The 285928-nt window shown below is 44.2% G+C and overlaps 9 protein-coding genes and 1 long non-coding RNA gene across 39 annotated transcripts in view; 5 read left to right on the top strand and 5 right to left on the bottom strand.

Moving 5' to 3' along the window:
- The window catches only part of BSPRY (B-box and SPRY domain containing), a 17351-nt gene extending 8870 nt beyond the window's left edge, over positions 1-8481 (bottom strand). Inside the window, exons 1-2 of one of the 2 annotated variants that reach the window (XM_049116393.1) lie at positions 8250-8481; positions 4203-4301 (exon numbers count right to left, since the gene is read on the bottom strand). In XM_049116393.1, coding sequence (XP_048972350.1) covers positions 4203-4301; positions 8250-8420 — 270 coding nt within the window. In that variant the 5' untranslated portion in view covers positions 8421-8481. The remainder of the gene's footprint in view (positions 1-4202; positions 4302-8249) is intronic. The other variant, XM_025432742.3, reaches the window with a different exon arrangement.
- Positions 8482-18176: 9695 nt separating this feature from the next.
- On the top strand, positions 18177-36817 carry WDR31 (WD repeat domain 31). Of its 8 annotated transcripts, none has more exons than XM_025432790.3 (12): positions 18217-18308; positions 19654-19841; positions 21925-22029; positions 25818-25961; positions 26416-26548; positions 28504-28578; positions 29358-29502; positions 29815-29915; positions 31312-31379; positions 32391-32532; positions 34909-35071; positions 36621-36817. In XM_025432790.3, exons 4-12 carry the CDS (start codon positions 25849-25851, stop codon positions 36779-36781), a joined length of 1101 nt encoding a protein of 366 aa, XP_025288575.1. In that variant the 5' UTR covers positions 18217-18308; positions 19654-19841; positions 21925-22029; positions 25818-25848; the 3' UTR covers positions 36782-36817. The 8 variants fall into 8 exon arrangements, with proteins under 8 accessions (XP_025288578.1, XP_025288571.1, XP_025288574.1 ...); XM_025432787.3 differs by having other exon boundaries at positions 18218-18308; positions 25821-25961; XM_025432793.3 differs by lacking the exon at positions 19654-19841 and having other exon boundaries at positions 18177-18308; positions 25821-25961; positions 26419-26548.
- A 4536-nt stretch (positions 36818-41353) lies between these two features.
- LOC125752172 (uncharacterized) lies at positions 41354-53162 on the bottom strand. 3 transcript variants are annotated; one of them, XR_007401030.1, is made up of 5 exons: positions 52185-53162; positions 50156-50372; positions 44005-44171; positions 43194-43347; positions 41354-42274 (listed from the first exon to the last, which is right to left on the bottom strand). It is a non-coding gene; the product is annotated as an uncharacterized LOC125752172 (long non-coding RNA). The 3 variants fall into 3 exon arrangements; XR_007401029.1 differs by having other exon boundaries at positions 43194-43306; positions 50156-50375; positions 52185-53160; XR_007401028.1 differs by having other exon boundaries at positions 43194-43306; positions 52185-52520.
- RNF183 (ring finger protein 183) lies at positions 47963-57024 on the top strand. 6 transcript variants are annotated; one of them, XM_025432192.3, is made up of 3 exons: positions 47963-48892; positions 52832-52909; positions 54901-57024. In XM_025432192.3, exons 2-3 carry the CDS (start codon positions 52875-52877, stop codon positions 55493-55495), a joined length of 630 nt encoding a protein of 209 aa, XP_025287977.1. In that variant the 5' UTR covers positions 47963-48892; positions 52832-52874; the 3' UTR covers positions 55496-57024. The 6 variants fall into 6 exon arrangements, with proteins under 6 accessions (XP_025287977.1, XP_025287980.1, XP_035552655.1 ...); XM_035696762.2 differs by lacking the exon at positions 52832-52909 and adding an exon at positions 54039-54239 and having other exon boundaries at positions 47964-48892; XM_025432195.3 differs by lacking the exon at positions 52832-52909 and having other exon boundaries at positions 54827-57024.
- Positions 57025-58649: 1625 nt separating this feature from the next.
- PRPF4 (pre-mRNA processing factor 4) lies at positions 58650-76284 on the bottom strand. 2 transcript variants are annotated; one of them, XM_025432189.3, is made up of 14 exons: positions 76130-76284; positions 75003-75180; positions 73370-73556; positions 69483-69570; positions 68980-69059; positions 68720-68813; positions 67944-68038; positions 66738-66796; positions 66175-66298; positions 64500-64589; positions 61217-61339; positions 60999-61106; positions 60790-60908; positions 58650-60274 (listed from the first exon to the last, which is right to left on the bottom strand). In XM_025432189.3, exons 1-14 carry the CDS (start codon positions 76154-76156, stop codon positions 60081-60083), a joined length of 1566 nt encoding a protein of 521 aa, XP_025287974.1. In that variant the 5' UTR covers positions 76157-76284; the 3' UTR covers positions 58650-60080. The 2 variants fall into 2 exon arrangements, with proteins under 2 accessions (XP_025287974.1, XP_025287975.1); XM_025432190.3 differs by lacking the exons at positions 68720-68813; positions 68980-69059; positions 69483-69570; ... (1 more) ...; positions 75003-75180; positions 76130-76284 and having other exon boundaries at positions 59193-60274; positions 66738-66835.
- CDC26 (cell division cycle 26) lies at positions 76278-84775 on the top strand. Its single transcript, XM_025432197.3, has 4 exons — positions 76278-76474; positions 79217-79324; positions 79782-79929; positions 84348-84775. The coding sequence occupies exons 2-4, from the start codon at positions 79272-79274 to the stop codon at positions 84522-84524; spliced, it is 378 nt and encodes a 125-aa protein (XP_025287982.3). The 5' UTR covers positions 76278-76474; positions 79217-79271; the 3' UTR covers positions 84525-84775.
- Positions 84776-88653: 3878 nt separating this feature from the next.
- Positions 88654-127495, bottom strand: SLC31A1 (solute carrier family 31 member 1). The gene is made up of 7 exons (XM_025432142.3): positions 127414-127495; positions 127110-127162; positions 99752-99842; positions 96242-96399; positions 95604-95676; positions 93552-93720; positions 88654-92006 (listed from the first exon to the last, which is right to left on the bottom strand). The coding sequence occupies exons 1-7, from the start codon at positions 127493-127495 to the stop codon at positions 91805-91807; spliced, it is 828 nt and encodes a 275-aa protein (XP_025287927.1). The 3' UTR covers positions 88654-91804.
- Positions 127471-183577, top strand: FKBP15 (FKBP prolyl isomerase family member 15). Of its 8 annotated transcripts, none has more exons than XM_049091924.1 (29): positions 127471-127649; positions 136532-136585; positions 137421-137536; positions 143357-143441; positions 143912-143981; positions 145880-145954; positions 146283-146381; positions 148416-148565; positions 149400-149468; positions 150864-151010; positions 154279-154421; positions 155123-155180; positions 158035-158142; positions 160126-160228; positions 160699-160805; positions 162378-162489; positions 163903-164012; positions 164311-164418; positions 164832-164926; positions 165742-165814; positions 171623-171794; positions 173526-173662; positions 175766-175921; positions 176576-176713; positions 177670-177792; positions 178601-178708; positions 178983-179662; positions 180686-180782; positions 182981-183577. In XM_049091924.1, exons 1-29 carry the CDS (start codon positions 127597-127599, stop codon positions 183056-183058), a joined length of 3624 nt encoding a protein of 1207 aa, XP_048947881.1. In that variant the 5' UTR covers positions 127471-127596; the 3' UTR covers positions 183059-183577. The 8 variants fall into 8 exon arrangements, with proteins under 8 accessions (XP_048947881.1, XP_048947880.1, XP_048947879.1 ...); XM_049091923.1 differs by having other exon boundaries at positions 127472-127649; positions 176561-176713; XM_049091922.1 differs by having other exon boundaries at positions 127473-127649; positions 165742-165844.
- A 2629-nt stretch (positions 183578-186206) lies between these two features.
- On the bottom strand, positions 186207-195108 carry SLC31A2 (solute carrier family 31 member 2). 7 transcript variants are annotated; one of them, XM_025432319.3, is made up of 5 exons: positions 194984-195108; positions 193704-193985; positions 190891-190957; positions 188614-188800; positions 186207-187614 (listed from the first exon to the last, which is right to left on the bottom strand). In XM_025432319.3, exons 3-5 carry the CDS (start codon positions 190955-190957, stop codon positions 187446-187448), a joined length of 423 nt encoding a protein of 140 aa, XP_025288104.1. In that variant the 5' UTR covers positions 193704-193985; positions 194984-195108; the 3' UTR covers positions 186207-187445. The 7 variants fall into 7 exon arrangements, with proteins under 7 accessions (XP_025288104.1, XP_025288102.1, XP_048947884.1 ...); XM_035696758.2 differs by lacking the exons at positions 193704-193985; positions 194984-195108 and adding an exon at positions 192259-193685 and having other exon boundaries at positions 187178-187316; positions 187443-187614; XM_025432317.3 differs by lacking the exon at positions 193704-193985 and having other exon boundaries at positions 194984-195102.
- A 65759-nt stretch (positions 195109-260867) lies between these two features.
- Positions 260868-276067, top strand: ZFP37 (ZFP37 zinc finger protein). Its single transcript, XM_035696749.2, has 4 exons — positions 260868-261026; positions 268426-268552; positions 268880-269014; positions 273381-276067. Exons 1-4 carry the CDS (start codon positions 260895-260897, stop codon positions 274922-274924), a joined length of 1938 nt encoding a protein of 645 aa, XP_035552642.2. The 5' UTR covers positions 260868-260894; the 3' UTR covers positions 274925-276067.
- The last annotated feature ends 9861 nt before the right edge of the window (positions 276068-285928 follow it).

Below are 285928 nucleotides of genomic sequence, written 5' to 3'. Positions count from 1 at the left end.
ACAAAGCAAACAGAACAAAGCCTAGCATGTTAAGTGTTCAGCAGCATTAGCTATTGTTCTATCGCCCCTTGCTGCCTTGCCCACAGGGGGAGCCACGTGTGTACCGTGTATGCCATCAGGACCAAGAACAGACCCTGGCCCAAGATACATCACATAGTCAGTCTCTCGCTAGAAGACTGTAATCAATTTTAACACAATTCTTTTTTTTTTAATTTTTTTTAATTTTATTTTACTTATTAATGATAGGCACACAGTGAGAGAGAGAGAGGCAGAGACACAGGCAGAGGGAGAAGCAGGCTCCATGCACTGGGAGCCCAATGTGGGATTCGATCCCGGGTCTCCAGGATCGCGCCCTGGGCCAAAGGCAGGCGCTAAACTGCTGCGCCACCCAGGGATCCCCAATTTCAACACATTTCTTGACTCATTCCCAGAAAATAGCAGAGAAAAAAAAATTTCCCTTCCCAAAGATATGCCAGAAAAAACTAAATGCTGTCCTAAGACAAAACCCAGAAGTGCTGGAAAAATAGCCCAAAGCATCCTTTTAAAAGTGAAGCTGCTCTGGCAGCTAAGTAAAGGAAATCCCCTGGGGTCCAAAAGTATAAAAGAACTAAAACCAGTGTGATTGAGAGCTGAGACTCTATTGCCCTGAAAGTGGCTTGTGGTTTATTTTAGAATTTTCTACTCCTCTAAACCTAAGAGCCCAGTAAAGACAGAATTATACAGAAAAACAGACAAATCCACAGCATGATATAAAACTATAAATGCCCCTTGCCAGCAGTCAGTAAATCTGGCAGATAAAAAAATAGTAACTATAGAGAAGATTTGAATGTGAAACATTTACCAAAGTGACCATGTTTTAGGGCATAGAGCAAGTCTCAACAAATTTTTAACAACTGATAGGCAGACTACAATGAAGTTAAGTTAGAAATTAGTGGAAAAAAAAAAACAATGATAATTTTAAAAGTAAAACCATACAGCCTTCCCCGTTCCTGTGAACGCTCATGCTCTTACCTATGGCTAAGTCTCCATTTGTTTACTAGATCCCATCCCCCGCTGCTGGACCTGTCTCTCCCCCTTTCTCCTGCACCATTAATTTCTCCCTCTCTACCAGACAATCCCTATCAGCAGAGTAATTTCTCCCATCTTCAAAATAAAATACCATCTTGATCCCATATCCCTCTCCACTATCATCCCATTTCTCAGCCCCCTTCTTACAGCAAAGCTCCTCAAGTGTTGTCTGTGCCCAAATTACAATTCTGTTCTCTCTGAAACCCGCTCCCATCAGGCTTCTACTCTACCACTCTACAAAACACCTCTTGTCACGAACTCCAGTGATGAACCTGTTACTAAATCCAATGGCCCACTCTTGTTTCTGACCTTACTTGACCCCTCTCCAACACGTGACATCCCACCTCCTGGAAACCTATTGTGTGGACACCACACTCTTAGTTTGACTCCTATCTCATTCATTGCTCCTTCTTGGTTGACTTTCCTGATTCTATCTTCATTTTCCTCTTCCTTCTCTTCCTACTCTTCCCCCATCTTCTTCTTCTCCCTAATTTTATTTATGTAATCGCTAAACCCAACATGGGGTTCCAACTCATGACCCTGAGATCAAGAGTCACATGCTCCTCCAACTGAGCCAGCCAGATACCACTCTCTCCTCTATCTTCTTAACGGTTAACTGTTGAGGTGCCCTAGAGCTTGGTCCTTGGATCCCTGCATTTTCCTAATCTTTACTTATTCACTTAGTGATCTCATCTCTTCCTGTGGCTTCCAATTTTTACCACTCATTTATAGTCTCGTGAAATTTATGTCTCTAGCCTGGTCTTCTCCCAACTTACACACATTCGGGACCTACTCAATATCTTCCCTTGGATGTCTAACATGCATCTCAAATTTAACATGTCCACAACTGAATTCCTAATCTCCCTCCCTGCCAACCATCACTCCACACGTGGTCCTTCCCCACCTTGGTAAATGGCTGCCTCATCCTTCCAGCTCTCAAATCAAAATATTTAAGAAAGAAAAATGGTTAAGAGTTATTCCTCCCCACTCCTACCTTTCTCTCTTGCCTACATCCAGTCCATCCGCATATCCTAGTGTCTCTCCCTTCATAATAGACATAGAATCCAGACACTTTTCAGCATCACTCATGTCCAAACCACTCTTGTCTTTCACCTGGATTATTATGCCAGCTTCCTAATTGGTCTCCCTGCTTTTGCCTTTGTGACCTATGGTCACTTCTCAAACAGTAACCGGTGTTCTTTTTAATCTTAGGTCATATCATCTTAGTCTGCTCAGAAATTTCTAGAGACTTCCCACCTCACCCAAACAAAAGGCAAAGTCCCCATGCGTCCAGTGATGATGCTATCTAGCTTCCCCGCCCCCCTGCCTCTCTGACTTCACTTCCTATTGCTTTCTCACCTGTTTACTCTGCTTCAGCCTCATAGGCCTCCTTGCTGCTCCTCCAACGTGTCAGGTATGCTTCCACTTTAGGGCCTTTGCACTTGCCATTCCCTCTTCCTAGAACTCTTCCCCCACATTCCCTCACCTTCTGTAAATGTTGTGCAAATATCAATACTTAATTAGGTCATTTCTGATCAGAGCATATGAAATTGCAACCCCCGTTCTCAACAAGGAAGGTCCTCCTTTCTGTGTTAAACATCTCCATAGCACTTCTCACCTTCTGACATAGCATGTATTTAATTGTTATTGTCTTACCCCCTGACTACCACATAAGTTTCAAGAAAACAGGAATTTTCATATGTTTTGTTTACTGTGGAATCTCTAGTATATAAAACAATGGTACTTGGGCAGGTGGTGGGTGCTCCATAGATTTGTTAAATAAATACAGAAATGGTTAAATGTTGTGAGTATACCCCTTGAAGTCAGTATCTGCTACATGAGCTTCTATTCAACATTGTACTGAGGTCCTGGCCAGTGCAGTCAAGACAAGAAAATAAAAAGGATGAAGAAAATGGGTGAGAGAGAGAAGAACCATCATGCTAAGAGAAGCAGAACTGGACACAGAATAGCTGCCTGGCCTCCTAGCAGCTTCTTCTTTCCTGGTTCTCATCCCTTTTAGGTTCTGAGAGGCTTCTGTATCCCGCCAGGAAATGCCCTGTTTTGCTCAAACTAGTTCAACTGAGTTTCCTTTTACACAATCAAAAGAATCTTGACTGGGGCACCTCGGTGGCTCAGTGGTTGAGTGCCTGCCTTTGGCTCGGGGCCTGATCCTGGGGTCCTGGGATCGAGTCCCGCATCGGGCTCCCTGCGAGGAGTCTGCTTCTCCCTCTGCCTGTGTCTCTTTTTCTCTGTCTCTCATGAATAAAAAAATAAATAAAAAAGAACCTTGACTAAGACCATGCCAAGCCTGCTCCACTGCACATGTTGAGGAACGAAGGAGGGGATGTACAGAAAGAAATTCAAAGCCCTTACCCATGAGGGGCATACTTAAAGGTGACAATGTAGCAGTGACTATGGGGGCAAGTGAATAAAGGCTCAGCAGTGGGGAGTAGCAGTAGGAGCACTGGCCTGGGAGTCAGAAGATCCAGGTCCTGGAACTGCCTCTGGCAGGAGGCTGTGGACCGTGGGCAGGTCAATTAACCTCTAGGTGACCCATTTCCTGTATGTAAACAGGTATGTTACCGCCACCTACTGCATAAGATGGTCATAAAGGACACTCCATGTAAAAGTCCATAGGTTACCTTATTTATTTATTTTTTAAATATTTATTTATTCAGAGAGAGCGAGAGAGAGGCAGAGACACAGGCAGAGGGAGAGCAGGCTCCATGCAGGAAGCCCGACATGGGACTTGACCCCGGGTCTCCAGGATCACACCCCAGGCTGCAGGCGGCGCTAAACCGCTGCGCCACCAGGGCTGCCCCCATAGGTTACTTTAGAATGTGGGGGCTGACCACAAAATACTTAGATGGTGGAAGAATGCTACCCTTCTTGATCCTGTTCTCCAAGAAAGTCATTTTCCCAGTATTTGCCCCAGTGTGGTACTGGGAAGAGTCCTCTCTGCCTGGATGGTAAACCCATGGCTCGGAGAGATAGGAAACCTTCCTTGGGCATCCAGCTTTGCTAGTGGCACAGTGAGTCTGCGAGGTTGGGAAGGGATCCTAGACGGGCCCATGCTAAGGCTGGAGTCTTATCCTAGGAGGGGTCCAGAGCAGAGGGGAAGGAGAACCACCTACCACTGCTCTCTGGTTCTTCCCTGGCAGGACCTCAGCCACATACTTGGTGATGCTGGCACTCTGTAACTGCAGCCTCTCACACTGGTCCACAATCTTGTTCTGCAAAATACAAATGACATCCATGGCATCTTGATCCATGTGGATCCATTCACTCTAATCCCAATGAGTGGATTTGCAATTCCCCCATTCCCTTGCATCTACATCAGCCACTTCCCTTGCACCCACCTCAGCCACTTGCACCCACAGTCACATCTGAGACCTTGTTATTACTGAAAACCATACCACCTCCAAAATCTTCATTTCAAGGCTTCCACACCATGCCCACCACTTCCATCCTTCCAGATTACTTACTCTAGATTTTCCAGTCCAACAAGTCTTTTTTTTTTAATTCTTAAAAAGATTTTATTTACTCATGAGAAATACACACACACACACACACACACAGAGAGAGAGAGAGAGAGAGAGAGAAGCAGAGACATAGGCAGAGGGTTAAGCAGGCTCCCTGAAGAGATCCCAGACCCCAGGATCACGTCCTGAGCCAAAGGCAGATGTTCAACCACTGAGCCACCCAGGGGTCCCAACAAGTCTCTTTTTTAAAAAAATATTTGAGAGAGAAAGCATGAATGGGAGAGGGAGGGAGACTCCCAAGCAGATTCCACGCTGAGCACGCCCAACACAGGGGTTCAATCCCACAACCCTGAGATCACGACCTGAGGCGAAACCAAGAGTAGGAAGCTTAACCGACTGAGCCACCCAGGCGCCCCTCCAGTCCAGCCATTCTTTAGCCTAGTTGAAGCCACCAATACATTAGTCTTAACACCTTTCAGTGTCCATCACCCACTTTGTGGCCTCATTTCCCTCCTTATCCTGAAATCTGAGGCCCATCATCGTAATCACTTTCCTGCATAAGCTCTCAGCATTCCTTCTGACCCAGCTCCCTGGCTCTCCACACCTGAGCAGAAGAACACGGCTTCTCAAATTGCCTTTCCTGAAGTTATCCCCCCACTCATTAAACAGCACCAGCACTCATCAACCTCCTTACCCCAACAAAAACCCCAGGAGTTACTTTCCAAACTGGCATGTATCTATAATCTCTCAGTGAGTCCTATCAGCCCTGACTCCAAAGTCTCTCTCTCTCCCCTCTGGCCACCTCTGGTCACCTCCACTCTCGCTATTCTACTCAGATGGTCACTATCTCTCTCATAGGAGCCCAACTGGAGCCTCCTAACTGGGCTCAGCCCCCACAGTTAGCCACTGCCCCCTTATGTAAGGAAATTAGGTCAGGTCATGGCCTGGCTCAAAACTGTCCAGTGGCTTTCCTGTCTGATGGGACTCTGTTGCTCCAATGTCACCTCCTAGCACTCTCCACAATGGCCTCCTTGTGTTCCGTAAACACACCAAACTTGGGATCCCTGGGTGGCGCAGGGGTTTGGCGCCTGCCTTTGGCCCAGGGCGCGATCCTGGAGACCTGGGATCGAATCCCACATCGGGCTCCCGGTGCATGGAGCCTGCTTCTCCCTCCTGCCTGTGTCTCTGCGCCTCTCTCTTTCTGTGACTATCATAAATAAATAAAAATTAAAAAAAAAAAAAACACACCAAACTTGTCCTGACAATAGCGTCTTTGCACCTGTTGCTTCTTCTGGGTCGAACAGTATTCTCAGATATATATGTATGTATGTGTATATATATATATATATATATATGTAAATCTACATATATACAAGTTCCCTCCCCTACTCTATTCAGGGTCACCTCTTCAGAAGTGCTTCCTGAAGCACTTCAGCCCTTCCTGACCACCGCACACCCCATTCCCTACTCTGCTCATTTTACTCCCTTGCATTTATCACTCTCTGCCTGCATACTATGGGTTCATTTACTTTTTTTGTATCATTCCCCCACCACTGGAACACAGGCACCGTGGACTTTGGCTTATTCGCTATGGGCCACTACCTAGAAGAAAGTTCCTCCTACACATAGAGGTCCTGAATAAATATTTGTTGAATGAAGGAACATCTACTTCCTTGATCACAAGAGATTCAGTTGTTCACATCTGCCAAAGCTGTGAGCATCCCACAGGAGAGCAGGGGCGAGTTTTAGAAATGAAGCTGAAGCCCACAGAGGAGTGACTTGCCAGGCCCCTGCTTTTCCACTCCATTTCTCCAGGGACTTGGACTCCTTCCCAACCAGCGCTCCTCCACTCCTTCCTCTCTGAGCTTTGCACCAGCTCCATCTGCCAAAAGGCAACTCGGCTCCTCTTCTAGGCAACCCTTGCAAATCCTTCCCACCCCACAGTCAGGAATTAGTCTGGCACTTCGCTGGTCCAAATGCTAAGTGAAAGAATTGAGCTGGCTGGGAGGAAGCTGTGATCTCCACACACCATAGGACTAAGGAAACTAAGCTAGCTTCCGCAAAGCTACAGGACGAGAACCCAGAAGGTATGAAGGACTTGGTTGAATGGGTGTTGGTGGTGCCCAGTTAAGTAACCATCTTGCCCTGGGGCAAAATCTCTTTGCTGGCTGGACAGAGAGCAGAAGGAGTGTGTAAATGCCATAATATACTCAAAATTGGGGGGAGAGAAGGCAAGAAACCCTTCCCTGCAGGCAAAGGAGATGAATGTGCTTAGGGCATCAGGAGGGGCCAGAGAAGGCACCCTGGGCAGACTGTGTTCCAAATCAAGCCCCATGCCTGCCACCCTGCCCCAGCCTTCACCCCCCTCCACTAAGATTCTGCTCTGATGGCATTTTTTTTTTTAAGGTTTTTATTGAATTCTCACGCCCATTAGCACCACTTCCTCCCTCCACTGAAGCAAAAAGGTAGTTTTCTCTGGCCAAATCGATGACTCCCTTGGTCCAGCTCCTGAATATTAGAAACCTTGGAGGAGTTACTGCCCGGTTCAGGCCTTAGTTTGCTCAAAACGTAGGTAGGATGTAACTTCAGATGTCTGGATGGAATGAGACGATAGATACTGGAGTGCTTTGGTGCTGGCAAAGCTTCCACCCATTATGCAAGTTTATTACACCACATTATCCAAGTTTATTTTCATGCCTCACTATTGATGATGGATAGTGGTGACAGGGAGAGCCAACCAGGAGCTTTCAGGTGTCACTGAGTAAGTGAACCCCTCCTGGCCAGTCAGGTGCGTTTACTACCCGTTGGTCTGAGTCCCCAGGCCGAACCCTCGGGCCTCACAGGTGGGCAGAGCACCTGGGTTTCCCCAAGCTATGGGGCTTAATCAAATTGCAAGGAAACCCCCAGGGGCCACTAGGGTGGAAGGAGGGAGACCCAGCGTGACTCTGACTCCCCAGTCTCAGCAGACCTGGGGTGAGCAGTGAAGAAGGTGAGCAGCTTGGAGCTAACCTGGAGTGCAGGTGGGGAGAAGCTCTAGGTGAAGAGTCCAGCAGGAGCCTCCCGAGATCCGCCCCGCCCCCGCCGTTTACCCAGGTGGAACCCGCTTGGGGTCCAGTCTAGGCCAACGCAGAAAGGGAAAAGAAATGAGCTCACCAGGAAGCCTGAAGGGTGGACGAGGGGAGGGGCCTCGAGCCCAGGCCGTGGAGGGAGGAGGCCCGCTTTGAGCTCAGGTCAGCTTCCACCAGGGCGGGACGCGGGGCACACGCTGTCCCCGGCCACCAAGGCCGCCCGGCTCTCACCCCCCGACCGGCGGCGGAGGGCGCACGGGCAGCCGGACCCGCCCTGTGTGCGGGACTAAGGAGCATCCCACCCATTAGCTTAGGTCTCTGGCACAGCGACCCCAATAAACTCGCGCTATTTCCCTCACACCACACACTGAGGCTTAGACTCAGGCCGCTCCCAGGGAGGTGGGGAGGAGGCGGGATTCGAACTCAGGTCTCCGCGACTCCACCACAGGCCACACCCTTAACCGCCTGGTTCCGAGCCGCGGCCACCGCCGAGCCTGCGCTCCCGCCCCGGCCGCCCCGGCCCGCCGCCTCCCTCTCGGCGCGGCCCCCGGGGTCCCCCCCCGGACCCCCCCTCGGCCCCCCCCGGGCCCCCCCCCGGACCCCCCGCCTTCCGGCGACCCCGCCCGCTCACCCGCAGCTCTTCCGCGCGCTCCTCCGCCCGGCGGATGCGGTGGCCCCGGCAGCGGCCGCCCAGCCCCGCGCACCCGGCGCACACGGGCCGTCGCTCGGAGCAGCAGAACCAGCCCAGGGCCTGGCCGTGCTCCGGGCACAGCGGCCCCGGCCCCGCGCTCCCCGCAGACATGGCCGAGCGCCCGGCGCCGCGCGCTCCACCTGCCGCAGGTGACCGCGGGGCGGGGCCTCCCCGACCCCGCCCCCGGCCCCGGCCCCGGCCCCGGCCCCGCCCCCGCCCCGACCCGCGGTCCCGCGCGCCCGCCGCCCCGCTTCCTGCCCGCCCGCCCGCCCAGAGCCCCGGCCGCGCCCCCAACCCCGCCCCGCTCCGCGCCCCCTGGCCCCCGCGCCCCCAACCCCTCCCCGCGGCCCCCCCGCTCCACACCCCCCTGCCCCGCGCCCCCCAACTCCTCCCCGCGGCCCCCCCCGCTCAACACACCCCTGCCCCGGCCGCCCGCTCCCCCAACCCCTCCCAACTTCCACACCCCCCCTGCCCCGCGCCCCCAACCCTCCCCGCGGCCCCCCCCGCTCCACACCCCCCTGCCCCGCCCCCGCCCAACCCCTCCCCGCGGCCCCCCCAGCTCCAACCATGCCCGCCGCCTTCTCGCCCCGCGCGCCCCCAACCCCTCCCGCGGCCCCCCCAGGCTCCACACCCCTCCCCTGCCTCGCGCCCCCCAACCCCTCCCGCGGCCCCCCCGCTCCACACCCCCCTGCCCCGCCCCCCCCCCCCGCCAACCCCTCCCCGCGGCCCCCCGCTCCACACACCCCCCCCCGCCCCGCGCCCCAACCCCTCCCCGCGACGCCCCCCGCTCCACACCTCCCCTGCCCCGCGCCCCCCAACCCCTCCCCGCGACGCCCCCCGCTCCACACCTCCCCTGCCCCGCGCCCCCAAACCCCTCCCCGCGGCCCCCCCCCCGCTCCACACCCCCCCCTGCCCCGCGCCCCCAACTCCTCCCCGAGGCCCTCCTCCGCCCCCGCTCCAACACCCCCTCGGCCCCGCTCCCCGCAACCCCTCCCCGCGGCCCCCCTCCGCCCCCCCCCACCTCACGACCCCCAACCCCGCCTCGAGACCTCTCCCGGTCTGCTCTGCACCCCCTGGCCTTGCGGGGCGCCCCCCCAACCTCGCCGTGAGACCTCTCCCCGCCGCTCAGGACCCCGCGACCTCCCAGCCGCCCCAAAGCCCCCTCCCCCCCCCGCCCGGCGACCCCAGCCCCTCAGCGGTCTTTGTGATTTTCTGCCGAATTAAGTCGGCTTGTATGCGTGTTAGTTTTATGATGGACACGAAACTCCAAATATTAAATATTAAAGCGACCGTAGGAAACCTCACCGGGCCCTTGCTAAGTGCCAGACTTCTGAGCGCGTTAAAGCGTTTTATCACGGGGGCGCCTGGGTGGCTCAGTGGTTGAGGGTCGGCCTTTGGCTCCCGTCGAGTTCCCTGGGCCCTAGAATCTGGTTTTCTCCCTCTCCCTCTGCCTATGTCTCTGCCTCTCTCTGTGTCTCTCATGAAAAAGTAAAACCTTTCAAAAAAATAAATAAAGCGATTTATCATGTACCACAACCCTTTTTGAGAGGCAGCTTTAGCCCAGTAGCTTGAGGCTAGGTTCTGGTGTCAGGCTGCCTGGGTCAAATCCCATTTATCTGTCCAGGGGCAGAGCATCCTCAATGGCCTCAGCTGTAAAGCCTGGATAAGGGGTACCTGCCCCCACACCCTTGTGCTGAGGATTAAATGATTAAACAGGATCCTGGGCACACACAGGGGCTGGGATTGCTAAGTGTCTCTTACTAATATAAGGAAAGGACTCCTATGATTCCCATTTTTATGGAGGTTAAGTAACTTGCAAGGAGCCACAGTTACTAATTGGTAGCAATGAGATTGGAGTCCAGGCGGTTTGATTTGTGGCTAACGTGATTAACCTTTTTATTTTATTTTATTTTTAAAGATTTATTTATTCATGAGAGACACAGAGAAAGAGAGGCAGAGACACAGGCAGAGGGAGAAGCAGGCTCCATGCAGGGAGCCCGATGCGGGACTTGATCCCGGGACCCCAGGATCACGCCCTGGACGGAAGGCAGGTGCTCAACCACTGAGCCACCCAGGGATCCCCCATGATTAACCTTTTTAAACTGCATATTAAGGTCCAGTGGGGAACATCTGTATTACACTGACTTCCCCAAAGTATTTACAACCAAATTTTTCCTCATTTGAAACTCTTTTTATAACTAGTGTTGAAAAAATGAATGCATGTTTATTGAAGAAAAGAGAATATGCAAAAAAAAACGTGGATGAAAAACCCACCCTCAGGGGATACCTGGGTGGCTCAGCAGTTTAGCACCTGCCTTCGGCCTAGGGTGTGATCCTGGGGTCCCCGGATTGAGTCCCATGTCAGGCTCCCTGCATGGGGCCTGCTTCTCCCTCTCCTGTCTTTCCCTCTCTCTCTGTGTCTCTCATGAATAAATAAATAAAATCTTAAAAAAACAAACAAACAAAAAAAAACCCACCCCAGAATAAGCCCCTGCTGGCATGTGCTGGAGCTGCCTCGGAGCTTTATTTTCTCAGGACCTCATCAGTCAGTCTAAGGCCAGATTAAGTCTCCTGCTGGGGCTCCAGTCCAGCCAGCCTGGGCGTACAAGGAACGTGCTGTTCCCCAGCACCCAAACTCCCTTTTAGGAGGTCACAGCAGAGGCCTGAGGAGAAAATTCAGCCAAAGGAAGGCGAGGCCAGGCCTTGGGTGTCAGAGGTTATTCTAAATCATCGGCCTCGACACTTGTGAAACCTAAACCCTGAAGAGAAGCATCACTACGTCCTGCAGCACTTTAGGGGCTGAGGTACCTCTAATCCTGAGGTCCCTCTAAGTGACAACTGCGCAAAGGGAAAGATAAACTCCTTTCTGTTAGCCCCTTCAGCTTCAGCCCCTGAGGGCGAGGGCAGCTGACAGCCCCAGAGCTCCACCACCTAAAACTTTGGGACCTGGGTCACATCATTTAGTCCCTCAGTTTCCTCATCTCTAAAATGGGGGTGAGAATTGTTTCCTACCTCAGGGCTGCTTCAAGACTTAAATGAGAGCTTGTCTGCAACGTGCTGAGCTTGGGTGTATGGTATACACTAGGGGCTTCAAAATCTTTTATTGTATATGTGAGGATGTGTACACACACTTGCAGCAGGGGTTCAGGATGTAAACTGTGTGAGGTTCTTTGGCGAGGAAAGCGCAGTGTTCTTGGCGTCAAAAGTCGTTTCTAGTGGAAAGGTGAAGGCTTCATAATGGCAGTTGACCCTCTTCCGGGAGGTGGGGCTGGAAATGGCCCACCATAACTGGAGATTGTGGTTAGAATTTTTTTGTTCTAAGGGCTTGGGGCGGGGAGGGTAATTAAACCTTATGGTAAGAACAAAGAAAACAGAAGCGATTTTATGGGAAGGAAAAGAGACCGTGGAGGGCAGAGGGGGAAGTAGGGGTTAAGGTCCTTGGGGAAAGTGGGGCCCCTTCACCGGGTGTGGCCTGGGAGCAGTGGGCCCGGGAGGGCTGGAGTCAGTAGCAAAATCACCAGAAGTACTTCCGGGCAGGTACCTAGGAATTGCAAGGGGCTTAGGTGGGAATGGAATTTACTCTTATAAAGTGGGGATCATCTGTTCCACCCACTCAGGGGCTGGGCTGGCCTGGAGGGGAAGCTGGGCTGGAAGACTCGGCCCCTTCCCTTAAATGTACGGGTGCCTGACACAAGTCTCCACCAGAGGCCTCAGGACACTCAGAACCCCAAGTGATGGCTTCTCAGGCTTTATCAGCTTCAGAATCACCCGGGTCAGGACCTCTGGGGGAAAGGGGTTGTTAAGCATTCACACTCTCGGGTGAGATAAGATTCTCCATCACTAAATCTGAGGTGGAGCCGGGAATCTGCCTCTGTAGCAGCTGCCCCGAGGCTAGAGTACAAATGCGCTCCCCGACCGCCCCTGGAAACACCGGTCTAAGGCAATGGTGACCGTTGAGCAGGTGATGAAATCTATTCAAGGAGTGGAGACCAGCATTTAAAAAAAAAAAGAAAAGAAAAGAAAATCTTGCTCCTAGTACAGGTTTTTTTGTGTTTGTTACAGTTACATAAACATGTACATGTGTGAGCACTGGGGATTGTGTTTCTTATTGAGAGTCAGGGTAGGGGGATCCCTGGGTGGCTCAGTGGTTGAGCCTTTGGCTCAGGTCATAATCCCAGGGTCCTGAGATCTAGTCCTGCATCGGGCTCCCTGCGTGGAGCCTGCTTCTCCCTCTGCCTATGTCTCTGCCTCTCTCTGTGTCTCTCATGAATAAATAAATAAAATCTTTAAAAAAAAATAGAGAGGGTCAAAAAGTTTGAAAGCTGCTGCTCTAAAGTGACCCCTGGAGCCTTGGTGGGAGTGGGGAGGGTTCTACTTGAACTTTAGGCCTTGTCTAGGCAGGACACCCCGAGCTGGGGGCAGAGCAGAATGGACACTTTTGTTACTTTGAGTCATTCAACAGATTTATGGGGCACCTACCTATGTGCTGGGGTATAAGACGCTGAGAATACAGCCATGAAGAAGAAAATCTAGGGGAGCCAGGGTGGCTCAGTCAGTTAGGCATCTGCTTTTGGCTCAGGTCATGATCTTGGGGTCCTGGGATGGAGCCCCATGTTGTCATTGGGCTCCCTGCTCAACAGGAAGTCTCCTTCTCCCTCCCCCTCTGCCCTTCCCCTCCCCCATCATGCTCCGTCTCTCCCTCTCCCCCTCTCTCCAATAAATAAAATCTTAAAAAAAAAAAGAAAGAACAAAGTCTACTGTCTCGAGGGGACAAAATAAACAGACATGCAATATAATGTCGGTAAATGAGAAGAGCTGTATGAAACACTCAAGCATACAGGTAGAGGGCTTGAGAGAGGTGCTGATCTAGAAAGAAGGTTGGAGGAGGTCTCTGGGAGGGGGAGCACTCCAACCAGATAGCCAGCCCGCGGACCCTGAGAAGGTCGGGGGAAGGAGCTTTCCTTTTTTTTTAAGATTTTATCTATTTATTCATGAGAGACAGAGAGAGAGAGAGAGAGGCAGAGACACAGGCAGAGGGAGAAGCAGGCTCCACGCAGGGAGCCCAATGTGGGACTCGATCCCAAGACCTTGGGATCACGCCCTGGGCCGAAGGCAGACGCTCAACCACTGAGCCACCCAGGCACCCCCACAGAACAGTTTTTAAAATTTATTTGTGAGAGACACACAGAGAGAGACAGAGACACAGGCAGAGGGAGAAACACCTGCAGGGAGCCCGATGCCAGGACCCTGGGATCATGACCTGAGCCAAAGGCAGACACTCAACCACTGAGACACCTAGGTGCCCCCCCCACACACACTTTTTAACCTTTTTTTGTAGTGAATGTTTGGGAAAGTCTGTTGGAAAGGACTGTACTCCCCATCAGGCCTGCTCTTCAACCGCAGACCCAGCCCAGTCTGGCAGGAGGCCCTGACCTATCCCTGATCCCACCTCACCCTGTCCCCGTGCTTCCTTCCTCTTCAGACCCTGCTATGGTGTCAGGCCTGGAAGTCATCTGACCAGGGCTTGCACGGTTTCTTATAAGGAGTAGCAAGAAGATTATCAACCCTGTGGCTTCTTTTCTGTGTGACATTTTTTGTTTCTGTTTTTGTTTTTTTTAATCTTTATTTATTCCAGAGAAAGAGAAAGCGAGAGGATGAGCAGAAAGAAGAGGCCGAGGAAGAAACAGGCTCCCCGCTGGGCAGAGAGCCCTACAATGCAGCACCCTTTTGTGTGACTTTTTATAGCAGAAACAGCTTCAACTGTCACCTTTAGGAGGCGCTTGGCAACTGTCCAGTGCAGACAAACTTAGATGGCAGGGTTCCCATGTGATGAAGTCCAGGCCCCCAAGGAGAGAGTCCTCTCTGCTTGGGCCTGACCAGTCTGGACCGCATGAGATTAGTCTCCAGGGGGCTTTTAGGACCAGCCCTTCTCACAAGAGGGACAATATCAAACTGGGCAGGTCCAGGAGAGAATAACCAACAACCACCTCAGGCAGTAAAGAGCCAAGGATTAAGATCATACAAGGCAGGTTGGGAAGTATTGGTAATGTTAGGCTGCGGGAATGAAAAGTGAGGGGGTCAGAGGGGTACGTGAAGTTATGCTGATTACATCCGTAGCATTCTACTTGTGTCTTGATTGTCCATGACTACCATCCTCTTTTGGTCTTTATTCAAAAATATTCCTTGTGGGGCACCTGGCTGGCTTAGTTGGTAGAGCATGCAACTCTTGATCTTGGGGTTGTGAGTTGGAGCTCCATACTGGGTGTAGAGATTACTTTAAAAAAAAAAATCTTGAGAAGATATATTCAATGAGCACCTACCATGTGCTAGGCCTGTGCTGTCCAATACCATGGTCTCTAGCCACAGGTGGTTACTTAAGTTGCCTTAAAATTAAATACAATTTAGGGGCACCTGAGTGGCTCAGTCAGTTAAGTGTCTGACTTTGGCTCAGGTCATGATCTCAGGGTCCTGGGATCTAGCCCTTCATGGGGTTCCCTGCTCAGTGAGGAGTCTGCTTCTCCCTCTTCCTCTGCCCTTCCCCTCACTTGTGCTGTCTCTCTCTCTCAAATGCATAGATAAAATCTTTTTAAAAAACTCAATACAGGGCAGCCCCGGTGGCGCAGCGGTTTAGCGCCGCCTGCAGCCCAGGGTGTGATCCTGGAGACCCGGGATCGAGTCCCACAGTCGGCTTCCTGCATGGAGCCTGCTTCTCCCTCTGCCTGTGTCTCTGCCTCTCTCTCGCTCTCTCAGAATAAATAAATAAATAAATCTTTAAAAAAATAAATAAAAACTCAATACAATTTAAAATTCAGTTCTTCAACTGCACTAGTCACCCTTCAGGTGCTCAGTAGTCACGTGTGACTTGGGCCCAGCATATCGGACAGTGCAGGCAGCGGAAAGTTCTATGCAGTGCTGTGCTAGACCTTGTATTAGCAACAATAAATACAGGTGTAAATAAAACTCTGTCACTGCCCTTACGGAGCTCAGAATTAAGTGAGAGAAACTAGTCAATGGACAATCACACTGTGTTAGGGAAAGTGTGGGGGCCTTAGAAGCCCAAAGGAAGGGTAGCTAACTCGATCTGGAGAAAGAGAGGAATGGTTAGAGAAGACTTGAGGGTAGAGACGGAGACGGTCTCTAAGCTGAGGATAAATAGCCAGCCAGACAGGTGAGGGGATGTAGGGGAGACACCCTGGGCAGAGGGAACACCGTGTATGAGGTTTCAAAGTCAACAGCAGGGTGAGCCAAGAAGCTGCAAGTAGTTTAGACCATTGAAACCCACAGTGTGGGTGCCAGAGGTGGAAGACGAGGCTAAAGAGATACAGACCAAGCCTTACTGACTTAGGGAAGGACTTTGGACTTCACCCTGAATATCGATTATCTGTTGTCTATCACAAACCACCTCCAAATTTAGTGGCTTAAAATGACAACTTTATTTGCTCACAATTCTGTGGGTTGGCAAATTGGGCTGGGTTCATGTGGGCTCTTCTTTGGAGGATTACTCGTGTGTTTATAGTCATCTGATGGCTCATTTAGGACTGGATGGTCTAAGACATTCTCACTAGTGTGGCTGCCATGCAGTGCTAGCTAATGGATGGGCCATGTGTCTTAGACTAGACTGGGCTTCTTCCTATGGTGGCAGTGTTCCAAGAAGATGAAAGCAGAGACTACAAAGCTCGTTGAGGCTTTAACTCAGAAGTAGCACAATGTCACTTCCACCACTTTCTCTGGGTCAAAATAAGTTTTAGACCAGCCCTGATGAGAGAAGCTACAGAGAATTTGTGGCCATTTGTAATTTCTCACACTCTGGCATGATGTTGGCCTGAACCAAGGTGGTGGGTCGAGGGAAGTGGACAGATTTTTTTTTTTTAAAGGATATATCAGGGGCAGAAATAAGAAGTCTTGGGGTTTGTTCTGGAACTAGGAAGAGAGAGTGAAGTTACAAATGACTCCAAGATCCTTGACGTGGGTGATTGGTGAATGGTAGTGCCCAGCATTCAGAGGGAAAAGAGGAAGAACAGGTTTGGGAGTGGGGGGGGAGATGATGTTTTCAATATGAGTCACAGCCAGGTGGAGATGGATAGAAAGCAGGTAGATATGCAGGTGTAGGGAAACGTCTGGCTAGAGATACCAGTTTGGGAGTCTCGGGTGCCTTAAACCTAAAGTATCTTCCAGAAGACCTGCATCCTCAGACCTGGGAAATCTTGAGGGCAGGGATTAGGTAAATCAACTCCGTAGCTGCATTCAGCCTAACCAGTGTCTCAGGGCAAAACTGTCAGTCTTTGCTGGTTGAAGGTTCCCAGGTTGTTGTGGACAAAAGAGATTAAGGTTACAGGGAGAGCCCTCAGCTCTGGACTAAGATCAGTGTTGGTACGGGGGTAGATCCCAGCTTCTGTTGGGAACAACAGGACACTGACTCAGAAAGTCATGAATAAGTGCATCATCACGGAGGGAGGTCTACAGGGGCTAGAGGAACCCTCATCAAGAATGTTGTGGAGGTGGGGGCGCCTGGGTGGTTCAGTGGCTGAGCATCTGCCTTTGGCTCAGGTTGTCATCCTGAGGTCCTGGGATTGAGTCCCACATCAGGCTCTCCACAGGGAGTCTGCTGCTCCTTCTGCCTATGTCTCTGTCTCTCTCTTTCTCTCATGAATAGGTAAATAAAATCTTTAAAAAAAGGAATGCTGTGGAGGGTATTGCCTCTTCCAGTTGGAAGACAGACACATAAATAAAATCTTTAAAAAAAAGAAAAAATGGCCCAGTGGTTGAGCATCTGTCTTTAGCTCAGGGCGTGATCCTGGAGTCCCCGGATTGGGTCCCACGTCGGGCTCCCTGCATGGAGCCTGCTTCTCCCTCTGCCTGTGTCTCTGCCTCTCTCTCTCTCTCTCTGTGTCTCTCATGAATACATAAATAAAATCTTTAAAAAAAAAAAAAAAAGAAGAAGACAGACCCAATGGCCAGTCCTAATATACTGCGAAGCGAATTTCCTCTTACCCCCCCTACACCTGTTCCCACAGGCACCTAACTTTGGGAAGCTCCCCAAGTCTTCACTGAAGGCGGTTCTGCTGGAAGATCAGCACCACAGCAGGGCCCTAGGAGGTGCAAGAGAAATGTTGGCTAGCATCCCATTCATTCATGCATTCATTCACTCATGCATGCATTCATTCATTCATTCGACATTCCACAAGCCCTTACTCTACACCAAACCCCGTGCCCTAGGAATACAGAAATGGGTCGACTCGAGTCTGGAAGCAATGCACCTGCCGCTGCTGTTAGTTCCTGCCACTGTCTTCCCTCTGCACCTCACGAAGGATACTGAGGGGTCTTTGCTGCGGTGCTGGGCTGTGAGGTCTCGGTGCAAGAGAGAATGAAAGGCATAGGAGTGTGGGGGACCTGCAGAAGGGCCCAAGGATGGCACCGCGGGCGGAACCACAGGAGGCTCTGCAGAAATACACCCCCACCTCCCCCTGCGCCAATATTTATTTATTTATTTATTTATTTATTTATTTATTTATTTATTTATTTATAATCCTTATTTAAAAGATGACGATTCAGGGACGCCCGGGTGACCCAGCGGTTAAGCGCCCGCCCTCAGCCCAGGTCGTGACCCTGGAGACCTGGGATCGAGTCCCACGTCGGGCTCCCTGCATGGAGCCTGCTTCTCCCTCTGCTTCTCTCTCTCCCTGTGTCTCTCTTGAATAAATAAATAAAACCTTTAAACAGTAAATAAATGAGGATTTTTCATTCCTCGGCGACCGTTCCGGCGGTCCCGCCCCTCTCGCAGGCGATGGACCCGCCGGCCTGGAGCCTCAGCGGCCGGCGAGCGGAACTGCGGTTCCGGGGAGAGCGAGCGCCCGGAGGCTTTTCGCGGGGACCCCCGCCCTAGCGACGCGCGCCGCGTTGCTAGGGGCGGAGACGCGGGAGGCTGTGCCGCGTGGTGGCGGCGGACGCCTCGCACTCGGCGCCCCCCGGGCCTCGGCTCCCGGCCCCGCCAGCCCGCCGGTGGGTATGGAGCGCGAGGAGGGCGGCGGGGAGGGGCGGGGGGAGCCCTCGCGCCCCGCAGGCTGCAGCCGCCCGCCTGCTGAAAGCGGGGAGCTCGAGGGCCGGCCCTGGGCTGGGAGGTGCCGCAGCGCCCCCCCACCATCTTGGGGGATGAACCACGCAGCCCCCCCTCCCCACCCACCCCCACCCTCCCCATAAGCTTTGACAGTCCGCGTGGGTAGACCTGAGAGACTGGAAGGGAGCACTGGACACAGGTTGTCCCCTAAACTTGGGGCAACCTTAGTGGAAATTCTGGCCTAATGCTGGCTCCCTGTGAGACTCTGGGCCTCAGTTTCCCCCTCTGTACCACGAGGGTGTCGAATCAGGCCATCTTCCAGTGGTTCCACGGCGGCTTTGTTTGTATTTGTTTAGGGTTTGATGCCCTGTGCGCGCCCCGCCCCCCAAGGAGATCTGGGGAGAGGGAGGGAGATGGGACATCAGCATTTACCTGAGCAGTGGACCGGGAGTCAGGGAAGTCAGGGCAGGTACCCCGGCTCTGCCTCTGCCTCGTGTGACCTTTAGCAAGTCTCCACCTTCTGCTGAGTCGCACTTTCTCCGTGGAAATGACAATTGGGTATCTGCTGCAGTGTAACGAGGAGGCTGCACTGGAGACTTAAAAGAGAATTGTCTGCCTTAGGTTTAGAGTGACCTCTTGGTATCTTAAGGTCCGCGGAAACCAAATTGAGGCAGAAATGGGTCCTGGGATTCAGATTTAAGCCTAGTTTCATCTGGAACCAACAAGGATGTCCAGAGCCATAACTGGGTTTATGGCTTTTCCTAGTCCTCTCCAGCCTTTCCTGAACCTGAAATTTGGGACAGAGCCCTGGGAACTGTTCCCTGAATGATTTGTTGTTGGGCAATTTTGAAGGACCCTTATGTGGTTGGGTCCTTAAAAGCTTCTTGCAGGGCGCCTGGCTGGCTCAGTCAGCAGAGCGTGTGACTCCTGAGCTCAGGGTAGCTTGAGTTCAAGCTGGCCGTTGGGCATGCAGCCTACGTTATTTTTTAAATTTTTATGTGTTAAAGATTTATTTATTTGAGAGAAAGAGTGTGAGCGAAGAGGGTGGAGAAGCAAAGGAGAGAGACAAGCGGACCCCACGCAGAGCCCAATCCCAGGGGCTGGATTTGGTCCTGATCTCAGGACTCTGAGATCATGATCTTAGCCAAAACCAGAAGTCAGACACTGAACTGACTGAGCCACCCAGGTGCCCCTGGAGCCGACTTAAAAAAGAAAAAAAAAAAAAAAAAAAAAGGCTGCTTGCTAAACAACTCTTCACCTTAGTATGCCATTCATTCATTCATTCCACAGATATTTGCCTTGCATCCATTCTCCCAGGCCGTGCTTAAAGCTCAGATACAAAAATGAGCACGATGCTTTCCCTCTTCTCAAGTGTATTGGATGTTCACAGTATAAACAGTGGAAGATAACTGAATAGTGTTTTTGCTTCTTTGATTAGTCTACTCATAATAAATCACAACTACACGGACATTATTGAAGTATGTATACTCTGCTGTTGAGATTTTATTTTTTTTATTTTTTAATTTTATTTTATTTATTTTTTTTAATTATTTATTTATTTATTGATAGTCACACAGAGAGAGAGAGAGGTGCAGAGACACAGGCAGAGGGAGAAGCAGGCTCCATGCACTGGGAGCCCGATGTGGGATTCGATCCCGGGTCTCCAGGATCGCGCCCTGGGCCAAAGGCAGGCGCCAAACCGCTGCACCACCCAGGGATCCCTGTTGAGATTTTAAATTGCCTTGGTATATAATACAGAACTTAAAGAATTCTTAGCCTTAATGTGATCAATCACTCTGGCCAAGAGACATAACTGGCTTAGGTTTAATATCCTTCAGACTCATATACCCATTTATATATATTCTCTTTGTATATTTGTTACATATGTTTAACATGTGTGTATTAACAGTAGCATTAATGGTGTAAGTTGGCAGAAATTGCTCCTTTCAGTTGCTGTTCTTGTTAATCTAGCCATCATGCCAGTAGCCAGGTTCACATCATGCCAGTAGCCAGGATCAAGAGGGGGCTTTCTACGCACTAGCTTTTATAGAGATGCAGTGTAATGTGCTGACCCAGCACAAGAGCTCTGGAGTCAGACTGCCTGCATTCAGGTTTCAGCTCTGCCACTTATTTGCAACTTGTCTGTAAAGTTGCAGGTTGTCTAACATCTCTGCACCCCACTTTTCTCATCTTCAAAAGAAGATAGTAACAGCATCTAGCTCAGAGGCTTGTGGAATACATCAGAAGAGTTAAAGAATATAAAGCATTTAAAATAGTCCTTGGCACATCATAGTGCTGTCTTTAATCTTTTTGTTTGTTTGTTTTATGATTTAATTAATTAGTTAATTTGAGAGAGAGATCATGGGGTGGGGGGAAGGGTAGCAGGAGCAGCAGACTCCCTTTTTAGCAGAGAGCCTGACGTGGGGTTCAATCCCAGGACCCCAGGATCATGACCTGAGCTGAAGGCAGACGCTTAACTAACTGAGCCACCCAGGCGCCTACCATCTTTGATCTTTACAGAAACCCAGTGAAGATATTCCATCTTACATATAGGAAACAGATTCCAAGAGGCTCAGCAGTTTGCCCAAGACCGCAGGGAACTGTAAGTCAGATCTGAGTCTGTCCAATTCCCGTGCTGATGCCCTGAATCAAATGTTATCTCGGACTCTTCTGTGTTGCTCTGCATTTTTAGAATAAGCTACACTGTTAATTGGTAGGGTTTATTTATTCGAGTTCTTAAAATAGAGCTGTTAAAATGCAATAAAACCCCACGTCAAGAGAGCTATCTAGTTAGAGTTTTGAGCAGATAATGTTCCTGCCCTGATTCTTTAGATCTTTAGATAAAGGGTTTATATTGTGATGATTTTGAAAAGCTCTTCCATCTCAAATTCTATGATTCATTCTTACTAAAGTATTATTTTAAACAGGAGAAACTGCCTTTCTCATGGCAACAGTGGCAGTCAGCTCTGGAAATTTTTGAACAGAAGTACTATAAGAAAAATAAGTGTTTAATGATGTACTTAAATATTTAAATATCTCCTTCTTTGGGGGTGCCTGGCTGGCTCAGTCAGTAGAGCATAAGACTCTTGACCTCAGGGTTGTAAATTCAAGCCCCACGTTGGGTGTAGAGTTTACTTAAATAAATGCAAATTAAAAATAGTTGTATAGGGATGCCTGAGTGGCTCAGAGGTTGAACGTCTGCGTTTCACTCAGGGCATGATCCTGGGATCCAGGATCGAATCCCACATCGGGCTCCCTGCATGGAGCCTGCTTCTCCCTCTGCCTGTGTCTCTTCCTCTCTCTCTGTGTCTCTTGCGAATAAATAAATAAAATCTTTTAAAAAATTATAAAAAATAGTTGTATAATTAACATTATGGTACACTTCCCTAATTGTTGGAAATATGCCAGTTATAAGATATTGGAATTTTGGAACGTATCTCTTTGTGAGGGAAAGCTATACTCAACAATCTCTTTAATTAAACAAGGTCTTTATTTACCTTGTGAATCTCCTTTCAGTGCAAGCATATGCTTAGAGAGAGATTAATTTAAGCATCTTTTCAGTAATTACAGAGATTAGGAAGTGGCTGCCTGAACTGTTTCCCAAAGGATAAACATTACAAAGCACTGAACACGGCAGCTCACCAAGAAAATCCTATTGGTTTGGGGGTAAGTAATTCTAAAAGTTATCTTTTGCTTAGAATGTCCTGTGAGTGCTCTTCACATGGAAAATACGGCTCCCTGCAGTAGAGCTAAGAGTCCCATCAGTTTGAAGCAAGGCCAATCCGTTTATAGCACCTGCTCTGTTTGGTGACCTAGATCTGTGGACAGCCTCTATCCTTAAATTGATGGTAAGGTTGAAATGGGCTATGCTGGCAGATGGGAAGCCCCTCACCCTCTCCCTGTCTACAAGCGATACACCATCGCAAGATTTTTAAAAATTATCCTGGCGTATTTTCTGTCAGCATATCGTGTGCTTAGTATAGAGAATCCTAGACTGTCTGAACAGGAAGGGACCTTTGGTTCCCACTTCTTAGCAAGAAATGATGTTGCCAGAGTGTGTGAGCCACTAGAGGAACAGCGATGAACATGACCAAGTCCTTCCTCTTGTGGAGCACAGTCTACTAAAAATGATCTAATGTGCTGTCCTCGTTTATAGATGGGGCAGCTGAGGTGCAGAGCAGGGGACGGAGGAGCCCAAGGACACACAGCGGGATGAGGCAGCCTTGGGGCTGGTGCCCAGGGCTCCTGGTGCCACACACGGTGTTCTTTCCACCGCACTGTGCTTCCTTGCAGTCACCTATCTTGTCCGGAGGTCAACTCTGGCAGCTTCTCAAAGTGTAGGCTGCAGTTCTGGAACACGGTTTTTTAATGGTTACGATCGAGAATACTTGGTGAATTTTAACTTGCTGTTCTTCCTGTAGACCATTCTTCCAAGAGCTGGGCTGGTCATGCCTGTAAGAAACTCATCTCTTAAAAAAAAAAAAAAGAAAAAAGAAAAAGAAACTCATCTCTTATGGGCACCCGGGTGGCTCAGTCGGTTGAGCATCAGACTCTTGATTTGGGCTCAGGTCACAATGGCAGCATCTGGCCCCATGCTGGGTGTGGAGCCTACTTAGGGGTCTCTCTCTCCCTCTCCCTCTGCGTGCCCCCCCACCCACGTAATAATTTAGAAACTCAACTCCTAGACTTTAAGCAGAGTCTCCAAAAGATGGGAACTCGGTACTCCCACCCTCCCTTTACTTCTCTCTATCCTCTGGCTTCTCAGAATAGCTAGTTGCAGAGGACATGAGTGACCCAGAGTAGCTGAGATTAGCCCCTACCTCGTCAGATACGTTCAGTCCCAGCAGATATCCTCCTGGCCATGTCTTCCTGTCACTTTCTTCGTATTTCACCAGCCACCAGAATAGGAGCTGCACAAATCAGGTGCTTAGGAGGTGTTTTCTGACTGAACATATGGATTAGCATCTTTGAATGTCTAATTCATTCTCTCTTAGTTCTAGCCTTGCCAGTTGTTGAGGACAATGCAAGTACATCTAAAAAACACTTAGTAATTCTATTTCTTGTAATATGTCATCCATTGTTGGCATTATTTAAGTTCTAGGCCAGTGGTTCATAAACTTTTTGGTCTCAAGACTTCCTTTTACTGGGGAGGGGGTGCCTGGGTGGCTCAGTGAGTCAAGCCTCCGACTCTTGGTTTCAGCTCAGGTCATGATCTCATGAGCTGTGGGATCCAGCGCCGCTGTGTCAGGCTCCATGCTCAGTGGGGAGTTTGCTTGAAAGATCTTCTCCCTCTGCCTCTCCCCTGCTCGCTCTCTCTCTCTCTCTGTCTCTCTCTAAAAATAAATAAATCTTTTGAGAAAAATTATTGGGGATCTTAAAGAGCTTTTGTTTATGTAGGTCATAGATTGGGTTCTACTCTGCCACCTATTGACATTTAACACAGATTTTTATGGGAGCAGCCTGGGTGGCTCAGCAGTTTGGCGCCGCCTTGGCCCGGGGCCTGATCCTGGAGAGCTAGGATCGAGTCCCACGTCCGGCTCCTTGCATGTAGCCTGCTTCTCACTCTGCCTGTGTCTCTGCCTCTCTCTCTCTGTCTCTCGTGAATAAATAAATAAAATCTTTAAAAAAAAAACCCACAGATATTTAAAAAATATTTACTTATTCATGTTAATAATAATAGACTTATTATATAGGTTAGCATAAAATAATTTTATGAAAAATGTGTTTTCCAAAATGCACAAAAAATTTGGTTGGAAAGACTGGTATTGTTTTACATTTTTGCAGTTCTTGTTCATATTTGGTTTCAACATAAGGCAGTTGGATTCTCTCTTTTTAAAGATTTTATTTATTTATTCATGAAAGACAGAGAGAAAGGCAGAGACACAGGCAGAGGGAGAAGCAGGCTCCACGCAGGGAGCCTGATGTGGGACTCGATCCTGGGACTCCAGGATCACGCCCTGGGCCTAAGGCAGGTGCTAAACCACTGAGCCACCCAGGGATTCCAGGCAGTTGGATTCTCATGTCAGCTTCTGCATTCAGCCTATTGGCAATATGTGGTTGGGGTTGTAGTGTAAGAAGAAAATCAGACCTCACACAGAGTTGTAGTTGGAGGAAGGAGGACCATACGGACTCCTTGAAAGGGCCTCAGGAATCCCCACCGGCCCTCAGACCAGTCTAGGTCATTACCTGTGTTGTCTCATGTAGTGTCATCAGCTCTCACATCTCATTCTTTTTTTTTTTTTGTAAAGTAGGCTCCATGCCCAACTTGGGGCTTGAACTCATGACCCTGAGATCAAGAGTTGCATACTCTCCCGACTGAGCCAGCCGGGTGCCCCTCATATCTCATTCTTACTACAGAATAACCTGGCACACTGGTTTAGAGAAGTGTCACATGAAATCATTTAAAAACAAACCAGCAAGCTATGACCTTTAGAATAACTTAGGTTCTTTTCAAGAGGCATCACTGGTGAAAATTATCTTTTATTTTCAAATACACATTCCTAGTATTTATTGTGGCACAATTACGTATAGTATAAAATGTATTGTTATTTAGTGCAGGGACAGTGTTACACAACGATCACCACTGTCTAGTTCCAGAATATTTACATGATCCAGGGGGATCCCTGGGTGGCTCAATGGTTTAGTGCCTGCCTTCATCCTAGGGTGTGATCCTGGGGTCCTCTGATCAAGTCCTGCATCGGGCTCCCCGCAGGGAGCCTGCTTCTCCCTCTGCCTGTGTCTCCGCCTCTCTCTGTGTCTCTCATGAATACATAAATAAAATATTTTTTAAAAAGCAACAAAACATTTTCATGATCCAAAAAGGAAACTCTGTTCCCTCATCACCCCAGCCCTTGGCAAGCACTAATCTGCTCTCTGTCCATATAGATTCTGACTGGGGGTATTTCATACCAATGGTCTCATAGAATACGTGGCGTTTTGTGTCTAGCTTCTTTTGCTTAGTTTGATGTTTTCGGGGTTCATCCATCTTATAGTATGCTTCATTATGTTATTTATTTTTATGGCTAATATTCATTGTATGGACATACCACATTTTGTTTTTCCACTCATCCACTGATGGCCATTTAGGGTGTTTCCCCCTCTTGGCAATTGTGAAGAGTGCAGCCACAAACATTCATGTATAATTTTTTTGTGCAAACACCTGCTTTCAATTCTTCTGGGTGTCTTCTCAGGAGTGGAATTCTTGAACATATGGTAATTCCACATTTAACTTGTTGAGAAACCTCTTTGTATTTTTAAAATTCGTTTTGTCTTTGTTTTTCCTGATCTGATTATGCTTTATGGGTGGAGGGGGGTTGTGCATTCCCAGGGCATAAGAGGAGGCAGGGGAAAGAGGAAAAGCAAAAAAGTACAATAAATTAGTCTTTTAAAAAAATAAGGCTTCATTTTACATAACCACACTAACAAAATGAACAGTATGTATTCTTTTTACTAAGCAGGGAACACAGCTTCCAGTAGCTACAAGGGATGCTGCTGCTCGGGTGCCATCTGAAACGAGCTCCTCACAAGGTTTTGTGTAGCTTCTGTGCAGGGATGGGGAAGCTGCAAAGCAAACTCAAACACAGCACTTATAAATACAGGTATGGCAATCCTGCATTGGGATCCCAATTTTGTCATGTTGCATTAAAATTCTCCACTAAAGAAAGAGAAGGCCCAGAGCGATTATTGATGACCTTCCCCGAACAGGCAGTTTTCTGAAAATAGGTCTGTTTTCTTTTGGATGAGAAACAGCTAATGTCTGCAGCCACACGGAGAGGGGCCCTGTGTCTTTGGGAATGAGCTCTAGGGTGAGCAAAGACTCTGGGCCTCTTGGCTTCAAGTTTCCCCTTTATTGGATTCCAATCCTTCAGGCATTCTGAGCAGACTCGGCATTAATAATCCCATTTCTGGCAATGGCCGTGGGTCTCCCTTCTGCACTTCTTTTCCAGATTTCTCCTCAGGCTGGCCTCTCCTGTGGGCCATCTCATCTTCCCCTTGCCCCCCCGCCCCCGTACTCTGTACCAGTGGGCCTCTCATTTGCCATCCTCTCTTTAGCAGGCCCGACGAAATTATAGAAGAGAGAACTCAAACTAAAGCTTGTCTGGAGTATAGCCCAGCCCACGTGGATACGGTTTCGGTCGTTGCTGCCCTGAACTCAGACCTGTGTGTCTCTGGAGGAAGAGATAAGGTGGGGTTTGTGGTGCTTTCCAGGGAACCAGCTTACTGTGGCCAAGGGAAGGTATTTGAGAAGGAAGCGCTGATTCTCTGGTTCCAGCAGCAGCGTCGAGTAGCGTGAAACCATAGGCTCTGTCGGTTGAGCGTCCGACTCTTGATTTTGGCTCAGGTCGTGAACTCAGGGTGATAAGACCAAGCCCTGCATCAGTGGGGACTTGGAGCCTGCTTGAGATTCTTTCCCCCTCCCCTGCTGTCCTCTCCCCTGCTTGTGCTCTCTCTCTCTCTCTCAAATAAATATTAAATTAAAAAAAAAAAAGAAAGTCCAGTCTCTTTTATCCTGCTCTTTTGCCCAAATCTCTAACTGGCATGCATCATAATTCTGCCCTTCTGTGTTCCTGTCTTTCCTCCCACTGACACTGAATCTGATTGCTTCTCCCTGTCACGTTTGCTTCCATCACAGGACTCACAGCTAGGATGGTGGTAGCAAAAATGTTGATTCTTTTAATACCTCTCATTTTCATATTTCATGGATTTTTAAAAATTTATACACTTATTTTACTTATTTGAGAGAGAGAGAGAGAGAGAGAGAGCGCAGGGGGAGGGGCAGAGGGAGAGAATCTTCAAGCAGACTCCCTGCTAAGCATGGTGCTCAATCCCACAAGCTATGAGATCATGACCTGAGCGGAAACCAAGAGTCAGAAAAGTTCAACCAGCTGAGCCATCCAGACACCCCTGTATTTCCCAGATTCAAAGAGGTTCATGTTTTGATACTTGAGCACCTCCGAAGTCAGTATGCATCTAAAAATTGATGATAGGGGCACCTGGCTGGCTCAGTCAGTAGAATGTATGACTCCATCTCAGGGTTGTGAGTTCAAGCCCCACATTTGGTGTGGAGCCTACTTAAAATAAATTTTAAAATAAAAATAAAAACTGTTGATAAAGCATGGATATAATTTAATTGGCAGCAGTTTGTCTTAAAGTTAATATCATCTTAGATGTATGAATTTTATTTATATGATCTTCACCTGTGAGGGGTAGGTCGGGAAGGATTATCCTCTCTGTTTTACAGATTAAGAAACTGGCATTTAACCAGGTTAAGTGCTAACATGCTCCTTTCTCTCTAGCAACGAATTACAGAGACTGGGCCAGAGGATGCTAAACAGGGAGTCTCCTGTTCAGGAGATTTATGACAAAATGTTAAAGTATAGGGCCGCCCGGGTGGCTTAGAGGTTTAGCACCGCCTTCAGCCCAGGGTCTGATCCTGGGGACTGGGGATTGAGTCCCATGTCGGGCTCCTTGCATGGAACCTGCTTCTCCCTCTGCCTGTGTCTCTGCCTCTCTCTGTGTCTCTCATGAATAAATAAATAAAATATTAAAAAAATATATTAAAGTATATACCTAGAAAAAGGACAGAAAAAAAGTTTTAATGATGATTCTCTCTGGCAGATGGGATTATGGATTTTTTTTTAATTAGAAAAAAGTGTGATGTGTTTTACAATCATGTGAGTATACATAACACTACTGAACTGTACACCTTAAAATGATTAAGATGGTAAATTTTCTTTTTAAAGACTCATTTATTAAAGAGAAAGTGCAGGGGGAAAACTCTTATCCCACGTAGAATTCTAATTCAGCATCCATGACCAGAATCTCAGGCTGTCAGTTCCCTTTGAGGAGTGTCCTCCTGAACCCATCAGCAAGGCTCAGAGCAGTGGCCCATTGCCTTGCAGAGAGACAGAGCACCCGTCAGGAGGAAAGAAAAGAAAGTCCACATAGGGAGACAAGACTAGGGATACAACAATAAAGCCCTAACACTTGACGCAAGTCCCTTTACAGAGAGGGAGAAATTAGGTAGAGAATGAAATAAAGGCTTGTTTCAATTAAATAAAATATTTACTTAAAATATTCAGAGATTCACTTCACTGAAAATATTACAGAGATGCTAATGACTCTAATGACTCTCCGCAGACAGTTGTGGCCTATAACTGGAAGACTGGAAATGTGGTGAAAAGGTTCAAAGGACATGAGCGAGAAATCACTAAGGTAATTATCAAATGATCATTATCAGGGAGGGAACTTGGAACTGAATAAAGGAGTATTAATGGCTCTAGATGTAGGAGTGATTGGATATTCAGTCTTAAAAATAACGCAAGGGCCTCATTTGATGCCTTGAGGCCCTATTCGAGGAAAAGCAGAGCAAACCATTCCCTTAGCTATTCTATTGTTACAGGCATATTAGACATGATTTTTATTTGGTCACTAAGCCCTTAATAGTTCAGGTGGTAAATAGAGAACAACTCTCCCTGCTTATCCTAATTCAACAGGGACATGTTTGGAGGCTGCCTGTGTGTTTACTGTAGGTAGAAAAATAATAAATGATACAATTTCTTTATATTTTAAATATATTATAAATAAATTATAAGTAAATAAATGATAAAATCTCTATACTCAGGAACCCCTCTTGGGGAAATTTTTAAAAAGCCAACAACAGCTAAATAAAAATTAATTTATTAAAAAAGCATTGCAGGGTAGACTGAGCTCCTAGCAAAAAGGATAGAGAATGCCAGTCTCTACAACTCCCCTCCCTGAAATCACCCTAAATGAACTGAAAAGCAGAATTGAGTTGCAGACTCTGTCATAGTGAAACCAGGCAACAGCCACAACTCATGGTGCAAAGTGTGGTAGCGACACACCAGATGCAGTGCATTCCCATGGCGACGTAGAGAGAGCCTCAGGCTCTGACACCTGCAGCCCCAGGTCTGTTGCCCATTTTAAAGTCCAATCAAACAAGCACACCGGAACTTTTTTTTTCTCTTGAGCAGATAGCCTGTATTCACAAATCCAGCCAGTTCTTCAGCGCCTCTCGTGACAGGATGGTCATGATGTGGGACTTGCATGACCCCTCACAACCAAGGCAGCAGTTCTCTGGCCACGCCATGGTGGTCACTGGATTGGCTGTGAGTCCAGGTAAAGTCAAACAGATCTCTTCCTAATGCTGTCGTACTTTTTTTTTTTTTTAAGACCTATTTATTTATTTTGAGAGAGAGAAACTGAGTGGGTGTAAGCAGGGGGAAGAGCAGAGGCAGAGAGAGAAGCAGGCTCCCACTGAGCATGGAGCCTGACACAGGGCTCGATCTCATGACCCTCAGATCATGACCTGAGTGGAAACCAAGGGTCAGACACGCAACTAACTGAGCCACCCTGGTGTCCCCTGTTATACTTTCTGAAAAGCTCTGTGCCAGGCCCGTCTCATGGACCATGTTTCCCTTGTTTCCCCAGACTCATCACAGCTGTGCACTGGCTCTCGGGACAATACTCTGCTTCTGTGGGATGTTGGGACCGGACAGTGTGCGGAGAGAGCTTCTGTCTCCAGGAACCTGGTTAGTAACTCACACGCAGTAGAGAGTGGGACAGCAGGAGGGAGCAGGGGGCAAGGCACGCAGCCTGGGGGAGAGATGAGGAGACCTTCCGGGCAGGAGAGGCTGGGGGCCTTGCTACTGCTCACCCTGAGCTCTCTGTCAGACCCTGGCCTTTCAGGGTTTCCAGATTGGATGATCTTTTGAGGTCTTCTGCTCCAGAGAACACCTCCACTAGTTCACATTGGAATTTTAAGTGGTGTCCTCATTTGTTCCCTCAAAATGCAGCTATTCCATATCTGCTGTGCCAGGAGCAGGGTTAGCGGCCCAGGACACAGTCCACCAGAGCTCACAGCTTCTGGGCAAAGAAACAAGCATGACCTTTTTGCTCTAAGTATAATTTGCTCTATGAAGACCAGTGTTTTCTGGTAGCAGGCTGGTATATAGCCTCACAGCCTTTGAGGTCAGTCATACCTGGGTTCAAACTATGGATCCATCACTTTTAAGTCATCTCTACCCTACTGTGGGGCTTGATCTCACAACCCTGAGATCAAGAGTTACATGCTCTACTGACTGAGCCAGCCAGTCACCCCAAGGTCTGTCACTTTTTAGCTGTGTTACTCCAAGAAAGGCACTTAGACTGTCAGTGTCTTCATTTATAAAGTGGAGGGAATCCTATGACCTGACATTGGTAGATGTTCCTTTAGTGGTCATTAAATATCACGCATGGTTATCTTCTCCAGTTTTTTTTTTAATTTTTATTTATTTTTTAAAGAGTTTATTTATTTATTCATGAGAGACACAGAGAGGCAGAGACACGGGCAGAGGGAGAAGCAGGCTCCATGCAGGGAGCCCGATGTGGGACTCGATCCCGGGTTTCCAGGATCACGCCCTGGGCCAAAGGCAGGTGCTAAACCGCTGAGCCACCCAGGGATCCCTCTTCTCCAGTTTTGAAGACAACCCTCCATGGCAAGGTGCGCTTGCTCTGTGCCCCCGGTATTTGTGGAGGTTGTTGGAAGAAAATCCTGTCACGTCAGGTTGTTTTGAAAACTGTTTCATGCCTGTCCAGCAGGGGGCTACAGGGATGGGGAGAAAGAACACTTCTGAACCCTGTGAGGCCTTAGAGCAGGGTTTCAGTGGTCCCACCACAGAACAGGGGGCTGCTCCCCTTAGCTGCTACTCGCCAGCAGCTCTCAGCAGCACACGTATGGGCACCTGCTACCATTGCTGCTGCCGATCCAGGGGATGTCAGTAGAGCACGACTGCTGGGTATCTACAAAACACCGACTCCCTCCAAGTCAAATGTGCTAGTCAGCATCCTTGGGAAGTGGTGGAGAGATGCTATTTAGCACAGTCTACAGGAATTACAGCGGAAGAATGACTTGGTGTGGAGAAGTTTTGAAAATTTTGCTCTTTCCAGGTCACTCACATGTGCTGGGTCCCTCAAGAACCATATATACTACAGACTTCTGAAGATAAAACCATCAGGTGGGCTTACTGAGCAGCAGTCAAGGTGTTTCTGGTGAAGGTTTGTGGTTCCCGTGCTTACATGACTCCCTTCCCTCCTCTGCTTCTCCTCCCTGCTGTGCCTTCCCAGGGCCTTCTGCTCTTTTGCCCCTCACTGAGACTGGGGTCTCTCTGACCTGGCCCCTTGGACCACCTGGGTAGAAGTCGAATGCCAGGAGGTCAGGCCAGGAAAAAGCCCTTGTCCTGAATGGTTTTGAAGCAGCTGATGTCTGACCCCCATATTCACCCCCTGTGTGAATATGTTCAGATTAACCTCAGGACCTGTCACTGGCTTGTCCCACCCTTCGGGCTGCCTGGCTCCACTTACTGCCCCTGCTCAGCTCCAGGTGTTCTCAATCACCCAGCCCTCAGATGAAGCCTTATCTGGGGAAATGGGGTTGGAATCCCCATTAGGAGAGTCATGAAGTAAATCGTTCTCGAGTAGAAAGCACAATGAGAAACTCTGGATCTCAGAAGACATTCATTCTACTTAGGAAATAGTGGGAATGAGGTAAGAGATGAAAATGAGACAAGAGGCTGAACAAAACATTCCCCCATGGACCCCATGACCCAGGTAGGCCAAGGCCTGCAAGTCTTTTGTATCTGATTCTGGAATGGTGACTTCTGCTCTGGATCATAATAACTATCTTTTTAAAAAAAAAAAATTTAAGTCACAGGCACAGAAATATCCTCTTGTCCATCGAAAGCAGTATCCCAAAGGGCCAAATTAACAAATTAACTTGTACAGTTAGGATGCTTGGTCTAAATTCTTATTAACTGGATCTCAAAATAGAAGGAACTCAGACGTCATTCAGTTTGGTTATTTCCTGGCAGCTTTTGAGTCTCCAAGGTTGATCTGGTTCATACTCCTGTTTTTAGATAAATCATGACATTCTCTCTGACCGGCCGAAGCAGCAAAGAGCTGAGGCTTATGTTAGTGGGTATTTCGGACACATTTACCACAGACTCATTTCCTGCAGTCATGTCTTGCAGATTATGGGACAGCCGGGGGCTGCAGGTAGCTCATGTATTTCCCGCAAAGCAGCATATTCAGACCTATTGCGAGGTCAGTGAGGATGGACACAAGTGTATCTCCTGCAGCAACGGCTTTGGAGGGGAAGGCTGTGAAGCCACGGTAAGAGATTGTGGGCGTCTGGGGGTCTGATGGCTGATGAGCAAATTATTTACTCTGACCTCACCTCCATACTGGGCTACATAGGCAAGCCCTACTAATGGCTCAGGCCTGTTTCAAGTGCATACTGTACGTGATTCTTTGCATTCCAGATGCATCTCTCAGGTAACTTCTATGAGCCTTGGGGCTTTCTGAATTGGTAGTGGAAAAGAGGGATGGGATGAGAGTCAAGATAGGAAGGTGCTAAACACAGAACCAGTTTGCTAACATCCCTACTCCCAGCAGAGCTGAGAAAGGGGAGGGACTATTTGAAGAGCCACATTATTTCCATTGTACATGTGGTCACAGTAAAGGAGGCTCAAGCTCTTCCGGGAAGTTTGAAGTGCCAGTGTTGGCCAATGGCCCACCCCAACCCTTACCCGTATACCTTTCCTCACAGTTAATTTTGGGTTAGATTGCATTGGCTCCTTCAAAGTACCTTGGATTCCTCATTGTAGAATATAGGTTAAAAAGGGCATCTAGTCCAAATAGAACAATTACGGCTCCCATTGTATCAAACCTTACACACTAGGTGCTGGCCTGAGCACATGACATGGAGTATCTCATTTAATCCTTACAACAGGGATCCCTGGGTGGCGCAGCGGTTTGGCGCTTGCCTTTGGCCCAGGGCGCGATCCTGGAGACCTGGGATCAAATCCCACGTCGGGCTCCCGGTGCATGGAGCCTGCTTCTCCCTCTGCCTATGTCTCTGCCTCTCTCTCTCTCTCTCTCTGTGTGACTATCATAAAAAAAAAAAAAAAAAAAATCCTTACAACAGCCTTGTCCGTTAGGTTCTATTATAATTGCCATTTTACAGCTGAGCAAATAGAGGCATGGCAAGTGAAATCTCTTGCACAAGACCACACCTCTGATAAGTGGTAGGTTGGGGTGTTGAATCCCAGGCTATTGATGTAGCATCTCTTTACCAAGCTAAGCATTTCTAGCAACTACAACCGACAGTGTCCTGTGATTTCCTTATTTTCCGGATCGCTCTCCTCTCTGAACATTGTTCTTTTGAATTACATGGTATCCAGGGACTTCATTATTTTTTGGACACAATTCAGTTTGCTTTCCTCCTGGAACATTCTCTAGCGGTGGTCTGATCATATCAACAAGAGTGGGATGGGTAGAACTTTCACCTCCTTTGTTGGAGAGTCTCATCATCATTTACCAAGTTTTAGCATGTAGATAAGAAATTAGAAAGGCTGTGCCTCTGTGTACTTGTGAGAAGGTGTTCCCAACTGTGGGGTCTCCAAGGATCCACAGAGGCGAGGAGGCTGAATGTTAGGCAGCTCTTGAGCTGTTGTGTAGAAAGGCGACCTCAGGGCACCTGGGTAGCTCAGTCAGAGGAACATGTGATTCTTTCTCCTTTTTTTTTTTTTTTTTTTAAGATTTTATTTATTTACTCATGAGAGACACAGAGAGAACGAGAGGCAGAAACACAGGCAGAGGGAGAAGCAGGCTCCACGCAGGGAGCCTGATGTGGGACTCGATCCCAGGTCTACAGGATCACACCCTGGGCTGAAGGCAAGTGCTAAACCGCGGAGCCACCCAGGGATCCCCAAGCATGTGATTCTTGATCTTGGGGTCATGAGTTTGAGCCCCACCTGGGTGTAAAGATTATTTGAATGAAAAACTTAAAAAAAAAAAAAAAAGTAGCCAACCTCATACTGTCCCATCATCCTGTAGGACTTGGAGCTTTCATTTCCCTAACCATGACATTAATGAGGGAGGCAGCGACCCTCCCAGTACATCCTTAACCAGGGTTGTTTAAGATAGTCGATGTTTAAAATAATCATTAGGGAGGATGGGGTAGTTTGGTGATGGGCATTGAGGGCACGTGATGGGAGGAGCACTGGGTGTTACACACAACTGATAAATCATTGAACACTGCATCTGAAACTAAGTCGGTACTTTATGTTGGCTAATTGAATTTAAATTAGAAAAACAGGGACACCTGGGTGGCTCAGCGGTTGAGTGTCTGCTTTGGCTCAGGACGTGATCCTAGGGTCGGGATTGAGTCCCACTTTGGGCTCTTTGTTGGGAGCCTACTTCTCCCTCTGTCTGTGTCTCTGCCTCTCTCTCACTCTCTCTCTATCAGGAATAAATAAGTAAAATCTTTAAAAACAAATAAATAAATTTAAAAAACAAAAAAATAATCATTGGATTGATGATTCGGTATGTGGGTGGATGGATGAAGATGAGGGGTAGCTACATAAGTGGGTAACTGGAGGGAAGAGGTGGGTCATGAGAAGGCGGGGAGGTGGAAGTCAGTGAGGGTAGCATGTATAAAGCTAGAGAGTAGGTACGTTTGAGCCAGCCGGTGTCATTACTCTACAGTTGTGGGACCTACGGCAGACGCGGAACAGAATATGTGAATATAAGGGCCATTTCCAGACTGTCGCATCCTGTGTCTTTCTACCAAGAGCACTGGCCTTGATGCCTGTAATTGCTACCTCGTCACATGACTGCAAAGTGAAGATTTGGAACCAAGATACTGGAGGTAAGCAGCCTGCTGGTGGTGCTTCTCAAAGTTACATGGAGTCCTAAAAGCTTCCTTGAAACTCTTTCTTTCCATTGCTCAGCAAGTACAAAGCCACCCATGTCCTGCCACTCTCCAAGGCCCGTAGTGGTTAAAAGATGACAGTATGATATCGGGATTCTGCTGACCGTCTGGCTATAAGCCATCACTGCGGGAGCCCTGGTGCCATGCTGTTCAGACTGGTTCTGGAGAGCTCAAATACATTTAGCTCTTGGTAGTCTTTCTATCTGAAGTTCTTCCTCAGGTTTAAATGTGTGATGCTCAAAAACGTCTGACAAAGAGTAGAAGGATTGCCATTTTCAAATTCATTTTTAAGGTCTAAAATGAGAGTCTCAAAAAAATAAACTAAATAAATAAATAAAATGAGAGTCTCAGCTCGTGGCGGGGGTGAGGTAGCGTAAGGATGGTCTCCGCAAGACTGCCCGGTTTGACGCTGCAGCTAAGGTTTGAGATCACAGTAAGGTCATGATACGTCAAAGCACCAGAGAAAGACGCCTTGGGGAACACAGCTCCGCGGAGCCCTCAGTGAAGTGGAATGCCAGAGCCACTCCTACCGGCTGATGGTGAAATATTCAGGAATTTTTTATAAGGTCATAGTGGGAGTATTTATACCACAAAGGGTGCGAGTGCTATGAGTAAAGGTGGTTGGTTTTTTTCTTCCAGAAAGCTGCCTTACCAGCACTCCACTGGCTCCAAGCTATTTTGTCCTGGACCCTGAGTTCTGACAGACACAGGAATAGTGTGAACTTAGAGAATCGCATGACAAATCCCTCCCACGGTTACTTTCCAGAAACTTAGCTTCCAGCAGGGGAGGATAGGGTAGCCCTATCTTTTCTCAGGGAAAAGACGTGAGATCATGTCCAGGGGCACACGAGCCGAACTTCCGTAGGGAGCACAGCCCTGCTGTATCCCCCACCTCTCCAGCTGCCCGGCACAAGAGTGGTGGGAGGTGGAGAGCAGCCTGTCCCAAGAGTCCACGCTCCTAAACCTGAGGCCAGGGACAGCAAGGTCTGAGAGTGCTGCCCGGCCCACCAGGTGTGCACCTGTAGATCTTAGAAGAGCAGCTTCCGAGACAGGGGCAGAGGGGACACTGGGTCAGCCGGAGGCCCCCAGACTGCCCTGCAGGTCCCAGTTTCCTCTGTGTTGAAGGGAGCAAGGCCCCAGCAGCTGGAGAACAGCACCCCTGTCTGTTTGCTCCGCCCCAGCCCCTGCTCTGTACTCTGGGCGGGCGGTCAGGGAGGGCGCCAGGCCAGGCCCCGACTGGATGTGCCTCTCAGTGATACACACCTGGTTTGGGCCACGTGCCGTTCTCTGGAGTTGAAGCCTTGCGGCTGGCCCACGTCTGCCTTCCCCCGGTGCGCAGCCCTCTGGAGCACGGGTGCTGCTCCTGCCGGGGTTCGAGGCGGAGGGCACGCTTTACTGACGCGGTTCCTCACAGAGACCTCGCGCGCCCCGACGCCCCGACGCCGCGTGCTCGGCCTGAGCCGCCGGTTCTCTCTTCCTCCCCCAGCCTGCCTGTTCACCCTGTCCCTGGATGGATCAGGACCTCTGACCTCCCTGGCTGTTGGCGACACCGTCTCCTTGCTGTGTGCAAGTTTCAGCAGAGGAATTCACCTACTCCGAGTGGAGCGGGACCCCGGGCTGCAACTGCGGGAAGTGGCGGCCTTCTGAGGCCCAGAGACACTGGTCAATAGCAAACCGTGGCCCTGTCCTTCCTCTGTGTGGCTTTGTTTTTCCCTGTGATCTTGCGGGGAGGGCGACGTGGGTCCTGGATCCTCTGCATAGGTTCACTTGGCAGGTGCATCAGGGCTTGAAGGCCAGGTGCAGTTGAGAAACGTGGGCCAAGCGTAAGGTTCCCCATCTCGGTGCAAACCACAAGCAGTTTGCAGGAACCTTTGGGACCGCTCTTTACAAAGTTCGTGGCTCCGAACAATGAGCTGTAGGTGTAAGAGTGATCGCCTCTGTCTGTGAGTCCGAACGCAGGGTTGAGTGTACTGGACTGACCTGTTCCAAGCCTCCCCAGAAGACAAAGCCTCAGGCGGAGCGGCGGTGTTCAGGTGGCCTCCTGGTTACCCAGCCGGGAAAGGGTAGCGCAGCCCCACAGGGGACATGGCTTGCGGATATGGGATTCGGCTCCGGCCACTGCTCCTCGCGAGGTGAAGAAGTCTTGGCTTCTACTCGGAGGAGCAGCCGAGCGCAGGTGGTGCATCCTACACCAGCGCTGAGGAGGCATGGAAATTAGACCCCAGGTGGCTTGAAAAGGCCAACGACTGCAGGGCCTTGCCCCGAATCCTAGTTATCAGACCTGTGCTGTGCATAAGAAAATGGAGAGGTTCTAGAGATTAAGGCTAAAAAAAGTGTCATTTGTACATTTTAATATTTTTGTTTCATTTTATATAAACTCTTTTGGGGGGATGGCCGGTGTGAGGCAAAGGGGAGTCTACAGCAGCAGTAGAACATAGACAGCAAGTGCCTAGGTGGCTCAGGAGTTGAGTGTCCAGTTCTTGATTTCAGCTCGATTCATGATCTCGAGGTTGTGGGATTGAGCCTCACGTCAGGCTGCACGATTAGTGGGGAGTCTGATGAAGATTCTCTCTAAAATAAGTAGGGCAGTCCCGGTGGCTCAGCGGTTTAGCGCCGCCTTCAGCCCGGGGCGTGATCCTGGAGACCTGGGATCGAGTCCCATGTCAGGCTTCCTGCATGGAGCCCGCTTCTCCCTCTGCCCCTCTCTCTCTCTCTGTGTCTCTCATGAATAAATAAATAAAATTAAGAAAAATGTGTTTTAAAAAATAAAATAACAAATAAAAAAGTAAAATCTTAAAATAAAAAAAAATAACATAGAACAGAGGGATGGACTCCACCTTCTGCTGCCAACCACTGAACCTTCCTTGGTGAGGAGGGACTGGGTGTTCAGGCCGGCCTGTGTGGCCCCCAGGACATCCGTCCCCAGGATGGTGCTCGCAAGCCCATTTCCTTCAGGGAAGGTAGAGTCCCTCCTGCCTTCAGGAGAGCCCAAACATAAGGCAGCTGAGGCCTGAACATTAAATTGTGTGTGTGGCTGAAATTATAAGAGGATCTTTGTTTTTACTGAAAGGTTAAAAGTGATCTGGAAAAGATACAATTTGGAGTGCTATTCTTCACATATAATCTAGACTGTCTATAATTTAGGTCCCAATTTGTATTTAAAATATTGTTTTCTTGGAAATAGCTACCAGCTGGGGCACCTGGCTGGCTCAGTCAAAAGAGCATGTGACTCAGTCTCAGGGTCATGGGTTGGAGTCCCAAATGGTACGGAGATTACGTAAATAAATAAAACTTTAAAAATAGGGCACTCAAAAAAAAAAAAAAAGAAAGAAAAAAGAAAAAAAAAGGGCAGCCCGGGTGGCTCAGCAGTTTAGCACCGCCTTCAGCCCAGGGACTGATCTTAGAGACCCAGGATCAAGTCCCTCGTCAGGCTCCCTGCATGGAGCCTGCTTCTCCCTCTGCCTGTGTCTCTGCCTCTCTCTCTGTGTCTCTTGTGAATAAATAAATAAAATCTTTAAAAAATAAATAAATAAAAATAGAGCACTCAGTTAAGCGACTGCCTTCAGCTCAGGTCATGATCCCGGGGTCCTGGGATCCAGTCACCATTGGGCCCCCTGCTCAGTGGGGAGTCTGCTTCCCCCTCTCCCTCTACCCCTCCCCGCTCAGGCGTGCTTTCTCTCTGGCTCTCAAATAAATCAATAAAATCTTAAAAAAGTTAAAATAGCTACCAGCGACTAAAGTACCGTGATACAGTGAATATCACTGATATCACAAAAGTATCAGACAAGTTCCCCCCTCCTTTTCCTTTTTTTTTTTAAGATTTTATTTATTTATTCATGAGAGACAGAGAGAGGCAGAGACACAGGCAGAGGGAGAAGCAGGCTCCATGCAGGGAGTCCGATGTGGGACTCAATCCCGGGACTCCACATGCCCTGGGCTGAAGGCAGGTGCTAAACCGCTGAGCCATCCAGGGGTCCCAGACAAGTTCCCATTATCACTATCTTCCTGAACAGATCTAAAAAAAAAAAAAAAAAATTTTTTTTAAATTTAAATTCTAGTTAACATACAATGCAATATTGGTTTCAGGAATAGAATTCAGGGCAACCCTGGGTGGCTCAGCGGTTTAACACCGCCTTCAGCCCGGGGTGTGATCCTGGAGACCTGGGATTGAGTCCCACAGCCAGGCTCCCTGCATGGAGCCTGCTTCTCCCTCTGCCTGTGTCTCTGCCTCTCTCTCTCTCTCTGTGTCTCTCATGAATAAATAAATAAAATCTTAAAAAAAAAAAAAAGGAATAGAATTCAGTGATTCCAGGAGCCTGCTTCTCCCTCTCCCTCTATGTGTGCACATGCACTTGCTCTCTCCCTCTCCTCTCTCTCAATCATGAATAAGTAAAATCTTAAAAAAAAAAAAATTAGTGATTCATTACTTACATCTGAACAATGATTATTAAATCAACTTCCCCAGGGGTTTTGAGTACACAGTCACTGAAGAAATACCTCCTGAACTTTCCGTTGGCAGCAGCAAGAACGTAATGTTTTCAACACTGGTCAACACTGGTATCGTTTCCAGTCTATAACAGCCTTGACTTTGACACAGGCATTACAAGTATAGAACTCAGGTCAGTTGGTGTTTTTTTAATCTTTTAACACTGTGAAAAAGGAAGTTAGCTATTTCTGGGTAGCCTTTTGAGCACATAATGAGTGAAGAAAAGCTTCATCGTGAAAGATGCAGCAGGCTGCTAGCTGTTTCCTGAAGTTGGCACTTCCCGGCACAGGCTGCCCAGCGAAGCCTCCCTTCCCAGCCAGGCAGGGGCGTGAGCATAAATTCTGGCCAGTGGATTGTGAGTGGAAGTGATGTGTGTAACTTCTACTCTATTAGTTCCAAAGGAATGTGTTCATCTGGGATTACCCCTCTGGGTCCCTTGCCAGTAGCTGGAATGCAGACCGCCAGGACCAGCTTCAGCTCTTTTTTTTTTTTTTTTAAGATTTTGTTTATTTATTCATGAGACACAGAGAGAGAGGCAGAGACACAGGCAGAGGGAGAAGCAGGCTCCCTATGAGGAGCCCTATGTGGGACTCGATCCTGGGACCCAGGGATCATGACCTGAACTGAAGCCAGACACTCAACCACTGAGCCACCCAGGGGTCCCAGCTTCAGTTATTCAGATGAGGACGTGGTGATGGGACAGCAAGAGAAGATGGAACAACCCTGAAATCCCGACCGGCTAGACTGTGACCTGAAAGAGGAGTGAACGTCATTCTTCATAAGCCACTCTCTATATTTGTACGGTTGAATTCAAGGATAGCAATCGGGAACAATTTCAGATGCCTTAAGTTTAGAGCTTGCTGATTTTCCATAAGCTGAACACACTCTAGTAACCAGAACCGAGATGAAGAAGTGCAGACCTCCTAGAACCCAGATGGTCTCCCCCATCTTCCCCTCCAGGCCTCGCTGCTAAGGAATCTAGAACAGCTTAAGTTGGTTTTGCCTGCTTTTCTGCTTTATATACATGGACTCCTACTGTATTGTGGCAGATGGGAAACACAGCCCCAAATTCCTCTCCGCCCTATACACGTGGCCCTTCGTGAGGTGGTTTCTCATCACTGGGTCAGGTCGATTTCCCCACCCCTTGCATCTGCACTTTTGACTTAACTTGACCAATATAAATGCAGAGGAACAGGGGTGTCTGGGCAGCTCAGTTGGTTAAACATCCAACTCTTGATTTCCACTCAGGTTTTGGTTGATCTCAGGGCCGTGAGATGGAGCCCCATGTCGGGCTCCATGCTCAGCTCGGAGTCTGCTTGAGATTCTCTTTTTTCCTCCCTCTGCCCTTCCCCTGCTCCCTCTCTCTCTCTCTCTCTCTCAAATAAATAAATAAATAAAATCTTAAATGCAGAGGAACAAATGCTGTGAAATTCTAGGTGGGGCCTCAGAAGGCCCGTGGCTTCTCTTTGGCCATCCTGGAGAGCTGCTCCGTGTCAGAGGGGTGACCTGGCCAGGTGGGGAAGAACTGAGAGCCACCAGCTGTGTGAATAAGGTGACCTTGGACCTTCTGAGCCTGCCAAACTGCCGCTGGATGCCATCTCAGATGAAATCAGAAGAGAAACTGCACAGCCGTCCCACACCATCATGAAAAATTGTAAATCCCTGCTTAAAGACACTAATATTTGGGGTAGTCTGCTATGCACCAGTGGATTTAAGTGAAACAAGTCATGGGCTCTTTTTTTAAGATTTTATTTATTCATTCATGAGAGAGAGAGAGGCAGAGACACAGGCAGAAGGCTCCCTGCGGAGAGCCTGCTGTGGGACTCGATCCCAGGACCCCAGGACCACACCCTGAGCCAAAGGCAGATGCTCAACCACTGAGCCACCCAGGCGTCCCTCTGTGTATTGAGTTTTAAAGATGAATTTATTTCCTACTTTCTATATTTGATTTTTTTTTTTTGCAATGAGGATGAATCAGTTTTATTTTTAAAACTTACTTATTTTTGGAAATAGGCACTGCATTCCCATAGTCTATCAAGAGTACAGAAGTTTATAGGATAAAACACCTCCCTCTCAACCATATCTGCCTTCCATCTAGCTCCCTCCAGAGGTAACCAGTGTCACCAGCATCTGGTGTAACCCTGAAGAGACACTTTATACATAAATTCATTTCCTTTATCACTTTTACAATCAAAAAGCAAGACTACTTTCATTTTTGAAGGAAAGGTTGTAGAAGACTATTTTATGATGTCGGAAGACAACAAGTAGAAGAAAGGCCACCAAACAGTTCAAGGATCCCATATATTCCTAATAATCAATGAAAAAAAAATCTACATTTAAAATACAAAGAAGCGTGGTGGTTAAGGGTGTGGACTCCCAACACCAAGCTGCCTGGTTCAAATCCCAGGCTGCCACTTCGCCCAGCAACTTGGAGCAAGTGACTTAATTTCTCTGTGTCTTGTGCCTTCATCTGTAAAATGAGAGTGATACAGTAACAGCACCGCCCCACAGACTGTCACTGGAATGCTACTCGATTCGGGCAGAGGCCTCAGAAGAGCACTTCGCATTGTCCCCGGTGTCAGGATGGTTACATGCATCTGAGTTTCCTCGTTTTTCTACGTTGGACACGTATTACAAAAAGAGTTGATAAACTCCTGCAAAAGAAGGGAAACAGCGCAGACAGATTACAGCACGGATGAGGGGGCCATGAGGGGACTGAGAGACGGTGAAGCCCAAGGACAAGCAGAAATGATGCCTGCAGGGGCGCCTGGGTGGCTCAGTCGGTGAAGCATCCACCTTCAGCTCAGGTCATGATCCTGGGGTCCTGGGATCGAGCCCCATGTGGGGCTCCCAGCTCAGCAGAGAGTTTGCTTCTCCTCCCTCTGCTGCTCCCCCTGCTTGTGCTCTCTCTCTCTCTCTCTGTCAAATAAATAATTGAAATCTTTAAAAAAAAAAAAAACAAAAAGAAGAGGAAGAAAAACGATTCCTGCAACCCCAGAGAGGAAGGAGGTCTCTGGTTTCCTGATTGTTTTTTAAGATCTTAATTTTTTAAAATAAATTTCTGTTTTTAATTTTTTTTGAAGAGTTTATTTATTTATTCATGAGAGACACAGAGAGAGGCAGAGATATAGGCAGAGGGAGAAGTAGGCTCCATGGAGGGAGCCCTATGTGGGACTCGATACTGGGACTCCAGGATCACACCCTGGGCCAAAGGCAGATGCTCAACCACTGAGCCCCCCAGGTGTCCCTTAAGATCTTATTTTTAAGTAATCCCTAGACTTAACACGGGGCTTGAACTTACAACCCCCAGATCAAGAGTCGCAAGCTCCACCAACTGAGCCAGCCAGGTGCCCCTGGTTTCCTGGTCTGGACATGCTCAAGTCCATGACGGCCCCTCTGCCAGTGTTGTCAGCCAAGCACCATCCTAAGAGCAGCGATAGGACCTTGGCCCAGGAGCTTTCTCTGCTGGCATTTGGAGAAGGCCTTTGAGACTTTCCTAGAAACTACTTGGACATTCCTTGTACCAACAGCCCCCAGCCAGCCCTTCGCCCCTGTCTTCCTGGCAGGGCTTACCTGGGTAAGGCTTCAGAATAGATGTGAGGACTCAGCTCGCTGTGCTGGAACCGACTCACACCACGGACTTTCTGAGGACCAGTTACCACCACCCCCCCGACATGGCTGAGTGTCTGGGGGATGGAAAAGATGAGATGTGTCATTCACAGCCCAGCTGGAGAAGGAACGGTCCAGTCTCAGTTCCGTGTTTGTACACATAGCAGGTGGCAGGTGTGGGAGGGGCGTTATTCCTCATCCTTTCTTTTTTTTAGAGATTTTATTTATTCATGACAGACACACAGAGAGAGAGGGAGAGGCAGGCTCCATGCAGGGAGCCCAACATGGGACTCGATCCCGGGTCTCCAGGATCACGCCCTGGGCTGAAGGCAGGCGCTAAACCGCTGAGCCACCCGGGCTGCCTGGAGCACGTGACTCTTGATCTCAGGGTTGTGAGTTTGAGCATGGGGCATGGAGCTTAAAAAATAATAAAAGATTAAAAAGATAAAAATCCCTGCACTCTGAAGACAGAAGTTTTTTTCATTAAATTTGCCACTAAAATTGACCTGGTCTTAGCAGGTTTACTCTTTCTGGTATGATAAATTGCAGAATATTAAAGCATTTGATCCCAGGTTGCTACCTCAGATCCCACTGGGAGAGTCCTTAATATATTAGTAAATGCATCATATCATGGTCCTAAAATATGAAAAAGTCTGAGTTCTGAAACACATCTGGCAACAGGGGATTTGTATAAGGGATTGTGACCTTGTAAAACTAATACAGACACTCCCTAAGGCAGGGGCAGAGGAATGCCTGTTCCCGGGGGGCAGCTCACCCGGCCCTGGCCAGGACATCTTCCTCCTGGAGGCCTGTCCTTGGGAAGTCTTCGTGAAGTCAAATGTAACGAATCATGAACGTAATCAGGATGAGGCCGAGGAGCATGTAGTGGGGCTATTTCTCCTAGATCCAGACTCTTCATACTTTAACATGTTCCTGAACCTCCTAAGGATCATATGAAAAGGCAAATGATGACATCCTAGGTGTGGAGTCAGCATTCCCGAACAATCTCCAGGTGATGCCTTTGCCTTAGGACTGTCCTTAACTCCAGAGGCTCTCAGTAATGACAATGTGGTGCCCGCAGGGAGAGGTGCCCCCTGCCCTTGCTAAACACTGATCATCGCTGGGCTAAAACCTGCCTTTTTATCCATCCTCCACTGCCCCTCGACTGCCTTCTGTTGCCTCTTCCTGCCCAGATGGGTTCATACCACCCTGTGCCTCCACTCCAGACCTTGGCTGGGCTCCACCAAGTCTCATGACTCCTTACTCACCCAGCTCCAAGGTCCTGCTTAGATGAGGTGCTTTTCCGGTTGGCTGACCTCCCCCCCTCGCCGCCCCCCCAAGCAAGAACTAAATTAGTTCAACTCAAATTCCTGAGATGCCTCACTATCTCTCCTGGGTATCTTCCCAAAAAAATTTTCCACTGTTTGCAAAGTACTCCCAAGCCTTGACCACCCAGAGACACTGTGATAATGCATTTGCTCACTAGATAATTAGTGACCCGGAAAAGGGCCGTGGCTTATTTCATTTTTACTTCAATGCTTGCAATACCCTGACTATTCCCCGCTTTCCTTTTTGAGTCCTGGATTTCCTGGCTGCAGAAAACTCCAACCGACTCTGATTGTGACCCCAACTCCAGCACCTGCATATCTTTCCCCACCACCGAGCAATTCTCTCCAACACCAGCTGGATGTCCTACAGTTCAACTCAATTCTGACACTACCCAGCTGGAGATGATAGCACCAGATCCCACAGGTTAAGGGCTCAGTCCCATAAGACATTCCCTCACCCACCCACCACACACACTTGAGCCACCAGTTTCAAGTCCAGGTTGTCACTTGTACCTCTGATCAACTGATAGATGGGAGAGGTTCCCATGCCCCACTCCTTGGGTTTGATTAATTTGCCAACGCAGCTGGGGCGCCTGGGTGGCTCAGTGGGTTAAGCATCTGCCTTAGGCTTAGCTCATGATCCCATGGTCCCAGGATGGAGGATAGAGCCCCCTGCTCAGCAGGGATCCTGTTTCTCCCTCTCCCTCTGCCTGCTGTTTCCCCTGCTCATGTTTTCTCTCTCAAATAAATAAAAACCTTATTTATTAATTTTTTTTTTTTGCTAATATGGCTCACAGAACTCAGAAACCATTCACTTACCCTTCCCAGCTTATTATAAAGGATATAATGAAGGCTACAGACGAACAGCCGATGGGAGAGATGCGAAGGGCAGGCAGGGCATGTGGGCCGGGGCGTGCGGCTTCTCGGCCCTGTCCAAGCCTGCCATCCTCCCAGCACCGCCGCACTTCATCAGTCCAGAAGCTCTCTGAACCCCATCCTTTTCAGTTTTTTTTTTTTTTTTTTCCTTTTCAGTTTTTATGGAGGCCTCACTACAGCACAATTGATTAGATTATGGCCATTGGTGATTGAATTCAATCTCTAGCCCCTCTTTCCTCCCGGGGGAGGCATTCTTCGGGCTGGATTGAAAGTTCCAACCCTGTCATCAAAGGCTGGTTGGCCTGGCAACGAGCCCCCCTCCTTAAGGTCCCTTGGGGGCTTTCCAAAAGTTGCCACATTCACATAACAAAAGACACCTTGGTTGTTCTTGTCCCCTAGGAAACCCCAAAGGTTTTAGGAGCTCGGTGCCTGGAATAGAATGAAGACCAAATAGATATTTCTTGTTATAAATCTCATCATCACATATATCTTTTGGGTCCTTCTGGGGAACTATATTATTAGGTCAAGGTGTATGAACTTCTACATGGTGTGCATGAGTGCTGCCAAACTAGAAAGCGTAGCTTCCAAACTCTCAAATACAAACCAGATCCTTTGTGCTGAATCACTGTCTTGAAGGTCCACTAACCTTAGTTAACCAGCAGCGACACTGAAAAGCAGAGAATCCCAGAGCTGACAGGGACTCTCCGGCCGTCCCTCTGTCTCTAGCTCAGAAAGAGGAGAGTTGCTTCAAGAGATCTCCCTCAGGGACGCAAGTCCACAGCATCGTTTTCACACAATTCTAGAATGATCTAAATCCTGCAATCATTTTGACATTTATTCTTCCGACTAATATTTTTTTTTTAAGATTTTATGTGTTTATTCATGAGAGACAGAGAGAGAGAGAGAGAGAGAGAGAAGCAGAGGGAGAAGCAGGCTCCACGCAGGGAGCCCAACGTGGGACTCGATCCCGGGTCTCCAGGATCAGGCCCTGGACCAAAGGTGGCGCTAAACCGCTGAGCCACCCAGGCTGCCCCCCCCCCCCCCCGACTAATATTTCTATATTGAAAATGAAAGGATAAGATCAATAGGGGAACGGTTAAGTACTATATGGCTCATTCAATGAAATAGGATACAACATTTAGGATACAACCATTCCAAAACTGAAAAAACTCTGTGTACTAGCACAGAATGGTTTCTCAGGTACCCTGTTCAGTGAAAAAAGCAAGGTGCACAACACTGTATACCACGTGTACATTTGTGTAAAGAGGAGGAAAAGAAACACACATTTTGCCATAGGAGTTCTGTTTGTGTAGCCATATAACCTTTTTGAAAAAATACATAAGAAGCTGACAGTACAATACCTTAATTTTCAGGGAAATGAGGTGGCTGGGAGAACATTTTCATTGCAAAATCAAACCATTCACTGAATGTATTATCTATGCTTCTTTCTTTCTTTCTTTCTTTCTTTCTTTCTTTCTTTCTTTCTTTCTTTCTTTCTTTCAGATTTTATTTACTCATGAGAGACAGAGAGAGAGAGGCAGAGACACAGGCAGAGGGAGAAGCAGGCTCCATGCAGGGAGCCTGACGTGGGACTTGATCCCTGGACCCCGGGGTCACACCCTGAGCCCAAGGCAGATGCTCAACCGCTGAGCCACCCAGGTGTCCCAAAAGTAAAATCTTTTAAAAAAATAAAATAATTTTAAAACCAGAAAATGACGGGACTAGGGCAATTGATCATACCTCCAAATCCATTTATTTAACTTGTTTATTCTCCAAACCCCATTTAAAAGGTCAGTGAAGGAATAAAAGAAGAGGGTCCTGAGTACAGAGAATGTGAGAGGGAACCGGAGATGGGCTGCGTGGACACATTTTGGGGAGAGGGTCCAGGCAGTGGCCCAATTTCAGAGTCAGACTTGCACTCGCAGCTATTAAGTGGTTCTCATGAGAACCTGGGCAAATAAATCCCTTACTTGCTTTGAGCTTCGGATTCCTTATCCACGGGAGAGCAGGGAAAAGACCCTGACTTTCAGGATTTCATATTGTGGTAGGCACGGTGCTTCCTGGGATTGCTGGGAGCACTCACTCTTACAGATCAGAAGCACACAGAAAACTGCCACCATTACTTTTAATAATAGTGCTGAGTCCTCCCCCGCCCCCATCAGACTGACAGATATTAAAATAAGTGTCTTTATTTATTTAGAGAAGACACGTGTGCCAGTGGGAGAGGGGCAGAGGTAGAGAGAATCCTATAAGCAGGCTCCACACAGCGTGCCCTCCAATGCACTCCTGCTGATGCAGGCTCCATCCTACAACCCTGAGATCACCACCTGAGCCAAAATCAAGAGTTGGAGGGGACTCAGTGGTTGAGGGTCTGCCTTCAGCTCAGGGCATGATCATGGGATCATGCCCTGAGCTGGGACATGGGGATCGAGTCCCGCATCGGGCTCTGTAGGGAGCCTGCTTCTCCCTCTGCCTGTGTCTCTGCCTCTCTCTCTTTCTGTGTCTCTCATGAATAGATAAATAAAACCTTTAAAAAAAAATCAAGAGTTGGATACCCAACTGACTGAGCCACCCAGGCGCCCCTAAAATAAATGTCTTTAAAAATCAGGGTCTTATTTAAATTCGAGTTTCTCTCATTGTAAACGAGGTTGAGCAATTACGTGAATATTTGGTAACTTGCCTGATCATATGATGATAACAGTTTTATTAACATTGGCTGCATGCTACCATGTACCAGGCACTGTGCCGTGATCCCTACAAGTGCTATTTCATTTAATCTGTAGATCAAGATAAAATCATGATGCCAGTTTTCAAGGGAGGGAACCAAAGCTTAGAGAAGTCAATTTGCTCATCTCCATTACTAGGGAGTAGAGTCTGGATTCTGAGCAAGGACTTGACTCTGACCCCAATGACCCACTTGACTGACCCAGGCTCTTCATGCTTGTGCTTAAAGAACTCTCCCCTGATTGTTTTTCTGTTGGATGATTTGCCTTTTTCGGAATATTTTGCAAGAGCTCTCTATATTTTGGTGGTGGGGGCTCACGGTAGGGAGGGGCTGTCTGGGCTGAGGGCAGGAAGTGGCTTCAGAGATGCCCTGCCTTCCATCAGAGTAAGGCTGGCTGTGAGCCTAGGCGGTGCAGTCAGACATGGCAAGAAACCAACCCAATACAGAACCGAGGTCTGCAAGGATGAGGGACTTTGACCCCCTTAGAGAAAAAGCAAGAGTGACTCACAGGAGGAAGAGAAAAACCAAAGTTCCCGGGCTGTCCCCCATGAGCATAGACAGTCCAAAGTCATCAGAAGGAAGAGGGAAACAGAGCTGGCCGGGAGCTGCCACAACACCCATGCAAATGAGACCCGCCCACAGCTGCCTGGAAACCAGGCCCAAAAGAAGTGAGAGCGCAGAGCACATGCTGCAGGGCCACCTTGGGGACTGGACGAGGAGACTCTGAGAAGCAGGTGAGGAGCCACAGGGGGTCATGGAGGGACGGGTGGGACTCACTGGAGTCCTGAGAGGCACTGCTGTCGGCCAACATGAATACTGGCCTGGGAGGCAGGGCTCCTGGGAGCAGCTTTCCAGCCCAGTCGTTCTCTAGCTGTGAAGCCCTAAGCAAAGCCACTTCACATTCTGAACCGTGGTGTCCCCATCTATAAAATGGGTGTGCATCTATCATGCTGTGTACCAAGCACCTGCTGTGCTTTGCTGGGCTCCTTACAGATATTAACACTTCCTCACAGCAAGCCTTTAAGGTGGGATTATTTGCCTATTTTTCTTTTTTTTTTTTTTTAAGATTTATTTATTTATTTATTCATGATAGACAGAGAGAGAGAGGCAGAGACACAGGAGGAGGGAGAAGCAGGCTCCATGCCGGGAGCCCGATGCGGGACTCGATCCCAGGACTCCAGGATCGTGCCCTGGGCCAAAGGCAGGCGCTAAACCGCTGAGCCACCCAGGGATCCCTATTTGCCTATTTTTCAAAGAAAAATGAAGCTCAGAGAGCATAAACCATTTCTCTAAGACCACAGAGCAGATAAAAGTCTGGTTCCAAAGCCCACTTCCCACTCCCTATCCTGCTTCCTTTACAGGGTGGTTTCAAAGAATCAAATGGCTTTGGGGCACCTGACTGGCTCAGTTGGTAAAGCATGTGACTCTTGATCTCGGGGTTGTGCGTTCAAGCCCCACACTGGGCGTGCAGATTACTTAAAAAATAACAACAACATAAATTAAATACATAAATAATTGGGGAAAAACCCCTTCCAAACCAAATGGCCTTATGCAGATGGAAAAATAATTGTAAAAGGCAATCATAAAATGTAGATGTGAGTTGCCTCACTTAGATCCTACCCAGGACCAGGGCCCTTTTTTGTAAACTGTGAGGTCCTGTAAAAATGCTAGCTCTTGGGGCACCTGGGAGGCTCAGTCAGTTGAGCCACGGACTCGTGGTTTCAGCTCAGGTCACGATCTTAGGGTCATGTGATCGAGCCCTGCGATGGACTCCATGCTCAGCGGGGAGTCTGCTTGGGACTCTCTCTTTCTCTCCCTCTGCCCCTCCTCCCTGCTCTCTCTCTTTCTTTCTCTAATAAATAAATCTTTTAAAAAAATGCTAGTTCCTCATCTCTCTCCTCTTGAGGGTAAAAACTTTGAGGGGATGCTACAAACAATATTTGGGTGACTTGCTCACAGACCCAAGTGATCCCTTTGGGGTGGTGTCTAGGACGTACTGTTGCTGAGATGGCTTCGGGGGTGACTGGTGGGAGGATACATGGCCAGAGTCCCTCCGGCGGACGCTGGACTCTGACTTGCTGCTCCTGAAACAGCAGTGGACGTCTGAGGGGACCCTGGCAGGTAAGGGCCCAGGTGCTGAGGCAAAACAGTGATTATTCCTCCTCTTGAATGGCCTTTTCCAGCCTTGGCCATGGAACTTCAGAAAATGTAGGTCTGCTTTTGGGGAAAGGGAGATGTTTAAGGGTAGTAATACGAGTTTACTGTAATATTGTAAAGTTAGAATTTTCAGATAAGAGAATTTAAACCAACCAACCAAAGCCCACCTGTTCTCTATGCCCAGAGATAACCACTGTGGACATTTTGATGTTTGTTTTTCCAGGCATGTTTCCATTGCACACATATACTGGATAATTGAATAATATTATGCTACGGTTTTATTACTGGTTCTTTTTGCTTAATGACATATCACAAACATATTTCCACATTAATAGATATTTTATCACATCATTTATTAAAAAGATTTATTTACTGGGGAGAGAGGGAAAGGGAGGGCCGATGGGAGAAGGAGAGAGACTCTCCAGCAGATTCCACACTGAGCATGGAGCCCTACGTGGGGCTCGATCTCACAACCCTGAGATCATGACCTGAGCCAAAACCAAGAGTTGGGTGCTCAGCTAACCGTGCCACCCGGACACCCCTTATCACATCATTTTAAAGGCTGCAGAATGTCTCTTTATGTATCTGGAGCAGAATATCTTTAGTTCATGTCTCACTCTTGAATGAGTATGTACTTTTCCAGACTTGTCCATTAGAGACGTGCTTCTACGAGCGTCCCTACAATCAAGCCTTTGCACAGGTCCTTGGTTATTACCATGGGACAGATTTCCAGTGGGGAAACTGCTGGATCAAGGCTATTACCTTTCAAGGCTTTTAGTGAAGTACTAAAAGGTCTGCTTCAGACACTCTCTGGAATTCGGAGCTCCTCAGAACTGAACGCAGAAACCTCTTTCATGACTTCAAAGCCAACCTTGATCCTTCCTCTCTCTCAAATCCATTTGCAGGGATACCGGCAACCACTTCATATATGATCTTTGCCGGGTGCCAGGCTCCACGAGCTTTACCCTCAGACAGACTACTTTTCCTTTTCAGAAGACCTTGAGGCACAGGTTAAGCAACTTAACTGGGATCCTGCCCCCAATAGAAGCAGCACATCTGGGGGCATGAGCCTCAACATGGCTTTTTGGGAAGTGCGTTTGACTTAATCTCCAGAGATGGTTTTTATTCCATCCCTTTGATCTGCTCTGCCATAGCCTGGTCTAAGTCAAGCACCACCAGCCCAGCCTGAATGATCAAGTCCCTAATGGTCTTTTGTTTCCACTCTGTTCTTTTTAGTCTGTTCTCTGCTCTGAAGCTGGAATGGTGTTTTGATTTTATTATTATTAAATATTTTATTTTTAAGTAATCTCTACACCCAACAGGGGGCCCAAACCCACAACCCAGAGATCAAGAGCCATGCACTCTACCGACTGATCCAGCCAGGCACCCCTGGAAAGGTGTTTTTTTTGTTTTTAAAGAATTTATTTATTTATTCATGAGAGACACACAGAGAGAGGCAGAGACACAGGCAGAGGGAGAAGCACGCTCTCCATGGGGAGCCCGATGTGGGACAAGATCCCAGGACCCTTGGATCATGCCCTGAGCCAAAGGCAGATGCTCAACCGCTGAGCTACCCAGGTACCCCTAGAATGGTGTTTTTAAAATGGAAAGAAAAAAAAAATGGAAAGAAGAAGGCACCTGGGTGGCTCAATCGGTTGAGCATCTGTCTTTGGCTCAGGTCATGATCCCAGGGTCCTGGGACCGAGTCCCATGTCGGGCTCCAGGCTCAGCGTGGACTCTGCTTCTCCCTTTGCCCCTCCCCCTGTGGTGTTTGCACTCTCTCTCTCTGAAATAAACAAAAAAATTGTTTAAAAAAATTAAAAACACAATGGAAAGAGGATGAGGCCCTGTCCCCCACCCCATACTCACCCCTTGAATTAAATCCAGCTGTGATCCCGGCTCCCAGGGCTGGCCTCTCCCAGGCTGGCTCTTCCCTGAGCCACTTTCCTGCTCCTGCTCCTCCCACTACACCTCAGGCTTCTTTCACTTCCTGCATCTGGCAGAGCCTTTTTTTCACCTTGGGGCTTTGGTACATGCTGTTCCCTTGGCCGGGAATGTCCTTCCTCCACGCTGCGTGGCTGGTTCCTTGTCGTCCTACAGACTCAGCTTTCAGACCACCTGTCTGCCGCAACCTTGCCTGCTGGTTTCCTATGGAGCCCGTTCCCTAAGTCCATGTCCCTCTCTGCCCTTTATAGCATGTGCATTAGATTTTTTTTTTTTTTTTTGTGATAGTCACAGAGAGAGAGAGAGAGAATGAGGCAGAGACACAGGCAGAGGGAGAAGCAGGCTCCATGCACCAGGAGCCCGACGTGGGATTCGATCCCGGGTCTCCAGGATCGCGCCCTGGGCCAAAGGCAGGCGCCAAACCGCTGCGCCACCCAGGGATCCCTGCATTAGATTATATATTTATCGCCCACTGCTCATTAGAGGTCTTTTCCCCTCATTGTACTCTAAATGTCATGAGGTCAAAGCCATGCCTCTCTGGGTCACCATTATTTACCTGGTGCCTCGCACAGCTCCTGACACGCAGTGGGTACTCGACAACTTACTAATTGTGGGATGGATGCATGGTCCACAGAAGAAGGCCTTCGTAGGTAAGGATCCTCAGCAGACTCCCAGCTCAGGCCAGAGGAGTTCCCTCCTCCTTTTGCCTACCTTCCTTTCCTCTTCCCTACGTGAGCAGTGACAGGAGTCTAGGAGAAAACCAGGAAGCCGTGGCCATGAGAGCATAAGCAGGTTTTGCATCTGGTTTCAACTCAGTCGGTGCCATATGAGGGGCACGAGTAAGCCTTGGTTCCCCCAAGCCCTGGGATTCCTGAGAGAGAGAGAGAGAGAGAGACAGAGAGAGAGAGACTCATGGTGGGGACTCTCCCGAGGGGATGCAGACACTTCCCATGTAGTTCATGACACACCTGAGCAGGCAATACCACTGCCTGGCTGGGGCACCTTGGCTGAGTCACTTCTTGCCTCCCATCTGCAAAGTGAGTGGTTAGGATGGAGAAGTGGTTTTTAAGCTTTTTTTTTTTTCCCCTCAGCAGCTCAACTCTTCAAGTTAGGTGATCGATAGGAGAAAAGCTAGATATTTCTGGTTGAAATGGGGAAGTGGGCCTGGAGCTCTCCTCCTGCCTGACTCCCCCTTTTAAGGCCCCAAGGGTGGTGAGATGGCCCCCTTTGGACTCTCAGACCTCGGAGGGTCACTGCTAGCCAGGCCGATTGTGTTCTAAGAACGGAGATGGCAGCAAGACTTGTGTGGTTGCAGCTCTTTGGGCATGTCAGATGATCAGGGAAAGGGGAGGCCTGGCTGGCTCAGTTGGAGGACCATGCGATTCTCGATCTCGGGGTCCTGAGTTCAAGCCCCACGGTGGGTGTAGATGTTGCTTAAAAATAAACAAATTTGCTGAGTCTGGGGTGCAGAGGTTTTAGGCTGTGCGGTGGGTGAAGTGCAGGGTAGGCAGCCTCTTTGTGTGAAGAGGAGGCTTTAGCCATTTGAGAAAAGAAATGAGGGCCCAGGAGAGAAGCCCAGAGGTTCCCTTACTCTCTCCGCAGTCTCGAAGGCACCTGCCGCCCCTACCTTCCCAGGCCATAGATCCCAGGGCTTGAAGAGACCGCCCACAATCTCGCAGATGTTTGGCTTCCAGGGTTGGTTGTTCGCCACGCCCTGGGGGAACTCTGGTCCCCACTCCCCAGCCCGAGCCCAGGCAAGCTCTGTGGCCTTTGCTGCAGGCAGGTGCGCTCAGGAGGCTGCAACCCCGGGCCACCTGGCAGCTGCAGGTGCTGCGTGTGTGCTGCCATGGAGACGGGCCCCGGGGTTGGTGGCTGGTGGAGAGGAGGCGGGCTCCCAAAGCTCTGTGGACTCTGGAGAGGGAGAGACGGAGCCTCGGGTCTGTCGGGCAGCCTGACCACCCCCGTCCCCAGGAAGCCCAGGTGGGTGCCCTGCGGTCTCCGGGGACAAAAGGAGGGAGGAGCAGCCAGAGGGGAGGCCACGTATTGGGACGCTCCTGAAGGGCTGATCTGGGGACCCGGGCAAGGGAGCCTCGCCAAGCTCCCAGGTCGAGGGGAAAAGCCTTGCCAGGACCACTCTTTGCCCCCCAAAGACCGGGCAGGTGGGCTCTGGAGGGTTGGCCCTGTAGCCCCATGGGAGGAGGGAAAGACGGCCTGGCATTTGTCCCCAGACGAGGGGCAGACCAGGGAGGTCACAGAGGCCATCTCTGCCCCACAACACAGACCACAGACCGGCTCCCTCCCTCTCCCTGGAGTCCGAGGAGTCCAGGGCAGTGCCACGGAGCGCAAGGAGCATTGTTTCCACTTCCCAAGCGGGGGGCAGCCTCGGTCAGTGGCAGCTCATTAATGGGGGGTGCCTCGGGCCTTTGCCCTGCTGGGGCGTCGCTGCAGGAGCACCACTCAACTCTGCAGCGTGGGAACTGGGTGATGGGGGCCAGGTTGCTCCATGGTTTGAAACGAGGTTTTTCATCTGTGAAATGTGGGTGACCGTATCTTTTAACAACGCGCAGATCCCGTAGCCTAGGACCAGGCACCGGGATGGAGCTCCACGGGTGTCCCTTTGCTCCTTTTCCCTTTCTGCCAGGCCGCCCGTGTCTGACCTGAGGATGGCGGAGCGGCAGGGCCAGGAGCCCGAGTGCCCTGTCTGCTGGAACCCCTTCAACAACACATTTCACACCCCCAAGGTGCTGGACTGTTGTCACTCCTTCTGCGTGGAATGCCTGGCCCACCTCAGCCTGGTGACTCCAGCCCGGCGCCGGCTGCTGTGCCCACTCTGTCGCCAGCCCACCGTGCTGGCCTCTGGGCAGCCCGTCACGGACTTGCCCACGGACACTGCCGTGCTCACCCTGCTTCGCCTGGAGCCCCACCACGTCATCCTGGAAGGCCACCAGCTCTGTCTCAAGGACCAGCCCAAGAGCCGCTACTTCCTGCGCCAGCCCCGGGTCTATACGCTGGACCTAGGCCCTGAGCCCGGGAGCCAAACTGGGCCCCCCCAGGACATGGGCCCTGCCACCAGGTCTCTGCCCGTTCCCATCCCCAGCCACTACTCTCCGAGGGAGTGTTTCCGCAACCCTCAGTTCCGGATCTTTGCTTACCTGATGGCTGTTATCCTCAGTGTTACTCTGTTGCTCATCTTCTCCATCTTTTGGACCAAGCAATTCCTTTGGGGTGTGGGGTGAGCATTGTTTCTGGACAAAGAACCAAGCTTTTTTTTTTTTTTTAATAATTTTTTAAAATTCTTTTTAAAGAGGCTCCATGCCCAGTGCGGAGCCCAATGCGAGACCTGAACTCATGACCCTGAGATCAAGATCCAAGCTATTGAGTCATACACTTTTAACCCACTGAGCCACCCAGAAGCCCTGGAACCAAGCCTCTCTTGACTGCAGCTGGAGATGGGGACTGCAGGGCCTCACTGGGGGTGGTCTTCCTTTGTAGTATTGTTCATTTCTACAGTTAGTCCACGTGGTTGCTCTGGGAACAGAGATCCCTACTAGGAGAACCTCTGAAAGTTAAAAGGCTGGGAAAAGACCTGAAGAGAACTTGGTGTGAGCCACGGGGCCAAAGAAGGGCAGAGAAGCAGATCTGTGATCATAGGGCTATGGAGCAATTTGTGCCAAAGGGCTGGACCATGTATCCAGGGGCCTGACGAGCCCAGAGGGAAAGTTGCATTTCTCAACACAGTTGCTTTGAACTCAGTTCACATTTGAGTTGCTTTTTTTGTTACGTGTTGCTAAAATCTTGGAAAATGAGCCTCAATTCTGTGAGCAAATGTGTATGCCTTGTCTTTCAGTTTTCTCTTTGGAAGTCTGGTCACCAGTCCTAGGGAAAAAAAATGGGTGCACATTCACGAATTCCTGCACTTACTCATTTGACTATCACTTATTTGGCTGACGTTGTCAGAACTAGAGGAAGGTAAGGGTGGGATTACCCATGGGTGACAGAGTCTTTACCAGCAAGGACGGCATGTTCACTCAGCTGCTTCTTGTACAAGACAACCTCTTGTCAGTATGTGGTTTGTGGAGTGTTAAGAGGATAAAAGTTTAAAGGTGAAAAGAAACCAGGGTCAGTGGATCGAAAAAAATCTAGGATTTGGAGAAAAGGTGTTTATTCCTCCTGGCAGGTGCAGAGGCCCCGATTAAGCCTGGATGTTGGGTAGAGTTGACTTCCCTCCTCCAGACAATAGAATTTTGACCTCAAGAGGGAAACTAGAAGCCTTAGCTTCCATCCCAGGCCATGCAGACAGGAGACCCTGGTCTTCATTTTTCTGTGACAGAACCAAGGCAAACCAGATGCTTCGGCTGACTACAAGTCGCTCTCTGCAGGATCTAAAACCCTTTCTGCTTCCAGTTTTTTTTTTTTTTTAATTTATTCATGAGACAGAGAGAGAGAGAGAGAGAGAGAGAGAGAGAGGCAGAAACACAGGCAGAGGGAGAAGCAGGCTCCAGCAGGAAGCCCGATGTGGGACTCGATCCCGGGTCTCCAGGATCACACCCTGGGCTGAAGGCGGCGCTAAACCACTGAGCCACCCGGGCTGCCCCGCCTCGCTTCCCGTTTTAATATTGCCCGGTGGGCCCAGGGCTCTGGAACAGTCTCGAAGTGGTTAAAACATTATCACCATTATGAGATGTTGATTTGTAGAAGTAACTTTCAGAGATCAGAAACTGAGTCAGTTTTATTTGCTCTAAATAAAATTTTCTGCTTAATGGAACTGGCTTCTATAAATTCTTAAGGGATCTTGATGTACAGGATATTCCAAAATAGCCAAGACCTGTATTTCATAGTAAGACTACATGGTGTTAAGCACCAACATGAAGAAAATTCTCCATTACAAAAGTGGGAAGCCACCTACGTGTCCCACCAGGGGACCAACACCTCTCTCTCCAGTTGCGCCATCAAAGGTAATTACACTAATGCTGGGACTCAATCTCTCCCCGCTGACTTCATTTCTTTACACGTCCTTGGCTCCTTAACATTGTGGCAAGTGAATCAGGCAATGATCTCCCCGTGTGCTCTGAGCCACGAGGAAAGGGAGAGGAGCTGGGTGAAGCCTGGGAGGGACCACCTGCCTCTGCACTAGCGCTTACGGCTCAGAGTAAGGAAGCTTCATCCCTATCCACAGATGAAACTGAGGTTCCACAGGTTTAGCTGTCTTGTTCCAGCTCAGCAGCCAGGAAATGGCGTTTAGTAAAATTCTAATTGGGAGTAGCTCTTTGAGTGGCTAATACACCCACCAAACAAGGAAAATATTGAGGTTTGAGTTTTGGGGGGCAGAGAAGGATATATTAAACAGTCATCTTATAATTTCACACTCAGCTATTCTAACCTTGGGGCATACAGAAGTGACTGGAAGCATCTTTGATATTCCAATGAAAGGGGTGGGTTCTATTTCTGGCTTCCACTACTCCCTATGTTAGGGATGCTAAGACACGCTGCAATACTTAAAGACAGTTCCACACAACAGAACATGGATCCAAGGTGCAAATAGTTCCTGCTGAGTAACCCTACGGTGCCTTTTAGTTCAGGAGACAGAGGCAGTGACATCCTGTGACTCTGTGGCATGAAGTTAACTAAGACTCATCACAAGGAAGGTATCCCAGATAGAGGGCTAAAAATCAGCTCAGGCTTTGTAGGGCAAATAGGCCATGCTGGGACAGACTGCTCGTTTTGTCCAGCCAGTGCTGCCAACACACTCAGTAAAGCCCTGTGCAATCTCTTCCTAAGCTCACAGGCAGAAGACAAGGCTCTACCACTGACAGGGTAGCCCTGAGCAAGTTAGTTCTCTGAGCTTTGATTTTTGTTGGTAAAAATGGAGTAACACTTAACTCAGAAGATTGGGAGGATTAAGCGAGGTGTCTGAACATACCTGGCAGTCTCTAGGCAGTAAGTGTCCTTTTAAGTGGTGGCTCTGCTATTTATCTCACTAGTACGAAACGCTACATCTAATTTATGCTCCTCAGCTGACTGCCTCCTTACAATGAAGTAATGTATATTCTCCAAGGGAACTGTTTTGCCAAAGGCTTACATGAAACGTGTTCATCTGATTGCTACCTCTAAATCTCTTGGAACAACCCCTCCCCCCAAAAAAAGTTTAATGGAACTAATTAGTAAAACTTAAACTTGAAAAACTAAAAACTTTTGTTAACACACTATATCCAAATTGCACGCTAATACACTAATGTTTGTTGTTAGTTACAAAGGTACCAATGAAAAATTATTTTTCACAGCCAATGATGGAGGAAATAGAACCCGTTAATACTTAAACAATAGTGAAGTGCCAAATGTCCAACAGAGGGTAGAACCGATAATTGAGAAGCTTAACAGGCACTCAAAATATGCAACTATTTGGCTATAATCAAAATTAAACCACACAGATTTAGTATATTCTCACATTCATAGTTTGCAGGACAGAGTGAGACAAAGCCACTGTCCATCTCTCCAGAACAGCAAATAGAAACTATTTTGAACATTCAAGGAAAAGTCAACATACAAGCCCTTCTCAAATGCTCTATATGCAATCCTTTCTTCTTCCAAACTCTTATATTTTTGTGAGAATTTACTGTGTCTTTGTGTTCGGCAGTTGTATACTTGAGGTGGAGAGAGGATAAGCTGACTGCTGCATGGCCAATGAGTACGAATTACAGAGTTCAGATCCAGTTTGCTAGGAGTCTGGCCCAGAAGGCAGTAGTCTCTACAAAAACAACTATTAGCAGAGTGCTTACTAAGGAGAGAGAAACTGGAATAAGCTATTATTTGATATACTTCGTTGTATCTCAAACCAAAAAACAAAACAACCCCCCCCCCCAAAAAAAAACCCAGGCACCAATGGGTTGGATTCAGAAAATGTCCAGCTATACAAAATAAGTCTTTAAAGAACAGTTTTTATCATAGGATTTTACTCTGTATCAAGTGTGTAATAAAGAAAGAAAGAGAAAAAGTCGATGTCAAGGAACAACACCTTTGGGATTTTCCCAGTCACCTCGCCATGAAAGGTACGTCCCCTAAATCACCCACACAAAGGAGGTGACACACAGACTTCCTTTTTGCTTTCTAAAAATTTCATTGCCATCTTGACACAACAGCCCAGCTTCGGGGTAACACAAAGGATGCCAAACCTCAAAGCAAAAAGGAAGACCTTTTCTGACAGGGCAAATGTTCAGTTCTGAGCTTCCCGATGCAGTCAGCATTCCAAGCAAACTCAACAGGAAGAGGTAAAATCTTCTTTACTGCAAACCCTGAGCATAGCTGTGGTCTACTTCTTCATCTCCCGTTCTCAAGGTAGAGGAAAGGTTCTGTCAAGGCATTGGTTAACCAGTGTGTAGGGAGAAATGCCTCTTTCCAAGAGGGCTCCCAGACTAGCTCCCAGTTCAGCTGCCTTGCTCTGTGGGTCACATGGAGTCCTGAAGCATGTACCATGTAATGGAAAGCCACGTTTCAAAATTAAAAATGTAGCCAGTCACAATCCTGAGTGCTGTGAAGGAGGCAACAGGGCATTCAAACAAAAGATTAATAAAAAACAATGTCTACACAGTCCGTGGCAAGGCTTGAAGATGAGAATTAGAATTTCAACTATGAAAGGAGTTCGTCAACACCCAGAGACTGGGCTCTCTATCTGGAGTGGAGGCTGACCTGGAAATCCAATTCTTTTGAGGGTCTATACATGGTAATTGGCAAAAAACATGATGAACTAAACAGGTCAATTCCTTTCTTTTAAAAATGGCCCTTAAGAAAGAGCTTGAGCTTAGAGTCCTTCTTCCCTGGTCCTGCCTATTCAGCCATCCAGAGCTTGAAGGTCCTGTCGTATGAGCAAGTGGCTATGAGCTGCCCATCAGAAGAGATGTCTAGGCCCATCACTTTGCCTTCATGGCCAGCCAGAGTCTTCAGTGGGGACCAGCCTGGGTGGGTCCAGATCTTGGCTGTGTTATCATAAGCACCAGTGAGCAGAAAATTCCCATGGATAGCTTTAAGAGAAAAGAAGGAGGAGCTGCTTGAGGAATTCAAGTATCAAAAGAGCAAAGAAAACAAAAGCACAAAAATCTGCTACAATATATGATTTCAAAAAAGAAGGTATTTCCCCATTTGGAAAAGCCCAATCTTCTCATCTACATTCCCACAAGGCCTCCAGGAGAAAAGGACTATAGGCAGACTTAGGGAAAAAAACAACAATATTAAGGGCTTGTGCCTCTTCCCCTGACCATCTGTTTAGAATAAATTAAGAATGCAGTGCTTACAACTTTCAGGGAAAAAAAGGACTCAAAGCATTATAGAAGTCTTCTTCACTTCCTAAAGCAAGCATGCTATGCCATAGCTTTGTCTGAAAATATGGTAGAGGAAAGGAACTTAGAATTTGCTCCTTTTTCAACAAAGGCCAAATTCTCTCCTGTTCCACTTCTAAGTTAAGCTAAAGCTTGGCATGCATTCCGCGGAAGTGCAATCTGTCTGTCCTGTGATTAGGCAAAATAGGAGGAAAGCTTACGCTCAAACTTGACACCAGTCACTAAGTTCTGATGGGCAGGGATGGTATAGACACAACGCCGTTGTCGAAGGTCCCACACTTTGCAGGTGTTGTCACCACTGCCAGTTGCAATGTGGTAGCTGTGGATCAGATGTAGTATCAAAGTTAGAAACAAAGACACATTCTGACCAATAACCCTTCCCGTTCCTCATGAGATTAGTTGATCTTACCCATTGGGGGAGAAATTTATTCCATAGATTTCTTTCAGGTGACCTTCTAGGAACATGATACACCGTCCTGTGCGCAAGTCCCAAACACGACCAAATGCATCCAGTCCCCTGACAAAATAATTTATAAGCAAACATTTTGAATCCATTTCTCCATGGAAGCAGGCACACGTAACAGGTGAACTATTGATCTGCCCCTGGCTATGTGGAAGAAGGCTTACCCAGTGCCAGCCAAAGACCCATCTTGATGGAAGGCAATGTCATACACACCCATGCTGTGGCCTTCCTGATGCAGGATCTCCTCTTGAGCCTCCAAATCCCATAAGCGCCACGAGCGGTCATAGCTACAATAAAAATCAAACTAATAATTAACTAGCAGATATTCAGTTCCTACAATGTGTGAAGTACTATAAATGCTTATAGCTTAAATTATGCTTCTGAAACTATTCATATAATCATATTAAGAAGAAATCCTTTTCTGGCATAAAAAATACTTCAACAACTAGTCATTATCTGTCTTGAGTGCTACCTGGGAAACCATGGACTTCCATAAATTTACTTCAGGGGCGATTTTAAGAATACCCAGAATGGCCCAGCAGAGACTGTAGCCTCCCTTCTTTTTCAATTCTACTGTTAACTCTTTTCATTCACTGAGTATTTGTTGGGCCTTAAATTGGATGTTGGGGATACAAAAATCAGTCATAAACAAATACATCTATGCAACAAATGAGAGAGGATAGAAAGAGACCCACACATTTTTGGTCAAATGATTTTGATGAGGCTACTAGAGCAATTTCAACAGGGAAAATAAAATCTCTTCAATAAATGGTGGTAGAGGGGCACTGGCTGGCTAAGTTGGTGAAGCATGCAACTCATCATAGGGTTGTCAGTTCAAGCTCCACGTGGGTGTAGACATTACTTAAATAAATAAAATTTAGATTCTGGGACACCTAGGTGGCTCAGTGGTTAAGCATCTGCCTTTGGCTCAGGTTGTGATCCCAGGGTCCTGGGATTGAGTCCTACATCAAGCTCCTTGCAGGGCGCCTGCTTCTCCCTCTGCCCATGTCTCTTTGCCTCTCTCTGTGTTTCTCATGAATAAATAAATAAAATCTTAATAAACTTAGGTTTTATTTTTTTAAGAAAGAGTGTGAGTGGTAAGCGAGAGAATTTTTTTAAAGATTTATTTTAGAGAGAGAACACAAGTGGGAGGGGCAGAGGGAAATGAAAGGAGAAACACAAGCAGACTCCACGCTGAGCCTGATGCAGGGCTCGATCCCAAAACCGCTGAGATCATGACCTGAGCCAAAACCAATAGTTGGACGCTAAATGACTGTGCTGCCCAGGAACCCTGGGAGAGAATTAAAAAAAAAAAAAAATTATTTATTTATTCATGAGAGAGAGAGAGAGAGAGAGAGAGAGAGGCAGAGATACAGGCAGAGGGAGAGGCAGGCACCATACAGGGAGCCTGATGTGGGACTCGATCCCAGGACTCCAGGACCACGTCCTGGGCTGAAGGCAGGCACTAGACTGCTGAGCCACCGAGGGATCCCCTGCGGGGAGAGAATCTTAAGCAGACTCTGTGCTGAGCATGAAGCCCAGTAGGGGGCTTGATCTCACAACTCTGAGATCAGGACCTGAGCTTCAATCAAGAGTCAGATGCTCAATTGACTGATCCACCCAGGCGCCCATTAAATAAATAAAACTTAAAACACCAAAACCCCCCCACAAAAAAACCCCACCTCAAATAAACGAAAAAATAATAATAGAACTGTTTGTGAAAATAAAAAAAACTCAATTAAAAAATATAGGTAAAGCACCTGGAGACTGCACAAAAGAAATGGTCAATAGCAGATGATAGAATGCTCAATACCAATAGTTGTAAGAGTAATAAAAATTAAAACTGAAATTTCACCACACAATTGACAGAATATGCAAAATGGTAAAACTGACACCACTGAATGTTGGCAGGGATGTGAAGAAATCAGAATTCTGGGAATGTAAAATTTATAACCAATTGGAAAAGAACAGGTGCAAGGTTTAAAATACTTAAACCTATATCTTCTCCATGACCTAGCAATTGCATTCTTGGGTATTTATTCAAGAGAAAGTAAAGAAAACATGTCTGCAAAAAGCATTATATAAAAATACTCACAGCAGCTTTATTCTAACCGACCCAAACCTGGAAATGGCCCCAATGTCCATCAAAGGAGAATGGATAATAAACTGTGGTAGAGTCATTCAACTAAATTGTCCTTAGCAATAAGAAGGAACTACTGAGACATGCAACAACATAAATGAAACTTTTTTTTTTTTTTAAGAGAAGGGGAAAGAGAAAGCGAGAGAGAATCTCAAGCGGGCTCCATCCATGTCCAGCACAGAGCCCCATGCAGGGCTCAATCTCACAACCCTGAGACCATGACCTGAGCTGAAAGGAGGAGTCAGATGCTCAACTGACTGAGCCCACCCAGATGCCCCTAAATGAATCCTTTTTTTTTTTTTTTTAAGATTTTATTTATTTATTTATTCACAAGAAACACAGAGAGAGACACAGCGACAGAGCAGACTCCCCACAGGGAGCCCAATGTGGGACTCGATCCCGGGACTCCAGGATCATGCCCTGAGCTGAAGGCAGATGCTCAACTGCGAGCCACCCAGGTGTCCCCCACCCCCCAAAATGAATCCTAAAAATATTATGTTGAGAAGACGTTAGGCACAGACACGTTCAGAGTATGAACAATTAATTTACGGTGATAGAAATTGTATCAGTGATTGTTTTGGAAGGGGGTGTCCACAGGGAAGGAGCATGAGGGAACTTTAAAGGGTGATGGAAATATTCTATTGACAAGGATGTGGGTTACATGAACGTATGCATTTGAAGTTGTGTACTGAAAATAAATCTATTCTACTGCATGTAAGTTACATTTTAATGAAAGAGTTCTCAGGGTCCCGATCAAGCCCTGCATCTGGCTCTGCACTCAGCATGAAGTCTGCTTACACCTACTTTCTCTCTCTCGAATAAATAAAATCTTAAAAGGGCACGGGGGGGAAGACAGATTTGTTTTTTGATATGTTTTTTAGAGATTTTTATTTTTAAGTAATCTCTACATCCAATGTGAGTTTTGAACTTATAGCCCCAAGATCTAGAGTCGTATGCTCTACCAGCTAAGCCAGCCAGACACCCCAGAAAGGGAGACCAATTTATAAGCAGAGATTATAATACAATGTGTGAGAGGGGAAAAAACCCACAAAACACCACTAGTACTGGTCAAAAAAGACTAAAAATTCTAGTTTTCTGGCAATTAATAAATGAAATTTCAGATTAACTGCAATTTAAAAGCAAATCCACCCGGTCCTAACTTCACAATATATTCTCTTCTGATTTATTGAAGTCCAAGAAAATCTTACTTGAAGATCTCTGTTCTTAAAATTTCCTTGGCAGTTAGTCCTAAGGGTTAACAAGATGCCATGGGCCTCTATGGATAGAACAATAAGAGGATGTCTTACCAGGTGGTGCCCAAGAAACGTCCTGATGGATGCCACATTACACGTGCCACACGCACTGTATGGCCTTCAATGTCCGCCACTGGCTCGTCACTGGAAAAGAATCAAGTATATGTAAGTAAATTATTTCACAGTCATAAATATTCATTGAATTTATTAATTGTTGTGACAGATGCACCCATTCTGTATGATTTAAGAGCCTGAACTGTAATTAAACTCATTCTTTGTTAAAAATGCAGGGCTTAGGGACACCTGGATGGCTCAGTGGTTGAGCATCTGCCTTCGGCTCAGAGAGTGACCCGAGATTCCAGGATTGAGTCCCTCATCGGGATCTCTGAAGGGAGTCTGCTTCTCCCTCTGCCTCTGACTCTCTGTGTCTCTCATGAATAAATTAATCTTAAAAAAAAAAATGCAGGGCCTGAAAAAAAAAAAATACAGAGCTACCAACATTTTATGTCATTTCCCAAAATTTTGAAAATACTTGGGAGTATTTCATGTGCTCATAGGGCAAAACTGCCCATAGCACTTCAAGAAACACTATCTTTCTATATCTCAATTCAATATGTTAATCAATGCTCAATGCTATTATCATTTAGTGTTAGAGAAAATAAAAGATAAATCAGACAACCAAAAGTCTCTTTACGCCAAAAGAGTGCTGAGATTCCAGGAAAAAAACATATTTTGATGGATATGTAAAGCTACAGAAATCAACTAGTTTTGGTATGAGTGAATTACAGATAAATTTTTCTCAAACTTTAGCTTGTTGTAGAATACACAGGAAAAAAGGAACTCCTAAATAGAGGCTTAGTTTCCTTTGGTGGCCATTAAATTCTACTCCCCAGTAACCACAGAAAAAAAAAATTGAAACACCAGTGATGAAAGGAAGTAAACACGAACCCTAAAGAGGGCAATTAAAAAGGGAACTTTGTCAATGTGCATACATAGAACTAATCAAAGCCCTAGGGGAACAAATATTGCTAAGTGATACCAAAGCCAATTAAAACTCGCTGTGCTCATGGTAAGACCCTGTCTGGCAAAGAGTAGAGACACTAATTAGCTTTTGTACAAAAACCTGGCAGAAAAGTTGCATGTGCTTTCCCAAAGAAAACTAAGCAACTGAATTCAGATTTTAGCCAACACAGTGCTTTCACAAATTTCTTGGAAGACAATAATCATAAACACATTAAAAACACCCCAGACTGTTGTGATGGGAAAATACAGCCTAGGTAAAGGAGAATGTTGGTGGGAGGAGACATCACTTCTTAGCAATAATGCCTCAGAACTTCATTGTCCTCTCCCCTACGGCCGTTTGCTAGAAGCCAATGTGCTGCCAAGAATATTATCTTTAGTCAATCTACCAAATAATGCATTTTCTCCAAGTCAGTGTACTGCACAGGAGGTGTAAATAGATTTTTCCAGAATAACTGGACTGGGAAAACAATGGCCACTACGTTGGAGGCAAAAATCTAGGTCCAAAGTTAACAAATATGAAAGACCTAACACGAACTCCTCCACTGAAAAGAGGTCAAGAAAGAAATCCCACATTCTATGTTCACACCAAGTTCCCTGCACTCTTAGACCATTTCTGAGGTTAGATGCCAGATTTTCAGGTCCTAAGGACCAATCGAACAACTATTTACTTTAATGACTGAAGTATGAGCAGATCAGTAACGTTCACCTGTCAAGGCTCCAAAGCTTCACAGAACCATCCGCAGCACAAGAGGCCAGATTGACATCTTTTTGGTCCAAGGACACGGTGGATTTTGGATGGAATACAATTGCGCCTACGTTTGTGTTATGGCCTGAAGGGGTATAAGAGATCAATGTTAAAGGGTTCCCACCAATTTATGTGTGAAAACAGACTACGATGCATAACACAATATATATTAGGGAACATGTAGACCAATAAGGTTTGAAGTGACTACTAAATTACTAAAAACAAAACAAAACAAAACTATTTTAAATTACATTTGAAAAAAAACAAAACACAGACAACCTTTATTTTTTTTGGCTCAGAGACTGCACAATGCCACAGTGTGGCTAGACATGAGAGAAAAGTGGTTTGTGCATGAAGTCACCATCTTCCAGCCTTGTGGTCAGAGAGAACCCAACCAAGTTATTTCAGGTCAAGAATGAATCTTGTGTGTACTGGGTCTGAGGGTCAAGTAGGGTATTAGAGTCTTACAGTTTGACAGGGTTCACATTGGGAAAAAGTGAGATTTAAACAAGATTCTAACTCACCTCGGAGGGTGTGAAGCAGATTGCAATCGGGAACTGACCAGAGCTTGCAAAGCCCACTCCTAACAAATACAAAGGAAAGCATCTCAGCCAGGGTTGGTCTGGGAAGGAAAAGGTACCTTGGTGACATTCCTAAAGGACAATCTTTTCTCGCCCCCAGTAAATTTGACAGTGGCACACAGGAAGAGAAAACTACTGGGCTTCTCATTCGATGGTTCATAGAAGAAAGCTAATCCATGTCTCATGCAGCCAAGAGCTTCTATAGGACTACAGTTAATCTAGTACAAGTTGCTATTCTCCTTAATGTTTGGATTGATTGGTGAGGAAAGGTAGAATGCATTACATTATCAACAATATTAATAACGATACTATCTCCTTAAAAAAGGAATAGCATTTTGCTAACAAAATACTTAATATTTTTTTTAAGGACCCTTAATTTCAGGGAATTTCCAACAAATTACTTTCATAACACCTCAAATGATCCTGATAGCAAACATATGAAGTACAGAATGTAGTAGGAATGACTATTTCTATTTTTTTTATTTTATTTTATTTTATTTTTTTTTTTGACTATTTCTATTTTTAAGAGAGGAAGAGATGGAGGGATGCGAGGTCCTTGGCTTTCTCCTGAACCAGTGTCAATTTCTACCTAGTCAAGTAGTTTCTCTGCATACATTAGGAAGCTTCCCTTCTCACTAAATGGGCATGTCCCACCAAAATAACTAAATAGGAACAAAAAACCCCAAAGTTATTACATCCTAAGAGTTTTCTGCATATGTGGCAATAACTAGAAAACAAAGATAAATAATTCATGTTTACAGAGTCCCTACCACATACCATGCTCTATTAAGGTAAAACGGTTTACAACATCATCTCAGCCTACTTTACAGATAAGGAAACTGAAGCTTACCGAGTATCCTGCCTGGGTTACCTAACTAAAAAAGAAAAGCTATATTGAAGCATGGAAACTGGTCAATCAATAAACTCCCTATGTATCTGTTCCAAGATGCTAGTGTCAAGAACATGACTGACATGTCACGGGTTTCTGGAGTCCCCTGTGAACAGAAAGGATCGCTAAGCGTAGACTATCTTGTATAATATAACAACTGAGCACTGGCATCTCTGATTTGGTATGATGAGAAGCGAGACAATGACATATAAATGACTTTTTCCCTCCTTGAATCTGCCCTCCACTTAAATGGGACTTACCAACAAGCTGTGGCCAGCATTTTGGAATTAGGACTAAAGTGGCAGTAGGAGATAGGCCGATCATCCCCAATCTGACTGCAGAAATTATTCAAAGACTTAAAAAAAGAAAAAAAAAGACAAACAGTAATCATTAATAGGCTAATCCCAGAGTTTTTTTTGGCTTTCCCACAGCCAAGAAAAAAACCAACTTTCTGGTTTTAGCCCACCACCCCCAAGATTCTTTTATACTTCTCTTGTTTTGTTTAAAGATTTTATTTATTCATGAGAGACACAGACAGCAAGGCAGAAACACAGGCAAAGGGAGAAGCAGGCACCCTGCAAGGAGCCTGATGTGGGGCTCGATCTCGGATCCCAGGATCATGCCCTGAGCTGAAGGCAGATGCTTAACCGCTGACCCACCCAGGCGTCCCTATGCTTCTTTTGTTAAGAGACACTTACTTTCATGGATGGAATTAAGGCTTACTTTGAATTCTAGCATGTGATACTACACTCGTAGTATCACTAGCTTCTGTGTCAGCTCAACATACACAAGAAACCCACGGAGAGAGCTGAAGTACAGCTCTGAAATATTAAAAGAGAATTAAAAAGCAGAACCAAGGCTTCTGCTGAGTACTAAGCATAGTGGGTTCCCACCATACTAACTGATGGCTCCTTGCAAATAGCAAGTGTAAGCAGTTGCCTTTACCTTTCAAGAGGCAGGCCAAAGTAGGCCAAAATATTCAGTACTGAATATTTAAGAGCCCTTACTATATTGGAAATCACTGAGGACATCTTACCCGGAGAGATTTGTGCAGCTCTTGCATCTGGGAGGTCCTAGTTGTCTCAGGAATTTCTTTATGGAGACGAGCCTCTTCCAGGCGTTTCATTGCCCTGTAGACACAGACACACTATTACCAGGAGCAAACAGGTTAAAAAAAAGGTCCACATGAGTATCCCTACCACTCAATTTCATGTAACTGCAGTCTTGAGAAAACAGATCCTGAGAGAAAACATGAAAAAAATATGCTTCTTTCTCCTTTTGAGAGGCTCTCTTTACCTGGGCAGTGAATAATTAGCAATCCATAGTCTAGCAACCTTCAGGCTGTTTGGTCCTTCATGATACCAGGTTTGCTGATACTGAAAGTGAAATTAAGAGCAGAAATGTTAATGTTAAGTCTGAAGCATTCCTGCCCCTCTCATAGCTGTCAATTCTCTATTGTAACTGCCCAGAAAAAAAAAAAAGGTGAATCGATTCGGTAATAGGATGAAATCAGGCATGTGTACTTTCTATAGTGTTTTTATGAACTCTTATAGGATGGCTTCTGGTTTCCTTGTTAAAAGTTATACCAGAAATGCTATGGTTTTTATGCTGAATAGGAAACTCACTTATATTCACTTATACCTACACAGGAACCACAAACTACTGCCAACAACTATTCCTGAATGGTGGAATCCTCACATTCCCTTCCCCTGGCAAAGCAAACCTTGAAAACAGAAAATGAAAGAAGCAACCCTTCATTTCCTTCCCTTTCATACTATGAAGCCGAAGACAATTTTTACCTCTTCTTTGGACTTCTTAGATTTCTCATCATCTTTTTTGGTCTTTTTTAAGGCATCAGTACCAACCACTGATAGGATATTTCTCAGCCTGTAACAGAAAAGATCAGAATTTGAATGAGATTGTGAAAAGTATGTTTTAAGAAGGGAGAAAGCTTCTCCTACTCTCACCATTTAATTGCCAAACAATTTTCTTTAAGAGTCAAGTTGTTGTGTCTCAACTCCCAGTGTGATTTCCTTTTTTAAAATATTTTAAAAAATAATCTCTACACTCAGCGTGAGGCTCGAACTCACAATCCTAAAACCAAGAGTCGTATGCTCTTCTGAATGAATCTGCCAGGCCCCCTCCACCCCTCACAGTGTGATTTTAATCACTCATTCTCTTTATTTGAAGATTCCCTAATTTCAACTATAAGCGATTACCCTCTTCAATTTAGTCAACCAGCCCCAACACTGCTACCACTTGGTCTGTGAAGACAGCCAACCTTGCTCAATGCCACAATGTGCTGGATACTAATTGAGGTGCTAAGTGTACAGAAATGACTAAGAGGCAGTTTTTTATTCCAAGTAACATAATCCTGGTAGTGTGGAGAAGCTGGGTGGACAGGAAGTACCAAGGAACCACAATACATCATGTTAAGTATTATGACAGTGGTTAAGTACTAAGTGCTAAGGGAGGACATAAAAGAAATACCCAACCTTGGCTTGGAGGGAGAACCAGGGAAGGTTTCACTGAGGAGGTATTTCCTGCACTGAGTACTCAATTAGTAAGGTCGAGAAGTTAAGAATGGAAAAGGACAGCTGAAGCAGAGGGTTCAACAAAGGTAAAGGTCTGGAGGTAAGAAAAGCATGATCAGCTTGGAATCACAAATATTTCAGAATGGCTGGAGCATGGAGTACCAAAAAAGAGCTGGTGAGAGAGAGAGAGCTGCTAACCTAAGTAGGGGCCAGTTACAAAGAGCTCCTCATGCCATGGTAAGGAGGGTTGATGTTTGAGAAAGATTCCCTAGGGAAGCAGAGAGAATGGACTGAAGAGGAAATGATAAAGGCAGGAAAATCAGTCTACTATTTCGGAATCCTTGGACTTTCAATGGTGGACTGAATTAACACAGTGGCAGGAGGGACTCAAGATGTTCATCTAAGGGTCACGATAATAAGTTAGACTTTGCAGTTGGTTGGAAGACAAATTATAACAATAATAAATGCCTACCCTTTGAAAATGCTGTTAGGAAAGCAACATACCATGACAGACAATAATGGAGGGGTTTACTTTATAAGGGATCAGGTGATAAAAGTCTTCTTTGACAAGGTGGTATTTATGCTGAAAGCAAAAGGATAAAAAGGCTTTTAAAGGCAAGAGAGGGGGGAAAAAAGAAAAAAATTAAGTAGAAAAACAGAAAAAGAGTTTGACTATTCCAGGAAGACCCTTAAGGCTACTAAGTCTACTAAATTGGGAAAGAGTAGCACAAGAAGTTGAAGAGCACGATCAGCAGTTTTTTACTCTATGTTTAATAAGAAGACACTGATGGATTTTAAGCAAGCAATTAACACAACATGTGTGGGGCTACTACAACAATCCAGGTGTGAAAGCAATGAAGGTAGAGAAAAGAGGACACACCAGAGATACATTTCAGTCCATATCTAGAAATAGACTAGATTTTGCTGATGGATTATAAAGGAGGGGAGGCAACTGAAACCTGTGAATGATAGTGTTATTTCCAAGAATAGAAGGGTGGGAAATAGAGGAGTTCAATCTAGACACGTCCAGTTTGAATTACCTACAGAAAACCTAGGCGACAGAGATCTGAAAGTCATCAGAATATACACAGTCAATGATGCCACGGGAGTGGATCTGATCGCCCAAGTGAGTGTAGAGTAAGGGCAAAGAACTGCAATATATATATAGCTCAGGCAGGGAAAAAAAAGCTTAGAAGAATTAGAGAAACAGGAAATTTAGGGAAATTAAGATTTTGTTTTACGAAAGGGAGTGTTTCAAGGAGGGAGTGGCTGACAGGGCTAGTCTTGATAAAGATGAGTTAGTGATCTTAATGAAGAGCAGTTTCGATGTGGCAGCAGTTAGCCAGTTTGCAGTGGGCCAAAGAGCAAATGAGGGGAAGGGCTTAGAGAGAGTCAACACACTGAGTGAGGAGCAGCTGAGCCTCAAGGGGAAGGGGACTGTGGCGGGAGGGGCAGGGTATCACCCATGGTTCAGAGGGGTCATGCCCAGGGTGCATGGGTCACTGTTCTCCAAGTGCCAGGGGTAGGCAGGGGGTGGCACGGAGCACCTCCGCCAACACTGTGCTCTGGTAGAGAAAGCACTGACCTGTGCACTCCACAAGTTCCACTCTTCTCAAGTATCTTCTGCACCTCTCCCCCATTAGGACTAGTCCCCTCCCATCTGGGAGCCCGGTTTTCTTTCTGTCCTTTAGTCTTTCCTGGCACCCAACCATCTGCCACCCAGGGGTGCCCCTTCCTCTCCTATCCTCCCACCTTTGTAGCCAGCCAGGTTGGCTTTGTAAGGTACTGGGTTGGTACACAGTGGGTTTTTCTCTTACAATTTAAATAGGCTCAGTATTACTGGTTCTATTTAATGGACATGAGATATGGTAGAAGTTTTTAAGTGATTGAATCCGCAGACTATGCAAATCAGGAAAAAAATGACGAAAGGCAGAGATGGGACAGTGGAAAGACAAAGGAGGTCCTCATCACTGCATATGACTGACGAAGAGACTCCACAAACTTAAAATCACAAAAGGAGTATCATCTCAACAAAGTGCCCCCTTTCAATAATAAACCTCAAATACTTATTCTGTTTTATGACACTGACAGAGATGTATGTGTCTAAATTTTAAAAGTTTGACAATAGGGATGCCTGGATGGCTCAGCAGTTGAGCGTCTGCCTTCAGCTCAGGTCCTGATCCTGGGATCCAGGATTGAGTCCCACATCGGGCTCCTTGTGGGGAGTCAGCTTCTCCCTCTGCCTAGGTCTCTGTCTCTCTCATGAATAAATAAATAAAATCTTTAAAAATAAATAAATAAATGTTTGCCAATAAATATTTACTCATAATTCCATATTGGAGAGGGCAGGTTTGCACGTTAACACCCTATTCACAGTTTATTTATTTATTTATTTTTAAAGATTTTATTTATTTATTCATGAGAATACACAGAGAGGAGAGAGAGCGAGGCAGAGACACAGGCAGAGGGAGAAGCAGGCTCCATGCAGGGAGCCCGACGTGGGACTCGAACCCAGGACTCCAGGATCACACCCTGAGCCGTAGGCGGCGCTAAACCGCTGAGCCACCGGGGCTGCCCCTACAGTTTATTTTTTTTAACTTTTTTTTTTTTTTTTTTTTTTAATTTTTATTCATTTATGATAGTCACAGAGAGAGAGAGAGAGGTGCAGAGACACAGACAGAGGGAGAAGCAGGCTCCATGCACCGGGAGCCCGACGTGGGATTCGATCCCGGGTCTCCAGGATCGCGCCCTGGGCCAAAGGCAGGCGCCAAACCGCTGCGCCACCCAGGGATCCCCAGTTTATTTTTTTTAAGAGAGAGAGAGAGAGAGAGGCAGGCAGGCGGAGAAGCAGACTTCATGCAGGAAGCCCGATGTGGGACCCGATCCCAGGACCCTGGGATCATGACTTGAGCCAATGGCAGGCGCTAAACTGCTGAGCCACCCAGGGATCCCCCCTATTCAGTTTATAAAGAAAAATTAGTAGTAGAATAAAAAACTAGCCTACTGAGATCACGGGCTAACTATATAAAAACAACTTAGTAAGATTTTTCTGTTTACATTACCTAAGATGTTCTATTAAAGTTTTAGGTATAACTGAAATTTGAAAGTAGAACCTTGTGATTAAAAAGAGAGAAAATATTTAGAAAGGGCACCTTTCTCTTCTTTCAGCAGGACCCTCTCCAAAAAGTGTGATGGGCTCCCCCAAGGCTCTAAGGCAAGCCTTGACCTCTGAGTCATCAGTGGAAACATTGATTTGCCGGGCTCGCTTTCTTCTCTCAAACTCAGCTAACACTTCGGCCTGTCGTTCACTGATGTGCTCTTCAATTTCAAACACCTCTCCTATAAGAAGAACAGGTAATATCAGCATTATCACTAGATCTTCAAACAGAGGGGAAAATAATTTCTTACAATTGCAGTCTGTGTATCCTCTAGGAACTAATTTATTACATACTTTATTGTTTCTCAGTTTATTAAATTTTGCTAAACACAAAAAACTAAATGATAGCTCATTTAAAATTACTTAAGTCATCTTTTTTTTTTTTTTTTAAAGATTTTATTTATTTACGAGAGAGAGCGAGAGAGACAGTGCAGGAGTGCAGGGAGGAACAGAGGGAGGAGAAGCAGACTCCCTGTAGAGCAGGGAGCCCAACACAGGGCTCAGAACCTACCACCCTGAGATCGCGACATGAGCCAAAACCAAGAGTTGGACGCTTAACCAACTGAGCCACGCAGGCTTACCTCACATCATCTTGTTTTGACAACCTTACATCTACATACACACATAACTTAGAGGAGATCAGAAAGTAGAAGTACAAAGCACTTTCAGCAAATGAGTTAACTAGATCTTCTATCCAGAAGATAAAATAGATACAGTACTTTAACACTTGCCAAACCTATTCTCTAAACCAGCCCCAGCTGAGGATATCTATGACTTTAACTAGTAAACTGGAGAAAATTACCATTAAAGGGCTTTCCCTTAACTATAGACTTTTTGGATAACCTAGCAGTTAGTTTTAAAACCAACACTGGGGCATCTGGGTGGCTTAGTCGGTTAAGCATCTGCCTTTCGCTCAGGTCATGATCCCATAGTCCTGGGATCGAGTCTCAAGTGAGGCTTCCTGCTCAGTGGGGTATCTGCTTCTCTGCCCCTCCCTGGCTCATGCTCTAATAAATAAATAATAAAATAAATAAATAAAACACACACTGACTATGAGGATTTTTTTTTTTTTAAGTGTGGGTGTGGAGCCCAACTCTGGGCTTGAACTCACAACCTTGGGTGGTTCAGCGGTTGAGCATCTGCCTTCGGCTCAGGACATGATCCTGGAGTCCCAGGATCGAGTCCTGCGTCGGGCTCCCTGCATGGAGCCTGCTTCTCCCTCTGCCTTTGTCTCTGCCTCTCTCTGTCTCTCTCTCTCTCTCATAAAAAATAAATAAAATCTTAAAAAAATAAATAAATAAAATCTTTATGGGATCCCTGGGTGGCTCAGTGGTTTAGAGCCTGCCTTTGGACCAGGGTGGGATCCTGGGGTCGGGTCCCATGTCGGGCTCCCTGTATGGAGCCTGCTTCTGACTCTGCCTATGTTTCTGCCTCTCTCTCTCTCTCTCTGTCTCTCATGAATAAATAAATAAAATCTTAAAAAAAAAAAAAAAAAAAAGAAAGAAAAAGGCTCTCTAGATGATGCTAACCAGGGTAGGCAAAGGATGGCCTTACATAGATCCAAGTTTAACTAACATTTTTGATATTATAATACAAAGATAAAGAGGGACTCACAATTTGCATCTTACCAGAGGTTATGTTAATATTTCCTGCTTCAATTCCAGCTTTAAGTCCTTCTTTTCCCAAAATCCCAGACTCTCCTTTGGCCAGACGCTCCCTCTCCTTCTCTTCCAAACTTCCGTAATAGATGTGTGGTTTCTTCACAACAGGAGCAACTAAGTCATCAGGTGCCTTAGTTTTGGTTGCCTGATAAATCAAAGACACGGATTAACCTAAGGTCTGATACTAACCACTTATTAGGCTTCCCCCAAAGGATGGAGCTCATCCTGAGCTTCAATCCTATTTTCCCCCCAAATGAAAAGGACAGGTCGGACACCAGTTCAGGTTATCTTCACTGACTGGGGGGCGGGGTGTCTCTCCAAGCTACTTAGGTTCTGCAGACGGGAAGAGGCTAATAGAACTAGTCCATCATTATTCTTGGTAACTTTTCTATCAAAGATTTGCTTTGGAACATGTCTGCATCATTCCGTGGCAACCTCTTCTTGGGTTTTATGAAATTTCCAAGGTTACCCCTCATCACAGGGGCAGTATCAAGGAGAACAACCAACGCAGTATTAAGGGGGAGCAAGTTAGTTACTTTTCGGTACATTTCAAACGTTTTCAGACGTAAGGCAACACATATGAAGTTAGGAGGCCAAACTGCAATGAAGTCTGACACAGACGTGAATCTGGGCCTTCTAGAGCTCAGGTTTTGGAGCAGTCGGAAGAGGTATTTACCGTTCGGGCCTGTAGTGAGGGGTGCAAATGAATTAAAACACGGGAACGGGGGGATCCCTGGGTGGCTCAGCCGTTTAGCGCTGCCTTCGGCCCAGGGCGTGATCCTGGAGTCCAGGGATCGAGTCCCGCATCAGGCTCCCTGCCTTGAGCCTGCTTCTCCTCCCTCTGCCTGTGCCTCTGCCCCTTTCTCTGTGTCTCTCATGAATGAATGAATAAAATCTTTACAAAAATAAAAATAAATAAAACACGGGAACGTACTTCGGGGTCTGGAAAACGCTGCTCCTCTAAGGACCGAGTCTCTCAGCCTTTCACCTCCGACCTCCACCGCCTTAGCCCGTTCCCCGAGGGACCCCATTTCGCAGGAACCGCCCCCCCAGCCCCTTCCGCGCTCCCCGCCAGAGTGAGTGGAGTTCCGTACCGTGGAGGCGGCTCGTGAGGAAGCCATGCTGAGCTCCGCGGCCGCCAAACCCCGGCGAAAGCCGAGCTCTGCGTTTTCAGACCGTCCACCGCGCGCCCGGCAAAGCGGAACTGCGTCACTGGCCGGAAGTGGGCCGACGCAGCGTCGTGGGTGGCGTGGGGCATGACGGGAGTAGTAGTAGGGAAGCGTCGTGGCGCCAAGAGTAGCGTGAACTTAAGGAGAAAAGCACGCGGCGGACGAGACTCTGCAGAGCAGTCTGGGAAGTGTAGTCCCGCTCGCTTAGCTGAAGATTCGCGGTGGGCGCCGCCGGGGTTCCGGGAGGAGGCCGAGCAGGCTTGGAAAGAGGTAGGTGCGTCGGGCCGCGCGGCCGCGGGCTGAGCTCCGGAGCAAATGGAGGGCTTCCGAGGCCTGCCGTGGCCCCCGGCCCCGCGAGGGGCTGCGGTGGGCCCGGAGCGGAGGGCCAGGTTGCCATGGAAACCCTCGCTGTGGGCCCGCGGGTGCCACTCTGCAGCTGGTCGCCCTCCCCGCTGTCGGGAGGTTGTCCCAGGGCCCTCCTTGGAGCGGGCTGAATGCGCAGTGGATTCGGGCGGCGGCCACCAGCTCCCAAGTAGAACGGAGGCCCGGAGGAGGAGCCACGGCCTGCTTTTATTGCTGGTCTTCAGCCGAGTGTTTGTACCGGGGTCGGAGTGAGGCGATGCCTGTCAAGTGCACACGGGCACCTCTGCACGGCCTGGGTACCGCGGGGGCGGGGGGGGGGGCGGGCTGCGGCATCCGACAGGAGCAAGGCCAGGGCTTTCCCCCCTGTCGGGGGTGGAGATGCTTGAAGTTTGGGTGATTCTCGGGCCGGACGGAGGCCCCCCCCCCCCCCAAGGACAATTAGGATGATAATAATAATAATAATAGCTGGTGTTTATTGGGCGTTTACTAAATGCCAAGTTGTGTTCCAGGCACTTACACTGCCGTACCTCACTCAGTCTAGACAACAGAGGGCAGAACATGAGGAAACCAGCGTCCACTGTGAAGATGAAGCTAGTGTCCCAGAGGGTTGGCGTGTGGGATTAGAGCCCCTGCCCTCTGCCCTTGGGCCTCCTGAGCGAGCAGCTTTGCCCATCACTCGGTACTGCCTCCTAGTGGCGAGCTTTACAAAGTTTGCAGAAAAGTGAGGAACCTGTACGGCAGGGTTTTTTTTTTTTTTTTTCCTCCCCTACTCTCCCTTGGAACTTCGGCTTCCTCTACCATTTGTTTACATCGGACTTAAGAGAGTATCTGATTTATTTCTTTGATTTTACCTTTTTTTTTTTAAGAAGGGAAGATTTTTATTATTAAGTGATTCTACACCCAATGTGGGGCTCAAACTTAGAGCCCCCACATCAAGAGCCCCATCCATGCGCCACCAACTGAGCCAGCCAGGCGCCCCAAGATATTATCGGATTCAGTGTGCTAGTATTTTATGGTGAGAATATCGCCTGTTCTGTTCCAAGCTTCACAAAGGATACATTTTTTTCTTTCTATGCTTCCAGTCTGTAGCTACATCCAAGATGTAATGATAATTTATACCTGTACATACTTTTTAAATTAAGATTTTATTTATTTATTCATGAAGGATAAATTGAGAGAGAGGCAGAGACACAGGCAGAGGGAGAAGCAGGCTCCCTGCAAGGAGCCCGATGTGGGACTCGATCCTTGGACTCCAGGATCACACCCTGAGCCACGCAGGCGTCCCTAATTTTTTTTTTTTTAATAAGGAGGCTCCACACCCAATATGGGACTTGACCTCATGACCCTGAGATACTACTGACCAAGCCAGCCTGGCACCCCTATAGCTGCATGTACTTTATTATTATTATTATTTATTATTTTAAAGATTTATTTATTCATGATAAATATTCAAACGCAGAGAGAGAGGCAGAGACACAGGCAGAGGGAGAAGCAGGCTCCATGCAGGAAGCCCGACATGGGACTCAACCCCTGGTCTCCAGGCTCACACCCTGGGCTGAAGGCGGCGCTAAACTGCTGAGCCACCAAGGCTGCCCTGCATGTACTTTAAAGGAGCTTTCTTTGACATCATTCTCATCTAATCCTCACCCCTGTGACCTATGTATAATTTTTATGGCAGGCTGACATCTATTAACCAAACTAAAAAGCTTCAACTGCATTTATAAAATAGAGGTAATTTTGCCAGCATTCACAGGGTTTCTGTATTCAAGTAAAAAATGTAAAGAATGGGAATGGAAAAGTGTAGCACAGTGTTCCAAGTGTTCACTTTAAATTGTACATTTTAGGGACACCTGGGTGGCTTAGCAGTTGAGCATCTGCCTTCAGCTCAGGCCATGATCCCAGGGTTTGGGATTGAGTCCCACATCAGGCTCCTTGTCGGGAGCCTGCTTCTTCCTCTGCCTATGTCTCTGTTTCTCTCTCTGTGCCTCTCATGAATAAATAAATAAAATCTTAAAAAATATTGTACACTTTATTTTTTAAGATTTTATTTATTTTTGAGAGAGAGAGCGTGGGACACAAGCAGAGGAGAGGGGCAGAAGACGAAGCAGCCTCTCCACTGAGCCAGGAGCCAGATGTGGGACTTGATCGCAGGACTCCTGGATCAGGACCTGAGCCAAAGGCAGACCCTTAACCAACTGAGCCAGCCAAGCGCCCCTCAAGTGCTCACTTATTTGGGTTTCTCAGTTTATTCAACAACACATGTACTGACTGATTATTACAGATACACTCTGCTTGATGCTGTGGAGAATATAAAGATGATGCCTTTAACAGGTTTTAAATTGACTTGGGGAGTGTCATTGTCCCTAAAAATTTTTTTTGTTAGCATAAGCATTACCTTGAGTTTTCAGACTCAGGAATGTTCTCTTGAGCCTCTTTGTGTCTTGTTCCCTCTCTCTTACTCCCCTTTCTCTGCCTGCCCTCATAAGTCAGCTAAGAGATTTCCTCCAGGAAGCCTTCCTTGTCCCTGTCTACCCTGCACTCCACCCAGACTGGATTGGGTGCCTGTGTGATGCCATTGCATTATCTTCCATCAGAGTTCTTACTAGAGTATGTTGCAATTTTCTATTTATGTGTTTGTTTTCCCCACAGGCTGACTATGACTTTTAACTCTGGAGCTGAAGCACAAAAAGTGTTTGTTTAATGAATGACCTATCCATTTAGAACCTGTTTAGACCCTGAGGATAACCCTGTGAATTGGTGAGTTATAGGGAGTTTGCATGAGATTTAATAAGCTGATTTTAGTATTCAGGAGTGATCAAAGACCTCTCACAGTTCTCATGCAGAGCTGATCAAATTTAATGGCTTATATACTTTTCCAGTAATTATACAGACTTAAGATGTGATCTTTTAACTTTATTCTCTGAGCCAGAATATTTCACTGAATGTGACTGGAGTATCAGATTAAAGTGATTGTTGCCTAGAATTCTCTTTTATAGGCAGCTTGCTCTTCTTTTTCTTGAAGACTGGGTTTTTTTTTTTTTTGGAATTGCAGAGTTATGGATCTCCATAACTCTCCATGATCATGTAATAATCATCTATCTAATGACTTCGAAATCTATGTGTGAACCCAAATGAGTCTTTTCTATGATCATTCATTTAGCATGGATGGTGACAAATTGATCTTGTATTTATAGCTGAGATTTATCCCCTCCAGGTTTTTTCCTGTGCTGTTTCTAACAGCTGATAGTTCACTGGGTCTGGCCTGTAGTGTTGATCACAGTATGCTGCGGCGAAAACCAACCCGCCTAGAACTAAAGCTTGATGACATTGAGGAGTTTGAGAGCATTCGAAAGGATCTGGAGGTAAGAGTACAACTTTTAAAACCTTAGGGATATTTAAAACAGTAACTTTAACTTTTGAACTCCAGACTCAGGTTTTATTTGAAACCTCTATTTGGATGCTTGACAGGCATCTCAAACTTAATGTGTCAGTTTCCTGGCTTGCTGTAATAAATTACCACAAATTTGGTGGTTTAAAATAACAGAAATTTATTCCTTTACCATTCTGTAAGCCAGAAATCTGAAATCAGTATCACTGGTCCTAAATCAAGCCATCTCAACCATATTCCCTCCAGAGGCTCTAGAGGAGAATCCATTCCTTGACTCTTTCAGCTTCTGGTGGCCACTGGGATTCCTTGATTTATGGCCGCATGGCTCCAATCTCTGTATCTGTGATCACATTGCTTTCTCCTGTTGTGCTATGAAATCTCCCTTTGCCTTCTCTTAGGCATATGATGGCGTTTAGGGCCCACCCAGGTGTTCCAGGATAATGTCTCCATCTCCGGATCCTTACCACATCTGCAAAGACCCTTTTCCATATAAGGCAACATTTACAGGTTGAGGGATTAAGACCTGGGAGCTTTGGGAGTCACTATTCAGCCTCCTGCACTTATATTGTTAAAACAAACAAAAAAAACCCCGCTTGATTTCTTCCTCAAGCTGGTTTCAGCTCAGTGTTCCCTATGTCAGTATCTCTGTAGATCCACGAGCCAGAAACCTAGGAGTCACTCTTGATTTCTCCCTTTTCTCATCCTTTGGATTTACTCTAGTCCACGTAATGGTCACTTCTTTCTCCAATCTCAGTTTTGTCCTTAGTGGTTTCCTACTTTCATTTTTGTCTTGGTAATCCGTTCTCCATCAGGTTTTTAGACTGATCTTTAAAATGTTCAGATCATGTCATTCCCCTGCTTAAAATTCGTTTCCTGTACTTGGAATACAATCTCAATTCCTTATGGCTGACAAAATTTTGTATGTTTTGGCTTCTCAGGTTTCAGTTCCTGCCATTCTTTGCCTTGGCCTCTGTACCCTGGGCACACTGGGTTTTTCATTTCCTTGAACATGGCGAGTTGTTTATCACTCATGGCCTTTGCACATGTTATTTTCCTCTCCTCTTGTATTCATGTTTGTTTAAATGTTACTTCTTGGGGATCCCTGGGTGGCTCAGCAGTTTAGTGCCTGCCTTCAGGCTAGGGTGTGATCCTGGAGTCCCAGGATCGAGTCCCATGTTGGGCTCCTTGCATGGAGCTTGCTTCTCCCTCTGCCAGTGTCTCTGCCTCTCTCTCTCTGTATGTCTCTCATTAATAAATAAATAAAATCTTAAAAAAAATTAATGTTACTTTTTCAGTCTAAGAGGCTGCTTCTGACCCTATCCACATTAGGGGTGTCATTCCCATTCATGCTGTCACCATCTCTTTAGGGTCTCTCAAAGCACTTTCTTCTTTTTTTAAAAGTAATGTCTTCGCCCACTCTCTTTGAGTGGGGCTCAAATTCACAACCCCAAGGTTAAGAGTTGTATGCTCTACTGACTGAGCTACCCGGGTACCCCAAAGCACTTATCCTTTGATTTTACAGTATTTATTATAACTTAACAATAATTTGTTTATTTTAAGAGCACTTACATTAAGATCCTTGATTGTAGAAAACATGTCTGTCTGCTTCACTGTTGAGTTCCCAGCATCTGGTATCATGGTACGAGCTCATATGTACTTTTTTTTAAAAGACTTTTTATTTATGTATTAAGAGAGTGCACTTGTGCACAAGTAGGGGGCAGGGCAGAGGGTGAGGGAGGAGCAGACCTCCCAGTGAGTGTGGAGCCCGATGTAGGGCCCAATTCCAGGACCCTGGGATCATGACCTGAGCTGAAGGCAGATGTTTAACAGACTAGCCACCCAGGTGCCCCATCAATATGTATTTTTAAGTGTAGCTTACCACACAGTATTAAATGATGTCCCCTAATAAAACTTAAATTCTTCAGTGGCCCTGAGAATAAAGTCCAGATTCCTTAGGAAGGCATACAAGGTCCATTGTGTCTCATTTCTCCACTTTATCTTCCACCTTAAGTTATCTTTAACTTTAATCTTAGTGCCTCTGCATACTTGGTTCCCTTCTCCTGAAATGTCCTTTCAGTATGGTTTAAACTTCAGCTGTAATGAGTCTCATAAAATGTTGGCATACTGAACTTTGACTCTGCAGAATCAGCTCACTATTGAGCTAGTCTTTCTACTGAAGGCAGTTATCCAGTGGGTTTGACCTGCTGCAGAGCAACTTAGGGAGGGACAGTTTTGCCGTAAACTAAAATAAAATGAAACCAGTAGAAACTGGTATTTCATTTGTTACTGAAATTAGTTTAATTATATTTTGATGACTCTGGATTCTGAAACAGTCAGCAGTTATTCATGGTGGGAAGCCTTTTAAATTATTTTTCATTCCATTTGGACATTCTCAGTTTCTCATGGCTTATGAAATGATAATATCCTTTGCCTTTTAACCTGTTTTCACTAAGCTGTCATAATGTTACTTATTGGTAGTGTAGACTAACTAGAGAGTAACTCAGGTCATTTTACATACATAGACACACACATATATATAAAGTAATGCCTTGTTTGGTTCAGTATGATACTGTGACATTGGCATTCCAATGCTGAGTTCATTAGTAAGTGGTGAAGAATGGTAGCGTTTCCAGTGGTTAGAGTAGTCGAGCCATCCTTGTAAGGAATGCTGGATAAAACATTTGTTCACTCTCTCAGAGAACATTATTATTTAATAACTTTATAGTCAGATAGTTGTAGTTATGGGATAAGTGTTAATACCTCTTTCTGAAAATGATTAAACTGAGGGGCACCTGGCTGGCTCAGTTGGTGGATTGTGTGACTCTTGATCTCGGAGTTGTGAGTTCAAGCCCCACGTTGGATGAGGACATTATTTAAAAATAAAATCTTGAAAAAAAGAGGGCAGCCCCAGTGGCTCAGTGGTTTAGTGCCGCCTTCAGCCCAGGGCCTGATCCTGGAGACCTGATCGAGTCCCACGTCGAGCTCCCTGCATGGGGCCTGCTTCTCCTTCTGCCTGTGTCTCTGACACACTCTCTCTCTCTCTCTCTCTGTCTCATTAATAAATGAATAAAATCTTAAAAAAAAATACTCAAGAAATCTTAAAAAAAAAAAAAGGAGAATGACCAAACTGAGATATTGACTTGGTGAATTCTGCAATCACTTGTAATTTAAGAGCCAAACCTTTAAAAAAAAAAAGATTTAATTAATTTCTTTATTTGAGAGAATGCGTGAGCAGAGGGAGGAGCAGAGAAAGAATCTCAAGCAGACTGCTGAGCATAGAGCCCCACATAGGGCTGGATCTCACAACCGTGAGATCATGACCTGAGCCAAAACGAAGAGTCAAATGGTTAACGGACTCAGCCACCCAGGTGCCCCAAGAGCCAAACCTTTTATTTTTTAAAATTTTTAAAAGATTTATTTATTTATTTTAGAGAGAATACACGCATGAGTGTGAGAGTGCAGGGAGGAGCAGAGAGAGAGAGAGCTCAGACTCCCTGCTTGAGCGTGGAGTGTGACACAGGATTTGATCTCATGACTCTGAGATCATGACCTGAGCTGAAATCAAGAGGTGGATGTTCAACCAATTGAGCCATCCAGGCACCCCAAGAGCCAAACCTGAAAACAAAACCTCAAAACTCAGTCCTTTTGATAAGATAGTATAAAACCTTATATTCCTGTTTTTACATTTAATCTCATAGTTGTCAATGAGAAACACCCTTCTTGGGGTGCCTGGCTGGTACAATTGGTAGAGCTTGTAACTTTTGATCTTGAGGTTGTAGGTTTAAGCACCGTGTTGGGTGTAGAGATTACTTAAAAATAAATCTTAAAAAGAAAAAAAAATGCTTTTCTTTCCCCCTTGTCTGCCAACTTACTTTTTTTTAGTTTTGTTGAGAAATAACTGACATACACTAAGTTAAGGCACAACGCACGATGGTATGATTTACATATATTGTGAACTGATGGCCACAGTAGGTTCAGGTAACATCCATCTTATATATTATTTATCTTTCTAATCGCAGCTTCCTGCTCTGAAGCTTTGCCACAACATACCCAACTCCTCACGTCTTCTTTCAGTTTCTTTGGCAGTGTGGACTTTCCTGTGTCGTAGCTATGATCACTCTGTGTTGCCATTGTCTATTTTCCTATTTCTCTGTTAGGCTGTGACATCTGGGAGGGTAGGGGTTGTCTCTTTTCTCACTGTGTCCTTGTATCCCCCTTGTACTGCTATTATCCATTTCAACCTAGGATTTTATTTCAATTTAGGATTTCAGCTTACTGTTCTGAAGGCCCTAATCCCAGCTTTTACCCTATGCCTAGTGCATGGTAGGTGCCAAATAATTGTTTGCTAATGGAAAGAACATTGCCTTAATCCTAAGACTTTTATACTTTCAGACCCGTAAGAAGCAAAAGGAAGAAGTGGATGTCGTAGGAATCAGTGATGGAGAAGGTGCCATTGGTCTCAGCAGTGACCCCAAGAGCCGGGAACAAATGATTAATGATCGAATTGGTTATAAACCCCAACCCAAGCCCAATAATCGTTCATCTCAATTTGGAAGTTTCGAATTTTAGAGGCAGATTATCTTGCATGCCAGAACCCTGGGATGGAGTAAAATGATGGCAGAAGTACAAACAAGATTTAGAGAATTGAGTGCTTGCAGTGAAGCAGAATGTTTTACCTCCTGCAGAGAAATATTTCTGCATGAGATTACTGATGCTTAACTTTTGCTCTGAGTGGAAATCCCCTCATTTGTCTCTGAAAAATTTGACTGTATAAAACTTGTCTGATTTTTGTTTTTAAAAATAAATATATTTTTGGAAAAGTGTGTGACACCCTTAATAAATTATAATAATAGCACTGTTGACCCCCAGATTTTAAAAGGTAATTGCTACAAGAAGTAACATCATTCTTTTAAACCTTTATTGAGAGACTTGAAGCATAGAACACTTCCAGTTGATCCCTGTCACTGACTTTCATTCAGCTCAACTATTCAGCAAGTATTAGTTGAGTGCCTGTAATGTGGCAGGTACTACTCTAGGTGGTTAGTAACATCAGTGAACAAAATCAAAGATCCCTGCCTTTGTGGAGATTAGATTCTAGTGATTTTGTGTAAATGTGATCAAGCTATGGGTTTCCAGAATCTATTTACAGGATGGCTTTGTAGCTAGTCTGAGTGTAATTTTGGGGGGACAGAGAGTGGAGGGAAAACAATAATTGGAATGCTCCTAACAGAATTACCATCATTCCAATTTTCCTTCCTTTTCCAACTTGCCCTAAGAATTTTTCACACGCAGCCAATCTGAGAGGGTAATTTAGAGTCCTGTCCAGGGCACCTCGCTGGCTCAGTCAGAGGAGCATGCGACTCAAGATCTCAGGGTCATGAGTTCAAGCTCCATGTTGGGTGTAGAGATTACTTTAAAAAAAAAAGTTGTTGTTTTTTAAAGATTTATTTATTTGAGAGTAGAGTGGGCAAGAACATCCATAGAGGGAGGGAACAGAGGGAGAGGAAGAAGCAGGCTCCCCAATGCGGAGCTCAATCCCAGGACCCCAGTATCATGACCTGAGCTGAAGGCAGATGCTCAACCAACTGAGCCACACGGGCACCCTCAAAAAGAAAAAAAAATTATATCCTGTTGTCTTTACCATTTAATTCAACTACAGGGAACTGCCGACTGTGATAGAAAAAAACCTGGAATCATCAGTTCTAAAGATACCTCTTAGCAAGATTTTATCCAATCTTTCTAGGGGTAGTTTAAGGCTGGGTATGAAGAATGTGGGAGAGGGGCACCTGGGTGGCTTTGTCGGTGAAGTGTGACTTCTGCTCAGGTCATGATCTTGGAGTCCTGGGATCCGGCCCTGTGCCTGGGAAGTCTCCCTTTCCTTCTGCTCCTCACCCTGCTTGTGCTCACTCTCTCAAATGGGTAAATAAAATCTTAAAAAAACAAAAAAGTGGGAAAGGCAGGAATAGAAGAGGATACATGGTTTCTCTTTCAACCATTCTTACAAAACCTTTATTCTTCCAGTTTGATCTAGGACCTTCAATTCTGTTCCCTTATAGCCTTAAAGACACAGCAAGAGTCAGGCTCCTGATAGGAAATCAGAGTTACATCACCTTGCAGCCTGCAAAGGCCAATATGGAAAGGCAAACCCCACCCCCACCCCCACCCCCAGGAAACAAGCCTCTGCCTTATGCTCTGTCACTGGCTTCTCAGCACGAATAGGTACAGAAGCATGAAAACATTGTGCCTCCTGAATTTTCCTTGCCCCCTGAACAGCCAACACTCAGAGGGCTCCATATGGGAGGCACTGAACTGAGTGCTTTATGCAGGTTATCTCATTTATTATTTTTTTAAAGATCTTATTTGCAGGCTCCAGGCAGGACCCTGACGTGGGACTCGATCCCGGATCCCCGGGATCACAACCTGGGCCAAAGGTGGCGCTAAACCGCTGAGCCACCCAGGCTGCCCCTCTCACTTAATCTTTAATTCCTATGAGGAGAATACTAGATCTTAATTTTACAAAAGGTGAAGCTAATGCTCAGCTATTAAGGAGCTGAGATTTGAACCCAAACACACTGATTTCTGAACCTTTATTTATTTATTTATTTATTTATTTATTTATTTATTTATTTAAAGATTTTATTTATCTATTTATGAGACAGAGAGGTAGAAGGAGAAGCAGGCTCCTTGCAGGGAGCTCAACGTGGGACTCGATCCCCAGAACCCGTATCCTGCCCTGAGCCGAAGGCAGATGCTCAACCACTGAGCTACCCGTGTTCCCTGAACCTGTATTTCTAAACTTTATTGCTACACTGCTTTCTTAGTTTCACTGTGCTGGGTCTGGAGGGTGGGGTTCTTGGGTGGAGTGAGAGGATGATGTTTCAATTCTCAAAATTTTATCTTAAGCTATTTTATTTTATTATAAAGAATGAGACATTTACCAGATTAGACAAGGGCTTACTGCAGCTATAAATCCTATTAGACACAACTGAAATGACATGCATTGGTTCTGTTATTCCTTAGGTCCTAGAGTTCATTTCTAGAAGATGGTAAAGTGCTTGTGAATAATATACTCATCCAAAAGAGCTTACCTTGTGAATAATAAACTCATCCAAAAGAGCTTACCTTTCATTTCCTGGGAGCTGGAGTAAAAAATAATCAAAAAGTTACTATGATTTCATTGCTTATTATATGGTAGGTGCTTTATATATATTGCTCCTAAATTGAAAATGGCACTATTCTTGCCTTTTTATTTTTAAATATTTATTTATTTTTCTTATTATTGCCTTGTTTTAAGTGAGAACACTATGGACAGGGATTATTAAAATCACTTGGTTGGGATCCCTGGGTGGCGCAGTGGGTTAGCACCTGCCTTTGGCCCAGGGTGTGATTCTGGAGACCCGGAATCGAATCCCACATCGGGCTCTCGGTGCATGGAGCCTGCTTCTCCCTCTGCCTATGTCTCTGCCTCTCTCTCTCTCTCTCTCTGTGACTATCATAAATAAATAAAAATTAAAAAAATAAAATCACTTGGTTAAGGTTACTTATATTTTTTTAAAAATATTTATTTTTAATAATAAATTATTTATTTACTCATGAGAGAGAGAGGCAGAGACATAGGCAGAGGGAGAACCAAGCTCCCTGTGGGGAGCCCGATGGGGGACTCCATCCCAGGACCCCAGGATCATGACCTGAGCCGAAGGCAGATGCTCAACCACTCAAGCCATCCAGGTTCTCCAGGTTACACTTCTATTAAGTGGTGTGGAGCCAGGATTCAAACCCAGATATGCTGGACTCTAGTCTCTGCTCATCATACTACATACACTATGGAGAAGCCTAGGAATGGTGCTAGATGTTAAGACCAATGCCCATCTCCAGGGCTGGCAGGGAAGATCCCTAGAGGTCTAACTCGCCCTCTTGCCTGATAGCATAAACACAGAAGGGATTATGATACGATGCATATCAGGAATCTTTGGCATACTGAGATATTTGCAGCTTCATGAAGACCCTGACTCCTGTGTGAAAGGTCATGTAGATATTGACAGTGCTAACTTGTCATTTTATTTTAATTCATTTTTTTGGGGGGGGGTGCAAAAGGGTGGTTTTATTAAAGTATAGGCACAGGACCCATGGGCAGAAAGAGCTGCCGCTTGTCATTTTATTTTTATATTTTTAAAAGATTTACTTATTTTATTGAAAGAGAGTGAGCAGAAAGAGAGGGGAAGAGGGAGAGGGAGAATCTTCAAGCAGACTCCCAGCTGAGCATGAAGCCCCACATGGGGCTTGATCCACACCCCTTATCATGACCTGAGCTGAAACTAAAAGTTGGGCGTTTGACAGACTGAGCCACCCAAGGTGCCCCAAGCTTGTCATTTTAAGTAGAGTGAGATGGAAACATAAAGCGATCTGGCCATAAAAGTCTGACATCTTAAAAACTGATGGTAATGGGATCCCTGGGTGGCGCAGCGGTTTGGTGCCTGCCTTTGGCCCAGGGCGCGATCCTGGAGACCCGGGATTGAATCCCACGTTGGGCTCCCTGCATGGAGCCTGCTTCTCCCTCTGCCTGTGTCTCTGCTTCTCTCACTCTCTCTCTCTGTGTGACTATCATAAATAAAAAAAAAAAAAAAAAAAAAAACTGATGGTAATGCCAATGGAGAGACTACTTATTCTGATATCCCTCTGGATGGTAGAAAGACGTGCATAGAATCACAAAATCAAAATATTTATTTTGTTCCTTTACATATGACACTGTTAAAACATTCCTACTACAGCAATACTGCTCTCCAGGAGCTTACAATCTAAAACGGTCAACATTAATTGTAGACTCAGTGATTAAGGCATTATATCAAATGCAGACTTTGTATCTTTAGATTTATCTTCGGAAAGAAGCAGCTGGAGAGAGCAGGATCAAAATTAAATGACATGAACATGTAACCCCTGCCTCCTTCCCTTCCAGCTCCTTAAAAGAAACCCTTTGTGGCTAGAGCCCAAGCCCAGAGCCTCACAGTCTGAAACAGAGTTCCAGACAGCTCTACCATAGAAGTAGTGAAGAAACCTTAATTTCTAATTCCCTGGTAGACACAGAGGGTTCCCTGTTTGTGGGCAACAAGGGGCTGAGTGTTCCTCCAACAGAGACAGCACCTAAGATTCTGTAACTCTGTGGATGGTAATAGTAGGTAGCCCTTTACTCAGCCTTATAATAATTGCAGCAAGACAGTTTCTCCTCAAAGCATGCATCAGGTCTCTACCAAGTTTTACAACTTCTGGCTGGTATCTATATCCACTGCAATGTCCACTGCATCAGGAGGGTTAGGGGGATTTCATAAAGTACATACATGGGATTAAAGACTGAAAGGGAAAGGAAAGTGGATAAGGGGCCAAAGAAACGAGGATACAGACTTCTAAGAGGTGTGAACAAGGAAGGAGGACAAGAGAAATTTGGATTCAAAAGAACAAAGAAGTCAGACACTAAATCCCAAATCAGTAGGGATACAGAAATGAAAGTCAATGAGATCATTATATTATCACAATCCAAGAGCTCAAGAAAGATGGAATTTAAGCTTTAAAATTTTTCTCCTTCACTAGCTTCTTCCTTTGGCAACCTAATCTAAGAACTGCTGGAATTCAGGTTTTTCATGACACTCTACCTTGAATACCTGAACACCTATCCCAAACTGATGTTTCTCTGTAGAGTTTCAAATTCACAGCACTTTGTCTTAACTGGCCTTGATTATTCTTACCTTACTGATAAGGTCCTATTTCTGAAAGGGTATTTTATAGCAGCTCATGCCAAGATTTCTAGAGAGCACCAGGGTCACTATTAAACATTGAGTCTTATTTCTCATGGTTTTATTATTCCTTGGCTTCTGAGATAATAATAGGCTATTTACACCTTCATATTGGACTCTGTCACTAACTGTCATTCACTCCAATCATGATAAGTATCAGTACTCCAAGGGGTTGGAATGAGAGAAAAGCACAAAACTCTACACGTCGGTTCTTAGATTTAACCCTCGATCCAGTAAGCTCATAACCTTCTCTTGGTTTAAAGCCACAGAAGTACACATTCCTTGCTCTCCAATATTTAACTGGCATCCACAGAGAAAGTACAAACTTCAAAACCACAACAGAGGCCAACAGAATAGAACAGTGTTTTGTCTCCTCTGCCCTGAGGCATGATTGGAGTCTAGCACCGAGGAGGGCAGGATTTAACAGACTAGCACAGGAAGAGACACTTCACACAGGTAGTCTGGACTTGGGGCAAGATTGTACTGTAAACTAAGAACCGAACAAGCATTAAAAATTCAATGTGATTCTTCACGGAGAAAAGAGGTTTTGGCCACATGTGATCCCTCGAAACCCCCAAGAAAACAAAGACAGTCATGTAGAGGATGAGGATCTGCTTGGTGTGGACATGGATGTTGAGGGTGGTGGAAAATCTGGTTATCAGCAGCAAACCATACCCTAAACCTCTCCAAAGAGAGGGTTGGGCTTTTGCCCTTCTGACCCATGACTGGCTGATCTTACACTGCAGATCAAAGGTCCTTCTCAATCTTCAAGGTACTTCTAAGAAACTACAGGTCTTTAAAAATAAAGACTAGTGATTTTATACATACTGATAAAAGTTACTTTGGCTACAGCCCCTGGGCACGCATACACACAGCTAGAGCTGAATACACTGTGGAATGATTAAGTATTGACCAGCAGCATTTAGTACACGAGTTAAGCTTAGACATACCACCTACCAATCGTCAATTCAAATTCCTGTGCCCAATATCAGGTAGCTCACCCCACCAGGTGATACTTCCTTAGTTTAAAGGAGAGATTCTCAAAGTGTGGTCCCCTGACCATCAGCAGGAACATCACCTGGGAACTTGTTAGAAATGTCAATTTGGGGGGTCTGGGTTGAGGTTCAGAAACTAGTGTTCTAACACTAGTTTTAACAAGCCCTCTCCAGGTGATTCTGATGCAGGCTAAAGTTTGAAAACCACTGGTTTAGAGGCCACATGAAAACAACAACAAAAACGATTCACACTCTTTTGCTTCATTCACCTGTGACAATGCAAGGTACCAAAAGTAAAATATCAATGGTTTTATTTGAAAATATCTATTTCTATTTTCTTAAATTGATTGTCATCTTTTTTTTCTTTGATTGACAAGTTCATTCTGATCAGAATGTTAAGTAGGAACACAAATTGATGAGTCAGCCACCCAAGAATGCACACCTCCCCAAGCTCCAGGCCCATAGTTAGTCTCAAACCACCCTTCTAAAAACCATGAAGATTTCAGTGTCATACATCACACCGAAAGGCACCACGTATTTCACACTCCTTGAATCCAAAGACTGGAACTCACTCTTTAATGTCAAGTTTGGGTTCTGGGTTTAGGTGGGCAAGAACTTCCTTCAGCTGCCATTATCCTAGCTAAAGTGACTCTCTTTCCATCACCAACCCAAGAAAAACCCACCAAATTCACATACTGTCTGTTAACCAAGTAAAAACAGAAGACTAATAAAGGAAGCAGGTGATCAAGTCATTGAACAAAAAGCTACCTGGCTTGGACAAGAACATAGAATTTGGATCTAGGATGAGCAGGGGGGAGAGGACATCTTCTGAGGGACTCTCATCTCTTTAGAAAAAAAAAGGGAGGTTATCACTTTAGATCACAGACTGTAGGCTAAACCTCTGCTGAGCAGGAGGAGGGGTGTGTGTGTGTGTGTGTGTGTGTGTGTGTGTGTGTGTAGGGAGCTACAGAGCAAGAAGGGAAGATTGGAGTAGGAATCCTGTCTTTCAGTCTTGAACTGCTTCCTGCTTCCCACTGCAATCGACAAGGCCACACCATGGAGTTGAACGTTAATGGCAGTGCTCTGTGATGTCCACCACCACTGCTTTCTTCCAGCTGAACAGGAAGTATCCTGTGCCAGCCCCGGCTGCTACGGCAATGCAGAGGTACCCGTTGTAGGTCATGAAGATGAGCATGAGGAAGTAGCTGATGACCACCTGGATGATATGCAGCACTGTCTGCAGGAGGTGAGGAAAGCTCAGCATCTGTTGCCTGGAGAGCAGACAGGGACACAATAATCAGGGACCCTCGGGGTGTTTGGGCAGCACTGCAGATCAGGAGAAAGGGGGAGCAGTTACAGTCACGAGCCCAGCTGGGACTGGACTCCCCCGCAGCCATCCGAGCAACTCATGGTTACTTGTGCGTACGTACGTTGTTTATGGTCCCTGGAGATGAAACATGGTAGGGCTGCCAGGGTAATCCGCATTGGCCAGATATGGTTACAGGTCAGCAGGAGGAACCCTCTTTGGGAGGAGAGGAGACGGAGGAGGACTAATCCCCTGACTTACCTCGGGCTAGGCTCCTAAGAGGAAAGCCCCAAACCCTCCCATACTTATTTGAACATTTTCAGGCTTCCCAATATCGCAATGTTCACATTCTAAAGAACAGAAACAGATAAAATGGAGGGTTGGGTGGTATGGTACAAAGTGCTTAACTAGGATCAGGAGGCTTGGCTAGCCCCTCTGTCGCTCACGGTCCTGTCGCCTTGGGTGAGTCACAACGTGTTTGGGCCTCAATAAGCTCAGCAGTTATAATGGGAATAAATAACCGGTGGTTACCTGAAAGCAGCATATTGGTCTACAGAACTCCTTGAACTCCAGTTTAGTCTAAGACCTACATTTCTATTAAAACTCAAAACTCTCAAAAAGCATTTGCCAATCTGTAGGAAAACCAGTAGCCATCCAAATACTTTCTCTGACAGAATATAGACCTCTAGGATGCCTGGGTGGCTCAGCGGTCAAGCGTCTGCCTTCGGCTTGGGGTGCAGTCCCAGGTTTGAGGCCCGCATGGGGCTCCCCGCATGGGGTCTGCTTCTCCCGAGGCCTGTGTCTCTGCCTCTCTCTCTGTGTGTCTCAGGAATAAATAAGTAAAATCTTAAAAAAAAATACAGACATCTGGACAGTCTTATTATTGTAAACAAAATGAAAATAGAGCTGGGTGGATACAATTTTTTAATAGGAAAAAAAAATCAATTGGGTTCTGCCATTCTTTGATACCCTGACCTGAATTTCTTTTAATTTGCATACTGTTATTTTAACAATTTTTTTTCTTTTTCAATCTGGGCAAATATTTTATTTTTAAAGATTTTATTTACTTGAGAGAAAGCAAGAGAGAGAGAGAGAGAGAGAGTGCATGCACAGAGGGAGAGGGAGATGGAGAAGCAGACTCCCTGCTAAGCAGGGAGCCCAGCGTGGGGCTCCATTTCAGGGCCCTGAGATCATGACCTGAACTGCTTACTCTTCTGAGCCACCCAGGTGCCTCTGGGCAAATATTTTAAAATATGGATTCCTCACCTTCTTCCACAGTGACCAAGGCTTATAATTCAGAAAAAAATATTCATGCTCAGAAGGGTTCCTATCATTTCTCCTTTGGTCTGCTCATGATCCCCAACCCAAGTGTCCAGAGATAGTTTTCATCAAGGTCACATAGAATCACTACTAACTCAAAAAAAGGACTGTTGCTTATAAAATAGCTGCTTTGTTGCTTAACTAATCCAGCTTTCCAGAACTTCCGTCTGGATCTATTCAATCTTCTTACCCAACAGTTTTGTGTGTCTCCATAAGGATGGTTCCATTTGGTCCTGGGACGGGCATGGAATTGTAGCGGATGCTGACTTGTGACTTGCGCAGCAGGCTCTCTCGGGCTATCTTGAGTCCTTCATAGAACATTGCTAGTAAAAACACTGCCACGAAAGCTCCAGCCATTTCTAAGTAGAGAAAGAAAAGATGGTATGGTCACATGTGCAAAATCACTAGCTGGTGTGCTGTCCAAGCTAGAGAGATAACATAGACGAAGGGCTCCTCTCAATTTCTAAATACGTTATATTGCTACCTCTCTACTCTCACAGACAGACAGATAGAAGTGTGAAGACAGTGTTAGTGAAAACCATTGTCTCCACTGGAGAACATACTCATTTTCTGATTATGACACAAAAAATCGTCTGAACAATTACCTTCAGGTCTGGCTACTTGGTGTCATAAATTAGCTTGTTACGATACAAAGTACAATATGCAAAAGGGGAATAAAACAGCATTTGAAAGTTGTTTGAAAGACTATTTCCTTGAGGAATCCCTGGGTGGCTCAGCAGTTTAGCGCCTGCCTTCAGCCTGGGGTGTGATCCTGGAGTCCTGGGATCAAGTCCCACATCAGGCTCCCTGCAAGGAGCCTGCTTCTCCCTCTGCCTGTGTCTCTGCCTCTCTCTCTCTCTGTGTCTCTCATGAATATATAAATGAAATCTTAAAACAAAACAAAACAAAACAAAAAAACTATTTCCTTGAGGAAAGGGGTGGGGGGAAAGAGTGATAAATCAAGAAAGACTCTTAATTATAGAGAACTGATGGCTACCAGGGAGGAAGGGGGTGGGGAGGATGTGTGAAATAGGTGATGGGATTAAAGAGAGCACTAAAAAATTATTTATTTATTTGGCAGAGAGAGAGAGAGAGCATGAGCAGGAGGGAGGGGTGAGGCAAAGGGAGGGAGAGGGAGAATCCTCAAGCCAACTCCCTGCTGAGTGGGGAGCCCAAATGCAGTGCTCAATCCTAGGGCCCTGAGATCATGACCTGAGCCGAAATCAAGAGTCGGATGCTTAACCGACTGTGCCACCCAGGCATCCCCAGACTTCAGTTCTAAGTCTTTCACACTGTGAAGTGTTGGTAATGATACGAATGTATTCAAACTGCTGATTTAACGTACTACTTGAACTAAATGCTCCCCCTTTTGCCCAAATTGATTTTGTGGTGCAAAAGTATCCAAATGATACTTAAAGCAGTCCAACACTTGAGCTTGTGCACTTTTAATTTAAGGCATGCCCACTCAACATTATAGACACACAGAAATGGGTATTAATTACCCAAAGTAGGACTGACACTAAGAGAAGCCATGCCAAGAATCAGGAATGATGTAGACCAGTTTGGTATGCTAGAAAGAACACTGGAGTAGGCACGTCTAGAAAGTCTGGGTCTCTACATACTAATACTATGTGATTTAGGGCTAATCATTTTAGAATTTGAACCTTAAAATTCATCTGTAAAATGGAAGGATTGGACTGGACCAATACTTTTCCACCTAGGGTTATTTTGTGGTCTGTTTATACAAAATGCTTCTTATGTCATTTTAACTTGACTATAGTCTTATGTCCAGGATCAATAACTTACCAAACAAGGAAGCACTCTGGAAAAGGATGAAAGGAAATGGATTGCCAAAGACTCCTATCTGGTATCTAAATTATTTTTCAGAAACTCTAAAACAGATGCATATTATTATTATTTATTTTTATGCGGGGCTTGAATTCATGACCCTGAGATTAAGACCAGAGCTGAGATCAAGGGTCAGATGCTTAACTGACTGAGCCACCCAGGTGCCCCATAACATACACATGCTATTTAAGGGAGGTTTACTGTAGGACCAAAATAAGGATACATTGTGTATCCTTACCTTCTAGGTTGTTTAATAGGAAGATGATAATGTACCATAACCATAACCATTCAGTACTTATGGCAGGAAGAGTTGGCTTGGTTTCCAGATTCGTTGTGACTGTCTCTCATGTGTGTCTCACCTCTGAATACGATCTGATGGGGGTGGCTTACTTACCTCCAGCTGTATTGATGACCAAACCAGAAAACAATAGCTCCACATTCTTGAAGCCGAAGTAGAAGGTCATATGCTGCCAGTAAACCAAAACAAGTCAATGAGGGAACAATTGAGGATTCTAGATGAGAATTTCAGGTAAAGAAGCTTAGAGCATTCAAAAGAGACAGTCACTGAAGTGGGAGGCTTTCTCCTTCATTTTAACATTACTACCACAGACACTCTCCACAGGTACTCTCCCTTGCCCCCCCCCTTTTTAATTTTAATTTCACTATAGTCAACATACAGTGTTATGTAAGTTTCAGGTGCATAATATAACAATTCAACAATTCTATCCATTACTCAATATTCATCATGATAAGTGTGCTGTCTTTTTCTCTTTTCTACATAAAGCAGGAATACCAGAACTTAATTCAGAAAAGGGTCAATTCTGAAAGGAAGGAATACAGAAGAGTCCTGGTTCTGATGTGACTCTGAAATTAATCTGCCACATGATCTTGGGCAAATGACTTGTCTGAGTCTGTCTGAGCTTTTCCTCATGGGTAAACTGACCTTTAAAGATAATAACCTGCTAGTCCTAAAACCGATTACTTCTATTACCCAAGTGGGTGTAAAAGGGCAGCCTCTCCTGTGGCACTCACCATCATCATGTTGTGCATTCCCTCGCCATGGGAGTGGGAGGCTGAAGTGGTTGGGTGATGGTGAGAAGGTACTGTTGTACTGTTGTAAGCCATATGGCTTGTCCCTTTATGGTGGGAATGATCCACTTTGGCAGGAAAAGTTGAGTCAGCAGAAGAATCTTTTAACAAAAAGAATTATACATAATAATTTCACGATATAGATTTGATTCTTTAGAAAATTTTTTTTAATTTAATTTTTTATTATTATTTTTTAATTTATTTTTTTAAAAGTAAGCTCTACACCCAATGTGGGGCTTGAACCCGTAACCCGGAGATCAAGAGTCACCTGTTCTACCAAATGGGCCAGGAGGTGCTCTTAAAATCTTTTTTTTTTTTTATTTAAGATTTTATTTATTCATAAGAGACACAAAGAGAGAGAGGCAGAGACAGAGGTAGAGGGAGAAGCAGGCTCCCCGCAAGGAGCCCAATCTAAGACTCAGTCCTGGACTCCAGGATCACGTCCTGAGCTGAAGGCAGACGCTCAACTGCTGAGCCACCCAGGCGCCCCAGTGCTCCAAAATCTTAATTCTGTTAACTACTTATTTATGTGGGATTTCATCCAATAGGGATTGCTTTTGGAGATTGTGGCACAAGGGATTAACACCTAGTGTTTCAGAGACTTAATCCCTTTCTGCAAAATCATTCTTGAATTTATATATATATTTAAAGATTTTATCTATTTATTCATGAGAGACACACAGAGAGAGACAGAGACATAGGCAGAGGGGAAAGCAGGCTCCCTTGAGTCCGATGCGGGACTCGATCCCAGGACTCCAGGATCATGACCTGAGCCAAAGGCAGACTCAACCACTAAGCTACCCAGGTGCCCCCAAATCATTCTTTTAATAGATATGTTCAATGTATGCTCAAATTCACTTATTTATTTGAGAGAGAGTGAGCACATGCACAAGGTGGGAGGTAGAGGGAACAGGGAACCCAACATAGGGCTCGATCCCAGAATCCTGGGATCATTACCTGAGCCAAAGGCAGACGCTTAATTGACTGAGCCACCCAAGTGCCCCTGTATGTTCAAATTTAAATATAAGATAAGGAGAAGAAAAGTAGTTTCTTTGGGATGCAGGAAACAGACAGTTTGTAATAATGGACAAATTGATGCCATTAATGAAATTTGGCTGCTGTAAGGCTTTCTAATCATAAATGTCAGTAGATAAAAAGCCAATGCTTCAAATAATTCACCTAATTGGATGGCCTGTGTTCAATCAAGATATTAAGAATACATTTTCACATACAGGATAACCAGCCTTCGGCTAATTTAAACTTCAAGAAAAGGTCTATTACTGCCCTCGGCAAGCAGTGTGCTCAGAAGATACAATTTCTATCCCAGCTCAGCATTAGAGCTAAGAACACTGAAAACAAGATATAAATTGAATGTTCTATATTAAATTAAGTCCAGACAACTGCATATTCGGCCTTGTGTCTTTACTGCAAAAGTCCATCTGGGACATAAACTAGGAGCAAAACTCTTGTAGCTGGGCTGGGGCTGAGGTGGGGAGTGGGAAGCTGAGAGCGTATAAGTGAAAGTGTTGGTAGATTCTCTTTATGTGTCCCTTGACTCCAGTTTCTGGAGGAAAGAGTGCTTTAGAAATTCAAAGTTGGGGGGCGCCTGGGGGGCTCAGTCAGTTAAGATTCTGACTCTGGATCTCAGCTCAGGTCTTGATCTCAGGGTCATGAGTTCAAGCCCTGAGTTGGGCTCCATGCTGAGTGTAGAGCCTAAAAAAAGAAAGAAAGAAAGAGAAAAGAAAGAAAAAAAAGAAATTCCAAGTAGGTATTCATGTTCATGAGACTGAGCGTGCCTCTCAATCAACAAACACTTACTAAGCTCCCACTGTGTGCCAAACTCTGAGCTAAGTGCTGGTAATTCAGTGGATAAGACAAACAAGGTACCTCATGGAAAGAGAAATAAGAAAGTAAACAGAACAATTTCATGGTGTGATTAGTGCTGTGAAGGAAATACACAGGGTAATATGGCAACATTATTAAGAGGCAGAGAAGAGGCATACCAACTTAGATAGGAACTCAGGGAGTCATGTCTAACTTAAAAGCACAAACCTTCAGCCATCTATTTCCCCCTCTTCAAACTCCCATCTCATGATTCTATGACAGCAAGCTTAAGAAAGAGGCTCGTATTTCCAGCAAAGGACAAGGTAAAGCATCACTTAGGGATAATCAAAGTTCAACTGTGAATGTAAATAACTTTCATGCCAGAAGGTATATTACTTCATAATTACAGAGCTTGACAATCTGGTATTATTAATACCATGGACATAAAGGACATATATAACAGGTTCTTTGTCCATGAAGTTTTTATAGTAAAGAATAAAAAACAACACACAAAAATAATCAACACACAGCACCCATAAAATTTCAATGATGGGAAAAATGGTAAGTAGGCAGTAGTTTTCAACTAAAGAATCACAGTGGAATGGAGAGATTCCTGGTATCTGAGTGATGATTATGGTTTTTGAGTTAAGCCAATGCAGTGAAATAAGAATAAAAAGACTTTTGCCAGCCAGGAAGACCGAGAACACATCCTCATAAAGAGACTCAAGTAGAAGTCACAATTTGCTCTCTTCCGATAAGAGTTTAGAAAGTGATTATAGCAAAAGAAAACAATAAAGGGTAACTTCATTTCACATTATCAACCTGAATCCTGGCCATCGAGTCAGTGATTACTTGTAATGTCTTCTGGTGTAAAAGACTGAAAGAGATTCAGAGATGAACCAGACAGTCTTTCCTCAAGGAGCCTCAAGGCTAAACCCTAAAAGGGGGGACTGAACAGTTGTAATCTTTTATACTGGGCAGGAAAAAATGCCATGGGACCATGCCAAATTCAAATTATATATATATGGATATATAGATATAGATAGATATAGATATAGATAGATATAAATATAGATATATATCCATATATATATTAAAAAACTTATTTTTTAAAAAGATTTTGTTTATTTATTCATGAGAGACACAGAGAAAGGCAGAGACACAGGCAGAGGGAGAAGCAGGCTCCCTGTGGGGAGCCTGATGTGGGACTTGATCCCAGGACCCCGGGATCACAACCTAAGCCAAAGGCAGGGCAGCCTGGGGTGGCTCAGCGGTTTAGCACCGCCTTCGGCTCTGGGCCTGATCCTGGGGACCCGGGATTGAGTCCCACGTCGGGCTCCCTGGATGGAGCCTGCTACTCCCTCTGCCTGTGTCTCTGCGCCCCCCGCCCTCATGAATAAATAAATAAAATCTTAAAAAAAAAAAAAAAGCGAAAGGCAGATGCTCAACTGCTGAGCCACCCAGGTGCCCCTATATAACTTATTATTAAAGCATAAGAAATAAAAGCAATTATATTCTTTTCTCTTCCTACTTGACTTTCCAGTGATGTGCCCTATGTATTTGGATAACATGTTCTATAGCAATCAAACACTCCTAACTTATCCTCTCTAGAAGAGAAATTCTACTCACAGGAGGTAACCTGGTGGTTGGTTAAAGCTTCCTTTGATAGCTTCAATCTAAGAAGATCCAAGCTCAGCCTCTTCCAGAATAAAAATGGGAACTGAAATGAGAATAAATCAAAGAACAGCGAAGTGGCAATATCATTCGCTGTTTCAATTTGTAACCTGAAAAAAATGGTTTGGTCACAAGCTGTCCTCTTTGCTTTACTCAAGCTTCTCTAGACTCCACAGCCAACATTAACTACTTACTGCTGTCCAAGAACTGTTTTCTCTAACATAGCTCCACGTCATTGTTTCTAAGAACTGGGTTCAAGGTTTACACAGTAGCTGTACTGTACTTTTTATGGAATCAAGTTCCTTGACTTATAAGGCAATTGCAATTAATGGAACTTAATGATGAGTGACAGGTGGAACTCCAGCAAAATTTTTTATTTACTGATTCACTGGCTTTCCGGTTTTAGTACAAACTACATGCATATGTTAATTCCAGCACACATGTAAAATTCCTGTTCTTGTTTAAAACCTCCACCATTCACTTCACTTCTTATCCTTATCCTTTTACTTCATCAATTACAAACTATTTATAAAGAAGAGAACTAATAGAAAGAAATCTGAATATATCACTCAAGGATAAAACTATAAAACAACAAACAAATCTTAGGATTCCTAACTTTCAATCTACAGTAAAATCCACCTCCAATATTTATTTACCAAGTTGAGTTTAGAGCTAGGTAGAAAAATTAGTAATACACTCCTTTTGTTTAAATTTTTGCCAGTTCAGGCAAACTATTCTCTCTAACAAAATTCAAGAGGAACTCATACTGGAGAATCATCTTTTCATTGGAGAATGAAGTGATGAGCTCAACTACATGGCTGGAAAACATCTGTCAAGGACTTTTAAAGCTGCTCTGGTTGTACAATCTGGGAGAGTCCCTTACCCTCTTTGGAGCTAGTAGATCATGGAAGATGCTGGGTGTGTGAAAGGAGATAAAAGGCTTAAGAAGCATCTAGCGAAGGACCTGACAAATGGTAGTGTTACCATTATGTGGAATATGAGGGGATAGAAGACCTTAGAGAAGGAAACTCCAATGAATAAATCCTGTGGGAGAAGACACAATCAAAATATTAGCTGTTTGCTTCTCTCCTGCAAAGTCTTTTAGCTAAGACCATTTTTAAGGCCCTTTTTGTTTGTCCTGTCTCCTGAGACCACAAAGTGGCTATGGACAATCACACGGATAGTTCAGAATAGTTCTAGGTCATAACAGCTCCTTCTTCTAGCATAGAAAACTCCCAGGATCTGCCAGGAAATACAAGAGAAATAGTCTAGGAATTGACTACAGAAAAAAAAAAAAAATCAAGTATGAATTCCTTTGGAATTTAGTTCACATAGAATAGCTAAGAAGTTGATTTCTCAGGAAGGCTTTACACTCTTCGGTTTCTAGGGAATATTTATCTCATCTTCAGTTACGTACTTAAGTCAACTACATGCCAACTTGTTTCTATCGCCCTGAATATTATATGGAAAATGAGATGGCGTATTCCACACTGCACACTGTAGCTTTGCATTTCATTCTGTCTTCCCCTTTCCCCCATTACATACTGTGCAACATTTATACAAATAGGTTCCAAAACTTCCCTGTATTCAAGGATCTAACTCCTTCTCTGTCTACTTCTGAGCATCACCAAAAAAGAAGTTTTCTCTATTCCTGCCCACCTCCTACCTCCCAACACGGGCACACTGGAAAGCTTAACTAGAGGGCTGGATTGTTTGCAATGTCTAGCAATTTTAGCAAAATAAACACGACTTTATGAACAGAAGTTTGGAAATTGGCAAGAAGGCTGAATTCTGATGTCCATTCCTGAGTCTTAGCACCGATCTTACTTTTAAGAGATTTAGTCTAAACTTCCAATTCTTTTTTATTTTCTTGGTATTGCAACATGATGGATAAGAAACAGTAATCCATAGGGACTATGGAGATTAGACCCCACAAAAAGCTACACACAAGTGGTCAGACATCTGCCACATGGTCCCTCTTCTCTAGCACAGACAGATATAATCTGGAGCCTTACACAATTCTTTTGGAGACTGCCTACAGTGTTTCCTGATAAGGAAGATAAGGAAGAAAGTTTTTCTTCTTATAACGATTAAGGTCATGTTCCTTTTTAGATCTGGAAAACCATCGAACAAAGATAAATCTGTATGGTTGCTCTTCTGCTTTCTTCAGTCATTATTTTTATTGGTGGCTTATAAGCTTTAGGCAGGTACAGATAGGGAAAATTCAAGGACACAGACAGTATACTACCATAAACAGGGATTTATGCTTATGGACTATGTTCTCATGATCAAGCAGCAGGTTAAACTGGACTAATCCTGCCTTTTGATGACCTGCGCAGGGTCAGCAGATATTCTGAGAAATAGCTCTGGCCTTGTTTCAGGTGTCCCTGTAGGTGAACTTTAAAATTCCCTTGATGGTTTTATGAATTGTCCTTTGGGGAGGGAGGTGGTAAAGGAGATATAGAAGTAAAAGAGATATAATGCATTGATAAAATAGGGCTTAGGTGTCCCTTCATCACTTGGCCTTCCAACTCAATATACTGGAGTTGTTTTGAAAAATAGTAGTAGCTCACAGTAAATGGGACAGGGGAAATATAATATGATGAATACATAGGGCGGAAGACCCTTCCCCTTGAAGGCCAGTCAGTATACAACTCTTTGGATATTGTAGCTGCCTTTCTTTGGCCTGTGCCCTTCTTGAGGTTCAGTGATCGTAAAGATACTTAATGTTCCAATTGTAATTACAAAAGGAAGTAAGTAGGCTTGAATAAATCACAGGCTTACACAGGGTCTCAGCCAGAACTGGCAAAACTTATGAAGTTCTGTCCCACTTATGTACTAAATGCAGTAAATCAAATGATGCAGTAGAGAAAAAATAGGTCAGGTCAATAAGAAAAAGAAGTGTAAAAGACGCTAAGGCCGTACACACACACATTTCTACCCAGATTAACTCTGGCAGGTAATGGGAGATGACACGGCATTCCCTATGACTGTAAGTTTCTTTATTTAAAGATTTATTTATTTCAGAGAGAGAAGAGAGAGAGAGAGAGAGAGAGAACAAGTAGGGGGAGCGGCAGGTAAGAGAGAGGGAAAAGGAGACTTCCCACTGAGCAAGGAGCTGGATGGATGCAGGCTCCATCCCAGGACCTTGGGATCATGACCTAAGCCGAAGATGGACGCTTAACCAACTGAGTCACTCAGGCGCCCCCACTTGTAGGTTTATAAAGACAATGAGAATTTAGGAGTATAATTGCCTAAACTCCACCACCATCACTACCATCACACACACAAAACACACACACACACAAAAACAAAAAACCCCAACCCCTTAGATTTTTAACCTTTTAAAAAGTCTTCAGTAAAACAAAGGCCACTGTTTTCCCTTCTAACTTTTTACCTTTGTTGATAATAGAAGTAACTCCCAGGGATCATCTACAACAAATTCTCACTTGTTTTTCTTCACGACATTGGAGGGGCTGATATGAGAAAATGTTGATAGAACTGGCAAAGACTTAATGTTGTGATTATTTGCTGATTTCAATATTACTTTCTTTTTCTCCCTACCATCTACCAAAGCGGGCTCTACTACTTCAGATAGTCTAAGCATGATTCCCTGAAAGCATTTTTCATGGAAAGAAACCAAACCATACACGGTTTACATACTCAAATAATAGCAGAGTCTTTGTGACTGAATAACTCATAATATCAGACTGATGGGCTCCACCACAAGTAGCCAACAGCCAGAGTCATAAAGGGGAAAACTACTTCAAACAATTACATTTAAAACTTAAAGAGCCCTCATTTATGAGTGGCCAGTGATCTAGGCAAACAAGAAGTATGGCATGTACTGACAAGTTTTTAGAAAATAAAAGAGCAGTGATGAATTAGTGAGAGTAGCTCTTTCCCTGAGAAGCTCCTGACTAAGAATATCTATGTTAGTAAAAAAAAAAAAAAAAAAAAAAAAAAAAAGATGATAATCCAGAAGCTGCCTTGGGAATCTCATTCTAATTCTCCACAGGAAAGAGAGCCAGCCAACTTGTATTTAATTCTAATCAGAATAAGACAAGCACTTTGTTTGCGGACACTGGTTCAAGGTCACCCCTGTCTATCATAAATTTCATCATTCCACGTGTCCAGTCCACCTAATTAAGCTGCTCAGACAGAGCAAGGAAGATTAAGAAACCTGATGGGGTAAGACAGATCCTGGAGATACCCATTACATTGAGAATTACCCAGGCAGGGAAGACTAACATTTTCAAGAGAAAGCATACTAAAGACAAACTTAATTTTTAAAATGCCCATTGTCCAATCTCTAGATCACCAATGCCTTTTGGGCAAACATGAATGGACTGTGGTATTACCATGGAAGCAACAAAATATAAAGGAAATAGAGTAAGTTTAAACATGAAAGGGATGCAGGTGGTAAATGCCATACTGGGCAAGTAATTTTATATTTTATAGCTTCATTTTCCTTAACTGTAGAAACGCTGAATTATATAATTAATCAAGTTTCACCCAGAGCTAAAACTTAATTCTATATTTTTAAAAAAAGATTTTATTTATTTATTCATAAGAAACACAGAAAGAGGGGCAGAGACCCAGGCAGAGGGAGAAGGAGGCTCCCTGCGAAGAGCCTGATGTGGGACTTGATCCTGGATCCCAGGATCACGCCCTGGGCCAAAGGCAGACCGCTGAGCCACCCAGGCGTCCCTAATTCTACATTTTTTAGTTCAGTTTCCAGGAGAATAGAATGCTTTTTTATCCCTATCCTTACTATTGGATTGTAAATTTTAAGAGGACTTTGTCTTAATTATTGATGAATTTCCTGCATTTTCTAATGTCCTGCACAAAATAGTAAATGCTTGCCAAAATGAATTGTTTTTCTCTGCATTTCTTTTCTGGCAACTAGACAGACACAAGAGACAAATCAATTCTTTAATCTGTTAATGAGACAATGAATGGGCAATCTCAATTTTCTCTTTGCGACCTTAGTGAGTCTGAAATGCTGTATAATAATATTTGATGGATATGCTTAGAAATTATCCAATAGCTCTATATTAGAAGTAGCAAAATGTACTTGATATATAAGTAACATAGATAAGTTGAACTTTTTAAGACTTGGAAGGGGATTACAAATTCATCTAGTTTTAGTTACTCATTTCATGGAAGCCTAGAGTGTAAAACCACAAAGTGCTTGGGAGAAATCTAACATTTACATATTCTGGCCTAATTTACCTTCATAGGTACTTTTATAAAATATTTGGTGATAAGTGTGAGGAGATTGTGAACAAATCTCACACCTGTTTTAAAATGGAAGAATGAAAGAGAATATGGTGCTGTTGACGTATAAGCGGCCTGAAATGCCAAATCCCGATCCTTTATATGAATTAAGTTTCCAGGGCATTAAAACCTGGATAAGTGCTACTTTCTAGAAAGGGAGAGTAGAGAAAACCAAACCGTAGGATAAGAGCAATCTGAAAACACTTTCTCTCTGCACATCTACCCAACAAATAACCGTGTGGAACTTGAACAACTGATGTGGTATGAAGCAATGGCCCCTTCCTCCTATAAACCCAACTTGTTATCTCATTCTGTCCCCACAATCTCTCTTTTTAGAACCAGGGGCACAGAGAATTTTTTTTTTTAAGATTTATTTATTTATTTGTTCATGATAGAGAGAGACAGAGAAAGGCAGAGACACAGGCAGAGGGAGAAGCAGGCTCCATGCAGGGAGCCTGATGTGGGACTCGATCCCGGGACTCCAGGATCGCGCCCTGGGCCAAAGGCAGGCGCTAAACCACTGAGCCACCCAGGGATCCCTGGGCACAGAGAATTTAAGTAATCTGTTCAATGTTATGCTAGAATTTACCTATCCTCACTCCCCGCCCAGGATGTATTCTATACTTGCTTTGTTATGTACCCAATGTCACAATTCCGTGTCCACAATTCGGCCATGGTTGTGATCACTTTTCCTAATCCCAAGTACATGAGAAGATTCACCCGGCCTGCCTCTGGTTTTCACCAAGAGCAATTCTATTAGAAACATGGGTTCTCCTAACCATACACTCTACCCCGTTCATCTCATGTGATACACCAATGACAAATTAATCTACCATGGCTCTACTTAATCTGCTCAAAAAATACCGCTGCCTACCAACCTCTTCCTTGTCTATTAACTTCCTTGTTCTGAGATCACAGATCTCTAAGATAAAGGCCTCAACCTACCTATCTATCTGCACATACTTGGAGTTCCAGTCAAACAAGTCCAATAGCCAAGTATTGAACTGGACAAACCCCACACTTTTCTGTTTGGTATCTTTGCTCACATTGCTTCTTCAGTCTGGAATGCCCGTCCTTACTATCTCTGATGCAACAAACCCTCCTCATCTTCTGAGGTCTCTTGCTAAACCCTTCGAGCATTAGAGCACATTGTGCCTTTCCTAATAACCCTAGCTTGGATTAAGTCTCACCAAATACCCTGAAATGTTACGATCTTTTCAATTGGGTCCTATTTCGGTCATCACATTGATAGAACAGTACTGAGAAAAAGTAAGAGAAACACAATTAGGCCTGGAAAGAGATGTATGAACCATTTCTTCAAATGTATGCAGACCACCTGAAATATGAAACCTGAGTGCACTGTCCCCTAATTGGTGGGTCATAAAAAGCTCACTAAGAATTGGAAGGACCTTGGAAGTCACTGCATGGAGTTCTTCAGTGATATACAAATTTTGTAATAACTGAACATGCCTAGGGATTTGTCAGACTAGTGTGCTGCTTCCTTTTAGAAATATAAGAAAGCAAACACTCTCTTTTCAGATAACCCAAGTACAGAAGATGTTCCCCAGGAATCTGAATCTTGCTATTTGATTGTGATAATGTTGATAATAGAACCAGTACTCAAAGCTAAACCAGTATTTGTACTCCAGGTACTATTTACATATATTTCTGAGGCTGTAATTTGCATTTTAGGCTCTACTCCCTGAACTAACAACTGTCTGCAAAGAGAAACCTAAGTATCTTTAAAAAACATTTATTTACCTATTTTAGAGAGAGAAGAGAAAGAGCGAGCAAGCAAGCACAAGCGAAGTGGGGGAAGGGAGAGGGAGAGAATCAAGCAGATTCCCCCGTAGGGCCCAATTGTGGGGTTCGATCCCACAACCCATGAGATTATGATTGGAACTGACACCAAGAGTTGGACACTCAACAGACTAAGCCACCCAGGTGCCAAGAAACTAAGTGACTTTTGAAAAAAAAGATTTTATTTCTTTATAAGAGAGACAGAGAGTGCATGTACACTCAAGAGAGCACAGGGAGGGCCAGAGGAAAGGGGAGAAGCAGGCTCCCCATAGAGCAGGGACCCTGACTATGGGCTTATCCCAGGACCCTGGGATCATTACCTGAGCCACCCAGGTGCCCCATCAAACCTAAGTATCTTTATATCCAACTTGTGGTATCAGGTATGCTTACATTATGCTGACATTTATGTTTGTTACTGACTTACCTTCCAGATTATTTCAAACTAATCCTTTTTGCAAATATTCCACTGAAACTGACCTACTCACTTTTCCTGAGTAAATTGAGCACTTTGACACCTGTATACCCTTTTGGCTTCTGTCATTCTTGTAATGCCTCCCTCTCCCCGCATTTCCTGAATATGTGTAAATCCCCCCATTATTTATTCAACATTTATCATGCAGTTAAAATGTGTCAGAATTAGGGTGAAGCTAAAACATGGCCCTTGTTCTTTTGAGTTTACAATCTAATTCATTCTTTAAGGTTTATTTAATAGGCTTTCTCTTCCATTAGGTTTTTCTTAGATTCTTAACAGAAGACATATCTCTTTTCCGAATTTTCCTGGCAATCTTCTCTTATGGAAAATTTGGCTTACAGTTCTTAAAATACATGATAAAAAATACCATTTGGGATCCCTGGGTGGTGCAGCGGTTTGGCGCCTGCCTTTGGCCCAGGGCGCGATCCTGGAGACCCGGGATCGAATCCCACATCAGGCTCCCTGCATGGAGCCTGCTTCTCCCTCTGCCTGTGTCTCTGCCTCTCTCTCTCTCTCTCTCTCTCTCTCTGTGACTATCATGAATAAATAAATAAAATCTAAAAAAAAAATAAGTTTAAAAAAAATACCATTTTTACACAGCAAGTTCCTTGAGGACAAGGAAGTTTTCTAATTTCTATGTCCTTACTGCATCTGGGAGAACATCCAATAAACATTCACTCATTTGAAAAGTATTTATGTATTTATTTATTTTTAAATATTTTATTTATTTATTTATTTATTCATTTATTTATTTATTTATTTACTCATGAGAGACACAGACACAGAGAGAGAGGCAGAGACACAGGCTCCATGCAGGGAGCCCGATGTGCAACTCGATCCCAGGTCCCAGGACCTGGGCCTGGGCTGAAGCCGGCACTAAACCACTAAGCCACCCGGGCTGCCCTGAAAAGTATTTAATTCTTACAAAATCTGTATAGGTTTCAGTATCTACTGCCGAGAAGCCAGGTGCAAAAAGACAAGATTCTTGCCTTTCTGGGGCTTCCTCTTCCTATTTATATGTAAACAAATAAATATGTGTAAGTATATACATTACAAGTTGAGATAAGTGGTATGAAGTAAACATGGTACTAGAATCCAGAGAATAACAGAGAAAATAACTAATTTAGATGGGGGGGTGTAGGTGGAGAGAATAGTGAAGCCCTTAAGGAGGTAACTTCCAACAAAATGATGAATTACTCGAGTTGTGTAGAAAGGTATAGGAACAGCATCCTTAGGCAAGAAAAGAACCAAGGGCATTCAAGGTCAGTATAAATAGAACCATCATTTTAAGGAGACTAAATTTTATTCTAAGGGCAACTGGCATCTTTTCAGGGTAAGAAGCAGGGAAGTGATATGATCAGATTTATCTTTTAAGAGAGTACTTTTATTGCTATGGGGAGTGGCCTTTATTTGCTCTTTTGCTCACGTTCTTCTGCAAGGTATTCACAGAAAAAATCCTTACGAAACTAATGGGCTATAATCCTTTATTGGCCAGAAACCATAAAGACATCTGTTAAACTTTAGAAGGAAAAAGAACCTTCTAACTTCTAGGTTATCAAATGGTTTGAGGTACAAAAACTAAAGAATATTCTACAAGGACTATTCTGGACTGGAAGAGCTTTTCAAATCCTGTGCCACCCTTTGTTGGTGAGAGTTAAACTTATAGAATATTGTTAAGAGCATGAGTTTGGAGTCCAATGGTATTCAAATCCTGGCTCTGCTCATTTCTAGCTGAGTGTCCAGGTGACATTTCCTATTCTATCGGCCTTAGGGTTATCAGTAGGTACTGTGCATAGAAGCTGTTAAAGGGGCTGTGTCCAGATTTCAATAGTATTTGGATAAATAATTTAAATTTGGTATTTACCTAATAAATAGAAAAATATGAAAAAGGTAGACTAAGTTCCCTGCAGGACTGGACAGTAGACTATGAGACACACAGCAAGTGCTTAGTAGATTTCTATTGGATTATACAACAGAAACCTTCAACAGTGATATAAACAAACCCATTTCCCACTTTTATCTTTTGAAGACAAAACAGTAGCAATAAATCCAGAAATTATGTGACTCCAGTTTTTAATGCTCAGAAGTTTTGAGGACAGTTGGAGAACACATTAGACTGAGTCTAAGATCTAGATTCAGATCCATTGTGCTCCTGCGGATAAAACACCTCAGTTTCTCAGTTTTGGCATTACTGACATTTGAAGCTGAATAACTGTATGAACTGTCCTTCCACTATAGTATGTTTTACAATACCTGTAGCCTTTCCCTGTAAATGCCAGTAGCACCGTCCCAGTTGTGACAACTAAAAATGTCTCCACAGGCAGCCCCGGTGGCTCAGCGGTTTAGCGCTGCCTTCAGCCCAGGGCATGATCCTGGGGACCTGAGATTGAGTCCTGCGTCAGGCTCCCCGCATGGAGCCTGCTTCTCCCTCTGCCTGTGTCTCTGCCTCTCTCTCTGTGTCTTTCATGAATAAATAAATAAAATATTTTAAAAAATAATAAAAATAAAAATAAAAATGACTCCAGACATTGCCAAAGTCCCCTGGGGGGCAACATCCTATCTGAGAACTACTTTTGATCTTTGATTTTCAGTGTCTCATCCAAAACTCAGGGAAACAAAGAGATAACATGGGTCTTGTTCTTCTTCAGGGTCATTATATGATTCAAATGAAATAATGAATGGGAAGAAATACTGAGAAAAAAAAAAGACCACATAATATACGTAAAAGCATTATTACTCAGTGGATTATTATCTAAAGATTTTATTTATTTATTTGAGAGAAAGCAAGCACAAGCTGGGTGGGGGGGAGACAGAGGAAGCCAACTCCCCGCTGAGCAGAGAGCCCCACATGGGGCTTGATCCTAGGACCCAGAGGTCATGACCTGAGCTGACAGCAGCTGCTTAAGTGACTGAGCGACCCAGGCACCCCTCACTATTATTACTATTAATAATAATACCAAGTTATTAATATTTTAAAATTTTAATTTATATTCCACTTGTGTAACACCAGTTTCAGATGCACAATTCAATGATTCAACACCCAAACACAACACCCAGTGCTCATCACAACAAGGGCCCTTCTTAATCCTCATCACCCATTTAACCCATTCTCCCACCCACCTCCCCTTTGGCATTGGTGAGTTATAATTATGCTTTGCAGGTGCTCAATAAGGAGGCTGAAGAAAACTAATTCACATCTTGTTTATAGAATACATTATAAGGCTTAGGTTAAGACTATGTGCACTCTAATATACCTTTTAGGTCTTCAATATTTGTTGATTGAGTGATTCTAAGTCTGGGTACAATAATTATCTCATTTACTTTTGTGGCATGTTCTCAGGCTATTCTGCTGAGCTACAACAATGTAGTGTGTTTCCAACCTTAATGGCACTGGAAAGATGGGCCTGGGTTAAATAGGAATGGCTACTCATTTTACAGATGGGAAACTGATGGTACACAAGGTTAACAGACTAGCTAAGGTCATGTGGCAGCCTAGTGGCAGTATACAATCAGAACCCATATTCTTTTTCTTTTTTTTTGTTTTAAGATTTTATTTATTTATTCATGAGAGACACAGAGAGAGAGAGGCAGAGACACAGGCAGAGGGAGAAGCAGGCTCCGTGCAGGGAGCCCGATGTAAGACTCGATCTAGGGACTCCAGGATCATGTCCTGAGCCAAAGGCAAATACTCAACCGCTGAGCCACCCAGGCATCCCAGAACCCGTATTCTGACCTCAAGTCCAGTGGTTTTCTATTACTTGTATCATGGTACTTTATCCAACTATCTTGTGTCCCTGTCTCTTAGCACAAAGTCAGATATTCTGCTTTCTGGGAGCAATCCAGGAAAATTGAGATAAGGAAACAGAAAGGTGGACCTATTTCTATGGGGAGACACAAGTGGCCATAACCTACTTCTGGGGTAAACTAATGTCCAGTTATCTAAGGGCCCTGTCAAGTCTTGAAGTCCTTGCCCACTAAGTTGTCCAGGAGGAACTAAGTCTAGTTGTTACCTACCTGCAGAGCAACTGTGTCTTGCAATGCTTTTTACTGTGCTATGGCATACAATTTGGGCTAAAATGGTTACCTGCAGTATTCCTGATTGCTTTACCTCTTACACGGCTCTAAGTAAGGTAAGAAAAGACTCACAGGAAGCCCGAGCTCCAGGCTATATTTCAGCAATCTGTTAAAATTCACAAAATCCCAAAATGCCATTCTATTATATGTTTCCATTCTTCTAAAAATGTCATCGTGTACTCTACTCCTTTAAAATATCAAGTCACCTTTGATTATTATGCCTCTATGTAAACTCTCAAATGCTCAGTGTTGTCACAGAGAGCCATCAGTCCCAAGCATTGACTCAACAGTCCTTTGAATAATTCTCTGGCAATATATGTATTGCAGTTGCCCTTAGCCCTTACTGTGATTATGATGTGAAAGAATGTTTAAGAGTAAAATGAGGAAATTTTCATTTCTAGCCCAGGTTTTCCTATTATATCAGGTAATTTAATCTTTATGGTCACAGTTTCCTCAGTAAAGAAAATAATTCATCTTGGGGCCTATTTCAATTAGAAAAGTTTAAGTGTATATAATATTTTTCAGTGAGAAACCAATGGCATACCTGTCTTTTCTAGATGCATTGTATTAATTGAGATACTTTAGACATAATATCTCTCTGGCTTTATCAAACATTTCTGAGTATACTGTTCATATCACTCTGTAATATTTTCCAATTTGCCAATTTTTTAAAAGTTTTATATAAGTAATCTCTACACCCAATATGGGGCTTGAATTCATAATCCTGAGACCAAGAGTCAGGTGCTCTTTTGGCTGAGCCAGCCAGGTGACCCTCCAATTCACCAATCTTAATCATCTCTTCCGCGAGATACCTTGGTAATGCAGAAACAGTAAGAGCAAGAGCTCTCCTGGTCTGGGAGTCAGACTGCTGACTGCCATAAGGCATGTCATGTTTGAAACACAGAACAAGTTACTAAAACTTTGTGGGATCATACATCCATATAAAACTAGAAAATAAAATCTCACAATATTCTGAACATCAAAATGTAAAAATACATATGAAAGTGACTGATACAGGGACACCTGGTTGGCTCAGTGGTTGAGCATCTTGCCTTCAGCTCAGGGCATGATCCCGGGATCCCAGGGTCATAGGATCGAGTCCTGAATCGGGCTCCCCACAGGAAACCTGCATCTCCCTCTGCCTGTGTCTCTCCCTCTCTCTGTGTCTCTCATGAATAAATAAATACAATCCTAAAAAAAAAGTTTAGAATTTTTGTTATTAATGACGCATTAATAACATATAAACAATAAATGTTAATTACTTTCTTCTTAACTCAGGGATTTCTTAAAAGTGTGATCTCAGGGGACAAGGGAACATGTAGGTGTCTCAGTGGTTGAGTGTGTCTGCCTTCAGCTCAGAGTGTGATCTTGGTCTGGGGATCGAGTCCCGCATTGGGCTCCCTGTGAGGAGTCTGCTTCTCCGTCTGCCTATGTCTCTGCCTCTCTCTCTGTGTCTCTCATAAATAAATAGTCTTTTAAAAAGAAAAATAAAGCATTTATTCATTGTGATATCCAAAAGGGCAGAGCTAGCCTAGCCTCACTTAAAAATTTTTTAAATGATTTTATTTAAAAAAATCAAATATGGGGGGGCACCCCCATGCGGGATTCAACCCCAGGATCACACCCTGAGCCAAAGGCAGACGCTCAACCACTGAGCCACCGAGACATCCCGCCTCACTTAAAATTTACACATATTATCACCTGATAATCAAAGAACCTTCTGGGCTAACACTGAATTTAATACCAAACGGCTCATCTTTGAGATCTGAGAATTTTTCACCTACTATGTGAATAAAATCTCTTTGTTCCAGATGAAGGAATTTATACATCTTCTGTTGTTTTATTTTTCTAGACTAGTTGTGACATACCATAACTGAACTTCCAGAAAGGCAGACCTCAAATAGGAAATGCATGGTTTTGCTGACTAAAAAACAAACAAAACAAACCCCAAACCAACAAACTTCTGTGTGAAGAAACTTGGATATAGTTTCCAAAACGATTAAGGAAATTATGATTTGCTCCCAGGGTCTATCCCTAACCATTAACTCCTGCATCTCTGAGATTGGCAAGTCTGTCTGAGATCCTGCATAGCCCACCAAAAACAAATGAAAAAACCACAAGTAGGAAGCTGTGGGCAGAAAACATATTTTCCCATTGCTTTTTTATGGCGGCTCTCCAAGTATGCAAGGGAGTATATTCATTCTCTAACTAGTAAAACTATACCTACTTGTTGTGGGCCCTTGGGGAAACTACTTAATATGCTCTAAACTCAGTAATAAAAGTAGCTACCTCACAGGACTGTTTTTAGGACTGTTATGACGAGCTCACTAAAATAACAGCATAGTAGCTGAGAGGGCAAGTTAGTTTCTTCAAAGATAGGGCTGGCAGTAGCACTAATCTCATGACGGTGTGCCCACATACAGTGACCCTGGAATGCTGTATTGCATTGTTACTGCTTCATCTACTCTTCTCTCTAAACTTGGCATCAAGTGCAATTCTCTCTTTGTCTTTCATCCTCTGCTCCATAGCTAACCAACCTTTCTTTCTAACCTTTGCTATTCTCATTTTGGGAGTTTTCAGGGTGAGCTAGTATATCTTAGCCACTTAACTTCATCTGCAGGGACATCGGGACATCCTTCACCTATATTGAATCAGGTGGTCAGTAATTTGCTTTAATTTGATTCCAATTTGCATCCATGTTCTTTGAAATGTCTCAGTTTCAGGCTTCTCTCACCCTGTATAAAAGATGCTTTTTATGGGTGGTTTCCCCACCACCAAGTAATTCTCCAACACCAGCAGGGTGTCATTCAGTTCAACTGAATTCTACTACCCAGAGACAGCATCAAATTCCACAGGTGAAAGGCTTAGTCCTATAAGAATGCCCTCCACTTCAGATGCTAATTACAGACTCAGGTAGTTACCTGCACTTTCGACTGGAGATAAAAAATCAGAAGTCTCCACAACCCTTTCTCTTTGGGTTCAAGTGATTTGTTAGAGCACCCCACACGATGAAGGAAACCCATTTACTCAACAGATTACTGATTTATTACAAAGGATATTAAACACTATGAATTACTAGAGGCAAGGTCCTAAACAAAGGAGCTCTGTCCTGGTGTTTGGGACGTGGCACAGTGGTACATGGAAGTGTTCCGGTTCTCCAAGCCAAAAGCTCTTTCTTCTTTTTTTGTTTTTTTCTTTAAAAAAATTTTTTTTAATTGGAGTTCAATTTGTCAACATACAGCATATCACCCAGGGGTCATCCTGTAAAGTGCCCCCCTCTCTTCTTTTTTTCTAATGGAGGTTCCATTACACAGGCATGATTGATTAGATTATTGGCCACTGGTGACTGAACTCAATCTTCAGTCCCTTCTGCTGGGAGGCTGGGGACTGAAAGTTCCAATTCTCTGATCACTGGTTGGCTTTACTGGCAACCAAACTTAGAAGCCTCAGGGCTTTTTAAAAGGCATCACATTATAGTTGGATAGAGGCCAGGGAGGAAAGGGTAGAACATGAAGGTGGAGAGAATATATAATATGGTGTGTGGTGGATCATTGAGGCTCCAGACACATTTAGTGTTTTGATTTTGCAAAGAAAAGCCAAATAAAGTATCATAATTTATCATAAAAAGTTGTAAAATATATACAAAAGTAGACTGAATGTACTAATTGCCCAACTTGTACAATTATCAACTAAAGGCCAGCTTTGTCTTATCTATACCCCATTCATTCCCATGGCCTGCATAATTTTAATGCAAATTTCAGATATTACAACATTTTATTCATATGCATTTCTGTATCTCTGAAAGAAAGGGACTTTAGAAAAAGCAAAACAAAATACAATACAATTAACTCACCTGAAAAATTAACAATAATTCCTTAATACCTTCAGGTGTCCAGTTTGTGTTTGCATTTCCCTCAAGTGTCTTATACATTTTTAAGAACATAGACTTTACTTAGAAGATTAATTGACTCAAGTTTGTGTTCTCGATTTCCAACTAAATTACAAAGTGCTAAAAAAAAAGAGGTACCTCATTATAACATAACAAAGGACACCGTTATAGCTCTCATCACTTAGGAAATCTCATTCTATGCTAGTAATGGGATGCATACTAAATATATATTTCTTATATATAAATCACAACACCACACTTCAAAAAAATGTTTTTATTTCTATAGTCATTTTTTTTAAAGATTTTATTTACTTATTCATAGAGACACACAGAGAGAGAGAGAGGCAGAGACACAGGCAGAGGGAGAAGCAGGCTCCATCCACGCAGGGAGCAGACGTGGGACTCGATCCCAGGTCTCCAGGATCATACCCTGGGCTGCAGGCGGTGCCAAACCACTGCGCCACCAGGGCTGCCCTCTATAGTCATTTTAACTAGGATTTTGGGAGGGAAAAGGGATATACTCAAAACGCCATTTTAAGGGGTGCCTGGGTGGCTCAGTCAGTTAAATGCCTTCGGTTCAGGTCATGATCCCAGGAGTCTTGGGATAGGGCCCTGTGTCGGGCTCCCTGCTTGGCGGAGAGTCAACTTCTCCCTTCCTGAGTTCACATGCTCTTTATCTCAAATAAATAAATAAAATCTTAAGAAACAAACAAACCAAAAAAATGCTATCTTGAAATGAAAACACGGTACATTATCCATCCCATTTTTCTACATCCTAGTTTATTAAGAGTAGAGAAGGGGTAGTTAATTCTGTCCCTTAATTCTAAGCTATAACATAGCACCACATATCTTGTGGTATTTCTGAAACCAAAATAAAGGAAATGCTCTTCATGGTTAATTTCTAGAAAGCTTATATGGTCCCTTTTACAAGTTGTCCAAGTAACAGGCAGAAAGAAGCCTACTGAGGCATCTACCTTGAGCTACCCAGAAGTAGCTGGCATTGAAGAAAGTTTATATTTGAAAAGATGGGATCTACCTGGGTAAGCATGTGAGGCCCTGTCATCCTCTCCTCTGTAACTTTAGGAGTCAGAGTGCACAAGGGAGCTGAGCTATCTCCTATCCCAGAGTGTCTAAGTGCCTAAATATGGCCCTTAGACAAGTTTCCTTATTCTAAAATTAGAAAAGTCAACCCTAATCCAATTGTCTCTTCTAAATGTACAACTTTATTTATAAGTCAGATTTTGTATTCATCTGTATTCCCTCTTACCTTTTTTATTTCATACACATGAGATTTGTAGGAATACAAGGATACATGTTTATTTTGAGTTGAATATTCCTAGGTTATTCCTACTAAGTATTTCTAACTCCGTAGCTACCACTTAGCACATAGCAAGTAAATGAGGTCCAAATTTTTAACCGCAGCACAAAAAATGGCAGTGGGAACCAGAAGGAATGTGTGTGTACATTTACTTAAACACACACACACCCTACACACAAACATACACACATCCTTCTTCAAGAGTTTACTTGGTCTTTTGTCCCTTCCTGAATCATACTAAATGTGCACAGGGGTGGGTTGGAAGGTGTGTCACACTATGCAGGGAAAGGAAAGATATGGCACCTTGAGAGGGTAGCAAGATAGAGGCTAGATCACTCTGATCTCTTCCCAGACTCAATTCAAGGAGTATTTAAGTACCCTCTGCCCCAGGGGCTATAGGGAATTTAGAGATGAAGAAGACAGTGGCTCTTACTGAAACCTATAATTTACAGAACAAATTTCACAAATGGCTTAAGGCACTTAAAGAGAGAATGATAGAGGTGAGAAATGGAAGGAAGGAAGGTTAATAGGTCGAGTCAAGAGGTATGAGTGGATGACAGAATTCTGATCTGTTTTATGGTCCCTAGCTCCTCAGAAAGACATCTGATTGTTAGGGTACCACCAATTTCACAAAATTCTCACATTCCACAATCATCAAAAATGTGGGAAGCCAGTGAAAAATACACACAAGCAGACATCTCAGTTAGGATCTCTTTCTTGATCTTTCCACTTTCATTCCCTAGATGGACTGTAATAAACAGCTAATTTTCTGAATTCTCTATGTGTAAGTACTGGCAAAAGTGATTAGGAGACAGTTCCATTTTGTTCTGAGTTGTAACATTCACCTTACAAATTAACTGTAAGAGCATACTAGAAAGCACTAGAAAAATCTATATGATCGTGATATAGTTGGTGACTTTTGTCAGGTTTGCAACTCAACATCATTTTGGTGAGGTTGCTTATACTTGACCCTTACTTAAGATGTAGTCTCTGAATAACGAGATAAAAATTAAGATGTTTCAGGGGTGCCTGGGTGGCTCAGTTGGTTAAGTGTCTGATTCTCGACTTCAGCTCAGGTCACAATCTCAGGGTTGTGTTGGGCTCTGTGCTCAGCCAAGAGTCTGCTTGAGATTGTCTCTCTCCCACTCCCTCTGCCCCCACCAAACACATGCTCTCTAAGATGCTTACCTAAGATAGGTAAGGTACATCTTTAAAAATTAAGATACTTCACGAAAATGATATTTCTCATCTCTTTTGCTGTTTATTCACAATTAAAATCTCATAGAGAGACGCCCGGGTAGCTCAGTGGTTGAGTGTCTGCCTTCAGCTCATGGCATGATCCTGAAGTCCTGGGATCAAGTCCTACATTGGACTCCCCACAGGGACCTTGGTTCTCCCTCTGCCTGTGTCTCTGCCTCGCTTTGTGTCTCTCATGAATCAATAAAATCTTTAAAATCTCATAGAATACCAAAACTAGAAGAGTGTTTGATTATTAGGCTGATGTACATATTGTTTTGAGCCAGCAATTCCACCTCTAAATACAGTTGCCCTGTGAACAACACAGGGGTTGAAACACTGACCTCCAAGCAGTTGAAAATCTATGTATAACTTTTGACTCCCCAGTACTTAACTACTAATAGCCTACTGTTGACCAGAAATCTTACTGATAACATAGTCAAATAATATGTTGTTTTTTTTAAAGATTTTATTTATTTATTTGAGAGACACAGACACAGGCAGAGGGAGAAGCAGGCTCCATGCAGGAAGCCCGGCGTGGGACTCAATCCCAGGTCTCCAGGATCAGGCCCTGGGCTGAATGTGGCGCTAAACCACTGAGCCACCTGGGCTGCTCAATCAAAGTGTTTTGTGCCTTATATATGTTATATGCTATATTGCTACCATATAGTAAGCTTGCAAAAACGTTATTAAGAAGATCGTAAAGAAAATACATTTCAGTACCGTATTGTAAAAAATCCACCTGTAAGTGGACTCACACAGTTCAGACTCAGGTTGTTCAACAGTCAGCTGTATCTATCCTAAAGATACACTAACACATATGTCAAATGTTATATGAAAAAAGTTATTTGTTATAAGATGTCTGTGGTAGCAAAGCATCGAAAGTACAACATATTCATTGATTGGGCACTGATTAAATAAATTATCCTATTTCCATAAAATGGAATACTTTGCAGCCATAAATAAGAATGAGGAAGCTCTTTATATAGTCATACAGGATGATCTCCAAGCTATAGTATGAGATGAAAAAAGCAGGTGCACTGTATGGTAGCACATGTAAAAAAATTCAATAGGGTATAAAGTATACATACATTAATTGTAAACACACCTATACTATCTCTAGGGGTCAGGGCACAAGAAAGTGGTAACACTGTGATCCATAGGTAGGGAACTGGTCAGATGTGGGTAGGCCTAGAAGGGATATTTTTCACTAACCATCCTTTTGTACCTTTTGGATTGTGAACCATTAACCATTATATTTCATTAAATAGGGATATATTTCCTATTTAACAAAATTACATCATCAAGTCCAACTCCCCTATTTTACAGGTAGAGAAACGGAGTCCACAGTATTAAACTTAATGATAGTAGTATACCCTTTAGTCACCTGAACCCATAACATCTACTTCTCATATAGGCTTCTCTAACAGTGGTCTAACCACTCACCCCAAACCTCCCACTTCTCTAGATGGTTTGCAGCGAAGCAGGTAAGTAGGAAGAATTTCTGAGCTTTACATATCCTGTTTTAGTGACAAATAACATAGAAATTCCTGTTTTTCTTGCCCACTCTCATCTTTCTGTACAAAGAGGATCAAGTGTACAACTACATTCTTCACAGGGGCCTTTAGCAAAGCTTTTATTTGCCTGATTTGAATAGGACAACTCAAATTTGATATGTCAAGCAAACAAACTGAAAAGGTCTGTTAGTTATGCAATGATAGAAGGGCCTAAGTCCAATGGGGAGTAGATCTCCCAGCTACTATACTTCATTTCTCGGATACCCTTTGTTGTTGGCTAAGCCACATCCTAACATCTAGCAATCACGAGGTACACCCTTTTATACCTCTCTTACTGGATCCTTTTGTAGTCTTGATATATTTCCAATGTGCTAATTGTGAGTGCTTTAATATGATTTCTGTAGATTTCAGTATTTTACAGATACTGTAAGAGTAGAAAAAGTCCTGGACTAGATACAAGAGGCTCTGAGCTATAGACACGAGAGCCATATATTAGCCACATGGCATTAAAGCAAATCACTTAAAGCCAACAAATACTAGTTTCTTTATTGCAAAATGGACATAAAAATACCTACGCTCTGTCAATCTCATAGGGTTGTGAGGATCAAATAAAATATGTCAAAAATATTTTCTAAGATATAGTACAGATGAAATATAATTGGTAATAGTTTACTTACTCGTTAGATGACAAAATTAATCTCTAAAAGGAGATGTCCAAGTCACACATAGGGCTCATTTTCATGTCACTTGAAGTATATAACCCCCCACAGTTTGATTTAAAAAACACATGCCAGTCCGATAAACATACATTGGCGAAGCATTGCTTTAACTGCCTTCCTGTTATAGTCAAAGGCAGACAAAGGTACTCCTTGCTTAAATTTTCCTTTTTTTTTTTTTTTTTAAATAGTAGGCTCCACACCAATGTAGGGTTTGAACTCACGACCTTGAGATCAAGAGTCGCATGATCTACTGACTGAGCCAACCAGGCGTCCCTAAATCCTTTAATTATACAGGATTTTAATAATCTAGATCATAATGTTATTGCTTTGCCTATGAATACTGGGAATTAACTTGGTGTGAGGCAAAAACTAGAAAACATTTTAACTTCCCCTATTTTATTCCTCCCTCCCCCTTAAAAAAAAGATTTATTTATTTATTCAGGAGAGAAAGAGTGAGGGGCAGAAGATGCAGGGGTAGAGGAAGAGGGAGAGAAAATCTCCAGCAGACCCCTTGCCCCACTTGGGCACTGTGTGCGGCTTCTGTCTCACAACCCTGAGATCATAACCTTAGCCGAAATCAAGAGTCTGACACTTAAATGACTAAGCCACCCCAGTGCCCCTTCTCCCTCCCTTTAATTAATAAGGGATGATTTAATGGAAATGCATTTAAAGAGTCTACACAAAAATGAGAAAAGTTGTTTAATACCTTAGATTGAGGCTGCATGGTGTGGTGGAAAGGTACTAGGCTAGGAATCAGAAGAGCTAGGTTCTAGATCTGGCTCTTGGGACTTATTATCTGTGTAACACTGAGGAACTCACTTTCCTTGTTCATTCACTCAAATGTATTGTGTACCTATGGAGTTACGGAACTATAATGAACCCCTGTCCTCAAGAGAAGGAGATAAATATTACTGATGAAACACAGTATAAGATGTACTAAGATACAGATCATGCACAGGGTTGTGTGGAAGCTGATAAGAAGCCATCAAAAAAGGTAGAGGAAAAAAAATTAGGAGAGAGGAATGGGGGCCAGCGGGTCCAAAGTTAGCAGCATGCCTTGGCCTTTTATTTTTAAAACCAAGAGACTAAGTTCTAGGTGCTCTAAACTGCTTCAAAATTGTGTCAACACTCAGCACAGTCTCATTAACACCTCTACGACCTATTTAGAGAAAGACTCAACCTGGTTAAAAAGGTCCTGTAATGTTTCACTGGTTGCTAGCATTTTGTTCTCTATAGTGTATAGGTTTCCTCCAAATCATTTCTCTATTTACTTTTGCAGGTTTCCATCTCAGTATGCTGTAGTGCATAATGTTCTCAGCCTACAAAAGCAGGTTGTATACAAAAGCCCAGGGCCTTTGTGTAAAGGAAAAGAGGTAGGGTGGACCCTTCTCAACCCTTTCCTTTTCCGCAGGGCTTTGCATTCCTAAGGATGCGCCCCTCCTCTGCATGGGGATGTTACCTAAATCTGAAATTATATCACTCAAAGCAGTGGAACTTCAAAAGCGTTTCCTTCCCAGTCCCTACTGTAAGCTCTCTTTTGACATAAATGGCTTGTTTTAATGTATTAAGTATCAGACTCTTGATGACTTCTCCATAGCAAACTAAAGAAAACTTTTAATTTTCTAAACAGCTTTATTATGCTAAAAGCTGCCTGTGGGAGTGCCAGCATCAGCCACCTGCCCTGTCTTCTCTCCTCCCTTTCCCACAATCTCACCTGGCTTGCCAACTTTTTTTTTTTTTTTTAAAGTGGGCACATGAGCCTACCGCAGGGCTTGAACTCATAACCCTGAGATCAAGATCTGCACTGCTTAACCGGTTAAGTCACCCAGGCGCCCCCTGGCTTGCCAACTTTAAATGGCAGAGTTTTCTGGGGGATGCCTGGTCACTGACTTATCTGTAAACACTTGCTGTTCTAGTGATAATTAGGCCATCTTCTTTTTTGTAGACTTTTGGTGAGGAAGGTACAAAGAAGAATCAACAGTAGAGCCAAACCAGAAGTAGGACAGGCAAAGACTCAAGGTTCGGAGACCCCTGAGAGTATGGCATAAATTGTTTCAGTCACACTCAGTCTAGAACCTTTGTTTTTCTCAATTCAAAATTGAGATTATAATCCAAAGAAAAACTGGATTGAGGTTTTTAAGGGCTAATACCCATTTCCCAAGTACTGTTCACCATGCCTTATCTCATTCAATCCTCAGCAACTCCACATTCTAAGAACTGTTAGGAAAATGAAGTGGAGGTGTGCCTGGCTGGTTCAGTCAGCGGAGCAGGCGACTCTTGGTCTTGGGGTTGTGAGTTTGAGCTCCACATTTGGTGTGAAGATTACTTAAAAAAAAAGATCTTGAAAAAAAAAGGGAAAAGTAAAGCGTATCCTTACACAGGAAATTTTCACTTTTTATGTCATAAATTCCTAAACCACTTGAATTTTTAAATTTCAGTCATGTCATTTAGGGGTGGCTGGGTGGCTCAGTTGGTTAAGCATCTGCCTTCAGCTCGTCATGATCCCAGAGTCCTGGGATCGAGCCCTGTGTCCTGTGTCTGGCACCCTGCTCGGTGAAGAGCCTGCTTCTCTCTCTCCCTCTGCCCTTTCCCCCTGCTTGTGCTCTCTCTCTCTTGCTCACTCTCTATCTCAAATCAGTAAACAAAATCTTAAAAAAAAAAAAAAAAAAAGTCATTTAGGATAAATAATCCCATTTCCTACATGGCTAAGTAGAAACTTATCTCCTTGGCCTTCAAAGTATTAGACAAATATGGCCCTAGTCTCCCTTTCAATTTTAATCCACTACTTCCCTATGTGTTCTACTGTCTTATACTCTTAGCAAACAATCCCACAGGATTCTCTTAACTGATTTAAATGATAACACACCACCTAGGCTAGTCTCTAATATCATGGGATCAACACTTTTTTCTTTCCCTCAGTGAAGCTGGGTGCTTATCAAGTATCAGGTAGGTTTGTTCATAAATCAATTTATGCCAGTTGTGTTTATTAATGTAAGAATATAATTTAATAAAGTATTATGAAAAGCAATTAAGGGAAGTGACAAGAGGAAAATAACAGCAGCGCTAATATTGAGTACTTGCTACCTGCCAGACGCTGTTCTAAGTGCTTTACATGAATTGACTCCTATAATCTTCACAAGAACCCTTAGAAGCTAGATACTATCGTTGTCCTTATTTTCTAAAGGAGAAAACTGAGCAACTTGCCCAAGACCTGTATAACTAATAAACGGCAAAACAACTTGGCTCCAGAGCTTAAGAATTTACTGTACTATACTGTGTGGACTCTGGTAGTTGTTTCTATGAAAACCAAGTTGAAAGCTTTAGAAAGACTAGATAAAGATGAATCACACAGACACATACAACTACTTTACTTTGTACGTCAAAGTAGCCATAGATATGTCAACAGATGAGCATGGCTGTGTTCCAATAAAACTATTTACAGAAACAAGCAGAAGGCAAGGACAAGGTCTGGCCCCCTCCCTGGGGCCCACACCCCAATAAAAGGCTTATTTTAAAGAATGGCAAAAGGATGCTTATGCTTTAAGTTAAAATCAAATGTTAAAGGTCTATGTGTAACTAATACCTGTGTGATTCCGGTCTTATTTTTTTTAATTAGCCAACTGTTGGCCCTAATTGCATCAAATAAGAGGGCAACTCTGGTCTTGTAAGAAATTTGTGCCTTCTCTCCTGCCTTTGTACTTTTGCCAAAGCCACTCTCTCAATCTGGAGAACCTTATTTCCTCATTTCCACTTGGAATCCCACTCATCTTCAAAGCCCATTATCTAATCCCACATACTCCTCCAAACTAGATATGATCTCTTCTTCCTTTGAAATCCTACAATAATTAATTTCTACTTATGGAATTTACTTCGCTATGTTCCTCTCTATAATTATTTGTATACTTCAATTATCTCCACTGTTCAACTATAAGCACTTTGAGGACAAGAACAATGACTTATTCATTTTCCTATTCCAGGCAACACCCAGCACAGTGCCTTACACAGAGAAGGTTTTCAGACATTTCTTGAACTGTCTTCTAACATTTTTCTGTTTTCAGTAACTGAACAGAAAGAACACAATACTAACTCCCCTAAACCTATATTCAATTCATATTGCTATCACCACACCTATCATCTAACCTGGCCATAACTTTAAACTTTAATAGTTGTTTTTTTTTTTTTAAGGTATTTATTCATGAGAGACAGAAAGAGAGAGGCAGAGACATAGGCAGAGGGAGAAGCAGGCTCCTTGTGGGGAGCCCAACGCGGAACTCGATCCCAGGACCTCAGGATCATGACCTGAGCCGAAGGCCAATGCTCCATGTCTGAGCCACCAAGGTACCCTAATCTTTAATATTTACAATGCATTCACTAGTACAGATTAGTATGAGTGCACCTATATATAAAAATTATCATCTCTATAGCAAGTTTGTTGGTAATTTGAAAGGAACTGTTAAAATTGCCACTTCCTGGTTAATCTGTGGAGGGAGTCCATATATTTTATAAATACATCTAAAAACTGTGTATTTAGGCAAAACAAACAAACAAACAAACAAAAATGCTTAATTCCAACCTGAGATCAGGGTTGTGCCTTCCTTACCTCTGTATCCCCAGCAGTACTTAATAGATATGTGGGTCTATTCCACTCCTTTTACAAAGTGTTTAGGGAGACTGGTCCAAGCTCAAGGTGAGTTAGAAGGACTGGGATGGGAATTCAGGTTTCCCGATTCCTGGTCCAATATTCTAATTCAGGATGACAGTGGCTTTTTATTTAATTTTCCCCTCAATTTTTAAAAAAGATCTTATTTCTTTACTTATTAGAGAGAAAGCACAGGTGGAGGGAGGGGCAGAGTGAGAGAGGGAATCTCAAGCAGAATCTCCTCCACTGAGCATGGAGCCTAATGTGGGGTCGATCTCATGACCTGAGCTGAAATCAAGAGTCAGACATTTAAGCAACTGAGCCAGCCATGGGCCCCAACAGTGGCTCTTCAATGTACCTTGATTACATTGAATTGCAATGTAATCCTGCAATTCAAATCCTGAAAGACTGAGGAAACCTCACCACCATCTTCCCCTTTCTCGGAACTAAGGGCTGTGTTCCCACAATGGTGACCTGGGCATGCAGATCTCTGGTATCTCGATTGCCAAAACGCTGATCCAGATTTTACATGCCTACCTATCTAAAAAGGCTACTTAAATACCCTGAATGAAAATATCCCGAACTCAAGAATTCAAGATAAGTACTCAAGTGATCTTTTAGCATGTGTTTAAAAGCACTATTCAGATGTTTCAGTGCTGGAGTAACGAAGACCAGTACTGGGGAAAGGGTTAGAAAGAGTGATGTCACTTAGGCAGTTTATTTTCCTTTCTTGAGAGGTAGCCAAGTTCATATCGTAAACAGAGGTGCTGCAAAGAGTTTCAGTTCTATTGCTTAGCCTCCAGTTGCATCACTGTTTTCACTGTCAGCCTTCATTGCTTTAACCATCGTAATCTGTAAAATGGACACAGGAAGCAGATAACAGCCCTGTCCCTCAGTTTAATGGAGGAATACTCTACCAATAAAAATCGGAGTTACACATTCTAACTATTCTATCCTCCTTTCCCGTCCCCTAGAGCTTTAAACGATAGTAAAACAATCTTCAGCTAACAAAAGAGATGAAGCAACCCTGAGAGTTCCCAGCTAGCACAGCATTTTTATCTTTCTGGAAGGCAAGAGCCACTGCTGGGCTCTGGGGATCACACTTGAAAAAATTCCTAAGAGCATGAATTAAGGAATGGGCATAAGGATGAATTCCATTACGCAGTCTAACAAAGGGTAAGAACCCACTATTACCAAGGCACAGCGCTCTGTGACACAGGTGACATCAAGGAATAAAACAGTCTCCGTCCTTGAGGAGCTTACAGTTTAGTAGGAGCACACAGAAAGAAGTAAACTATACTGGAAAGCAGGACAAGGGAAGTGCCGAGAGGTGTGAAGTTCTCTAGGAAGTGAATCACTACCAATCATCTCACTTTAATTTCAAGTGAACAGAGTAAAACATCCCGGTAAGGGCCACCTGTTGTACTAATCTGATCTGGAGAAGCCTTGGGTGAAAGAACCCCGTTGAGATCTACGGAAACGGATGCGACAGTGATACAGTACCTGCTCATCCAGATAGAGGGTAAACCTTGGCTAAACCAGGCTTACCCTGAGATTGTTTCCAGAATCCTATCAGCTTACCAAAGAAACACTTTCTATAGGATACAGAGAGGGTGGAAAGTGGAGACGGAGAAGTCCCCAACAACTGATGTTGACTTAGGTGTGTGGCAAGAAGACAGCAAAATCCAGACCAAGATTGGGACTGGGGATTTCCACTGCTGAAGTCTCGTCCTTTCCATCACTCACTCCCGGAACATCCCAGCTCTTCGGTACCCCACCTGCACAAGGAGGGGAATTCTCTCCAGACCCATGCCACAGTCGAGCGGTAACCACTCTGTAAGGGCGAACTGTGCTTAAGGGTCGATGAGGTTCTCATTCCCCCAGTCGGTCCCGATTCAAGAGACCAGGGATCCAGCGCCAGTCTGCCCTTTACTCCGTGCGACCTCGGACTAGTCATCCAAGTGCTTATTACTTCGTGTCCCCTATTGCAAGTTCTGGGGCTATGAGGAGGAGGCTGGGATTTCAGTCCGATGACCTCTGAGGTCTAAAAGCTTCTTGGCCAGCCGGCACATAGGAGCCCTGGACAAAGAGCCCGCTGAATAAACAGCGAGGTCGGCCACGGGGGACAAGCGGAAGGGACGACAGGCCCGTTTCATAGACGGGGAAAGTGAGGCACCGGACACCCAACCCCAAGGTCACCCCTAGCTCTGTCACTGCAGGGGGCCAGCCGAAAAGATCAGTTCTCCGGACCGCCAGCCCCAGGCCCTGTCTCCTTTCGCAAAGCAGAGCGGAGCCGCATGGAGGGTCCTGGTCCGGCGGGGAGAGGACCGTGCCCCAGCCGGAGGCGGGAGCGGGCTGGGGGTGCTTACCTTCCAGATCGACTCCCGCCGCCGGCGCCGCCCTCTTAGAACCTCAACCCGTCACCACCTCCACGACTCTTCGGAAGCCCCCTCCACCTCTGCCGGGCTCTACGTGTCCACGACCGCCACCGAGGCCGCGGATTCCCGCCCCCGCCCCGCCCCTGCCCCGCCCCCTGCCGCGTCGGCCAATCCCTGCGCGGGATTTCGGAGATCCCGCGGGTTTCACCGCCTCCGCAGGCTGCAGGAGCCTGACGTCACGGGCGCGCGTGCTCGCGAGGCCCTCCCATTTGCCTTCCGCACCCCCCCTCCCCACCTTCTCCCGCGCCTAGACCCCTCCCCGCGGAACAACCGTGCGAGAGTTCGTCCTGCCGGAAAGCAGCACGCCGCCGCGGCATTTCACGACAGCACAAGCCCCGAAAACACTCTTACTTCCCCCTCCACCTCCCACCTCCGTCCCCCGCCCCTCGCGCCCTGCGGCTGGGAGAAAGGCACCGCGATGTTCGGTGGGGGAGACGAGGACGACACCGACTTCCTGTCGCCGAGCGGCGGGTGAGTGACCGAGAAGCTTGGGACAGGGGGCGTAGCTTAAGGGAACTGGGCAGGTGGCTGGAGGGGTCGCTCTGGTGTCAGACTTCTCCCCGACTTCCGGGTCCGGACCCCCCGCCACGTTCCGGAGCCCCGCAGGTCTCCAAACTGTGCTGTGTCGGGGCCCCTCGGTGCTGGACCTGGCATGTCCCTCGTCCCTCAGGAGGGCCCTGAGGTTCGCCTTTTGCTTTGTGGTTGAGTTTGTCCTGTGAGAGCATCTGGCTCAGGGCTTATAGGAGTCAGCTGGGGGCTCGTAGGAGACTTTCTCTTCCCCGTGGACAAGGCAGTGACACCTGAGAGTTCCCTGGCCCTTGTGGGTCAGCTCCAGCATCCTTTAGGGCCCAGCCCGGATGTCCCCTTTGGGCGCTTTCCCTTCTCCCACAGACCCAGGCACGATGCCTCGCTTCTTTTCCTCCTTATTCCTACAGCTAGGCTAGTGAATAACCCCCCTGTCCTTACTAGGTTATGAACCCTGGCAGAACAGGGACTCCTGCTGCTGCTCATCTCTGCCTGGCGCTCAGCACAGCGCATCGTGTGTGCTCCGGAAGTGCCTGTTGAGTGAGTGACAGCTGTGAAGTTGTCCTCCAAAGCTTAGAAGCCCTGCAAGAGACCGCTGCCCCCCCCCCCTCCCCGCCCTAACACAAACCAGCCTGGGGCACAGCTCTCCAACCCACAGGGGTTTGTCTCTTCCCATAATCAGGTTAGCCTTTTCCCTCGCGTTGCGTTACTAAGGCAGCTTGATCCCTTTGAAAGTGAGCTGCCAATCCTGATATTTCAGAGCCTTTTCTTTGGACATGTTTTTTTGTTTTTTTTTTAAATTAATTTATTTATGATAGTCACAGAGAGAGAGAGGCAGAGACACAGGCACAGGCAGAGGAAGAAGCAGGCTCCATGCACCGGGAGCCCGACGTGGGACTCGATCCCGGGTCTCCAGGATCGCGCCCTGAGCCAAAGGCAGGCGCCAAACCGCTGCGCCACCCAGGGATCCCCGGACATTTTTTTTTTTTAACACATTTAAGAATGTACAGAAGGATGACCGAAACCCCAACATACACTCCTCATCTTACCGCTGAGAGGTCACAAAAATGGTTAAGCTGCTGTGCCTACTCTCCTCTCAAGTTGCTTCTAGTCCTGTTGAAGAGTTGATACAATAGTGGCCGTAATGACACGGCCCTCTTTTGGTCTTGAATACGATCTTTTGACTTAAACTGTGACTGGCGGTATATTACCCACCCTTACGTCCTTTTTTCACCCTCACCACGTTGTGCCACCCCGCTTTCACTTTAGGTGGTCCACACCGACTGAGTTCCACTTTGAGTTCTTTCAGTTGCTCAGTTATTTTTAGACTCTGCTTTGGTTCCTTTTTCCCTATTTCCACCCGAAACAGTCACTAAAATTTCCACATAGTCCAGCCTGCTGCTGTTGTCTGTGTAGTCACCTTTTTGATTGAGGCTTAACTCACCTATTTTTTTTTTTTTAAATCTGATGAGCTAGCAAATAGATTCAGGTGAAAAATAAAGAGATGAACCGAATTTAAAATAAGCAAAAGAAGGACACCTGGGTGGCTCAGCGGTTGAGTGCCTGCCTTCTGCCCAGGGCGGAATCCCAGGGTTCTGGGATCGAGTCCCGCGTGGGATTCCCCGCAGGGAGCCTGCTTCTCCCTCTGCCTCTGTCTCTGCCTCTCTCTCGGTCTCTCATGAATAAATAAATAAAATCTAAAAAAAAGTAAATAAAATAAGCAAAAGAGCTATTTCTCCAAAGAAGATGATGTACAAATTGCCAGTAAGTACATAAGAAGATGTTCAACATCATTGGTTATTACAGAAAGGCAAATCAAGTCCGCAAAAAGATACCACTTCACACCCACTAGAATGGCTGTTTATCAAAAAGACAGTGTGGTGGTAAGGATGTAGAGAAATTGGAACCAAATACAAATTTGCTTTGTAAGGTAGTGAGTTACTGCAAATATGGCCATGCAAGCTGAAACTACAAAGTAAGCTTGATAATCAGTGGGAAAGATTACAGTTGTTTCATGGTCTTTTAAAAATTTTGGTTGAGACAAACTGTTGATTCCTTAAGATTTAGTGTTTTCTGTTTTCAAAAATTTATAAAGAGGGGCGCCTGGGTGGCTCAGTCAGTTAAGTACCTGCCTTCCACTCAGGTCATTTTTTCTGGGTCCTGGGATTGAGTCCTGCATCAGGCTTACTGCTCAGTGGGGAGTCTGCTTCTCTGTCTACCTCTGCCGCCCCCCACCCACTTCATGTGCGAACAGTCTCTCTCTCAAATGAATAAAAATAAAATCTTAAAAAAAAAAACTTATCAAGGAAAAAATCAAGAGTGCTTACCTCTGTGTGTACAGCTTATTTTGTGTGTGTGTGTGTGTGTGTGTGTACAACTTATGATAAGGAGTGGGGATTTCTTCTATGCCTTGGGAAATTGTCATATTTCTAAGTTTGGATCAGCTTCTGACATTTTATCCTTTGTGTTTTCAATGTTGTAAAATACTTCCAAGAGTTCCTTTAATGTGAAGTTTTTTGGTATGTCATTTCTTCTGGGACATTCATCATAACCACTTATATATATATTGATGTTTTCCCTCATTAGGTTCTTCTAACTGCACATTTAGCCTCTCAAACAGCAGTGACGTTAACAGTTCCACAGTTTACCATTTCTTCTATAACTTCATTTATACTATGACCTAAATTTCACTTCCAGCATTATCACATTAGTTTCTGTGCTGTACTTTTATCTTTGTTGGCCAATTCTGTCTTTTGAATATCTGTTTTTGTAAAATGTCATATGGGTTTATCACTGGGAGACAAGACGGCACCAAGCGCACCCTTTGCTCTCTGTCTCTGAATTGAAAAACAGGTGTGCAGTGTCCAATCACCAAAAGACTGAAAAAAGTGATAAAATTGTTCACTGTTCATGAGGGGTATCTGTTATGTAGTGATTTGTAGACTGAAGAACTAGCTGCAGAGTTTGCACTTTATGCACTAACAGTTAATATACCATTATAAGTTAAATTTGAACTGTGTTAAACTAGTGTTAGTTTAATTAAAACATGTTTTGGTTTTTTTTTTTAAAGACTTATTTATTCATGAGAGACACACAGAGAGGCAGAGACATAGGCAGAAGCAGAAGCAGGCTCCCTCTGGGGACCCTGATGCAGGACTCTATCTCAGGACCCCAGGATCATGACCTGAGCCAAAGGCAGATGCTCAACCACTGAGCCACCCAGGTGCCCCTAATTAAAACATGTTAACTGAAGATGTTACGTGTAGGAACTGTGCAAGCTGAGGGCTTCTCATAGTAAGGCATTAACTTTCATAAAGTGAAACTACAGGATATAAAAGGATAAATAGGCACATTAATAAAGAAGACTTTAACAAACATCTCCCAAACCAAGGATAAAGTGGATAAAAAATTACTAAGAATATATCTTTTAAAGGGGGGAAAAAGCCTTTTGAATTAATATTTTTTTCATATCAATTTGTTTTGTATATGGCTGTGCCTTTTGGAACTTTATAAGAGATACTTTAACAATCTTTTTTTTTTTTTTTTAAAGATTTTATATATTTATTTGAGAGAGAGAGACAGAGCATGAGTGAGGGGAGAGGGAGAAAGAGAAGCAGGCTCCCTACTGACCGCATGTGGGGCTTGATCCCAGGACCCTGAGATCGTGACCTGACCTGAAGGCAGCTGCTTAGCCAACTGAGCCACCCAGGCACCCTGTAAGAGATTCTTTAAGTTCACTTTGTTCACTAGGTAAAAATATTTCGGAGAAGCCTATAAATGAATGTTAAAGCTCCCAACTTTTATGCAACAAGCAGTCTGCTACTGATTGAAAATGACAGGGTCAATAACACCAGTCCTGTGTTCTTTTCCAGATTCCTGGCCTGAGATAGTTCTTGGTGGCTCAGTTAATGTGGCTTTTCTGAGCAGGCCCATCAAAGACATGAAATCTTTTAGTTCTAGGCATTAAACTGTGCCCCTAAACATACACAGCAGCTAATTGAATGATAAAAGGCTTAGTAAACAAAGTGGTACTGATCACTTATTTTTGTTCCCAGTAATAACCAGAGAAACCAAATCAAATTTTAAGATAGAGGGGACGCCTGGGTAGTGCAGGTTGAGCGTCTGCCTTCGGCTCAGGTCATGATCCTGGGATCTGGGATCGAGTCCCACTTGGGGATCCCTGTGAGGAGCCTGCTTCTCCCTCTGCCTATGTCTCTGCCTCTCTCTGTGTGTCTCATGAATAAATAAATAAAATCTTAAAAAAAAAATAAGATTGAGAATACTGAAAGATTCATCAACGGTCTCTGATTCAGCTATTCCTTCTTTGTTTTTTCCTGAGGAAGTAGAACATATGACAGTAGGTATTGCAGCTGCTTTCCACTTCCTCTTATAACTGTAACTTGCTGTAAATATACTTCTTAATTTTCAAGTATTTTGACTTGATTCCATTTAGGATAGTCAAGCCTAGGAGAAGTGAGAGTATTAGTGCCTGAGATAGCTGTTGAGGTAATTGATAATCTGTGTTCCAAGTTTCTAAGCCTCTTCAAATCCATGTTTAACCTAAAAGTGATAATCAGAAGGCTTGCTTGTTTTTTGATTTTGCTTTTTCTTAACTCTTTTCCTACCATCATGACTTTGAAGTGAAGAAATATGTGAATGTCTGCTAAGTGTATGGTACTTTATTTCAGCTAATAGCATTTCATAGTTGTGGTCAATTTGTGCATTGATTGATCATGCTTTCTCCCTTACAGGGGTATGAGTTCAAGCAACATTGGATATGTGCACATATGTATACAACACATAGTGTGTACTTTGTGTCAGGTACCATACTAATAAATATGCATTATCATATTTACTTTTCCTCACTAGTGTATTAGGTAGTTTTTACTATTATATCCATATTGCACATGGAAAGTTAAGAGTCAGAGAGGTAAGTTGCTTAGGGTCATACAGCTAAAAAGTAAAAGAGAGGTAAGCAGGGATGCCTGGGTGGCTCAGCAGTTGAGCATCTGCCTTTGGCTCAAGGCATTAACCCAGGATCTGGGATTGAGTCCCACATCAGGCTCCTTGCAAGAGGCCTGCTTCTCCCTCTGCCTGTGTCTCTGCCTCTCTCTCTGTGTCTCTTATGAATAAATAAATAAAAATTAAAAAAAAATCCAGCAAGCAGATTTCTACTAGACTGTCATGTGCCCATTATTATTATTGTAGAAGTAGATATTTGATGCCATATTTTATAAAATAAATAGCAACAAAGTTGTTGTTTTAAAAAATAGAATTAATACACTATAACTGTTATGTGTTACTGGTTTTTTTTGTCTTTTTTTAAAAGATTATTTATTTATTTATTTGACAGAGAGAGAGAGAGAGAGAGAGAGAACGCACAAGCAGGGGGAGAGGGAGAAGCGGGCCTCTTTCCAAGCAGGGACCCTGGGATCAAGACCTGAGCTTAACCAACTGAGCCCCCCAGGCGTCCTGTGTTACTGTTTTTGATGAGAAAAGAAAAGGAGTATAAAGCTAAGGTTATGTAATGACTTTGGCAACTAAATGCATTGGCTAATGTTTATTTTAAAAATGTAATTAGTGGTGTAATGACTTTTACTGTGAATTATAAACATAGAGACTCAAGTCCAGAGTTAGCAAGCCCATTCTTGCTATCATAGAGAAGTATGTACATTTGAGAATCCTTTAGAAGTGGAAAAAATAATTTATGAGAAACTTATGCCCCTAAATCTATATAGAGTTCATTTTAGAAAATTAATAGAAAATAGAATGGATCTGAAAAATCATTGGGTCGATCTGGCTTTTAGATTGATTTTGCAGTCATCAATTGGTTGGCCTTTAGAGCATCTATGGAAACATAGTTTACATATGACCCTTTTGTCTTTCCCTTGAAAAGAATATAGCAACAAAATGAAAACAGCAAATCCAATATCCATATCCATACTGAAGCTAACAAGGATATTTATTTCTTATTTATCTGTGCATAAGCTATTATATCTTAACCTAGTTAGGATCTTAGTTTGATCTAGTTTTGATCTTAAGTTTTGTACATTTTTCACTGTGTTAAAGGCATTATTCTTTTAGAGAATCTTACCAGATTGCCTCTGTTAAAGGAGAAATCATGGTCTCCACTTAATTTTATTAGAATTTGTTGATGAGTTATTTAGGCCAGCACTGCTCTCTCTGCTCTTGCAGTCTCACTTAACCACTTAGTCCTTGAAAGGAGGCATTATTGGGATGCCTGGTGGCTCAGTAGTTGAGGGTCTGCCTTTGGCACAGAGCATGATCCCTGGGTCCTGGGATGGAGTCCCCCACCAGGCTTCCCTGCAGGGAGCCTGCTTCTCCCTCTGCCTGTGTCTCTGCCTCCCTGCTTCTCTGTGTCTCTCACGAATAAATAAATAAAACCTAAAAAAAAAAAATAATAAAGGAGGCATTGTTGACCCCATTTACAAGAAACTGAAAGGAAACTCATAGTACACTACCTTGAGAAAATAGGATGATAGTTTCAAATTATATTAAATTTATTTTGCAAAATGTTAGTATGTATTCTACATTAAAATTATTGGGGGAAAGGCCTCCAAAAGTTGTGAGGGTTTTTTTTAAGGTGTTGTTTTGTTTTGTTTTTTAAAGTAATCCCTATGTCCATCGTGGGGCTCGAACTCATACCCCTGAGATCAAGAGTCGCCATGCTTTACTGACTGAGACAGACAGGCTCCCTTTAATATTTATATTACCTAAACCAAAGATGCCTTTGGAGAAGAGGAGCTCAGAGCCAGACTAGACTTTGAGTTCATTTACTGAGCCTGTACCAGACCCTCAGCAAAATATAGTCAAATAGTAATTATAATAGTTAATTATCATGTTATATAATAACTGATTGAATAACTTTTATTAATCTATATGGAATATAATTCCATACAACAGCTACCTGTTATATATATCTTATATTACAGTTTGAAATTATTTATTATGTAATGCTTAATTTCTGTGTTAGAGTATATAAGTTCCTTGAATATAGAACCCAGCTTTGCTCACTAATGTATATTCAGCGTTTAGCACAGCATTGGATACATACTTCTTTTTTTTTTTTTTTGGATACATACTTCTTGAATGAATGAAGTAGACTCCTGTGGGAGCCCCTAAGAAGATCATTTATCTAGACTTTGAGATTAGGGGGATCTTCCAGGGGAGAAAAGAAACAGGAAGAATGTTTCAGGCAGAGGAAACAGCATATCCAGAGGCAGGAGATTAGAAAGATCTTGCTTTATTTGAGAAACTATAAGTTCTGTGTAGCACACAGTTGAAGATGAGAAATGGTCAGTTAGGAAGCTTGGGAAGTATGGAGAGGTAAGGTCTTGAAGGGCTTTGTATAGCTGTCTCGAGTTCAGATTTTTATTTTGGTAGTATTGAGGTGTTATTGAGGGTTTTAAGGAGCAAAGAGACTTGATCGAATTTGGTTTTTAGAAAGATCACTGTTGATGCAGTGGGGGAAAAGGGTAAGTAAGCAGGCAAGACCAGGACAGGGAGATGTCAGGAGTTTGTCAGAATAATTCAAGTTAGACAAATAATGATGGTGACCTGAGCTACGAAGTGGCAGTGAGGATGGGGAGAAATGGATGGGTTCAAGAAGATATTAAGTAAAATCAAATGGACTCAGGGATTGGTTAGGAGTACCCGGAGGGGGAGGGAGCCAAGGATGTTCCCCAGATTTCAGTTTTGGTTGTGGATGTTCGCAGAAAAGAGTTAACACAGGAGACATGACAACATCATTTTTTAGAAAGTTCTGTTTACAAGGTTGGCACTTGGCTGGCGTATGGGAACTTGATTGGTAAACAGTTCCTTACACTGATACAAAGCTTTCCATAAATGACGAGTGGCTCTCTCTGCCTAAACTGTGTGTACAAGGACGCCTGGGTGCTCAGCAGTTGAGCGTCTGCCTTCGGCCCAGGGTGTGATCCTGGAGTCCTGGGGTCAAGTCCCACATTGGGCTCCCTGATGGAGCCTGCTTCTTTCTCTGCCTATGTCTCTGTCTCTGTCTCTCTCTCTCTCCCTGTCTCTCATGAATAAATAAATAAAATCTTAAAAAAAAAAAAAAAAAACTTGTGTGTACAAACAATGTGGTTTATATTGAACCTTACCTTCTTTCTGGGAGTATGAAGTTTTGGTTCATGCTAGAGGGTTTCTGTGTGACTAACCTCCAATAAAAAAAACCTGGGGTACTGAGTCTCTAATGAGCTTCCTTGGTAGACCATACTTTATATATGTTGTTACAACTCTTTGGTGGAGGAAGTAAATGTCAGTTTCACTCCACTGGAAAAGGACTTTTGGAAACTTGCTCCTCATTTCCTCTAGACTTTGCCTCCATGTGCCTTTTCTTTCCCTTTGCTGATTTTGCTGTGTTATTCTTTTGTTGTACTACTTCTTAGCCATGAGTACAACAATATGCTGAGTCCAGTGAGTCCTGGCAGATCACTGGTGGTCTTGGAGATCCTGATACGAAAAGTATTTTCCCTGGGAGAAGAGAACATAAGAGAGCAGGTTTTGCTGGGGCAGTGGGGGTTGAAAGATAGGAGTTCTAGTTTGGGCATGTTGCATTTGTGTGGCTGGTGGGATATATGTGTTTTCTGACACTCAGGAGCAAATTCTGGGTTGGGGATACAGATTTGAACGTTATCAGCATTTGGATAGCACTTGATAACAACGTAAATGAATTAGATTGCCAAGGGTGGGGGAGTGTCACTCGTGAGGGCATGGGCCTTTGAAAGGTTGGGGAAGGGGTGCCTGGGTAGCTCAGTTATTGAGTATCTGACTCTTGATTTCGGCTTTAGGTTCATGATCCCAGTGATCTCATGGGTCATGAGAGGAAGCTCCTTGCTCAGCAGGTAGTCTGCTTAAAGATACTCACCCCCTCTGTCCCTCCCTCTCCCCCCTCCACCCCCATCAATTAGTCTTTTTTTTTTTTTTTTAAATAAAAGGTTGCACAAAGAAAGAAGAGCCCCAGGAATTATATAAGGATCCAGAGACATGAGATGACAACAAGAGAGGAATCCCATTAGCATTTATTGATGTCTTACTTGGGCCAGTCCCTCCTCCCACCCCTATAAATATCCCCACAGAAGTTAAGGGAGGAGTTTGTTTGAAGAGGAACAAATTAGTTGACTGTAAAAAGACGGCATGAAGGCCAAATAAGATAAGGACTGATAAACTGTGTTTAGTAACAAAAAGGTTGCTGGCGACCTTAAAAGCAGTTTCATTGGAATGATTAGGGCATAAGATTGATTGCAAAGGATGGTAAAGAATCATTCTGCCTGTTAGGTGAAAGGATAGGACCATGTTTGATGGAGTAAGTTTGGAGTACAGTTCTAGTCCAGTGTAACAAAACTAAAAAGAAACTATGACTTGCCAAAAGCAAGAATTTTACTTTGAAGAGACCACAGAGAGCATCTGCTCAATTTACCAATCACTCAATTTACATACACAAAAACTGAGGTCCAAAATAAATGCCTTGACCAAAGTCCTGTGGACAGGCAAAGTCAGCTGATGTTCAGATCACAAATACAATCTTGATTTCAAAGACACTTAGCTGTCACTTCCATTATTGAATGGTGGGATACGCAATCAAGGAGGTATTTGTTCAAGATTGGAGGTAAGCAGGTTTTATAATGATTCCAAGTTTGAGATATGTCATATGATGTAATTTTCATTTTCTACTAACAGTGCCAGATTGGCCTCTCTATTTGGACCGGATCAGGCATCTGCTGGCTATGGAAATGAATTCTTCCAGTACACAGCCCCCAAGCAGCCTAAAAAAGGCCCAGGAACAGCAGCAACAGGTAAGTGAAGAGGTTAGGATTGGCCCTTAACAGGTTAGTTAGAAGGATAAGCAATCTTCAAAAAGTGACATGCCAGGTTGTCCATCTTCAGTCAGTCTGGCCAAGTTCATTGCCAGTGGTACATTTGTCTCTAAGCTCTGAGATCCTAATTCCAGCACCTAGGTAGTGTGCCCTTTGTTGGAAGCTGGTGGAGGAAGGTCTCAGGCAAACTCTTGCCTCATGTTTATAGCCCGAGGCACTCCAAGTAGGTACTGTCTAATGTTTTGGCAAGAAGGAAGAGCTGCCTTTTACTTCTTCTACCTGGATAGGTTAGATGTAGGCTGACAGTGACTTTTTGCCAACTGGACAGTGATGCTTAATGCTGTATCCCCTGTACCTGTCATCATGATGGAGACATGTCGAATAAAAGGACAGAAAGGAACAACTAATATTTCTAAAATGCCTGCTTTGCGTCTAGTCTTAGGTGCTTTACAAAGATTGCCTTATTTAGCTGTCTCAGCAGTGCTGTGAAATATGGCAAGTCTACCACCAGTTTAGAGGCTTGGAGAGGTTTAGGGACATGATCAAGGTCATATAGTGGTAAGTGACATGGTTGAAATTTGAATCCTGACCTGACTCACTCCAAAGCTCTTTCCTCTACATTTTGCTGTCTTTGTATAGGAACCTAAAGATGAGGTACACCTGGGTGGCTCAGTGGTTGAGCATCTGCCTTTAGCTCAGGGTGTGATCCCAGAGTCCTGGAATCGAGTCCCGCATCAGGCTCCCTGCATGGAGCCTGCTTCTCCCTCTGCCTGTGTCTCTGCCCCTCTCTCTGTGTCTCTCATGAGTAAATAAATAAAAATCTTAAAAAAAAAAAAAAAAAAAAAGAACCTGAAGATGAGTGGGAGACTGACAGAAATAGTCCTGAGCAGAACCAAGTGGTAAGGGACGTTAAATTGTTTGTTGAATGAAGATGAAAGTATTGAGTGCCTTTTTATTTTTTTATTTTTTAAATTTTTATTTATTTATGATAGTCACACACAGAGAGAGAGAGAGAGAGAGAGAGAGAGAGGCAGAGACATAGGCCGAGGGAGAAGCAGGCTCCATGCACCGGGAGCCTGATGTGGGATTCGATCCCGGGTCTCCAGGATTGCGCCCTGGGCCAAAGGCAGGCGCCAAACCGCTGCGCCACCCAGGGATCCCATTGAGTGCCTTTTTATATGTTAGGCACGATGCTGTCACTGGGGATGTTGTTAGATTATTGAGAGTTGAAGAGTTGCAGCAGATGTCATATGGCCCATAAGCCTGAAATATTTACTGTTTGGCCCTGTACAGAAAATGTTGGCTGACCCCTGCTCTAAATCTAACCTGTCACTTTTGGCAGCTTTGCAGTAGATTGCTGGTCCTCTAAGCCATAACCTGGCCAAATTTCTGGTAGGCTCTGACTTTACATTTCCTCTGGCACAGCTATTCTTCAACAGTAGGCTTCTGACTCAGTTTAAAGCGGTTGAGTTAATGGATGTGGATAAAAATAAACGCACTTCAGTCCCTACCCGGTGAGGTAACTTGATTTTGTTTTAATCAGAAAACAACAACTCTGAGTTAATTATACTTTTAAAGGGGAATTATAGAGGCATTTCAGCTTAAAAATTACCTATACAGTCTTATGTGGGCATTTACAAAGAAAAAATAAAGTAGCAAGATAGGAGATCCTCTCTGTTCAAGGGATATTTGTATAAGGAGGCTTTGTGGGGAAAGAAGCCGCAGCATAGTTCTTGAATCTCTTCAGATCTCGATATAAAAATAGAGCAGATATAAAAGACAAACCTATGGATAATATTTACAGCAAATCCAGTTGAAAAAGTATCTTTCCGAATATCCCAAAATACAATCAGCTCTGGACAAACCACTAACAGCCACAGGGCTTGTGTGGTATCACATTTGCATGGAAGAAGACAGGGTAGCAGTGGATATGTAAATCTGAGAATGGGAGAACTCCAAAACAGCCACCAGATATTCATGGAAAATATGGCAAGCCAAGCTGAAACTGAAAAGAGTTTTGCCTGTTCTAGTTGTGGGCAGGTACCGGGGTTGATAGGAGGACGGAAAGAACTGGAGTAGTCTTGCTTCTGTGAACTTTTTTTTTTTTTTTTTTATTAAAGTAGGCTCCATGCCCAATGTGGGGCTTGAACTCATGACCCTGAGATCAAGAGTCGCATGCTCTACCAACTGAGCCAGCCAGGTGCCCCACTCCTATGAAGTTTTTTTTTTTTTTTTAAGATTTATTTATTCTCTATGAAGTTAAGAACACCACCTTGAACCCTACCTCCTAGAAGTTCAGGAAAGCAAATTTTACCTTAAATGAGCAGTGGGAACCTATCAGAATCCAACTCCATGGCAAATTATAACAACAGAGAGAACAAGAAACAGAACAGTATCCCTACAGACAGCGAGAGCTCTGTTATGTGAGAATGTTTCTTACTGAATAGATAGATTAAAAACTACAACCACCTGTCAACATTAGGAAAATAAGACATGAAATGAGAACATAGATTGGAAATTCTCAGAAGTAAGTTACATGACTCAGACAAGAATCAGAGACGTAAGAAAAATTTCAGAAATGAAGACTAAATGAGAAGGAACACAAGAATGAATAAAAACAGCAGATTATACATGAAGAGAAATAGAAGGTTAACAGGAGGAAATTGTTAAAAAATAATAAATTTAAGAGATCAAAATGTTCCAAAAGAAATTGTGATGAATATTAAGGTTGGCAAAGAAGGTTCAACACATGGAGTGTGTGTTTGTGTTTATGTGTGTGTGCTGTGCATGTGTGTATACTGAAAGAAAAAGAAGGGGAAATGAACAGGCACTAACAACTATAATTTAAGAAAACTTTACTCAAAAAAAAAGGAAAAAAAAAGATCTGTAAGTACATATTAAAAGAAATTCTTGTTGGGATCCCTGGGTAGCTCAGCAGTTTAGCCCCTGCCTTCAGCCCAGGATGTGATCCTGGAGTCCTGGGATCGAGTCCCATATCAGGCTCCCTGTATGGAGCCTGCTTCTCCCTCTGCCTGTGTCTGTGCCTCCCCTCCCCGGCCCCGTGTCTCTCATGAATAAATACAATCTTTTTAAAAAAAGACGTCCTTGTCAGTGGGGAATTGAGACAAATCTGCAATACCAATTTCAGAGAGGAAGGACTGATAAGCCAATGAAAAGACCCCATGATTGTGGGCATCGACTCAGCCTTCTAGCAAGTCCACGAGCAGCCTTCTGTTTCCAGTACAAGAGTGTACTGGGAGAAGTTGAAGTAACCTGAAGGAGGATGCTAGGCTGACCTTGGAGAGACGGTATTTTTTTCTCAGTATTTCCCACTTGTCCTAATAGCCTGCCTCTGGCCTTACTTTTTTTCTTATAGTTAGCTTATCAGGAGAGAAGTTTTATTGTAGTATGACATACAACTGGGCAGTACTGGTTGAATTAACAACTGTTGGGCAGCCTCGATGGCCCAGAGGTTTGGTGCCGCCTTCGGCCCAGGGTGTGATCCTGGAGACCCAGGATCGAGTCCCACGTCGGGCTCTCTGCATGGAGCCTGCTTCTCTCCCTCTCCCTCTGCCTCTCTCTGTCATGAATAAATAAATAAAATCTTTAAAAAAAAATTAACAACTGTATTATAGGTTTTTACAACATAATAAGGAAAACATGAAGACTAGACTAGGACAGTAAGCAAACAATGTAAGTGGGCGATTCATCGAAACAACAAAACAATGACCAGTACAAATCTATAGAAAATGTTAAATCTGCTTCACTATAGTCAATAAATACAAATGAAAACAACAATGACATGTCATTTTCCTATTCCCTACTGCACCTCTTCCGTTGGTAAAGGTTTAAAAAGACAGTCACCTCTTGTTGGCAGGGATACAAAGCTGGCATATTCACACTGCTGGTGGAGCTGTAAACTGGTATGATATTTCTCAAGGGCATTTGAACATGACAAAACCTTAAAATGTTTTACACTTCTTCACCCTATAATTTCAGTTTTAAGAATTTATTCTAAGAAAGTAATTAGAGGTACATACAAAAATGTAGGTTTCCAGGGTGTTCACCATAGCATTATTTATAATAGAGGAAAATTGGAAGTAGTCCAAAGAAATGTCAAATAATAGGACATTGGATAAATTCTGGTAGAGTTGTAGTGTAGCATTTTATGTAACCACTAAAAAGCATTTTTAGGATTATTTAATCTTTGTCTTGGAGATTATTTATTAGAGAGGGAGAGCATGTGTGCTGAGCAGGGAGCCTGATGTGGGGGCTTGATCATGACCTGAGCCAAAGGCAGACGCTTAACTCATTAAGCCACCCAGGCTTCAAGGGAGCCCAGGCTCCCCTTGAAGACTGTTTTAAAAGAAATACTAATGCTAAATAAGAAAAGGTGGTTATCAAATTATATTATAAATTTTAAGAAAACATAAGAAAGCTGCAAAGTTTATGTGTATTGAAAATAGACTAGGAATAAGTCATCAAATTATTAACGTTTACTACAGGGTCACTTTTATTTTCTTTATCTGTTTCTGCATTTGCTAAGTTTTGCAAAATATGAAATACATGTACTCTAATCAGAAGAAAAGATGTGTCAGTATTGTTAAAAAAATTCAACTGAGTAAATTTTAAAGATGGCTTTATTCAGTGACTCATGAATTGGGCAACATCCCATCTAGCAGATAGGAGGGAGCTATGAGGAGTTGAACAAAATGACTTTTATAGGCAGATGGGAGGTTACAGTAGGGAAAACAAGATAGTTACTGCAAGATTACTACTTTCCTTCAGGGGATGGCAGGGGGCTGTCATGCTGATGACCTAACTAGTGCTGAACAGGGAATTCCTGATTGACTAGTTCTAGATTCCATTTCAGGGAGAGCCGAAACTGTACGTCAGTCTCAGTGACAAGTGTAGGGAAGTCTTAATTTGGTGACTGGGACTTAGCTTAAGTGACTCCATTTTAAGCCTGTGGTCTTATTTTTAATAAAAAGAAAGAAATCAAACAAGGAGACTTGGAAGTTCTTGGTTTCTGTGTCTGTGCCACTGTTGTCACTATTCTTCCATCAACACATTCATGTGGTGAGTATAAATAGGCAGTTTTCTTTAAATACACTGTTTTAAAACAGTGTTACTCTGTATCACTAGAAAAGTGAAGTAGTGGGCAGCCCTGGTGGCTCAGAGGTGTAGCACCACCTTCAGTCCAGGGTGTGATCCTGGAGACCTGGGATTGAGTCCCACATTGGGCTCCCTACATGGAGCCTGCTTCTCCCTCTGCCTGTGTCTCTGCCTCTCTCTCTCTCTCTCTCTCTCTCTCTCTGTGTGTCTCTCATGAATAAATAAAATCTTAAAAAAAGAAAAGAAAAGAAAAGTGAAGTAGTGAATGCAATATGAATATCATGATTAATTTTCCAGTCCGAAATAAGGGAAGGAGAAGTAATCTTATTTATATTATAGCTGGCAAAATAATAGAAAAAGAAAAGAAAGTAGATGGAATATGACCTCACTTTCTGGGCAGTGCCTCTGGTCCAGCCCCAAGACTTGTATGGAGAGGAATAGGAATCCTGGAATCTAGTTCTAGGCTCCCTGCCATCATCATGTCAGGTACTCAGGTGCTTCGAGCCTCAGCTTCCTCATCCCCAGATGAGGTCAGAGGGTTGTTCTGTGGATCAGATAAGGATAACAGCCATAAAAACATTGTACCACTTAACTATAAGATAGAATTTTGAAGCTGCTTTAGTGGTTAAAAATCAGTTTTAGGAAAGACACGAATGACATCTTTGTTTTCTTCTTCATCTTCAGGAAATCAGGCGACAGCAAAAGCAGCACCCTCTACGACAGGCACCTCCACTGTCTTGGTTGCGACAGCAGTTCATGCCTATCGATAGTAAGTAGCTGAGAAGGAATGCTTTTTGAGGGTGGGGTGGGGGATACCGGGTTAAGCTCCTGTCTTTTCTCAATAAGCCTCTATTCGTGGCAAAATGAGCTACACAGTTAGGCTGCCCAGTCCTTCCATAGCCAGAGGATCAGTAATGATTTTTAACATTTCAGTTAGAGAACTCTCCCCATAAAACTTTGAAAAGCCATCTTGTCTAGTATTTTAAGCCGTGTCTAGGAAGTGCTTATAGCCTCAACAACTGCCTTTTTAAGAGCTCAAAGAAAGCCACTGCACTGAGATATTATGAATAGATATTTAGAGAGTAAAGAAGTTGCATAAGAGCTTTAAATTATAAACTCACCTCTTTCCTTTTCTTGAGGCTGGATGACTAGATTCTCTACCTTCTGTGTGGCAAATAGAAGCTGGTTCTACTTAGTTTAAGAAAGTATTAATACCTATTATTTTTCTTGCTTCTGTAGCATGAATGGTCAATATGTAAAGCAGGGCAAGTTTGGTGCTGCAGTCCTGGGGAATCACACAGCCAGAGAGGTGAGAATGCCCCCATGTCTTGTGTACATTCAGGTGTCCCAGATCATACTGATGAGCTTGTTTTTACCTGGACTCACCCAGTGTCTCATGTGTTAGAGGATTAGGATGATTGTGTTGAATGTGAAAAATTTTTTTTTGAATGTGAATTTTTAATATGAGGTAAATAGTAACATTTATAGTCACATCTTGCTGATTATTGTGCATTGAAACAAATCCAACCATGCAAGATCTTTTAAGTTTGACCTTTGTGGAAGTTGGAGAGTTTTAGAGTAAACCATTTACCCATGACATCCATCTGCTAGGTAGTGAAAAACACTTAGTGTTCTACTTAGAGCTTTTCTGTCTTTATGCCTGGATCAATGACCCAGTGTTTATCCTTTGAAAGTTTGACAATGGGATAGGCAGTGGATCACACAGCACACTATTGGTTTGGTCAAAAACAAATGTGGCTAGAAGCCCTGAGATTTGATTTCCATATGTGGTTGTGTCTAGTTTCAAATTCTGCTCCAGAATGTTTTAAACATTGTCGAGAGAAGCATGAGAAATTATGGAATTTCAAAGGCCCAGTGAACTAAGAGCCACATTCCTAAGACACTCTTGAGACATAGATAAGATAACCTGTTCAGGGTAACTAAGGTAATAGACAACATTCATTTGTTTTAAAAACAAATAACTTACCTGTAGAAATTTGGAAACACATATAAAAATTGTGGGATTAGAATAATGAACCCCCAGAAACCCATTTCTAGACTCTAAGAATTATTAATCTTACTTCATTTTAATTCCAGTCTCCTTTTGCTTAGATTATTTTGACTATATCTCCAGCATTCAGTTTTAGCTGTAAATATTTTAGTATATATCCCAAGGATTTTTTTTTTCTAACGTAACCATTATGCAGTTATCACCTAAAAAAACTCCACAATAATTTTTTGATCTCACTCACTACCGGCTAGTGTTCAGATTTACCTGGTAGTCTCTCTCTCTCTCTCTCTTTCTCTTTTTTTTTCTTTACTTATTTTCTACAGTTTGTTTTAATCGGGTCTGATAAGGTCCATACATTGTAGTTGGTTGCTATGCCCATTAAATCTTTCATTTCTCCCATCCAGAGCTAATGTCTAGTTGTCGCTGATTTTGTCATATACTAGCCATTCATGATTATTTGTGAGAAAGAGAGAGAGAAAGAGGGAACGAGCAGTGGGGAAGGGCAGAGGGAAAAGCAGACTCCTCACTGAGCAGGGAGCCTGACTTGGGGCTCGATCCCAGGACCTGAGCTGAAAAAAAAAAAAGAATGGCCATTCTAATCAGTGTGAAGTGGTACTTTTTTTGCTTCTAGTGTACATTTCCCTAATGACTAATGACACCAAGTATCTTTTCTTTCTTTCTTTTTTTTTTTTAAAGATTTTATTTATTTATTCATGAGAGACACAGAGAGAGAGAAAGAGGCAGAGACACAGGCAGAGGGAGAAGCAGGCTCCATGCAGGAAGCCTGACCTGGGACTCAATCCCAGGTCTCCAGGGTGAGGTCCTGGGCTGGGCTGAAGGCGGCGCTAAACCACTAAGCCGCCAGGACTGCCCAGCACCAAGTATCTTTTCACGTATGTGTTGGCCAATTGTAGATCTCTTGTCATCCTTCATACCAGTGAAAATACCAACAAAATAAAGACATTACTAATTACAGAAAAGAGTAAGTAAGGCCAAGATGAGAAGAAATTAGAATGGTTAGTGAGGAGATATAATTTAAAATCTTAAGCTTTAAGAGATCAAGTGAGTTTTGAGTTATATGCGTCTTTGAAGCACAATCCCTGACATCTTATTGCTGGTTTTGTATTTCCTTTTAACTTCTTTTTTCTTTCTTTCTTTTTTTTTTTTTTTTTTGGCCCACCTTTATTTGAGTACAGTATAGGATTCTTCTTTATATCAGTCAACAACAGTCAGTTACTGTTGCCAGGATTCATCTGAACTTTGAGCTAATGGTAAGATTTCCCATGTTGTATTCGTTAGCTCCTTTGGGATGGGTTTATAGGAGAAATCGATCGGTCTGTGTGTACCTGGTGGCAGTAAGATCTACTGCTTCAGCCCCTGGACATCACAGTGGATATCTTAACAGAGCCTCTTGAAAAGGTCTCTTGGCTGCCTTCTAGGAAGTGGACCAATGGTGGTTGGTGGAGATGGGAGGGAAGAAGTTCCCTATCTCTCTCTGGGTCCACCTGAGTCAAGACCCTTATCTACAAGTTTAGGCAGTCAGATTTATGTACTGTGCCGCCTGTCATTGAATTATCCCAATATTTCTCCTTTCCCCAGGTTCGGCCCAACAACTATAGTACCTTTTATGATGACCAGAGACAAAACTGGTCCATCATGTTTGAGTCTGAAAAGGCTGCAGTGGAGTTCAATAAACAGGTAATACCATTTTATTCTTCCTGTGAGAGGCCAAACACTAGCCTGCATTTCCCTTGATTTTAGGAAACTATATGGAAAATTCATAACCACCTGTGTTTTGTTAGTGACAAGCATTAAAAACCCACTCAATTGTCACTTGAGCTTATTGTATTTCAGGGAAATAATAGGAATCCTTATTGAAATTGCTTGAAAATGAGACTTTAAGAGAAAAAAAGTCATGCAAACTTTTTAAAACATTTTCCACTTCATAAATTATCTTAAGGAATAAATAAAACTATCTTTTAAAAATAGTGTTTTAAAAGAATTTTTACAAAGTTAAATGATGCTTGTAGAAAATTTAGGAAAGAATTAAAAAAAAAATCACTTGAAATCTTCCTGCCCAAAGTAACCACTATTTTTTTCCTATGTGTAATGTACATAAGTAGATATACTCCTTTAAGAGTTCAATATCTCGCTATATTTTTTATCAATGTATAATGTGCTTTTCCCCACTTCGTGAAAAATTATTTAGAAACATTTTTGAAAGCTGCATAGTCTGAGTGTTCCTTAATTTATTTAACCATTCCCTTACTTTTAGACATTAAGACTGTTTTCAGTTTGAAATAAATGATACTGATGTAGTTTTGGAATATAGGTGAGGTCTGTTGGGGTGAGATCCAGAGCGAACAACCAAGAAAGAATTCTTGAGATGTCTTTGGTGCAAAATAGTGGTTTTATTAAATCAGGAGGACAGAACCCGTGGGCAGGAAGAACTGCTGCCCCAGGCTTGAGAAGGGTGGCTGATTAATTATATACCTGCAGACTTGGGAGAAAATAAGGAAAAGGGAGGTTTCAAAACGATTTTCATATGCTAAAGAAGACCTACAAGATACTGAACGACCTGTCATCATCAACCTAAAGATTGTTTTTCCCTCTAGAAAGGCATTAACATTAAGATAGTTGGAAACTTTCTGAGGAATGTCACATATCCTACCCTGGAGGGGGGTTCATTTATGGGGTGTCAGCCTGTGCTTTGTCCTCAGTTAGCCCTGTGTTCCCCATCAGTACTGTAGTAAGCATTGTTGTGTATAAATCTGTGTCCTTTCCCCCCCACCTTCTGATTATTTCCTCAGGCTAGATTTCTAGAAGTGAAGGATTGGGTCCAAGAGTCCATATATTTCTTGGTTTTGTAGGCAGTTTGGCGTAGTTTTTCATAGAGATAGTACTGTTTGACATTCATATCTGTTCTCTTACTTTATCTTTGCCAACATATAGAATTATCTTTTTTTTTTTTTGTCTTATTTGTTTGGTAATAACTTCTCATTGTTTTAGGTAGCATTTATTTGATTGCGATAATGAAACCTTTTAAGAAAATGAGTAACAAACTTCTAATGTAGACCATGTTAAATAATTGACCATGAAGTATTTATGAAGATGTATTTGGCTCTTTTGTCAAATATTTGTACTGAGATGATATGACTAAATCTGTAGGTGATAGACATGCAAATCTGGGAATGCAGCATGGTTTTGCCGAGGACCTTTTTTCTAGTTTATTGTCTTTAGAAATACTTTCTGAAATCATTTTAGAAGCTTTCCTTGCTTTCACAGGTTCCCAGACACTGAAACGGTAAAATCCTTATAATAATGGAAGCTAATAGTTATTGTGTACTTACTGTTATTTACCAGGCACAGTGCCAAGGACTCTTTGTATTAGCTCAATCTTCATAATTACCCCAGGAAATATGCAGAGTTTTTATCTCCATTTTACAAAATACCTTTATGAAATAAGGTTCACAGAAGTTAAGTTATTTGGCTGAGGCCACAAGTTAATAAGTGGCAGTACCCAGGTCTGTACCCAGACAGTCTGACTCCAAAGCCTTACTCTTAGGCACTTTGATTCCTGGCAAGATTACTAACTTTGGAATAGTTTACTTCTGAACATGTAATCAGTTTTGTTAGTGGATACCACTGTTTGGAAAAGAGCATTAGCAATAAATGGACTGAATATTTACTGAGCTTAAACTAAGTTTGTGCTGCTTTGATTTCATCTTGCAGGTGTGCATTGCCAAGTGCAACAGCACCCCCTCCCTAGATGCAGTGCTCTCCCAGGACCTCATTGTAGCGGAGGGCCCTGCTGTAGAAGTCGGAGATTCTTTGGAAGTGGCCTATACCAGCTGGCTCTTTCAGAACCATGTCCTGGGCCAGGTAAGGAAATGTAGCCTGCAGGTTCATTTGTAATTGAAATGGCATGAGGGCTATTCATATATAAAATATTATTACTGTGAATTGCTGTCATTGGCAAATAGAAATCTTTCAGGAACTCTGCTTTGACTGCTTTTGAGGCATAGTCATGAAATGCTTATTAAATCTGCTCATTGCTACTTTGTCTCCTATTTAGAATGAAAACTAATTTCCTAAGTATCATTTCTGGTAATTTTTCATGTGTATGTCTTGCCCTTTTGTATCAGTTTTAAACTTGACTTTATTCTTATAGGATTAAGTCTTAAAACTTCATTTTAGAACTTACAGTTGTTTCTTTTTTTTTTTTTTTTTTGTATAGTAGATATTATAAATAGAGTGGACTTGTGTTTTAATATCCTTAAGCTTACGAAAGCAGTATGATACAGAAAGAGCTTAGCCAACTTAGCCTTAATGTGAGCCATGATGTGACCTTCTTTTTAGGTCTTCTTTTTTTTTTTTTTTAAGATTTTATTTATTCATGAGAGACACAGAGAGAGAGAGAAGAGAGAGAGAGAGAGAGAGAGAGAGAGGCAGAGACACAGGCAGAGGAAGAAGCAGGCTCCATGCAGGGAACTCGACATGGGACTCGATCCCAGGTCTCCAGGATCACACCCTAGGTTGAAGGCAGATGCTCAACTGCTGAGCCACCCAGGCTGCCCTCATTTTTTAGGTCTTTTAAGAACTTTTACCCCCTCAGTGTATTTGACATAACAGGAATACTGTGCTAATCTGTATTGACCAACACATGGTTATTATTTTTGAAATTGGCTGATCTCATTTACTTTGATCAAACTGTAGGTTTTGGACTCTACTGCTAACAAAGATAAGCTGCTTCGCCTGAAATTAGGATCAGGAAGAGTCATCAAGGTACAAGCTTAACTGTGTTTCTTATGTGGCTTTATCAGTTGCAATGGGCTTAATTTAGATTAAATTAAAATTTCTAACCTGAGTATATTTTCTGAGTCTGAAAAGGCTTGGTTAAAAAGTAGGAAGAGAAAAATGTGTTACATTATCTGGGAGATTGGTTGGGAAGTTTTTATCTATGAGAATATATTGAAGATGGGGACATTTGTTTGATCTCTACCCTTTCTTTTTCATCGTGACTGAGGCAATTATTAAATCCTTCCTGTAGCCTAATAGGGGAAGAGATGGAACTATTTCTTTTAGAATTGTATCATAATGGATGATTCTTAATTGTCTGAGATGCTTTGAATCAGCACTTCCCAGTCATTGTGGGAAGCAACTACCAGGTAGCAAGAGGAACACTGGGATTGGAATCTGTGGACTTGGCTTTATGTGCCTTTTTGTCCCAGCTGTGCAAGTGTTTTATGAAATAAAGAGTATTTTACACATATAGGGTATCTTTGTGTCAGGAAGTATGCTCTGTGAAGCACTCACTGGCAAAAGAAAGGTTTTCTTCATAGCTTTGTTTATCCCTCCTTTCCCCGGGCTCTTTTGGAGACTTTTCCCTGTAGATCATAGGAATTAAGCATGACCTTTAAAGATAGATCTAAGAAAAACAAAACAAAACAAAACAAAAATAAAAATAAAAATAAAGATAGATCTAATGTTGCATCTTGGCTTAACAATTTACTAACCATCTGATCTTGTGTTAGTTACTTCACCTCCCTAAGCCTCAGTTTTTTTATCTGTACAATGAGGATAATGCTCCTAACCTTATGAAATTATTTTAGGGGTTAAACAATGTAATGCAAGTAAAGACTTACCAGAGTACTTGGAAAATGTGTTTAATGAATGGTAGCTGTTTTTTTTTAAGATTTGATTTATTTATTTAGAGAGAGAGCACGCGCACACACACGCGTGCATGAGAGGAGGGAGGGGCAGAGGGAGAAGGAGAAGCAGACTCCTCGCTGAACAGGGAGCCTGACTGGCTCGATCCTGGGACCCTGAGATCATGACCTGAGCCGAAGGCAGCTGCTTAACCGACTGAGCCACTCAGGCGCCCCGAATGGTAGCTTTTATTTCTTTTATAATACCATTGTACTATCCTCCAATTTCTCTCATCATCTACGATAAGCATATTTTATCCAGCCCTGGATATGCTGACTTTTACAAATGAATAGAAGCAGTATTCTAAATATTCTTATAACCAGGGGGGGTGGATTATAGTTGAATTTGATATCTCTTGAGAGGTTCAAACCTGAAAGTATGGAGGAGAGGAGCCTAGTATCTGGGACTTCATTTTGTCTAATGAGAAGGCTAATGTCTTGATGAACTTTTCCTCTTCTCTGATTCCCAAAGGCTTGGGAGGATGGGATGCTGGGCATGAAAAAAGGAGGGAAGCGATTGCTTGTCATCCCTCCAGCCTGTGCTACTGGCTCTGAAGGGGTAATAGGATGGACTCCATCACCGGACTCAATTCTGGTGTATGAGGTGGAGATTAGGCGGGTGAGTGAAATTGTGTTGTTTTGTGTTTCATGAGTCCTTTCTGCCATTAAATAAAATTAATAAATATGTTTGAAAAACAAATTCAAATACTTTTTTTTTTTTTTTTTAATAGCAATGGTATAGTTGGAAAGGGCAGTCAATGGCTTTGGAATCTAAAGACTAAGGTGTTTGTTCTTCCTGGAGCTCTATTCAGAGTCTAGAAGAGGTGGTGACTGAACAAATCACTTCTCTACACTAAGCTTTTTATTGACTCTATAAAATAGTGATTCCTACCCAATACACATGCCTTTTGCCTTAGTAATTCCATGGCTGTAAATTTATCACATCACTATATTAATACAAGTATGCAAAGATATCTGTACATAGATAGAGATACATAGTTTCCTCCCTTTGCCACATTATTTATAATAGTAAAAACTGGAAACAACTTAAATATCCATCATTAAGCAACTGGTTAAGTTGTGGTCTTTCACAGAGTGGATTTTTATGCAGTTCTTATAGAATATCCAAAATCTATTGTTTTTTTTTTTTTTTTTTTTTTTTTTTTCCAAAATCTATTGTTAAATGAAAAAGCAAGTTGCAAGTCAGTACAGATAGTATGGTCTTGTGTGTGTGTGTGTGTGTGTGTGTACACAAATACATATAAACATACAAAAATACTTATATATAAATATGTAAGTATATTTATGCAATTATACATATGTGCATATATATTTATACATATATATGCCCACATGTTCATAGAAAATTTCTGAAAGTGTTAGAAGAAATGATTAAAAGTGACTTTCTCTGGAGATTGGAAATGGAGTTCATAAACTTTATCTTTTTTACATTTTCCCCTTATTTTCCATTAAAAAGTCTTATCAAGGATATATATATAATTTTCTATAATAAAATTTGTAACAAATTATGGTTAAATAAGTTAATACCTCCCTCCAAATAAAAAAGACCTTGTTTGCTTTACACTGTGTTTTTTAGGTCAAAATGTGATAGTGTTTGTGACTATAAACCATGAAATACAATACATAAAATAAACATTATAGTCCTCTTCATTGTGGCTATTATTCCTGCTGCAGCCAATGACACTGTTTTCTTCTCAATGCCTCTTTCCTAATTGAACACCCTTATCTCTGCTGTGTCGTGCCACCCTTCTTTTACTCATATGCTTTTAGCTACGTTTTTCACAGCTTTTGTATCCTGTCTCAATTTTTCATTGAGTTTGAGGAAGTCATGGTTCATCTTAGATAACAAACCACTTTGAATCCACCAAGACTGGCATTTTGTAACCCTAAGGAAAAAATACTCTATTTTACTAATAATCAATGAATTATAAGTTGACATGCTTATTTTTTTTCTTCCAAGTTTTTATTTAAATTCTGGTTAGTGGGCAGCCCGGGTGGCTCAGCAGTTTAGCGCCGCCTTTAGCCCAGGGCGTGATCCTGGAGACCCAGGATCAAGTCCCACATCAGGCTCCCTGCATGGAGCCTGCTTCTCCCTCTGCCTGTGTCTCTGCCTCTCTCTCTCTCTCTTCTCTCTCTCTCTGTGTCTCTCATGAATAAATAAATAAAATATTTTAAAAAATTCCGGTTAGTCAACATACAGTGTAATATTAGTGTCAGGTGTAGAATTTTTTTTTTAATTTTATGCTTTTTTAAAAAAAATTTATTTATTCATTCATGAGAGACACAGAGAAGCAGGTTCCACGCAGGGAGCCCAACGTGGGCTCAACATGTAACACTCAATTCTCACCATAACAGGTACCCTTCTTCTTTTTTTTTTTTTTTTTTAAGATTTTATTCATTTATTCATGAGAGACACAGAGAGAGAGGCAGAGACGCAGGCAGAGGGAGAAGCAGGCTCTATGCAGGGAGCCCGAAGTGGGACTCGATGCTGGGACTCCAGGATCACAGCCTGGGCTGAAGGCGGTGCTAAACCGCTGAGCCACCCGGGCTGCCCAACAAGTGCCCTTCTTAATTCCCCCACCCACCTCCCTCCATCAACCTTCAGTCCTCCACAGTTAAGAGTCTCATGGCTTGCTTCCCTCTTTTTTCTTCCCTTCCCCTATGTTCATCTGTTTTGTTTCTTAAATTCCACATATGAGTGAAATCATATGGTATTTGTCTTTCTCTGACTTATTTTGCTTAGTATAATAAGCTCCATCCATGTCATTGCAAGATTTCATTCTTTTTTATGACTAATATTCCATATGATACATGCACCACATTTTCTTTATCCATTCATCAGTTGTTGGACACTAGGGCTGTTTCCGTAGTTTGGCTGTTTAAGTTTTGTTTTGCTTTGTTCGTTTTTTTTTTTTTTTTTTTTTTTTTTTGAGAGATAGAGTCTTCACTTAAGAGAGTACAAGCAGGAGGGAAGGACAGAGAGAGAGGGATAAGCAGGCTCCATGCTAGACAGGAGCTGGGTCCCAGCACCCTGGGATCATGACCCGAGTCAAAGGCAGATGCTTAACCTACTGAGGCGCCCAGGTGCCCCTTGCCTATTGTTTACAAATTGACATGCCAGGCGGCTACAGAGTGACACCCAGTGTGATGAGTGTCAAGAGAACACTACATACTACCTGTGGAATATAGAGTAGCTCACCCTTTGTGGTGTGAAATTTAGTGGTATATACCAAAAGTCTTAAAAAGTTAACATACTTTTTCTCTCAACTATTTAATTTCTGGGAATTTATACTTTAGACATGATTATGTGCAAGAGGATAGATAGAAAGTTATACACAGAGGAATTGTTTGTGTTGTGACAAAACTGGGAATAAACTGGATGTCTAACAACTAGGAATTGGTGAAATATATTTTGTAGCAGCATAAGTATTTAAGACTTACATTCCCAAAATCTTTTAGAGACTTTCCTGTAGATTAATGGCAGGTATGGGCATGACCCTTGAAGTTTAGAAATAAGGCTCAGTGGTTACAAATGATGTTGTAGATTAATAATTTAGTAACATAGAAATATGTAACTGAGTAATAAGCAAAGTAGTTCACAAAATAATATTGTCTCTTTTTTATAAAAAATATACAAACATACACAGACATAAATGTGAAATACTACGTCTCCAATTCTAGCCATGTTGTGTAGTGGTTGGATTGCGAGTGATTATTATTATTATTATTGGCTTATTGACATTTTTTGATTTGCTACAAGGGAACAGGTGATGACTTGTGAAGAATAAGTAAAAGAAAGGAGGGTGGAGAGGAGGGCAGGGTGCCTTTTTTATAGCTTGTTTGAATTGTGGTTGATTGCTCCCTAGGTCAAGTTTGCCAGAGATTCTGGTTCTGATGGGCACAGCGTTAGTTCCCGGGATTCTGCGGCCCCTTCTCCCATACCAGGTGCTGACGGCCTCTCTACTGACCCTGTTGTATCACCACCCACATCGGTGCCTTTCAAATCAGGGTAAGATCCTGGTGTTGTATCATGCTCTTTCATTGTCCATGAAAATGATCCTTAGAGGGGTTCAGAAATCAGGATAGTTGAAAACTAAAATAATTTTAAATGGGGAAAAAAAAGGAGATGAGAAAAATGGGGAAAATACTAGCATCAAGATTTTTCTGACAGAGGATTAACATTCATAGTCTTTAAAAGCACTAACTTGGATGTTTATGAATACCTGCTGAACTCTGGAAGAAATTGGGTAAAAGGCATAACCATAAAATATATATCTAAGGGAAAACATGTAAAAATAAGGATTTAAATGGAAAATCATTCATTTTCACCAGCTTTCAGAGACTAATGCAGACTGAAGAATGATTAAAATTCTGTTTCATGGGATCCCTGGATGGTGCAGCGGTTTGTCGCCTGCCTTTGGCCCAGGGCACGATCCTGGAGACCCGGGATCGAATCCCACATCAGGTTCCCAGTACATGGAGCCTGCTTCTCCCTCTGCCTATGTCTCTGCCTCTCTCTCTCTCTCTCTCTCTGACTATCATAAGTAAATAAAAATTAAAAAAAAAAAAATTAAAAAAAAATTCTGTTTCATACCCATTGAATTGGCAAACGTTTTCAAAACAATTTGTTTATCCAGTATATTTGGGACTTAAGATTATAGATTTGGGATTTTCTTTTTTTACCTCAGCCTATGTCTTACTTGGTTTCAGGGAACCAGCCCTTCGTGTCAAATCTAATTCCCTCAGTGAACAGCTTACAGTAAATACAGTGAGTATACAAGTCTGTCTCCCTCACCCCCTGTCTGCTGAAAAGGTTTTGTGTGCCTAGGGGTAGGGTAGGTTAGAGACCGAAAAAACCACAGCTACTTTATTAATTTCCCCTTACTTGGGAGTTAGCATAAATTAGGTGGCTTCTACGTGGGCAAACCTGGGTTCAAATCTTTATTCTTGTAAACTTGCAGCCTTGAGAAACTTATGTAACTTTTTTGATCCTCTGCTTCTTTATGATTAAAATGGAAATAAATAATTCCCACAACCCCTTTTATGAGGTTCTTGTGATATGTTCACAAAGCACTGTAATCAGTCTACTGGGCATCGCGGGTGGCTCAGCGGTTTAGCGCCGCCTTCAGCCCAGGGTGTGATCCTGGAGACCCAGAATCAGTCCCATGTCAGGCTCCCTGCATGGAGCCTGCTTCTCCCTCTTCCTGTGTTTCTGCCTCTCTCTCTCTTTCTCTCTCTCTCTCTCTGTCTCTCATGAATAAATAAATAAAATTAAAAAAAAAATCAGAGCCTACATAAAGTATGACTTCATTAAGCAAGAAGATTTTTACACGTAAGAGATACTTATGATGTTTGAATGAAGTAATGTGTGTGGAGATTCTAGTATAGTGTCTGGCATACTGTAAGAGCTCAATTAACATTAGCTCTTTTTATTATCATGCTAACACTACATACCTTCACACTTTCATTCTCTTAGATCAGTTCTGCACTAATTCACCAACTAGTTAACTTTGAGCTGGTTACTGAGCCTCTGTGTTTCCCTAACTGTAAGACAAGAAGAAGATTTGGATTTGAATGCCATTGGGAGCATGTACACTGTACTTTGCTGCTGCTCTGCCTGGTCCAGGAAGGCATTTGAGTTTGCTGCATGATCGTGAGATGAAAGCCCTGTGGCCTTCACCTACCTATCCTGTTGGGAAACAGGATAATTGCATGGAGTGAAATTGGTGATTACTTTCTCTCCAGCCCTAGTTTACTTGTTTATATTCAGCCCAAAGCAGGAATTATTAAGCAAGTAATTGATCTGGTATGTGGAAAAATTAATCTCTGAAACCCAGAAGATTAAACCAAAGAATTAAAATGTAAAAAGTATAACCTCAGATCTGTGAACAGTCATGAAAATCATTTAGTATTGGATTTATGATACTTTCTAAACAGAGTTACTTTTGTCACCTATTTCTAAGCTTCAGTCACTTCCAGCAGACTAGTGGTCTCCATTTTTAAAATTTTTTGTCTTTTTGCAGTTTTTTTTTTTTTTAGTTGAAGCAAACTCACCATTTTTTTTACATTGTTTTTATTATTTATTTATTTATTAAGGATTTTATTTATTTATTCATGAGAGACACAACACAAGGGGGGGGGAGGGGAGCAGAGACACAGGCAGAGGGAGAAGCAGGCTCCATGCTGGGAACCCGACATGGGATTTGATCCTGGGTTTCCAGGGTCACACCCTGGGCTAAAGGCGGCGCTAAACTGCTGAGCCACTGGGGCTGCCCCTATTTTTTATTTTGAATAGGTAATTACATTCATCTGGTACAGTTATCAAAACAATATAACAAAGTCGACATTGAAAGGGCTCGCTCCTATGCCTATCCCTGTGTACGCCATCCCATCTCACTCTCCTTTTAGGTAACTGCCTTTATTAGTTTTATAATATATCCTTTCAGTTTCTTAATGCAGATGAAAGCAGATAGGAATGTATATTTTATTTCTTCACCTTTTCAAAAAAAAATAACGTAGTATATATATTACCTACCATGCTTTCTACATATTACGGTATATTTAACAGCATCTTTCCATGTTAGTATATAGAAAACTGCTTCTTTCTTTTTTATCTCTAGATTGCAGTATGCCATTGTGTGGTATGGTTTATATAGTTAGTCCTCTTTTGATGAACCCAGCTTTCTTTGATTATGTGCTTCCAGTCAGTCAAGAAAAAATGAGCACACATTCCTAGTGTATGTATCTATTTACAAATTACATACATAAAGTACTGTCCATCCCTGTAAACAAGCTTAATGTCTTACATTTAGCTTAAAAATAATTCAAAAATAGAAGTTATGATCATCTCTATTTTTTTTTTTAAGATTTATTTAAGAGAGAGAGAGCACATGCTTATGCAGGTGTGGGGAGGGGTAGAGGGAAAGACTCTTTTAGCAGACTCCTTGCTGAGCACAGAGCCTAACATGGGGGCTCGATTTCACAACCTATGAGATCATGACCTGAGCCAAAATCAGGAGTCGACACTTAACTGACTGAGCCACTTAGGTGCCCCATGACCATCTCTTTTTATACACAATAAATCATTGTGTACATCCTCAGGTTTATGTACTCTCCACTCTGAAGGCTGCGCTTTGGACCAGTTAATGGATACAGAGCCTTCTAGCATAGGAGCCAGTGTGTAGTCAATGCCAAGTCAGAGTTAAATGAACCTGAATTTGGAACAAAGAGCTCCTCTTTCCTTCTTTCCCCAAATCACTCCTGAATATCTATCTGCTGAATTGCTCCCAGGATTTTCAGAGAGTACTGTCATCTAAAATGCCTCCCTCCCTTGATCTGTAAAATGAGAATTATGCCTGGTGGGGAGACTCGATTGAAATGAAGTAATGCATATGGAACCACTTTGTCCATTCCAACATATAGGGGATTATTTTTACTGTTATTATTAATTGTTATCCATGTATGCATGTTCGCAAGAAATCTTTAATTCTCATTTTGTAGAAGAAATGGTTTTAAATCGATTCAGCAGGGGGACTTGTTGAAGGGTTTGATATAAGAGCCAAAGACAGAGCTAAAGTAGTGAGCCTTGATTATATTGAGTTTTGTGACTTTACTCTTTTTAGAATCCTGATACAGTCAAAGCCAAGTTGATCTCTCGAATGGCTAAAATGGGTCAGCCCATGCTGCCCATCCTTCCACCACAGCTGGATTCTAATGATTCAGAAATCGAGGTATGACTCCTGGGCTGTGTTAAAATGAATACTGCAGACATTTCTACCTTGTGTTCTTTTGGTTAAGATTACTACTTGTTCTGCCTGTAACCCAGAATCATGTAGAAAGCTTGTATCCAAAATGGTACAGGTTGGTATTGGTACATGTGTTTCCACTGTCACACTAGCACTTCTCGTGAAAAATGGAAGGAATCCCATACATCTGCCACAAGAACAGGGAAGTTTTAAGTAATCCATATAGCCTTCTACTAGAATCTCAACTGTCAGTAAAAATCACACTTTAGGCAGCGTGGTGCCCAACCCACAAAAGATGTTCAATTCATATTGGTTGGTTGAATGTTTAGCTTCTCTTGAGAGACATTGGTCTTCCCACGGATGTTACCTGTTACTAAAGATCACACTGTTGTGTCTTTAGGCTTTGTATACTTGTGATTATTTTGAAGTTCAAGGCTTTGATTGTGATGAAATCTATCATTTTTTTCTCTTTGTTTTTTGCTTTTGACATTATGTTTATGAAGCCTTCTCACTTTCAGATATTATAAACATCACTGTTTTCTAAAAATATTATTGTTTCATATTTAGATCTAAAATTTTAATCCATCTGGAATTTGGTGTATGATATGAAGTAGTCCAGTTCTAAGGTAGTTCTTTTCCCATTGGTTCTTTTATTGAGTAAAATCATCCTTTCTCAGTTGAATTGAAGCACTTAACTGATTATTGATTCTTAGGAATGTTTGATGTAAAACAAAGCAAAGATGATGCTCTTGAAAAAATCTTCCCGCATAGGCTTTATTTTACATAATTTTGTTTTATTTCTTCCTGGAAAAGCTCTAAGTAGATTTAACATTTTAAAGAGGGATAGGATTTTTGGGGCTTCTTGTTATTGATTCTTGTTGATTTTTAGCTGGTTCTGGAAATTAAATTTGAATAAGGTAATACTGTTATTAAAAATTTTAAGTGCAACTTACTCATTGTAGAATGATGTAAATTACAAGGAAAGAAAAAATATATTTAACAAAAAATACATTCTTCTTTACATATTATTGCTTTGTAACCTGATTTTTTAACTTAATGTTATATCAAACATTTATGTTAATATCAGTATGAATAATGTAAACAATATAATTAACATAAGTAAATAAAGCATTATTTCCTTTAAAGACAACTCAGCAGCACTCTGTTAGATTAATTTACCATAGTTCCTTTCATTCTGTTGTTTAACATTTAGGTGGATTTAGAGCTGCAGTGATATAAAACTGGCATACTTGTCCATAAATGCATAGTACATTTTTGAGATGATATCAGGGGCCAAGGAGAAGTCCTAAAGTAAAAGAATGTCAGAGATTTTGGCCTTTGAACTGTAGGTTAGCAGATCACAGTTTCTGTATATTGTGCCCCAAGTTTTTCTTTCTTTTCTATGTATGAATTGGGAAGATATTTATAGGACAACTTTGTTTAGAATCATAGTAGGGACCAACAGTGCTGTGATTTTTATGAAAAGAAAAAATGGAGAAAAAACACTCTAAAACCACTTTATCCAAAAAGCATGGTAATGAGGTGCAACTACTGTCAGTTTTTCAGTGAGTACCTTGAGATCTATGGAGATAATTTGGCAGAAAAGAAGAGGCTGCACTGTTGGCTGGGTTTCCTTGCAAGAGACCCTTCTTCTGTGGGAACAGAATAGATCAGGTTTAAGGTAGCTGCTGGTTTGGAAAATGATACATTCTGGAGAGCAGTCACTTTATGTACTTGGGTCAATAAAACATTGACAACTTAGAATGTTTGAGGAACTAATGATATTTATTTGATAGGATTTATAGGGAGGAGGGATCTCCGCACAGCCCACACCCTAATCTCTTGCCTTTCCTTCCTCTTCTTTGCCTAAAAGCAGTGGCTGTCAGCACGTTTAGAGTAGACAGTCAACCTCAGTCTCCAGTTAAGGACCCACATACATAGTCACCAAAACGCTTGTTCCTGTTTCAGGATGTGAACGCTCTGCGAGGAGCTGCACAGCCCATGGCAGCTCCATCCATGCAGCCCTCTCTCCAGCCAGCACATCCAGTGATACCACAGATGACCACACAAGGTAAGGGGCCTCTCTGGCTCTGCAACCTGGAACTGACTCAGCACCAGAGTTATCATATCATTCCTGTTCCGTAAATTGTTGGGCTGCATTGTTTTAGTACTTAGAACTGGACTAGAGTGTAAAACATGTCAGTTTGTCCCTGGGTAGGACGTTTTCAGCCCTGGAGATGGATTTGGTCTGCATGTTTTGTCTTCTGCTGTGTGGCATTGCCAGTTTCGGAAGTGTGCACTCAATTAATGAGACACTTCTCTATGTGTAATTGTGCACTTCTGTCAGCTGATGGAACTGGGTCTGAGTAGTATGTGCCCAAGAACCCCAGGTCCCTTCTACTAGCCCATCCCTGAGACTTCAGGAGAGTAGATGGGGCAAGTGGTCCAGTCTGAGGCATGTTGCAGTGTGTAAGGTTCTAGTCTAAACCTTTGTGAGGAAACTGAGGTGAATAACAGTGAAAACTTGTTGCTTTATCATAGCACCTCAGCCATCTGTTTCTGGGCTCCAGGTGCCCTCTTCTGCCTTAATGCAAGTTACATCTCTCGACTCCCACTCCGCTGGGTCTGGAAATGCCCAGTCCTTTCAGGTAATGACATTTTTAAACCACATCAGTTACAGCCTGTAATTTATTAGGTTCTAGTCCGTCTCTTTTCTCCTTCCTGCACAATTTGTGCAGTAGCAGTTCCCCAGATAAGAATCTGTCCTTTCCCCCTTCCTGAACCACCGCAATGTCATCTCTAAACCAGACCAGGATTACCTACCTTATAGGTTGTGGTAAAGCCGAATTGCAAGAACAGGCAAAGCACCTGGTACAAGGCCTGGCACATGGTAAAGGCCCAGTTATTTCCTTTTGTTTGCACACATGGCTCCATGAGGGATAGATACACAAGTCCTTGGTGTTCTTGTCTGCTAGCCGCTGATAGGCTAAGATTCTGCAGTGTACAGAGCAGAATGGTTGTAGGTTGAGGGTGTATGGAAAATACAGCTGAACTCTGTTGTTTAGTTATCCTTCAAAAAGGATCTCTTAAAGTAGGTTTTTTTTTTTAAGATTTTATTTATTTATTCATGAGAGACAGAGGCAGAAACACAGGCAGAGGGAGAAGCAGGCTCCATGCAGCGAGCCTGACGTGGGACTCGATCTCAGGTCTCCAGGATCATGCCCTGGGCCAAAGGCGTTGCCAAACCACTGGGCCACCGGGGCTGGCTGTTCTTTTTCTGTTTTCACAGAAGGTAGTGGCAGCAATCTGTCTGTTTCTACTGATTGTCAGGCTAGTGCTTCTGTCCTGACACATTTGGTAGAGAAAACATACTCCCACACTCCCTTACTTCTGTGGTGATTCTTAGTGGAAGGGTGGGAGTGCTGGTGAGTGGGCTATGCCCCATTGGGACAAAGTATATTAGAATTAAAAAAAGTTCCCACCTTGCCCTCTCCCCACTCATTAGTGGAAAGTTTTATCCTATAGACTAATTTTTTTGTTTGTTTGTTTTTAAATAATGGATGGATATGAGCTGAATTTCCTTATCTCAAGGAAGAATAATCATCATTGTTTAAATGAAAGCTGCTGATTATTGAGCATTTACTATCTGCCAGGCACTTAACTTACCAGCTGTGAGGAACTTTACCTATATATCACTTCCATCTAGTCCACACAATGGCCCTGAGTGGCATGTTACTATTTTCATATTATAGTTGAGGTTCAGGGGAACATGAAAGCTCTTGGTCACAAGAACATCAGAATCTCACAGGGGAGAGGCATCCTTTGGAGACTCGTGGAGTTTGGAGTTACTTTGGAATTTCAATGAACACCTGTCCTTTGGCCACAATGGAAACTCAGCCGAGTCTCTTTAGATGTACAATTTCTTAGACTATCAAAAGGCCCAGTGGCTGGGGACTGAATACCTGCTTACTTAAATTGTAGTGCCAGAGCACAGGGGAGCAACCTGAGACACCCTTCCCTCGCTCTTTGGGTAGGACTTCAGTGACTGGGCCCCCTAGATGACACAGAATTCTGCTGTAGTGCCTACCCAGTACCAAACCCAGTCTCCTCTGTCTCAAGCTTTAATAAGTTTGCATCTCCTTCCAGCTTCATCTCTTTATTCCATCAAAGACAGATTAAGCAGAAGAGAGAGCCGTGAATATAACTTGGCATTTTCTCAGCCCTATGCAGGTATGCAAGCCTATGCTTATCCCCACACATCAGCTGTCACCTCCCAGCTGCAGCCCGCCCGGCCCCTGTACCCCACTCCGCTCTCGCAGTCTCATTTTCAAGGTAAGCAGTGGGCCCTGAGTGTCTCGTCTCCCGCTCTTGCTGTGCTCTCCTTCCCACTCCCTTTTCATTTTCACTCCAGTAGATCTCTGCTTTATTTTGAAGCAGCTTTGTTGAGGTCTGATTTACATATTGTACAATTCACTCTCTTTGGGTGTATAATTCAAGGATTTTTAAAGCAAGTTTACAGAGTTGTGCAACCCTTCACCACAATCTAATTTTAGAACGTTTACAACATCCACCAAAACTCTTCATGCCCGTTTTGTTTTGTTTCTTGCATTTTCTCCTGCCAGCCCTTTTCCATTGCTCTGTCAGAGTGGCTCTGTAGAGTTTTTGGAAAACAGTAAGAGAGTGAAATGTTGGAGGAAATGGGGAGAAAGCATGGTGACCGGGTGTTCAGTATCTCACAGGAAAGCTACTTTGTGAAAAATTTTAAATTATGAAATATATGCTTTTATTAAAAAGTCAACACAAAAGAATATAAAATGAAAAGTTACTGTCCTCCATTATAAATACCCCCGACCATAGGAAACTGTTGTTAACAGTTTCTTGGGTAAATTTTCAGGTATTTTTTCATGTGTGTACAAGTGTGCATAAAAAGCACACTAGTATAAAAAACTAAAACAAAATGTAATTTTGTATTAAAAAGCAAACTAAATGGCTGGCATGCTGTCCTACCTTCTTATTCTGCAGCTTGTCTTTGGTATTAGGACAGTGGTAGAAAGGAGCCAGTGTATATCCTACAACACTTTATGGTCCCAGCATGGTAAGGGTTTCATGGATGCTACCTTTGTCTGGAAACCCTGCCCCACCTCCATCTAGGAAACCATCAAATCTATCATCTCCTCTGTGAAGTCTTCCCTGACTGTTAAACCATCCCTTTTTCCTCTCCTCTCACAGACATAACTGTGTATATGTGTCATCAATGAGTTAATCTTGCTTTTCTTTGTGTTCCTTTTGTACCTTGTACATGGTCTTATTTGCACTTAAATGCACTCTGTCGTAACGATCTGTTTACATGTGAGTCTCCCCCCCTCCCCCCCCCCCCCCCCCCAGACTGTGAGCTCACCAAGGGCAGGAACCAGGTTTCATTCACTGCTGAATTCCTGGTATCTGGTACAATAGCTGGCATGCACTTGGATGAGCTGTTAGTGCTATGGCAGACCAAAGTGGCCATCCTTGTGCCCTTGGACCAGACTGTATCTCTTGATGCATTTTGCAGGAGCATAACTTACTTACTGTTAGCTTTGGAGCCCTTTTGCCTCTGTGTCCTGAGAGTAGGAATCACCTACAGCATTTCCCGCTATTTGGAATGTCAATTTCTTTCTTTCCTCTGCCTAAAGAGCTGTTGGCTTTTCCTCATATGGTATCCTCTGCTCCAGTTTCGTAAGGTGGTTTTGGCTTATGTCTCTTCAGGATCTGGTGACATGGCTTCATTTCTCATGACTGAAGCCCGGCAACATAACACAGAAATTCGAATGGCAGTCAGCAAAGTGGCTGATAAAATGGATCATCTCATGACAAAGGTGAATGAGTCAGGGTTGGGGCTTTGTTGAAACTAAGGAATTGAATAGGGGATACAAACAGCAACTAGGATTATAGGTAAACTCTTCCTTGGTTTCCTGAATTTTTAGTAGTTAGTAGTAATTTCCCTGGAGAGTAGTTTTTATTTTGGAATTCATTTGGCAGGAGAAAACTCTAGCTTATGTTAGAAATGATCTCAGAAACTTGTTAGGCCCTTCCAAAAAGTGGTTAGATCTTGGGTGAATTCTGTTTTTCCATTTAAAAATTTCTCTCAAAGTCTTTCTATCCCTGCTTTTGTAGGTTGAAGAGTTACAGAAGCACAGTGCTGGCAATTCCCTGATGATTCCCAGCATGTCAGTCACAATGGAAACAAGCATGATTATGAGCAATATCCAACGAATTATTCAGGTAGGAGGGATTGAGAAGAGAACACAGCCTGGAGGTCTTGCCCCCTTCTCTCCCAGAATGTGCTAACCTCTAAAACCTCTCCTCCACAGCCAGAGAGCATATGATCAGTACTATTGGGGAATTCTGGAAAATCCATTCATTATGGCCTAATATGGTCCAAGGGACTTATCACTGTAGAGTCACAAGGAAACATTTTAGAATGTTGCTTCATTTTATGGCCATTTATATGTCTAATCTATTGGGTGTAGTGATTTGTATCCATCAGGTATGATTTGATGTTTTAAATATTTATGTGGACATAAGTTTAGTTTTTTATCTCAAAATTTATAGCAGTGTCACCTGTCAGTTCAAGTTGATTCCCTTATATCTGGCACTTTTCTCATAAAAACTGAAGTCATCTATTTTGAATTTAGGAAAATGAAAGATTGAAGCAAGAGATCCTCGAAAAGAGCAGTCGGATAGAAGAACAGAATGACAAGATTAGTGAACTAATTGAACGAAATCAGAGGTAATGACAGATAAGGGGCACTGGCTAGGATGGACTAAGGGTTTTATTTGTAAATGACCAAGTTAGATAAATATTTTTTTAGGGTAGTTTATGGAAACTGCTGCTATTTCTGTTTCTTGCCTGTCATGTGAATTATTGTTTGTTTTTTGAGAGCGTTTTGGTAGAAGAAACACAGTGGGCTGTAATGTTAGGCAAACCTGTGTTCAAATCCCAGCTCTGCTTCCCTTTTGTTATGTGGCTTTGGGTGTTCCTCCTGGCCCTTGTTTCTTCACCTGTGAAGTGGTGTTAATACTTAGAACACTTAGAAAATACTGTCAACTGTTCTCTCTTCTGTGTGGGCTATTTCATCAACAGGAATGTCACTGATTTCTGTATAAAACCCAAACACTGTGTAATTTTTCTAGATCCTTCTGAAGATTTTGGTGAAGGGGGAGGTGCTCAGGGGAACATGTCATAGCAAATAGCATTTCACTTAGTATCATTCTTCCATACTTCTCTTTTCTAGTGTGTCTCGTCTCCCACATGGTGGCAGGGGTGGGGTGGGGTGGAAGGGAGAGGTGGGGGGAGAAGTGCTTTCTACTCCCCTCTCCTCTTTCCTCCTTCATTCCTCTGCACCACACATACTTCCAGTTCCTTTTCTCTTCATTATGCAAAGCAATTAACCTCTGGCCCAGGTTCCTACTTCCAAACTTGATGGCTGCTTTCAGACTGGGTTTTTTTGAAGGTATAGAGCAATGTTGTGAGGACTGAACGTGCATTGGTTGTGTCTGGTATACATTCAGCGCTTGACAAATGTCTCTTCCCCTATTTCACAGGTATGTTGAGCAGAGTAACCTGATGATGGAGAAGAGGAACAACTCACTTCAAACAGCCACAGAAAACACACAGGCAAGAGTATTGCATGCTGAACAAGAGAAGGTAAAGTAACCAGGGAGGGAAAAGCCCATCAGGATATGTAGAGTAAGGAGCTGTCGTGTGTGTGTACGAACTTATCCATCTGCTTTTCAGCAAAAACTTGCCATCATTGGGAACAGAACTAGAAAGCTTCTAACAGATTTTACTATATCCATCATCCAGATTTCTGTTTTATAGGATGCTTTGCAATGAGTTGATTCAAAAACTATAACTCATCTAAGTAATTTGATTAAGGTGAAGATTACATTGTTTATTAGCAAATGAAATTTATTCTCTTGACACAATCACAGAAAATTTCTCTTACAGGGGTGCCTGGGTGGCTCAGTTGGTTCAGCGTCTGTCTTCGGCTCAGGTCATGATCCCGGGGTCCTGGGATGGAGCCCCCACATCAGGCTCCCTGCTCAGTGGGGAGCCTGCTTCTCCCCCTCCCTCTCCCTTTGCTGCTCCCTCTGTTAGTACTATCTCTCTGTCAAATAAATAAATAAAATCTTTTTTTTTTTAAAGATTTTATTTATTCATGAGAGACAGAGGGACAGAGACAGAGACACAGGCAGAGGGAGAAGCAGGCTGTATGTAGGGAGCCCCTGACGTGGGACTCAATCCTGGGTCTCCAGGATCAGGCCCTGGGCTGAAAGCGGCGCTAAACCGCTGAGCCACCCGGGCTGCCCTTTTTTTTTAATGTCCAAAAAATAAAATTCCTATTATGTCATGTAACAAACATTTTAGTGAAATTTAAGATTAGTTTATTCCTTCATCTGCATCTGCAAGAGCGTTTTAAGGTACTGCTGTCTGGCTTCAGTCCGTTCAGAATTAGGCATTTTGACCTGTTCCTGGAGTCGCTGTAAGGAGGACTCTAGTGGGCCTTGGGCTGGGCTGACGCTGACTCTCGCTGCCCCCATCGTTGCTCCAGAGACACTGTTGATCTGGAGTGGAGTCCTTCTGGTTTGGGCTCCTGCTCCTCATCCATCTGCTGTTATCTCAAAGGTTTAAGAAATTGGTTATGCTTTGAATTTTTCCTGAAAACTTGAGTGCAATGTATCTCATAACCTGTAGAGTGTACTCACTTTCTCATAGTCCAGTAATGTTGAGGATTTCTGACTCATGCTGTTATTGTTCTGTGTTCTCTTTGTTGTAGTGTCTAGGGAAGAAATATCTCTGACCCCTTATCCTCCAATGACTAGTGCCTTGCCCTGCATAGCCCTGTCCCAACTTGACCCCGATCCTTTCTCACAGCTACTTCCCACCATCCCTTGTTTGTTATGGCTGACTCCTTGGGCCTGGATCAAGGTCAGCAGTCTATGACATTGGCACCACTGAACACTACTGGAGTCACTTCACTGTCCATTAACCATACTTTTTACTATTTCCTTTTCTCTACTTTTTTTTTTTTAACATTTTATTTATTTATGAGAGACACAGAGAGAGAGAAAGAGAGAGAGGCAGAGACATAGGCAGAGAGAGAAGCAGCTCCCTGCAGGGAGCCCAGTGCGAGACTCAATCCCAGGACCCTGGGATCATGCCCTGAGCCAGAGGCAGATGCTCAACCACTGAGCCACCCAGGCATCCCTCTTTCCTCTTTTATTTTCTCTCTCTCCTATACTCTTTCTCTTCTTTTCTCTTCCCTTTTCTTTCCTTTTTTTTTTCCTTTTCTTCTTTCTCCATAGGCCTGGCAGGGACACCCAAATATATTGTTTGGTTGAGTTCTTAGACCTGTTATTCAGGTCTAGCATGATTACTAAAACTTGTTCTAGATCAGTGGTTCCCACACACTAGTCTGACTGCCTCAAGGTCACTTGAGGTGCTTGACTAAAAATACATATTCCTAAGCTTCACCTTGAGATTCTAATTCAGCAGTATCTAGCCGAAGGCTGAATCTGAACTTTTCAAAAGTTCCTTTTGATTCTGATACACAGCCAGCCAGGACTCACTGCTCTTTGTTAGTGGTTTCTTTTGCCACAGTCTCTGGATGGGGCAGCTAAGAGCCTTTGTTTTTAGGAACTTCACCATGTGATTCTCATGTTGAGTATCAGTGGGGGGAGGGTGGGTGTGTTCCAATAAAATTTTATTTACAAGAATAGGCAGTAGGCCAGTTTGGCCTATGGGTCAGAGTTTGCCAACCCCATGAGTTAGCTTATTAATCCACTCACATGATTCATTTTTATAAAGATTTATTTATTTATTTATTTATTTATTATTATTATTTATTTATTTATTTATTATTTATTTATATATGATAGTCACAGAGAGGGAGAGAGAGAGAGAGAGGCAGAGACATAGGCAGAGGGAGAAGCAGGCTCCATGCACCGGGAGCCCGACTTGGGATTCGATCCTGGGTCTCCAGGATCGCGCCCTGGGCCAAAGGCAGGCACTAAACCGCTGTGCCACCCAGGGATCCCAGATTTATTTATTTTAGAGAGAGTGCACACCTGCACCAGCAGAGGGAGGGGCAGAAGTAGAGGGAATCTCGGGCAGATGCCCCACTGAGTGTGGAGCTCAACTTGGGGCTCAATTTCACAACTCTGAGACCATGACCTGAGCCAAAATCAAGAGTCAGATGCTCAACCGACTGAGCCACCCAGGTGCCCCATATTGATACACAGAAATGGTTGGCATGGTGCCTGGCACCTGCAGATGCTCTGTCTATAATAGCCCAAAGAGCAGTAATCACAACAGAACAACTCTGATCTGCTAAATCACCATCAGATCCCAGGTACCGTGCTTCCCACACATCTGTCTCAGAGCATCTCCTGGACTGAGTAGCACTATGCTTGATGAGCCAGGTAGCAAGTACCACACACCTCGCTTGGCTGCTTTGATTTGATTTCAGTGAAATTTTTCAAGGCTTGACAACCTCCTCCCCCTTTCCTTTTGCTCCACTTCTTTCTTAACAGTCATCCCTGTGAGGGCTCTCCCTCTATAAGGGAGATCACCAAGGTCCTTTCATCCCTGGAGGGAGCTCTCTGCCCTCAAACGCAGCTCAGAGTTTTGGCTGAGCACTCAGTGAACATTCAGTGAATGGAATTCTTTATTTTTCTCTGTAACAGGGTTATTAGTATTTCCACATAAAACCCTGGACTAACGGAAGAGTTGTCAAAAGTCACCTGATCTGACCTTGTTTCACAGAGGGTAAACTGTGGCCCAGAGAGAGTAAGCGGCTTGTTCAGGGCCTCACTTCCAGTCAGCTGTGTCCTTTTTCCTTTGGTCAAATGGCCATAGAGCAGCTCGGGTGGCTCAGTGGTTTGGCACCGCCTTCGGCCCGGGGCATGATCCTGGAGACCTGTCAGGCTGCCTGCATGGAGCCTGCTTCTCCCTCTGCCTGTCTCTGCCTCTCTCTCTCTCTGTGTCTTTCATGAATAAATAAAATCTTTAAAAAAAAACCCAAAAAAACAAATGGCCATTTTGCTTTGATACCATTTTCCTGCTTCTGACTTGAATGTTCCTTTTTACTTATTTTTCTGAATTTTTGGTTCTCCCTGCCTTTACTTTCCCATTACTCGTCCCTTCGCTGTTTTCTCTGTGCACAGATGTGTGTTTGGCTGAGAGTATTACTTATCAAGCTTCTAATTGGCCTTTCCAAATAATGCCCAAAGTCACCTTTTACTCTGCTTGTCCTTTGGTGAGAAAGGGACAGCCCATCCTACTGCCTCCCCTTCAGTGAGCTCCAGCCCCTCCAGTGGTCTTAGTTGCTGCAAGGCCTTTATGAGAGGCTCTCGATCTGATATTTGTGAAATCTTGAGCTAAGGACAGATACGAAGCTCCCTGGGTGCTATGTGAGCTCAGGTCCCATCAGGCCACAGGTGCCAGGACGGTGACTAAAACTTTTATTCTACATGGGCCAGATGAAAACTCCTCTTCCGTCTGGAAGTTCTAGCTGCCATTGTCCTCTGTGTTTAACAGGTAAAAACCCAAGGCTACTGAATAGCAAAAATAAGTATCTTAGAGCTCATTCCAAAGGTCGCCTACCGTTAGAGAAAAAATTATCCAGATGCGTCCAGAAGTAGTAAGGAAGACTTTATTCAAGGCTGTTACAGTAGAAGAGGAAGATTGGGCTCCACTCCAAATTCAGTAAGGGCAGATGGCTAAGGAGTGGAGTGAGGGGTCAGTGCTGAAAAATTATTCAGAGGAGACCTCATGGATAGGGAGATTCTTGCTAAAGTGACCTCGTAGGATTCTTCTAATTGACTAGCCAAGGACTGGGATAGCAAAGGTCGAAGATGAAGAACTTGTTCAGATATCAGGGAGAGGGGTTCTTTCTAAGTGGACATATCAGGATTCTTGCTTAAAACTAGGCTGGGCAGGCTACGGACAGGATGGGAGGCCAAGGTCAGGGGCTCAGAGGAACATGACTAAAGTTTGGTCAAAGAGAGAGTTTGTCAGTAGACTCTTAGATACTCATTCACAGCCGGTTTCTTTTTATTTTATATATACTTTTTTGTTTTTATTTTTGTTTTGTTTTGTTTTTTAAGATTTCACTTGTTTATTCATGAGAGACACAGAGGCAGAAACACAGGCAGAGGGAGAAGCAGGCTCCCCATGGGGAGCCCGATGCGGGACTCAATCCCAGGACCCTGGGATCACGACCTGAGCCAAAGGCAAACACTCAACCACTGAGCTTTTCCCAAGCACCCCCCTTTATATATTTTTTTATTTTTCTTTATATCCTTAACCTTTAGAAGAGCCAGAATACCAGATTTTAAATGGAAAGGGTTTGGAAAGTTTAAATCTGCAGGGGCACAGTGAATAGCATAAGAAGGGACCAAAGGATAGTAAAAAAGTAGATGACTATAAATGCACGGCAAATAGAATAGCATAGGAGGAGTCATGAGAGTAGCAGCATAATAGTATAGAGAGATGGCCCAACCCCACTAATACTTTGCTGTCCAAAAAGTCAAGATGGGTCACCAGTGGAAAACCATTCACTGCGTTTCTTGTCCTCTCATTTCTCCTCATTTTTATGGGAGCACGTCAGATCAGGTGATGAGGATGTGGTATTTGTCACTTGTTTACCGTTCCATTTTTTTGGCCGTCCTCTTAATCATCACCTTTACTACACAGAGTATCATTAGAGGGTTCTCCAGGGGAGTCATTGTGTTTTCATCAGATGTTACTTGAGAGGATATAGCTTCTGTGAGGCCAGGACAGGGCACCATTTACAATAAGTGGCACATGAGAAAACAGTGTTGCCATCTTTTGTAAGCTCTGTTCTTCCAAGAACCCCACCCCAGACCAAACTCAGGTGGCTGAGTTTTCCATCATACTTCCACTAGGGAGAAACAGCAGACTCAGACGTACGTTGGTTGCTATTGAAGGCATTCAATTTAAATTTCAAAATCCTTTTCTTATGAAAAAAAAAAATACACGTTTATTCTAGGAAAGTTAGAAAATGTCAGGAATACCGTTTCTCAGGTATCACATTGGTAACACTGAATCATCATTCTCGGTAGTTGCATACAAGATCCACGTATCGTAATTTGCTTAATCAAGCTCATTTTCCAGCATTTTATTTTTCATTCTTTTGCAACTGTAAACAATCTGCATTAAACATCTTGTAGCAAAAGTTGTGTAAGTTTGCACAGTTCTTCCCAAGGACAGATTAATGTAAGAGAATTCCTGGGTCAGAGATTTGGCACGTTTTGAAGGCTTGATTTTGGCTTCAGGTTAAGAGGCCTGACCTCCCTTCCGACCAGTTTAGTCAGCATAGAGTGTGTGAGGTTGGGTCATCACTTGGAGACAAGGGACACCCATGTGTGAAGTGGCATCGTACTTTGTCACACTATTCAGGCCAAGGTGACAGAAGAGTTAGCAGCCGCCACTGCTCAAGTCTCTTGTCTGCAGCTGAAAGTAACCGCTCACCAAAAGAAAGAAACAGAGCTACAGATGGAGCTGACAGAAAGCCTGAAAGGGACAGAGCTCCTTAGGGGCCAGCTCGCCAAACTGCAGGCAGAGCTCTCAGGTACGTCCTTGGTGGAGGGGCTGGGACGCTCACCATTTAAACCCAAGGAATGAAACTGAGGGGCACCTGGCTGCCTCAGTCAGTGGGACATGTGACTCTTGATCTTGGGATTGTGAGTTCAAGCCCCACAGTGGGATAGAGTTTAATTTAAAAAAAAAAAAAAAAAGAAACACTGTCCTTCCTCCCCATGCATTTGGCTTAATGCTCATCAAGTTTGAAGGGCTGAGGCAAAAATGAAAGCAGGTCAGTATAAACCTACATGATTGGTTGACAAAGGATACTGAAGGACTGGCTGTTCATCTGGAGTTGATCAGTGACCACTTTCCCCCCTTTGGGGCAAGTATTGCCCTCAGTATCTTTGGTACTTGTGTTTGGCTCCTGGGCCCAGAAGAATTTAATGTGTTCCTCTAACTCGTGACTCAGTGGAAATTTAAGAAAGAAGTGCTTCTTGTAGCCGCCACCCAGAGGGTGGATTCCAACCCTTCAGCTTGGCACTTGAGGCCCCTCCAGCTTGGCTTACTTCCTCTTATATTGCTCAATTCACTTGGCTCTGGACATAACCACTCTGCTGCAGCTTTAGGCCATCCTATGGTTCTGATCTTTTCATCCATGCTCTTCTCTGGACTTGGTGTGCCCACTGTCACCAATATTTGCCTCCAATTCTCCAAAATCTACTCTTTCAGAAACTTCCTTGTTTTTTTCCTAGAACATTTAATCTCCTTTAGAATTCTTTACCTCTGAGTATGTTATTATGACCATTATCAGAGTTAACCTTGAAATAGCACTATTTTCATGTCTGCATTCCCTTCTAGACTCTAAGCCTCTGGAGGACAAGGATGGTATCTTGGTCATCTTTGCAAAGTCCTTTCCTCCAAGTTAGCCTGAGTTCAGTGCCTAACATAAAGGTGCTGCTCAAGACATAGGGACTTGAAGAGTAGATGTATGAAAACCAGCATGTTGATTCATGTATCTCCATGTAGAGACACAAGTGTGGAAGACACAGATGGGACCAGGGGGCAGCAGCAGAATTGGGAAGAAGCAGTTTGCTTGCCTGAAAAGAGCTAAACACACTGATGTCAGTCGGTAGGGTGGTAGTTTGAGGAGAAACCCTTTCCCTTTTAGAGCATCACATGGGTGCACCTGAGGAACAGTCTTAGATTCGAATGTCGTACAGGTATCTTCTTTTTTGCTCTTGTGAAGCACCATATGGGTCTCAAAAGTTTTCCATACAAATTTAATTTTGATGTATTACATTTTAATGAAATATTCCAAGTAGCTTTATTTGAGCATTTATTTGGTGTTTTAAAAGAAAACTCTTGGTAGAATGTCCCAGCTCCCAAGAAGGATGGAAGTATTTCACCGAGGTGTTGAGACAGGCCCTGAGCTGATGGCTAAATAAAGATCTGTTTAGTGTGTTGAGGCAGTGGTTGAAATGGGATTGTGGCCATGATACCTTTCGAAAGTGGTTTTGGACAGCTTGAAACGTTTCTTTTTCATTTTGTGTGGAGAAGGTGACACACATAATAGCCATGAACGTGGGTTGCTGGGGAGTTGATTCATGACATGGTAGGCCTTTCACTGGTCAGTGAGGGGTGCTGAAAGGAGTGAGGAGAAGACGCTCACGTGATTGGGCTGGGAGCCCGCAGGGTGCGGCCTGGGAGGAGCAGCCGGGATGCCAGGTGCCTCTGCAGCGCTGGTTCTTCAACCAGTCACTCTGCCATTACACCCCAGAGCTCCAGGAAACCTCGGAGCAAGCACAGTCCAGATTCAAAAGTGAAAAGCAAAGCCGGAGACAACTGGAGCTCAAGGTGACATGCCTGGAGGAGGAGCTGGCTGATCTTCGAGCCGAGAAGGAATCTCTGGAAAAGGTAAGTTCTATGCCTGAAGTTTCTCAGTTAGACCCAAGTGGCCAGGATTAAGTGTTGAATAGACATTTTTACTTTCCTTTTAAAAATTACAAGAGTGGGGACGCCTGGGTGGCTCAGTGGTTGAGCATCTGCCTTCGGCCCAGAACATGATCCCAGAATCCTAGGATCGAGTCCCACATTGGGCTCCCTGTAGGAAGCCTGCTTCTCCCTCTGTCTGTGTCTCTGCCTCTCTCTGTGTGTGTCTCATGAATAAATAAATAAAATCTTAAAAAAAAAAATTACAAGAGTGGAATCCCTGGGTGGCTCAGCAGTTTAGGGCCACCTTCGGCCCAGGGCATGATCCTGGGGTCCTGGGATCGAGTCCCGCATTGGGCTCCCTGGGTGGAGCCTGCTTCTCTCTCTGTGTGTCTTTCATGAATGAATAAATAAAATCTTAAAAAAATTACAAGAGCATGTGCTCATTGTAACAAGTACAAATAATGCTGAAAAGTATGAAATAAATTTATCTTTTTTCCTCTCAATCTCAAGCATTAGAGATGACAACTATAAATAATGTACGATTATCCCTGCAGTTTATTTTCTGTGTGTATAAAATATACATATATATATGTGCATACATATATGTACACTGATCATTTTTAAACTGTAATAGGGTCATGTGTAACACTTCTTTTTTTTTAACATCGTGGACATAGTACAAATAAGTGTGAGAACTTTTTGGGATGTCTGACTGGTTCATTTGATAGAGCATGCACCTGTTGATCTCGGGGTCATGAGTTCAGGCCCCATGTTGGGTGTAGAGAATGCTTAAAAATAAAATCTTTTAAAAAAATGAATAAAACCCTCATTTTTTTTTAACTACAGCACAGTACTCTAGTCTCTTGTCAGGTTAAACCGGAACTTATTTACCTACTGATGGTTATTTATGTTTCTATTTTTCCAGTTTCAAGCACTGCTGTGAACATCCTTGTACTATATGACTATTTTTTACAAATTCATTTGAGCATTCCATACAATGAATTGCTTGACTTAGAATTGCTAGATCATAGGCAATGCTTTACATCTACATTTTTAAAATGCTTCTCCCTCTGACCCTCCCCCTGCTCGTGCTCTCTCTGATGCTCTGTCTCCCTCTCAAAGGAATAAATAAAAAATCTTTAAAAAAAAATACATATTGCCAGATTATCTTCAAAGAAGAATATGTTGGCTTGCACTTCCAGCACTGTGTGAGCAAGTCCGTATCTCTATATTTTGTCCAACTCTGCATATGTCAGGTTTTCTAATCTTTATAGCCTGATAGGTGAAATATGCTGTCTTATTTTTTTTGCTGTCTTATTTTAATATATATTTTTGTTAATAGTGAAGCTTTCATATATTTAATACCTATTTGTGTTTATTTTGTAAATTCTTTGTAATGTCCTTTGTCTTCTTTTCTATTGTAATATTTGATTTGTAAACATTACTAAGGATGTTAATCCTTTGTCACTCATAGATGTTACAAATATCACTTATTATTTTCAGTATCTGTTGTATTAAAATTTTAAGCCTAAACAAGCCCCATTGAACAAAGTGGGAATATTTCTTTCTGTTCTGGAACAGTTTATTTTTATTTATTTATTTTTTAAGATTTCATTTATTTACTTAGCGACTGCACAGGCAGGGGGAGGGGCAGAAGGAGAGGAAGAGAGAGAATCTCAAGCAGACTCCAGGCTGAGCACAAGCCTGATGTGGAGCTTGGTCCCACGACTCTGAGATCATGACCTGAGCCGAAATCAAGAGTTGGACGTTTAACCAACTGAACTACCCAGGTGCCCCTGGAACAGTTTAAATATGAAAGAACAAACTTTCTGAGATTTCTGTAAAACTCTCTAGTGAAGCTTTTGTGGTCTTGTGCCTTTTTAGGGGGTAAATCTTGGTCTACATTTTCTGTCCCTCAGCTGAGAATGTCCCTCAGCAGCTGAGAATGTTAAATATAGAAGGAAAATTAAACATTAAATTGTTTCCAGAAGGACCCAGCCAACTCAAAAACTACCATCACTGTCACCATCTGCATTTATCCTCTGTGAAACAGCTAGAGCTGATGATGGTTCTCTTATTCCTAAGAACCTCTCTGAAAGGAAAAAGAAGTCTGCTCAAGAGCGCTGTCAGGCTGAGGAGGAGATTGACGAAATCCGCAAGTCCTACCAGGAGGAACTGGACAAGCTTCGGCAGCTCTTGAAAAAGGCTCGGGTGTCCACAGACCAAGCAGCTGCAGAGCAGGTAACAGGAACCTGAAGCACTTTGGAAACATGCCTTTAGGCCATTATTGTCCTTGGAAAAAAAGGGATTCCAAACATAAAACCAGAGTCCTCAACCAGCAGACACCATCCTTCAGGCACATTATTGTCCTTGAAGAGAAGGAATTTATTTAGGTAATCAGGCAGGGAGACCAGGGACAGTGGCAGTCCACACCTGGATCTCTAGTTCATAAGAGGCCTTTGACAGAGGCCTTTTTCCTCCTAAGTTCATAAATTCATACTTATGTGTATCTGTTTAATTGTTGAGTGAATTGGTATAGTCTCCTCTGGGAATTTTGAAAAAATGGTTTCATCGGAACCTGTAAAGAGGGCCTAGACTCTGAAAAAGATCACATTATGGCCCTATTCTCTAGCAGCTGTCTAGACAGTCACCCCTTAACTGGTTGGAGTAGCTTTTAGAATCCTGATCACCAATGATATCTGTGTACCTACATTTAAGAAGTACATTTACTTTCAGAGTAATCAAGGTCTTTCAGGTAGTTGTGTCCCTATTAAATCTGGGCTGTCGGCTTATTCTTTTTTGCCTTATGAAAGATGGGCTTCCCTAGATGCAACTGCCTCCCCACCACCCCAGGATATGGTGATGACATTCTCTTGGCAGCTGTCTCTTGTGCAGGCTGAGCTGCAGACCCAGTGGGAAGCAAAATGTGAACACCTGCTGGCCTCTGCCAAAGATGAGCACCAGCAGCAGTACCAGGAAGTTTGTGCGCAGAGAGATGCCAACCAGCAGAAGCTCCTCCACCTTCAGGAAAAGGTAGTTTTCCTTGGGCCAGACAGCCCAGTTAACTGAGGCAGACAGGTTGAGTCTTGTAAATCCTTCTGAACCTAAAATATGTTAATAGCTTGAAAACCAAACCATGCTTGTGCAGCTCTCCAGTTTATCAGTAATCTTTTCACATATTGATTTTGGGAAGACAGGTCCGTGACCTAGAAAAAGCAAAAGCAACAATAGTGTTCTGGAATATATATAATTCCACTATTTGATCATTTATGAAGCAAATACTTATTGAATACCAGTTGTAGTCTAGATACTGTGTTAGAAAAAGGGTTTACTCTGCCTTCAACCATCTCACAGTCCAGAAAGGGAGACAGAAACAAAGATAAGCATTTAAGGGCTATGAGGCCCAGAAGAGGAAGTGCCTGAGGGAGCAGGGCCCAGAAGGCCCCGTAACCTTGGTGAGGAGAAGTGAGGTGTGGAAGGTGGCTGAATGCCGCAGGCAGAGGTACGGAGGTGGGACGGGACCTGGGTATGGTGGGATCGTGGTATGAAAGTGACAGAGATGGAAGATGACTTAGAGTCATGGTGTGAAAGTCTGTGTATCTTTCCTTAGAGAATCTAGTTAAAAACTCTTTGACTCAGAGATGATGAAGGCAGTCTTGGCAGGTGAATAGACTGCTTCTAATGGCCAGTGTTCATGTCTGTTACTGGACTTCTATCCCCTCTTTTCTCATCATGCTCTTGACCTGATTAGGAACAAGACAGGTTGCCTTGGTGGGGAGGAGGAGGTGAAGTTGTGAATTGAGACTGAAGGATGAGGAAAAAGAATGTCCTGAGTCAGCAGCCTGGGGCGGGTGGGGGCGTGCAGACACCCAGACCTACCTGAGATTAACGCTGGATGCTTAGGATGGTTCTTGTCCCCCCGGGGGCCCTGACTTCCACCTGGCAGTCCAGGCTCCCAAGGCCACAGCTACAGTCTGTTCATTTTGCAGTGTCTAGCCCTCCAGGCCCGAGTCACAGCCCTGACGGAGCAAAATGAACAGCGCGCAGAGGACCCGGAGAATAAGTCTCACGCGTCTGGGGTTGCGGCTGCTGCCACTGATGCCTCAGAGAAGGTGAGCGGGCATTTCGAAGAAGAAGCAAGTCAGATCATATCAAGGGATTGAGTGAGTGTGCATATCAGGCATTCAGGAAGAATGTGGCCAGTTTTTTTTTTTTTTTTTAAGATTTTATTTAGTTATTTGAGAGAGTGAGCAAGCACAAGTTGAGGGGGAGGGAGGGAGAAGCAGACTCTCCCCTGGGAGTCTGATGCAGAGCTTGATCCCAGTATGCTGGGATCGTGACCTGAGCCAAAGGCAGATACTCTCAGACTGAGCCACCCAGGCATCCCTAGTATGGCCAGTTTGTTGTGTTGGTAGCTTTTTTTCTGATTTTAGTGATAATACCACTTGTCTGACTTAAGTAAAACTTAACTCTTTGGAGCCTATCATATTAATGGCCACCCCAGAAGACTCCATCCTGAGGTTTTGACAGAGAAGGGAGTGTCTCTAACTCACAAGAGAGAGGGGTGTGCCCAGCCGCTGCTGGCACCAATCCTCACAGCCCACGGCAGCTCCAGTGGTGGCCACAACGGGAGGGGGCATCAATAAACACGTGCCACAGCTTGCCTTTTTTTTTTTTGAAATCATGCATTTGCCTGTCCTTGATAACCCTTCCACCAAATGTTGTTCCTTATCTAACATGGCCCTCTCCATAGTGACAGCCTTGGGCATCTCAGTTCATGACCAGCTGTGTCGCACTACATGGTTCCAGAAGGGCTTCCTTTCAGCCTTCCAGACCCCTCTCTGGAATTGACATGCATCCCCTAATCACTTGATTTGGGCAGCATATATTTTGTTTTGCTCTCCTCACGTCTTCACGCAGGTCAAGAAGATCATGAACCAGGTGTTCCAGTCCTTGCGGGGAGAATTTGAGCTGGAGGACTCTTACAGCGGCAGGGCTGTTCTGGGGACCATCATGAACACCATCAAGGTACGGCCAGCTGGTGATTGTTTCACTGAGGCGAGAATCTTGGTGCTTAAGTGCCTTCTCAGGGGTCCTAAATCTAAAAAGTATTCAAGACTGTTCCTCAATAATCAGGATAAGTAGAATGACTTCTGTCTGCATGGATGAGGGCAGCCTCTGGTGAGAGGAAGAAACAGTCATGTGACCTGCAGGAGCAGTTGTGCTCTCAGGGAGTGAAGAAGTAGGAGTGCCTGCTGTTTTCCTGTCAGTGAGCATCTCCTCCTCCTTGGCTTTTGAACAGATAGTGACTCTTCAGCTGTTAAACCAGCATGAGCAAGACAAGGGACAGAGCAGCAGTGAAGAAGAGGAGGAAGAGGAAGAGCGGCCTCAAAGACCCCAGGAGCACTCGGTCTCAGCCAGTTCTGGACCGCCTCTAGCGCCACAGAGTACGGAGACACAGGAGTCCCCCCTGGTGTCATCGGAGCAGGCAGTCCAGGAGGCTGTCCCCCTGCCTCCTCGGGTCCTCTCTGTTCCCCAGGATGAGGTACAGGGAAGGGAAGGGGAGCCTGCAGAGGCAGAGGTGCTCTCAGAGATAAAAGGTGATGCCCACCCACCCGAACTGTCTTGTATCCCCTCCCAAAGACCTCTGGGGCCCCCAACTTCAATTCCCCCTAAGCCTCCGGGCCCTGTACTTGTGGATTCTGAGTGTGAGGAAACACTTGCTGCCAACCCATTGGAAAATACCTGTGTCAAAAAGCCAGAGAGCCCCACAAGACTGTCCCTGACTTCACACCCCATGAAGGGGGACCCACTGGCCTTAGGGCCTGAAAGTCTAGGAGAAGAGCCTCAGCCTCCAGAGCCCAAGAAAGATGAGGATGTCACTAATTCTCCTGCTCCCTCTAAGGAGCTAGAAAACAAAGAGGCAGATTCACCAACTGTTGGAACAGCAAGTGGACCTAACCAGTATTCTCAGCATGCCAGGTATGTCTTCCTGAGCAGTTTCCAGAACAGGGCAGCTATATGTGGAGGTTGTCATTGGTTTTGCCAGGGCTGGTCACCCATCCTCAGAGAAGGACTGACTCACTATTGATTCATTCATGTATTTATTCAATAATACCTATGTAGTCAGCACTGCAGTAGGGGTGGTAGGCAAGGCAGATTTGGTTTTTGAGTTAAGGAGCTTGCAGTCTAGTGGGGAAGCCAAATATTTATGCATTATAAAAGTATGGTAAGTCCTTCAAAACAAAATTCTATATTATTGTAATAGAGAATAAAAGGGGAATTATTCTGCATTTATTTACTTATTTTTAAGATTTTATTTATTCATGAGAGACACACAGAGAAGCAGAGACACAGGCAGAGGGAGAAGCAGGTTCCATGTGGGGAGCCCGATGTGGGACCAGGACCTGAGCCGAAGGCAGATGCTCAACCACTGAGCCACCCAGGCATCCCTATTCTGCTTTTAGATAGAGTGGTTAGGGAAGGATTCAGAGAAGGTAATGTATAAACTGGGACCTAAAGGTTGGAAAGGAGCCTTCAATGCCAGGGTTCGGAGGAAGAGATTGCAGAGAGCAGGCACAGCACATGCCGGGGCCCTGTAGTAGGACTGGACATGACAGACAAGGAGCCAAAGAAGGCCCAGTAAGGAGGAGAGTGATGTTAACCTGAGATTGGAGAATGAAGTAGGGACCAAGACATGTGAGATCTTGTGTCACTCTTAGAAATTTGGACTGGAAGTACCCTGAAAAATTATTAAAGGGATTTAAGCAAAAAAAAAAAAAAAAGAAAAAAAAGACATGGCCTGATGTATTAGTTTTTAAAGATGACTAGCTATAGGTCATGGAAGGTGTCAAGCGCACTAGGAGGCCAGTGTGGAGGCGGCGGGGAACTCCCGGGCCACTACCACAGCTGCTGGATTCTTTCTGCAGAGCTTGTGGGCTTTGTGGCCTGAAACAGGAACAGCGCCATTTTCTATTGACTTGATTTTCTTGATTTTTCCTTCAGTCTCTCAGGGGATGAAGACGATGAACTCTTTAAAGGGGCAACTCTGAAATTTCCAAGGCCCAAAGCACAGCCTGAGGAGGAGGATGAAGATGAGGTGGTAAGGAAATGCCAGGCCCTGCCTCACACCACTCCCCAGGGACCCTTCCCTGCTGGCTCCAAGAAGAGGAATGGAGTCTGCGGGTGGCCGGTGCCCTGGGCTCTGTGTGCTGCAGCCTGTGGGAGCAGCCGAGGGGCTGGGAGGGGGCAGCTCTGTAAGCGTGGTGGGGATGGGCAGATACTTTATTCCTGAAAAGGGATCTCGATTTCTGTCCACGCAGGAATGATTGCTCCTTTCAGTGAAGGAAGTCGAGCTGCTTAGTCCTGTATTAGAATGCTAGAGCCTCAGGTTCCCCAGATCTGCTTGGAATTTGTCTACTTTACAATCAGAAGGGACTTTGAAGGTCTTGTCTTACATCCTTATTCATAGACAAACTGAGGCACAGAAAGATGATTTACCTAAAGGCACAGAGAGAGTTAGTGGTAGAGCTAGGACTGAAACCCAGGCTCCTTCCAAGACTGCCTGTTTTTGGACCTTTCCACTTCCTCAGCCTGCACCCTGCGCTGCTACCTTGTTTGGTCCTCACAACACCCTGGGCAGAAAATGGTTTAAGTGCTGATAGCACAACCTCACTCTACCAAGCTGCAGAGTGATGGCCGGAGGGCGGCTTGCTCCTAGAGCCTGCCTGGATCAGAGCCCTGATTCTTGCATCTATTGTCCCACTGTGAAGTGAGGCTGTCACTAGGACATTTGACTGCTCTGATGGGACTGTCACTAGAGAGAAATATGGGTGGAGAACACAGATCAGCTTCAGGCTCAGCCTGTCCCAGGGACAGAATTGTGAAGTGATTTTGCCAGAACCTAGGGGAAATGGCTGTGGCAGAACAAGGATCTGGCTTGCACATACAATGCCCTTGCCTCCTGCCCGGACTCCCCTGGGAGAAGTGCACCATTTCTTCCCATGGGCCTTTCTTCCCAGGAATTAAATTTTTATTCAAAAATTTTAATGAGTTTTGCACTTAAAAATAACAAAAACCAATTGAATATCCCAAGTGGCTGCCGTAAATATAGTTGGAATGTTTAGTTACCAATATATTACTGGTATTAATATGAATACTGTCAAGGTAATTTTTATTTCTGGGATGCTCTGAAAACTTCTCATTTAATACTCTGCTAATCTAGTGAGGTAGGCACTTTTATCCCATTTTATAGAGAAGAGGACTGAGACCCAGCAAAATTAAGTAATAGTCTTAAGGTTTTAATGCTAGCAAATACAGAGCCAGAACTTTAGCCAAAATAAAACAGAAGCAGTGAGCCAGTCAGACTAGAGCTCCCTTAGTTGATGCCCAGAAAGGGATACGAGGTCTGTACCAGGGACCCCTGACCACATCCCGCTGCCTCTGTTTGGCCAGCCCTGTGAAGACTGACCGTGGGCCACAGTAGCTCAGAGCAGGGGATATTCCATGCGTGCCTTTCTCCTGCTACCCCTTTCTCCTGCTACCCCTGTGGGAGCTGTTCCTCGCCAACCTAGAAGAAAAAAGCCAGGACCTCAAGTCATGAAAAGTGGGGGAGAGTTTCCTCTGTAGTCTGTTAATCTCCATTTTCCTACTACCTGGTTGGAGAGAGTGAGGAAAGGGCCAGTGGGATCAAGGGTGTTGGGGGTTGTGGCCCTGTACTCCTGGCCTCTCTTCGCCGCTTGGATTTGCCACTTGGTAACGTGGCCAAGCCTCTGAACTCATTTCTCCCAAATGATGGGGTCACTTCCAGAACCAGACAGGCCACCAGAGGCCGCAGCAGTGTCTTCATATGGAGCTATATTCTTCCCAATCTTCCTTCATCTTCTTGCATCTTCTCTCTCTCTCCATGGGGCTGCTCTGCTTCTCTTTCTTCCTCCTACTCCTCTCTCTTCCCCCATCAACCCTCCTTTTCCCACACGAAATGTGTAAGTCACTACATGAGAAGAAACCTGTCAAATCAATACATGTGTTTCACAAATAAATGATAAAATCATCCAATGTTGGTTGTCTTGTCTCTGTGTTGGAGGATTGCCTCCCTTCTCTGCATGCTTGGCTCAGCTTTATCTGGAAGCCCAGGTTTGCTGGCCACAGGGTCAGTCCTTTTGAATAAAACCTTAAGCAACACCGTCCTTCCCAACCTGGAGCTGGAAGCAGGTGCCAGTTCACTTCACCTTATCCAGGCGGGGAGGCAGTCTGGTGCAGGGACAGGTGAGGACTGACTGCTCTTTCCTGTTTTGTCAGAGCATGAAGGGACGGCCGCCCCCGACACCACTTTTTGGAGATGATGATGACGACGATGACATTGACTGGCTAGGATGAAGACCTGGGAAACTGGTGGGAAGGCCTCTCTGTCGACCCTTCTCTAAGCATGGTCATGCACAGCCAGCCCTGGGTCTAGACAAGCCACAGGTGAGGTGAAGGTGAGCATTCTGAGGACAACAGTGCACACATCTGAGTTAACCAACATCTGAGCACCTTGCCCGGCTGGTCGGAGAGGAGTGTGAGCCTGTCTTCACAACGTCGGGTCCTGTCTTAGAATCCCCTGGGGAGGAAGGGCTGGTGGGTTGCCTGCAGTGTCACCTACAAGAATCCTGCCCTCTTCCAAGCTTTTTATTCTCTTCACTAAGACTGATGTGCCTCTCAATGCTCAACTGTGCACCAGCAACCGGACCTGTCATCTCGGGTGAGGTCTCCCTGGTGGAACCCAGGGTGGACTACACTATCTAAACCCCGGTTCAGTTAACCAGGGACGTGTATCTTTTCTCTGCCTTAAATCTGATACAAGAGGTCAATGAATATTTGAAATTAACAAAACTAAAATAAATGTCTGCGATGAAACTTGCCTCAAGCTCTTGGGGAGACATCTGATTGGGTTCTGAGACTGGCTGTGCCCCTCTCTGGGCATCTCAGGGTATGGGCTGTAATGGGCCTGGGTTGGTTAACATGCCCAAAAGCAAATAATCCCTTTGGCACCTACCCCTGGAACTCAGGCTTTCAAGAAAGGGCACCACTCTGCTGTCCCAGTTCACCCTAGCTGCCTGAAGGCTTGAGGCACCATGGTCATACGAGAACTGGTCACCGTCCTCTTGCTCCTGCACATTTGTTCCTACACCCTAGGAAGCTATGCACAGAAGGTGGGAGGGTCCCTCCATGGCATCGTCGTTCAATGCTGGCCCTGGATTGATGCTTCACTTTGAGATCAGCTTCCGTTCCCTCTGGACTCGGGGCCAGGACTAATGCAGAGAAGAGTAGGGAGAAAATACTTGTGCTCACTTTACTTGTTTCAGGATATTCCAAAGACCATACAACCAGTCTTCAAAAAGGAGAATAATTTTAATAGAAGTGTTCCCTGGTTTACAATGTTTATAAGATAGTATCCTGAATTCTGATGACCTGACAGTCCTTCATGAGGACAGATCCTTTGTGAGCCTGTGAGCCATAAGTGGGGCTGAGAGGCAGTAAGAACCACTGTTTAGTAACCTTAGTTGTTGAGCATTTTACACAGATTCTCCTCTCCAGCAGTTTTTTTTTTTTTTTTTAAGATTTTATTTTTTCATGAGAGACCTAGAGGCAGAGACCTAGGCAGACAGAAAGCTCCCTGTGGGGAGCCCGATGCGGGACTCGATCCCAGGACCCCTGGGATCATAACCTGAGCCAAACAGATGCTCAACCACTGAGCCACCCAGGTACCCCTCTCCAGCAGCTCTTGCAGAAGACACTTATCCCCATTTTACAGAGGAGACACCGAGCCTTAAGGAAGTAAATTAACTTGTCCAAGGTTACATAGCTAGTAAGCAGGAGAACAAGAATTCAAATCCTGGCTAGCTTTTTCTGGAACCTGGGCTCTTGTCCACCTGGATGGCATCCTTCACTGGGTTGGGGGAAAAGGGGTAGTCATGCTTGTCAGAAATCCTGGACCCCAGCCCCGGTCTTCCGAAACAATCTCTGCCCTGTTGTGGTAAAAAACACGGCACAGACTTCTCAGTCCCTGCTGCCTGTGTTCACAGCCTTGCAGCACTAGGTGCTGTATGGCCTGGGCCGGTGACCCTGTCAGCCTCACGTGCATCTGTGCTAAGGAGCAGACTTGGGCCAGGCTGCCTGTCACTACACTCACGAGCTGGATGACTTTAACGTCTTTGTGCCTCAGCTTCCTCTTTTTTATTTTTTTAAGATTTTACTAATTCGGGAGAGAGGGAGAGAGAGGCAGAGACACAGGCAGAGGTAGAAGCAGGCTCCCTGCAGGGAGCCTGATGTGGGACTCGATCCCAGGATTCCAGGACCAGGCCCTGGGCTGAAGGCGGTGCTAAACCGCGGAGCCACCCAGGCTGCCCAGCTTCCTCTGTTCTAAAACAAGGATGAAGAGTTTCTACCTGGTTGTGAATGTTAAATGAGTTGATACTGTCAAGTGCTTACAACACTACGTGGCATAAAAAGCACTAGAGAGGTATCTATTACATTAAAAGAAAACTAAAGGTAGAAGAAAAAAAGTGCCACCTTTTGTGACTTGGCCATGAAGAAGGTTGAAATGCTTACTTAATCTAATCAGCTTCTCTAGAGCAGATTTGTTTAAAAGCCCTCTGTGCCATTCATGCCTCCCACGTACCACATTCAGAGACTGTATCAAACTGAAGAGGTTGCCCGTCACCCATGGAAGTGCCCATTTTATTTTATTTATTGATTTATTTATTTTTAAACAAATTCTTTTTTTTTTTTTTTAATTTATTTATGATAGTCGCACAGAGAGAGAGAGAGAGAGAGAGAGAGGTAGAGACACAGGCAGAAGGAGAAGCAGGCTCCATGCACCCGGAGCCTATGTGGGATTCGATCCCGGGTCTCCAGGACCACGCCCTGGGCCAAAGGCAAGCGCTAAACTGCTGTGCCACCCAGGGATCCCGGAAGTGCTCATTTTAGCAATGCCCCAGGGGAGGGAGCCTTAGCTGGTCAGGATGTATAACTGGGTACGTGAGGCTTCATCAGCAAGACCACACTGGACCTTGGAAACTTTACTCCCTGCCCTGTTGTGACATGGAGCGGCCTTCCGATTTGCTGCCGAGGTGGGGAGATTGCACTGATCAATACTCAACGTGTCCCATACTTTGTTACAGTTCTCACTGCAAATTAAAAAGTAGTTTTGATGTATTTTTGCTTCTGCCCTCAGGGAAAGAAGGTGCTTTGCAGGCTATGTAGCAGTTAGTTGTCTTTCTCACAGCAAGGCAGCACCCCAGCAGGACTCAGTGTGTGAACATGAGGAGGTCTCGGTGAGGCGAGGTTGTGGGCTGTCTGCCTGAGGGCAGCATTTCAGGACTGGCTTCCCTGAGCACAAAGTTGCCTTCATAGCAGATGGACAGATTCAGTCCTTGGACAGCCCTACAGCCAACTAGCTGCATTTGCCCTACCCAGCTCCTGCAGTTGCTACAAGGGTGGCGTGTGCTTGCTGTTTGAGCAGAAACACAAGAATGGCCACAGGTTGTTTAAAAATAACATTTATTAAAACTTCTATTTCCTTTGTAATTCCCCAAGCTTAAGACGGTCTTTCATCTAGCCTGTGAGGTACTTGAGCACAGACATTACAGTATCCAGCAGTGATGTTCCCTCCCTGGGTCTCTGGTTTCTTTTTCTGTCAAGTGAACTATCTGGAGAGTCCCGTCTAACTCTACATGTAACGCTTTGGTTTGCCTGCATACTTCGTCCTCAGTCCATACTCCATGTGACTCGCCCAGCATTTCAAGAGAATGAATCCTGTTTCCCCACCAGATGAGATGGGTGAGCAGTAAGTAAGAAAGAGAGAACAGGAGTACTGAATTCAGTGCAGTTCTCTGTTCTGCATAAAAGAAGGAACAGGATAAAAGGGAGCACGGGGGGCCTGAAAAGTGCCCCAGACACCTCAAGCCATTAGACCGCCTTCATCCCACACACAGTGCTGTCTGATGGGAGAAGCTCACTGTCCAGAGGATAGGTCAGGAGCCTTGGTAACAGTCCTGCTTCTTGGCCTTGACTCTGCTGTCGGACCCGGAAGAAAGAGAATCAGTTTCCAGCAGACGCTGCTATCTATCAGGAATCAGACGAAATCATTTTGCTAAAAATTCTGTATTCATGTGCAAAATTGTGAGCCAGAGGTTCAGTGGGAAAAATGAAAAATCTGTCACCATGATCCACAGAAGAGACCATCTTTATGTGTCCCAAAGGCAGAAAGGTGAGAAAAAAGGAGCCGGCTTGGTCTCCATCCCTCAAAGACAGAAGAGGTCAGGAAGTCCAATGGAAGATGCTCCTCTAAGGCATGAATCACAAGGGCAGAAGGTATGCAGCTTCCATGCCCCCTCTGTCACCCAGAGCCCATCTCCCTGTCTTGAAGATCTTTGGAAATTCTTAATTTTGAGTCAACAGAGATAATTCATCATGGGCTCAGCAACCCTGTCCCCAGGTTCTGGTCTCCATTCTCCCTCAGGTCACAGCAGCCTTATTAAGGCACAAAATGCCCACGTCCAGGCCCTGTGCAGGCTGGCTGAGGACAGACGTAGCTGCAGTGGACTCCGAACTCCAGACAGCACATGCTGGCTTCAGCAGAAAGTCTCTGGAGCTGGAAGCAAGGTGAGGAACAGCTATCATAAGAAATAGACATGTGGCTGGAGGCTCAATGTCTGCTGGAAGAGCTGAGGGGCCCCCAGCTCTCTATGCAGCCCCCTGGTCCCTGCATAGCCCTCACCAGCTAAACCATGCTGAGAAGCGGGTAGGCTAGGTAGTAGCCCACAGCAGAGCCGAGGATCACGCCGAAGAAAATCCAGGTGTTGTAGGACATGACAGCCAGCATCATGAAGTAGCCTATGACCACCTGAAGGACATGGATTACAGACTGGCCAAAGTGACAGAAAAGCCACCTAAATGAAAAGTAGAGCCAAGTTAGTGTCGGTAATGAGCTGGAAGCTAGGAGCTGGTGTCAGGAACTAGAAAAAGCGGCTGAGTTAACAGGCCCAGCTTATTTATAATGTGTATGCTTAACTCAGAAGAGATTTATTTCTAAAGAGCTGTATGAGAAACCATACAGGGAACAGGGCCTGGCACAAGGAGCCTTGGATAATCACGTCTCTACTACATTCAGCTCTGAGCTTCCTGGCATACAAGGCAGAAAGGGAAAATGAGGCATGTATTGTCATGTCTGCTAAAGACTAATACAAAATCATCAGTAAGGCAGGTATTTTTTTTTCTTTCTGCATCTACTGTGGAAGGCAGTATTACAATGGAAAGATCAACTCCTAGCTCTGCCACTTACTATCTTGTGGCTTAGCACAAACATCTTAACCTCTCTGAACTGAAATTTCCTTATCAGTAAAACAAGAATAAGAATACCTCCCTCGAGGGGTGGGCGTGAACGGCAGAGACACGCGTGTAAGGACAGGCCGGCTCATGAAGCACAGCTAGAGAGGGCCGAAGCAGACCCTATGTGGCTGCCTTACCAGACCAGGGTGGGAAGGAGGCTCGGGCTCCCCCACCAAGCCTGCTCCACTGCTGACAGCAATTCCTACTATTTGTGTAGGGACAGCTGCAGATTCCGTCTTGGCTTTGGAAGCCCTGGTGACCTAAGAAAGGCTGCTGAGATTTGAAGGAGGCACTGGGTGGACACTCTTGTTGCCAGACCGAGGCCTGCAGGAGAGTTCTGGGGATCTGAGCCTCCCCAGTGGGCTGTTCGTGGAGCTCTGGCCTAGGCATCAGGGGACCCCTGCTCTGGTTCACCTCACAACTTATCCACTGTAAGCACTTTGGCAAGTCCTGGGCCTCAGTTTGCTTTCCATGAAGTGGGGCTAATGCCCTCCGGGCCCAGCCTGTCTCTCAGGGTGAATGTGAGTACGCTGCCATTCCCCACACACTCTGCCTGTTACCTGAGGCGGGTTGTGCTGACCGGGGGCGAGTCTGAGCCTGAAGAATCCTGGTCTGTCTCCTCAGTGAGCTGGCTGGCGGGGATGGACATGCTCACTACAGCCCAGTAGAGCAGCTTGGCTTTCCCAACCTTGATGCTTTCATACAACACAGCCAGGAACAGGACCACCAGCACTGAAAGGGCCATGCCTGTCAAACGAAGCGGAGTTGCAGAGACCTGGACAGGCAAGCACTGATCCCCTTCTGGCAGCTTCCCCTGGGACCTGGGATAGGTGGAGAAGAGCACCTCCACCCAGTCCCTCTCAATCCATTCCACCTCTCTCTCTCGCATCTTCTTCCCCACCCTGCTTGGGCTCAGAACTTGACTCTCTTTCCCCCTCCAGCTCTTTCTTGGTCAGGATGGCCTTTTGGGTATGTCTTTGAGATCAGGAAAAGAAGCCATCTGTAAAGCCAGCGGCCAAGGGTGAAGAGGTCACACACACTGCCCTCAGCTCCCCCCTCCGCCACCTCCCCCGCCCCCCAACAGGCAGCACAAGTCTGTCCTGACTTGTTAAGAGCATGTATGCAAGCTCCTGTGTATGAGGATGTACACAGAAAAGTCTGGAAGGAAGGAGAGACAACAAGAGTCATAATTATCTGTGCAAACTAGAATATGAGATTTTTATTTTCTTCTCACCTAATTTTCCTAAGCTTCTACTGTATGGCTTTTATAATAGTGGGGAAAAAAAACCCACTAAATTATTTGACAGAAAACATGAAGTGCTTATGAGAGCTGCTGTAAAATTAGCTGCTAATTGCTACTTCTGTTTTATAAGACAGGGAGGGATACTAAATGGTCCAGCTATAGTTATTTTATTGGGCTCCCAGGAGGAAATCAGCTACAAAAGATGCAGGTTATATTTTAAAACATAAAATTACATGTAATTACGTGCACATGGCATGAATTCAACCAGTACAACAGGGTATAGAGTGAAAGGTAAGTCTTCCCAGCCCAGTGCCTAAAATCCCAGTCCTCTCCCCAGAGCATTTTCCTATATAGCTCTCCGGGGACACCTGCTGTAGGTATCTCCCTGTGCATATTCTTCTGCATCTGACATCATCCAAGTACACTGTCCCCTCAGTTCATACAGACCTACCTTATTTCTGTGGTTTCGAAGTATCAGATACACTCTGTTTTCCAAAGATGGCCACCTCACCCTATTCCACCCCACATGCTCTTATGTCAAACACCCCTGCCATCAAGTGGTGGGGGCCATGCCCCCCTCTTTAGGCTGAGAAGACCTTTGTGACTTTCTCACCCAGTAAAGGTGGAAATAAGGCTCTGTGACTTCCAAAGCTAGGTCTTAAAAATCCCAGGCGCTTCTAACCTTGTTCTCTGGACACACTCATGCCCCAGAACCCAGCTGCCCTGCCACGAGGAAGCCCAGACCGCAGGAGACACCACATGTGGGTGTTCAACCAGCAACCCCTGCCGGAGGTCCTCGCTGATGACCAGCAGCGGCCAGGAGACACGAGCCTGAGGCAGCCTTCAGGAGGACTCCAGCTGCAGCCACTGTCTGACTACACCCGCCGGAGAGGCTGTGAGTGGGGACGGCTTAGCTGAGCCCAGTCAACTCAGGACTTCCAGGAGGAATACTACAATGACTGGGATTAGGGGGGCGGGGGTGACCACTGTAGGGATGACCGTGATTTAGTTGATCAGCACCTGTGGGGCTGGGCACTTGGGCCGCTTTCCACCTACTATTAAGATACAGTTTTTTAACCTGAAACGGAACTTTCAGCTCTGCCTTTTCAAGTCACACCAATATCATTCTCTTGCAAATTGGTGTCTCATTTGAGGTCCAGCCTGCAACAGCTGTTATGGGCTTCTGAGTGGATGCTAGGCATGGTAGGAGGTAGGTGTTGGGGTGTTACTAGGAGGCAGCAAGAGGCCTCCATCTAGTTCTGGCTCTGATGCTACTGGCTCTGTGACCCTGGACAAGTCTCTTCCCCTCTTTGGGTTTCTGTTCCTTCTTTAGTCACAGAGGCAAAAGTTGTATCCTCGGCCTGTCTCTGGGCCCTTGTGACAATCAGTGAGTTCATGGAGCCTCTTGTGATCTAAAGAGCAGTGCTTGCAAATGGAATTATAAATGTGAAGTTCCTGCTCAATGTTTATGTGAGAGGAGTCAGGCTCACTTAAATGTCCACAGAGTGTAACACCAAAGAGAACCCAGGCTGTCCACTGCCTAGAGCAACAAAGTTTTCCGAGCTACAAGCTTATTAGGCTTTCCAATTTTTACCTGCAGGACTGTGGACACTCCAGAAATCAAACAGAAGCACCACCTCGTTGGAGAAGATGAAATGCATCTGAAAGAAAAGGGAATTTGCATTTTAGGGTGTTTAAGGCAGTGAAAGTCATGGTCCCTAATGCTTTCCAGCAGCCTCCCCTAAAGGTCCAGATGAATGAGGTCACTGGTCTTAAGTGCTGGAAGGGCCATCAGTGGTCATTAGGATCAACTGAGGCCAAACAGGGCAGTGGGTTAGCAGCAGAGCTATAATGAGCTGGTCCTACTCCAGGTGGACATGAGGTATAGGAGATAACACACACCTCGGTGTCCTCAGGTCATACTGAGCTGTCCCCTCTGTGCCCTCCAAACCCAATGGGGAAGCAGTACACTGAGCAGTGACTGCCTCTTACCCCCAGGGCCCCAGTCATTCTGCTCTGGCTGTGTGTATCATGGAGGGGCCAGGGGCAGCTGTCTCCACTCCACTCCACTCCACATCCGTCCACTCATTCATTAAACATTTGCTGACCCCACTCTGTGCCCAGCATTCTGAACAAAGGTTAATGTTTCTGCCTTTGATGAGCTCCCAGCCTTATAGAAAGAATGAAGGTAGGTGCAGTGACCATGCTGCCCATCTGAATGCCCTTCTCAAAGAGCGCCTTGCCCAGCCTGCGTTTGGGGTGGCATCAATGGCTTTTCATACATTACCTCATTTCACAACTATATTCTGTGTGACAGGAACAATTAGGCCCATCACACAGAAAACTGGGGAAACTAGTCTCAGAAGAGTTAAGTAATTTGCTGAAGGTCACAAAGCTAGTAAGTTGGCAGAGCTGGGATTCAGAGCCAGGTCTAGCTGGATGCCATAGTGCTGTACATTCCAGGATACCATGCTGCCTCTTGCTCGCCAACAAAGGACAAGGGAGCCGGGTGGTGATCCTCAATACCCACACCAGGCTTAATGACTGTATTGGGCAAGATTAAAGTCGGAGGGATCAATGTTAGTTCACCGTCTCAGGGAAAGGAAGGTCCCCTCTCATCATCAAGTAGGACCTCAGTTAGCAGCAGTGGCTCTGCAAGCACTGTCAGTGCTCCTCCAGCTAAAGAGATCCTGGCTGAGGGGGTTAGGTGATAGAACACTTTGCCTTCTAAGTCAACTATTAGTATCCCCAAGTATCAGAGCTAGAATGTCCTTAGAAAGTTTGTGTGTGTGTGATATAATTGACATGTAACTTTTTATATTAGTTTCGAGTATATAGCATGATTCTGGTATTTGTATCTACTGTGAAACGACCACCACGTTTTGAGACTAGTTAATATCCATCACCACACATAGTTACAAGAACATTTAAGACCTACTCTCAGAAAAAAAAAAGGACCTACTCTCTCAGCAACTCTCATACAGTAGTAGTAACCATAGTCACCATGCTGGGCAGCACATCCCTGGGCCGTATTCATTTTCTCAGAGGCTTTTAGTCCCCTGGCTTTCAGTTTTGATTTTGGGTTTGTTTTTGTTTTTTTGCCAGGGATCACGACCAAATAAAGTCTTCCTTGTAACTCCACCATATGTAAAACCGGGGCTCTGAGTGAAGTGTAAAAAACACTGATGTCATCCAACTTGGCCCCTTTCTACCCCCATTTCATTCCCATATGGGGGAAATGAGTCCCAACAGGGGAAAGGATTTGCCCAAGACCTCATAAGAAAATGGAAACCTGGGCAGTCATTTAAAAACCATGTGGAAGAATTCTAAAATAAAAATATAGCTTCTTGCTCCCTCAATGTGAGAGGGGTGCTTGTTTAGTGTAAGAGCTGAAACACACCAAAAAGAAAGTAGAAATCATTTTGAGTCTTACTACCCAGAGACCTCCCTTGTTAAGATTTCAAAAAGCATATTTGTTGATAGGGCAAAATGTTCACTAAAGATAAACATGAGAAAACAAGTACAAATTGTCTCGTGAAACTCTATTTACGCCGGAGTCACTCATTTGGCTTCAGACGAAGGCTCGAGCACCATCGCTGCAGTGGGAAATGTGGCAGGTGTTTGCACCATGCCCCTTCCCTGAGTTCACTTAATAAAGCAGTTGGCATGACTGGAATGTCCCCAACGGCTAGCTAATCAGAGAAGTTCCCTGACTGGCTTCCTTCTATCATCCTTGGGCCTGGGCCAGATGTCTCAGGGGCCTCAAACAGCTTTTGCTACAGACGTGAACACCCACAAAGCAACAGAAGTATTTCGGATGACAAACATTGGCTTCTGTTTTTGCTAGGGGTGCAGGTGCTGGCAATATGGAAAGGGATGAGACAAGTCCTTGGCCCTCATGGAACTGTTAGGAGAGAGGGAAGGGGGCAGATTATTAGTACAGGGTATATGTAGTGGGTGAGAGGGAGGCACAGGGGAGGCAGCCCCCAGGGGGACACCTAAAGCAGCCAGGAAGGCAGATGGCTAAAACATCTTCTGAAGCAGGAGCATCAGGAGGCAGCCAGGGGAAGACGGACAGTCCAGTATGTTCCGAGCCGGAAGTGCACTTGGAGTCCAGGAAGGACAAAGGCCCACCTACCCTGGCCTTTTCGCTGGAGAAAAAGATTCAAATCAGCACACCCTGACGTGGGGCGGCATTTTCCAGTGAAAGGGCCCTGTGGTCAGGTATGTAAGAGGCAGCATCCTATTTTGTTTCCCCACTTGGGCAGAATCTCAGCCTCCAGCCCCTGAGTCTGACTTATCTGCGCCTTAGTCAGGGCCCCACCCTGGGTAGGGAGGGGCCGCGGTAAAGAAGAGAGCAATCATGGCCTTGTTTTCTTCTTAATGTTTGCATCTGGGGCTCCTTACGCTTGGGGAAGAGCTGTCTCATTTATAAACCCAAGACTTCAGGGGGAGGTTCAGGTCCTTGTCCCGCAGTGCCTGGCTCAGGAACTTTTCACAAGCTCTTCCCATCTATTTCCCCTTTTAGAAGGCTAGCAGGGGGTGGAGGGGCCGTTAGCCCAATGACCAGTACTGGCTTCCTGTATCTTAAATTCTATGATATGCTTTATGGGATGAAGAAAATTATGATTTCTTCAAAGACCAAAGAGTCTTGCAAGCTGTCATCCTCTCCACCCAGGTGAATTCTATCTAAAAAAAAAAAAACAAAACAAAACACAGCAGTTCATCTGAAACGCTACTTCCTACCCAAATGGAAAGTAGCTGGGCTGGGGTTTTTTCCCCCCAAAGACCCAGACCCCCAGCTTGCCAGGGCAGGGGGCCAGCCCCGGGGCGTGTGCTCGTAGCCTGATGGTGTGAGGGGCATCCTCCAGGTGGGGGGCTTCAGCTTCCCTCCAGGTGGGAGGGCTTCCCTCCAGGTGGGGGAGGCTTCCCTCCAGGTGGGGGAGGCTTCCCTCCAGGTGGGAGGGCTTCCCCCCAGGTGGGAGGGCTTCCCTCTAGGTGGGCTTCCCTCCAGGGGGGGCTTCCCTCCAGGGGGGAGGCTTCCCTCCAGGTGGGGGGCTTCCCTCCAGGTGGGGGGCTTCCCTCCGGGGGGGGGGCTTCCCTCCAGGGGGGAGGCTTCCCTCCAGGTGGGAGGGCTTCCCTCTAGGTGGAGGGCTTCCCTCTGGGGGAGGCTTCCCTCCAGGGCGGGGTAGCTTCCCTCCAGGGGGGGGAGGGCTTCCCTCCAGGGGGGAGAGGGCTTCCCTCCAGGGGGGAGGCTTCCCTACAGTGGGGGGCTTCCCTCCAGGTGGGAGGGCTTCCCTCCAGGGGGAGGCTTCCCTACAGTGGGGAGCTTCCCTCCAGGTGGGGGGCTTCCCTCCAGGGGGGAGGCTTTCCTCCAGGTGGGAGGGCTTCCCTCCAGGGGGTGCTTCCCTCCAGTGGGGGGCTTCCCTCCAGGGGAGGGGCTTCCCTCCGGGGGGGCTTACCGGAATGTCCCGTCCGTGCGCCCGGGGCAGGGGACCCCCACCCACGTGTGCCTTCACCCACCGCGCCCCCGCTGCTCGTCGGGCCCGAAGGACTCCCAGCAGGAGGCACACACAGAAAACCCCACGGCAAAGCCACCGCCGGCGCCGCCTCCCGCGTCCCGCGTCCCCTCACCCGGCTCCGTCCACCGTCTCGGCCTCGCCGCTGTGGGCGGCGTCGGGACTCACCCTGGGGCGAACGCGCGGGGCTGGCGGGCGGGCGCCGGGGCCGCTGCTACTGCTCGCTCGGGTCTCCCGGCTCCGAGTCCGCTCGGACGCCGCCGCCGCGATCGCGAGCCGGGCCGCGCGGTCACGTGGTCGGGGCGAGGCGGCGCGCGGGCTCCTGGGAGTTGTGGTCCGGGCGTGTGGCCTCCCTCCCGGCGGGGCGCGCGCACCTGCTCCCCACCAGCCGGCGCCCGCTGGAGGCCCCGGGCCACCTGCTGCCCGCCGTTTGGCCCTTTAGCTCGTTTCGCATTCGCCTCGTCTCTGCAGTTATCATTAACACGTTCATTGCTCTTCTCATAAACCCAGTGACGCCTAACATGTTGAGTGAAAAATTGTCAAGTCCATTTTACGGACAAAATAGCAATAAATTAGGAGTAAATTACATTATGCCCCCGGGGCTTTGGGCCAGTAGCCATTCTTTTCCTATCTTTTCCAATCTGATAAGCCAAAAGCAACACACCGTTTTAATTTTAACTTGTATTTCTTTGGTTTCTAGGGTGGTAAACTTTTTTCTTACTGGTATCTCTGTGTATTGTCTGTCCATTTCATCTCTCCGGTTTTGGTGGCTGGCCTGGGAGACTTTTCTGGGGGGATGAGTGACCTTTTTTTTTTTTTTTTTTTAAATCTCTCTCTTTTTTTTTTAAAGATTTTATTTATTTATTTATTTATTTGAGAGAGAAACAGCATGAGCAGGGGGAGAGGAGAGAAAGAAGCAGACTCCGCACTGAGCAGGGAGCACATTATGGGACTAGGTCCCAGGGCCCCAGGATCATGGCCTGAGCAGAAGGCAGACACTTAAGCTGCTGAGCCATCCAGGCACCCCCCAGTGAGTGACCTTTAGCAGTATTTCATTTTTATATATACTTAGCAACCCTTTGCCAGTCTTCCTGTGGGAATAGGGAATCCTCAGAGAGACCTTACCAGAGACTTGAGCCTGGAGTATGACGGTTCAAACCCTGAGCCAGCAGGTATTGGCTATGAGACCTCAGGCAAGTGGTTTTATGTTTCTGACCCTTGGTTTCCTAGTCAATAAAATGAAAATTATAACAGAATTTATGTTATAGGGGTGTTGTAAGTTTTAAATGAAGACTTCTATGTTAATTTTTCAGCACAGAACCTTGCAGTGGGAGCTTGCTCAATAAATGGGGGGCCTTGTCATCACTAGCACAAATGCTTCTGGACCGGAAACAGATTGCAAAAGGTCAAGACACTTGCTCAGGGTCTGGCAGCTTCTAAAATCCTCAATCTTAACCAGAGTGGGGGTTACAGGGAAGTCAGGGATAGGACAGTCTCAGGGAAAGAATATCGGACTGACACCATGAGGAGGTCTGGGAGACACTAGCCCATGGAGGAAGCAATGGGGAGAAGGACTTATGTATATTCTTTTCTTTTTAAATTCAATTAATCAACATATAATGTATTATTGGCTTCAGAGGTAGAGGTCAATGATTCATCACCCTTACATAACACCCAGTGCTCATCACATCACATGCCCTCCTTAATGTCCATCATCCAGTTACGCCATCCTCCCAGCCACCTCCCGTCCAGCGACCCTGTTTGTTTCCTATGATTAAGAGTCTCTTAAGGTTTGTCTCCCTCTCTGGTTTCATCTTGTTTTATTTATTTTTTTACTCTCTTTCCCTATGCTCCTGTTTTGAAGCATCTGGGCCCCAAGAGCATGGAAGGGATTTGGTGGTTTGGGGAAGTAGACATAAGAAGCAGGCTCACAGTCTCTTGTCCCCACCTCCATCCCCCTGTAAAAGGATTGACAACACAGCTTTATTCATTTGGCTGTTTTTGTTGGCTTTGTCACGATCTGATGACCTTCACACTTAGTTCTAACTTCCTTATGTGTGTTATGCTTATCACACTTTAGCCCTGAAATTCTAAAGTGCTCCTTTTCTTTCTGAGCCACCAGAGACTCCCCTCCTCTGGCTCCTAGGCAGAGAATTTGGTGCCAACCATAGAATCCCAACTCATACGATCACACCACAGAGGGCCAAGTCTTGGTCTGTGGCACGATTCTTTCTGGATTCTGTTTTGACAGTCCCCTCCTCCTGAGGAACAGCAAAGAGCCCACCTTTGTGTTTCCAGCACACACTGAGACCCCCAGAAAGAATCCTCAGTCAGGAAAGATGGTGCTGCCTCAGGTGCCACAGAGATCCACAAGGGGCCCTTTTAACTGTGGCGGAGCTCAGCCATGGTCAGTTGGTGGAGAGGAAATCTAATCGGTCATTTCTCCTGACAATAGAGGAACTTGAAGTCTCATGAAACAGCTTCATGCACAGAATGTTCTTCCTGTAGAATATCTGACTTTGATGTGCAGATAAGGCTGTGTGACCCCAAGAATGCCACCATCCCTCTCTGGGCCCCACTGAGGGGTGGAATGGATGACCTCTAAGTGCCCCTTCACATGCCAGTGATCTGTAGTAATAAGTGAGCTTGAGGTTGGAAGCCTCACTTTATGGCTAGGACTTTTTTTTTTTCCTTAAGTAGGCTCCACACCCCGTGTAGGGCTCAAACTCCCATCCCCAAGATCCATGCAGAGATGCATGTTCTTCAGATTGAGCCAGCCAGGCGGCCCTGTTGCTAGGACTTTTGTATATTTTCCATGTTGCTCCATTCTGGCGAGCCTCCTATATTCTCCCACGAACCCTCTGATATTTCATGTTTATGCTGTGAGTAGCATTTCGCATCTGCTGCATGGGACACAGGGAGAGCACACACATTCAAGGCAGGTCAGAGTGCGGACACAGAGCGCACGCATTGTGTGTGCTTTTGTGTGTGCATGTGTTTTTAAATTTTTAAAAATATTTTATTTATTTATTCATGAGAGACACACACACACACAGAGGCAGAGACACAGGCAGAGGGAGAAGCAGGCTCCATGCAGGAAGCCCAACGTGGGACTCGATCCGGGGTCTCCAGGATCACGCCCTCAGCTGAAGGCAGCACTAAACCGCTGAACCCCCCCGGGCTGCCCTGTGTATATGTTTATGTAGTGGACTTTGTGTTGGTGAGACTGGATGGAAGCAGGATCCAGGCCATGAACAAGCCAAAGGCCTTGTTTAAAGTCAGGAATTTATTCAGGGACAAAGGAGAGAGCCAGCAAAGAGTTTTTCACATATGCTTTTCTCTCTGCATTTCCCCCTTGTCTTTCTGGAATGTCCCTCTCTTGGTGAGGCCAACCCTGACTATCCTGTTTAAAACTGCCAGCCCTCTCGCATTCCCTGTCCTGCTTGTTCTGCCCAATGGCCCCATAGTACTTCTCACCTTGTGACGTACGATTTAGTTTGGTTATTCATTGTTCCTTTCTCTCCGCTCAAATAGATCCAGGGGAACAGGGATTTCTGTATTTCTGTTCAGGAAGGCACCGCAGTTCCTGAAATAGTTCATGTCATAAAGCAGACTGTTAATAAATATTTATTGAATGAATGAATCCCAGCAGGTACATGGCTTGTGCTTTATTGCTTCAGAGGAAGGAAGTGGTACAAACCCAAGCAGCCTGTTAGACATGACAGTTTTGTTTGTCTCGAGAGTTTTGGCAGGTTTTGGCAGCTTCTGGCAGAAGTGAGAAAAGAATTGATGGAGAAGCACCAGGAAAAGCAGGGCTGCCCTCCCCCTACCCACTGACTATCTCAGCCTAGAAGAAGGAGTGAGAACTGAGGGCCCAGAGCTAGGGGCCTTGGGCCAGCTTCAGGTAGACCCAGGAAGAATGGCCAGCACATGGGGCTCAGCTGGTAACACAGAGGCGCCAAGTGCTTCCACTGCCAGGGCAGGTCTGGAGAGGGGGGGATGGGGTTTCTTTCTTTCTTTCGATACAAATACTCTGAGATTAGATAGTGGTGGTGGTTGCACAACTCTGTGGATATACTAAAATTTTACACTTTGGGGCACCTGGGTGGCTCAGTTGGCTAAGTGTCCGCCTTCCCCTCAGGTCATGATCCCAGGATCCTAGGATCAAGTCCCTTTATTGGGCTCCCTGCTTGATGGGGAGCCTGCTTCTCCCACTCCCTCTGCCTGCAGTTTCCCCTGCTTGTGCTGTCTCTCTCTCTGTCAAATAAATAAAATCTTATAAAAAATAAAATTTTACATTTTATGGTATATGAATTTTGTCTCAAGAAAGTTTTTTTTTTTTTTTTTAAGATTTATTTAGTTGTTTGAGAGAGAGAGAGAGCGCGAGAGAGCAGGATGGTGGGGGAGAGGGAGAGAATCCCACGACCCTGAGATCATGACCTGAGCTGAATTAAAAGTTGGATGCTTAACTGACTGAGCCACCCAAGCTCCTTGAAAGTTTTCTTTTTTTTTTTTTTTTTTAAGATTTTATTTATTCATGAGACACAGAGACAGAGAGGCAGAGACATAGGCAGAGGGAGAAGCAGGCTCTATGTAGGAAGCCTGATATGGGACTCAATCCCAGGACCCCGGGGTCATGGCTTGAGCCAAAGGCAGGCATTCAACCACTGAGCCTCCCAGGTGTCCCAAGTTGTTGTTGTTGTTGTTTTTTAAAGGCAGTAAAGATTTTATATATTAGGACACTTTCAGAGTTCTGAAACTAAGTATAAAAAACCCCTCAGTTCTCTGAGGCCACCATGTTGGGAGGAAGCCCAAGCCATGTGGAGAGGCTCTGCATAAATGCTCCAGCTGGCAGCCCACTGATTTCCCAGCGCTCAGCTGACATCACGCCAGTGAAGCTGTCTTTGAGCTCCAACCCAGTCAAGCCTTCAGATGACTTTGGCCCCAGCAGTCATCTTAGTGAAATTGCATGACAGACTCCAAGCAAGAACTGTCCAGCCAAGCCCTTCTCGAATTCCTGTCCCACAAGATTTCAGACAAAAGAAAATGGTGGTCTTAAATTCAGGGATAATCTGTTAAGTGCTAATAGAGAACTGGAATGCATATAATCTGGCTGATTTCTTCTTCATCTCTTGGGTTCATTTAGTGGAGGTGAGGTGAAACCAGGGGTGAGGAGTGTCCTTACCCTTTCTTTTTCTGAAAAATTTTTAAAAAAGTAACCATTTATCAATCTGTCCTGCTGCCACACAGAGCCTTTGAGGCAGCTCACAGACAATCAAGGAAAGACAGAAAATAAGTGAGAGAAAAATTCACAGTGATCAGGGGACAAAAGCAATGAAGTTCCTCAGAAGACCCCATGAGGAGAGGGACATTAGCACTCACACGGAGAGGAGAGGAGAGTGCTCACCAGCCGCAGCTGTGACAGGGCTGCAGTGTAGGGTTTCCAGGCCCTGCCCGGGGCCTCTCCAGCCAGGACTCTCAGGGAGGATGGGGGAATGAGTTAGAAGGATTCCCATGTGGGCAGTTATGCCCTGTCTTCTGGAGGTTGTGAACTTTGGCTCTGGGCCTGGTTGTCCTGAGACATCTGTCTGCACTGGCTCTTGCCGCCACCAGCACTCTGAGCTTTCTCTTTGCTCCTGCACATGACCCTGCTCATCCTGGGACTACTTTAGCCTGTTTCCAAGTTCTCAGGGACCCAGGGCGATACTGACTCTCTCCCTGCTGGGGGACTTCCAATGCTGCATCCCCAGGCCTTTGCTTCCCTGCATCCCAGTAGAGATCCCTAAGGAATGCAAGGTACACTTAAGAACCTCTAGATGCCCCATTCATCCCTTTCCATGGGATCTGAAGCCTGTTGGAATGAAGGAGGGCATGGGCCAGCCAGCCTACCATGAAGGGTATATTAGTTTCGTAGGGTTGCTATCAAAAATTACTACAAATTTCGTGGCTTAAGACAACACACCTTGATTCTCTCAGAGTTGGGAGTCTGAAGTCTGAAACTAGTTTCACTGGGATGAAATTAAGGCATCACTCCTTCCCAAGGCTCTAGGGGAGAGTCCTTTCCTTGTCCTTCCCAGCTTCAGGAGCTGTGCTCCTGTATTTCTTGCTTTGGGGGAACCTTCCTCCATCTTCAGAGCCAGAAGAGTTGCAGCTTCAAATCTCACACTGCATTCGCTCTTTTGTGTCCAGTCTTCTTCTGCTCACCTCTAAAGGACACAGTGTGCAGTTACATTTGGGATCTATCCAGATAATCCAAGGTAATCTCCCCATCGCAAGATCCTTGATTCAATCCTGGGTGCAAGTCTCCTCTGCCAGATAAAGTAACATTCACAGGGGCCAGGAATTAAGATCTGGATATTTTTTAGGGCCATTATTCAGCCTATCATAGGGAACATCAACATTTATAACTTTCCTGCTATCTCAAAGGGCCTTTAGCCAAATCCGAGCAAGGAACAGGACGGCAAACAGATGAGAAAGAAAAGACTGGTTTGTTTGGGCCTCACAGGGGAAGAGCAGTTCTGTGCTGACCCCTTCTTGACACTGCTAAGAATTCTCAGGCACAGGCTCCCTGCTCAACTCTGCAGGAACTCTGAGCTGAGTTGTCTCAACAGGCTCCTTCCATATCTGCCGCGAAGTCATCCACTCCAACTGCCAAGGACTCCCATCCCTGGCACACCTGCCTCCTGCAGGAAGACTAGAGGCTTTGAGCACTTCCCATCACAGCTGCATGGAGCTCTGAGTGCCAGCCCCTCAGACTGTCCCATATGTGTAGGATCCAAAGGTATGGAAACCAGAGCTGTCCACATCCCACTCAACTGATGACAGCAAATCCACAGATGCACTCTTTTTTAAAAATTGTGGTAAATAACAGACAATTTGCCACCTTACCCATATTTAAGTGTTAAGCACATTCACATTGTTGTGCAACTTTTCATCTTGCAAAACTGAAATTCTACCTATTAAACAACAGCTTCCCATTCCCCCCTTCAGGTCCTGGTAACCACTGTTCTGCTTGCTGTTGCCATGAGTCTGACTACTCTTGATATATTGGGTAAGTGGAATCACACAGTCTCTGCCTTTTTGTGACTGCCTTATTTCACTCGGCATAATGTGCTCAAGGTTTACCCATGTTGGAGCACAGGTCAGGATTTCTTTCCATTTTAAGTCTGAATAATATTCCATCAGATGTATAGACCACATTTTGTTTATCTGTTCATCTGTCCACAGACACTTGGGTTGTTTCCACCTCTTGGCTATTGTGAACAATGCTGCTTTGGATGTGGCTATACAAACACAAATGCTTAAAAAAAAAAAAAAAAAAGCACAATGCTTTTGAAAAGTGAGTGCTTACCAAGAGACTTGACCGTGCACTGTCAGTTCTTACAGAAAGAAAGTGTGGACTGAACTGACCTCCTCTCTCTTTCCCTATGGAGGGTCCATGCTGGATGCAGAGTCCAGAATGTGTCCCTGAAAATCTTAACTTAATCCTGACAGCACATTACTTCCTAACCTTAAAGGAAGATTAGGCAAAGCAGGTTTCAGCTTGGGTATGAAAATTTTCTTCTATAGCAGATTTTCTCCCCTGGGTAAAAAAAAAGGAAAAAAAAAAACTGTGATTTTCATCCTCAGTAACCTTAAAACAAGTCAGACAGCAGCATCTTGTTAATATCCACTTGTTTATCTACTGTGTATATTTTGGCCCTTAATGGATCATAAATCAAATGATTACTTGATGTCGGAGGAAGGACCCAACTGGAAAAACCATTCAGATCTGTTTATCTTATCTCTGGTAGTGTAATAAAGTGTTCATCTGAAACAGATGAAATTGCTGACAATGAATCACTTTTAACTCCCTAGATGGCAATTTCACACAGGTCAACCAAGAGCGGAGCCAATGGCTTGGATCTGGTGGGGAAGGGAGCCAATAGGACACAATCCTTTTGGCCTTGACTCGGTTGCCTTGGGGGAGACCAAACCGGTTCTGCTCTGGTAGTAAAAGTTGTTTTTCTGCCTGGGGGGTGAGAATGGGGGTGGGAATGGGAGGCACGGTATAGTCCAGCTCTGGTCCCAGTCTGAGGCAGCAGTGGTTAAATGATACACACCCACTGGGAAATGTCTTTGAGACACAGCTCTCTCCTTTTGGTTCTCTCTGGAGAGGGAAAGTGAGACCCCAAGAGTGCGTCAGCCTCCCAGGAGGAATCCCTTCATACCACATCTGTTCTGAGCAGCCTCCACCCTTAGAGGCAATAGGCCCAGACCTCAACTCTGCGGCTGCTGATCAGGGCTTGGGGGGCTGGACCACTAGTGCCATTTCTATCTTCCTTTGGTGGATATTCTCCACACACAAACTCCTCTTCTTCTTCTTCTTCTTCTTCTTCTTCTTCTTCTTCTTCTTCTTCTTCTTCTTCTTCTTCTTCTTCTTCTTCTTCTTCTTCTTCTCTTCTCCTCCTCCTCCTCCTCCTCCTCCTCCTCCTCCTCCTCCTCCTCCTCCTCCTCCTCCTCCTCCTCCTCCTCCTCCTCCTCCTTCTTCTTCTTCTTCTTCTTCTTCTTCTTTTTTGTTTTTTTTTTGTTTTGTTTTAAGGGATGCTCAATTTAGCCAAAGAAAAGAAATGTGTGTGAATTTGGCAGTAAATAGTTGAAGCCGCAACAGTGACTCAGAGGCAGATCCAAGGAATCAGAAAAGCAGGTGATACTTTAATCTGTTCACTCAACAGAAGCCTTGCCCCGTTTGGGCCTTGGATATTGCAGCCCGAGAACCACACGGAAGTTTGTAAGTCAGGGAGGTTTTTCCGCTGTGAGTCCCCAGAGTTTCAGGGCGTGCTATCTCCCCAACCCTCCCGAATGCCACTCCTGACAAATCACAAGTGGCAGGGAAAGGTCAGCACAGCACTGTGGATAAGGTGCTGCCTGTATGCATATGAGGAGTGGACGTGTGTGTGTGTGTGTGTGTGTGTGTGTGTGGTGAGTGCGTGTGTAACTTGTGTCACTGTGCATGTGTGTTTGGAAGACTTGTGATTCTGTACTTGTGAGTCAGAATGAGCAGCGAGCCTGAGCTCATGTGAGCTAGTGTGGGAGCTGAGAATGTGGGTAGGTGTCGGAGTGGTGTGTGTGCGTGTGCGTGTGTACGTGTGGGTCTATGTGACTGTGGCGCTCCCGGTGAAGGGGGGAAGGAGGAATGGCTGCTTGCTCACTGTTGGCCGTGAGACACCCCCCGAACCTCGGGAGGTTCATGAGGGACACACATGCTGCAGAGTTCATGGGCTGTCCTTGTCCCTGGTTCCTTGTGTAGCAAACCCCAGGGCTGTTCCTGCTTCCAGCCGGAGCCAGGGTTGATTTACTAGGTGCTTTAGCAGACCCAGGGCCCGTCTGTCTGGCTCCTGCTCTCATACAGCTCGTGAAATTCTTTTCCCATTTCCTTGTGCCCTGAGACACACTCCTCTGTAGACCATCTCCATCTGTAGGTCCCCGCCTGGTTTGCAGGGGGGTGGGGGTAGATGACGTTGTCACCTTCCAGAAAGCTGTCTATGCACGTTTCTGTATAAATGGATGGCATACAAGAACCTGGTAAAGGGGTGAACCTAGCCTGTCTCTTAGTCAGTGAGAGGGAGCTGTTTCCAGAAAACTATAATCAGAGCTCTAGTCAATTCAAAGGAGCAAGGATACAGGTCTTTTTCCTTCAGAGAGAGAAAGAATAGTGGCCATCCCCCACCGTGAACTGAGACTCGGGAGGCCAGACTCCAGACTGTGCTATCTATTGCCCTAAAAACTCAGGAAAGCCATTCCCCGCCCCTGGGCCTCTGTGGAGGAATAAAGATCATCTACGGTGCAGAGTCTCTAAATTCCCTTCTTTGGCCAAGTTGTTAGCACAGAGCATTGTAACGATCTGTCCACTGGTCTGTCTCCCCAGCTTGAGTGTTGCCGTAGACTGAGGTTTGATTCCCCTCCCTCACCCCACACAATTCATATGTTAGAGCTCTAACTCCCAGTGTGATGGTATTTGCAGGTGGGGCCTTTGGGAGAGAATTAGGTTTAAATGAGGTTCTGAGGGCTGAAGCCCCATGATGGGACTAGTGTCCTTCTTAAAGGAAGGAGGACCAGGGCTCAAGCTCTCTCTGCCCCATGAGGACACAGTGAGAAGGCAGCCATCTGCAAATCAGGGAGTGGGCTCCCACCAGGACCCGAATCTGATACCACCCTCGTGGTGGACCCCCCCCCCCCCAGCCTCGGAAACTGTGAGAACATACACCTGTTGTTTAAACCACCCAGCCTGGGATGTTCTTTTATAGCAACCTGAGCTGAGTCATACAAACGTGGGGTTTCTCCTGAATCTCCAGGGCCTGCCCGAGGTCCTGGCATATATAAAGGATGACGGTGACAGTGGTGGTAATTGACAGTCACTGAGCATTCATTGTGCACCTGATTGTGCACACATGACTGCTCCACGTGGGCCGTCATTTGTAATCAGCACAACAACCAATGGCGTGAATGTCATACTGATCCCCATCTTTTTAGAGAGGCCATGTCACTTGCTCAGGGCACACAGCTGGTAGAGGACAGACCCCAAGCAGTCTGATTCCAGAGCCACTCTCCCCCCCCAACCCATTTAGGGGCAAACAAAATGGTCTTCTTCAGGAAGCCCGTCAAGGTGCTCAATAAGGAAGGATTAATTATTGCTGGGGTGAAATAAACTGTTTCCTGCAAATAAATGTCCTCCTTTCCTTCACCTATCAAGTCCTTTTTTAGGGCTCAGTTTCTCTGACACCACACTGTCCTGTGGATACTTTTTTGGAGGAACAATTTTTGGTGCCTTTTCCTCATTCTTGCCTTAGTGGTTGTGGGCTTACTTCCTGTCTGCTGTTGTGGGCTCCTCCACGATGAGCCTGTGTCTTGCTTGCTTCTGTGTTTCCAGGCATGTGGTTAGGAGCTTGGGCACCGGTAGGTTGACTGAATAACGAAAGGTCAAGGATTATTTCTAAAAATGTTCCCAAAGTGACCATAAATCACTATGTATAAAATCACCAGCCTGGGGCACCTGGGCATCTCAGTCGATTAAGCGTCTGCCTTTGGCTCAGCTCATGATCCCAGGGTCCTGGGTTTGAGCCCTGCTTTGGGCTCCCTGCTCAGTGGGGAGCCTTCTCCCTCTTCCTCTGCCTGCCACTCCCCCTGCTTGTGCTCGCTCTCTCTCTCAAATAAATAAATAAAATCTTAAAAAAAAAACCAGAACTATTGGCCTACAGAACATATATTCAGAAGAAAATGTGTGTGTGAATAGGATTATGGGGAAAACACTTTTTCCTAAAGTGACTCACTCTTCCTTCAATTTTGACTTTTAAAAATGATGCACAACTTAATAAGTCATTATTAAAGACTTCACTCAATGAGGTATAATTACTCTGGTGAATTTTGACCAATATACACACCTGTAAAACCATCACCCCAAACAAGATAGAAACATTTCCATCACACTAAAAAGTTACCTTGTGTCACCTTCTAGTCAATTCTTCCTGCCACTTGCCTCTTGCCTTCTACAACTGTTCTGATTTTTATCACTATAGTTTATTTTGTCTGTTCTAGAATGTCATCTAAATAGAATCACATAGTGACTACTCTTCTGTGTCTGGCTCCTTTTGGTAAACCTAATGTCTCTGAGATTCAGCCCCGTCATTGTCTATAGTTTGTTTTTGTTTTTGTTTTTTTAATTACTGAGTAGCATTCCAGCTGTGTGGATATGTTATTTACTGTCAATCTGTATCTGGGTTGATGTACAAGTGTACAAATAATTTTGCAGACATATGCTCTAGTTTTTCTTGGATAAATACCTAGGAGTGGAATAGCTGTGTCAGGCAATTGTCTTTCATCCCCAGAGGTCCTTTGTCATCATTAGAAAAAAAGTTGTTTCACCAGAAATGTGGCTGCTGACATGGCATGTCATCATTCTAGAGTCTGGGGGTTTCCTGGAGCACAAATGCTTTGTGTTCCTCAACTGGGGAAATGGACTGGGTCTATCCCAACACACTAGTCAGTAGGTTTAGGGCTCAGAGTAGATCTAGAAAAAAGAGAACAAAGAAAGAGCATGAGCACACAGAACTGGATGAAGCTTCTCAGCGCATTTAGGATTTGAGCAGAACAACAGCAGATGCTGACATCACTTGGTCAGTGCTGTCCTTTGGAGGAGTGGCTTGGACAGGAGGCCACAGCAGGAAGTCGGATGGTAATTCCTGTCTTGGCTGAGCCACGTCCTAGCTGTGTGACCTTACATGAAGTTGTGCAACTGTCCTTGCATCCCAGTTTCTAGCTTATGAAGTGGAGGTGGAAGCCTTGTGAAATGAAGACCCATATTCTTTGCACCCTGCACAGGGATGCTGGGAGGATGAGCTAGGATAAAATCTGCCCGAGTCTGACCTTGATAAACCGTAAAGTGCTGTGCAATGTGAGATAGCACCACGTGGAGAGAGGCGGGAACACACACAGAGATTGTTTTGTGCTCTGATGATGGCACTTATTGCCATGAGGACTCAGCTGCCCCTCTTTCAGGGGACTTCAGGCAAGATCAGACACATAGTGACAATAACTCTTTGTGAGCTGCCAGCTGGACCCGGATGTCCCTCCCTGAGGCATTCGTCTCTGCAAGGGGGGGGGGGGGCGGGAGTTGGGTAGAGACTGTCAGGCTCTTTATTCCTTTACACCTGCAAGAAAACCATTCCCCAAATCACAGCCACCTCCACACCCTCTGCCACACGATATGCAGTCAACTCTTTCACTGGTCTTTATCTCCCAACTCATTGCATGCCCACCATTGCAGATGACAAAGGCTGAATATTTTTTTGAAAATCTGTTTGGGGTAGTTCTAGCCAAAGACGTCGTGGATGAATCTTAAATGGAGAGGAAAGGCCTGTGCAGGCAGCATCATATTAATAGCTGTATTTATTGGGAACTTACCTCTAAGAGCTCGCAAGCACCGCCTATGTTGGGCACTATTAGCATCTTTGGTTTATAGACGAGGGAACTGAGGCACGGTTTATTTATTTGATTTGATTTGATTTTACTTATTTTTAAAGATTTATTTATTTATGTATTTATTTATTTACTTATTTCAAGAGGGAGTGGGACAGGGTTGGGGCAGAAGGAGAGAGACTCTTAAGCAGACTCTGCAATGAGCACAGAGACCGAGGTGAGGCCCGATCTCGCCTGAGATCACAACCTGAGCTGAAACCAAGAGTCTGCCAATCAGTGGACTGAGCCACCCAGACGACCCTGGGGCACAGTTTAAAGAGAGTAACACAGCACCACCACCACCACCACCACCACCACCACCACCACCACCCCCCCCCACCCCCCCCCACCCCCCCCACCCCCCCCGTGGCCCAGGGGTTGAGCGTCTGTCTTTGGCTCAGGGCATGACCCCAGAGTCCTGGGATCGAGTCCCCCTGCATGGAGCCTGCTTCTAAATAAATAGATAAATAGACAAATAAAGAACGCAGGCCCAGGAATCTTGGAACCTGAGGGCACTACCATGTTGTTTCCTTATCAGCAAAGTGACAGTGGGGACTATCTTCCTTGCATCTCTGACATCTTTCCCAGCCCTCGCATCCTGCGAGTCCGTGTCTGCCTCTGCGAGTCCGAGTCCTGCAGTGTCTCTGAAACTGTTTACTCCTCTGTAAAATGGGCAGAACCATCCCCACCCCCCATTGGTCTTCTCCGCAGAGCTGGGCGACAGCAGCCTGTGAGGGGCTGAGATGCTGAGTGTGTGTCTCTGTTGCCCACCCCCCGGGCTCCTGAGCTGCTGGGAAAGGGTGAGAGGCTGCGGCCGGGCCTGCCTTCCAGCTCCCCCATTCGCTGAGCTGTCACGCGGGGCTCGAGGCTCTCTCGCCTGCTGTAGTCGCTCGGGGACAGGCGCTGCTCCCGTGGGCTTGGCCACCGGGGGGCGCTGGTGTTCCTTCTGCTCGGCGGCCGGGACCCGGGGGCGGGGGGGCGGGGCGGTGATCCCTCCCCGCGGGCAAGGTCAGGCAAGGTCAGACACGCGGAGGCAGCGGGACTGGGGCAGGTCCGGTGAGCGGATCTGATGGTGGGTTAGAGGGGCCACCTGGAGTCCAAGGCCCTCCAGTCCTATGGGGCTTCAGGGTTATCCAAGGAAAGGTGCTCTTTTGTGGTTGCCCCCCCCACCCCCACCCTGGGTCTGCTGAACTTTGCAAAAGGAGATTGGACACCCAAGCAGATATTATCAAAGCTTGGTTAAGAAAAGTCAGATTCTACACCTGTGGCCCATTTCCTAAGGAAAAAAAAAAAAAGAACCACATTTGAAAAGAAGCCTGCCGCTAAATAATCCAAATAATCCGGTAGGAAATTCTAGATAAGGTGAGTTCTCTAGAATTTTAGGCAGGAGGCACTTTCTTATGCAAGCCTTGCAGATAAGCTTTGATATGTTTTTTGCTCTCTGAAAGAGGAGTGCAGAAACTCGTTGCAAATATATTTTGCATCTAAGAAGACAAGGCCTACGAGTGGAGCTTGCCAAGTTTCACCCTAAAAAAGAGTAGTCCGTGGGAATTTCGTTATTCTCATGTGAAACAGCCCCGTGAGTGAGTCTGGGTAATTATACCCATTTCACGGACTGTGTAGAAAGTATGAATTGAATGGAAGTGTGAAAGCAAAGGACATGGCCCAGGACTGTCTGCATTCTGATCCCTCCAGAATACTCTCCTAGGCTTCTTACCTACCAGACACTGATCTAGCATGAGATCTGAATCTCCAAAGGACACCACAGTGGGGGGAATTCTGGAAGGTTGAGAGAGGCCCACTCCCCCGTTCCTGTACCACTTAGGGACCATACAGAATGACCTACCACCATCTGTGGAAGAAGGCAGTGTGAGCCCCCACCACTTGCACCAAGACCCACCCTTATCTGAGCTTCTTGAATTTGCTGGGAGCCCCCCATTCAAGCTGGGTTCTCTCTAGGGAGGCATTTTCTTCCAGTGTGACTCTCTAGATGGGTCCAGGGTGGTGGTACCACGGAGGGAGGGAGGGGTGCTGGCCAGGGATCTAGGTATCAGGCTTGCCAAGGACCCAGGAGCACTGGTGGCAGAGCTGAACTGGACCCCAGTCCTGATTTACCACTAGAAGGCTTCCATCTGCCCACCTGCTTCTCCATTGCATCTACCCCACACTGGTGCAATGAGTCAAGACCAGCTCAAGATGTTTGAGGAGCAAGGAGAGTGAGGGAAGAGATATTTGAAGGCATGACCTCTGCTGGAACAGTCAGCTTTGGTAGGTCTGAACCAAACTTTCCCTGGAAATGGAGCAGCACTCAAAAAGCAGAGCAGGGTATTATTACTGTCTAGACTGGCCTGACCAGTATAAGAAAGATCATCCTCACTTCTCAGATGCTTTAGGGGTCAAATGTTCCTCTTCTAGACTTAAAAAACCTGGATCCAAGGACATCTGTCAAATAGCCACAGAAATTACATGCAAAATGGTATGTCATGCATGCAGGGCTATTGCTTTAGAGAAAATCTATACTTTTCATCAGATTCACAAAAAAGAAAACAGTCACAGTTCCTGCATGACAGGTCTCTGAGTAAAAGAGAGAAATAACCTTGGGGTTGTGTAAAGAATCACTTTGACCATTGTTCTTATGGAAAAATAGTTCTTTTTAGAAAAATAAGCTTCATGGCAAGATAATGTAGAAATATTTGAGATTTGACAACTGATTAAAGAAGCAACATGCTTTTTTGCTTAAAAAGCCCACTTTAGGGGCACCTGGGTGGCACAGTTGTTTAGGCAACTGACTCTTGATTTCAGCTCAGGTGGTGATCTCAGGGTCATGGCATCAATCCCTGCGTGGGGCTCTGCACTCAGCATGGAGTCTGCTTGGGATTCTCTCTCCCTCTTCTGCCCCTCCCGCTCACATGCTCACACTCTGTCTCACTCTCTCAGATAAATTAATTAATTAAAAAAATTAAAAAATATAAAAAAACCCACTTTACGGAGGTATGATTGATGTGCGAAACCTTGACCATATGGAATGTAGACCATGTGATGAGTTTGGGGATCAGTGTACACCTGTGTCTTTATTATTTTTTGTGATATGAACTTTCAACCTAAGATGTAGCCTCTTAGCAAATTTTAAAGAATATAAAGTGTGTTCTTAACTATAGGCACTGTGTTGTATAGTAGGGCCCTAGGAAGTCTTCATCTTGTATATTTGAAACTCTGTACTGTTTGGCCAACACTTCCCCGTCCCCTGGCAACCACCATTCTAATTTTAGCTTCTATGGGTTTGACTATTTTAGATTCCTCATATAAGTGGTATCACATAGTATTTGTCCTTCTGTGACTGGCTTATTTCATTTAGCATGATGCCTTCCAGGTTCACTGATGTCATCACAATGGTAGGATTTCCTCCTTTTTAATGGCTGTCTTACCTACCAGACTCTGATCTAGCATGAGATCTGAAGTATTTCATTGCTTATATGCCACATTTTCTTTATCCATTCACCCATCAGGGGACACTTATGTTGCTTCCATATCTTGGTTACTGTGAATATTGCTGCAATGAACATGCAATATCTCTTCAATATCCTGATTTCAGTCCTTGGGATATAGACCCAGAAGTGGGTCATATGATTGTTCTAATTTTAATTTTTTGAGGAATTTTTTACTACTTTCCACAGTGGCTGCATCAATTTTCATTCCCACCAACAGTGTGCAAGCCTTCCCTTTTCTGCATATACCCGCCAGTACTTTTTTTTTTTTTATGTTAACCATCCAGATAGCCTTTAGATTATCTGTCTCCATTACATATCTCAGAGGCCAGAGAAAGCCATTCCCAGCGAATATGAGGATTCAGGGTTGGGAATTGAGATCAGGTTTGATAGGAATGACATTTCCCCCCTCAGGCACTGGGCTGGGCTGGGCCAAGAATGACCTTACTGACTCTCATGAAAACAATTGTGTCCCTACCAGGCATTTCATCCTGGTAAAGGAGTGAAGCCTCAAGACCCAGGGGTCATCAGACCAACAACCACTTGGTTATGGCCAAGGATATAAACAGGGTCAGCTCACACACTAATGGGCTTACTTTGAGAAGCAGAGCAGCCCTGTGACTCAGAATCTATATGCACAAGTTCAATTTCCATTTGCACATATAGGCATGTGTTACAATGTCTCTGCGAGTGTAAATAAGTGTAGTAAATGCATGTGTGTTTATGAGCATGTGGACAAAAGCATGCCCACGTGCCCACACCTGCAGTGTCACATGCCAAATGGCATGTAGAGAACATTTTGGTAATTGTAGCAGCCCAGTGTCCAATGGACTACGTGCTCCTCACCAGCTTGTATGTAGGAAATCGGTTGTAAGTCCAGTATTTCAGAGCCTCATATTGGATCCCTGGTTGGTTTCCTAAAGTGGGCACCTGGCAGCTGACCAAGATGATGGCCAGCTTTACCTGGCAGGAAGGAGAGAAATACCATGAGAGCTACCTAAGGGCTCAGAGCCCTTGTGCAATGGGGCAAAGTCAGAGAGCCACAGATAGTCTGGGCTGTAAGTGGTTTCCTCTATCCCCTCCCAGAGCCCGAATCTCCTCCATGGAGTCCCTTACAAAGTCCACCACACAGCAGAGAGTAAGTGGGGTCTCACTTTTTCTTAGGCAACCAACTTCTGTGGTTTGCAACGTGCAGTATTGACCCACTACCGTGTGTACGTACCTTCAACTCTCATGCCGGGAGTGGGGATAATTGGTGCCCTTTGTTTGGTCCTGTTGTATCACCATTTACTCCACTTCGGTGTCTGCTTTTCTTTCTGTTTGGTGGTTTCCACTCCTCTTCTCATTGCCTTTGCTTCATTTACTGCCTATGCCTGATTCTCTTTGACCCTTCTATTGAAGAGTCCTCTGAAAGGGCAGCAGGCTGATTGCCAGTTCAAGTAAGTGAGAGTTTAGGGAGCAGAGGGATACTTCCTAGGCTCATTCTTCTAGTAGTATCTTTTCCTTGGTGGTGGTGGGGGGAGGGGTTAGCTCTTTCTCTCTCTCTGACCCGCAGGTGGAGTAAAGAGGTGTGTTTCCTCACACTCAGGGGTGATACAATGGAGGGTCATGCAAATATGCTTTTAAGAGAGGTAATTTCAAACGTTCCTGTGATGTGTGCTCTCCCATCTTGATACAGCTAGGTTGGCCTGTCCTCATCAAATTACTGAAGTCAGTGTGGGAAAGGCCTCCATCTCCAAATTGTATCAACTTGAAAGATGCCATTCCTGGAAGCAATCTCTTTCTGTTCCTTCTTATAAAACAGTTTCTAGGGTGCCTGGGTGGCTCAGTTGGTTAAGCATCCAACTCTTGATTTCTCCTTGAGTCATGATCTCAGGGTCATGAGATCAAGCCCTGCATCAAGCTCCACACTCAGTGGAGAATCTGCTTAAGATTCTCTCCCACTCCCTCTACCCCTCCCTGCCATTCTCCCTCTCTTTCTCTCTCTCAAATAAATAAATATGTCTTTAAAAAAACAGTTTCTTGTACAGGGATAGATGAGGAACACTGCTTCAGAGACCTCCACACAGAAGGAGATACACCTGCAACTTTACATCTTCTACTGAAGAGTGGACTTCACAATCCATGATGGATTTTCTTTCTTCCTGGAATCTCTATACTCTTTGGCCCCCATTAACTCTGAAGGTGATAGTCAAGATATTTAAGAATCTAGAGAAATGTATGATAAGGGGGTTTGTTATTAATTCTGAAAACCAATTCTTTAAATCCAGTGTCTTATTGTTTAATGAATAAGGGGGGGAGACCTGGGTAGCTCAGTGGTTGAGCGTCTGCCTTTGGCTCAGGTCATGATCCCAGGGTCCTCGGATGGAGCCCCACATCGGGCTCCCTGCATGGAGTCTGTTTCTCCCTCTGCTTGTGTCTCTGCCTCTCTCTCTATGTCTCTATGAATAAATAAATAAAATCTTTAAAAAAAAAGAACAAGGGGGAGAAGAAGTGATCTGGGACCTTGTTATATACTTGAGAATGATGGGTTTCCATTAATTTTTTTATATATGCAGAAAAAGCTTTATTGTAAGGAACTGGCACACATAGTTATGGAGGCTGACAAATCCCAGAATCTGTAGGAAAATCAGCAAGCTGGTGACCCAGGAGAGCTGAGGGTCTAGTTCCAGTCTGAGTCTAAAGACCCAAAAACCAACAGAACTGATATTTTAGTTCTAGTTCAAAGGCTAGTATGATCTTTACAGATGTAAAAATAAGCTTCAAATATACTCTTTGTGATAGATAATTTGTGCAGCAAACCAGTTTTGTAGTTGCTGTTTTATAGTTCCAGGTTGAAAGTTTGTTCAGAGAGAGACAGAGGAATTTATAAATGTATTTTCCCCCTCACGTCCTAAAGACATTGCATGGATTCTTTCACAAGGTTAACAAAAGTAACACTTATTTTATCTTATATCTCTTTAATTGCTGGTGAGGATGTCATTTTTCTCACCACTTGAGGATCTGTGACCTGTATTTTATCTACACACTTATATTTGCCTAAATTCTGTGTATATTTGGGTAGTAACCTTTTATCAGCTCTCACCTTCTCCTATTCAGATCCTTTCTCTTGATATTTTATGCATCCCCTTATATTTTATATTAATAGTATCACAGAATGTTGGTTCCTAGTGACTCAGCAAGTACTTATGAAGACATGTTAAGTTTGAACTGGCAGGGGTTTCAAAGCCTTCTAGGCTAGGAACCTAAACATTAGAAGATGAAGATGAAGCCCATGGGGTGCCTGTTCAGCTCAGTTGGTTAAACATTCAACTCTTGATTTTTGTTCAGGCCATGTCTCAGCATCATGAAATTGAACCCTTTGTTAAGCTCCACACTCAGTGTGGAGTCTGGTTGAGATTCTCTCTCTCCTTCTCCCTCTGCCCCTCTTCCCGTGTGCTCTGTGTGTGTGTGTGTGTGTGTGTCTCTGTCTCTGTCTCTCTCTCTCCCTCTCTCTAAAAATAAATGAAACTTAAAAAAAAAAGAAAATGGGGCTCAGAGTAGTTCAGTGACTTTTCTAAGGTAATAGCTGGCAAATAAAGAACATTGAGCTAGACTTCAATATGCAGTAAAGTTCTAGACACCACTTCAAGTTGCCTGAAACTCTAGATCAGGGTTTCTTAACCTTGGCATTAATTTTTGGGTCAAATTGGCTAGATAATTCTTGGTTGTAGGGGATTATGCATTGCAGAGTGTTTGGCAGCATCCTTTGCTTCTATCATCTAGACATCCAGTAACAAATGCCCCCACTTTTGTAACAATCAGAAATATCTCTAGACATTGCCAAGTGTTCCCTGAGGGATAAAATTGCCCCCAGTTGAGAACCACTGCTCTAGCAAGAACTGAACACTTCCTGGGATTTTGGGGGGAGTGAGTTTCCTCTGCAGAAGTTTATTTTTTATTTTTTTTTTAAATTTTTTTTATTTATTTATGATAGTCACAGAGAGAGAGAGAGAGAGGCAGAGACACAGGCAGAGGGAGAAGCAGGCTCCATGCACCGGGAGCCTGACGTGGGACTCGATCCTGGGTCTCCAGGATCGCGCCCTGGGCCAAAGGCAGGCGCCAAACCGCTGCGCCACCCAGGGATCCCCTCCTCTGCAGAAGTTTAGAGCTGGAGCCTGGCACTTCTCTCTGGCAGTTGGAGTTCATGGATAAACCCCCAAAATTGCCGCATTCGAACTATAAAGAGCTAAGAGTATGGATACTGAGAATCCCTATCCCATTGTGATGGCTCTGAGTCAGCCCTTATTCCAGAAGGCTCACAAAAAGACTGAGCTGGCAGGCAGGGAATGCCAAGGAGAAGGGGGGGTCAGCACATTTATTGCAGGAGAGGCTTCTGGCTGAGATGGAGGCATCATTCAGACCCCAGGACAATGACAGGTAGAGTACGAAGCCGGACTTCCTAAAAGGCATGTGAAGCCAGCCCTGGCGAGATCAGTACCATGGACAGCTCCCAGGACGTGCTCGTGTTCACATACCAGCTTGAAAGGAACAAAAGGAGTCCCTTCAAGCAGAGGTTCTGGATACTGTTTCCCGCCTCCATCAGGAATGGTCTGCTCTTCAACGATAATGTTCAATATATATGTTACTAAAGTGATGTTCACAACTATACTATGAGATTGCTACTACAATCCTAACGTTACAGAAATTGGAAGCAGGTTTAGAGGTTTGCCTCTGTGTGTTGCGTAGCTAGAAAATTGCAGCCTTCTTAGTTGGGAGTGAGGATACTGGCTTCAAAGTCTGGTCTTTCCCTAGTGCCTCTTCCAGGCAAAGGAAAAAAGGGGGGAAAGGAAAATTAAAGTGATGTGCTGAAAACTTCATAGAGTTGTATAGCATCCTTTCCAACTTCCTCTGCCTTGGATCCCTCAGAAAAGCAGAGGAATCTATTGAGTGGGACCCTCCCTTGGTCCCTCTCACATTGAGTATAAGAACATCCTCATGAACGCATGTAAGCCAGCCCTTCATGTCTTTATCACCATTTTAGATAAAAAAAAGTTTCAATTACCCATTCCAATTCTCTATTAAACCATTCCTGTATGATATGTAACATGTCCATTTGATGTACTATCTCTTTGCCCATTATTGGGCACTATTGGCTGTCAAATGTGTTCCTTGATCTGAGGAAATGTAACTTAGCAGTCCAAATTGGTACTTTCTGTTCCAGTCCTTTTTTAGTACTCTGAGCATTTTCATCCACTACTGGGTATGCAAAGCTAAGTCTAGTGTTTACTCTTGTCAGGAACCCCCCCCCCTTTTTTTTTCAGGAATCTTTTGTAGTCTCTAGGGCTACCAGCATCAGTTGGACCTGCTAGCTATAAATGGAGCCTTCCTCCTGAGAAATCTACCCCAATAGGTGTCTGTAGTCTGTCTCTCTTGCTGATAGACAGTACTTTTGGCATTTGTGTATGGTAGGGTGCAAGAGAAATGTCAACAATCAGTCCATTGCTGCAGCTCCCTCAGGATGGCCAGCTCAACTGAGTGCATCAGCATATTGACTTGCCAGTTCCATTTGCCTTACAGTCCCAGAAGGGGATTCTTCTGATGGGTATTGACATATCTTACTTTAATGCACTTCTTAGATTCCCATAGAGATTTCCCTAAGTCTCTGCTCTATCCTGGCAATCTTTTTTCTGGTTTTCCACTGCCCATCTGCCTGACCACATGGACAGGCCATTAGCCACCATCCTAGAGTTGGTAAAAACCCAAACACGGGGGAAACAATATGGAATTTGGTCTGCTGAGCTGACATGTTTTTACTTTCTTCAGCCAGAGTGGTGGTCTTCCAAACATGACGCTGTTTGTTCAACTTGGAGCTGACATCTGTGAACCAAGCAATTCCTTGTTGGTAGATAAAGACATATTCATAGGGCATTGCCCATGTGATCATGGGATCCAGCAGCTCCTCAGGTACTTCCTTTAGGGGAAAAGAGGTTACCTGCTTGTGAAAATGATGAGTAAGTACTTTCTTGCATCTCCCAGCAGTAAGTACATTCCTACATAAACCTTTTCCACTTTATTATGGAACTTGTTTGGGCTCCGCCCTCCCCATTAAAGTGCTTCTCCAACATCACCTAAGACATTTACCATTATTTCAGGTTTTGCTTATTTTATGTCCTTCACAAGGGAAGTTTCAATTAAGCAAGCAAGTAATTGTCTCTCAAATGGCATACATTGTACCACAGTGTCTGAAGATTTTCTTGTCCAAAATCTCAGTGGCTGCTGGGTGGTACTCATATAGGCTTTTGCCATCAGCCCCAGTCTGTGGTCCATACAAGTCTACTATATGGAAAATTTTTGGTACCAGTACTCTAATTTCTAACATGAGTTATCATGAAGTGATAAATTCTTTTTGTCCACCAGGTATCCTTTATTGTTTCAAATTAACAACCCGTACCCTACCTTGGGCAATCTCATAGGTTCCCATTTAGCATGTTTAATCATGAAGGACAAATTTATATGCCTTCTGGTTTATAATACTAGGCAGGGGAAGCATTCCCCAGCGAGACACAATATTCATTCCCATAATATACTCAGGTAATAGAAAAAAGAAAAACCCTGCTTGTGTTTTCCTACCATCGTGCACTTTCTCTCTGCACTGGTCTGTACAGTTTGCCTTTTCCCTGTTATCTCAGGGATGTGCCAGTGGGTTTGGGGGATTTCACAGATATAAAATTCCTTCTAGATGACAGGAATAGCAGTACTCTTGTCAGTAATGAGCCATATCATTTGTGAGCGGAGAGAAATACTCATCATATGATAAAAGGCAGATTAAGGTGAGGAAAATATAAGCAAACTCAAGTCTTTCTCCAAAGACTGTTAAATCACACTTAAGACAATCACATCCCATAAAGTCTCTGTTTAAACATCCCAATTCTCTTTTTCCCAGGTTATATCAATGAAGAAGCTTTCTTCTTGATACAAAAAACTTTATGGGCAACATTCCATCAAATACTCATCATAACCACACTGTGATACAAAGATGAGATTCAGAGTTTCTAACTTTTCCTTTAGAATACATGCATTTTCCTAAACACATATATTAAAGCCCATAAAATATGAATCCAAAGTACATTATTAATAACATAGTATGTACCATACATATATTGATTTTTCTCCAGACACTTCATGAGAAAGCCCAAGCTGCCTTCTTAAAAGATTCCATTTTCATCTAAACTTTCACCCTAATCTCATCAGCCATTACATCCCCATATTTTTCCAATCTAATCTAATCTCACCACTAGGACTTCACTAACAGATTTGGAATCATTGTGCATTGGGTTCCTATGCCAAGAAGTCCCAGAAAAGTTTCTTCTCCACCCTTTGGCCATTTTACCCCCACATGTGTATATGGCTTTGGATCTCAAGTCAGGAGTTGGGCCAAGGGAACTGCCTTCCCCTTTGTCAGTCCTTATCTTAATTAGTTTGTGGGACCATTGCCCCAGGCTAGTCGAGATCAGACATCTCATTGTCATCTTTGCCTTCTAGCCTTTAAAACTAGAGAGAATAAAGCAGGTTTATCTAGGGCCCTTTGATGTTGGGGCTCAAGTAGAGGTTCCCATTGATCCATTCAGCCTTCCAATATGCTGCATTAAGACTTTTGTTTTGATCCCATCAATGACCCCTTTATTCATCCCACTAAAAAATCTTTTATTGAGGTTGAGATTCACATAGCATACAACTATAGTATACAATCCAGTGGTGTTTTATTTAGTCACAAAACTGTGAAACTGCCAGCTCTCTCTAGTTTGAAATTTCATCTCCCCATAAAAACATCAGTTACCCATTAGGTAATCACTCTTCATCCCTCTATTCCTCCATCCCCTAGTAAATTCTAATCTACTCTCTATCTCTATGGGTTTACTGATTCTGAATACATCATACAAAAGGAATCATAAAATAAATGAACTTTTGTGTCTGGTCTCTTCTACCTAGCATAATGTTTTTGAGATTCATCCAAGTTATAGCACGTATCAGTACTTCATTTCCTTATGGCTGAATAATATTCCACTGAATATATAGAACCATCATTTCTTTATCCATTCATCCATTGATGGACATTTAGGTTGCTTCCACTTTTTGGCCCTTATGGATAATGCCGCCATAAACACATATATACAAGTTGCTGTGTGAATATACTTTCTCTTTTTGGTATACGTGTAGGAATGGATTGTCTGGTAATTCTCTGTTTAAGCTTTTGAGGAAACAACTAAACTTTTTTCATTGTGGCTGCACCATTTTACATGCCCACCAGAAATGTTATCCATTTCTTAATGACTCTAAAGATTTCCATCCTGCTGGGATGATTCCCTTAGCTCTCTCTTTTGTCTTCCCCATTTTCTTGTCAATCTAATTTCCTTAGCCATCTGTCATTTCACCATAACTTTTCCCTTTGGTAGCACCCCTGATGCTCATAGTTGTAGTTTGAATCAGTCAAAGTCCATACATGGCCTGGCATCAGAATCTGCCCCAAACTCTTTTTTATTTTCATTTTAGTTATAGCAATAGCCAAGGGATTGTATGTTAGCTTGTATCTTATTTTGCATTTCCTTATGTATCTATTGAGCTATCTGCATGGGAGTTGGATCTGTTGTTTCTAAACTACACTGTTAATTTTTATCTCTAGTAACTGACAGCAGTGCAGCTGTAATTGCATACCATACGTGACCCACTGGCCATTCAGAAAGCAAAGGTTCATCAAATCTAGCTCCTGCGCTAAATATAAGCCCAGATGAAGGGGAAGTGGACGTTATGGACTCTGGGGAAGCCTGGGTCTCAGGGTGCACACTGGCTTTGGGGCTGACCCTAGGGTAGAAAGGTGGATGGAAGTAGAGATTTCCAATATGCAAGGAAAGGCAGAACAGGGAGGGACTCCAGGTTCAGGAAGAGCTTTTAGACTGGAATTCCTGTTCTCTACAAGGCTCCCTCCTGCCCAGATCAAAGAAGAGGGACAAGTGCGCCATCATTATGCAACCACCAAACAGCCTCTGAGGGCTAGAGCAGTCCTAGGAGAGCAGGGAAATGGAAACCACGAGAGAGCCACCATGAAACTCAGACTCAATGCTCAATCTTTCCGATCAAGTCTACTTCCACAACCCCCAGGGAGCTTCTGCCCTGAGCCAAGAGGCTCAAGCATGGACCAGGGGAACCAGGTTTCTCAGGCCACTTTCCCAGCTGGGCCACGCTTGGCCTTGGGCTGAGGTTTTTCCATCAAGTTAGGTGGAAATGCATCCTCTGTTTCCCATGCATAGGAAACTTTCTAGAAGCAGTGTTTGCATGCACTTAGTCAAAATCTAATGGCATCCTTTGAAGAGGATGCGCTCTTTTCCCATGAGCAAATGTTTTTACTGTTTCCTAATATATGTATTTCTTCTAACCGCTGAGTGCTGTCTTCTACCAAGCTCTGTTCAGGATATAAGTTTATGGTAGCCCAGACTGTGGGCTCAGAGAACAAAAGAGGTAAACTTTGGCTCTTCCTGAGGGCCTGCCTTGGCTTCTCTGAGGTAACCAGGGGTGCAGAGAGAAAGCAACAGACGTGGTGCACATCTACACATGTCTGGGATACTTCAATGCACCTGCTCTGAGGCACGACTCATTTAATTTTTTTTCTTATCTAAGAACAAGTGAAAATACTCTATAACCTTCAGAAGCTTCTATGAGAGGCTAAGACTCCATCCAAAGGTACAGATAAACCAGACTTTGTGCTGATCCCTCACCAACAGCAGACACCACTGGACATCCCCCTTCAGCTTTCATGATGGGTAAGGAACAAGTAGATTTCCATTTCATAGAACTTGGTGGATTTGGGGGTGACTGGGCCTACTTTCTCAATGGCAGGAGGAACAGCAAGCAACTGCCCCCCAAGAGCCCTGGCCATCACGTTGGAGGCCTGCCACCTGCAGCGGATCCCTTCCTTCACCTTCCAGCACTCTTAGCACAGGGGGGACCAGAACCACCCGCTCTGCTGTGGGAGGTGGGGAGCAGACAGGGAGGCAGCTGTGACAACTCCTCCCCACCTGGCCAACAGACAGGTGTCTCTTACTCAGTGGCCCATTTAAGGTTCCAGAATGCCCTTTCCTCTCCCGGCCCTAAAGAGGGCTCTGATACCCAGTGTGAGGGCCACAGGATGTGACTATGTGGGGGATGGCCTGGGCCAACTGGGATGGACTCCCCAGGCCTGGGGTGGGGGCTGAGGGGGGGTGAGGCAAGACTCTGTACTCCTCTTCCTCTCCCTGACAAGAGGGAAAGAGTTAGGAGAGCAGGAGAAGATCTTCTTAGCAAAACCGAGTCAGGAGCAGGTGACATTTACAGCTTGACAAGGAATCTCAACAAACCCACCAGGAGTGCAGGTTATTCCCCAGCACAGCTGGCGGGGGGGACTCAGCTCAGAGCTGGGAACACATACTGCACTTCTGCTGGCCCATCTCTCCCTGCCGTCCCCGTCCCCAGAAGGGATCATGTCCTCTGCTGCCATGTCCTCTGCTGCCACGGGAAGGAAGCGCTGGGTGAGCACTGAGCGGGTGGGTTTCAGGCGGACCCACCCGGGTCCTAGGATCGGGCCAGGTGCTGTGTACCTATCTGCCACGTCTGTGGCTTGACTCTGAGCTTGACAGTGAGCAACGAGGTCTCCCGCTGAGTGTGTACCTTGAGGAAAGGGAGCCCCCAGCCAAGCAGAGGAGTCACATTGGCTGGCTTGATGGCAAGACCGCAGGTCCAAAGCATCGGTCACCACCCACTGGTGAGAACGTTCCCCCTTGCAGCCATACAGAGTGGGGGGGGGGGGCTAGTGAGGCAGAGAATGAGGAAATGGTTTTGGTGGCAAAGCCACCTGCTGGTGAATGACAAGGACACTGTAAGTGCGGGGCTCCTTCTTGCAAAGTGCACGGGGTCGGGTTTGAGCACAAAGACAGTGCCTGCAGGAGTGTTTTCAGGCTGGGCTAGCCCCCTCCGGTAAGTGTCCCTGTCCTCGGTGACATGGTGCAGGATCTTGTCCCCGGTGCAGTTGTCCTCCGGGGTGGGGGCGTCCTCTGTGATCCTCCTGTGCTGATCTGTGTGGGATTTACAAACAGGATAGGTGATGGGTATTTGTTATAGCTTGGTTTAACTTTGAACTTGACAGTGAGGTCTCCCCACTGAACGCAATACCTTGAGGAAGGGAAGCATCCTTCCACGGAGGCTCTCCGCTTTGGCCAGCTTGATGGCATTATCGCAGGTCACAAGGATCCACCAGCCACCAGTGGTGAAAACGTCCCACTTGCAGCCGCACAGAGCACCTTGGGGAGAACGGGGACAGTGAAGAAAAGTTTGAGTCACATGAGTGGTAAGAGAGGAAGGAGGAGGGGGATAGAATGTCAGTCTGTGAAAAGGAGTGGCACGCTCAAGAAACACAGCCTCACACACACGTGCACACACTCCTCCATGGTGTATCTCCTTGAGGGTATCTGAAGGACACTGTGGTGCCATCTCTGAAGCGTTTGCAGGTGGGGTTTGTCTTTTAAGTCCAAGAAAAACACGTGCCTACGCGTCCAGCTTGGGGCTCAAGCTGGGGAAGGGAGGCGAGGTGTCGAGGCCTGCCTGCCTTCCAAGCCCACTTGGTGACAGCAGGCAGGCCCTCGTCAGTATGCAGAGTGCCCCCGGTGGGGCTGAGCTGCCTGCCCCATTATGGTCTTTGTACACTCGCTTGGAATCCTATAAATCTCCTCCAGGTTTATTAGCAGTGCATTAGCCATAGCTGTGTCCTGCTTCTCGTAGAGGGGATGGGGGGCTCCTGGGGGATCCCTGCTCAGAGCCATGGTGCATAAATGCTTTTCAGGCCTCCTCCTATGGATACCTCATTGCTTAGATCTTCTTTCTAAGATTTTGGCTAGCCTCTTGCTCCTCCCTGAGGACAGGGGCTTCTCCCACCAAGTGAGCTCTGATTAGGGTGAAATAAAGACAAGCCCTATGGGGGGGGGAGTACGACTTTCCAGGGAACCTAGCAATAGGTCAAATAGTGACAATTCTCTGAAGATGGGCCTTTGGGGGGCTCCAAAACCATCTGTCCTCTCCTGTGGCTGCTAGGCTGCTGGTTTTCCCCGACTTTGGTTGTGAGCCTGTGGACTTTCAAGCCACTGTGGAACCAGGGGGAGGATAGAATAGGGCAAATTAAAATGCCACCAAGTTCCCTGTACTGATACTCAGGCATTTTTCTTGCATAAATATCCCTTTGGCACGCCAGCTCGTTTTTTTATTGAAAGCCAGGCAGTGCTGTATTAGGGGATGTGAAGGGAGGTAAACAGACTCTTGTGTGAGGACTTAACGTTAATCTGGCTAGGAGTAGAGCTGTTTTCAATGTTTGCTGTCACTCTAGGTTTCAGAGACTTCAAATGCCTCTGGGGTCCTTTTGGCGGTGTCTCCTTGTGACTTTGGGCTTCCATAAATACTCCTCCTCAGTTTGTGTCCGGTGGCTCTTCTCAGCAGCTGTTCACTCTTACACTGGATGCCTTGGGGTATGGTGTCATTACATTGTGGAGAGGGGACCGTTCTGTAATCTTCTGATTAAATCTCAGTCTTATAAGGGGCCTGTTTCTAGAGGCTGTGACCATCGCCTGTGTATGTCCAGTGGTATAGCTCCCCCCGCCACGCTTTGTGTCATAAAATTCAACACAAATTTATAAGGCTCCTAAGAAATCATGTTCGATCTGAAATGCTGTAGAGAAAACAAGCGAAATACTCTCCTTACTCTTGATGCACAACAAAGGTTGTCCACGTTGAAGAAATGGGTCGGATTATAGGGTATGTTCCCCCTGGGAATACTGTCATAGCCCTAGAAGAAAGACTTCCTGACTTTATAGAAATGAGAGAGCAACTTGGATATGGTCAACTTATGGAATTATTAGTACTATGGACGTAGAAATGCTAGTGATGGGCTCTGTGCTAAGGAGCATCCATGGCAGGTGGACACAAGGCTTGTAAAATCCGCTCTCGCCACCAAAAAAGTGAATACACCACATGGACCAGGGGTGTCCCCGACTCGTTCAAATGAAAGATCCCAATATTTCTATATTTTACTTTGTAGATAAGTTTCTCTTTCTCTGAATTGGTGCCCCCTGGTCCCCGCGCGAGGCGGGCGCCCTCTGCCGGCCGCTGGTGAGCAGCGCACGACGCTCCGCGCTCGCGGATCAGCGGTGGCCGCGCGCCCCCTCGCGACCGTGTCTGCGGGTGGGCTGGGGTGGGGTGGGGGGTGTCCCTGATCTGGGACGTGCCTTGGAGCCACGGCTTGGAAAGCAAGAAAACCTTCATGCCTTCGAGCTCTGAGTCATGCTGCAATGTCAGGACCGACTTCGAGTTTCATGAGAAAAAGAGATTCCCGGATCCGAAGGCACAGGCACCTGTTCCATTGGAACCATTTTTTTAAAAAAAGATTTTATTTATTTATTCATGAGAGACACAGAGAGAGGGAGAGAAGCAGACACACAGGCAGAGGAAGAAGCAGGCTCCATGCACGGAGCCCAATGTGGGACTCGATCCTGGGACCCCAGGATCACTCCCTAGGCCAAAGGCAGGCAGGCAGGCGCCAAACTGCTGAGCCACCCAGGGATCCCTGGAACCATCTTCAACCTGCGGGACCGACTACAGTGTTCCCTGCGCAAGACTCTTCTGGATAACTTACCCTTGAGCTTTGGTCACCATCAGGAACAGCTGGCGTGGAAAATCTTCAGGTTTGTACCTGTTTGCAACAGTCTAGAGGAGCTTCCGGAGCTCAGTAGCCATCTGAAGCAGAGGTAAGATAGCCAGTGTGTTTTGGAGCTTGTCAGAGGAGACATTGAAGTGTGCTTTTCTCTCATTTAACGAATCCCGAAGAAAAATCAGAAAATAAAGAGGAAAGTAGGACGCGTAACACTCTCATTGCTTGCTAAGCACAAGGAGGCATCTGCCCTTGCATTTCTGCATCAACTCTGAAATACCAGAAGCCCAAACCGTGCTTGTACATCTTCAGTTCCCACAAGGAAGTGTAGAGACAAAAACATGATCAGGTGAGTCTGCTGGTTGCTTTTCTCCCAATGATGATTCGAGAACCCAGGTATGGTCTGTTTTCTGGGTTTGCCATTGTCAACATGTGGCTTCAAATTTGGCCATGATGCTGGGACCTGTTCCACTTGTTGTAAAGGGTGAGAAAGCATGTCACCTCAGCTGGGGATGTTTTCTCCAGCCAGGCCTAAATAGGGCAAACATCACTTCTAGCCACATATACTTGGCCAAGGCTTAGTCACGGGGTCAAACATAACAGTAAAGATTAGGCTGTGCAATTGAGTCTAATGGGAAGAGGAGACAAGTTTGTTGAATAAGAGCACTATTTTTTGTTTGTTTGTTCTGTTTTTAGAGAGAGACAGAGAGAAAGAGAGAGAGCAGAGGAGGGGCAGAGGGAGAGGGAGAGGAAAAATCTTAAGCAGGCTCCATGCCCAGGACCGAGCTGAAATCAAGCATCAGACACTTAACCAACTCCAAGCCGGTTGGGGTCCCCCTCCATACCACACATTCGAAGAGCCCACATATGTCATCCAAAAATAAGAAAGGAAGGAATCGAACATCCTGAAACTGGTTTCAAGCCAATGCCATAACCATTATGTCTTTCTCAATAAAGAGATGTTAGTAAAACATTACATGACTTTGTCAAAGTCAAATTATAGGTGAAAAACCTGTATGTCTCTCTGGCGCATCCTTTCCAACTCCGACTTCAGGATGCAACCTCACCTATTATAGAGGAGTTACTTTATTTCCACCACCATACATTAATAATTGTATTTCTAATCAGCTCTCTAGTTCTTTACATTATTTCACTAATACTTATTACTAAATTAACTCACACAAGCACAATAGATGCACAAGAAGTGGAAACAGTATGAACTATCCTACCAGCTATTATTTTAATCTTAATTGTATTACCTTCACTACGAATTCTTTACATGATAGACGAAATTAATAACCCATCACCAACTGTAAAAATGATAGGCCACCAATGATATTGAAGCTACGAATATACTGACTATGAAGACCTAAACTTTGATTCCTACATAATTCCCACACAAGAACTAAAACCAGGAGAACTATGACTATTAGAAGTCGACAACTGAGTTGTTTTCCCAATAGAAATAACCATCTGAATACTTATCTCATCAGAAGACGTACTGCACTCATGAGCTGTACCATCACTAGGCCTAAAAAGCGACGCAATCCCAGGACGACTAAACCAAACAACTCTAATGGCCATGTGACCAGGACTGTACTATGGCCAATGCTCCAAAATCTGTGGATCTAACCACAGCTTTATACCCATTGTTCTTGAAATAGTCCCCCTATCTTACTTTGAGACCTGATCTGCCTTAATAGTATAACCTAGACTAGATCTACTCATTAAGAAGCTATAAAGCATTAACCTTTTAAGTTAAAGACTGGGAGTTTTAACCTCTCCTTAATGAAATGCCACAGCTAGATACATCCACCTGATTTATTATAATCTTTTCAATATTTCTCACCCTCTTCATCCTATTTCAACTAAAAATTTCAAATCACTACTACCCAGAAAACCCGGTAACCAAATCTGCTAAAATTGCTGGTCAACATAATCCTTGAGAAAACAAATGAACGAAAATCTATTCGCTTCTTTCGCTGCCCCCTCAATAATAGGTCTCCCTATTGTGGTACTGATCGTCATATTCCCTTCCGTTTTATTCCCAACACCCAGTCGCCTAATCAATAATCGGTTAATCTCCATTCAGCAATGACTAATTCAACTAACATCAAAACAAATACTAGCAATTCATAACCAAAAGGGACGAACCTGAGCTCTCATACTTATATCACTAATTCTATTTATTGGCTCAACTAATCTACTTGGACTATTACCTCACTCATTTACGCCCACAACGCAACTCTCTATAAACCTCGGAATAGCAATCCCCCTATGAGCAGGGACAGTAATTACCGGTTTCCGCTATAAGACCAAAGCATCCTTAGCACACTTTCTACCCCAAGGCACCCCTCTTCCCCTAATTCCAATACTAGTAGTCATCGAAACTATTAGTCTACTTATTCAACCCATGGCTCTAGCCGTTCGATTAACCGCCAATATTACTGCAGGACACCTCCTAATCCATTTGATTGGAGGGGCTACCTTAGCTCTTATCAATATTAGCGCGACCACAGCTTTTATCACTTTTATTATTCTAATCCTACTTACGATCCTAGAATTTGCTGTTGCCTTAATTCAAGCCTATGTTTTTACCTTACTAGTGAGTCTATACTTACATGACAACACCTAATGACCCACCAAACTCACGCTTACCACATAGTCAACCCAAGCCCATGACCGCTGACAGGAGCCCTTTCTGCCCTCCTTATAACATCGGGTCTTATCATATGATTTCACTATAACTCAATATCCCTACTTACATTAGGATTCACAACCAACCTGTTAACCATATACCAGTGATGACGAGATGTGATCCGAGAAGGCACATTCCAAGGACATCATACCCCTATTGTACAAAAAGGACTACGATACGGAATAGTTCTTTTTATCGTATCAGAAGTATTTTTCTTTGCAGGCTTCTTCTGAGCCTTTTACCACTCCAGCCTAGCCCCTACTCCTGAACTTGGGGGTTGCTGACCTCCTACCGGCATTATTCCTCTTAACCCATTAGAAGTGCCTCTACTCAACACCTCAGTCCTCCTAGCCTCCGGAGTATCTATTACTTGAGCCCATCATAGTTTAATAGAAGGTAATCGCAAACATATACTTCAAGCCTTATTCATTACAATCTCCTTAGGCGTATATTTTACGCTATTACAGGCCTCCGAATACTATGAGACATCTTTTACAATCTCCGATGGGGTATACGGATCTACCTTTTTTATAGCCACTGGATTTCACGGATTACACGTAATTATTGGCTCTACATTCCTCATCGTGTGCTTCCTCCGACAGCTATACTACCACTTCACATCAAACCACCACTTCGGATTTGAAGCCGCTGCATGATATTGACACTTTGTTGATGTAGTCTGGCTATTCTTGTATGTATCTATTTATTGATGAGGATCCTATTTCTTTAGTATAACTAGTACAATTGACTTCCAATCAGTTAGCTCCAGATCAACCTGGAAAGAAGTAATAAACGTTATATTAACTTTGATAACTAATGTAACCCTAGCATCCTTACTTGTACTAATCGCATTCTGACTTCCCCAGCTAAATATCTATACAGACAAGACAAGCCCCTACGAATGTGGTTTTGACCCCATGGGATCTGCTCGCCTACCTTTCTCTATAAAATTTTTCCTAGTTGCCATCACATTTCTGCTTTTCGACCTAGAAATTGCACTCCTACTCCCACTTCCCTGAGCGTCACAAACCAACAAGCTAACAACAATACTTATCATAGCACTCCTACTAATCTCCCTCCTAGCTGCGAGCCTAGCGTATGAATGGACCGAAAAGGGGCTAGAATGAACCGAATATGATAATTAGTTTAAGCCAAAAACAAATGATTTCGACTCATTAGATTATGATTTATCTCATAATTATCATGTGTCCATAGTATATATTAATATCTTTCTGGCATTCATTCTTTCTCTAATAGGTATACTTGTTTATCGATCACACCTAATATCATCGCTACTATGCTTAGAGGGCATAATATTATCACTATTTGTAATAATATCTGTAACTATTCTCAACAATCACCTCACATTAGCCAGCATGATACCAATCGTACTACTAGTATTTGCTGCCTGCGAAGCAGCATTAGGACTATCTCTACTAGTTATAGTATCTAACACCTACGGGACTGATTACGTACAAAACCTAAACCTTTTACAATGCTAAAAATTATCATCCCTACTATCATACTAATCCCCCTTACATGAATATCAAAGCCTAACATAATCTGAATTAACACGACAACATATGGTTTGCTAATCAGCTTAATCAGCTTATTCTACCTAAACCAACCAAATGATAATACATTGAACCCCTCCTTAATATTTTTCTCTGATTCCCTATCGGCACCACTATTAGCACTCACAACATGACTTCTGCCCCTTATACTTATAGCAAGTCAACACCATTTATCAAAAGAACCCTTAACTCGAAAAAAACTATATATTTCAATACTAATTCTTCTCCAATTGTTCCTAATTATAACTTTCACAGCCTCTGAACTCATCTTCTTTTACATCCTATTTGAAGCAACACTGATTCCGACCCTGATCATTATTACCCGATGAGGAAATCAAACTGAACGACTAAACGCAGGACTCTACTTCTTATTTTATACTTTAATAGGATCCCTCCCACTCCTAGTAGCTCTCCTTTATATCCACAATTTCATGGGCTCCCTAAATTTTCTCATAATTCAATACTGAATCCAGCCTCTGCCAAACTCCTGATCTAATATTTTCCTATGACTGGCATGCATAATAGCATTCATAGTAAAGATACCTCTATACGGCCTCCACTTGTGACTACCAAAAGCACACGTAGAGGCCCCTATTGCCGGCTCCATAGTACTTGCCGCTGTACTCCTAAAACTAGGAGGCTATGGCATGATACGAATTACAACCCTACTAAATCCCCTGACCAATTTCATAGCATACCCCTTCATAATATTATCTCTATGAGGCATAATCATAACAAGCTCTATCTGTCTCCGTCAAACAGATCTAAAATCCCTAATTGCATACTCCTCAGTTAGTCATATGGCACTGGTTATCGTAGCGGTTCTTATTCAAACACCATGAAGTTATATAGGTGCAATAGCTCTAATAATTGCCCATGGTTTAACATCCTCAATACTATTCTGCTTAGCCAACTCCAATTACGAACGAATCCATAGCCGTACTATAATTCTCGCACGAGGACTTCAAACTCTCCTTCCCCTAATAGCAGCCTGATGACTATTAGCAAGCCTCACAAATCTGGCTCTCCCTCCAACAATTAATCTTATCGGAGAACTATTTGTAGTGATATCCTCATTCTCATGATCCAACATTACTATTATCCTAATAGGAATTAACATTATCATCACCGCCCTATACTCACTTTATATATTAATCACCACACAACGTGGTAAATATTCCCACCATATCAAAAATATCAAACCATCATTCACACGAGAAAATGCCCTAATGACCTTGCACCTACTGCCCCTACTCCTCCTATCCCTTAACCCTAAAATTATTCTCGGTCCCATCTACTGTAAGCATAGTTTAACAAAAACATTAGATTGTGAGTCTAACAATAAAAGCTCAAACCTTTTTGCTTACCGAAAAAGTACTGCAAGAACTGCTAATTCATGCTCCCATGCATAAGAACATGGCTTTTTCAACTTTTATAGGATAGAAGTAATCCGTTGGTCTTAGGAACCAAAAAATTGGTGCAACTCCAGATAAAAGTAATAAATATATTTTCTTCATGCATAATCACAGCCCTAGTTATTCTTACTTTGCCCATCATTATATCCTCTACTAAACTTTACAAGAATAAGCTATACCCATACTATGTAAAAACCGTCACCTCCTACGTATTTATAATCAGCATGATCCCCACAATAATATTCATTCACTCAGGACAAGATATAATTATCTCAAACTGACACCGAATAACCATTCAAACCATAAAACTATCGTTAAGCTTTAAATTAGACTATTTCTCAATAATTTTCATACCTGTAGCACTCTTCGTCACATGAGCCATTATAGAATTTTCTATATGATATATACACTCAGACCCTTACATCAACCGATTTTTAAAATACCTTTGTATGTTCCTCATCACCATAATAATTCTAGTCACCGCAAACAATATATTCGAGCTATTTATCAGTTGAGGAGTAGGTATTATACCCTTTCTACTCATTGGATGATGGTGTGGCCGAACAGATGCAAATATAGCTGCCCTACAAGCAATCCTCTATAACCGCATTGGAGACGTAGGATTCATTATAGCCATGGCATGGTTCCTACTAAATCTAAACACATGAGATTTTCAACAAATCTTCATAACAACTAATGATAATTTTAATCTGCCACTACTTGGCCTACTACTAGCAGCTACCGGTAAATCTGCTCAATTCGGCCTACATCCCTGACTCCCCTCAGCCATAGAAGGCCCCACTCCTGTATCAGCCCTACTTCACTCAAGCACAATAGTTGTAGCAGGAGTATTTCTTCTTATCCGCTTTCATCCACTAATAGAGCATAACCAAACTATTCAAACCCTCACTTTATGCTTAGGGGCCATTACTACACTATTTACCGCAATCTGCGCTCTTACACAGAATGATATCAAAAAAATTGTAGCGTTCTCTACCTCAAGCCAACTAGGCCTAATAATAGTAACAATTGGCATTAACCAGCCCTACTTAGCCTTCTTACACATCTGCACTCACGCATTTTTTAAAGCCATACTATTCATATGCTCAGGGTCAGTTATCCACAGCCTAAACGATGAACAAGACATTCGAAAAATGGGTGGCCTATTTAAAGTCCTTCCCTTCACCACAACCTCCCTTATTATCGGAAGCCTCGCATTAACAGGCATGCCTTTCCTTACAGGATTCTACTCCAAAGACCTGATCATCGAGTCCGCTAACACGTCGAATACCAACGCCTGAGCCCTCTTAATTACACTCGTTGCCACATCCCTAACCGCTGCCTACAGCACCCGAATTATATTCTTTGCTCTACTAGGCCAGCCCCGCTTCTCCCCTATAATCCTTATCAACGAGAATAATCCTCTCCTAATTAACTCTATTAAACGACTCCTTATCGGAAGTGTATTTGCAGGGTATATTATCTCCCACAGCATCACACCCACCACCATCCCACAGATAACTATGCCTCATTATCTAAAAATGACAGCCCTTGCAGTAACCACCTTGGGTTTCATCCTGGCACTAGAACTAAACCTTACCACACAAGGACTCAAATTTAACTATCCTTCTAATTACTTTAAATTCTCCAGCCTCCTTGGCTACTATCCAACCATTATGCACCGCCTCACACCTAAAACAAGTTTAACCATTAGCCAGAAATCAGCATCTATACTTCTGGACTCCATCTGACTAGAAAACATCCTACCCAAATCAATCTCATATTTCCAAATAAAATCTTCTACCCTTATTTCAAATCAAAAAGGTCTCATCAAACTCTATTTCCTATCGTTCATACTAACTATAATCCTCAGTCTACTAATCCTTAATTACCACGGGTAACTTCCATGATAACCAACACACCAATTAATAATGATCAGCCTGTAACAACCACCAACCAAGTCCCATAACTGTACAGAGCCGCAATACCCATAGCCTCTTCACTAAAAAACCCAGAGTCCCCCGTATCATAGATCACTCAATCCCCTATTCCATTAAACTTTAATACTACCTCCACCTCGTCATCCTTCAAAATATAGCAAGCAGTCAACAATTCAGACAACAAACCAGTAATAAAAGCCGCTAGAACAGCCTTATTTGAAACTCATACCTCAGGGTATTGCTCAGTAGCCATAGCAGTTGTATAACCAAATACTACTAATATACCCCCCAAATAAATTAAAAATACTATCAACCCTAAAAAAGAACCCCCAAAATTCAGAACAATCGCACAACCAATCCCACCGCTAATAATTAGCACAAGCCCACCATAAATAGGAGATGGTTTAGTGGCAAAACCCACAAAACTCATCACAAAAACGATACTTAAAATAAATACAATGTATGTTATCATTATTCCTACATGGAATTTAACCATGACTAATGACATGAAAAATCATCGTTGTATTTCAACTATAAGAACATTAATGACCAACATTCGAAAAACCCACCCACTAGCCAAAATTGTTAATAACTCATTCATTGACCTCCCAGCGCCGTCTAACATCTCTGCTTGATGGAACTTCGGATCCTTACTAGGAGTATGCTTGATTCTACAGATTCTAACAGGTTTGTTCTTAGCTATGCACTATACATCGGACACAGCCACAGCTTTTTCATCAGTCACGCACATCTGCCGAGACGTTAACTACGGCTGAATTATCCGCTATATGCACGCAAACAGAGCCTCTATATTCTTCATCTGCCTATTTATACATGTAGGACGGGGACTATATTACGGCTCTTATGTATTCATAGAGACATGAAATATTGGAATCATCCTTTTATTTGCAACTATAGCCACGGCATTCATAGGTTACGTCCTACCATGAGGACAAATATCCTTTTGAGGAACAACTGTCATCACAAACGTACTCTCGGCAATCCCCTACGTTGGGACTAATCTGGTCGAATGAATCTGAGGTGGCTTCTCAGTTAATAAAGCAACCCTAACATGATTCTTCGCATTCCACTTCATCCTCCCATTCATTATTGCAGCCCTAGCAATAGTCCATCTCCTATTTCTACACAAAACTGGATCCAATACCCCTTCAGGAATTTCATCCGACTCAGACAAAATCCCATTCCACCCTTACTATACAATCAAGGAGCACTATTCCTAGTTCTAGTATTAATATTACTAGTTCTATTTACACCCGACCTATTAGGAGACCTGGACAACTATATCCCTGCAGACCCCCTCAACACTCCCCCACACATCAAGTCCGAATGATATTTCCTATTTGCCTACGCCATTCTACGATCAATCCCCAACAAGCTAGGAGGCATGTATTCTCTATCCTAATCCTAGCAATTATTCCCCTTCTGCATACATCTAAACAACGCAGAATAATATTCCCACCTCTTAACCAATGCCTATTCTGATTATTAACAGCCGATCTACTCACACAAACATGAATTGGAGGGCAACCAGTAGAACACCCCTTTATTATTATCGGCCAAATAGCCTCTATACTATACTTTACAATTCTCTTAGTCCTGCTGCCAACTATCAGCATTATCGAAAATAATCTCCTAAAATTAAGAGTCTTTGTAGTATATTAATTACCCTGGTCTTGTAAACCAAAAATGGAGACCAATCACGTCCCTAAAACTCAAGGAAGAAGCACCAGCTCCACCATCAGCACCCAAAGCTGAAATTCTTTTTATTTTTTTATTTTATTTTATTTTTGAAATTATTTTTATTTATTTTTTAAAAAAATTTTATTTATTTATTCATGAGAGACACGGGGGGCAGGGGGAGCAGAGCCACATAGGCAAAGGGAGAAGCAGGCTCCATGCAGGAAGCCAGACGTGGGATTCAATCCAGGAATTCCAGGATCACGCCCTGAGCTGAAGGCAGGCACTCAACCACTGAGCCACCAGGGATCCCTGAAATTCTTTTTAAACTATTCCCTGATAATGGTCCTCTCCAAAACCCCCCTCAATTCATATATTGCAATAACTCCACTGTGCTATGTCAGTAAGTCCAAAAAAATTTTTCCCCCCATGTACGTCGTGCATTGCTGGTTTGCCCCATGCATATAAGCATGTACATATTTTTATTACTATTACATACAGACATAAAGTCCAATTTTCAACTGACATTTATTTCTTACGGGAATTACCTTATTGCATCTCACTTAGTCCAGTAAGAGCTTAATCACCATGCCTCGAGAAACCATCAATCCTTGCATGAAGCGTCCCTCTTCTTGCTCTGGGCCCATTTTCATGTGGGAGTTTCTAGCCTGAAACTATACCTGGCATCTGGTTCTTACTTCAGGGCCATGTTATCTTTTATTCCAATCCTACTAATCCTCTCAAATGGGACATCTCGATGGACTAATGACTAATCAACCCATGATCACACATAACTGTGATGTCATGCATTTGGTATCTTTATTTTTTTGGGGGGAGAACTTGGTATCACTCAGCTATGACCGCAATAGTCATCGACGCTGTTGAATAATTTGTGGTCAGGAGATACGACCGTAACGGTCTCGATGCAGTCAGATAATTTGTAGCTGGGCTTATTCATTATCATTTATCAACTTTGCACATAATACAAGGTGCTATTCAGTCAATGGTTACAGGACATATAGATTTACGTACACACGTACACATATACACATGTACACGCGTATAGGCAAGACATTAAATTAACTTTACCGAACCCCCCTTACCCCCCCATAAACTTAAATTGTTTACAATATACCTATTTGTGTCCCGCCAAACCCCAAAAACAGGACTAAGTAAATGTAACGCTCATAAGCCATGTCTAAATTCCATACGATTATATTATTACTCTAGTTAATTTAACAAAACAAATTCAACGCCTAAATCTGCAATCTATCTATAGATAAGACTTCCTTGACTCCACCCCCTTCATTCAATTCACAAAAAAATTCAAACCCATATTCTCACAACATAATATACACCACCATAAAAGCACCTGTTAATGTAGCTTAATAAATAAAACAAGGCACTGAAAATGCCAAGATGAGTCCTAAGACTCCATAAACACAAAGGTTTGGTCCTAGCCTTCCTATTAGTCCTAAGTAAGCTTACACATGCAAGCCTCCACACCCCAGTGAGAATGCCCTCAAAATCACTAACGATTCAAAGGAGCAGATATCAAGCACACTCTAAAGTAGCTCATGACACCTTGCTAAGCCACACCCCCACGGGACACAGCAGTGATAAAAATTAAGCTATGAATGAAAGTTCGACTAAGCTCTACTAAAGAGGGCTGGTAAATTTCGTGCCAGCCACCGCGGTCATACGATTAACCCCAAACTAACAGGCCCATGGTGTAAAGCGTGTTTAAGATTATATAGTACTAAAGTTAAAACTTAACTAAGCCATAAAAAGGTACAGTTACCATAAAATAAACTACAAAAGTGACTTTAAAACTTCTGACTAGAAAAAAAAAAATACAACTTCTGACTACACGATAGCTAAGATCCAAACTGGGATTAGATACCCCACTATGCTTAGCCCTAAACGTAAACTGCAAACTATTCCATAATAAAATAATTCGCCCAAGAACTACTAGCAACAGCTTAAAACTCAAAGGACTTGGTGGTGCTTTCTACCCCTCTAGAGGAGCCTGTTCTATAATTGATAAATCCTGATAAACCTCACCATCTCTTGCTAATGAAGTCTATGTACTGCCATCTTCAGCAAACCCCCAAAAGGAAGAGTAGTAAGCACAATGATGTCACATAAAAAAGTTAGGTCAAGGTGTAACTCATGAGATGGGAAGAAATGGGCTACATTTTCTACTTTAAGAACAACTTACAAAAGTTTTTATGAAATTAAAAACCAAAAGAGGATTTAGTAGTAAATTAAGAATAGAGAGCTTAATTGAATAGGGCCATGAAGCATGCACACACCACCCGTCACCCTCCTCAAGTAAAAACTTCACACACAATCATATTAACAATACCAAAACACGAGAGGAGATAAGTCGTTTAACAAGGTAAGCACACCGGTAGGTGTGCTTGGATTAATCAAAGTGTAGCTTAACCAACGCATCTGGTTTACACCCAGAAGATTTCATATACTGTGACCACTTTGAACAAAAGCTAGCCCAACTAAACCTCAAACTAAAGTACTATAATATTATAAAACAAAACATTTAGTTAAACCATAAAAGAATAGGAGATAGAAATTTTAATTGGAGCTATAGAGATAGTATCATAAGGGAATGATGAAAGACATTTTAAAAGTATAAAACAGCAAAGATTACCCCTTTTACCTTTTGCATAATGAATTAGCCAGAAGCAACTTAACAAAGAGGACTTAAGCTAAGCCCCCCGAAACCAGACGAACTACCTATGAACAATCTACAAAGATAAACTCATCTATGTCGCAAAATAGTGAGAAGATTTACAGGTAGTGGTGAAAAGCCTAACGAGCCTGGTGATAGCTGGTTACCCAAAAACAGAACTTTAGTTCAACTTTAAATTTACCTAAAAAAAATTAGAATTTTAATGTAAATTTAAAATATAATCTAAAAAGGTACAGCTTTTTAGAATAAGGATACAACCTTTCTTAGAGTGTAAATATTAATATTACCATAGTTGGCCTAAAAGCAGCACCAACTGAGAAAGCGTTCAAGCTCAACAATTAATCTTACTTAATCCCAACAATATTAAATTAACTCCTAATGTTATACTGGGTTAATCTATATAAATATAGAAGCAACAATGCTAGTATGAGTAACAAGAATTATTTCTCCCTGCATAAGCTTATATCAGAAACGGATAAACCACTGATAGTTAACAATAAGATAAAATTAATCCAAAAATAAAATACTTATCAATCCCATTGTTAACCCAACACAGGTATGCACCCAAGGAAAGATTAAAAGAAGTAAAAGGAACTCAGCAAACATAGCCCCGCCTGTTTACCAAAAACATCACCTCCAGCATTTCCAGTATTGGAGGCACTGCCTGCCCAGTGACATCTGTTCAACGGCCGCGGTATCCTGACCGTGCAAAGGTAGCATAATCATTTGTTCTCTAAATAAGGACTTGTATGAATGACACGAGGGTTTAACTGTCTCTTACTTCCAAGCAGTGAAATTGACCTTCTCGTGAAGAGGCGGGAATAAAACAATAACACGAGAAGACCCTATGGAACTTTAATTAATTAACCCAAATTCATGGATCTTATTGACCTATCAGGCATAACAACATCACCATTTTTATGGGTTAACAATTTAGGTTGAGGTGACCTCGGAATATAAAAAAACTTCTGAGTGATTAAAATCTAGACTAACCAGTCAAAATATTATATCATTTATTGATCCAATAATCTTTGATCAACAGAACAAGTTACCCTAGGGATAACAGCGCGATCCTATTCAAGAGTCCATATCGACAATAGGGTTTACGACCTCGATGTTAATCAGGACATCCTAATGGTGCAGCAGCTATTAAAGGTTCATTTGTTCAACGATTAAAGTCCTACGTAATCTGAGTTCAGACCGGAGTAATCCAGGTTGGTTTCTATCTATTTAATAATTTCTCCCAGTAAGAAAGGACAAGAGAAATAAGGCCCACCTTACAAAAGCTCCTTAAAACTAATAGATGGAATAAACTCAATCTAACCAGTTTATTTCCCCATAAGCCTGAGAAAGCGGGCTTTTTTTAGGGTGGCAGAGCCCGGTAATTGCGTAAAACTTAAACCTTTACTATCAGAGGTTCAATTCCTCTCCCTAACAAAATGTTCTTTATCAACATTATCTCTCTTATTATCCCAATCCTTCTTGCCGTAGCTTTCCTCACCCTCGTTGAACGAAAAGTCTTAGGCTATATACAACTTCGAAAAGGACCTAATATTGTAGGCCCCTACGGCCTCCTTCAACCAATCGCAGACGCAGTAAAACTCTTCACAAAAGAACCTCTACGACCACTTACATCCTCTATATCAATATTCATTCTAGCCCCCATTCTAGCTCTATCACTAGCCCTAACTATGTGAATTCCCCTCCCAATACCCTACCCACTCATTAATATAAACTTGGGAGTCCTATTCATACTAGCAATATCAAGCCTCGCCGTGTACTCCATCCTCTGATCAGGATGAGCCTCAAACTCCAAATACGCCCTAATCGGAGCCCTTCGAGCAGTAGCTCAAACAATCTCATATGAAGTAACGCTAGCAATTATTCTCCTATCAGTCCTCCTAATAAACGGGTCATTTACACTATCCACGTTAATTATTACCCAAGAACATATATGATTAATCTTTCCGGCCTGACCCCTAGCCATGATATGATTCATCTCTACCCTAGCAGAAACTAATCGAGCCCCCTTCGACTTAACTGAAGGAGAATCCGAACTAGTCTCTGGATTTAACGTAGAGTATGCAGCAGGTCCTTTTGCCCTATTCTTTCTAGCAGAGTACGCAAATATTATTATAATAAACATCCTCACAACAATTCTGTTCTTCGGCGCATTCCACAACCCATTCATACCAGAACTCTACTCTATTAACTTCACTATAAAAACCCTCTTATTAACCATCTGCTTCCTATGAATTCGAGCATCATACCCTCGATTCCGCTACGATCAGTTAATACACTTATTATGAAAAAATTTTCTACCCTTAACTTTAGCCCTATGCATATGACATGTTGCCTTACCCATTATCACCGCAAGTATCCCACCCCAAACATAAGAAATATGTCTGATAAAAGAGTTACTTTGATAGAGTAAATAATAGAGGTTTAAATCCTCTTATTTCTAGAATAATAGGCTTCGAACCTAATCTTAAGAATTCAAAGATCTTCGTGCTACCAAACTTACACTATATTCTACAGTAAGGTCAGCTAAATTAAGCTATCGGGCCCATACCCCGAAAATGTTGGTTTATACCCTTCCCGTACTAATAAAACCCCCTATTCTCATTATCATCATAGCAACTATCATGACAGGAACCATAATCGTCATACTAAGCTCGCACTGATTACTGATCTGAATTGGATTCGAAATAAACATGCTAGCCATCATCCCTATTCTCATAAAAAAGTACAATCCACGAGCCATAGAGGCCTCTACAAAATATTTTCTTACACAAGCTACAGCCTCAATATTACTAATAATAGGAGTCACTATCAACCTCCTTTACTCCGGCCAATGGGTAATCTCAAAAATCTCAAACCCCATCGCATCCATCATGATAACCACTGCCCTAACAATAAAACTAGGCCTATCTCCATTCCACTTCTGAGTTCCCGAAGTAACACAGGGAATTACGCTCATATCAGGAATAATCCTATTAACATGACAAAAGATTGCACCCCTATCCATCCTATATCAAATCTCATCGTCCATTAACGTTAATCTTTTGATACTAATAGCTCTCACATCTGTACTAGTAGGAGGATGAGGTGGACTAAACCAAACCCAGCTATGAAAAATCATAGCATACTCCTCCATCGCCCACATAGGATGAATAACCGCAATCACTATCTACAGTCCTACTATAATAATCCTAAACCTAACCTTATACATCCTAATAATACTCTCAACATTCATATTATTTATATTTAACTCATCTACCACAACACTATCCTTATCCCGCACATGAAATAAACTTATCACCTCCATAATCCTAATCCTATCATTAGGAGGACTCCCTCCATTATCGGGCTTTATCCCTAAGTGAATAATCATTCAAGAACTGACAAAAAACGACATAATTATTCTTCCAACACTAATAGCCATCACAGTCCTACTCAACCTATACTTCTACATACGACTCACATACAGCACAGCACTCACCATATTTTCATCGACCAACAACATAAAAATAAAATGACAATTTGAAAACACAAAAAAGATAGTCTTCCTATCCCCACTAATCATTATCTCCACCATACTACTCCCACTTACACCTATAATATCTATCTTGGACTAGGAGTTTAGGTTAAAACCAGACCAAGAGCCTTCTAAGCTCTAAGTAAGTGTTATTTACTTAATCCCTGAAAAACAACACTACGGACTGCAAGAATCTATCTCACATCAATTGAATGCAAATCAAACACTTTAATTAAGCTAAATCCTTACTAGATTGGTGGGTTTCCACCCCAAGAAATTTTAGTTAACAACTAAATGCCCTAACAACTGGCTTCAATCTACCTTCTCCCGCAGCTTAGAAAAAAAAGGCGGGAGAAGCCCCGGCAGCATCTAGGCTGCTTCTTTGAATTTGCAATTCAATATGAGAATTCACCACAGGACTTGACAAAAAGAGGGCTTAAACCCCTATCTTTAGATTTACAGTCTAATGCTTTTATCAGCCATTTTACCTATGTTCATTAACCGATGATTGTTCTCCACTAATCACAAGGATATTGGTACTTTATACTTACTATTTGGAGCATGAGCCGGTATAGTAGGCACTGCCTTGAGCCTCCTCATCCGAGCCGAACTAGGTCAGCCCGGTACTTTACTAGGTGACGATCAAATTTATAATGTCATCGTAACCGCCCATGCTTTCGTAATAATCTTCTTCATAGTCATGCCCATCATAATTGGGGGCTTTGGAAACTGACTAGTGCCGTTAATAATTGGTGCTCCGGACATGGCATTCCCCCGAATAAATAACATGAGCTTCTGACTCCTTCCTCCATCCTTTCTTCTACTATTAGCATCTTCTATGGTAGAAGCAGGTGCAGGAACGGGATGAACCGTATACCCCCCACTGGCTGGCAATCTGGCCCATGCAGGAGCATCCGTTGACCTTACAATTTTCTCCTTACACTTAGCCGGAGTCTCCTCTATTCTTGGTGCTATCAATTTTATCACCACTATTATTAATATAAAACCCCCAGCCATATCCCAATACCAAACTCCTTTATTTGTGTGATCCGTATTAATTACAGCAGTCCTACTATTATTATCATTGCCCGTACTAGCTGCCGGAATTACCATACTTTTGGCAGACCGAAATCTAAACACAACATTTTTCAACCCCGCTGGAGGGGGAGACCCCATCCTGTACCAGCACTTATTCTGATTCTTTGGACACCCTGAAGTCTATATTCTAATTTTACATGGGTTTGGAATAATTTCCCATATCATTACTTATTACTCAGGGAAAAAAGAGCCTTTCGGATACCTGGGTATAGTCTGAGCAATAATATCTATCGGATTTCTAGGCTTTATTGTATGAGCACATCACATATTCACTGTGGGAATAGATGTAGACACATGAGCATACTTCACATCCACTACTACAATTATTGCTATCCCAACAGAAGTCAAAGTATTTAGCTGATTAGCAACACTTCATGGAGGAAATATCAAATGATCCCCTGCTATACAATGGGCCCTAGGATTGATTTTCCTATTCACAGTAGGCGGATTAACAGGCATTGTTCTAGCCAACTCATCCCTAGACATTGTTCTTCATGATACATATCACGTAGTAGCCTATTTCCACCACATACTCTCAATAGGAGCAGTATTTGCTATTATGGGCAGATTTGCTCACTGATTCCCCCTACTTTCAGGGTACACTCTCAATGATACCTGAGCAAAAATCCACTCCACAATCGTATTTGTTGGGGTATTCGACCCGGGCGTCTAAGCACTGTTGTATTTTTACACTATGTACACTAATGCTGGTTTTAGAACTAACATCCAGTTTTCTCACTTGCACACATTTATTTTAAAGATTTTATTTATTTATTCATGAGAGACACAGAGAGAGGCAGAGACATAGGCAGAGGGAGAAGCAGGCTCCCCCATGGGGGAGCCTGATGCAGGACTCGATCTAGGACCCTGGGATCACGGCCTGAGCCAAAGGCAGATGCTCAACCACTGAGCCACCCAGGTGCCCCTCACCTGCACACATTTTATCCAATCAAACTCTTACTTAAAATTTGATCCCATATATTAAACCCAGGAAATAGACTTGGGTGAAGGAGGTGAGGCTGTCAATCAATAGCGTGCAAAGCATTAGTAGCTGTGCTAACTAAAGGGAGATTCACACTGATTCCAAGGGCATAGATTGAAGTTGAAAATAGCCAAGACTATTGTTGTCTCAAAGTAAGAAGGAGATATTAAGATAGATCTAGTAAAATCTAGGTATGTATTGGCACTAGTCCCATCACTCAGTCACCAGGGTGGATAGTCACATGTCTGAGACAGGGTCTACAGCTGTTTACGCAGCATGCAGGGGTTGCAGTGGGAAGCACTCTTTCCTGTGCTGTGAATACGTTTTACTGTTCTTCAGGTTATGTGTGACCAGTTAAGCGGGCATACAGATTAAAGTCTCTAATATCAAATAAGTTAATTTTTTTCCCCTAAAGATTCCATTTATCCATTCATGAGACACACACACACACACACACACACACACACACACACACACAGAGAGAGAGAGAGAGAGGCAGAGACACAGGCAGAGGGAGAAGCAGGGAGCCCGACGCAGGACTCGATCCCAGGTCTCCAGGATCAGACCCGGGGCTGAAGGTGGCGCTCAACCACTGAGCCACACGGGCTGCCCCAAGTTAATTCTTACAAAATAGACAAATGACTGAAAGAGATTCCCACCAAAACACAGTGACTGAAGTTGATTATAACGCTGTCAGCAGGTAAAGCAGGATATAGCCTAAGTGATGCTTATACTATTGTTAGAACTCTTACAGCCAGGTTCTGGCTGGCAAAGCAAAAAGTATGCAATCAGATTCTATAATAAGCTAGCTTTTAAAAAACCAAAATTATTAAGAAAATTATTTGTAACTTGAATGTTTGGTCTGTCTTCCACTAAATTTGTGTCATTGCCAAATACTTAAGATTTGCCCAATGTAAATGAATGAAGTATTTTTCATATACTAGTGTCCAAACATTTTCTGTAATGACAGTGATGGTCAGTAGTATGCTACCAAGCTGCTATGAAATAAAATAAAGCTGAAAAATAGACCTAAAGGGTCCCTTCAAGGTAAGGTGATGTTTTAACAGCAAGGGAGGGGCACCCAGGTGACTCAGTGGTTGAGAGTCTACCTTTGGCTCAGATCGTGATCCCAGGATCCTGGGATCGAGTCTTGCATTGGGCTCCCCACAGGGAGTCTGCTTCTCCCTCTTCCTCTGTCTCTGCTTCTGTGTGTCTCTCATGAATAAATAAATAAAATCTTTTTTAAAAAAAGAAAAAAAATTAAAAAAAGAAAAAAATAATAGCAAGGGAAAGAAAAGATTTTCATAAGAATCTCCTTCTGTATAGTAAGCTTTTTATAAAAAATATATTTGACACACTATGTTACATTACCACCTGTCACTACACTATTAGAATATCCTTGACTAAAAAAAAAAAAAAAAAAAAAAAAAAAAAAAAAAAAAAAAAAAAAAAAAATATCCTTGACTAGATTCCTTGTGTTGTGCCTTTTATACCTGTGACTTATTGATTCCATACCTGAAAGCCTGTATCTCCCACTCTGCTGCACCCATTTTGCCCATCCGCCCATTTGGCAACCATCAGTTTGTTCTCTGTATTTATAGGTCTGATTCTACTTTTTGTTTGTTTGTTGATTCATTTGGGGTTTTTTAAGATTCTACATATGAGTGAAATCATATGGCATTTATCTTTGTCCGACTTATTTCACTTAGCATTTAGTAGGTCCACCATGTCTCACAAATGGCACGATCTCATCTTTTTTTTGGCTGTGTAATATTTCATTGTATACATACATATGCTACATCTTCTTTATACATTTGTCCATCAAGGGACTGAATCTCAGAAGAGCAAATCAGTCACTGGCCAGGACAGACATCCGCCCCAGTGAGCAGAAGGCAGATCCACACATGTGTGATCTAAGCAGAGCTTCTTGTAATTTTCCTAGCAAAGCTTAAAAGAACTCTTACCAGGCAGGATTTCTTTGTATTTTTTGTGATAAGGACTGTCTGTCAAGGACAAGGTCTGTCTTCAGCTACAGATGTAGAGGAAAACTGTAAGTTACTTAATCTCTCTGCACCTCATGTTGCTCATCTGTGGGTAACAATAGACATGGTTGTAAGTTTCAGTGGTATTAAAATCACATGACTTAGTACAGTGCCTAATGTTGAGTTTTCCAACTCAATAAAAATGAGCTGCTATGACATATAAAGAACTAAACCATGACTAGAAGTGGAAATATATGAAGAGGTAGTATAACACAAAACAATGGGCACATAAATGGCTAATAAACATTTCAGCCCATTAAGAACTTTATTTTTTAAGATTTATTTATTCATGAGAGAGAGAGAGAGAGAGAGAGGCAGAGACACAGGCAGAGAGAGAAGCAGGCTCCATGCAGTGAGCCTGATGTGGGACTCGATCTCCAGACCCGGGATCATGCCCTGAGTCAAAGGCAGATGCTCAACCGCTGAGCCACCCAGGCATCCCAGAGGAACCTTTTTTAAAGTTCAATAGAGCAAAGATTGAAAAGAATCTTCAGAGTGTAGGAGAAGGATAAGATGAATTGTCATTCCTATGTGTCAAAACCTCCTAAATGTCACCAAAATAGCCAAAATAATAGTAAATAATAGAAATATTCTGACTCCAACCTCTACTTTCACTTGCTGCTGAGCCATGGCTTGGGCACTACCAGGTACAGGAAGAAAAATCCCAGCACCAGGCTGTGCAGATTGTTCTATGAGAGGCTGGGTTGCTTGGGGTCCAGGAGTGGGAGATGTGACCCATTTCCAGCCCAAAGTTTCAGAACCATAAGCATGTTCTTGAGAGGAAGAAAGTTGCAATGTGACTTTATGGCTCACACTGGCATGGGAAGCAGCAGGTTTGCAAAATCTAGGAAGTTCCAAACACTCGGGCTTTGATTTTTACACTTTTACTTGTATACGATGATTACACAAGACACTTTATAGCATTTCCCTTGAGACATCTTTTGTCCCCCTGAGTTTCCAAACCATCTGCATAAATAGCTTCCTTTCTCTTTAAAGTCTTGTTCCCCTGTGAAACAGACCTCAGGTCCCTTTAGAAACCAGGGAGGATACCCAGGAAAGAGGACTGTGGAAAAGAACACTGGCCAACTAGCAGCAGAATAACTCCGACCTGATGTACCCTGCCTCAATTGGATGGAACAAAATAAATCTGTAATTAAAAAAAACAAACAAACAAACAAACAAAATAAAGCAATAGCTGCAAAAATGGAAGGACACGATAGTCTGTATAGGAAGTATACCAACCGGGCAGCCCCGGTGGCTCAGGGGTTTAGCGCCGCCTTTAGCCCAGGGCCTGATCCTGGAGACCTGGGATCGAGTCCCATGTCAGGCTCCCTACATGGAGCCTGCTTCTCCCTCTGCCTGTGTCTCTGCCTCTTTCTCTCCTCTCTGCTGTGTTGCTTATAAATAAATAAATAAAATTAAAAAAAAAAAAAAGGAAGTATACCTAACCATCCGAGCACCACCTCACAACCAGGTACAGAAATCAGACCTGCATCTCTATCAGAGGTCTGTTCTTTATTTTCCATAGGGAACAAGATATATTATGTACCCCTTCACTTTGTATTCTATAAAAAAAGAAGGTATATTTTCTCTGTCCTCTTTCTTCTTTCGTACTGGGTATGGTCATATTTTTCAAGTTGGTCCATAACATGCCAAAACACAGAACAGGAGTGTGCCAGACAGAAACTAGGACACAGCATTGAAAATCATGATCCCATGAGGTTCATTCTCACGTTAGTGAGAATGTTCTGTAGTTGCAGGGGCTACTGTGTTCTGGGGCTTTGTGAAATCACTACTTGGATCTGTAAGGTATACAATACCCTTGCAATACCAATCTTGCATCCCATACTGATAGAGATGCTCATATCTTCCTAGGAAGTGTGTTACAAGAATGGGAGATGATTCAGAGTGCTCAAGTGTATTGGAAGGCCGTGATGTCCCGTCACCCCAGGGTGGCCAGTATGATTGTTTGGGTCCCAGTGTTTGGAAATAAATCCTTAATGGTGATTATGGTGATTGGTCCCGGGGAGGGTAGGCTTCCTGAAGTTTGAAAATCCAATATGACTGCTCAAACAGGTCAAATTCTTTAAAGTTTTCCTCAAAATCTATGCATTTTATATACCCCACAGGCTTGCCTTTAGTGGGCACATAGGTAGATCCCAAGAGATCACAGATTAAAACCACTGAGCATGAAAACAAACAAACAAACAAACAAACAAACACTGAGCATGTTTTGAAGGTCTGGATTTGCCCTTTCTACCCCACCCCCTGCTCCCATCACAGCCAACCGCACACACATGGCCCTGCATTTGAGGATGGCTTCAGGCTTCAGAACTTGCCAAGATGTAGAAGCAGTTGGGGACTCCAGAAACTAGAACAGTAGCAAATATAGCTACTAAGACCCTAAATCTCTTTCCACACCAAGCATTTCTACTTCCCACAAGATTATTGGATCATTTTACCATCACTTGCTCTGGAATATTGTGTCTTTCAGAGTTTTGATATACTCTGTGCCCACAATGTTGGGTCTCATTGTTGCTGCTGTGATAGAAGTGTTGCTTTCACTCAACCACGTCACATGAGTACGGGAAAAGCAGAAAAAAATACTTTGACCATTTTCCTTAGGGGGCAATTTTATGGGGGCATCTGGGTTTTGTTTTCATAATCTCTACATACAGCACTGCCCAGCAGAGAAATGACTATCTAATCCGTGCTAATGTGGGAGACAAAGAACTATCCTTGCCAAATGCCAATTGCCAAAGGAGTGTAGGACGTTCACTCCTGTTGGGGCATCAGGACCATGTGAGATGAGTCCTCAGGAGACAAAGCCTTTGTCTTTTATGTTCTCCCAGCTAGGTGAGTCCAACTGTGGTCAAAACAGCAGGGTCAGCATCATTTGGAAATGTGTTAAAAATGCACACATTGGATGCCTCAGTCAGTTAAGCATCTGCCTTTGACTCAGGTCATGATCTCAGGTCCTGGGATTGGCCCCACATTGGGCTCCCTGCTCAGCAGGGAGTCTGTTTCTTCCTCTCCCTCTGCCCCTCCCCTGCTCATGCTCTCTCTCTCTCTCTCTCTCTTTCTCAATCTCACAAATAAGTAAATAAAACCTTTTTTTTTTTTTTTTAACAAAATCTTTAAAAACATTTTTTTTTTTTAAATGCACACATTGGGCTCCAGCCCGGACCTACTGGGTCAGAGCACGGGGGGTGGGGCCACTCTCTGTTTCAAGAAGCCCCCCAGGGGACCCTGATGCAGGTTCAAGTCTAAGAGGCAGTGAAGGAGGATGGATATCAGGTGGAGGTGAGAGAGGGACTTCATTCACAGCAGGTACTAAGTATTCTGAGTCAAAGCTCTATAATGAACCATGGGTATTTTTCACTCAGTTTCAACATAAAATGATTCTTGCAGGGTCCTTGGGTGGCTCAGTCAGTTGAGTGTCTGACTCTTGATCTCAGCTCAGGTCTTTTTTTTCTTTTTCTTCTTTTGTGGGTCAGCTCAGGTCCTGATCTCAGGGTCCTGAGTTCAAACCTTGCATTGGGCTCCATGCTGGGCATGGAGTCTATCTAAAAAATAACTGTAATTTTTGCATGTGTATGCTAACACTGGGAAAAAAGCCCATTGGGAAAACAGCCCATTTTTTTATTTGAACATATTTATCTTCACCAGGCTTTAATTCAAAAATTAAATTCAGAGAGAGAAACTGAAGCACTACTCATCATCCTTCTTGTTGAAACATTTTTAAGGTTGACTTTTTTTTTAAGATTGACATTTTTTCTTGTTTTATTTACATAGTATTTTGTGAGGGTAAATTAGAATGGCCCTGTAATAATTTTTTACTCTTATACATTTATTTTAAAGATTTTATTTATTTATTTGAGAGAGAGCGCTCACAAGCTGGAGGAGTGACCAGCATAGAGAGAGGGAGAAGCAGGTTCCCTGCTGAGCAGAGAGCCCATGCAGGCTGACCCTGAGATCATGACGTAAGTCGAAGGCAGATGCTTAATTGACTGAGCCACTTAGGTGCCCCTGTAATAATATTTTAAATGTAATTAATTTTTTTTGTTTAAATTCCTTTAAAACATTTATTATTGTATATTTTATAATATGCACAGTATTTTACAACTGCGGTTCATATACATATAATAATGTAATTATTTTTTTAAAGATTTTATTTATTTATTCATAGAGACAGAGAGAGAGAGAGAGAGGCAGAAACACAGGCAGAGGGAGAAGCAGGCTCCATGCAGAGAGCCCGACGTAGAACTCCATCCTGGGTCTCAGGATCACGCCCAGGGCTACAGGCGGCGCTAAACCGCTGCTGCGCCACTGGGGCTGCCCATAATAATGTAATTAAAAATAAATTTGTTAGGGCTGCCTGATTGGTCAGGCTGGTCTGGCTGGTCAGGCTGTTAAGCATCTGATTCTTGATCTTGGCTCAGGTCTTGATCTCACAGTCACGCATTCAAGTCCTACACTGGGCTCCATGCTGGATGTGGAGCTGACCAAAAAAAAAAAAAAAAAAAATCTATGTATATATTTGTATGAATGTATGTTAAAGGTATCTTTTCAACCTTATCTGAAAGGATATAACAAAGTCGAGGGATTGTGAGGCTTCAAACAGCATCTGAGTAATAGGGACAGAGCCAGTTCCCTCTAGGACTTGATTCAACTTAAACCCCAACCGTGTGTAGGTGCTAATCTGGGTTCACTGCAGGGAGGTGATGATCACTCATGCACCCCACCCGGCTCCAATTTCCTTTGCTCCCCTGTAAAACAGAAAGAAAATAATGGTCCCTAATCTGTCCCAGGCTCAGGTCTGACTGCCACTCCACGGCCATGATCCCTGGCAATTCATACGAAGGATTAAATGATCCTCAGGGGAACCGGCAGGCCTGGCAGGCACCACAGTGGGAGGAGGGCTAGTGTCCAAATACCACACACTCCAAACAACTGAAAGAAGCTGCTGCTCCTGCCCCCATGGCTATACCCTGGGTCGCATATTCCTGCATATTCCCGGCGTGGAGATACCACCTGAGTGGATTTAAGATGGCACTGGACCACATTTTTGAGGAAAAGGGATCATCTTGTCCTGTGACAAGTATCCCTCTTGCTAGCTAGTCCCCAGATTCCTGTTGTGGCCCTGCTTTGAGGTCTATGGGAGAACTATTGGAAAGGGCTTTAAGAGCACCCTCTGACTGAGACGAAAGGGGTGTCATGAAACCAGGGACGTGGGGATCCAGGATTCCTGCCAGGTGGCCTGTCCCATTATGCTCCTGGATGCGGGTGGAACTTTCTGCAGGCTCCTGCACAGGCCTCCTTTGGAGGGTCACCTTCTGCAGTGGTGAGAGCAAGATCTCTGCTCTAAGGGACGTGACAGCCACGGAAGCTGACATGCTGTTGGGAGAAAGCAAGGGGAGAGTTGCATCTGCCTTTGTCACCTTGGCTCCCACGAGGTCATCCCTTCCTTTGGACTCTACCCTGCACCATGCACCCCCCTCTGTGTCCATTTCATCTCGGTGCCAGATCCACGTTTAGTACCAGATGCCACACTGATCACACTGTCACCATCCCCACATGCCTTTCCCATCAACCCCCAGACCACGACCAGATCCGGAACCGATTCCTCACGCACACTCCACTTTTTCTGTGGGCCTTCTCCCTCCTCACCTGACACCACATTCTCTCAGGATCCAGCTGCTCACAAAATTTATCCGTCTCAGACTTCCATAGGTCAAGAGGGGCAGATGGCCCTGAGAGGCCCTCTAATATTGCCACAGGCCCTCGGAGCTCCCCATGCTGGAGAGGACAGCACACAGGCCAAGAATCCATCACCAGTTCCAGAGTCAGACCCCAGGGAGACCCTCAGCGTAGCGGGAGAGGAGCAAGGAGGGTGGGCAGGACTGGGAACCTTTCATCTTATGGAGAAGAGCCCCTTACCCAGGACAGCAGATACCCTCAGAATCTGGGAAGCAAGGTGTCCTGGTATCTGTCATATGCTCCCTAACCAGCATATTCAAAATATATTAAGGTGTTTGTTCTAGGGGCCTCACCACTGCAAAGCAGGAGAAGGTCCAGAAGATGCATGTCCCAGAGCCAGGAGAGTGTCCAACTCTTGCAGAGCCGAGGCCCACCAGAAATCAGAAGTGGTTCTAGGACAAGGGGGGGTTTTACACCATGAAGAACAGGTCAGTCTGCGATCAGATCTACAGCACAAAAGTCTGGTTGTTTGTGCAGCTGATGCAAGGGGAAAAGTGCATCCAGGGTTGTGCTCACAGCCCAGTTGAGAACCGAATACACAAAATCCATGTAATTACCAGGCTTGTTCCTTCCCTAGACGGGGACAGGGCCTGAAATCCATTTTTTGCCCAAGCAAGCTGTCTCGAGGTTGGAAGGCTCAACTGGGAAGGGGAAGGTACAGGAAAGAGTCATGAATGCCAGGAACCATGAGGTTCCAGCATCATAACCCACATTGAGGCAACCATGTCCTGCTCTCCAGGGGCCTCCTGCCTCCCAGAGAAGCATCTGTGTACCCAGACCCTGGAATCAGCAGAAACTCGTGGTGGTACGAAGCCCCAGTTTTCCAGAGATTCTACGCAAGGACAAAATAAAAACAAGATAGGTGTTTCAGCTTCTTCATCCTCCAAAAAGAGAATAGGACAAAAAAGGACCTGATTCAAACCAAGATGTTTTAGGCTGTGTGCAGAGCCCCAGACTACTAGCAGTCAGAGCTGTCCCTGGGGGCATTGGGTTAAGGACAGCAGAGCCTAGGCCATCCTAGCTTTGCTTGGTGCATTTGGGAATGTTTTTATCACCAGCTTGAAACCATCCCCCCACCCCTATCCACCCAGAGGCAGACTCTCCAAAAACAATGTCTGCACACATGTAACAACCCTATTTCCCTCATGTTAGCTGGGCTCTGAAGCAGCATCCCTGTTTATCATTAGCCAGGATTTTAAGCAATATTTCTTTCCTCTAATAGCTGACTGCTCTGTATTGTCTGGGTCAATTTGGGAGTATTCAGGGTGTCCCAGGACTGGGGCCTCAGGGCCTGGAAGTTTCCCCTCCAGCTCCTCTTGAGGGCCCACCAGGCTGCTCACATGACTGGAGTTAAGTGGGAGGATAGTAGCTTTCCTGACACCCCATTTCTAGGCTTTTCATTGCTCCTGCTCCAAGGTTCAATAACTTAAAGTTTTTATGTTGTTCTTAATACATTTCTATAGGAACAAATGGAAATACTGCATACTCTTCAGAGGCTTCTCTACGTGGGAGTATAAGACTCCATTCAAAGACAAGTAAACCACAGTCTGTGCTGCACTCTCACCACCTTTGACTTCATACAGCTGTGAAGGAGTATGCCTGCCCAGGATACAGAGGGTGGGCACAACCAGACATCCTCCTTCAGCTTCAAGATGAGTAAGAGAAAATTTACACTTGATTCAGTTTTGTATAAACTGTAAAAAGCAGTGTGTGGCTTTGTATTTTACCTGTGACCAACTCCATAGTTTATAAGTATTAAGACATTGTCGTAGTGAGTAAAAAAATTGTAGTATCAAAGAATGTGATGGAAATCGTCTCTACTTTTGATGAATTCTATTATTTCCTTCGCTATCAGCTGACCTCACTGTATGCACAATTAAGGTACCTGAGTTTGTCACTCTGTTCCCTAAATCAGCCCAGCTAATTTTGGCTCCTGACTATGGAGAAGGTCTTACAACAGTCTCTAGGAAATGTCCTACAAACCGATCTCCTGTAGGGCCGTACCAGGGAAGGAAGGAGAACTGTGTGATCCCCCATATCAACGCTCTCTCAGTCATTCAATAACTCCATACTCAATAAGTATTTACTGCGCATCTATCATATACCAGGAACTATGACAAGCATCGTGGATGCATTGGTGAGAAAAAACTTAAACGCAGCTCCTCCCCTCAGGGAGCTAAGGATCCAGGGGAGGAGACCACTCTCATTCAAATAAGCACACACTGGAAACGTGAAACTGCAACTATGATAAGGGCTTCTAGGAAATACACAGATGCCAGGAGAGCTCTAATCAACTCTGAGCAATTTTGAACCCCCCTCCCCCCAGGACATTTACCTTGAGGGGTGAGGGGTGAGCAAGAATGGGCTTGGACAGCATTTCACATCCAAGGAATTGCATGTGCATGGGCCAGGGCCACCGTCCAACCCTCACCTTGGCCCAGAAGAACATGGAAGCTTCTTTTAAAAAAAAAAAATTATTTATTCATGAGAGAGAGAGAGAGAGTCAGAGACACAGGAGGAAGGAGAAGCAGGTGCCATGCAGGGAGGCCAACGTGGGACTCGATCCTGGGTCTCCAGGATCACAAACTGGGCTGCAGGCAATGCTAAACCACTGAGACACCCGGGCTGCCCGTAGTTGCTTTTTTTCATGTAAAGCATGAAAAAATGTAAAGGGTGTAAAGGTTTGAATCACAAATTCTAAACGTGACCTGTTTGCAAAGGAGAGGTCAGCACTAGGGCACTTGGGCTAAATGTGGCTGCTGCTGTTTTACAGAACTAATTTCATTAGAACATTAATATGCAGCATGACCCACTCCCCGACCTGTCGGTGGGTCTGGTGCAGCCTTCTAGCCACAAGGGCAGAACTCAGTAGTGGCCATAAAGAATGCACGTCCAACAAAAGTCAAGGTTGGTCCTTTACACCAATACTCCTGATCGGGATAGGGGTGTATATGCTGATGCCCTTATGAACACGAAACTGTTAAAACAAATATGAGAAAGAGCAACTAGAAACAACAACAAAAGATGGTACCTTCTTTGAAGTCCCCGTGGAGCCCAGAACAGAATGGGTCTGCAAACTGCTGCAGGAAGAAGGCTCAGGAACTAACCACCCAAGGGTTGAGGGACCAAGAGCCCACAGAGGAGAACCTAGTGTAATCCCATCCCTCCCCCTGCGTGGGTGTGGTCCCACAGTCTCTAGTAGGAGGGGCTTGGTGGCCCTGGGATCATATAAAAGCCCTGCCCTCTGCACACCTCAGTGGGGGATCCGGTCCTCAGGCGTTCAGACGTGTGGCTTGGGCAGGAGACTTGCTGAAATGGAAGTGGCTGCGAGTGGCAGGAGGCCTGGCCAGGAACCCCTGGGGAGGCGAGGTGGCTCCCACAGAAATTCCAAAGGGATTTGCCCCAAGGCAGACCTGTCCTTTGCAGAGAAAGGAGAGGATGCCCGTTCCTGTGAGAGGCAGAGGAAGGCCGGCACCGCGGAGCCCAGAGAGGGCTTGCAGAGCACAGGAGGTAGGGGTCCAGCTTCTCTCTTGGGGAGCCGGGTGTGGCATGATGGTTGTGAGGGCTTGCCAGACGCAAGAGAGTGGGCTGGGCTGGCCGAAGCAGCAGGCCCCTGATAGCCTTAAAAAGAAGAGTCAGTCATTTCCCCGGCAAAGGTGAGCTTCTCGGGGAGGAGCAGGGCGTTGCCATCCAGGTGCTGTAAGCTGTGGCTCATGCCCAGGCCAGCGGGGCTCGCGGAGGAGAGGATCGGTATTTGATGGGGAGGAAGGAGAAAGTCGGCTGGGGCTGCTTTGAAGGAAAGTCCACGGAGGAAAGCAGGGTTCAGGGTGATGAGGGTTTCTCACCGGCTGAGTTGCTGGCCTAAGCCATTTCTCCTGGGGGGTGGGGGGTGGGGGGTGGGGGGAGGGCAATGCACATCTTTCCTCTTGAGGATTGTGTTTGAGGGGTCTTCTTAATTGACCTCCAGTGCTGTGGTGTGAGAACAACCCCTCTGGCCTCCCGACCCAGTTTTATTTCATTATAATTTTTTAAATTTAAATTAAAAAAAAATTTTTGAGAGAGAGAGTGAGTGCACACACCTGTGGGGGGGGACACACACACACACACACACGCAGAGGCAGGCAGGGGAAGCAAGGGGGAAGGGGGGGAGGGAGAGAGAGACTCTTAAGCAGGCTCCGCTCAGCAGAGGGGCCCTTCTGGACCCCGTTTAAAATGAGTTTTCCGGGATCCCTGGGTGGCTCAGTGGTGTGGGGCCTGCCTTCAGCCCAGGGCGGGATCCTGGAGTCCGGGGATCAGGATCGAGTCCCACGACCGGCTCCCTGCATGGAGCCTGCTTCTTCCTCTGCCTGTGTCTCTGCCTCTCTCTCTCTTTCTCTCTCTCATGGGTAAATAATTGTTGTTGTTGTTTTTTTATTTTTTATTAATGATAGTCACACACAGAGAGAGAGGCAGAGACATAGGCAGAGGGAGAAGCAGGCTCCATGCAGGGAGCCCGACGTGGGATTCGATCCCGGGTCTCCAGGATCAGGCCCTGGGCCAAAGGCAGGCGCCAAACCGCTGCGCCACCCAGGGATCCCTCATGGGTAAACGGAATGAGTTTTCCCCTAGTGATGTTCACAGCCGGGAGGATTTGAGTGTGCCCTGCTGAGGGTGCCGAGGGGAACCCGCGGACGGGCCCCGGGGCCGCGCCGTGCGGGGGTCAGGCCTCGAGGCTCGGCTGGGCCGCTGGAGCGAGTGTGCCGGGCGGGGCAGGCACCCCGACGGGGCGGGAAAGGCTGGGCCCTGGGGGGGGGGGGGACCAGGCTGAGACCTGGAACCTGGCGCAGGCAGCGCGCGGGAGCCCGCGCTCCGCAGACGGTCACAGCCCCTCGCTGCCCTCCGTGCCCCCCGCAGCGGTCACCGGGCCGAGCCAGGGCTCCAGGGGCCCTGCGCACAAGCGGCGGAGAAGCCCCGACGGCCGCCCCGACGGTCACTGTGGAGAGAACCGACCGCAAGCGGCGGAGCCGGCGGGGGAAGGACGGTCTCCCGCCCGCGGGCGCATCGAGGGACCGCCCGGCCGGGGAGGTGGGCGTCGGGGCGGGCTCTGCAGCCCGGGTGCTCCCGTGGGGGGCGGCGCGGGGGAGGGGGACGAGCGGCCAACCGGGCACCCCGGGGTGGGGGGGACCAGCCCTGCGGGGCGGGGAGGGCGTGCGAGGCGGGCGGGGCAGGGGCAGCGGTGGGGCGCGCTGGGCGGTGCTGCTGGGTGGTGCTGGGCGGCGGGGCCCCGGCGCGGACGATCCCCCCCCCCCCGGCCTCGGGCGCTCACCGACACCCCGTCCTCTCTCCCTGCGCAGGCGCTGCCCAGCGTCCGCGGCGCCTCGCGGGCAGGACCACCCGGCCCGGGGCGCCAGCCAGGCCCGCCGGCCGCGGACGCCGCCGAGACCCCCGCGAGCCCCGCCCCGCGTCCCCGAAGCGCCGCCGCCCGCCGGGCCCCGAGGCGCGCGAGCCCCTGGCGGCCGTGGGCCCCCGGCTGTGGCGGCGGCTGGGCGCGCTGGAGGTGGCCCTGGCCGAGCTGCGCGCCCCGGGGGGCGCCTTCCTGGCCGCGCCGTGCGGCCGCCCGCAGCCCGCCGCCTCGCAGCGCGCCTGGCTCTCCTGGCAGCTGGCGCACGCGGGCGCCCCCCTGCACTGGGCGGCCGCCCGGCTCCACCGCCTGCTGGCCGCGCCGCCCGGGCCTAGGGGCGCCCTGCCCCCGCCCAGGGCACCCGCCGGTCCCGGGAGCCCGCCCGCCCGCCGACAGCAACCTGCCGACCAAAGCCTTCCTGGCCCCCGGCGGCGACGGCGTCTGTGGTCTGTGCCCCCGCGTCCCCGGAGTTGCCCAGCTGTATTTGAGCAACGCGATGCACCTGGGGGGGTGGGGGGGTGGGGGGGAGCCCGGGCGTGCCCAGGGAGGCCGCTGGAAGCCGAGCAACTGGCGCCGTGAGCGGTTTCGCAGGGTGTGTGATGCCCCGGCGAGGAGCCCTCGCCTCCTTCCCCGTGGGTCCCTGGGTTTCCAGATGTTGCAATAAAAGTACAACGACTTCAAACCTCTGCTCTGCGACCGTGTATTCTGTGAGTCTCTCGAATCGTTTGTTCACCTTTGCTTCTCCTGTCTCAGGGCTTCCTCGTACGAACAGTAGCGAGATTTTATTTGTCATCCGAGGATGCACAGAGGTGTCCGTGCACACAGCACTACAAGGCTCACAGGTGCCCCACGACCCCAAACCCACGCAAGCCGCACTGCCGTCAAGACACGGGATACTCCTGGCTTGTCTCTCTGCAATCACGACACCACCCAACATCACCTCTTCCCTTAAGGGATTCCTTTGGACACACAGAGCTTTCCAGGTCACATCCCTGATTTACCTGCATAGTCATCGAGTTTCCCACGTGCGTGGCACACCACTCACTCCTGGACTCTTCCTTCGTCTCTTTATCTAATAAAAGAGAGAGATGATGCGCCTGGGCCATGTGGGATGGGCTGCGGTGGCAAGAGCCCTGGCGATGAGAACTTTGAGAGTTGAGGTCCTTGGCGCAGAAAATGTGGAGGTATTTTTGCAAGGGAACCCTGTCTGTTGAAGAGAAAGGAGAAGGGTGAGGACCCTAGGATGGATGGAGGAACAGAGGTCCATGAAGACCCTGGGTGGAGGTGGGGGTGGGGAGCTCAGAGGAGATCAAGAAGCTTCCATGTTGGGGATCCCTGGGTGGCTTAGCGGTTTAGCGCCTGCCTTTGGCCCAGGGTGCGATCCTGGAATCCCCAGATCGAGTCCTGTCTGGCTCCTGGCATGGAGCCTGCTTCTCCTTCTGCCTGTGTCTCTGCCTCTCTCTCTGTCTCTAGGTCTATCATGAATAAAGAAAAGAAAGAAAGAAAGAAAAGAAAGAAAGAAAGAAGCTTCCATGTTCTCCTGGGTGAAGATGAGGGTTGGACAGTGGCCCTGGCCCATGCACATGCAATTCCTTGGATGTGAAATGCTGTCCAAGCCCATTCTTGCTCACCCCTCACCCCTCAAGGTAAATGTCCTGGGGGTAGGGGGGTTCAAAATTGCTCAGAGTTGATTAGAGCTCTCCTGGCATCTGTGTATTTCCTAGAAGCCCTTATCATAGTTGCAGTTTCACGTTTCCAGTGTGTGCTTATTTGAATGAGAGTGGTCTCCTCCCCTGGATCCTTAGCTCCCTGAGGGCAGGAGCTGCGTTTAAGTTTTTTCTCACCAATGCATCCACGATGCTTGTCATAGTTCCTGGTATATGATAGATGCGCGGTAAATACTTATTGAGTATGGAGTTATTGAATGACTGAGAGAGCGTTGATATGGGGGATCACGCAGTTCTCCTTCCTTCCCTGGTACGGCCCTACAGGAGATCGGTTTGTAGGACATTTCCTAGAGACTGTTGTAAGACCTTCTCCATAGTCAGGAGCCAAAATTAGCTGGGCTGATTTAGGGAACAGAGTGACAAACTCAGGTACCTTAATTGTGCATACAGTGAGGTCAGCTGATAGCGAAGGAAATAATAGAATTCATCAAAAGTAGAGACGATTTCCAGCCGTTTCTTTGATACCACAATTTTTAAAAACTCATTTGAAAATGTCTTACTTAATGTTTACCAAAACTCATAGGTCAATATACAACCCACCAGTGATCCTTACAGTCTTTACAGAATTAATTCAACAATAGGATTTTGTCTTTTTCTGTTTATCTTGAAGTAGGAAACCGGCTGACTCTGCAATGTGGGGAAATGATGGAGCTTTGTTTGTAAATTGAAAAATTTCTAGTAACCATCCCATTCTTACCAAATTTTTTTAATTAAGTTTGTATCTTTAAGCAATGTTTATACACAACGTGGGGCCTGAACTCAACCCTGTCATCAAGAGCTACATTCTCTATGGACTGAGCCAGCTAGGAATCCTTCACCCAGGAAGTCTACTCCCTCGTTTTCTCTTTACATTTCTCTCTTCCTTGCTTTTCCCTTTCCTCTTCAGAGCAGGAATATCCTCAGGCAGCTTCTCCTCTGCTTTTCCACCTAGTTCTCTCTCTCAACACTGTGCTTCTCAAAGGGTATCGGAGGATGACTGGTCAATACTAGAATTAAGGTGGCTTGGAGAACTGTTACCGCTTAGAACAGTATTTTTGTTTACAGATATGGTGGAATTTGTGAAAGAGGACTATTTTCTTTTAATGTTTTATTTATCAATTTATTCATGATGAGAAAGACAGAGAGCAAGGCAGAGACATAGGCAGAGGGAGAAGCAGGCTTCCTGCGGTGACCCCAATTTGGGACTTAATTTGGTCTCAGGACCCCGAGATCACCTTCTGAGCCAAAGGCAGAGGCTCAACCACTGAGCCACCCAGGTGCCCTGAGGAGAACTATTTAAATAAAAACCTGGAGACACTGTCCTGCCCCTCTTCTTTCTGAGCTAGCTGTCAGCAGGTAGAGAGCAATTTAAAAAAAAAATCTAAATATTGGACCTCTAGGATTGTAATATCAGGGTCAATTAATTGAGGATTCTATTTGAGGAGCATGTAAAGCAACCTTTCACATCCAGAAGTTGAGGATGGGAGAATGCTCAATCTGGAACACAGGGAAGAGGGTTGTGTCCCCATAAGTCAAAGAGAAATCTCAATTAGCCTTCATTTTTCACTGAGTCTTTAGTTTTCTGTTGCTCCATAAGAAATTATCACTAACTTTACTGAATTGAAACAACACAAATTTATTATCTCAGGATTTCAGTAGGTCAGAAATCTGACTGTGGCATGACTCAAGGTCACACAAAGGTGAAATCAAGGTGTTAGCTGGATTGTGTACTATCTAGAGGCTCCACTAGGGAAGGATATGCTTCCAAGCTCCCTCAGATTGTTAGCAGAAATCATTCCTTGCTGCTGAGGGCAGAGGTCCTTGTTGTCTTGCTACTTGTAGAGCAAAAAAACTACTCTCAGCTCCCAGAGGCTGATTTCAAGTCCTTGCCTTGTGGCCCCTCCACCGGCCTGTTTAAATTTGTAATTTTGACTTCAGGAAGGGGCCAGTCCCCTGTAAGGGCTCACCTGATTGGGTCAGGTCCACCCAGGATAATCTCCACGTTTATGAACTCAAAATCAACCTTTTGGGATCTTATCCTGGAAGTGATATCATTGATTCCTGGAAGAGAGAGGATCTTATGAGAGTGTTAACATCCGGGGCAGAGATAACGGGGGCCGTATTAGAATCCTGCTTATCACAGTGTTTACAACATACTCTGCAAGGCTGTAAAATCGATGCCACAGGATTAGGGAAAACACGTTGAGCTAGTTTGAGAATAAATGAGAAGCATCGCATGGCGGTTTGTGGAACAACAACAAAAATTGTTAGGAAAACAAACAAACAAAAATCAATAATAGGATGGGGGAGGGTGGCTCAGCGGTTGAGCGTTTGCCTTCTGCTCAGGGCGTGATCCCGGGATCTGGGTTCGAGTTCCGCGTCGGGCTCCCTGAACAGAGCCTGCATCTCCCTCTGCCTATGTCTCTGCCCCCCGCCCCCCCGTCTCTCATGAATAAATAAACAAATCTTAAAAAAAAAAAAAAAAAAAGGATGGGGAGACTAGGCCGAAAACTGTCCCGAATTCAAGTGGCCTAGGGAGTCTTGAGCTCCGCGAAGGCGACACACTGAGATTAGATTAAGAGGCCGAGGCGACCAGATGCAGCCACTGCTGGCTGAGGGATAACTAGTCCTTTATTCATCGAAGTGGAAGGTGAGAAACGGGGTGTGTTTGTCTCTGGAAAAAGGAACAAGATGTTTGGGGTAACCTCACAAGCCTCCTGCCCCCCCCCCGCCCCCCCCTCCCCGGTAAAGCCCAGCAGCGCGAGCAACGGTGTACGCGGGTCCGCAGCCGGCCCAGGACCCAGCACAGCAACCTCGCGTGCTATGCATAGTAAAAGCGCAACAGGGAATTGTTAAGTGAACGGCGTCCATACACCACGTAGCTCAGGGAGCAGTCCTTCCCGCTCCAATTGCTTATTTGGCTGCACTCGATCTCCATTCATTGGACTTGCGTTCCCGCCGAGGAGTCGTGTGTTCACTGAACCTGCCGCGGCCTTTTTTTCTCCTCGTTCTTACCCCGTCTATGCAAAGACGCACTTGAGTGCTCTTTCCCCAGGACACCGCGCTGAGCGCAGCCTCGGGCTTCTCCCCCCGCCTCGCTCCATCCCTCCCGCTCCCCGGGCCGGCGGGCAGGGGCCGCAGTGACCCACGGGAACGGCCTTCCCCCTCCCGCCTCCCGCCTCCCGCCTCCCGCGTCCGCGCGGCCGAGCCTCCGGACGTCGCCGCTCAGGACCCTCGGGGAGCCTGGGCGCCGCTGTACGGCGGAGCCTCGGCAAGATGGCCGCGCCCAGCCAGCTGCCCAAGGGCGGCGCCATGGCAGCCGCGGGCCCCGCTGAGGGCGCGCTCCAGCGCCGCCATGTCGGCCTCGGCCTGCGAGCGGGTGCTCACAAAGCCGGAGGGCGTGGGCCGGAGGGGGAGCGCGGGGACGGCCGAGGGGGCCGGGCGTCCCGCCGAGATGGCTGCGTCCCAGCCGGGGGGCAGCGCCGCGGTGAGCGCGGGGCGGGCGGAGGTGGCCTAACGGGGGTCGGTGATGGGAGGGTGACGGTGGCGTCCGTGACCCGCGATCTGGGAATGGGCGGCGACGCGGGAGGACCTCCTGGCGGGGGGCTGCGGGGTCCCCGGGTGCTGCAGCTTATGGAAATCCGTGCTGGGGGTAGATGTGCGGTGACAGGGATGTGGGGAGGCCAGAGGATCAGAAATAGGGGCTCTGTGGCGAGTCACAGACTGGGGAGGTATGTGGCAATTTGTGATGTATATGAGAGCCCAGTGATTACTGTGCCTGTGGTAGGTAGAGACTGGAGTGAGTGAGTGTGTGTGTGCGTGTGTGTGTGTGTGTGTGTGTGTGGTAGAGACTGGAGTGAGTGTGTGTGTGGTAGAGACGGGAGTGAGTGAGTGTGTGTGTGGTAGAGACTGGAGTGAGTGAGTGAGTGTGTGTGCGTGTGGTAGAGACTGGAGTGAGTGAGTGTGTGTGTGGTAGAGACTGGAGTGAGTGTGTGTGTGTGTGTGGTAGAGACGGGAGTGAGTGAGTGTGTGTGTGGTAGAGACGGGAGTGAGTGAGTGTGTGTGTGTGTGTGGTAGAGACTGGAGTGAGTGAGTGTGTGTGTGGTAGAGACTGGAGTGAGTGTGTGTGTGTGTGTGTGGTAGAGACGAGTGAGTGAGTGTGTGTGTGGTAGAGACTGGAGTGAGTGTGTGTGCGTGTGGTAGAGACTGGAGTGAGTGAGTGTGTGTGTGGTAGAGACTGGAGTGAGTGTGTGTGTGCGTGTGGTAGAGACTGGAGTGAGTGAGTGTGTGTGTGGTAGAGACTGGAGTGAGTGTGTGTGTGCGTGTGGTAGAGACTGGAGTGAGTGAGTGAGTGTGTGGTAGAGACTGGAGTGAGTGAGTGTGTGTGTGGTAGAGACTGGAGTGAGTGAGTGTGTGTGTGCGTGTGTGTGTGTGGTAGAGACTGGAGTGAGTGAGTGTGTGTGTGGTAGAGACTGGAGTGAGTGAGTGTGTGGTAGAGACTGGAGTGAGTGTGTGTGTGCGTGTGGTAGAGACTGGAGTGAGTGAGTGTGTGGTAGAGACTGGAGTGAGTGAGTGTGTGTGTGCGTGTGTGTGTGTGTGGTAGAGACTGGAGTGAGTGAGTGTGTGTGTGGTAGAGACTGGAGTGAGTGAGTGTGTGCGTGTGTGTGTGTGTGTGGTAGAGACTGGAGTGAGTGAGTGTGTGTGTGGTAGAGACTGGAGTGAGTGTGTGTGTGTGGTAGAGACTGGAGTGAGTGTGTGTGTGGTAGAGACTGGAGTGAGTGTGTGTGTGCGTGTGTGTGGTAGAGACTGGAGTGAGTGAGTGTGTGTGTGGTAGAGACTGGAGTGAGTGTGTGTGTGTGTGTGTGTGGTAGAGACTGGAGTGAGTGAGTGCGTGTGTGGTAGAGACTGGAGTGAGTGTGTGTGTGTGTGTGTGGTAGAGACTGGAGTGAGTGAGTGTGTGTGTGGTAGAGACTGGAGTGAGTGTGTGTGTGCGTGTGGTAGAGACTGGAGTGAGTGAGTGAGTGTGTGTGCGTGTGGTAGAGACTGGAGTGAGTGAGTGAGTGTGTGTGCGTGTGGTAGAGACTGGAGTGAGTGAGTGTGTGGTAGAGACTGGAGTGAGTGAGTGTGTGTGTGCGTGTGTGTGTGTGGTAGAGACTGGAGTGAGTGAGTGTGTGTGGTAGAGACTGGAGTGAGTGAGTGTGTGCATGTGTGTGTGTGTGGTAGAGACTGGAGTGAGTGTGTGTGTGCGTGTGGTAGAGACTGGAGTGAGTGAGTGCGTGTGTGGTAGAGACTGGAGTGTGTGTGTGTGTGTGGTAGAGACTGGAGTGAGTGTGTGTGTGGTAGAGACTGGAGTGAGTGTGTGTGTGCGTGTGGTAGAGACTGGAGTGAGTGAGTGTGTGTGTGTGGTAGAGACTGGAGTGAGTGTGTGTGTGCGTGTGGTAGAGACTGGAGTGAGTGAGTGTGTGTGTGGTAGAGACTGGAGTGAGTGAGTGTGTGTGCGTGTGGTAGAGACTGGAGTGAGTGAGTGTGTGTGTGGTAGAGACTGGAGTGAGTGAGTGCGTGTGTGGTAGAGACTGGAGTGAGTGAGTGAGTGTGTGTGCGTGTGGTAGACTGGAGTGAGTGTGGCCACGTCAGGACGCCCATTAGATGTCCAGGTGAGGACTGGGTAGTTAAATGTAGGAATCTATTTTTCAAATATTTTATTTATTTATTTGAGGAGGGGAGAACCAGTAAGAGAGAGAAAGCACAGGCAGGGCGGGGTGGGGGAGGCGAGGCAGAGGGGGAAACAGACTGCCTGCTGAGCAGGGAGCCCCGTGTGGGGCATGATCCAGGGACCCAGGGATCGTGACCTGAGGCTAACACTTAACCAGCTCAGCCACCCGCCCCTAAATGTATGAATCTAGAACTCTGGAGAGGTTTGGGCTGGAGAATCCAAGTGTGAAAGGCATCAGCATAAAGATGGTATTTAAAGCCACAGGATTGGATAAGATCACTTAGGGAGAGAAGGCAGAGAAGAAAAGAAGACCAAGGACAGAGCTCTGGGTCACTCTGACATGTAGAGGTTTGGTAGAGAACAGGAAAAAAAAAAGGAGAAGGAGAAGGAGAAAGAGGAGAAGGAGAAAAAGAATGAAGAGTAGTAGCTACTGAGATATGATGAAAATTGTAAATGTGGGGTCAAAGAAGCATAAAGAAGAAAAATTTTCAAGACAATGCAACTTGTGTTGTCACAGTTGTGTCCTATGCTCTTATTAATCCCAGACACATGACTACAGAGAATTTGACTTTGGCAAGATTGTAGCTCAATGGTTATTTTGATTGATTAGAGCTTTTTTAGTGGAGTGATAGGGATAAAATCCTGCTGGAATGAGTTGAAAGAATGAAGGTAATGAAGTAGAGACAGCAAGTATAGACAACACCAGGAGTTTTGCTGGTAAAAGAGCAAATAAATTGACATTGGATGGGACATGGAATTAAGAAATGGTTTTCATGGGGATCCCTGGGTGGCTCAGCAGTTTAGCGCCTGCCTTTGGCCCAGGGCGTGATCCTGGAGTCCCGGGATCGAGTCCCGCGTTGGGCTTCCTGCATGGAGCCTGTTTCTCCCTCTGCCTGTGTCTGTGCCTCTTTCTCTGTGTCTATCATGAATAAATAAATAAAATCTTTAAAAAAATTTAAAAAAAGAAATGGTTTTCATTAGATGAATGATATTAAGGCAACTTTGTATGTCAATAGGAATGATTGAGTAGAAAGGGAAAAAATAGGTGGTACAAAAGAGAAAGAGGTTAATTGCAGGGGGTGAATTCCTTGGGAAGGCAGTTGAGGATGGGAGAAACTGGCCTTAGGTGAGAGAAGGGATGCTTTTCCCATTTTTTTTTAAGATTTATTTATTTATTTATGATAGACATAGAGAGAGAGAGAGAGAGAGAGGCAGAGAAACGGGAGGAGGGAGAAGCAGGCTTCATGCCAGGAGCCTGACATGGGACTCGATCCCGGGACTCCAGGATCGCGCCCTGGGCCGAAGGCAGGCGCTAAACCGCTGAGCCACCCAGGGATCCCCCACTTTTCCCATTCTAACAGAAAGGAGACAGATGATAGGGATTCGGAAACATTGGTAGCATTGGTGGTAACAAGGCAAGGGAGTTCTTATCTACTTGCACTTATTTTTTTCTTTGAAAGCTTAATGTGAATTCATCAGCTTCGAGTTGGAAAGGAGGAGATGCTGGAGATTTCAGAGAGAAGGAAGGCAATGTTTGGAATAACCATCTTGGGAAGAGGGATAAGAAATTCTCAGTAGATGCCCATTTGATATGTGTTATAAACCTGAAGTGACTCGAGGCAACACAGATGTTTGATTTTTCTCTCTTGGGATGTTCAGCTGTAAGGTTCAGGCAGAGATTAAGAAGGAGAGTTGGATTTGATTAAGTTTCAGGCTGTGCTAAGTAAGTATGGTGGAGAAGAAGAGGGGTAAGGAAGTTAAAGCCGTTTTCCATGTAGTGTGTGTGGTGTTAGAAGGAAGAATCCAAACAAGATAGAAGAAAAGTAAGGCTGTGCCGTGATGGAAGATTGTGGAGAAGTAGTTAGGCTCAATGGATATGGGGGCTGAATGCATTTGAAGTACTTAGAGTAAGTAAGCTGGCAGCGTAGGAAACGATGGTCCGAGGATTGGACGTTTTAAGTAGAGAGGTGCTGTAGTGGTGGGTGGCAAGGTCTAAGGCATGGATGGGTGATGAGTAGGTGGCTGAGTTTGAGTGCTTTTGAAAAGATTGTTAGAATCAGGAAAGAGGAAGGCCAGGGTGTGGACTGGCTCTTCTACATCGATGCAGAGGTGGTGCAGGGCCTGTAGTGAAGACGAATATGGTGTCCACGTTTTCAATGAATGAGGCAGAATTACTGTGCACAAAAGTTGACCTAAGTGGCCCCAAACAGCTGTCCTTAGAAAAGCTTGCTTGCAAGGTTGACCTTTGGCTGATGTCTGAGAACTTAGACTTGAGGAGGCTTTCCACAATTCCCAGAAATGATGAGAGTGGCTCACTGTGCCTAAACTATGTAAACAATGTGGTTTATGCCAAACTCCTGAATCCTTCCGGGAATCGAGGATTTTTGTGTGTGCCCGGCAGGGAGTGCCTTTGAGTGCCATTGAGTCTCTAACACGCTTCCTTGGGAAACAACATGTTACACATGTTCTCACAGCTTATTTTTGGAGGAATCAAGTATGTCCTGTGTGACTTCACTGGAAGAGGACTCTTGGATACTTGTGCCTGGTTTAGACATTATCCCGTACACTTTTCCCTTAGCTGATTTTGCTGTGTGTTCCTTAGCTGGACTTAAATCATAGCTACAGATACAACTATGTGCTGAGTCCTGTGAGTTCTTCTAGTGAATCATTGAACCAGAGGGATAATGGTTTTAAGTCTGGTGATACCCTAAACATGATAGGGATTTTGAAGGATGTATTGAAAATGGTTAAAAGTTATCATTTACCTCATCTTCAGGGCGTGAGGTAGACGAGTCATGGTTGGGCTGAAACACACTCTGCCAGAGAGCATTGTAAGGGAGCAGGATTCTCAGGAGACAGTTAGATTTCAGGTAAAGCAAGCAGGTGAAGGGACTGGCTAAAGAGGTTGAAGGGATAGTGCAGTTTGCTGGCAGTGGTTAGGATTTTCTGTGGAGGCCACCATTGGTGGAGTTCTGTTGTTGGTGGCAGTGATTGGGGATTGATAGGATAGGGATTTGGGGTCAGAGATAGAGATCAGTGTGTTCCATGGGTATCAGTAGTTGAGGGAAACGTGTGGGAATATGTGATAGAATGTCTGGGGGTGATTTGGTAGATCTGGTACTGTTAGTGATTGGAAACTTTGTTGGGATCAGTCATTTTGGAATTACAGCACTGATTTGGAGGCCAGTGGCAATCAATGATGGGGCTTATTAAAAATCAGTGACTGTTGAAATAAGTCAATCGGAAAAGGACAAACATTATATGGTCTCATACATTTGGAGAATATAAAAATTAGTGAAAGGGAATAAAGGGAAAGGGGAGAAAATGAGTGAAAATATCAGTGAGGGTGACAAAACATGAGAGACACCTAACTCTGGGAAATGAACAAGGGGTAGTAGAAGGGGAAGTGGGTGGGGGGTTGGGGTGACTGGGTGATGGGTACTGAGGGGGGCACTTGGCGGGATGAGCACTGGGTGTTATGCTATATGTTGGCAAATTGAACTCCAATAAAAAAAATAAAAAAAATAAAAATCAATGACTGGAGCTCTATGAGGTAACAGATTGGTGACATATGCAGTTAATTGGTGGTCTTTGGAGGTAAGGGGTCATTTTTCAATGTGAAACAAATATGTTTAAACAAACATTCTCCAGTAGCTGTGTCATCCAACTCTCACCTGCCTAATAAGAGGAGAATCTTTAACATGCTTTAATTTCTCCCCTGTCCCACACCGGTACCAGTTATATTCCTGCTTATTTTTCTTACATCACACCTCTTGATTTTAAGGATACTTTTATAACAATGGTAGGAGAACATTATGAAGTTACTTGGATGTAACTAGACATTAGACTGGTTTTATTATTCATAATTCTTTCTTGTATATTATATCTTTCCCAATCTTGAAATCTTTATTCTAATATACATTTCCTTCTTTTAAAAATCACTCATTTTCTTCTCCTCCTTCTCTGTCTCTTTCCTTCTCTGTATTTCTTTTTTTAATTTTTTTTTTATTTATTTATGATAGTCACAGAGAGAGAGAGAGAGGCAGAGACACAGGCAGAGGGAGAAGCAGGCTCCATGCACCGGGAGCCTGATGTGGGATTCGATCCCAGGTCTCCAGGATCGCGCCCTGGGCCAAAGGCAGGCGCCAAACCGCTGCGCCACCCAGGGATCCCTTTTCTCTGTATTTCTAAAGTACGTAGGTAATATACTTTCTGCATCCTTACATGTCTAAAATACATTATTTTTGTTTCCAAACATGAATGATCTTTTGGCTGGTTATAAAAATCAAGGGTCTCAGTTCTTCTACCTCAGAACTCTATCCCATCATCTTTTGTTATAGAAGAAAAGATAAAGACTAATGATTCTGTTTGGTTTTGATAATTTTCTTTCTCTCTGATGATGGTATAATTTTTTTATCCTCTTGAATAAACAAATTTGCAAGTGGAACTGTCTTAGTCATTTTGGGCTGCTACAACAAAGTACCATAGACTGAGTAGCTTATAAACAACAGAAATTGATTTCTGATAGTTCTGGAGGCTAGAAGTCCCAAGATCAGGGTGCCACCATGGTTGGGATCTGCTGAGACCTTCTGCCAGGTTGCAGACTTCTTGTTGTGTCCTCACATGGCTCTCTTTGCTTAATCCCACTCATGGAGACTACCCACATGCATTCATCAAATTCTAATTACTTCCCACAGGCCCTGCCTCCTAATGCCATCACATTGGAGGGTAGGTTTTCAACATATGAATTTTAGTGATACACATTCAGTCCATAACAGGGATATTTCTTTTTTCCGTTTTTTTTTTTTTTTTTTTTTTAAGATTTTATTTACTTGTTCATGAGAGACCCAGACAGAGAGAGAGGCAGAGACACAGGCAGAGGGAGAAGAGGCTCCATGCAGGGAGCCTGACGTGGGACTCGATCCTGGGTCTCCAGGATCAGGCCCTGGGCTGAAGGCGGCGCTAAACCGCTGAGCCACCTGGGCTACCCAGAGACATTTCTTAATATGATTTTTGTCTCTCAAAAAATGCAGAATTGGGTAAATAATTAGTATCTTATATAACATCATGATCAACACTGAATGGTTGAGGTAAGAGTAAATCATTATTATCTTGTCCAAATTACCCATTAATATGGATAATGGTAGACTGAATAGGAATATTGCGATTTCAGGGATCGGTAACATTCAAAGATGTGACTATGGCCTTTACCCAGAAGGAATGGGAACAACTAGATCCTGCTCAGAGGAGCCTGTATAAGGATGTGATGCTGGAGAACTACAGCAATCTTGCCTCAATGGGTAAGGACAATTCTATAATAATGCAAAATGTGTCCACTGTGATACCTTCTCTCTGAAGTTTTTTATAAGTTTGGCCTTGGTTATTATGAATCAAGGAGTTTTAGCCCCTTTGGGTATGTTATTTGTGCCTGTCTCCAAAATGAAGGATCTACTTAGATGGGATACGTGGGCAGCAACATTGTGAAATTTCAGAAGCCATGTATTCTTTTTTTTTTTTAAGAATCCATATATTCTTTATTTTCTCAAGGTTCTGAAGTCCAAGTATTAGGGCTTGATTTCTGGGATGTTTGTTTTCCTGACACTCAGTTTCCCATTTCTCATGATCAGGGTATCAAGCTCCCAAACCAGACATGATCTCCAAGTTGGAAAAAGGAGAAGAGCCATGGTTGGGGAAGGGCAAAAGACTTCAACAAGGTGGTCCTGGTGAAATAGCAAGATCCAAGCAAATAGGAACCAATGGAAGTAAGTTTCTAGTTGTTCTGTGGTAACTTTGGATTCAATGAATAATTTAATTTTAATATCTTAAAGATCCCAGACCCCTTTTTCCTAACCAAGAGTAGCAGTTGAAAAATATCAGAATCTCCTGGGGGAAGAGTTCAAACTACAAAGATTCTCTAGCCTTAGAGATTTGAATCTCTCTTCTGTCTAGGAACCTCGTCATGTGTGAGGTTTTCATATTAGGTGCATTATAGTTCTAAGTCATGGGAGTTTGCTTATACACTTGTATCAGTTAGCTTCCACTAAGTTATGCTCTATTAAGGAATGACCCCTAAATCTTAGTGGCTTCCAGCAAGAAAGATTTGTTTCTTGCTCATGCTGTAGCCCTATTCCATATTATCCTTTGGACCTACACTGAAAAACCAAACCCTATTTGGCAAATTCTGGTCTCATGGCAGAAGAAAAGAAGAATGAGTAGAACCACTTGATTCTTAAAAATCACTGATTAGAAGTGGTAGATATCTCTTTCTGCTCACATTTTATTGGTTAATTGGTTAGAGCAGATCACTTAGCTACTCCTAAGTTCAAAGGGTAGGAATGTATAATCCTTCCACAGTGAGGATTAAAGTGGCCATGCAGTGGGTCTGGGAGGTACAATCTTTCCATAAGGAATGGTAATACTGTCTGCCACACCACTCATATTATGTTAGGAAAAAAGGTGAAAACCAGAGCTCTGAACCTTTGGTTCGGCCCTTCAGATGCCTAACTGACCCTTTCTTACAATTGTCTGTCCTCATCCATGCTCTCCATCACTCAGCTTCCAGAAGGAGCAGTGACCCCTCTTGTCTGTCCTCAGAATCCCATTACTGCTTTCCTTATTTAAACCAGTGCTGTTTTTTATCTTCTTTTTTTTCCCCCTAATATTTACTCTTTTTTTTCTCCCTTCATCTATCAAACTCTGGGACTCCATGGTATCATATTTCTCTCCTTATATGTTCAAACCTTCTTAGATCCATCTTCTTTCCAAATTTCTTGGCATGATGCTCCCCTGCCTTCAGTGACTTTCCAATTTCCACCTTTAATTGTGAAATGTTCTAAACCTGTTGCCTATAGTGCATCATTATTTCCATTAACACCCTAACCTAAGCAGTCAAATCCCACAGAATTCATACCTATATGTAAATTTCTGGCTTAAAAAATAACCACTGCTCACCTTCCAGTGCATATTTTAATAGTTTTGGTCAGCATGAAATTCTTGCCTACCTGGCTTGAATTATACCACTTAAATCTGGTCTTCTAAGTGCTTCTTTATATTTATTTCACCAGATTCTCTTCCTTTTCACTTTGCTGAAGTGTCCCTAAGGTTTTGTCTTCTACTATCTGTTCTTATTTTTTTCCTACTGTATTTCCCTCAAAAGAATCAAGCTATTTATTCTATACTGGTAACTTTTATTAAGGTAAATTTATCTTATTCAGATAAATCTCCAATTTCTTCACATTCCTCTCGTATTTTACCTGCTTATAAGAAAGCTCAATCTCAGAGTGTCAGAAATGGAAATCTTTGTCTTTCTTTCTAAATTAGAGCTTCCTTTCACCTTCCCTATTTTTATCAGGGTCTACTTTGATTTTAGGCCTGTCTACCATGGAGTTCCTGTGAATCTCTGCTCTCTGCCTTCTCTTTTACTGTCCTCTCTTTAGTTCCTGGTTTGTTTTCTTCAGTTCTCACAGACAGCAACCAAATCAGGTTTATATTATCTCATACCTAAATTGCTCTAATTCTTAGACTGATTTGTTGCATCTATTTTTTGTTTTTTACAACTCATCTTAGATGTTGCCACCAAACATTATAATATTCAGTTATTATTTATATCACTATTGTCTCCCAAATAAAAGAATGTTTATCATATATTTTTTATATATTTAATACTACTATATCTATACTTACAGAAATTGATCTTTTACTCCACAGGAACAATTTCATCTCTTAAGAGTCCTCAATGAAAGGCATAGTATTTCCTGGCTTATACTGAAATGCCATAACTCTTTTGTATTTGATCCCAGTTTTCACTTTATCCATGTAATGTTCCTTTATGACCAAGGCAACTGTTCAATTTCTATCTCTTTCTTTCTTAGAGACTCACATCTGCTTCTCTCTTTGAGTCTGTTTAATTCCTACCCTAAAGCTTTTTCTTTTTCTTTTTTTTTTTAAGATTTTATTTATTTATTTCTGAGAATACACAGAGAGGAGAGAGAGAAGCAGAGACACAGGCAGAGGGAGAAGCAGGCACCATGCAAGGAGCCTGACATGGGATTCGATCCTGGGTCTCTAAGATCAGGCCCTGGGCTGAAGGCGGCGCTAAACCGCTGAGCCACCCGGGCTGCCCCGTTTTCTGCTTTTCCATGCACATAACTGGAAAAAGTCACCTCAAAATGGAAGTCTCAACTCTTAAGTTTTTGGATTTTTACATATTTGGTATTTACACTTGAATTTCAATTCTAGATTCTTAGGAGAGAGAATGTTATTGGTCTATCTGGGACCCTATGTTTACCACTGTCCAGTCAATTGTTTTCAACCAGGGGTTTGATCATACGGTTCACATGTGGTTGCCTACGTTTGTTGGCATGGGTGGTGGTCTCAGAGAAAGAAGACACACACTGGGAAGATATCTTAAAATATGTAATTGTGTAATGTGTGGAGGGAAGGATATGAGCAATCACTTAAGTCTGGGAATAAGCTTAAAATTTATAATTGGTAATTAGTAGAGTAATCTGGCAGAAACAAAAGTATGCTTCATAGCAAACTGTTAGAAAATAAGCCAGCCACATGTGTATGTTGTAAATCCAAATGGTGTAAAGTCTGTTTACTTATCTCATTACTATCATTGCACTACTTTTATCATGGTTAAAGCATTGGGGAACTCAGAGAAACTATAGGGTTCTTATTTTGTTTTTGAGGGTTTTTGTTTAGTACAGCAGTGTCATTATTATATTGGTCATTGGTGGTAGCAGTGTAATACCCTTTCCTGCTTATTCCCTTAGTTATCGATAAGCTGCTCAGTATTTCTTGGTGGACTTACCTTATTTTCTCTATTTTGGCTCTTTGGAGTGCAATAACAAATAACAACAATAACTTGAACTAGCCTAAGTAAATAGAGAAATTTATTTTATTTTATCATTTTTAAATTTTTTTTTTTAAGATTTTACTTATTTATTCATGAGAGACACAGACAGAGAGGCAGAGACACAGGAAGAGGGAGAAGCAGGCTCCGTGCAGGGAGCCTGATGTGGGACTCAATCCCAGGTCTCCAGGACCATGACCTGAGCCGAAGGCAGGCGCCTAACCGCTGAGCCACCTATGCGTCCCAAGGAATTTATTTTAATGACATAAGTTTATCTCTTGTAACCTAAAGGCAGATACTTCAGCCAGACCCTACCAGGGACTAGAACTAGGAACCTGGAAGCCATCAGGGATTGGAGTTATGTAAATGGCTTTTTTGAGGACATGTCATCTTTTTTTGTTTGTTTGTTTGTTTTTTGTTTTTTTTGTTTTTTTGTTTTTTTTGACATGTCATCTTATATCTCTGCTTCCCTGTAGTTATATGCTTCATTCTTTGTACTGATGAACCTCTGTTTACACAGCGAAGATATGACTTTACTATTTCTTTTTTTAAAAAAGATTATTTATTCATGAGAGACACACACAGAGGCAGAGACATAGAGGGAGAAGCAGGCTTCTCACAGGAAGCCTGATGTGGGACTCGATCCCCAGACTGGGATCATGCCCCAAGCTGAAAGCAGACACTCAACTTCTGAGCCACCCAGGCATCCCTGACTTTACTATTTCTTGTCTGATATCATTGTAAAATCCAGTGGGGACTAACTAGAGTCTAAATTTTTAGGAGGAAGGCTCTTACTGGACACCTTGGCATGAACCAGATGTATCTCCAACTGTGACCATGGAGAGCTGAATGGATATAGTGCAGGCTATGGAGCCAAGTGCTGTGGATGGATTGACTATTATCAGAGCTGGGAAGCTTGGGATGAGGAGAAACTTCAAAAAATATCAACTACTGTCACAAGCTCTTTTAATTTCATCTATTACCTAGTCACTCCTTATGTTTATTTCATCTTCTATCCAGGTTGCAAGGTCATATTTATAAACAGGCAAAGTTTTGTCTAATTACTATTATCAGTTAACTTTTCTTATTTTTACTATATCACTTTCCCCTCAAGCCCAAGAGGGGACATTTGCACTTAATATTTCACTCACTTTGGGATACTAGGCTTAATACAGATTCAGTCCCACAATAGGGCATTTCTTTTATAAGTTGTATTCCAAAATATGAGAGGACAAAGATTCACAAGAATGCCATATTGAATTACATTTTAGATGGCGTCCAGCAAGATAATGACCAGCTAGCAAACCACCAGGAATCTCAAAACAAACTCCTTAAGGAAGTTGCATTCAAGAAGAAAAGTCTGACTAAGAAGAAAGGCCATGAATGTAGTTCACTGGGGGAAAAAAATGTGAGTACAAAACATGTTCCTTCAAAAAAAAAGCTTAAAGATTCACATGGAAAGAGTCTAAAACAAAATTCAGACTTACCTGGTCATATAAGAAACTATGCAAAAAAGAAACCTAGCGTAGCTAAAGAGCACAAGAAATCATTCAGCCATAGCTTACCTGATACAAAGAAAGACAAAAATCAAACTGGAAAGAAACAAAAATTATCCAACCGTAGCTTATCTAATAAGCGTGACAAAACTCAAACTGGCAAGAAACATGAGAAATTAGCTCATCCCAGCTCATCCCATACTAAACAGGACAAAATTCAAACTGGAGAGAAACACGAGAAATCGTCCAGCCATAGCTCATCTCCTACTAAATGTGAAAAAACTCAGACTAAAGCAAAACCCTATGAATGTAATCAATGTGGGAAGGTTCTTAGCCATAAACAAGGACTCATTGACCATCAGAGAATTCATACTGGGGAGAAACCATATGAATGTAATGAATGTGGAATAGCCTTTAGTCAAAAGTCACATCTTGTTGTACATCAGAGAACTCACACTGGAGAAAAACCATATGAATGTATTCAGTGTGGCAAAGCCCACAGTCATAAACACGCCCTCACTGACCATCTGAGAGTTCACACTGGGGAAAAGCCCTACAAATGTACTGAATGTGGGAAAACTTTTAGACACAGCTCAAACCTTATTCAACATGTGAGATCTCATACAGGTGAGAAGCCCTATGAATGTAAGGAATGTGGAAAATCCTTTAGGTATAACTCATCTCTTACTGAACATGTGAGAACTCATACAGGTGAAATACCATATGAATGTAATGAGTGTGGAAAGGCTTTTAAGTATAGCTCATCTCTTACTAAACATATGAGAATTCATACAGGGGAGAAACCTTTTGAATGTAATGAATGTGGGAAAGCTTTCAGCAAGAAGTCACACCTCATTATACATCAAAGAACTCATACTAAGGAGAAGCCCTATAAATGTAATGATTGTGGAAAAGCATTTGGACATAGCTCATCTCTTACTTACCATATGAGAACTCATACAGGTGAAAGTCCTTTTGAGTGTAATCAATGTGGGAAAGCCTTCAAACAAATTGAAGGCCTTACTCAACATCAGAGGGTTCATACTGGGGAGAAACCCTATGAATGTAATGAATGTGGGAAAGCTTTTAGCCAAAAGTCACACCTCATTGTTCATCAGAGAACTCATACTGGGGAGAAGCCTTTTGAATGTAATGAATGTGGAAAGGCTTTCAATGTGAAGTCACAACTTGTTATACATCAGAGATCCCACACTGGAGAGAAACCCTATGAATGTAATGAATGTGGAAAATCTTTCAAACAAAATGCATCCCTTACGAAACATGTGAAAACTCATTCAGAAGAAAAATCGCATGAGTGAAATTAATGTGATAAATCTTTTAACTCAAGTAAAGGTTTTATTTAAACTTAGAAATATCCTGAATCTTTTTTTTTAAGATTTATTTATTTATTCATGAGACACACACACACACACACAGAGAGATAGAGAGAGAGAGAGAGAGAGGCAGAGACACAGGCAGAGGGAGAAGTGGGCTCCATGCAGGGAGCCTGATGTGGGATTTGATTCCAGGCCTCCAGAATCATGCCCTGGGTTGAAGGCATTGCTAAACTGCTAAGCCACCTGGGCTGCCTGAAGTATCCTGAATCTTAAGGATGGTAGAAAATCTTTAATAAGAAGTCACACCTAGTTACACATGAGAGAATTTAAAAATGAATCTTATGTAGAAGCAATGGATGGAGAGTTTAAACTTGATACCAACCTTTTATAGAAAATACTGTTTTAAAAATACTCAATTATTAGTTATTTATATATTCAGACAAAAACATTTAAGAATCATCAATAAGCTGCATAAGCAGACATATGCTGACAATTCCTAAGATGCTTGAATGTGTACTTAAATACCATACATGAGAATTGAATTTCCAGATCTGTTAATTTCCATGTATAAGTGTGTCTGGCCACTGGTATGAGTCTCATCTTTGATATTATCACCTAGCTCTTTCTTAATGTCTTTGTAGGCATCTACATCAGCTGCAAACTTTCTAAAAGTTATTTATGTAAGACATATTAACACAAAATTAAGAGAAAATGTAAGAAAGCGAGGATACACAGGTGCTAATAGAGACATCATTCCCTAAGTGAACAAAATTGTTAAGTGAAATAAGCAGGTTGTTGAACTCTGTGTATAGGTATAGTATGTTCCTACTTATGTACAAAAGGTTATGTGTTTACCTGTTTCTCTGTGTGTGTGTGTATGAATGTGGAAAGGCTTTATATATATTTGTATGTGAATAGACTTGGTTCGAAAAAATATAGAAGAAACTTTATAGTGGTTGTCATGAGCACAGGAGTACCAGAATGGGGGCTGGGATGGGAGGGAGACCTCCTTTTTATTGTATACTGTTTGAATTTTTAAATAACGTACATGTATTATTTTCACAATTAAAATCTTTTTTAATATGCACACATCAGCACTGATTAAAATTTTCACTGAGATCGCTCCATGGTGTTGTGTGATGAAGTAAAAGTATGCCTATTATGAAGGGTAATGAGTCTGAAGATATGGTATTAAATGATACTGAATTCACAAAGACTTTTCCTATAAAACACATATCTTTTTATTAAAATAATGAATTGCAACTATAATTTAGCACCCTGTTTCTTCTATATGCCATATTTTTAGAAGACTGAAGATAAATTGTGATTGCAGGTGAATGAAAGTGATTTTCTGAACAGTCACTTCATTTTATCACAAATTCAGAACACTTATATACAAACATCTCAATCTGGGATTTCAAATCTATTGCAACAAATGCCACTACTTACTGTTCTTGCTCAATAGCAGACATTGTTATGGATTATTGCTCTCTTTCTGAGTGAACCTAGACTTGGCCTCAGAGTTACTCTTAAGCATGCATTCCAGAAGGTACTGTGAATCAATTTGGGTTTGCACATGAGACCTATTTTCCACTATATACCTATTTATTATCATTATTATTATTAAAATGTATTTATTGTTATTTTTAAATATTTTATTTATTTATTCATGAGAGAGAGAGACACACACACAGAGGCAGAGACCCAGGCAGAGGGAGAAGCAGGCTCCATGCAGGGAGCCCAGTGCGGGACTTGATCAAGGGACTCCAGGATCATGCCCTGGTCCGAAGGCAGGTGCTAAACTGCTGAGCCACCCAGGGATCCCTTAAAATTTATATTTTTAAATATAAACCTTATTTATATTAATATTATATTATTATTGTTAGAATTTTATTTATTTATTTGACAGAGGGAGAGAGAGAAAGCACAAGCAGGGGGAGTGGCAGGGAGAGGGAAAAGCAGAGAGCCCAATGTGGGGCTCAATCTCAGGACCCTGGGGTCATGACCTGAGCTGAACCAGACTGAAAATGCAGTCTGAAAGCCATTTTCCATCAGTAACTTAACCTGACCTGCCTTCAGCTGAATGATGTTTAACTGACTGAGTCATTCAGTGCCTCGTTATTAATTTTTAATCATAAATCATAGACAAAAATACAACGGAATTATTTTAAATTGTTACACTAAAAACAGTAATATAAGGACAAAAATGATTTTGTAATATAAGGTAATAATATTTGGCATATATGTCACCTTTAACATTTTCACAGCACCTTCACTAAATTACCTCATCTGTTCTGCAGAATCAACATATGGGTCAATAAGCAAGATTTTCTAGTGGTTAATTCTGCTCAATAAATATTTCACCTGAGGGGATCCCTGGGTGGCACAACAGTTTAGTGCCTGCCTTTGGCCCAGGGCGTGATCCTGGAGGCCCGGGATCGAGTCCCACGTTGGGCTCCCGGTGCATGGAGCCTGCTTCTCCCTCTGCCTGTGTCTCTGCCTCTCTCTCTCTCTCTCTCTGTGTGTGTGACTATCATAAGTAAAAATAAATAAATAAATAAATATAAAAATAAAAATAAAAATAAATATTTCACCTGAATATGAGTCTGGAATAAAGATAGATCCTCAACAAATATGTGATTAAGTGCCATCTTAGCAAATATTTCCCATTTAAGTTTCTGCCTTCCTGATTTCCTCATTTCAGAGAATTAATAGATATAAATGTAGAGAATGAAACTGTGTGTGCCTGTGTGTGTGCACATGTGCATTGAAAAAATCAACTTGGATGTTATAACCTCATTTCCAAGTAACTTATTTAATCTCAGGAAAGGAAAATGCAGTCTGAAAGCCATTTTCCATCAGTAACTTTTAACCAGGTGGAAGTCTGGTACTATCCACAGCTATGGAAAATCTGTACTTTTTATAAGGATAAAACAGTTGCATGTTACGGCTATGTTAAATTTCCCACACCTCTTGGATAGTCATAAATATAGGTATGCCTGAGCAGTAGAAATGAATGCTGAAAGTCATCCTATGGAGTAAGAAAGGAGTTAAAAGTTAGCATTAATAAATGAGCAAATGATGTCTAAAAGATTATTGGAGGAGAACGATACAAGAAAATGGACATACAGAGGTGAGTCTAAATCAATGATAGCAGGTATCAAAATTGTCCACAGGGTTTGTTAAAACAAGACTTTAGAAATGGGCCCCACCCACAGAGTTTCTGATTCAGGAGGTCGGGACAGGGGTCTGAGATTTTGCATTTTTAATAACTTACCAGAAGATGCTGATACTGCTGGTCTGGGGACCACGCTTTGAGAAACATTGATTTAAATCATTGTTGAAGTAAATTTTAGAAGTATTTAAAAATGTTTTTGAGATATCTCTTTAATATAAAGGTCATATTTATATACACAAATACATGTGTTGGAAAATGCATACTATCATCATCATTATGTGGACTGTGATTCTTTCATGATTGTCAGTTCAAGAGTAAACTTGATGTTTTTCTAAATAATTTTTCTATTTTCCTGAATTAATTTTATTTTGTTGTAATGAGTTTTCATTACTGGACAAAATCACACACACACACACACACACACACACACACAATGACCTGAAGGCACTGGAGAGTGAATAAAAGTATATTATGGGAAAGAGGTGAAATTTGGAAAAGGGAATGTGGGAGGGTAGATCACAGCTTTTAGCCTGAGGACATGCTGAAGTTGGTATGGCAGAGGGGGGTAATTGATAGAAAAGATTCAGTTTTTTTGAGATGATAAAACCACAGGACTGAGTTCAGGGCAGTCACAGCCACTTGGAAAGTGAGAGGAGAATGCCAGAAAAGAGAGACTCAAAGAGGGGACAATCTAAATTCTTAATAAACTCTGCCCAAATCTCTGACTAACCCCTGGACCATGCATATTTGGCACAGACTCCTAATGCTTCAATTAAAGACAAGAGAACTGAGCTTTTATTTGTGCCACTGCCCCACAGACTCAGTTTTAAGTTTGAGCTCAACCATGCTAATTCCTTGATAAAAATATTAATACTCTTCAGAGAAGTATACCAGAATCCAAACTCTCACAAATTATCATTCATATATCTAGGGTATAAGAAAAACTTACTTGACAGTCAAAGAATTATGAAATTGTGACCCGATTTCAAGAAAAGAGACAACCAGCCCAGAAGTTGGAATGAGCATATGAGGATATTAATATGATTATTATAATGGTGCTTAATGATATAAAGATATGCTCACAGTGAATAAAGATTTTTTTTTTAAATTAAAGAAATAGAAACTATGAAGGAAAACCAAAAGACCATTCTGGAACTTAAAAAAAAATACAATGATTCCTGAAATTTAAAATTCATTGGATAAGCTTACCAGCAGAATGAAAATGGGGAAAGAGTCATTGAATTTGAAATCACTCAGTAGAAATGATTCAAAGTGAGGGTAATATGACTGAAAAGTTAGGAAGAAAACCTCAGTCACCTGTGGGACAGACAGTGACAAAATGTTTTGAATATGTGTAGCTGAAGTTCCAAAAGGAGAACAAGGAAAGAATGGGATACACAAAATATTTGAAGATACAATGGCTGAAATCTTCCCCAAGTTGGTAAATGATATAGATGTACTGATTTGAGAATCTCAGTGAACTCTAAGCAGGTTAAGTGTGAAGAAAACCATGATTAGGCACATCCTAGACAAGCTGCTAGAACCTAAAGATAAAAATAAAACCTGGAAAGCCAGGGGGAAAAACAACACATTATATGTGATGGAAACAATTCTAATGATTGGTGACTTACCACCGGGAGGCCAGTATACAGTAGGTCAGTATCCTTAAAGTGATGTGTAAAAACAAAACACAAACTCTTCAATATTGAAATCTATATCCAGCAAAAGTATCCTTCAAAAATGAAGGTGAATTAATGGCATCTCAAATAAAAGAAGTAAGAGAACCGTAATATTTTTCAGGTTGAAAGAAAATGATACCAAATGGCAACTCAGTTATTTAGGAAGCACTGAAGAGTGTTAGAAATAGTAAATATATAAGTTAATATAAGACTATTTTAACCTCATTTCTTTAAAATGTTAGGATTATTTTAAAAAAACTTTCTTATGTGGATTGTAAGGTGTTTAGATGCAATACATGTATCAATGGTAGCATAAAGAATGGGAGCAGACCTATAATGTAGAAAAGTTTCTAATTGTGTGTGATTTGATACAATATCAACTTCAAGTAGACCATGAAATTCAGGAATGATAGACCAATCCCTAGAGAAACCACTGAAGAGTAAATCAAAGAGGTATAGCCAAAAACATAACAAATTATGAACCTCTAAAAAGTATCTTAAAATTCATAAAGAAAATAGGAAGGGAGATACAGAAGAAGAAGATCAAAGGAGACAATACAAATAATAAGATGGTGGACCTAAATCGAATCTTAGCAATAATTACTTCAAAAGTTAGTGGACTAAACTCTCCAATGAAAAGGCAGAGATTTTCATATTGGGATATAAAAGCAAGACCCAATTTTATGCTCTGTACAAGACCTAGACTTTAAAAAGACCCAGATAAGTTAAAATTAAATGGATTGAAATGTCATATAAATAGTAAGCATACAAAGGCATGAATGGCTATATTAATAGCAGACAAACAGACTTCTTAACAAAAGTATTAACAGAGATAAATAAGGCCAATTTAAGAAGATTAAAGGATTAATTCCTCAGGAAGACCTAATGTTTATGAACAGTTATGCACCAAAAACAGAGGTTCAAAGTACAAGTAGCAGAAATCAAAAGAACTAAAGAGAGATAGCAATAATTTCAGAATCATAATTGGAAATTTCCCCATCCTTCTTTAGACAGCTCATAGAACAGCTAGACAGAAAAATTAGTAAAGATAGGGACTCCTGGGAGGCTCAGTCAGCTGAGCATCCAACTCTTGATTTCAGCACAGGTCATAGTCTTGGGGTCATGAGAAGCCCCACCTAGGTCTCTGTGCTCAGTGGGAGTCTGCTTGGGATTCTTTCCCTCTGCTCCTCCCCCACCTCAGGCACATATTCCCTAAATAAATTAATTAATTAAATCTTTTAAAAAAAGAAAAGTTTGTAAAGATATATTACCTGAAGAACATTATAAGAAGCCTTGACCTAATCAGAGGTCAAAAAATATGCTAGACCACAAAGCCAGTCTCAGTACATTTAAAAGAACTGAAATCATGCAGCCTATGTTCTCTGATGACAAAATTGTGGTTGGGTCCTCTGGAGGTGGATACTGAGAGCTGGGTGGATTAGATGATAACTAAAAACCAATACCTATGCGAAGAAGGAGGAAAAGCAAGATTGGACAAAGGAAGACGTTTACATAATTGCTGGCCCAACGAAGCCTCTGCCAACCTGGTGAAGAGCTCTGGAGTTTTTCCCCCTCACTCTATTGGGCCTTTATACCCCCACTGTGCTCATTCACCAGATACAGACTACCCTGTGAAGGGTGTGACCTTGGGTGTGGCAGCTTTTTACAAGTGAGGCCTACTTTCAAGTAGCTGACAGCCAGAAGTGGTCTTCTTATTGCACCCCTCACAGCCAAGCAGCAAGTCCTTCCTTGAAGAAGAATCTGGATACACAACTCTATGTCTATCATAATACATCCCTGGCTCTGTTCATATACATAGTACTTCCTCCAAAGTACCTGAATCCCTTTTTGCCTGGGAAGACATCAGAAGAGAGGTAGATTAGTGGGATAAACTACAGCTCCTGCTGCTATAATCGTCCCAGGGTCATAACAGATAATTCATCATCTCACTTCTCCACTATCCATTCTCAGCTACCTCTGCTGACATAAGACACTGGCCATTACACCCTTCTCAGATCTGAGTACATTTATGGTCACAACTGGGCAAGGGGTACTAAGTATCACTCGGTTCTGTTTTCTTCCCTGCCCACATTGTGTGATAACAGGCACTTTCTACTGACATCAGAGTTACTCACTTCTTCTAAGATAGTGATACCTCCTCTTGCCTGCTGGTTCCTGAACACAAAGAGCTCAGAGTATTTAGACATCAACCTGAAGTTCCTGTAGGGGATGCTGATGTAGCAGTGGTGGTTGCCATGTGCTTGCTCATATCTGCTGCTCCTGAATGTACCACTTGTATCTGAAAATGGATATTTTCTAAACCCACTTAATTCATGATTTGATAGTTTTGACAGGTTCTACCTCATAATGGGTAGTTCTGGTGGAGAAGTCACTTAGTGTCCCATAGTCACGCATTCTGTCTTTACCAGGATACGACAGCTTGCCGGGAGATGTTTTACAAAAGTTTCTAATCCTCCACTGCAGATGGCCTGGTCTTGGTCCAAATTTCCAGGAGCCTATGTTGTTCTACTGGGGCTTGACACAAACTCCACATGGCCTCCGTTCTTGCCACCGATACCACCAATACTAAGGGTTAAATAAACATCAGCTGAATATGTAATGTGAGGGTCTATTTCTGGACTCTGTTCCATTTATCTATGTATATATCTTGATGCCAATATCACATTAAATTGATTCCAGTAACTTTATACTAAGTTTTGAAGTCAGGTAAAGATAGTAAGCCCTCCTGCTTTTTCTCTTTCTTTTTCTTTTTCTTTCTTTCTTTCTTTCTTTCTTTCTTTCTTTCTTTCTTTCTTTCTTTCTTTCTCTTTCTTTCTTTTCTTCTTTCTTTTTCTTCTTTCTTTCTTTCTTTCTTTCTTTCTGTCTCTTTCGTCCTTCCTTCCTTCCTTCCTTCTTTTTTTTTTTTTAAGATTTTACTTATTTATTCATGAGAAAGAGAGAGAGAGGGAGAGAGAGAGAGAGAGAGAGAGGCAGAGACACAGGCAGAGGGAGAACAGGCTCCATGCAGGCAACCCAACATGGGACTTCACGCCCTGGGCCGAAGGCAGAGCTAAACTGCTGAGCCACTCGGGCTGCCCTGTTTTTCTTTTTTAAAGTTGTTTTGGCACATAGTAAATTTCAAGAGTATTGCCAAATTGTCTGCCTCCCATCTACATGTATGTGTGAGTAACTCCAGATTTGATTTCCTTATATGGACTATTATCAATTTTAAAAATGTTAACAATATGGAAAAGTTCATTGTTTAATTTACATATCTTTAATTATTATTGAGGTACTTGTCCTTTTTTTCTATTGAATTTTTTATCCATGTCTTCATAATTGTCCGAAGACATGTGGTTTCTTAGGAAACAATTCCGTCTTTGACCTGCTTAAATTCTCTTGTATGTTACAAATACCAGCTTATAATCTGAATCCTCATCTTTATCTCCTTTAATGTGCAAGCTTCTTGAAAATTGGTATTACTTTGGTGTTTCTACTTCCCCAGTTCATGTTTATACTTGCGGTAGGGCTCTGTCTTTACCATTACTATGAAAACAGTCCCTAAAAAGACCATCTTGCTCTTATCAAATCCAAGAGACATTTTTGGAGGTCCTTATCTTAGTGGGTTTTAAAAAAATATTTTGTTTATTTATTCATGAGAGACACACAGAGAGAGAGAGGCAGAAACACAGGCAGAGGGAGAAGTAGGCTCCATGCAGGGAGCCTGATGTGGGACTCGATCTCAGGACCCCGGGACCCCGGGACCCTGGGACCCCGCCCTGAGTGAAAGGCAGATGCTCAACTGCTGAGCCACCCAGGTGTCCTATCGTAGTGGGGTTTTGGTTGCATCTGATGTTTGATTCTTCCCTCTTCCTTGAAATATTTCACCATTGATCCTCTGACACCCTCCCTCTCTCCTCTGTTCCCATCATCAGTTCCTTTTTCTTTTATCCCTCACCAGTTGAGATTTTCCAGGGCTCTCCCCTTGTTTTTTCCATTGTATATGCTTTCCCTGATTGATTGCATCTCCTTTCTATAATAATCTATATGAACCACTAGTTTTAGATTCATTTTTATTATAATTTGGTTGACTGGAGGCAATATTTGTATTAGAAATTTGTATCAAAGTAAGTAGGTATCACATATTTACACACACATTTATTTTTATTTATTTTTTATTTTATTTTATTTTTTTTACACACACATTTACACACAGCTATCACGTATTTACACACAGCTGCACGTAAGATTCCATGCCTTTTTTTTCTCCTGAGGTACCTAACGCCATTTCCATGGATTGTCTGGCCAGGTTTCCTTTCACCTTATAAGCCAGCTGAGAGTAGAGTGGAATATTGAACAGAACATCCCCCCCCCCCAAACACACAGTGTGATTAACCTGGAGTATTTAGAAAGTAAGAATTGTTTTCATTGTTTGAGTAAGATGAAAATACAAAATGGACAGCAGGCCAGATTTACCTCAGGGCTGTAGATTGCAGACCTCTGAATTAGATTATACATGTAAAAGGGCACTAATTCGGGGCCTCACAAAACATAAGAGGCTCCCCTGGTTTTGGCATGGAATATCCCCCAAAGTAGGAGTGTGTGGGAATTCCTAACAGAGGGAACCACCTGAACAAGGATATAGAGTTGGGATTAGTCTGCTATCAGGTATGTGAGAAGTGGTATATATCTGCTGTTTTTCTGTTGAGACATCCCTTCACCTTGTTTTCCTGAAAACTGCTCCCCTTCCCAGACTCGGGTTTTAAAATCATGTCCTTTGCCTTTCTGAGAGCCCCTTCCCACACCCCCACCATTACCACCCAGTCCCTGACCAAGGTAGTTACCTCCTACTGTGCCCCCACAACACCAGTCATGCCTGTCTGGCCACTGATCACACTACATTGTCACTCTCAAATTCTGAGCTCCTTCCTTGCATTACCAAGCATGACAATAATAATTGTGTGTGAGTGATGCAATGAATGAGCCATACATTATGATGGAAGACTCAGTAGACTTGAATATGTATTAAACAACAACAAAAAAAAGGGAAACTAAGCTGATTCTGACACTCTTGCCCTGAGTAGCTATCAGACCACAGGGGAGAAAAGACAAACACTGCAAATCCCAGTGCCAGGCAGTGATGACCGTGATAGAGGAAGGCATAAGCAGCTACGCCCATAAAAAGGCACAGATGCCAGGAGGCTATGGAAAAAAAAAAAACAACAACAACTTAGAACAGGATATTGGAGCCCGGTTTTGAAGCACAAATAGAACTTTTCCTAACATAAGGCTGGGGAGGACATTCCAGAAGCATGACATCCACCGTATCTGACTTAAAGAGCTGAGTGAACCCGGAGAATTATTACATAGTGTCTTTCAGCATCAGTTAAGGCGGGATATTTTGTAGTAATGTTCAAAGATAAACTGAGACATATTAAAGTTTTAAGTTTGAACAGTAGTAACTGACTCAAATTGAGCAGCACCAAACCGCAAGCTGGTTAGAAGTGCTCCGTGGAGAAGAGCTAGAGGCAAGACTTTTACAGATAAGACCCAGAAGCAAAGCAAGGAAATTATTTGATTGTTTTATAGTTTAAGCAGTTGTCTGATTTGGGAAAGCCTCATTCGAGATTGGTTGTCTTTAGGTTTTGATTTCTTAACCTTGAGGCATTTATACCCTTAGGTTTGGGTTTGCTTACCAGGGTTGCTAAGGCATTAGAACCACCTCAGTCTAGTAGCCTCCTCATTTAATTTAACAGTAATAACACTATTATATGGTATTTATTATTATTATTATTTTTAAAAAACTGCATGGATTCCGAAGTGCTTTTCATTGACACTGACACTGAAACATTCTTCCTTATGTCGGCAAACACTGAAATACCCAAATGAGTATTTCACAAACTTCTGCTCACAGTGGGAGAACCGAAGCCACAGAGCAAGTTCAAGACCAGGTTGAGAAGCAGACCTAGTTTTATCCTACAGAGTTTACCCTCAAACACCTCCCCCTCTGCGCCATCTGAGGTGTCTTTAGCAGGGTCTCCCCATCCCAGTCTGGGAAAGTGTTCCCAGGAAAGGACATTTGAGTATCATTTTCCAGGATGACTGGCTGCAGGTCACCGGATGAAAGCG

Source organism: Canis lupus, chromosome 11 (genome assembly GCF_003254725.2).
Source record: "Canis lupus dingo isolate Sandy chromosome 11, ASM325472v2, whole genome shotgun sequence".
NCBI classification, from domain to species: Eukaryota; Metazoa; Chordata; class Mammalia; order Carnivora; family Canidae; genus Canis; species Canis lupus.
The sequence above is the reverse complement of the archived record's forward strand: the minus strand, read 5'-3'. Positions and strand labels throughout refer to the sequence as shown.

Bases quoted from the DNA above. Each gene is read 5' to 3' on its own strand.
- WDR31 (XM_025432786.3), top strand. From the start codon at position 25,849: ATGCTGCTGCTCGGGTGCCATCTGAAACGAGCTCCTCACAAGGTTTTG. The intron at 29,503-29,814 runs GTAAAGTCAAAC...TTGTTTCCCCAG, and splicing joins TGGATTGGCTGTGAGTCCAG to ACTCATCACAGCTGTGCACT. The intron at 32,533-34,908 runs GTAAGAGATTGT...ATTACTCTACAG, and splicing joins GGGAAGGCTGTGAAGCCACG to TTGTGGGACCTACGGCAGAC.
- SLC31A2 (XM_035696758.2), bottom strand. From the start codon at position 192,441: ATGGTGGAGTTACAAGGAAGACTTTATTTGGTCGTGATCCCTGGCAAA. The intron at 188,801-190,890 runs GTAAAAATTGGA...TTCGTTTGACAG, and splicing joins GAGTGTCCACAGTCCTGCAG to GCATGGCCCTTTCAGTGCTG. The intron at 187,615-188,613 runs GTAACAGGCAGA...CTTTTCATTTAG, and splicing joins GTCAGCACAACCCGCCTCAG to GTGGCTTTTCTGTCACTTTG.
- SLC31A1 (XM_025432142.3), bottom strand. From the start codon at position 127,495: ATGCCGCGGCGGCGTGCTGCTTTCCGGCAGGACGAACTCTCGCACGGT. The intron at 95,677-96,241 runs GTGAGTGCCACA...GTTTACTGGCAG, and splicing joins GAATGCACAACATGATGATG to CATATGACCTTCTACTTCGG. The intron at 92,007-93,551 runs GTAAGAAGATTG...TCTGCTCTCCAG, and splicing joins GAGACACACAAAACTGTTGG to GCAACAGATGCTGAGCTTTC.
- CDC26 (XM_025432197.3), top strand. From the start codon at position 79,272: ATGACCTATCCATTTAGAACCTGTTTAGACCCTGAGGATAACCCTGTG. The intron at 79,325-79,781 runs GTGAGTTATAGG...TATCCCCTCCAG, and splicing joins GAGGATAACCCTGTGAATTG to GTTTTTTCCTGTGCTGTTTC. The intron at 79,930-84,347 runs GTAAGAGTACAA...TTATACTTTCAG, and splicing joins GCATTCGAAAGGATCTGGAG to ACCCGTAAGAAGCAAAAGGA.
- ZFP37 (XM_035696749.2), top strand. From the start codon at position 260,895: ATGTCGGCCTCGGCCTGCGAGCGGGTGCTCACAAAGCCGGAGGGCGTG. The intron at 268,553-268,879 runs GTAAGGACAATT...TCTCATGATCAG, and splicing joins CAGCAATCTTGCCTCAATGG to GGTATCAAGCTCCCAAACCA. The intron at 269,015-273,380 runs GTAAGTTTCTAG...ATTACATTTTAG, and splicing joins GCAAATAGGAACCAATGGAA to ATGGCGTCCAGCAAGATAAT.
- RNF183 (XM_035696762.2), top strand. From the start codon at position 54,106: ATGGAGACGGGCCCCGGGGTTGGTGGCTGGTGGAGAGGAGGCGGGCTC. The intron at 54,240-54,900 runs GTGGGTGCCCTG...CCTTTCTGCCAG, and splicing joins CCCGTCCCCAGGAAGCCCAG to GCCGCCCGTGTCTGACCTGA.
- FKBP15 (XM_035696756.2), top strand. From the start codon at position 127,597: ATGTTCGGTGGGGGAGACGAGGACGACACCGACTTCCTGTCGCCGAGC. The intron at 136,586-137,420 runs GTAGTCTGCTTA...TTCTACTAACAG, and splicing joins GGAAGCTCCTTGCTCAGCAG to TGCCAGATTGGCCTCTCTAT. The intron at 164,013-164,310 runs GTGAATGAGTCA...CTGCTTTTGTAG, and splicing joins TGGATCATCTCATGACAAAG to GTTGAAGAGTTACAGAAGCA.
- PRPF4 (XM_025432189.3), bottom strand. From the start codon at position 76,156: ATGGCTTCCTCACGAGCCGCCTCCACG. The intron at 75,181-76,129 runs GTACGGAACTCC...TTGATTTATCAG, and splicing joins CCTCACGAGCCGCCTCCACG to GCAACCAAAACTAAGGCACC. The intron at 73,557-75,002 runs GTAAGATGCAAA...TTCTTCTTATAG, and splicing joins AAATATTAACATAACCTCTG to GAGAGGTGTTTGAAATTGAA.